The 288,358-nt window shown below is 42.6% G+C and overlaps 1 protein-coding gene across 2 annotated transcripts; it reads right to left on the bottom strand.

The window, feature by feature from the left end:
* Positions 1–16,039: 16,039 nt before the first annotated feature.
* On the bottom strand, positions 16,040–222,639 carry BCAN (brevican). Of its 2 annotated transcripts, none has more exons than XM_073639502.1 (14): positions 222,387–222,639; positions 159,802–159,886; positions 156,090–156,476; positions 155,778–155,952; positions 155,563–155,690; positions 154,385–154,678; positions 153,799–154,191; positions 63,262–64,452; positions 61,633–61,743; positions 59,691–59,849; positions 19,202–19,284; positions 17,982–18,126; positions 17,678–17,860; positions 16,040–16,861 (listed from the first exon to the last, which is right to left on the bottom strand). In XM_073639502.1, the coding sequence occupies exons 2-14, from the start codon at positions 159,878–159,880 to the stop codon at positions 16,851–16,853; spliced, it is 3,339 nt and encodes a 1,112-aa protein (XP_073495603.1). In that variant the 5' UTR covers positions 159,881–159,886; positions 222,387–222,639; the 3' UTR covers positions 16,040–16,850. The 2 variants fall into 2 exon arrangements, with proteins under 2 accessions (XP_073495603.1, XP_073495602.1); XM_073639501.1 differs by lacking the exon at positions 222,387–222,639 and adding an exon at positions 222,079–222,117.
* Positions 222,640–288,358: the final 65,719 nt, after the last annotated feature.

The following is a 288,358-nucleotide window of genomic DNA, read 5'->3' on the forward strand; positions in this document are numbered from 1 at the left end:
GCCCCTATATACAAGAATATAACTACTATAATACTGCCCCTACGTACAAGAATATAACTACTATAATACTGCTCCTATGTACAAGAATATAACTACTATAATACTGTCCCCTATGTACAAGAATATAACTACTATAATACTGCTCCTATGTACAAGAATATAACTACTATAATACTACCTCTATGTACAACAATATAACTACTATAATACTGTCCCCTATGTACAAGAATATAACTACTATAATACTGCTCCTATCTACAAGAATATAACTACTATAATACTGCCCCTTTGTACAAGAATTTAACTACTATAATACTACCTCTATGTACAAGAATATAACTACTATAACACTGCTCCTATCTACAAGAATATAACTACTATAATACTGCCTCTATGTACAAGAATATAACTACTATAATACTGCCCCTATGTACAAGAATATAACTACTATAATACTGCTCCTATGTACAAGAATATAACTACTATAATACTGCTCCTATGTACAAGAATATAATTACTATAATACTGCCTCTATGTACAAAAATATGACTACTATAATACTGCCTCTATGTACAAGAATATAACTACTATAATACTGCCCCTATATACAAGAATATAACTACTATAATACTGCCACTACGTACAAGAATATAACTACTATAATACTGCTCCTATGTACAAGAATATAACTACTATAACACTGTCCCCTATGTACAAGAATATAACTACTATAATACTGCTCCTATGTACAAGAATATAACTACTATAATACTACCTCTATGTACAAGAATATAACTACAATAATACTGCCCCTATGTACAAGAATATAACTACTATAATACTGCTCCTATCTACAAGAATATAACTACTATAATACTGCCCCCTTTGTACAAGAATATAACTACTAGAATACTGCTCCCTATGTACATGAATATAACTACTATAATACTGCCTCTATGTACAAGAATATAACTACTATAATACTGCCTCTATGTACAAGAATATAACTACTAGAATACTGCCCCTATGTACAAGAATATAACTACTATAATACTGCTCCTATCTACAAGAATATAATTAATATAATACTGCCTCTATGTACAAGAATATAACTACTATAATACTGCTCCTATGTACAAGAATATAACTACTATCATACTGCCTCTATGTACAAGAATATAACTACTATAATACTGCCCCTATGTACAAGAATATAACTACTATAATACTGCTCCTATGTACAAGAATATAACTACTATAATACTGCTCCTATCTACAAGAATATAGTTACTATAATACTGCCTCTATGTACAAGAATATAACTACTATAATACTGCTCCTTTGTACAAGAATATAACTACTATAATACTCCCTCTATGTACAAGAATATAACTACTATAATACTGCTCCCTATATACAAGAATATAACTACTATAATACTGCTCCTTTCTACAAGAATATAATTACTATAATACTGCCTCTATGTACAAGAATATAACTACTATAATACTGCTCCTATGTACAAGAATATAACTACTATAATACTGCTCCTATGTACAAGAATATAACTACTATAATATTGCCTCTATGTACAAGAATATAATTACTATAATACTGCCTCTATGTACAAGAATATAACTACTATAATACTGCTCCTATGTACAAGAATATAACTACTATAATACTGCCCCCCATGTACAAGAATATAACTACTATAATACTGCTCCCTATGTACATGAATATAACTACTATAATACTGCTCCTATGTACAAGAATATAACTACTATAATACTGCTCCTATCTACAAGAATATGATCACTATAATACTGCGTCTATGTACAAGAATATAACTACTATAATACTGCTCCTATATACAAGAATATAACTACTATAATACTGCTCCTATGTACAAGAATATAACTACTATAATACTGCTCCTATGTACAAGAATATAACTACTATAATACTGCTCCTATGTACAAGAATATAACTACTATAATACTGCCTCTATGTACAAGAATATAACTACTATAATACTGCTCCTATGTACAAGAATATAACTACTATAATACTGCCCCCCATGTACAAGAATATAACTACTATAATACTGCTCCCTATGTACATGAATATAACTACTATAATACTGCTCCTATGTACAAGAATAAAACTACTATAATACTGCCCCCATGTACAAGAATATAACTACTATAATACTGCTCCCTATGTACATGAATATAACTACTATAATACTGCCTCTATGTACAAGAATATAACTACTATAATACTGCTCCTATGTACAAGAATATAACTACTATAATACTGCTCCTATGTACAAGAATATAACTACTATAATACTGCCTCTATGTACAAGAATATAACTACTATAATACTGCTCCTATGTACAAGAATATAACTACTATAATACTGCCCCCTTTGTACAAGAATATAACTACTATAATACTGCTCCCTATGTACATGAATATAACTACTATAATACTGCCTCTATGTACAAGAATATAACTACTATAATACTGCTCCTATGTACAAGAATATAACTACTATAATACTGCCTCTATGTACAAGAATATAACTACTATAATACTGCTCCTATGTACAAGAATATAACTACTATAATACTGCCCCCCATGTACAAGAATATAACTACTATAATACTGCCCCCTATGTACAAGAATATAACTACTAGAATACTGCCCCCTATGTACAAGAATATAACTACTATAATACTGCCCCTATGTACAAGAATATAACTACTATAATACTGCTCCTATGTACAAGAATATAACTACTATAATACTGCTCCTATGTACAAGAATATAACTACTATAATACTGCTCCTATGTACAAGAATATAACTACTATAATACTGCCTCTATGTACAAGAATATAACTACTGTAATACTGCTCCTATGTACAAGAATATAACTACTATAATACTGCTCCTATGTACAAGAATATAACTACTATAATACTGCTCCTATGTACAAGAATATAACTACTATAATACTGCTCCTATGTACAAGAATATAACTACTATAATACTGCTCCTATGTACAAGAATATAACTACTATAATACTGCCCCCCATGTACAAGAATATAACTACTATAATACTGCCCCCTATGTACAAGAATATAACTACTATAATACTGCCCCCTATGTACAAGAATATAACTACTATAATACTGCTCCTATGTACAAGAATATAACTACTATAATACTGCCCCCCATGTACAAGAATATAACTACTATAATACTGCCCCCTATGTACAAGAATATAACTACTATAATACTGCCCCCTATGTACAAGAATATAACTACTATAATACTGCCCCTATGTACAAGAATATAACTACTATAATACTGCTCCTATGTACAAGAATATAACTACTATAATACTGCTCCTATGTACAAGAATATAACTACTATAATACTGCTCATATGTACAAGAATATAACTACTATAATACTGCTCCTATGTACAAGAATATAACTACTATAATACTGCTCCTATGTACAAGAATATAACTACTATAATACTGCCTCTATGTACAAGAATATAACTACTATAATACTGCTCCTATGTACAAGAATATAACTACTATAATACTGCCCCCTTTGTACAAGAATATAACTACTATAATACTGCTCCTATGTACAAGAATATAACTACTATAATACTGCCTCTATGTACAAGAATATAACTACTATAATACTGCTCCTATGTATAAGAATATAACTACTATAATACTGCTCCTATGTACAAGAATATAACTACTATAATACTCCCTCTATGTACAAGAATATAACTACTATAATACTGCTCCCTATATACAAGAATATACCTACTATAATACTGCTCCTATCTACAAGAATATAACTACTATAATACTGCTCCTATGTACAAGAATATAACTACTATAATACTGCTCCTATGTACAAGAATATAACTACTATAATACTGTCCCTATGTACAAGAATATAAGTAGTATAATACTGCTCCTATGTACAAGAATATAACTACTATAATACTGCCTCTATGTACAAGAATATAACTACTATAATACTGCTCCTATGTACAAGAATATAACTACTATAATACTGCTCCTATGTACAAGAATATAACTACTATAATACTGCTCCTATCTACAAGAATATAATTACTATAATACTGCCTCTATGTACAAGAATATAACTACTATAATACTGCTCCTATGTACAAGAATATAACTACTATAATACTCCCTCTATGTACAAGAATATAACAACTATAATACTGCTCCCTATATACAAGAATATAACTACTATAATACTGCTCCTATCTACAAGAATATAATTACTATAATACTGCCTCTATGTACAAGAATATAACTACTATAATACTGCTCCTATGTACAAGAATATAACTACTATAATACTGCCCCCCATGTACAAGAATATAACTACTATAATACTGCTCCCTATGTACATGAATATAACTACTATAATACTGCCTCTATGTACAAGAATATAACTACTATAATACTGCTCCTATGTACAAGAATATAACTACTATAATACTGCCCCCATGTACAAGAATATACCTACTATAATACTGCTCCCTATGTACATGAATATAACTACTATAATACTGCCTCTATGTACAAGAATATAACTACTATAATACTGCCCCTATGTACAAGAATATAACTACTATAATACTGCTCCTATGTACAAGAATATAACTACTATAATACTGCTCCTATGTACAAGAATATAACTACTATAATACTGCCTCTATGTAAAAGAATATAACTACTATAATACTGCTCCTATGTACAAGAATATAACTACTATAATACTGCCCCCTTTGTACAAGAATATAACTACTATAATACTGCTCCCTATGTACATGAATATAACTACTATAATACTGCCTCTATGTACAAGAATATAACTACTATAATACTGCTCCTATGTACAAGAATATAACTACTATAATATTGCCTCTATGTACAAGAATATAACTACTATAATACTGCTCCTATGTACAAGAATATAACTACAATAATACTGCCCCCCATGTACAAGAATATAACTACTATAATACTGCTCCTATGTACAAGAATATAACTACTATAATACTGCTCCTATATACAAGAATATAATTACTATAATACTGCCTCTATGTACAAGAATATAACTACTATAATACTGCTCCTATGTACAAGAATATAACTACTATAATACTCCCTCTGTGTACAAGAATATAACTACTATAATACTGCTCCCTATATACAAGAATATAACTACTATAATACTGCTCCTATCTACAAGAATATAACTACTATAATACTGCCCCCCATGTACAAGAATATAACTACTATAATACTGCCCCCTATGTACAAGAATATAACTACTATAATACTGCCCCCTATGTACAAGAATATAACTACTATAATACTGCTCCTATGTACAAGAATATAACTACTATAATACTGCCCCCCATGTACAAGAATATAACTACTATAATACTGCCCCCTATGTACAAGAATATAACTACTATAATACTGCCCCCTATGTACAAGAATATAACTACTATAATACTGCCCCTATGTACAAGAATATAACTACTATAATACTGCTCCTATGTACAAGAATATAACTACTATAATACTGCTCCTATGTACAAGAATATAACTACTATAATACTGCTCATATGTACAAGAATATAACTACTATAATACTGCTCCTATGTACAAGAATATAACTACTATAATACTGCTCCTATGTACAAGAATATAACTACTATAATACTGCCTCTATGTACAAGAATATAACTACTATAATACTGCTCCTATGTACAAGAATATAACTACTATAATACTGCCCCCTTTGTACAAGAATATAACTACTATAATACTGCTCCTATGTACAAGAATATAACTACTATAATACTGCCTCTATGTACAAGAATATAACTACTATAATACTGCTCCTATGTATAAGAATATAACTACTATAATACTGCTCCTATGTACAAGAATATAACTACTATAATACTCCCTCTATGTACAAGAATATAACTACTATAATACTGCTCCCTATATACAAGAATATACCTACTATAATACTGCTCCTATCTACAAGAATATAACTACTATAATACTGCTCCTATGTACAAGAATATAACTACTATAATACTGCTCCTATGTACAAGAATATAACTACTATAATACTGTCCCTATGTACAAGAATATAAGTAGTATAATACTGCTCCTATGTACAAGAATATAACTACTATAATACTGCCTCTATGTACAAGAATATAACTACTATAATACTGCTCCTATGTACAAGAATATAACTACTATAATACTGCTCCTATGTACAAGAATATAACTACTATAATACTGCTCCTATCTACAAGAATATAATTACTATAATACTGCCTCTATGTACAAGAATATAACTACTATAATACTGCTCCTATGTACAAGAATATAACTACTATAATACTCCCTCTATGTACAAGAATATAACAACTATAATACTGCTCCCTATATACAAGAATATAACTACTATAATACTGCTCCTATCTACAAGAATATAATTACTATAATACTGCCTCTATGTACAAGAATATAACTACTATAATACTGCTCCTATGTACAAGAATATAACTACTATAATACTGCCCCCCATGTACAAGAATATAACTACTATAATACTGCTCCCTATGTACATGAATATAACTACTATAATACTGCCTCTATGTACAAGAATATAACTACTATAATACTGCTCCTATGTACAAGAATATAACTACTATAATACTGCCCCCATGTACAAGAATATACCTACTATAATACTGCTCCCTATGTACATGAATATAACTACTATAATACTGCCTCTATGTACAAGAATATAACTACTATAATACTGCCCCTATGTACAAGAATATAACTACTATAATACTGCTCCTATGTACAAGAATATAACTACTATAATACTGCTCCTATGTACAAGAATATAACTACTATAATACTGCCTCTATGTAAAAGAATATAACTACTATAATACTGCTCCTATGTACAAGAATATAACTACTATAATACTGCCCCCTTTGTACAAGAATATAACTACTATAATACTGCTCCCTATGTACATGAATATAACTACTATAATACTGCCTCTATGTACAAGAATATAACTACTATAATACTGCTCCTATGTACAAGAATATAACTACTATAATATTGCCTCTATGTACAAGAATATAACTACTATAATACTGCTCCTATGTACAAGAATATAACTACAATAATACTGCCCCCCATGTACAAGAATATAACTACTATAATACTGCTCCTATGTACAAGAATATAACTACTATAATACTGCTCCTATATACAAGAATATAATTACTATAATACTGCCTCTATGTACAAGAATATAACTACTATAATACTGCTCCTATGTACAAGAATATAACTACTATAATACTCCCTCTGTGTACAAGAATATAACTACTATAATACTGCTCCCTATATACAAGAATATAACTACTATAATACTGCTCCTATCTACAAGAATATAACTACTATAATACTGCCCCCCATGTACAAGAATATAACTACTATAATACTGCCCCCTATGTACAAGAATATAACTACTATAATACTGCCCCCTATGTACAAGAATATAACTACTATAATACTGCTCCTATGTACAAGAATATAACTACTATAATACTGCCCCCCATGTACAAGAATATAACTACTATAATACTGCCCCCTATGTACAAGAATATAACTACTATAATACTGCCCCCTATGTACAAGAATATAACTACTATAATACTGCCCCTATGTACAAGAATATAACTACTATAATACTGCTCCTATGTACAAGAATATAACTACTATAATACTGCTCCTATGTACAAGAATATAACTACTATAATACTGCTCATATGTACAAGAATATAACTACTATAATACTGCTCCTATGTACAAGAATATAACTACTATAATACTGCTCCTATGTACAAGAATATAACTACTATAATACTGCCTCTATGTACAAGAATATAACTACTATAATACTGCTCCTATGTACAAGAATATAACTACTATAATACTGCCCCCTTTGTACAAGAATATAACTACTATAATACTGCTCCTATGTACAAGAATATAACTACTATAATACTGCCTCTATGTACAAGAATATAACTACTATAATACTGCTCCTATGTATAAGAATATAACTACTATAATACTGCTCCTATGTACAAGAATATAACTACTATAATACTCCCTCTATGTACAAGAATATAACTACTATAATACTGCTCCCTATATACAAGAATATACCTACTATAATACTGCTCCTATCTACAAGAATATAACTACTATAATACTGCTCCTATGTACAAGAATATAACTACTATAATACTGCTCCTATGTACAAGAATATAACTACTATAATACTGTCCCTATGTACAAGAATATAAGTAGTATAATACTGCTCCTATGTACAAGAATATAACTACTATAATACTGCCTCTATGTACAAGAATATAACTACTATAATACTGCTCCTATGTACAAGAATATAACTACTATAATACTGCTCCTATGTACAAGAATATAACTACTATAATACTGCTCCTATCTACAAGAATATAATTACTATAATACTGCCTCTATGTACAAGAATATAACTACTATAATACTGCTCCTATGTACAAGAATATAACTACTATAATACTCCCTCTATGTACAAGAATATAACAACTATAATACTGCTCCCTATATACAAGAATATAACTACTATAATACTGCTCCTATCTACAAGAATATAATTACTATAATACTGCCTCTATGTACAAGAATATAACTACTATAATACTGCTCCTATGTACAAGAATATAACTACTATAATACTGCCCCCCATGTACAAGAATATAACTACTATAATACTGCTCCCTATGTACATGAATATAACTACTATAATACTGCCTCTATGTACAAGAATATAACTACTATAATACTGCTCCTATGTACAAGAATATAACTACTATAATACTGCCCCCATGTACAAGAATATACCTACTATAATACTGCTCCCTATGTACATGAATATAACTACTATAATACTGCCTCTATGTACAAGAATATAACTACTATAATACTGCCCCTATGTACAAGAATATAACTACTATAATACTGCTCCTATGTACAAGAATATAACTACTATAATACTGCTCCTATGTACAAGAATATAACTACTATAATACTGCCTCTATGTAAAAGAATATAACTACTATAATACTGCTCCTATGTATAAGAATATAACTACTATAATACTGCCCCCTTTGTACAAGAATATAACTACTATAATACTGCTCCCTATGTACATGAATATAACTACTATAATACTGCCTCTATGTACAAGAATATAACTACTATAATACTGCTCCTATGTACAAGAATATAACTACTATAATATTGCCTCTATGTACAAGAATATAACTACTATAATACTGCTCCTATGTACAAGAATATAACTACAATAATACTGCCCCCCATGTACAAGAATATAACTACTATAATACTGCTCCTATGTACAAGAATATAACTACTATAATACTGCTCCTATATACAAGAATATAATTACTATAATACTGCCTCTATGTACAAGAATATAACTACTATAATACTGCTCCTATGTACAAGAATATAACTACTATAATACTCCCTCTGTGTACAAGAATATAACTACTATAATACTGCTCCCTATATACAAGAATATAACTACTATAATACTGCTCCTATCTACAAGAATATAATTACTATAATACTGCCTCTATGTACAAGAATATAACTACTATAATACTGCTCCTATGTACAAGAATATAACTACTATAATACTGCTCCTATGTACAAGAATATAACTACTATAATACTGCTCCTATGTACAAGAATATAACTACTATAATACTGCTCCCTATATACAAAAATATAACTACTATAATACTGCTCCTATGTACAAGAATATAACTACTATAATACTGCCCCCCATGTACAAGAATATAACTACTATAATACTGTTCCTATGTACAAGAATATAACTACTATAATACTGCCTCTATGTACAAGAATATAACTACTATAATACTGCTCCCTATATACAAGAATATAACTACTATAATACTGCTCCTATCTACAAGAATATGATTACTATAATACTGCCTCTATGTACAAGAATATAACTACTATAATACTGCTCCTATATACAAGAATATAACTACTATAATACTGTCTCTATGTACAAGAATATAACTACTATAATACTGCTCCTATGTACAAGAATATAACTACTATACTACTGCCCCCATGTACAAGAATATAACTACTATAATACTTCTCTCTATGTACATGAATATAACTACTATAATACTGCCTCTATGTACAAGAATATAACTACTATAATACTGCTCCTATGTACAAGAATATAACTACTATAATACTGCCCCCCATGTACAAGAATATAACTACTATAATACTGCTCCTATGTACAAGAATATAACTACTATAATACTGCCCCTATGTACAAGAATATAACTACTATAATACTGCCCCCTATGTACAAGAATATAACTACTATAATACTGCCCCCTATGTCCAAGAATATAACTACTATAATACTGCTCCTATGTACATGAATATAACTAATATAATACTGCCCCTATGTACAAGAATATAACTACTATAATACTGCTCCTATGTACAAGAATATAAGTACTATAATACTGCTCCTATGTACAAGAATATAACTACTATAATACTGCCTCTATGTACAAGAATATAACTACTATAATACTGCTCCTATGTACAAGAATATAACTACTATAATACTGCCCCCTTTGTACAAGAATATAACTACTATAATACTGCCTCTATGTACAAGAATATAATTACTATAATACTGCCTCTATGTACAAGAATATAACTACTATAATACTGCTCCCTATATACAAGAATATAACTACTATAATACTGCTCCTATCTGCAAGAATATGATTACTATAATACTGCCTCTATGTACAAGAATATAACTACTATAATACTGCTCCTATATACAAGAATATAACTACTATAATACTGCTCCTATGTACAAGAATATAACTACTATAATACTGCTCCTATGTACAAGAATATAACTACTATAATACTGCTCCTATGTACAAGAATATAACTACTATAATACTGCCCCTATGTACAAGAATATAACTACTATAATTCTGCCCCTATGTACAAGAATATAACTACTATAATACTGCCCCCATGTACAAGAATATAACTACTATAATACTGCTCCCTATGTACAAGAATATAACTACTATAATACTGCCTCTATGTACAAGAATATAACTACTATAATACTGCTCCTATGTACAAGAATATAACTACTATAATACTGCCCCCTTTGTACAAGAATATAACTACTATAATACTGCCTCTATGTACAAGAATATAACTACTATAATACTGCTCCTATGTACAAGAATATAACTACTATAATACTGCCCCCTTTGTACAAGAACATAACTACTATAATACTGCTCCCATGTACAAGAATATAACTACTATAATACTGCCTCTATGTACAAGAATATAACTACTATAATACTGCGCCTATGTAAAAGAATATAACTAGTATAATACTGCTCCCATGTACAAGAATATAACTACTATAATACTACCCCCTTTGTACAAGAATATAACTACTATAATACTGCTCCTATGTACAAGAATATAACTACTATAATACTGCCTCTATGTACAAGAATATAACTACTATAATACTGCGCCTATGTGCAAGAATATAAATACTATAATACTGCTCCTATGTACAAGAATATAACTACTATAATACTCCCTCTATGTACAAGACTATAACTACTATAATACTGCTCCCTATATACAAGAATATAACTACTATAATACTGCTCCTATCTACAAGAATAGAATTACTATAATACTGCCCCCTATGTACAGAATATAACTATTATAATACTGCTCCCTATGTACAAGAATATAACTACTATAATACTGCCTCTATGTACAAGAATATAACTACTATAATACTGCTCCTATGTACAAGAATATAACTACTATAATACTGCCCCCTTTGTACAAGAATATAACTACTATAATACTGCCCCCTTTGTACAAGAATATAACTACTATAATACTGCTCCTATGTACAAGAATATAACTACTATAATACTGCTCCCTATGTACAAGAATATAACTACTATAATACTGCTCCTATGTACAAGAATATAACTACTATAATACTGCCCCTATGTATAAGAATATAACTACTATAATGCTGCCCCTATGTACAAGAATATAACTACTATAATACTGCCCCTATGTACAAGAATATAACTACTATAATACTGCTCCTATGTACAAGAATATAACTACTATAATACTGCCCCTATGTACAAGAATATAACTACTATAATACTGCCCCTATGTACAAGAATATAACTACTATAATACTGCTCCTATGTACAAGAATATAATTACTATAATACTGACCTGTATGTACAAGAATATAGCTACTATAATACTGCTCCTATGTACAAGAATATAACTACTATAATACTGCTCCTATGTACAAGAATATAACTACTATAATACTGCCCCTATGTACAAGAATATAAGTAGTATAATACTGCCCCTATGTACAAGAATATAACTACTATAATACTGCTCCTATGTACAAGAATATAACTACTATAATACTGCTCCTATGTACAAGAATATAACTACTATAATACTGCCCCTATGTACAAGAATATAACTACTATAATACTGCCCCTATGTACAAGAATATAACTACTATAATACTGCTCCTATGTACAAGAATATAACTACTATAATACTGCCCCTATGTACAAGAATATAACTACTATAATACTGCCCCTATGTACAAGAATATAACTACTATAATACTGCTCCTACGTACAAGAATATAATTACTATAATACTGACCTGTATGTACAAGAATATAGCTACTATAATACTGCTCCTATGTACAAGAATATAACTACTATAATACTGCTCCTATGTACAAGAATATAACTACTATAATACTGCTCCTATGTACAAGAATATAATTACTATAATACTGACCTGTATGTACAAGAATATAACTACTATAATACTGCTCCTATGTACAAGAATATAACTACTATAATACTGCTCCTATGTACAAGAATATAACTACTATAATACTGCTCCTATGTACAAGAATATAACTACTATAATACTGCCCCTATGTACAAGAATATAACTACTATAATACTGCTCCTATGTACAAGAATATAAGTACTATAATACTGCTCCTATGTACAAGAATATAACTACTATAATACTGCCTCTATGTACAAGAATATAACTACTATAATACTGCTCCTATGTACAAGAATATAACTAATATAATACTGCCCCCTTTGTACAAGAATATAACTACTATAATACTGCCTCTATGTACAAGAATATAATTACTATAATACTGCCTCTATGTACAAGAATATAACTACTATAATACTGCTCCCTATATACAAGAATATAACTACTATAATACTGCTCCTATCTGCAAGAATATGATTACTATAATACTGCCTCTATGTACAAGAATATAACTACTATAATACTGCTCCTATATACAAGAATATAACTACTATAATACTGCTCCTATGTACAAGAATATAACTACTATAATACTGCTCCTATGTACAAGAATATAACTACTATAATACTGCTCCTATGTACAAGAATATAACTACTATAATACTGCCCCTATGTACAAGAATATAACTACTATAATTCTGCCCCTATGTACAAGAATATAACTACTATAATACTGCCCCCATGTACAAGAATATAACTACTATAATACTGCTCCCTATGTACAAGAATATAACTACTATAATACTGCCTCTATGTACAAGAATATAACTACTATAATACTGCTCCTATGTACAAGAATATAACTACTATAATACTGCCCCCTTTGTACAAGAATATAACTACTATAATACTGCCTCTATGTACAAGAATATAACTACTATAATACTGCTCCTATGTACAAGAATATAACTACTATAATACTGCCCCCTTTGTACAAGAATATAACTACTATAATACTGCTCCCATGTACAAGAATATAACTACTATAATACTGCCTCTATGTACAAGAATATAACTACTATAATACTGCGCCTATGTAAAAGAATATAACTAGTATAATACTGCTCCCATGTACAAGAATATAACTACTATAATACTACCCCCTTTGTACAAGAATATAACTACTATAATACTGCTCCTATGTACAAGAATATAACTACTATAATACTGCCTCTATGTACAAGAATATAACTACTATAATACTGCGCCTATGTGCAAGAATATAAATACTATAATACTGCTCCTATGTACAAGAATATAACTACTATAATACTCCCTCTATGTACAAGACTATAACTACTATAATACTGCTCCCTATATACAAGAATATAACTACTATAATACTGCTCCTATCTACAAGAATAGAATTACTATAATACTGCCCCCTATGTACAGAATATAACTATTATAATACTGCTCCCTATGTACAAGAATATAACTACTATAATACTGCCTCTATGTACAAGAATATAACTACTATAATACTGCTCCTATGTACAAGAATATAACTACTATAATACTGCCCCCTTTGTACAAGAATATAACTACTATAATACTGCCCCCTTTGTACAAGAATATAACTACTATAATACTGCTCCTATGTACAAGAATATAACTACTATAATACTGCTCCCTATGTACAAGAATATAACTACTATAATACTGCTCCTATGTACAAGAATATAACTACTATAATACTGCCCCTATGTATAAGAATATAACTACTATAATGCTGCCCCTATGTACAAGAATATAACTACTATAATACTGCCCCTATGTACAAGAATATAACTACTATAATACTGCTCCTATGTACAAGAATATAACTACTATAATACTGCCCCTATGTACAAGAATATAACTACTATAATACTGCCCCTATGTACAAGAATATAACTACTATAATACTGCTCCTATGTACAAGAATATAATTACTATAATACTGACCTGTATGTACAAGAATATAGCTACTATAATACTGCTCCTATGTACAAGAATATAACTACTATAATACTGCTCCTATGTACAAGAATATAACTACTATAATACTGCCCCTATGTACAAGAATATAAGTAGTATAATACTGCCCCTATGTACAAGAATATAACTACTATAATACTGCTCCTATGTACAAGAATATAACTACTATAATACTGCTCCTATGTACAAGAATATAACTACTATAATACTGCCCCTATGTACAAGAATATAACTACTATAATACTGCCCCTATGTACAAGAATATAACTACTATAATACTGCTCCTATGTACAAGAATATAACTACTATAATACTGCCCCTATGTACAAGAATATAACTACTATAATACTGCCCCTATGTACAAGAATATAACTACTATAATACTGCTCCTACGTACAAGAATATAATTACTATAATACTGACCTGTATGTACAAGAATATAGCTACTATAATACTGCTCCTATGTACAAGAATATAACTACTATAATACTGCTCCTATGTACAAGAATATAACTACTATAATACTGCTCCTATGTACAAGAATATAATTACTATAATACTGACCTGTATGTACAAGAATATAACTACTATAATACTGCTCCTATGTACAAGAATATAACTACTATAATACTGCTCCTATGTACAAGAATATAACTACTATAATACTGCTCCTATGTACAAGAATATAACTACTATAATACTGCCCCTATGTACAAGAATATAAGTAGTATAATAGTACTATTACTAAATAGTTATTTCTATAAAGGTCACTTACTTTAAGAAAATGGAAAGAAAAAAAAAACAATTTATTTACTTTTATTTCAACAAAATCTCAGTCACTTACAATAATTAGTGAATACTTCCAGTTGATACTAATCATTGCTTCCACCTCCCCCGTTTGTAACATTCGGCACCAGATAACCAAAGTTGCAGAATGTGTTTCCACAGACGGTCTGCTAAAATTTACCAGCAGATAATAATTTTAGGGACTCTTCATCAGTCTGGCATCAAGATCTGGTGTGATTTATGGGTGAGAACATTGTCTATGGTGGCACAGAGTGTGGATCTGGTGGGTGTCTCTGTAACTACAGTAATTCTGATGGGCAGCCATGACCTGAGTTCAGATGATGCTATCAACATGATCAACATGAATGGTTGCAGGTACAAGTTCACAATTATTACATCTTGTGTATATTGTAAAGAAAACCTTCACCCTTTGACTAGGATTTTCAACAGGTTACAGCCTAGCCTCTGCCAAAATGGCCGCCTCTTCTCCCAACATAAATAGGGAAATGTTGTAAAAAGTGAAGACACATAAGGAATATAATTTTAAAAACTCACTATCCTATGGATAATCTGAACTGGAACATGTATCTAGGCTGGTCGTTGAAAACTATGCGTAGTGAAGGGGTTATAGATGCTTGTGGTACAGGACAGTCAGGCTACAGACTAATAGTATATAGCACCTCCCTGTGACCCTGCTTTAGTGGAGTGTTGGCCAAACATGGCCGCGTCTTGGTAGTCGTAGAGCCTGTGACAATTGGCCAAGACTTCATATTCGAGTGACAGATGGATTAGGATCTGGAGATGTGGTCACGTCATTGAAGTGCTGCATGGAAACAGAAGGGTAAATAGCAAAATGTGAGTAAAATCACCTTGAAAAAAGGAATCCTTATAAAAAGACGGGCAAATTTCGAACACTTGATTCGTTTTTTTTTTTCATCTATCCAACCAACCAAGAAACATTTACGCAAGTCAATGCATGCTCCAGAGTTGTAGATAATTTCCCTCACCTGGCCAAGCCAGATTGGGTTGATGTCTCTAATTTCCATTGGAACAAAAATATACAATATAATGCACCCCTTGATACACCCCCAAATCCAGCAAGACGGAGAGGGGAAGGGTGGGTTGCTCAAACTTGGGCAGGGTGAAAGGGTGGGTGCTCAAACTGTAGCCAAAAGAGGTGCAGTGTTCCACTTCTGCTGCATACGTATCTGCCCCTAGAGCGGAAATTTAACTAATTTATTAGGGGAAAATATTAGGGGAAATTGGTCAGATTTTCCTTGAGGGTGGGGGTCTGAGGGAGCAGATGATAAAATATCTCATAGTTTTTTTAAAATATGTGGTGTCCCCAGAGGCATAGAGTGGAGAAAGTCAGAGAGAAGTTTCTCCATTATGGCTAGGAGTGGGGCTAGAGTTAGGATTAGTTCTAAAGTTAGGGCTATAGTTAGAGCTAGGGCTAGGTTTAGAGCTAAGGTTAGGGCTAGGGTGTCCTCTCAGACACTGGGTGTTCTCTCAGCCCATCTAGAACTAGTTTCATGAGATCTCATTTGTCAATGTCCTTTATTAATTGCCATTAAAAATTGCCCAACTACCCGTTTCTGTAGTTGACTTAACTTGTTAGGACACCTCTCTGGCTTCTTACCAGGTAAGCAATTTATTTGTGGTTCTTCCCATGCTCCGTCCAACTGGCACTTGATAATGGGTAAATTCCGTTGAACAAAACCATCTTCACAGCGATATCCTACCACAGAGCTGATTGGGTACCGTATTTTGGGTCGGCCATATATAGACGCATTAGCCACTTCCGGTGGGGGACCACAGGACACTAGAAACAATATGAATATGTGATGCTAAAAAAATAACTCTTCTACACATCGAATCTCACCTTCCATTATCGGGGATCATTTTGGTATGGTGGATGGAGTTTTGTCTGTAATTACTCTTACCCAGGCCCATTTTACAAGTATATGGCAGATGGTAGTTGCATGGGACGTCGCTCCAGAGACCACCATCATGCCAACCCATTACCACACAGTCTTCACCGGAGAGGAAATAGCTGTCAGGTTGTCCTTGTTTCCAATTTTCAAAAAGCTGTAAAAAAAAAAAAGTTAAAATATAGAAGATTTATGATTCAACCGAGTCTATATTACTGTATGTAGGAGACTTAGCATTGGTCCTTTGGCACCTTTAAAGAGATAATGGGTCAAAGTTTACTTCTTATTTTATCTAGTATTGTCATAGAGAAAAGCTAAAATCCATAAGACATCTCCGGAGAGGGGACATATCATTCTCACATTGTAAATATGGGATTATTTATAGCTTGGGAAGAGATAAGTTAATTCTAAGTGCGGAAGTGGAAGAGAGTTCACACGTCAACCTCCATTGAATTAGGAAACTCCTGCAGTCACCAGGTAATTGCAACAGGGTATCTACTCTGCCAGCTATACACCAAAGCTGGGATTTGTTTTTTTCGGAGGCTGAGAAGTGCATTGGGTTTCCTCTGTTCAAAGGATTTTTCTGAGATGTTTTGGAGCCAGTGATCAGTGATGAATATTGGGGTTTGCATTGATCCTATATTTATGGGAGATCTATTTTCGGGGTCATAGGGAAGGGACGAACATAACGCATTCACTCAAATCACCATAAGGCCAGCAGAACCTCTCAAACTTGATATTGGTCCGATGGATGGTGTTATCCATATTATAGACAGGTAAAGTTGGGAAAAGAAACATGATGACAATATCCACCACCTGAGACCGCCAGGAGCAAAGATAATCCTGTAAGTTGGGGATCTCATAAAATTCTGAAAGACCTATGACATCCCACAAGCAGCCCCCACATGAGCTCACCAAGGAGAGGTATGTGGGCATAATCTTGATCTAATAAAACCAGAGTTTCGGTTTCTGTCATTCGTCAGTCCAGGAAGGTACAGATTGCTGTGGGTTCTGCCTGTTTTCCTAAGGAGTACCTCCCTCCGCTAAGCTCTGAATCATTTGCGTGACATCAGGTTTAGTAATTCTTTTTTGTTATCCCTTTTATTTTATGCAATTGTATATACAGAATTGTTTTGTTCCCATTTTGTATCATCTTGGTATATTTTTATAAACACAGCCTACCTTTTCAGATTAAATATATAAAACTTAATAACTCTGTTCCTTTGGCTTACCAGAGGATTTCCATCTGACCACTGAAAGTCTCCTTCTATCGTCCGATCATTGAGGCCTGTCCATTGGTAGTCCTGATACTTATCTACCATAAAATAAAAAAAAATGTAATTAGTGGACTTTTTTTATTGCTCATATCCATGGTGGTCCCTACTCATAAACCTCCCAGCAAGTGCTTGAGAAAAGTATTGTGATAAAAAAATGTGGTATGCTGTACTTCTTGTAGCTTTATTGGATTAAAACACTGGGTCCATCAAGTGCAACCTTAGATGTTCTAAGTGTGGCTAAAGTGTTTAGTAAAGTTGTCAATATAAATGATCAAAACAAACATATATAATAAAAACAGGACTACAATATAAGGAATGAGATTTTGACAATAACGTTCATCCAGGCCAAATGCGCTCCCAAGAAGCCAGTGAATACTGTGGGTATATATTCTCCAAAAGATCTTTATCACTCAAGTAAATACAACGCGTTTCGACAAGATTATGTCTTCCTCAGGTTTATTCTCATACATTTTTAAGATACAACTGCTTCTTAAAGGAAACAAAAGCACAGTTTTGGGTGGGGGCTGTGCAGACAGAATTAATACTATAAAATCCAATTCATCAATCCACAACAAATCTTAAAAGTATAAAATATACTCGTTCATAACGCTTACACTGTGTTCCAAATTATTATGCAAATAATATTTTCTCAGATTTTCCCAAATTCCCTATATGAATTGCAGTCATTGTAATTTTCCAGTCAAATAACTATTAGAATACAATTGAAAGGTTTTTGTACAAACTGCCTATGATAACAGGATATTTTTTAAAAAATAAAACACTCAAACTGCACTCACAATGCATGTTCCAAATTATTATGCACAGCAGAGTTTTCAACCTTTTCATTTTAATAAAGAACAAAAAAATGGTCATTTGTGAAATTATAAGCATTAGCAGGTTATTACAAACTGAAATCAAACAGTTTTCAACTCAAAACTTTATTCTAGGTGATGTTACATTTGCACATAGGACCCCTTGTTCGAAAGGAGCTTCTGAACTCTCTCGTCCATTGAATTTGTCAGGTTTTGGATGGTTTCTGCTTCAATTGTTTTGCATGAGGACAGAATACCCTCCCAGAGCTGTTGCTTAGATGTGAACTGCCTCCCGCCATCATAGACACTCCTTTTGATGATGCTCCAGAGGTTCTCAATGGGATTGAGGTCAGGGGAGCATGGGGGTCACACCATAAGTTTGTCCCCTTTTATGCCCACAGCAGCCAGAGATGCAGATGTGTTATGTGCAGCATGAGACGGGGCATTATCATGCATGAAAATGATCTTGCTGTGGAATGCACGGTTCTTCTTCTTGAACCATGGAAGGAAGTGCTGTTTGAGAAACTCAACATACATTATGGAGTTCATCTTTACCCCTTCAGGGATCCTAAAAGGGCCGACAATCTCTCTTCCCATGATTCCAGCCCAAAACATTACTCCACCTCCTCCTTGTTAGCGCCGTAGCCGTGTTTGCATGGGGTGTCCATCAACCAGCCATCCTCCACTCCATCCATCTGGACCATCGAGATCATTTCATGCATGATAATGCCCCGTCTCATGCTGCACATAACACATCTGCATCTCTGGCTGCTATGGGCATAAAAGGGGACAAACTTATGGTGTGGCCCCCATGCTCCCCTGACCTCTACCCCATTGAGAACCTCTGGAGCATCATCAAAAGGAGTGTCTATGATGGTGGGAGGCAGTTCACATCTAAGCAACAGCTCTGGGAGGGTATTCTGTCCTCATGCAAAACAATTGAAGCAGAAACCATCCAAAACCTGACAAATTCAATGGACGAGAGAGTTCAGAAGCTCCTTTCGAACAAGGGGTCCTATGTGCAAATGTAACATCACCTAGAATAAAGTTTTGAGTTGAAAACTGTTTGATTTCAGTGTGTAATAACCTGCTAATGCTTATAATTTCAAAAATGACCATTTTTTTGTTCTTTATTCAAATGAAAAGGTTGAAAACTCTGCTGTGCATAATAATTTGGAACATGCATTTTGAGTGCAGTTGGAGTATTTTATTTCTTAAAAAATATCCTGTTATCATAGGCAGCTTGTACAAAAACCTTTCAATTGTCCTCTAATAGTTATTTGACTGGAAAATTACAATGACTGCAATTCATATAGGTAATTTGGGAAAATCTGAGAAAATATTATTTGCATAATAATTTGGAACACAGTGTATATTAAGTACTTTGTTAAAAGATATGTAAATGAATATTGTCAAAAACCTACAAAAATTAATGTCCCAAAAAAAAAACACATAATAAATACCTTACTTTTAAAACACTAGAAAACTACACTTATGAAACCCTATTAAAAATGTTTTTTTATATATGTATATAAATATAAGACTTTTTTATTTCAGAATAACCTTTGCATATTTTCTTATACACCTTCTATAATGTCATTCAGCCCGTCAGGGTACAGCGTCCCTAGTCTAAATATTCCCAAAAAAAGGATTTTTTTTCGGTTCAATCTTTCCAGACGATTTGAGCAATCGGCTGGTATTTGTTCGGCTGGTGTCAGTTATATGACATTTTTTATTATGTTTAAAGCATAAATGTCTAGATAGACTGTGCTTCAAGAATCCATTGTTTGCGTTGTTCCTGTGGCCATTCATACGTGGTCTGAGTGTCGGCGTGGTGCGACCCACGTATTGAAGGCCACAGGTACAAGTAATTAGTAATATACTATAAAGTCCCTATTACAGGAAAGCCTTTGTGTAATTTGGATTCGTTCTCACGTATTATTTAACAATATGGAGTCGGAATTATGATCGATAATTTTACAGCAGCAGCATTTTTTAATATGGCATTTGATGACTCCTTTTTTTATTATTAAAATTAATATTTTTTTCTATGATCCATTTTTTGCTGGGGGCAATGATACCTTTTATGATATGAATATAAGGAATGACTTATTTTTACTTTATGGAGAAACCATCAAAGTCTTGGTAGTTTACTGACGAGATGTCGATGGCGATGCTCTGTGATACTTGAAGATGCTCTTTTGTCACCTTCAATGACATTGTAGCGTAGGAGTGGTGGAGATGATGTTCTACTCTCTGACACCCCAAGTGGTTAAATGTATTTTATAGTAATATATGTTATCTGAAAGTAAAACCCCAGTTTAGCATAGACAGTGTTAACTGTAACGGCCGGCCTAGATTGGGGAGGGGGAACTGAGAGTTAGTGCCAAGTTCAGGAAGTGTCAAGTTCAGTTAGGAGAAGTATGGAGGAGTGATAGCAGTGGTCATACGCAGTGGGCTGCTAGGGTCAACAGGAGCCTGTTACACGGGGTAGTCGATTGCCATAGAACCCTTCCATGAGAATCCATCTGTCGGCCTGGGGACCTCGAGATGGACGTCGCGGCCTTAGGGTGCACTAAGCCTGTGGTGTTGCAGGGAAAGATGGACTCATACTCTAAGAGGTGGAAGGTAATGGAATCCTGGTGCACTGCCAGTGGTGGAGAACAATTCCTAGTGCTAGAAGAGTTAGCAAGAGGGATACTCTACTCATACCGAGAACTAGGGCTGAAGTTATGTCTAGTACCTGTTGGCAGTGGCGTACCGCCAATGGCGGCAGGCCACGCGACTGTTATGGGGCCCGTGAGCCTGGGGGCCCCATAGCAGTCGCCCCCCTCCTGCACCCCCCCGCTCCGGTGCTTGATTGCTGCCGCCGCCCGCCTGTCTTCAGGCATGGCCGCGCGCAGTGCGCTGTGTGGCTGTGTCTTATAGTAATGACGCGGCAGGGTCGACACTGCACCTTTAATTGTGCTTGTGTCGTCCCTGCCGTCATTACTAGCAGATCAGTGCCGCGGAGCAGGGATGCAGGACGGGGGCCCCAATGAAGGAAGACCCTGAGGGGGGCCTCGATGAAGGGAGGCCCTGATGAAGGGAGGCCCCGAGGGGGTCCTGATGAAGTGCCGGCAATTAAGCAGCGCCGGCGGAGCAGGGGATGCAGGAGGGGGGCTCCAATGAAGTGCCGGCAATCAAACACCGCTGTAGGTCCTCTCTGCAGAGATGCTGGGGGAGCGGTCTGGGCACCGACGGTGAGTGGGCCCCTCTGATGGTCCAGGGCCTGTGATAGCCATCAGACATGCCGGCGGCCCTGCACAGCTGGACTGGACAAGGGGCAGGTAAGTGAGGCTTGTCGCCAGATTCCCCAATTCCCATATTAAATATATTTCTAATGTGTCTTGTGTGTATGACTGTGTATATATATATTTGTCTGTTCTATGTGTTTTTAAGAATGTGTTCAAATATGTACGTATGTCTGTATGTGTACGTATCTGTTTGTGTATGTGCGTGTCTGCATAATGTATGTGTGCATATCTGTGTACCATGTGCATGTCTGCTTACCATGTGCGTGCATGTCTGCATACCGTGTTCGTGCATGTCTGCATACCGTGTGCGTGCATATCTGCATACTGTGTGTGCATGTCTGCATACCGTGTGCGTGCATGTCTGCATACCGTGTGTGCATGTCTGCGTACTGTGTGTGCATGTCTGCGTACTGTGTGTGCATGTCTCCGTACTGTGTGTGCATGTCTGCGTACCGTGTGCGTGCATGTCTGCGTACCGTGTGCATGCATGTCTGCGTACTGTGTGTGCGCATGTCTGCATACTGTGTGTGTGTGTGCGCATGTCTGCATACTGTGTGTGTATGTCTGCGTACTGTGTGTGTGCGCATGTCTGCATACTGTGTGTGTATGTCTGCGTACTGTGTGTGCGCATGTCTGCATACTGTGTGTGTGTGTGTGCATGTCTGCATACTGTGTGTGTATGTCTGCGTACTGTGTGTGCGCATGTCTGCATACTGTGTGTGTGCGCATGTCAGCATACTGTGTGTGTATGTCTGCGTACTGTGTGCGTGCGCATGTCTGCATACTGTGTATGTCTGCGTACTGTGTGTGCGCATGTCTGCATACTGTGTGTGTGTGCGCATGTCTGCATACTGTGTGTGTATGTCTGCGTACTGTGTGTGTGCGCATGTCTGCATACTGTGTGTGTATGTCTGCGTACTGTGTGTGTGCGCATGTCTGCATACTGTGTGTGTATGTCTGCGTACTGTGTGTGTGCCCATGTCTGCATACTGTGTGTGTGTGCATGTCTGCATACTGTGTGTGTATGTCTGCGTACTGTGTGTGTGTGCATGTCTGCATACTGTGTGTGTATGTCTGCGTACTGTGTGTGTGCGCATGTCTGCATACTGTGTGTGTATGTCTGCGTACTGTGTGTGTGCCCATGTCTGCATACTGTGTGTGTATGTCTGCGTACTGTGTGTGTGCGCATGTCTGCATACTGTGTATGTCTGCGTACTGTGTGTGTGCACATGTCTGCGTACTGTGTGTGTGTGTGTGTCCGCGTGTGTTGGCATATGTGAAGGATGAGGGGGCAGGCTGGGCCCTGTGTTATATACCTATATTTCTCTGCCATATCTGTGCATCATGAATCTTGGTATGTGTTAATGGGGCCACTGAGACTCTTTCGCCCGGGGGCCCACGAAAACCTGGTTGAAAACAATGATGGAGGAGGGAGCGTCATGTGACACTCTCTCTCCCATCATTCCTCCTCTGCGTCTGCAGCAGCGGTGTGATGACGCTCCACGCTCTGTCAGACAATGGAGCTGGCAGATGCTGAGGTGATGAGAGAGACGCGCTGCAGAGACTGAAGCAGCAGGGAATGAGGAGCGGTAAGTATGTACAGTATTTATTTTTAAATCAGTGAGTACTGATAAAACTGGAGGACTGGGGGCTGCATTTTACCCTATGGGGGGCTGCATTTTACTGCATACAGGACCATGGGAAGTGCATTATACTGCGTACAGGACCATGGGGTGCATTATACTTTGTTGAGGACCATGGGGAGTGCATTATACTGTGTGGAGGACCATGGGGAGTGCATGAGTGCATTATACTGCGTGGAGGACCATAGGAAATCCATTATACTGCGTGGAGCACCATAGGGAGTGCATTATACTGTGTGGAGGACCATAGGGAGTCCATTATCCTGTGTGGAGGATCATAGGGAGTGCATTATACTGTGTGGAGGACCATAGGGAGTCCATTATACTGTGTGGAGGACAATAGAGAGTGCATTATACTGCGTGGAGGACCATGGGGACTGCATTATACTGTGTGGAGGACCATAGGGAGTGCATTATACTGTGTGGAGGACCATAGGGAGTGAATTATACTGTGTGGAGGACCATAGGGAGTGCATTATACTGTGTGCAGGACCATGGGGAGTGCATTATACTGTGTGGAGGACAATAGGGAGTGAATTATACTGTGTGGAGGACCATAGGGAGTGCATTATACTGTGTGCAGGACCATGGGGAGTGCATTATACTGTGTGCAGGACCATGGGAAGAGCATTATACTATATGGAGGACTATGGGGGGAGTGCATTATACTGTGTGCAGGACCATGGGGAGTGCATTATACTATATGGAGGACTATGAGGAGTGCATTATACTGTGTGCAGGACCATGGGGAGTGCATTATACTGTTTAATAATGCACACAGTATAATTCACTCCCCCCATAGTCCTCCATATAGTATAATGCACTTCCCATGGTCCTGCACACAGTATAATGCACTCCCCATGGTCCTGCACACAGTATAATGCACTCACCATGGTCCTCCACACAGTATAATGCACTCGCCATGGTCCTCCACACAGTATAATGCACTCGCCATGGTCCTCCCCACAGTATAATGCACTCACCCTGGCCCTCCACACAGTATAACGCACTCGCCATGGTCCTCCACACAGTATAATACACTCACCATGGTCCTCAACACAGTATAAGACACTCGCCATGGTCCTGTATACAGTATAAGACACTCGCCATGGTCCTGCATACAGTATAAGACAGTCGCCATGGTCCTCCAAACAGTATAAGACAGTCGCCATGGTCCTCCACACAGTATAATGCACTCGCCATGGTCCTCCACACAGTATAATGCACTCGCCATGGTCCTCCACACAGTATAATGCACTCGCCATGGTCCTCCACACAGTATAATGCACTCGCCATGGTCCTCCACACAGTATAATGCACTCGGCATGGTCCTCCACACAGTATAATGCACTCGCCATGGTCCTCCACACAGTATAAGACACTCGCCATGGTCCTCCACACAGTATAAGTGTTATGTTCTGCTACCAGAGCTAAGGAAAGAGAGGAGATCTGTCCCTACGATAGAACTCAGCTTAATCCCTACGATGTAACAGGGAACCTGATCCTGCGATCAGACCTGCTAAAGTCCTAAGCTAGTCTGTACGGAGACCTATAGATGTGGGGAAGGAATCCCTACAAGTACTAAGGACTGGGAGGAATATGGGACACCTCCTAACAGAAATAGTAGCAGACAGACGAACAAACAAAATATATAGAACATAGAGGTCAGTAGACCAAGCAAACTAACAGAGCAAGACACAGAGCACAGGCTAGCTAGAAAGTAGATATACAATGAAGTCCAGCAAAGCCAGAAGGGCGGAGCAGGCTTAAATAGGCCAACAAGGTTATGTGACCAGCAAAGGAAAAAAAAACCTAAGAGCAAGGTTCTAACAGTACCTCCCCTTCTAAGAGGATCCTCCGGATCCCCTAGGACCAGGCTTATCAGGAAATCTCCTGTGAAACGCTCTGATAAGTCTGGACGCGGAAACATCATCCGACCTCACCCAAGAGTTATCCTCGGGTCCGAAACCTTTCCAGGCCACAAGATACTGCAAACTACCTCTATACAGTCTAGAGTTAAGGATGCGAGAAATTTCATATTCCCCGTCCTCCACCACCGGAGGAACAGAGGCAGAGGCGTCACAATCCGATACAACAGCTTTTTTCAACAGAGAGACATGAAATACCGGATTAATTCTCCAGGAGGTAGGAACCTCCAACCTAACAGCAGATTGGTTGACAACCTGAAGCACCTTAAAGGGCCCTACAAACTTGGGACCCAATTTCTTAGAAGGAATCCTCAACCGCAGATTCCTAGAGGACAACCAAACCATGTCACCAACAGCGAACAAAACCTCCTGTCGTTTCCTATCAAAGTAGTCCTTAGATTTTCTGTTGGCCTCCTGAAGATTACCACGCACATCCGTCCAAACTCTCTCCAAATCACCGGAAAAATTCTCCTCCTCAGGCACGGCAGATCCCAACTTGGAGAACGACCCAAACGACGGATGTCTCCCAGAACAACAAAAAAAAGGCGAACAACCAGCAGAAGAAGATGTATGATTGTTCAGAGCAAATTCAGCAAGTGGCAGAAACTCAGACCACCCCTCTTGATTGTCTGCCACAAAACAACGCAAGAACTGCTCAACATCCTGGTTTTTCCTTTCTGTCTGGCCATTAGATTCAGGATGATATCCGGACGAGAACGATAAATGAACTCCCAACCTGTCACAAAAGGCACGCCAAAAACGAGCCACGAACTGAGGACCCCTATCAGAAACAATGTCAGTAGGAACGCCATGAAGTCTGACAATTTCCTTGACAAAGGCCTTAGCGAGAGTTTTAGCGCAGGGCAGTTTGACAAAGGGAACCAAGTGACACATCTTGCTAAAACGGTCCACGACCACCCAGATGACAGTAAAACCCTCAGAGGGGGGAAGGTCAGTTATAAAGTCCATAGCCAAATGTGTCCAAGGAGCACTGGGAACCTCCAAAGGACAAAGCAACCCCGCAGCAGGAGTATGTGAGGACTTAGATCTAGCACATATAGTACATTGACGCACCCACTTAATGACTTCCTTCTGCCATCCAGGCCACCAAAAACTGCGACCCACCAGTCTCTTGGTCTCAGAGATTCCGGGACGACCTGCCAACCGAGATTCGTGACACTCAACAAACAAATCTCTCCTAAAGGTCCCAGGCACAAACAACCTCCCATGAGGAGTGTTAGATGGGGCATTCTCCTGTGCTTTAAGAATCTCATTTTCCAAAACGGAGTCCAAAGCAGCTATCACAACACCTTCTTGTAAAATGTTCTCCTCTTTCTCAGCACTGACTATGGGAGAAAAACTGCGAGACAAGGCATCCGCCTTAACATTCTTAGTACCAGGGATGTAAGTAACGGAGAAATTAAACCGCGAGAAAAACAGTGCCCACCTAGCCTGACGGGCATTCAGGCGCTTGGCAGCATCAAGATATATCAGATTTTTATGATCCGTAAGAACCTGAACGGGAAATTCCGCACCTTCCAAGAAGTGGCGCCAGTGTTCAAATGCGAGTTTAATAGCCAATAATTCCCGATTACCAATATCGTAATTCAGTTCAGTCTCCGAAAATTTTTTTGAAAAAAAGGCACAGGGATGTAATCCATCCCCGTTATCCTGAGACAATACTGCGCCAACCCCCACAGAGGAAGCATCAACCTCAACCAAAAACGGCCTAGTAACATCAGGCTGCATAAGGATGGGAGCAGAGGTGAACCTCTCCTTGAGATACACAAAAGCTTCAATGGCCTCAGAAGACCACTGAACCGCATCAGCACCTTTCCTGGTGAGATCAGTCAGAGGTTTGACAATACTAGAAAAATTTTTTATGAATTTTCTGTAGTAATTGGCGAAACCCAAAAACCTCTGTATCGATTTCAAACCAATAGGCCTAGGCCATTCCTGCACAGCCTGAACCTTAACCGGATCCATCTCAAAACCTTTGCTGGAGATAATGGAACCCAAAAAACTAATTCTCTGTACAGCGAACTCACATTTCTCCAGCTTAGCAAAAAGCGAATTGTCCATTAATAACTGTAATACCTCACGCACGCTCCGCCAATGAAACTCCAGATCCGGCGAATAAATCAAAATGTCATCCAAATACACAACCACATTTTTGCCGATCAAAGGTCTAAGGATGTCATTAATAAGATTCTGAAAAAATGCAGGAGCATTAGTAAGACCAAAAGGCATAACCAGATTCTCAAAATGACCCACAGGAGTGTTAAAAGCAGTCTTCCATTCGTCACCCTCCTTCATGCGCAACAGATTGTATGCCCCCTTAAGGTCAATTTTAGAGAACCACTTGGCCCCCATTAACTGGTTAAACAGATCAGGAATCAATGGCAGTGGGTAAGGATTGCGTACAGTAATTTTGTTAATCTCACGAAAATCCAGACAAGGACGTAAACCGCCGTCCTTTTTTTTTTACAAAAAAAAATCCAACCGCCACAGGAGACTTAGAGGGTCTAATGTGACCGGCGGCCAAACTTGTCTGTATGTATTCCTCCAAAGCCTTCCTCTCAGGAATAGTAAGGTTAAATAAACGACTTTTAGGAAGAGTCGCTCCAGGGACAAATTCAATAGAACAATCATAGTCTCTATGGGGAGGCAAAACCTGCGATTCCTTCTCAGAAAAAACTCTCCAAAAATCCTGAATAGGAACAGGCAATTCTCCCCTATCCAAAGCTGCAATACGCCCGTTACAACACTTGTCATAACATTTATGGCTCCAGGATTTAATTTCACTGGTAGACCAATCCAGTACAGGATTGTGAAATTTTAACCAGGGCAATCCCAATATTACTGGAGAAGGCAAGTTATTCAACACTACCAAATCCAATTTCTCATGGTGAACACCATTAATAGTGAGAGGAAATTCACAGACCTTGAGAGTAATATTCTTCAAAGGGGAACCATCCACAGAAACCACAGCAATGGGGGATGATAAAGGTTCAGATTTTAAATTGAGTCTTTCCAAGAATCCCCCATCAATTACATTCAGAGTAGACCCGCAATCAACAAAAACCCGAAATTCCATTAATTTTTTCTGAGCAATCGTGGAAGCAGCTAAAAATACACCCTTGGAATTTAAACAGGCAATACGGGCGTGACTGACCATTTTTTTTTCTTTCTTCATACGAAGCTCACAACCTTTAATCAAATGACCAGATTTTCCGCAATAGAAACACAAGCCTTCAGAAAATCTACGGTCTTTTTCTTGAGAGCGAGGTGCCACCGATCCAATCTCCATCGGTTCACCACTGTTAGTACACACATTCTCATAACCAGAAACTGACATAGCAGAGGATTTGCTCTCATTAACCCTTGCACGCATTCTCCTATCCACCCGTATAGCTAATTGCATAGCCTGTTGCAAATCTTCAGGTGTAGGATAAGCAATTAGCAGGTCTTTAACCCTTTCACTGAGCCCAGCAAGAAATAGACTTTTCAGAGCAGAATCGTTCCACCCTGTTTGAGTAGACCAACGACGGAAATGAGTACAATATTTTTCCACATTACCTGATCCCTGTTTTAAACGTCTCAACTCAGTCTCAGCTGATGCGACACGGTCAGGATCATCATATAATAGTCCCAAAGCAGAAAAAAAACTATCCACTGATCTGAAGCATGTATCACTAGGTTGCAAAGAAAAGGCCCACTCCTGAGGCTCTTTGCGCAAAAGTGACATTATGAACCCTACGCGCTGGGATTCATCCCCAGAGGACTTAGGTCTCAAACGAAAATACAATAAGCAAGCATTTTTAAATGAAAAAAATTCTCGGTGTTCACCAAAAAATAAATCCGGCAAACATACCTTAGGCTCCAAGAAATGTGCTCCAGGACAGTTACTCACGTGCTGACGGAGCTCGGCCACCTCCAGAGAGAGTCCCTGCAGGCGATGAACCAAATCCTGAACCGACACCATGATGGAACAGAAAAATCTTTCCTTAGAGAATTTGCTGGCTGGACTTACTGTTATGTTCTGCTACCAGAGCTAAGGAAAGAGAGGAGATCTGTCCCTACGATAGAACTCAGCTTAATCCCTACGATGTAACAGGTAACCTGATCCTGCGATCAGACCTGCTAAAGTCCTAAGCTAGTCTGTACGGAGACCTATAGATGTGGGGAAGGAATCCCTACAAGTACTAAGGACTGGGAGGAATATGGGACACCTCCTAACAGAAATAGTAGCAGACAGACGAACAAACAAAATATATAGAACATAGAGGTCAGTAGACCAAGCAAACTAACAGAGCAAGACACAGAGCACAGGCTAGCTAGAAAGTAGATATACAATGAAGTCCAGCAAAGCCAGAAGGGCGGAGCAGGCTTAAATAGGCCAACAAGGTCATGTGACCAGCAAAGGAAAAAAAAACCTAAGAGCAAGGTTCTAACAATAAGACACTCGCCATGGTCCTCCACACAGTATAAGACACTCGCCATGGTCCTCCACACAGTATAAGACACTCGCCATGGTCCTGTATACAGTATAAGACACTCGCCATGGTCCTGTATACAGTATAAGACACTCGCAATGGTCCTGCATACAGTATAAGACACTCGCCATGGTCCTGCATACAGTATAAAACACTCGCCATGGTCCTCCAAACAGTATAAGATACTCGTCATGGTCCTCCACACAGTATAAGACACTCGCTATAGTCCTCCACACGCTATAAGACACTCGCCATGGTCCTCCAAACAGTATAAGACACTTGCCATGGTCCTCCACATACTATAATGCACTCGCCATGGTCCTCCACACAGTATAAGACACTCGCCATGGTCCTCCACACAGTATAAGACACTCGACATGGTCCTGCACACAGTATAATGCACTCCCCATAGTCCTCCATATAGTATAATGCACTCCCTATGGTCCTGAACACAGTATAATGCACTCCCCCCATAGTCCTCCATATAGTATAATGCACTCCCCATGGTCCTGCACACAGTATAATGCACTCACTATGGTCCTCCACACAGTATAATTCACTCACTATGGTCATTCACACAGTATAATGCACTCCCTATGGTCCTCCACACAGTATAATGCACTCACATGGTCCTCCACACAGTATAATGTACTCGCCATGGTCCTCCACACAGTATAAGACACTCGCCATGGTCCTGTATACAGTATAAGACACTCGCCATGGTCCTGCATACAGTATAAGACAGTCGCCATGGTCCTCCAAACAGTATAAGACACTCGCCATGGTCCTCCACACAGTATAATGCACTCGCCATGGTCCTCCACACAGTATAGTGCACTCGCCATGGTCCTCCACACAGTAAAATGCACTCGCCATGGTCCTCCCCAAAGTATAATGCACTCGCCATGGCCTTCCACACAGTATAATGCACTCGCCATGGTCCTCCACACAGTATAATACACTCGCCATGGTCCTCCACACAGTATAAGACACTCGCCATGGTCCTGCATACAGTATAAGACACTCGCCATGGTCCTGCATACAGTATAAGACACTCGCCATGGTCCTGCATACATTATAAGACACTCGCCATGGTCCTCCAAACAGTATAAGACACTCGCCATGGTCCTCCACACAGCATAAGACACTCGCCATGGTCCTCCACACTGTGTAAGACACTCGCCATGGTCCTCCACACGCTATAAGACACTCGCCATGGTCCTCCAAACAGTAGAAGACACTCGCCATGGTCCTCCACATACTATAATGCACTTGCCATGGTCCTCCACACAGTATAAGACACTCGCCATGGTTCTGCACACAGTATAATGCACTCCCCATAATCCTCCATATAGTATAATGCACTCCCCATGGTCCTGCACACAGTATAATGCACTCCCCCCATAGTCCTCCATATAGTATAATGCACTTCCCATGGTTCTGCACACAGTATAATGCACTCCCCATGGTCCTGCACACAGTATAATGCACTCCCTATGGTCCTCCACACAGTATAATTCACTCCCTATGGTCATCCACACAGTATAATTCACTCCCTATGGTCATCCACACAGTATAATGCACTCCCTATGGTCCTCCACACAGTATAATGCACTCGCCATGGTCCTCCCCACAGTATAATGCACTCACCATGGCCCTCCAAACAGTATAACGCACTCACCATGGTCCTCCACACAGTATAATACACTCGCCATGGTCCTCCACACAGTATAAGACACTCGCCATGGTCCTGTATACAGTATAAGACACTCGCCATGGTCCTGTATACAGTATAAGACACTCGCAATGGTCCTGCATACAGTATAAGACACTCGCCATGGTCCTCGAAACAGTATAAGACACTCGCCATGGTCCTCCACACAGTATAAGACACTTGCCATGGTCCTCCACACAGTATAAGACACTCGCCATGGTCCTGCATACAGTATGCCCCCTGACGAAGGCCTGCCGAAACGCGCGTAGGGGTGACACCATAAGGCCCCCCTCCCCTTTCTTTCCCTCATTTGACGCACCACCGTTATTTGCAATTTGGGTAACTATTGGCTATTTATCTTGATATTTTGCCTTTCACTTTTTATAGGCTCTACTTACCCCTCTCCTGCATACTTTCAGATATTTGTGAATTGTCCCTTTTTGGTGTTTTTACCGATGTATGTATTTGTGGTGCTATTAATATACACCCCTAATTGTTGTCTACATTGGGTTATTGTGGGGGCTTTTTGGTGTCCTTGGTTTTTTAACTACATATGTGGCACTCTGTGCCTTTAAGCTCTTTAATGTATTATCTTTTGACTTGTGTATTCAATAAAAATTATATTTCTTCTATGCTTATTTGGGGCTTTGTTGTCGCTTTTCTTTTTCTCTAATTTTTTCATGTTTCTTTGCGATGCCCCCTGTACTCATATTATTATATCCCCATGTCTGCATATTAGCATTTTATGATTGACATTATTATGCGGGCGTTTCTGTGGTATATCCTCAGTATAAGACACTCGCCATGGTCCTCCAAACAGTATAAGACACTCGCCATGGTCCTCCAAACAGTATAAGACACTCGCCATGGTCCTCCAAACAGTATAAGACACTCGCCATGGTCCTCCACACAGTATAAGGAAGAGAAAGGGAGAAAAGCGCGCTATGTGAAGGACCTGATAAGTAGATGTGACGGAAACAGCCAAAAGGCCACTCACCTATTGGAGTTGTGTAGCATACCTGGCGGCGTTCTTGCATGGTGTTCCATCTCTCATCATGCAAGATCGCAAACTTCATCTCCCGCCCAGCTTCCTGGTCTGGCTTCTTTCCTTGTGCTCTGCTCTACTTTGGCTGCATAGGGCGACGCCCGCTGAACTTCCTGTTTCTTGTACCTGCTGCGGACACGCCCCTGTTGCACCTTCAGCCTATTGCTGTCCATCTTTGGGTATTTATACCACCTTCTTCCTCAAGATGGCGCCTGAGCATTGTTTCTTGTCAGTTGGCTTCTTGTCTCTGACATGCCAGGTCCTATCCTGTTTTCCTGCCTGTTTTCCAGTTCTGTGTCTGAACTGTGGTCTGTTCTTGTGAACACGCTTCTTGCCTGTTCTTTCGCCTTCTAGGGGCCGTATTCCTAGATCTGCCTGTCCCTGCCTTGCGGTATCTGTTCCCGTCTGAACAGAGTCCTGTTTGTGTTCCTGCCTTGCGGTATCTGTTCCCGTCTGAACAGAGTCCTGTTTGTGTTCCTGCCTTGCGGTATCTGTTCCCGTCTGAACAGAGTCCTGTTTGTGTTCCTGCCTTGCTGTCTCTGTTCCCTTTCCTCTGTTCCCTGTTGTCTGTGCCTCGTTTCTACTTTAACCTTGTCTCCCTTTTCCCTCTATGTCTGTTTTCTGCGTCTTTCTGCAGAGTCTGAACCTGCTCCTAAATTCCTTCTCGTCGTCTCTGTACCTCTGTTGTGAATTTAGTGTACGCTCGCTACTTCTTTGTAAGTACTGTGCGTGCTTCTGGTTCTGCCTTTCCTTCTCCGTCTGTTCTTTGTGAACAGAGTCCTATCCCCTTGCCTTGTTTACCGCTCTGCGGTGTCCGCTCTGCTCCTGCTTAGCTTGCCGCTCTTGCGGTTTCTGCTCTGCTCCTGCCTTGTTTACCGCTCTGCGGTGTCCGCTCTGCTCCTGCTTAGCTTGCCGCTCTTGCGGTTTCTGCTCTGCTCCTGCCTTGTTTACCGCTCTGCGGTGTCCGCTCTGCTCCTGCTTAGCCTGCCGCTCTTGCGGTTTCTGCTCTGCTCCTGCCTTGTTTACCGCTCTGCGGTGTCCGCTCTGCTCCTGCTTAGCTTGCCGCTCTTGCGGTTTCTGCTCTGCTCCTGCCTTGTTTACCGCTCTGCGGTGTCCGCTCTGCTCCTGCTTAGCTTGCCGCTCTTGCGGTTTCTGCTCTGCTCCTGCCTTGTTTACCGCTCTGCGGTGTCCGCTCTGCTCCTGCTTAGCTTGCCGCTCTTGCGGTTTCTGCTCTGCTCCTGCCTTGTTTACCGCTCTGCGGTGTCCGCTCTGCTCCTGCTTAGCCTGCCGCTCTTGCGGTTTCTGCTCTGCTCCTGCCTTGTTTACCGCTCTGCGGTGTCCGCTCTGCTCCTGCTTAGCTTGCCGCTCTTGCGGTTTCTGCTCTGCTCCTGCCTTGTTTACCGCTCTGCGGTATCCGCTCTGCTCCTGCTTAGCTTGCCGCTCTTGCGGTTTCTGCTCTGCTCCTGCCTTGTTTACCGCTCTGCTCCTGCTTAGCTTGCCGCTCTTGCGGTTTCTGCTCTGCTCCTGCCTTGCTTGCCGCTCTTGCGGTTTTCACTCTGCTCTTGCCTTGCTTGCCGCTCTGCGGTTTCCACTCTGCTCTTGCCTTGCTTGCCGCTCTGCGGTTTCCGCTCTGCTCTTGCCTTGCTTGCCGCTCCTGCGGTTTCTGCTCTGCTCTTATCTTGCTTACTGCTTCTGCGGTTCCCGCCCTGCCCTGCTTCTGCCCGCTGCTCCGGCAGTCCCGTCCTGCTCTGCATCTGCTCGCTGCTCCGGCAGTCCTGTCCTGCTCTGCTTGTGCTCGCTGCTCCTGCAGCCCCGTCCTGCTCTGCTCTTGCCCACCGCTTCGGGCGTTCCCTCTCTGCTGTGGTTGTCTACCGCATCTGCGGTTCTGTGACCCAGTCTGTACTGGGTCTTAACCTCTCTGTGCTCCAGCCCGTCCTTTCGGCCAGTACCTCCCTGCCTGCATACTCGCCTGTATCCACCCGTCTGCATACCTGCCGTGTTTGCTTACATCCACCAGTCTGTGCCAGCCTAACCTGCCTGTTCCAGTAATCCCTGTGTGGGTCAACCCCCGTGTCTGGAGTTTGACCTGGAGTAGCACCTGGTCCCTCTGCCCGGTTTCTCCCTGGTGCACTGGCGTCGTATGCCGCCGTGCCACCTTGGTCGGATCGGCCAGATACTTAGTCACGCCCCTCCAGGCACTCTCCGGTCCATGGTCCAGTGGAACCACAACACCCGCACACGCCAGTCAGTCCGGGCGTGTGCATAACAAGTTGTGCACCCCTGCACAACTCCGGTGTTAGTGTGAGGATGGAAGGAGCAGGCACGTCTCACCGCAAGGTATAGGTAGCTTGGCACACCATGTGCCGTGTGCTGCAGACCGCCGCTCGTGCTCACCGCTTCCAGGTTCCAAAATTGCAGGCCACGTGTCCGTCCACAGATCACGTGACTCAGGATCAGATGTGCATCACCACAGGTCCTGAAAGTTAGGAGAGTGCAGCCCCCAACCGCAGGTCCTGGGTTGAGCAGGCAAAGGGGAATTTTATAGTGCGGGGATTTAAGAATGATTAACTAGAAGCTGCTCCTGCCGCTAACCCCCAAAGGGGGACTGAAAGTGGTCCAAATTAAATAAAATAAAAAAGCGGTCTATAGGGCGCTAAAAGAATGAACACTAGAGGTGAAAAAATTTTTAGGGCTAAAAAATAAATTGAATGAGCCCTTTCCATGGGGAGTGCATTATACTGCGTGGAGGACCATGGGGACTGCATTATACTGCGTGGAGGACCATGGCGAGTGCATTACACTGTGTGGAGGACCATGGCGAGTGCATTATACTGCGTGGAGGACCATAGGGAGTGTATTATACTGCATGGAGGACCATGGGGACTGCCTTATATTGTGTGGAGGACCATAGGGAGTGCATTATACTGTGTGGATGACCATAGGGAGTGTAACATACCTGGCAGTGTTCTTGCATAGGGCACCATCTCCCACTATGCAAGATCGCAAACTTGATCATCAGTCCAGTCTGCTAGCCTGGCTTCTTTCCATGCTGTCTGCTTGCCTCTGTTCTGGCTGCTTAGGGCGGCGGCCCGGTCACTTCCTGTTTCTTGTAGCTGCTGTGGGCACACCCCTAATGCGTCCTCAGCCTATTGCTGTCAGTCATTGGATATTTAAACCAGCTCCACATACTAGCTGGTGCCTGAGCAATGCGTTCCGTCAGATAGCTTTTCGCCGCTGATGTGCCAGATCCTGTCTGAACTATCTTCTAGCCTGTTGTCTGTCTGCCTATCCTGGAGGCTGTATTTCCAGGCCAGTCTGAACACGCTCCTAGCCTGTTCGTTCTGCCTTCTAGGTGCCGCATACCTAGACCCGCTCCTGTATCTTGCTGCTGTGTCTGTTCTTGTCTGAATACTCTCCTAGCCTGTTACCTGTTTTTCTCTATGTCCGTACCTTCCCTTTTCCTGCAGAGTCTGAACCCATACCTAACTTCTACTCGTTGTCCCTGTACTTCCGTTTGTGAGTTTAGAGTCCACTCGCTACTTCATTGCAAGTACCTTGTGTGTTTCTGATTCTGCCTTTCCCTTCTAGTCTGTTCCGTGTGAACAGAGCCCTGTCTTCTCTGCTCTGCCTTTGCTCACCGCTCCAGGAGGCCTCGCTCTGCTCTGCCTTTGCTCACCGCTCCAGGCGGCCTCGCTCTGCTCTGCCTTTGCTCACCGCTCTAGGCAGCCTGGCTCTGCTCTGCCTTTGCTCACCGCTCCAGGAGGCCTCGCTCTGCTCTGCCTTTGCTCACCGCTCCAAGCGGTCTCGCTCTGCCCATCCTTTGCTCACCGCTCCAGGCGGTCTCGCTCTGCTCTTGCTCATCGCTCCGGAGGTCACGCCCTGCTCTGCTCTTTCTCACCGCTCCGGCGGCCTCGCCCTGCTCTGCTTGTCTACCGCATCTGCGGTTCTGTTCCTGAGTCCCAGTCTGTACTGGACCTTATCCAGTCTGTGCTCCAACCTGCTAGTGCCTCCCTGTCGGCACTCCAGCCGTGCTTGCCAGTACACCCTGCCTGCATACCAGTCGTGCTTACCAGTGCCCGCCTGTCTGCATACCAGCCGTGCCTGCCTATACCCACGAGTCAGTGTGCCAGCCTAACCTGCCTGTTCCTGTATTCTCCGGTGTGGGTCAACAGCCGTGTCCGGGGTCTAACCTGGAGTAGCACCTGGTCCCTCTGCTCGGTTCCTCCCTGGTGCACAGGTGTCGTTAGCCATCATGCGACCTTGGTCGGATCGGGTAGATACTTAGTTACGCCCCTCCAGGCACTCTCCGGTTCATGGTCCAGTGGGATCACTAAACACGCACACGCCAGTCAGTCTGGGTGTGTGCATAACAGTTTGCTCAGGCCATGGTTCCCGTTGAGCCCCATGGCCTTTCGCCCTCAGAGACCTTTTAAAATCCGTGTCCAGCGTATACGTGCATCTAGAAGAAATGTATTTATTTTTTCACAAGCTGAGGTCCAGGCAAATTACGCATCAGTCCAAATGGAGCTATCGGCACTCGATCCTGCGGATCCGCCACGGTACTATGGGGATCCAAAACGTAGTCGTGCATTTGTGGAGCAATGCATGCTGCATTTCAAGGTCTAGCCTCTCTATTTCCCTACCGATTGGGCTAAAGTGGCATTTATGATTTCCTACCTAGCGGTTGATGCCTTGAAATGGGTCACTCCCCTATGGGAAGCATGGGATCCTGTCGTCCTTGACCTGCAGGTCTTCCTGGTGGCCTTTCTAATGGTCTTCGACGACCCTAATCCTGGGGACTCTGCTGAAGCTGCCCTTCCCAGTGTCCCGGAGCAGCCCCGATGGGTGATGTGTGTGGGTAGCTCACCAGTTCTCCTGCCCGAAGAGACTGCTGCCCACCCAGAAACCAGACTGAAGATGGTCCCAAAGCAGGGACTCTCCATCTTTAATGAATCTGGCGATACGTCCATCGAGGCGGAGGATACTCCCAAGTCTCTGCACCCCTCCAACCAGGCGGAGGACCCCCAGTTGCCTCCTGAATCCTCCGGGGTGCTACCTGTTAACGAATGGAGAGAGACTTTCCTACACCCTGTATCGGATACCTCGCCCACTTCTTCCAGTGAGCTTGACCAAGTGTACTCCGAAGCAGTGGTTACCCCCGAGTCCCTGCACCCCTCCGGCCAGGCGGAGGACCTCCAGTTGTCTCCTGTATTCCCCGGGGTGCTACCTGGTAACAATTGCAGTGAGACTTTCCTACACCCTGTACCTGATACCTCGCCCACTTCATCCTGTGAGCTGGACCAAGTGTTCCCCGAAGCACTGGTTACCCCCGAGTCTCTGCACCCCTCCAACCAGGTGGAGGACCTCCAGTTGTCTCCCGAATCCACCAGGGTGCTACCTGTCAACAAATGGACAGAGACTTTTTTACACCCTGTACCTGGTCCTCTGCCCACTTCATCTAGTAAGCTTGGCAAAATGTACTCCAAAGCAGTAATTACCCCCGAGTCTCTGCACCCCTCTAACCAGGCGGAGGACCTCCAGTTGTCTCCTGAAGCCACCGGGGTGCTACCTGTTAACAAATGGACAGAGACTTTCCTGTGTGCTGTTCCTGGTACTTCACCCACTTCATCTGTTGCTGAGGATGGCTTGATGGGAGGAAGCATCCTAGTTACCAAGATGATGAGATCAGTTTCTTTCCTCTAGTGGACAGAAGAGGTAGTCCTCTTGAAGAGAAGGATTGGCCTCCAAATTCTCTGCGGAACACTCTTGCAGGCTTGAAGAAGAGGGGGCGTAAAGGGGGGGGTACTGTAACATACCTGGCGGCATTCTTGCATAGGGCACCATCTCTCATTATGCAAGATCGCAAACTTGATCATCAGTCCAGTCTGCTAGCCTGGCTTCTTTCCATGCTGTTTGCTTGCCTCTGTTCTGGCTGCTTAGGGCGGCGGCCCGGTCACTTCCTGTTTCTTGTAGCTGCTTTGGGCACACCCCTAATGCGTCCTCAGCCTATTGCTGTCAGTCATTGGATATTTAAACCAGCTCCACATACTAGCTGGTGCCTGAGCAATGCGTTCCGTCAGATGGCTTTTCGCCGCTGATGTGCCAGATCCTGTCTGAACTATCTTCTAGCCTGTTGTCTGTCTGCCTATCCTGGAGGCTGTATTTCCAGACCAGTCTGAACACGCTCCTAGCCTGTTCGTTCTGCCTTCTAGGTGCCGTATACCTAGACCCGCTCCTGTATCTTGCTGCTGTGTCTGTTCTTGTCTGAATACTCTCCTAGCCTGTTACCTGTTTTTCTCTATGTCCGTACCTTCCCTTTTCCTGCAGAGTCTGAACCCGTACCTAACTCCTACTCGTTGTCCCTGTACTCCCGTTTGTGAGTTTAGAGTCCACTCGCTACTTCATTGCAAGTATCTTGTGTGTTTCTGATTCTGCCTTTCCCTTCTAGTTTGTTCCGTGTGAACAGAGCCCTGTCTTCTCTGCCCTGCCTTTGCTCGTCGCTCCAGGCGGTCTCGCTCTGCTCTGCCTTTGCTCGCCGCTCCAGGCGGCCTCGCTCTGCTCTGCCGTTGCTCACCACTCCAGGCGGCCTCGCTTTGCTCTGCTCTGCCTTTGCTCACCGCTCCTGGCGGTCTCGCTCTGCTCTGCCTTTGCTCACCGCTCCAAGCGGTCTCGCTCTGCCCTGCCTTTGCTCACTGCTCCAGGCAGTCTCGCTCTGCTCTTGCTCACCGCTCCGGCGGTCTCGCCCTGCTCTGCTCTTTCTCACCGCTCCGGCGGCCTCGCTCTGCTCTGCTTGTCTACCGCATCTGCGGTTCTGTTCCTGAGTCCCAGTCTGTACTGGACCTTATCCAGTCTGTGCTCAAACCTGCTAGTGCCTCCCTGTCGGCACTCCAGCCGTGCTTGCCAGTACCCCCTGCCTGCATACCAGTCGTGCTTACCAGTGCCCGTCTGTCTGCATACCAGCCGTGCCTGCCTATACCCACAAGTCAGTGTGCCAGCCTAACCTGCCTGTTCCTGTATTCTCCAGTGTGGCTCAACAGCCGTGTCCGGGGTCTAACCTGGAGTAGCACCTGGTCCCTCTGCTCGGTTCCTCCCTGGTGCACAGGTGTCGTTAGCCGTCATGCGACCTTGGTCGGATTGGGTAGATACTTAGTTACGCCCCTCCAGGCACTCTCCGGTTCATGGTCCAGTGGGATCACTAAACACGCACACGCCAGTCAGTCTGGACGTGTACATAACAGGGAGTGTGTGGAGGTCCATAGGGAGTGCACTATACTGTGTGCAGGACCATGGGGAGTGCATTATACTATGTGCAGGACCATGGGAAGTGCATTATACTATATTGAGGACTATGGGGTGAGTGCATTATACTGTGTGCAGGACCATGGGGAGTGCATTATACTATATGGAGGACTATGGGGGGAGTGCATTATACTGTGTGCAGGACCATGGCGAGTGTCTTATACTGTGTGGAGGACCATGGCGAATGTCTTATACTGTGTGGAGGACCATGGCGAGTGTCTTATACTGTGTGGAGGACCATGGCGAGCGCATTATACTGTGTGGAGGACCATGGCGAGTGTCTTATATTGTTTGGAGGACCATGGCGAGTGTCTTATAGTGTGTGGAGGACCATGGCGAGTGTCTTATACTATGTGGAGGACCATAGCGAGTGTCTTATACTATATGCAGGACCATGGTGAGTTTCTTATAGTGTGTGGAGGACCATGGCGAGTGTCTTATACTATGTGGAGGACCATGGCGAGTGTCTTATACTGTATGCAGGACCATGGCGAGTGTCTTATACTGTATACAGGACCATGGCGAGTGTCTTATACTGTGTGGAGGACCATGGCGAGTGCATTATACTGTGTGGAGGGCCATGGCGAGTGCATTATACTGTGGGGAGGACCATGGCGAGTGCATTATACTGTGGGGAGCACCATGGCGCGTGCATTATACTGTTTGGAGGACCATGGCGAGTGCATTATACTGTTTGGAGGACCATGGCGAGTGCATTATACTGTGTGGAGGACCATGGTGAGTGCATTATACTGTGTGGAGGACCATGGCGAGTGTCTTTTACTGTGTGGAGGACCATGGGGAGTGCATTATACTGAGTGGAGGACCATGGCGAGTGCACTATACTGTGTGGAGGATCCTGGCGAGTGCATTATACTGTGTGGAGGACCATGGCGAGTGCATTATAGTGTGTGGAGGACCATGGCGAGTGCATTATACTGTGTGGAGAACCATGGCGAGTGCATTATACTGTGAGAAGGACCATGGTGAATGCACTATACTGTGTGGAGAACCATGGGGAGTGCATTATATTGTGTGGAGTGTGGAGAGGTGTGGGGCCATTATACTGAATGGAGGGCTGTGTGGGGATCACAGTTAGGGGATCATACTGTGTTGGGGTCACCATACTTTGCCTTGGGAGTTGAGGTGGGGTAGAATAGGGTCATTATACTGCGCATGTGGAGGAATTCACCATGGTGGTATCATACTGTGTTTAGGGGGGAACAATTTTGTTGGCATCACACTTTATGAGGCAATGAAAAAGGAATCTAGGACTTCAGCAGGAGTAAAATTACTATGTAAATGCTGGAAGGTTGTGAGATCTGCTCTTCTGTGACCTCAACAATTATTTTCATTTTTTTTGGGGGGGGGCTCAATTAGAACTTCTGCTATGGGGCCCCATGATTCCTATGTACACCCCTGCCTGTCGGAAAGACTATACTCTGTTGTGCCCTATCCTACATGCTCCGTTGTAATGGCCGTATACTGCAAAGTAAACGTTTGACTGTTTTAACATATTCAGTGACCTCTGGATTGTTTGCTGCGAAGGTTCTGGAAGATGAAAACCTGGAGCCAGTGGAGGCCCATGGACCACAAGTAAGTATGATGCACCCCACACACAGCAGCACACCGGGACCAGGACACGATTTTTTTGTAAGGTGTCAGAGTGTGCAGAAGCAGCAGCTCACCCACTACAACCTCGCTCAGGCACCTTACATTTGATGTAGTCCGCAAGATGCAAGTTCCTTGCACGGAGAAAGAGGGGTAAGGAAGACCCGTGGCTCAGATGGAAGAGCACCGAAATACTTGCGGCCCAAGACAGCGACCAGAAGCATGGATTGCAAAGTGGTGACGGCGGCGATGAAGAGAAGGGGAAGAACCACCTATCATGGGCGTGGACGGCACCCGAGAGTGCAAAAACATGTCCAGCCCCCAGGAGTGTCGACCCGAAAAGGGATATCCCTGCGTCCATGATTTGGCCCGGAATGGGAGGTGCAATCTGGAGGAGGGCGAGGCGCAGTGTGAATAGCGGCCCATCAAGTGGAAGATGGCAATGGCAAGGGATGTGGCCGAAGTTGGAGTCGCCGGGAGTCAAGTATGACACGGCAGTTGCATCAGAAGTTCAGCCTAGTAAGAGACGGAGCCAAATGCACAGGAAGTGCGTCATCGGGTAGAGACCGACACCATTTTCGTCTAAACTCATGAGGAGTGAGGAGCTGAGAGGAAAGCTCCAAACGATAATGGCACATGGCAGTATGCCTCACGATTGTCCTACTGACATTAGCGAGGGAAAAATGGAAGCTGAGGAAGAGATGCCATAGATCATCATCACCCCAAGGGCTGCAGCAGGAAGTCACCACACAACGGGGGCTGCCCGAGGACCATCACCCTCACCGCAGGTGATGGTCCAGTGGTCGACCACCTCGCAGCCAGAGGTAGACCTCTTGGTCCACGAACTGAGAGTGCTGTGTTTGAACTGCATACCGGAGGAACAGACTTCCTCAGTCCAGGGAGTGAAAAACCCCAAAGCCAACAGCGCGGGACCAACATCTCCTGAAGAGGGCAAACAGGTCCTTGCGTGGCTGGTGCCTTGTCCGGTCACTGAGAAGGGGGAAGAACAAGTCTTGGCTGATGGCAGCTTAGCAGAGGTAAGATCAGGAGAAAAGAAGGTCCCTCGTATCAACTAGTGGGAGATAGAGTGGGACTTGCTCAGCACCCCACCGACCGATGGCCCCCCTGACTACCAACTGAGGTGCTTGACCAAACATCCACCAGAGATGGATGACTTACTGGCCCGTAGGAAGAGGACCAATCTCTACCTCAGGGGGTGGCTGGAGGGGTCCAACAGTGCTCGATGGGAAGCTGTGGAAGATGCCCAGACCAGAGGTCGAGTGATAGAATTTGATATTAAGAAGGGGTTTGGGTTCCTGGAAGAGGTGTGGACTGGGCACGAGGTACTGTATATGTGAGCCGCAATGTGGTAAAAAGGAAACACTTGCCATCCCAGATTCATCGCCTGTACCCAGGCGAGATCGTGGAGTTTGTGAAATGCAAATGTAGAAGAGGCGAGTACGCAACAGCCCTTTTACGTCCTTACACCTATGAGGATGTGAGAGAGTGGGATCGGGAGGTACTATTATGGAGAGCCCAGAGGGGGGCATGGAAGAAGTGGGCAGAAGAAGCCCCTAGGGGGTTTATGCAAACCTTGAGGGTCAGTAAATCCTGCTGGGAGAAGAGAATAACCCCCGAAGAGCCTCTGATGGAGCATGAAGAGAATCGCCAGAATCCCCATGAGGGCTGTGAACTGGCTAAATTGCCTGACCAGGTGGGGTTGCCGAGCTTGCTAGAGTCACAAGCTGAAGATTCAGGCTGCATAACACCAGGTCAATCCGAGGGAAACAGGGTCACGGCAGGACAAGTGGTAAAAAACTTCCAGGTAACCAGCTATGGGCCTACCCAAGTGGCCTGTGGAAGCGCTGTCTCTGGAGGAGATCATCCTGAACCAGCCAGATTTCCAGACAAGCCTGGGAAGTGGAAGAGACCACCCTCCCCCACCGCCTGGGCCACCTTCATGAAGGAGAGGCGGGATGCCCGGAAGAAATTCTGAAAGGGAAAGTGGTCTGGGCTCAAAGTGCTCTTATCCTGGAGTTATAGTTCTGCAGGGAACAGTCTCAGTCCTGTCTATCGAAAAATCAGGTGAGACATCTGGAAGATACCTGTTGAGGATGATCTGCCTCGGTTTCAGTTGAAGATTTTTTGTCTGGTTTTCAGAGTTCGTGTTTCATTTGAAAGAAGACTGATTATACTACCTTTGGGGCTGGAAAGGCCTGTGAAAGTCGAATCGGCTAAGTTTATTTTATTCTCAGTTTTTGTTTGTTTTTGTTGTGCCTGTTGCACTTTTTTCTGCTGTAATTATAGGTGCCTGTGTGACCATGAGGGTCTGATATCCTCAGTAACAGAGATTGTGCGTTTTCTGGACTCTGTCCCTCATGAATATTATCTTTAAGGGACTTTTTGAGGATTGTGCCCTTGGACTACCATTGTGTTGGCCTACAGACCCCTGTTAAAAATACGGACATGGACACTTTGCTTCCGGGGTCCTTACCGAGAAGGACCGATGCTAATAAAAGTTTTAAAGTTATGGACTGTGTCACTTGCTGTTTTGGGGCCCTTAACTGAGAAGGGCCAGATGTCCACTAAGAAGATGATGTTGGGACAAGATTTCCGTCCAAATGTTTTTAAAAAGGTTTTATTATTTTTATTATATATGCACAAACTCTTCTGTTAAGGTCCGGTTTAGTCAAGAACGACCATAATTAAAGTGCGGGGGAATGTAGGAGTGGTGAAGATGATGTTCTACTCTCTGACACCCTAAGTTGTGAAATGTATTTTATAGTAATGTATGCTATCTGAAAGTAAAACCCCCTGGTGCTGATGTTTAGCCTAGACAGGGTTAACTGTAACGACCGGTCCAGATTGAGGAGGGGGAACTGAGAGTTAGTGCCAAGTTCAGGAAGTGTCAAGCTCAGTTAAGAGAAGTGAAGAGGAGTGATAGCAGTGATCATATGCAGTGGGCTGCTAGGGTCAACAGGAGCCTGTTACTTGGGGCAGTGGATTGCCATAGAACCCTGTCAGACTGGAAATCAAGAAATGAACGTCAGGGCCTTAGGGCGCACTAAGCCTGCGGTGCTGCAGAGAAAGATGGACTCATACTCTAAGAGGCAGGAGTTAATGGAATCCAGGTGCACACCCTGTGGTGGAAAAGAATTCCAAGTGCTCGAAGAGTTATCAAGACAATACTCTACTCATACAGAGAACTAGGGCTGGAGTTATGTCCGGTACCTGTGGGAAAGACTATACCCTGTTGTGCCCTATTTTACATGCTCCATTGTAATGGCCGTATATTGCAAAGTAAAAGTTTGACTGTGTTAACATATTCGGTGTCCGCTGGATTGTGTGCTACAAAGGTTCTGGAAGATGAAAACCTGGAGCCAGTGGACGACCGTGGGCCACAAGTAAGGGTGATGCACCCCACACACAGCAGCACACCGGGACCGGGACACAATTTTTCTGTAAGGATGCAGAAGCAGCAGCTCATCCATGACTAACTCGCTCAGGCACCTTTCAGTAGCACTACGGATGTATTCCAGGTTTATGTTAAGTACATCACTTATCCCCTTCCAATACACATAAATTGGTAGTCCAAACTTAAGCCCCTACATGCACATTTGACTAATGTCTGCCTCACCCAATGCTATCGACAGGTTTGGCTGACACACTTGTGTACTGGGGCACTGGACAACTGGTTGTCACTCGAGATGTTGATTGGGTACCTCTGATTTTGGATGGCTGATCATTTTGTTCTCCTGGAGGTAAGCCACTGGCTGAGATATCTGTTGGTGGCTTTATAATAGAGAACACAGGAGTGCTCGACCAAACAACTGCTCCTGTGTATAGTTAGAGATGGCTGTCGGACAAACGATCAGTCGAACAATGCTATGTAATGTTTATGGGAGGGCTTTAGTTTTATCTTCTTCATGAGGCAGAAGCTCAATATTCTGATGCTTGCCTGAAGAAAAAAACTCTTTGGTTAGGTTTATGAACTTTACCTCCTGTAACTTTATGATATTTCTGCAATGCAAGGCCACTAGTATTCTCGGGTGCTCGATGCTCGGGTCGAGCACACTGAAATACTCGGGTGCTTGACCAGAGCAACGAGCCCAATGTAAGTCTATGGGAAACTCGAGCATTTTTCAGGCAGCTCCCCCCAGCGGTCTGCAGAGGGCCTAAAAATTGCCCAAATCGATGGGAACAGTGCTCAAATGACATAGGAACAGCATGGGGAAGACCCCTGGAAGCATTTCTGACTCCCACGTCACTTCTGTCAACAATGTTGTCAGAGGTATTACGCCACTTTTACAGACTCACAATAAAACATACAAAAACGAAACCAAAATGGATTTTCCTGGGAAATATGTTAAGGAACATCCTTTTCAGAGTAATGACTTGTATATAAAGCAAAATAAATAACCAAAAACAAAAATACTCCTCCACACCTTAGGCTATGTTCACACTTAGCGTTTTTGATGCGTTTTTGCACTTTTGCATTGCTTTCAACTGTGACAAATGCTTTCACCAGGAAATCTGGAAATGTAGTGTGTGAGATATCATCAGACACATCGTGTTTCGTTTATGAAGGAGGGACTCTGAGAGTCACAAAGCCTATTTTTATACGGCCATCAGGCAGCCTTTACTATTCTTAAAGGGCCAGCAGTCGGCCCTCACTATTCTTAGAGAGCCATCAGCTGGCTAGGTTTTATTGTTCCCATTACTAAAGCATGGGTCTCCTATACTGTTATTGCGTATGCAGTGAGTGGCAGGGCTGCCCAAAATTTGGACGCACCCCAATACCCCTTTGAAGAGACGTAGAGGAGGGCCTCCTGAAAACAATATTCCCATTATTAGAAAGTAGGTCTCCCATTGTGTTTGCCTATGCAATAAATGAAAGGGTTGCCAAAAATTTGGAGGCACTCCAATGCCCCTTGGAAGAGACGTGGAGGTCAAAGGGCCTCCTGAAAACAATGTTCCCATTATTAGTGTAACATACCTGGCGGCATCCTTGCATAGTGGTCCATCTCCCACTGTGCAAGAGCGCGCACTTGATCTCCAGTCCAGGGTGTCTCTCTGGCTTCCCTCCATGCTGTCTGTTTGCTTCTGTGTCTGCTGCTTATGGGCGGCGCCCGATCACTTCCTGCTTTTTGTACCTGCTGCAGGCACACCCTTTGTGCGTCCTCAGCCTATTGCTGTCTGTCACCTGGTATTTAAACCAGCTGCCCCATTAACCCATGCCTGAGCATCTTGCCCTGTCAGTTGGCTTTTGTCTCTGACATGCCAGGTCCTGTCTATGTTACCTGTCTTGCAGTATCTGTTTCCATGTCTGTACTGTGTCCTATCTGTGTACCTTAACCTGCAGTCTGTACTCGTTCCTTGCCTGTTCGTTCTGCCTTCCTGGAGGCTGTATTTCCAGGCCAGTCTGAACACGCTCCTTGCCTGTTCGTCCCGCCTCTCTGGGGGCCGTATTCTCAGCTCCGCTCCTGTATCCCGCTGCAGTGTCGGTCTCCTCCGTACACTCAGTTCCAGTCTGAACTCTCTCCTATCTTTTACCTGTTTTTTCTCTATGTCCGTTCCTTTCCTTTTTCTGCAGAGTCTGAACTCGTACCTACTCCTGCTCGTTGTCACTGTACTTCCGTTTGTGAGTTTGTGGTCCACTCGCTACTTCTCTGCAAGTACCCTGTGGGTATCTGGTTCTGCCTTTCCCTTCTAGTCTGTTCCGTGTGAACAGAGCCCTGTTCCACCGCGTCTGCGGTTTTCGCTTTGCTCAGCTCTGTCCACCGCGTCTGCGGTTTTCGCTTTGCTCAGCTCTGTCCACCGCGTCTGCGGTTTTCGCTTTGCTCAGCTCTGTCCACCGCGTCTGCGGTTTTTGCTTTGCTCAGCTCTGTCCACCGCGTCTGCGGTTTTCGCTTTGCTCAGCTCTGTCCACCGCGACTGCGGTTTTCGCTTTGCTCAGCTCTGTCCACCGCGTCTGCGGTTTTCGCTTTGCTCAGCTCTGTCCACCGCGTCTGCGGTTTTCGCTTTGCTCAGCTCTGTCCACCGCGTCTGCGGTTTTCGCTTTGCTCAGCTCTGTCCACCGCGTCTGCGGTTTTCGCTTTGCTCAGCTCTGTCCACCGCGTCTGCGGTTTTCGCTTTGCTCAGCTCTGTCCACCGCGTCTGCGGTTTTCGCTTTGCTCAGCTCTGTCCACCGCGTCTGCGGTTTTCGCTTTGCTCAGCTCTGTCCACCGCGTCTGCGGTTTTCGCTTTGCTCAGCTCTGTCTACCGCGTCTGCGGTTTCGAATTTGTCTCCCAGTCTGTACTGGACCCTACCCAGCTTGTGCTCTAGTCTGCCTGTTCCTGTATTCCCCGGTGTGGGTCAACAGCCGTGTCCGGAGTCTGACCTGGAGTAGACCCTGGTTCCTCTGCTCGGTTCCTCCCTGGTGCACTGGCGTCGTATGCCGTCGTGCTACCTTGGACGGATCGGGCAGATACTTAGTTACGCCCCTCCAGGCACTCTCCGGTTCATGGCACAGTGGAATCACTACATAAACACGCACACGCCAGTCAGTCCGGGCGTGTGCATAACAGCATGCTCAGGCCATGGTTCCCGTTGAGCCCCACGGCCTTCGCTCTCTGAGAAGTTTTCCAGCGAATACATGCATTAAAATAAATAAATACATTTTTTTTTTCCTTAGTTGAGTTCCAGGCAATTACGCACCCGTCCAGATGGATCTATCAGCTCTCGTTCCTGCGGATCCGCCACGTTACTATGGGGATCCAAGACAGTGTCGTGCATTTGTGGAGCAATGCATGCTACACTTTAAGGCCTACCCTCTCTATTTTCCTTCCGATTGGGCTAAAGTGGCCTTTATGATTGACTACCTAGCGGGTGATGCCTTGAAATGGGTCACCCCCCTATGGGAAGCATGGGATCCTGTCGTCCTTGACCTGCAGGCCTTCCTGGTGGCCTTTCGTATGGTCTTCGAGGACCCTAACCCTGAAGCCCCTGCTGAAGCTTCACTTCCCAATATCCCAGAGCAGCCCCGACGGGTAATGTGTGTGGGTAGCGCAATAGTCCTTCAGCCCAATGAGACTACTGCCCACCCAGAATCCTCACAGGGTGACTACGCTTTCCGGAATATTTCTCCCAACCTCAAGAGGCAGTCTAGACGTAGAGGCAAGCCGTCACGCCAGGGTCTGTCCTCCCTGAGACCTCCTGACCCCAATCTTGAAGTCCCTACTGAAGCTTCATCTCCCTGTATCCCGGAGAAGCCCCAACGGGTAATGTGCGTGGGTAGTGCACCAGTTCTCCTGCCCGAAGAGACTTCTGCCCATCCAGACTCCACACAGGAGAACTTCCTGCACCCGGCATCAGATGCTTCACCCACTTTAACCGGTGTGCATGTCCAAGGATGCTCCAAAGCTGTGGTTACCTCAGAGTCTGTGCACCTCTACTACCTGGCGGAGGACCCCCTGTTGCCTCCTGAATCCTCCGGGACACCACTCGATGACAAATGGAGAGAGACTTCTCTACACCCGGTACTCGATACTTTGTCCGCTTCGTCCTGTGAGCCTGACAATGGGTACCCCAAAGTGGTAGTTACCTCCGAGTCTCTACACCCCTCCGACCAGGCGGAGGACCTCCAGTTGTCTCCAGAACCCTTCGGGGTGCTACCTGGTAGCGAAAGGACAGAGACTCTCCTATACTCTGTACCTGATACCTCGCTCGCTTCGTCCAGTGAGTCCAACCTAGTGTACTCCGAAGCAGAGGTTACTCCCGAGTCTCTACACCCCTCCGACCAGGCGGAGGACCTCCAGTTGTCTCCAGAACCCTTCGGGGTGCCACCTGGTGGTGAATGGATAGAGACTTTCCTATATCCTGGATCTGATACCTTGCTTGCTTCGTCCAGTGAGTCCGACCTAGTGTACTCTGAAGCAGAGGTTACCCCTGAGTCTCTACACCCCTCCGATCAGGCGGAGGATCTCCAGTTGTCTCCTGAACCCTTCCGGGTGCTACCTGGTAGCGAATGGACAGAGACTTTCCTATACTCGGTACCTGATATCTCGGCTGCTTCATCCAGTGAGTCCAACCTAGTGTACTCTGAAGCAGAGGTTACCCATGAGTCTCTTCACCCCTCCGACCTGGCGGAGGACCTCCAGTTGTCTCCTGAGCCCTTCGGGGTGCTACCTAGTAGCGAAAGGACAGAGACTCTCCTATACTCTATACCTGATACCTTGCTCGCTTCGTCCAGTGAGTCCCACCTAGTGTACTCCGAAGCAGAGGTTACTCCCGAGTCTCTACATCCCTCCGACCAGGCGGAGGACCTCCAGTTGTCTCTAGAACCCTTCGGGGTGCCACCTGGTGGTGAATGGACAGAGACTCTCCTATATCCTGGATCTGATACCTCGCTTGCTTCGTCCAGTGAGTCCGACCTAGTGTACTCTGAAGCAGAGGTTACCCCCGAGTCTCTGCACTCCTTCAACCCGGCGGAGGACTTCCAGTTGTCTCCTGAACCCTCTGGGGTGCTACCTGATAATAAGTGGAGAGAGACTTCCCTGTGTGCTGTTCCTGGTACTCCACCTGTTTCGTCTGTTGCTGAGGATGGCTGGATAGGAGGTAGCATCCTAGCTACCCAGATGAGACCAGTTTCTCCAGTGGACAGTGGAAGTGATCTCCTTGAAGTAAAGGATTGGCCCTCGAATTCCCTGCGGAACATTCTGGCAGGCCTGAAGAAGAGGGGGCGTAAGGGGGGGGGTACTGTAACATACCTGGCGGCATCCTTGCATAGTGGTCCATCTCCCACTGTGCAAGAGCGCGCACTTGATCTCCAGTCCAGGGTGTCTCTCTGGCTTCCCTCCATGCTGTCTGTTTGCTTCTGTGTCTGCTGCTTATGGGCGGCGCCCGATCACTTCCTGCTTTTTGTACCTGCTGCAGGCACACCCTTTGTGCGTCCTCAGCCTATTGCTGTCTGTCACCTGGTATTTAAACCAGCTGCCCCATTAACCCATGCCTGAGCATCTTGCCCTGTCAGTTGGCTTTTGTCTCTGACATGCCAGGTCCTGTCTATGTTACCTGTCTTGCAGTATCTGTTCCCATGTCTGTACTGTGTCCTATCTGTGTACCTTAACCTGCAGTCTGTACTCGTTCCTTGCCTGTTCGTTCTGCCTTCCTGGAGGCTGTATTTCCAGGCCAGTCTGAACACGCTCCTTGCCTGTTCGTCCCGCCTCTCTGGGGGCCGTATTCCCAGACCCGCTCCTGTATCCCGCTGCAGTGTCGGTCTCCTCCGTACACTCAGTTCCAGTCTGAACTCTCTCCTATCTTTTACCTGTTTTTTCTCTATGTCCGTTCCTTTCCTTTTTCTGCAGAGTCTGAACTCGTACCTACTCCTGCTCGTTGTCACTGTACTTCCGTTTGTGAGTTTGTGGTCCACTCGCTACTTCTCTGCAAGTACCCTGTGGGTATCTGGTTCTGCCTTTCCCTTCTAGTCTGTTCCGTGTGAACAGAGCCCTGTTCCACCGCGTCTGCGGTTTTCGCTTTGCTCAGCTCTGTCCACCGCGTCTGCGGTTTTCGCTTTGCTCAGCTCTGTCCACCGCGTCTGCGGTTTTCGCTTTGCTCAGCTCTGTCCACCGCGTCTGCGGTTTTCGCTTTGCTCAGCTCTGTCCACCGCGTCTGCGGTTTTCGCTTTGCTCAGCTCTGTCCACCGCGTCTGCGGTTTTCGCTTTGCTCAGCTCTGTCCACCGCGTCTGCGGTTTTCGCTTTGCTCAGCTCTGTCCACCGCGTCTGCGGTTTTCGCTTTGCTCAGCTCTGTCCACCGCGTCTGCGGTTTTCGCTTTGCTCAGCTCTGTCCACCGCGTCTGCGGTTTTCGCTTTGCTCAGCTCTGTCCACCGCGTCTGCGGTTTTCGCTTTGCTCAGCTCTGTCCACCGCGTCTGCGGTTTTCGCTTTGCTCAGCTCTGTCTACCGCGTCTGCGGTTTCGAATTTGTCTCCCAGTCTGTACTGGACCCTACCCAGCTTGTGCTCTAGTCTGCCTGTTCCTGTATTCCCCGGTGTGGGTCAACAGCCGTGTCCGGAGTCTGACCTGGAGTAGACCCTGGTTCCTCTGCTCGGTTCCTCCCTGGTGCACTGGCGTCGTATGCCGTCGTGCTACCTTGGTCGGATCGGGCAGATACTTAGTTACGCCCCTCCAGGCACTCTCCGGTTCATGGCACAGTGGAATCACTACATAAACACGCACATGCCAGTCAGTCCGGGCGTGTGCATAACAATTAGGAAGTGGGTCTCCCATTGTGTTTGCCTATGCAGTGAATGCAAGGGTTGCCAAAAATTTGGAGGCACTCCAATGCCCCTTAGAAGAGACGTGGAGGTCAGAGGGCCTCCTGAAAAAAAATGTTCCCATTATTAGGAAGTTGGTCTCCCATAGTGTTGGCCTATGCAGTGAATGCAACGGCTGCCAAAAATTGGGAGGCACTCCATTGCCCCTTGGAAAAGACGTGGAGGAGGGCCTCATAAAAAATGTTCCCATTAGAAAGGAGCGGGTCTCCTATACTTGAAATGCCCATGCGCTAAGTGTATGGGCTGAAAAACATTTACCCCTGGGGAGTATACATGAACATACTGTATAAAAATGTATTTTTACAGGCATCATAAACACCCTTTAAAAAAATTATGTGGGTGTTGCATCGCGGACCACGTTCACCCTGGTGATATGGTGATGGAGGATGAGGAGAAGGAGGAGGACAAGAGCAAATAGACAAAATCAGGAAGCGTATACCCATGTGTGGGTGTGAAGAGGAGCAAGGGAATACACCTCCCAAAAAAAACCACTGGATTTGAGTCTATGTTACGCTCCTATCATTCGGTGGTGTTGAGAAGTCTGGCCCAATCCAGCCCTTGTTCATTTTTATGAGTCAGCCTATCAGCATTTTCAGTTGACAGGCGGATGCACTTATCAGTTATAATTCCACCAGCGGCACTAAGAGTTCACTCTGATAAAATACTAACGGCAGGGCAGGCTAGGCCAGGACCTCCAAGGCGTAGAGAGCCAGTTCATTCCAAGTATCCAGCTTGGATACCCAATAATTATAAGGCACAGAGGAATCACGGAGGACGTTGGACGGTCGGCAAGGTACTCCCTCAGCATCTTCCCAAACTTTGCACTCCTTGTGAGAGTACCCCGCGCCTCAGGGCCTCTGCGTTGGGAGGGGCTGAGAAAATTCTCCCAAGAACTCTGACAGTGTTCCCCTGCCTCTTCTGGATTGGAGTTGTGTGTCTCTCGCCTGTACTCCTTGGTTGTCCAACGAACTGTGACCTCTGCTGCCAGCATTTTCAGATGCAAATTTTTTTAATAGTTCCGCAACAAGTGCCTTCTGGTACTGCCCCATTTTTGTAGACCTGTCCGCCTCAGGAATAAGAGATATAAAGTTCTACTTGTAGTGTGGTTCTAGAAGTGTCACCAACCAGTAATGACTGTCACCCAAAATTTTGAGAATGCGAGGGTCATGGGAAAGGCAGCGTAACATAAACTCAGCCATGAGTGCCAGACTGCTAATAGGCAAGACTTCCGTGTCCTCACCAAGAGGAAGACTGACCATGCTCTCCTCCTCCTCCTACTCCCTGTTCTCTGGCCATCCACGCTGAACAGACGGTATGACAGTTGTGCAGGTAGTACCGTCTATAGCGCATGAAAGTAGCTCCTGTTCTTCCTCCTCCTCCTCCTCCTCCTCTTCCTCATTGTCACCCAATCCATGTTGGGATGAGATGAGGTTGGGCTGTGTGTAATCACCCTGTATGGTTCCTTGCTCCATCTCATCGTGCTTCGCCTGCAATGCATCCTCTTTGATTGTGAGCAGAGTGCGTTTCAGAAGATAGAGAAGCGGGATGGTGACGATAATTATGGCGTCATTGAGGCTCACCATCTTGGTGGAGTCCTCAAAGTTTTGGAGGATGGTACATATGTCTGACATCCATGTCCATTCCTCAGGTCTTATGTATGGAGTCTGAACTGAATACCGACGGCCTTGTTGATGCTGGTACTCAACAACTGCCCTCTTCTGCTCACAAATCCTTCCCAACATCTGCAATGTAGAGTTCCAACGCGTGGGGACATCACACACCAGTCTGTGAGCCGGAAGCTGCGAACGCTGCTGAAATACGGCAAGGGCGGCAGAAGCTGTAGGTGACTTTCTAAAATGGGCACACAGGCGGCTTACTTGAACAAGCAGATCTGGCAGCTCCAGGTAGGATTTGAGAAACCGCTGAACCACGAGGTTAAGCACATGGGCAAGGCATGGTACGTGTGTGAGCTCGCCTCGCCTCAGAGCCACCACCAGGTTCCGGCCATTGTCACACACGACCATGCCTGGCTGTAGGTTCAGCGGTGTGAGCCACAGATCTGCCTTCTCTTTCAGAGCTGTCGACAACTCTTCAGCATTGTGCGGTTTGTCACCTAAGTATATTAGCTTCAGCACAGCCTGTTGCCGCTTGGCCGAGGCAGTGCTGCAGTGCTTCCAGCTTGTGACTGATGTGGTCATTTCGGAGATGGAGGCTGAAGAGGAAGAGGAGGCTGAGGTGCAGAAGCTGTAGACTGTGGGGGCAACCCTGATTCACCTAGGGCCGGCAATCCTTGGCATCGGGAGGACTTGTTCCGTCCCAAGGTCTGACTGGGTCTCTGCTTCCATTATGTTAACCCAGTGTGCCGTCAGCAAGATGTACCATCCCTGCCCACAAGCACTTATCCACGTGTCCGTGGTTAGGTGGCCTTTCCCGGTAACTGCGTTGTTGAGGGCACGGCTAATGTTTTGGGACACGTGCTTGTGTAATACGGGGATGCACACCGGGAGAAATAGTGTCAGCTGGGGACCGAGTACCGAGCCATCAGGTTGCTGAATGCTTGCGTCTCCACGAGCCTAAAAGGCAACATTTCGAGCATAAGCAGTCGTGAAATGTGGGAATTTAGTAGTGTGGCCTGTGGGGCGTTGGCTGCGTATTTGCGCTTGCGTTCCAAGGACTGGGATATGGACAACTGAACGCTGCGCTGGGACAAGGACGTGGACGTGCTTCCTGATGCTGGTACTTGAGAGTGTGCAACGACAGGTGTAGGGCAGGAGGCATCTTCACATGCACCATGGACAGGGGCATGCACAACAGCAGAAGAAGCAGTGGTGCCACCCGCAGACACTGTTCCTGGACCCTGGGGTTCGGACCACAAAGTCAGGTGCTTTGCTGTCATGTGCCTGATCATGCTGGTGGTGGTCAGGCTACTAGTTTTGCCACCCCTGCTAATGCTGGCCTGGCAGGTGGTGCAAATGGCCTTTCTGGGGTCATTGGCAGAGTCTTTAAAAAACAACCAGACTCGGGAAGACCTAACAGTTGTACTGGCAACTTCCTTCGTGTTGGTGTTACGGGGAATGGCTGGCTGCCTTCTGTCTGCGGCCACCACACTGCTTCTTCCTGCCTGTTGGGGTGCTCTGCCTCCCTCCCCTGAGTGCTGCTGTCCTCGCTCTGCATGTCCTCCTGCCAGGTTGGGTCAGTTACTATATCATCCACCACCTCGTCTTCCACTTCCGCACCCTGGTCCTCCTCCTGACTTTCTGGCAATTGTGTCTCATCATCGTCCACCTCCTGTGACACTTTCCCACCGTCGCCTTTGTGTTAAGTATTTGGGCATCGCTACATGCGATCTCCTCTTGCCCCGCTTCAAGTAGACCGGGCGAGAGGCCCGAATCTATAAATGGAAAAGTGAACAGCTCTTCGGAGTGTCCAAGTGTGGGATCAGTTGTCACCTGGCACTCGGCATGGTGGGAGGAAGGAGGATCAGAGGATCAGGGTGAGGAATATGCAGTCCAGACTCACGGCTACTGAGACTTGACTGTGTGGAAGACAGGGTGGTGATATATATATGATCCGTGTGACAGACAAACCACAGTTTTAAGTAGCTGAATTTTTAGCTCTATAATATGGAAAGGACCTGGCTGTATTCTGCAGTGCCAACAAGCAAATGGCGCAGAAAACGGTGTTCTCTGGATTGCTTTTTAAGCAAATAATGAGGATTAAGATCCCCAAAAAATTATTCCTGGCCCCTGAGACCTGGGCCTTTATCTAGAAATATATAACAGCAGCAGATGCAGAACTGGAATCGAGCATCTTGTGCTATATGCACTGCAGTCTGCTATATACACTGCCTGCCTGATATCTCTGCAGATTAGTCCTCAGAAGGACTGTTTGTTGAGATGGATATGTGTAATATACTTGTTTTCTCCCTATACTACCTAATACACAACCAAATCTCTCCCTAGCTCAGCAGCACCTCTCCCTACATTGCCTAATTCCGGAGTGACTGTGACAAGCACAGCGGCGCCAGGTCTGATATAGACCTGATGACGCTGTGCGGCCATTCAATCACTGTAATGCCACAACCAACATGGCTGCGGCATTAAAGTGAGTGGCAGGCAATCCCTGCATGTTGATTGGCGCTCTAAAGAGCACCAAACATGCAGGGAGGGGACCCGAGCATCCGCCCGAGCAACTCGCAAGTACTCGGCGGGCTCCGAGCATCTTGAGTACTGAGATGCTCAGGCGAATACCGAGTACTTGCGAGTATGCTCGCTCATCACTAAAGGCCACTTATTCCTCTGAATTCTCTATACACATGCATGCTCAGTTCAGACAGTCATATATGTAATGTGAAAGGGGAGACTTCCACAAGAGAGTTTGTCCACCATGTTGTTACTGTAATGGTATCTCGGTACACCTTGATAGATCCAAGTTGAATTGCTATAGTTATTTTAAAGAGGATTTGCCACAACTTTATTTAGCAATGAATTGTGATTTCCATTTCTCAAATCACAAAATTTCTGGATTTTGTGATGCAGGTCGCAGTGAGTACTGGCGCAAATAATTGTGGTGCCCCTGAGGGTTCGACCGCCACAGGGATGCTGCACTTCTCTAATGGAGTGTAGTGTTCCTCCTCTGAGGTAAGAACAGTGTGATGGTCAGGACCCTACCTCCACATCCAACACCACATTTCTCCCACCAGAGGGCGCTAAAAGGCACCAGGTTTTGCCCCTACTGGCATACGGGAAACTGGGGAACCAAGAGATAGGGGAACCAATTTAGTGGGTGAGGGTGGAGGACTCACATTTTAGTGACACTTAATAATTCATATTTAATACACAGCCATTTTTGGTTCTTGGTCTTTTGATTGTTATTTTATCGTGATCCTCCCCCCCCCCCGAACGTGGATCCTGTGTGGGCCTGCAGCGGAGGGAAGCACGGCCCTCGTACCTCAGCCTTGGGTCGAGGGGCAGGCTGCAGATAATATATGTCTCAGCCCGGTCAAGGACCATGACCAAGAAGGCCCGGAGCTTAAGAGTGTAGCTCCACCGCAAATGGATCCCGGGAGGATACAGACAGAGCGGTGTACGCCACCTGTCCTCGCCTACCTGATATATTCAGAGGGATTCCGGCTGCAAGAGGGGTACCGGCCCCCAACACCCGACCTCGCTACTCTACGTCCCGGTCAGGAAAGTCCGGTAGGCCCTGAGGATCCCACCGGATAACAGAAGGAATGGCGATGCCACCCGTACCCTTTTTCTGAGTGAAGTTCAGAGGGAGACCAAGCCTATCTACACACACACAGACAGGAAAGGACACGGTCTGAAGTCTAGGAACACTCTGGTGCAGGGTCCTGATTTAACACTGGACTTACTCGGAGGTTGTCGGACCCCCTTCGTCTCTGGTGACCACAGAACTCCGCGAGGAGCAGGGAGAAGCCTTCCTACTGCCATCTCTTTCTTGAGTAAAGCCTTGGAAGTTCACCCCTATGGCCTCCGGACTCTTTATTCTGCACTACACTGCACTACGCAGCACCAGACCTCCTGGACTACTACCCCATCCGTCCTGCTCCTCAGCCCTGAGGCCCTGCTCCGCCTGTGGGGAATAGTAACAACGTTGGCTGCCATAACACCATGCCTCGGCGGACTGCAGCAGCGCTGGTGGCCTTCACTAGGTGCCACAGGTGGCGTAGTCGAAATCAGCCACTCAACCCGGATAAGCCCATACCATCCTTTTTAATGTGACGGCCCTGGGCATGGAGCGGGTCCGGGCCACGGCTGCACCCCATCTCTCCATCACAGGACCCGACTCCAAGTCCCCCATCTCCCAGGGTAAGGGCTTACAGAAGGCTTTGAGGCGTCACATAATCCTACCTCTAGATACTACTGAGGTTGGGCTAAGTAAAATGGTAGCCTAAGCGCCTTATAAAAAAAAAAAATCTAAATCAATTGAGATGATTGGGCTTGTCGGAATGCCAGACTTCACTGGATTTCGAGGATCACCAGTTGCTTTCTCACTCAAAGCAGGTTAGGCTTTTTAATTATTTGGGCTGATTTGGCATTCACTTCTTCTAGCTTTCATATCTTTCACACAAGTTACCAAATTTTGTGAGCTGTGGCCTTTACTAATAGTCTAACTTGTGTATAGTGTTCTTCTTTTGACCAGTGCTATATAATCACTTCCAAGGGAAAAAATTTTCTCTAAAGATTCGAAGTGGAAATGGGTTGACTTTTGAAGTGGGAAAATCATACTATAAGTCCATGAATACATTGTAATTTCTATACTTACTGTTTACAAAGTCTTGCTCCTCTGGGGTCACAATGCTTACGAGGTGACCACCATATTCTCGACAGTGGGTTTCAGCTTCTTCCCAACTTTTACGATCATAGAAATGCTTGTAGCAGAATCCTTGGAAGGTGTCCCAATCCTCAAGACATTTATCTACATCTAACCAGAGACATTGACATAGGACATAAGATCAGGAGGCGAAGGAAGATGTTCAGCAATGGCATAGAGAATTTTTTTTGAACTCTAAAATGATCCCTCATTAGTCAGCACCCCTTCTCTAGTGATAACTCGAAATTTGTCTTGGGACTGAACCTTAATGTGTTTGGCTAGATGTTGTAATGGAAATATAAGAACACTTGGCTACAAAAGCATATGGAATGAGCAGGAAGGGAAAAGGTTTAGTGCCTAAAAGTAGTTATATCTGTGTCTTAGAAACTATATGGCTGATCTGCCCTTGTTATCTCGCGGATCCAAGTCTCCATACTTGTTGATAGATGCTATTCTACGCATCTATTCACAGACATTCGTGTCTGTTTGTGGTGGTTTTTCACCTGCATGTTCCGCAAAGTACAAGAATAACTTGGAATGTTTAGGCATTTTGGTGTAAGAACTATTGGTCAATTATGTCTCTAGGATCCCCATTCGTCAACAGTCTCTGAAGCTCTGTGTGACACTACATGTGCCGATATTTTTTATTGTAGTTTTTTGGAAGTGGCCATTTTGGAAAATCACATAAATTACAACATAGAGAGACACATGCACGTGTGATATCTTTGTTTTTAGAGTGAGAAAAGGGAGAAAGGGGACTCCCGCTCTTCTAGTATGTCAAAGTCCTGGAAAATGAGCTGGTAATTATCTTACATTTATAACATATTCTGTTGCTGTGCCATAAGTCTCAGATTGTAATACCTCTTTAAGTTTTATTGTGGTCCAATGAATTGTTTCAATCTGACACTGACACTGTGGTCCTTGGACCAGAAAAGGGTGTGCATTGCTACTGTAGAGCAAAGTAAAAAAGAATGCAAAAAATTCTCTCCTCAAGAAGGTAAAAACTAATGTACATTTGAGTTATATATGGCTGTATTTTATTTATTTTGGAGAAAAGCCATTTTGATATTAAATTACTCAAGTATAGATTTTGCCCTAAACCTAAGAATATCAATATCTTCCTTTGCATTTGTTACATTGTTTCCTAAATCTGGTATTCCCAGATTTCCATTTCATAATCTGTTATTATGATAAGATCAGTACATCTATATGATATTCTCAAGAGAGAAGTTTAACCTAATGAAATGATTGTACAATTTAATTTTAAAGAATTTTGGTATAGAAGATGTTACTAGTTGATTCTACACTACTAGTTTTACTATGTTATTCAAAAATATGTAATGAAACTGATTTGATTTTAATTAGTTTTATATATTTTATAATGGTATAATGTTTGGGGCTGCAATAAGACCCCATAGCGGTCCCCTTTTAATTTTAAAGTATTTGAATTTTTCTTGTATAGAAGTTGATGAAAATTTTTAATTGCCATTGGATCTCCCTAGACAATGACCTGACAATAGCCCCATCATAGTACTATAGGTGGTACTGCCATTAGGAGCCCAGGAAAACTGCCAATTGCTGCTAGCTGTTCACTAGTCACCGCTCTCTTTATTGTCATCAAATTATGTTATACCTTTTAAATTCTCCTCATAGACACCATGTATAACAGATAATTTCCCACCTTTTTCCATGTAGACAGTGAGGTACAAGATGAGAGAATAGTATGTTCAAATGGTCTTAACTATTTTACTGTATGAGGTCCAAATATTATAACTATTAGTTCTGTACATGACTATTCTGTAATATATGTGGAATGCCTGTATGTATATTATGTGACACATGAATTATATTGTGTTGCAAAAAATTAAATAAGAATAGCTCCCTCTTCACTCACTTATATCACAGACTTTTCCATAATAGCCTGGCAAACACAAACAGCGAAATTCACCATCGTCTTCATCAATGCAGGTCCCTCCATTTTCGCAAGGGTTGGGGTAGCAGACATCTACAACACAAGGTACAATGGGAAACTACGAATGTGCTCAAAAACCGCATAAATTATACTGTATCTAATGTACATGCCATCAATGATGACAACCTTACAGTTAACTATAGAAGCAAAGATCATGGAAAGCTCTGGCAGAAAAAATATCAGTAGAAAGATGTCTAACGGGTAACGTTTCTACTTGTGGAGAGTGACACACCGCCTCTGGCATGCCAAGGCTTGGAGGTTTATACGCCGTGCAATGCTCCTCTGGGAAATTTAATATGCAAATTGCCTCTTCAGAGAAAAAGAGGACTTGAACTCTATAGCGCCACCTATTTCTGCAAATTGAGATTCTGATTTGGCTATTATGCATATTGCGCGACTCGTTAAAGGGTTGATTGTGACGTGTAGGATTGCTGCTTCCAATTGGTGGCGCTGTAGAGCACAAGTCCTCTTTTTCTCTGAAGACGCAATTTGCACATTAGAAAGATAGCATTTTCTAACGATTATTTTTGGAAAGACAAATTCTATTTTAATGAGATATGATGGAAGTTCATGGTCTTCAACCCTATAAATTCCTTGAGAGAATTGTAGTGTTTTTTTGGAAACACCACTAGCTTCAGAATCAGACCTGTATTGGAGATCACAGTTATGGATAGATCTAACCAGTACTGCAGGGGTCCAGACTCATTTTGGCTACATGTATTGTAGATTTTCTGGGGTTTTTTTGAAAAGACTCTAAACATCAGAAGATAAATGGAACTTTCTTCTAGGTAATAACTTCTGATATATTCGGTTAATTTGGGTGTTCCTTGTCCTTATTCCTCAAATATTCCCCACTTCGGACCTTATTTACCAAATCTATCTCCAAGATAGAGTATTTCTACATCATGTGTCTAGATTGGCTTTATTTAATTTCTAATCTTTACCTAGTAAGCAAATCCTTTTTTGAGCCATTACAAAAAATATCCACCAGGTGAAGAGGACAATTTAAAGAAAATTTTTGACAAAAACCTTTACCTAAAGCTAAATATTACAAAATAGTTTTTTTTTATTTCTTCTGCCCAATTACAAGTGAATGTAGTGTCCTTGGAATTCTACTATTTTGCAAAACTAGTTGTACAGAATAACTATTTTTTATGACTTATAAATGCTATAGGAAAATGTTAGTGAAAGAATCAGATAGACACACACACACATAAAGAAGACACCGGAAAAGAAATTGAAGGAAGAAAAAAGAATGTAACCTGAACCAAGTGCTTTAATTCTAAAAAAAAGCATTTAATTTGGTTTATTTTTTTTCATGGAAACAATCATAAAAATACTTCATAGAAGTCAACAAAAAACAATGCGTGCTCTCAAATAATCAGATTGGTTGGATTGACATAGATCAGGCTGCTGACAGGGAATCCCAGATTTTAATGAGATAGTGAAAGGACAAAGCACAGAGGTAGAAGTAGAGGATTCATCTCAAGGCCTTGGTGATGTAGGAGACCACCAAAAGAATAACAGCTGTGCAGATAAGTAGGTGGTTACCTGAAAAATTCACGGAGGCTCCCACTATAGCTTTCTCGGTAGGGACTGCCGGCAGAGGATCTGTTGGGCTCATGGACGCAGTGGGTTGAATGGTCTTCTCTAAATTGTTGTGTGAAGAGTTCCTGGGATTATTGGGTGATGAAGTGAAAGTAGTAATGGTGGGAAATACAGTTGTATTGGATTGTAGGTCTTTGGTACTCTCCACTGTGCTTACCACCGTTGACTGTTCTACGCCTATATACTTAACAGCTGATAGGACATGAGACATGTTAGGACTTAATAGGTGGGAAACTTGTGCAGTAGAAGTCTCATTTAGCCCATATGAACCTTGTATGAGTATCATAGGTGTATGAGTTGTGTTTTGTTGACCTTCTTTCGGTATGGTTGCATTGGTTTCATGTTTTTGAGTAGAATTTGTATTGATCGTGGAACCACTGACCAAGTTAATCCATGTAGACTCTGGGACATCTCCACTTCCATCTTCCCATGATAATTTAGAACTATTATCAATTTTTGGCTGTGACGAAGGCTGCAATGGTGTTTTAGGAATCAGACTTGAGGCTAAGACATGGACATCTTTTATGGGATCATGAGTACCACTAAAATGGTCACCAGAAGCTTGTTCCTCTACTGATCGTTGGGTTGTCTGTGGAAGTATGAGTCCTCCTGAAAACACTGAGTGATCTTCTTGTCCAGATCCTTCAAAATGATCAATGGATGGATGTATGGTGGGAAACGTGTATATGGTATGGGTTTGTGATGTAGTGTCAATGAGCTGATTATCATATAAGAGCTCTAACTTCTTATCGATATCTGTATGATCTACATAGGCCTCAAGGATAGAGGGGACCATGGTTGACATGGCAGAAGAACCGTCATCTGTCCTAGTTATGTTATACTCATCTCCTTGATCTGTATCTTTCTCAGTGTTTGCATCCGATCCATGGTCTCTTTCAGGGAACTGTGTAGGAACAGGGCTTTCATAAATGTGATAGTAATTTGCTGATTCTGACACAGCAACTCCCAGTTCCTGTGCCGAGCCAGTAAAGTTGTCATATACATTCTCTGCATGTGCATTCACAATTCTTACGCTTAAGATGGAGTCACCTGCAGTTGGCAGAACAGCTCCTTCAATTGTTCTTCTGGTTGACTCAGAAGAAGTGTTCTCTGGGCCCAACCCAACCTTGTTTTCTGTAAAAAAACAAAACAAAGTACGCTATGTTATCATATCATAATATCACCCCAGGAACCATGAATGGTGTCTCCACCATTAATATGCATTATACTTTTTAATGTTTTTGGATAAGTTTATTTCAAGGTTCAAGACATTGTCTATCTATAGAAAAACTTAAGACTGTTTATCATGGCTGATCTGGTAAGGACCTATTATTTCCTGGGAAGCGTCAGAAAGTAAAAAGGAGACCAAATATAAATATCTTTCTTAAAAATATATAATTAGGAAAATTAACCACTAATTTAGCTCTGGTCCTTTAAGAGAAGGAGACAGAAGCGGCTCAAATCGGGGGTCTCGCTATTTGACAGCTGTGTGAGGGTTTCTGTATCTGAACTACAGTAAATATCCTTTTGTTAGGGTGATTGGGGTAGCATGTACACAACACAGGAGAGTCTTTACTCCTTGCTGAATGTAGTTACTGTACATATTTGGCAAAATCGGATTAATCCCTGTATATAATGGAGCAGGAATATAGAAGCAGTGGCAGAGGTAAATCCTGTAGCCTTCCCTTGGTGTTTGTGCCACTGTGGTTTCTGTGCAGTATGTAGTAAGAGACTTCGATTAACTCTTTACAAGCTTATGTGTCCTCCTTTTATCAGACTAATTCTTTACAAGCTGCTGTGTTCTCTTTTTAGCAGATTAATTCTTTGCAAGCTGCTGTGTCCTCCTTTTAGCAGATTAACCCTTTATAAAAACAGCTATGTGCTTTTTTTTATCTTGTCAGCAGAATACAGAAAACTTCTTATTACATGTCTGAGAAATATCAACAGTATCAAGTACAGTTCAGACTCCTGGTTGAAAGGAGGAACCTTTTCACTCTCTTTGTGTCTTACTGATTCACTGCTCCTTGGGATGCATTTGTGAAGCATCTCATTGTGTTTGTGATTCTGTTAGGAGGATTTATGGCAAAAATAAGAATCAATTTTCCCATTGTATTTAATGACTAAGGGACTTGACATAATAGGCAGTCATGATTCTGCTGTCTTTCTGCTTATTGACCACGAGTGGTTGCTATTGTAAACCTTGAGAAATTGTAGTGCATTTCCAGTCCTTACCACTGGAGGCTGCTATTCTGTATCTGAATTTGCCCTTTACTTAGATGGCTGACGTTGTTCCTGTGGAAGTCATCTTGTTTCCTGTTTGGGCCTACTTAAGAACACATGGCACTCTGAGGCATTGCATCGGTACTGTGCCTAGCTCCAGCCTGTCTTCCACAGACTATTCCGACTTCCACCAGTATTATTGTTACTACATCCGAGTACAGTAAGAGGTAATTAGATGAGTCAACCATAAATCCTGCAGATCTACATGCAAGGCTCCATTTGCCATTCATGCAGAATATAACCATCCTCTCTCCAGTAGGGTAGCTACCGGAAAGGAGGAGCAAAGGGTGCTTTCATCCTGGGCCACGCGCTCAGAGGGGCCCACCCGGAGCTGCGGTATCCTTAACTGTATTGGTGTGCACAGCATGCCAATATAGTCAATCTCTGCAGTAGAGCAGGGAGACACGTTCTCCTTGCACTACCGCGGTTGGTTTGTTCTTTAGACAGAGGGGAGGGCTGGGCAGCAGAGGAGCATCTGGCACTGTACCTGTATTCTGCCTCCGTCATACTGCAGATACGCCCACATTACTTGTAAGTAATAATTATACCATAGGTGAACACATATTTAAGATGACGTTGATGTGGCCGAAACTCAGCCCACTCATGGCCAAAAACTCTGCCTACTTGCAATTAGCCAATTAAATTAATGAGTTGGCAGAGTTTGGTTCAGGTGGGCGGGGTTACGACCGCCGAACACCACAATTTTACGCCCAGTGAGATCCATTGAGAAAATTTTGTGGTTCTCACTGGGGTTCCGGCTCCCATCGTTCACAGCAGGGACTCGGCTCTTTGTCTTGGATCGTTTGCGACCGACCCATCACTGGTAAGTAACAGCTCAGGCTGCTGCCGGTACCTGGGGACGGGGGTGTCTGCACTGTGCAGTGAGGAGGTGGCAGGATTCTTGTCTTTTATCTGCTATCTGAGGCACAATAGATTTATGGCAGCTGCTTGAACTTTTAAACAGATTAGGTCACTGTCCATGTGAGTCGCCGGAGCATCAACCGATCTGTAAAAGACTTCAAGGCAGCTTCCATAAATCTGATGGTGCCTGAGAGGGGCAGACATGAGTGGTCAGTATCGTGCACTGCACTGATAGATGTGACCCCAGCTCCAGGACACCACAGATAACGGTGGATGTGTCCTTCTGTCCGAAGCCTGAGGCGCCTGCACAGTCAGAGCATGCGCATACCACACTACGGCACCATTTTATTGAAGAGTGCCTTCAATAAAATGGCACTGTAGTGCGGACACCAATGACACCAACGCCAACCCCTACTTCAGCTGGATGTGCGTCTTCGGATGTAAATTCGCAGACACAGTGTCTTCAAAAAAATGGTGTAAGATTAAAAATGTACAAATAAAAATGCTCGCCACCCGGGCGTAGAACAGGTTCAATAGCTAATTATATATATCCACACATCATGTGACGTAGTCCTGTAGCCGGGGTCAGAGTCCTATCAATGCAGGGTCTGTATCATCTCATATTGTAAATCTGGGGTGACAAACATGAAGACCCCATTATAAAACTTTTTATTAAAAAATAAATCCCCACAAAGTTGAGAATGAATATATATGATAACGAGCAAAATAGAAGAAAATAGAAAAAGTCAGTAGGTGCATATAGATAATCACATATAGATGCAGGCCCTGGACCATTTACTCAGTCTGGACAACAAGAGCCTCAAAGGGGGAGAAGGGAAAAAGAAGACGTACCAGGGGGCGCACTTTCTTCTTTACATGTGTAATATGCTACCAGTTCTTCTGATTCCCTCTTTCTTTACCATTCCCCTCTTTAAATATTCCTTTAAGGGTTACCGGGATACATTAAAGGAGCTATACCCATATGCTGGTCCCTATACACAGCTACTAGCTGTTCCTATTTTCTTCCATTTAGCTCTTTGTCATATATATCAGGGCTGTGTAAGTTGCAGCCCACAGACAGGGACAGAGACCAGAAGTGGGCATCAAAGGCATGGGACCTTGAGTGGGAGCTAATGCATGGGCCATTATACAGCATGGGAGTGTCACGCAAGGTGTGGGAAAGACTAAGTGCAACACAAAGGGATGAGGGGATGGGAGCCCAGGTGTCACGAAAAACACTTGGTCAGACCTTGCAGCCCTCTGGCGCCCCCTTATCCTGCTGGTCAAACACGGTATTGACCGAGGATAAGCACGGGCGCAGCTGCTCTAATTTATGTCGACTATTGTGGCACGTGATGTGACAGGACGTATATATACCACCAGTTCCTTCCAGGAACGTATATATACCTCCGTTCAGCCACCCTCAAACCACAATATCACATAAATACTGGTATACTGCCCCCACCGATCGCTTAACAGGTGGATCGGGTACCCGTTAGGTAACGTGAATTAGCGGCGGAGGAATGTGTTTGCTCGACATAGGACAAGAAGAACGAAGCTGGTAAATAATAATGATTTACTCCTGAAAGTGGGCAGTGTTTACAAAAGATATTCAAGATATTATAAAAGAGACAATTTACATATATGCATAAACAGTTATTAAAATAAAAGGGGTAAATAATAGCAAAACCTGCGCCACGAGGTGATGGTTTCAGATTCTGTGGGGGAAAAGGCTCCCCCGGAAATTAGATGTGATTCCTCCACGCAGCGAGGAGTGCATGCGTCTGACGTCCCGGGGTAAGAATGAATTAAAATGGCCGTTCTAGTTTTTAGTAAGGGGCCAAAACCCTAGGAGACACCCATGTTGTTTACCTCACATGGGGGCTCGGTTTTGTGAACCCACCCAGCTGCACAAGACATAAAAATCCTTCAGATTTCATATCTTGGTATGAGGGGGTCCCACATCCAAGATGGAGACATCATGTTTGCCGTCACCAATATGCATGAAGATGGATATCCAATATGATATCTCTATGACGCTCAGAAGCTCAGAACCCATTTCCCGGGTTTCCGGTGGTTTCTCAGTTATGAAAGATATACTATTATAATTGGAAAAGGTGAGCATTCCAAAAATGTGGTCCCTGTGTTTGTGACAGTCATGTGCATTATTAAACTCGACATTAAAAGTTTGTACAGTTAAACAATAGGATTGGAGGGAAAATCCAGGGTATACCAGTATGCTTGCTGACGTTTTATGGCGTTAATAAAAATTCCTTGTTAGGGGGAAAGCAAGAGTGAGTTCTATGTAGGACCCTTCTAAATGAACAGGGGGGTGGAGATTTAAGACATCTCTCATTTTTAAAACTTGGACAAAAATACATTTTGCATGACACCTCCCCCTTTTTAGACTGCGCTATGGAGATAGGACCTTCTGGTACTCCTCCAGGCGTATCTCTGGAGGCTCCCCTCGCCGGGACAACCCATTGGCATTGCCATGCTCGCTGCCTTTGCGGTGTTGAACGGTAAAGTCGTACTGCTGGAGGGTGAGGCTCCAGCGTAACAACCTTCCGTTGGCATCGGACATGGTGTGCAGCCAACTCCGAGGGTTGTGGTCAGTCACGACAGTGAAGGGGCGCCCGTACACGTAAGGCTGTAAGCGGTGCAGGGCCCAGAAATGGCCAGTCACTCCTTCTCTATGGTGGAATAGGCCACTTCCCTTGGCAGCAGTTTCCAGCTTAGGTACAACACGGGGTGTTCTTGGTTCCCCGAGTCGACCTGGCTGAGTACAGCACCGAGGCCAAACTCACTGGCGTCGGTCTGAACGAAGAGTGGCCGTGTGCCGTCGACCGCCTTTAGCACAGGAGAGCTGCTCAGGGCAGTCTTCAAAGCCCGAAAGGCCACCTCGCATTCCTCTGTCCATTTGACTGAATGGGGAAGGCTCCTCCTGGTGAGGTCTGTCAAGGGCTTCGCAAGGCTACTACAGTCTTGTACAAAGCGTCTATAGTACCCTGCGGTGCCCAAGAAGGACTGCACATGCTTCTTGGTCCTGGGGGTGGGCCAGGACACGATAGCGTCCACCTTCCCAGGCTCTGGCTTCAGAGTACCCCCACCTACCTGCCACCAATTGTCACGAAAAACACTTGGTCAGACCTTGCAGCCCTCTGGCGCCCCCTTATCCTGCTGGTCAAACACGGTATTGACCCAGGATAAGCAACAGGGCGCAGCTGCTCTAATTTATGTCGACTATTGTGGCACGTGATGTGACAGGACGTATATATACCACCAGTTCCTTCCAGGAACGTATATATACCTCCGTCCAGCCACCCTCAAACCACAATATCACATAAATACTGGTATACTGCCACCACCGATCGCTTAACAGGTGGATCGGGTACCCGTTAGGTAATGTGAATTAGCAGGTGAGGAACGTGTTTGCTCGACATAGGACAAGAAGAACGAAGCTGGTAAATAATAATGATTTACTCCTGAAAGTGGGCAGTGTTTACAAAAGATATACAAGATATTATAAAAGAGACAATTTACATATATGCATAAAACAGTTATTAAAATAAAAGGGGTAAATAATAGCAAAACCTGCGCCACGAGGTAATGGTCTCAGATTCTGTGGGGGGGACAGCTCCCCGGAAATTAGATGCGATTCCTCCACTCAGCGAGGAGTGAATGCGTCTGACGTCCCGGGGTAAGAATGAATTAAAATGGCCGTTCTGGTTTTTAGTAAGGGGCCAAAAAGCCTAGGAGACACCCATGTTGTTTACCTCACACGGGGGCTCGGTTTTGTGAACCCACCCAGCTGCACAAAACATAAAAATCCCTCAGATTTCATATCTTGGTATGGGGGGCTCCCACATCCAGGATGGAGACATCATGTTTGCCGTCACCAATATTCATGAAGATGGATATCAAATATGATATCTCTATGATGCTCAGAAGCTCAGAACCCATTTCCCGGGTTTCCGGTGGTTTCTCAGTTATGCAAGATATACTATTATAATTGGAAAAAGGTGAGCATTCCAAAAATGTGGTCCCTGTGTTTGTGACAGTCATGTGCATTATTAAACTCGACATTAAAAGTTTGTACAGTTAAACAATAGGATTGGAGGGAAAATCCAGGGTATACCAGTATGCTTGCTGACGTTTTCTGGTGGTAATAAAAATTGCTTGTTAGTGGGAAAGCAATAGTGAGTTCTATGTAGGACCCTTCTAAATGGACAGGGGGTGGAGATTTAAGACATCTCTCATTTTTAAAACTTGGACCACTCTATGGCCACCTTATGGCGGTAATATCAGTGTTGCCCAGCTGAGGTTTCTCTATACCCATGATTAGAATGCGCCACCAGAGTTGCAATCAGGGGTTAGGCGCCCACTCAGATGTTTCAGCCCCCTGAGTTGAAACCCTAGCTATGCCTCCGCCCCTCACAGTGGTTACATTCCAACCTCACCAGATTGTGCGCTAACAGTGTAGTAGTGAATCTAAAACCCGTAGCCCTGTAATACTGAGAGAAATTAACTGATTTCCTAATGACATGTATTGGAGACAAGTCTTATCATTTCATCCACTATCACTTTTTGAACTTTTCTCAGAACTGATAGATACACTTTAAAATACTGCTTTGGCCATTCATGTTGTATGTCGCCATTTCGTGCCAGCTCAAGGCAGGACCATGATGCTCGCCTAGTGCTGTCTATAAGTCAGGGAAGCACTACCTGTGTACAGGGAGACACATGTGGCCCCTTATGCCATTCTGTGTGGCCCCCAACCATCTTAACACAGAAATGCATGTTTGTGTGTGACTGCTTACATGTAATCCATGCCAGAGAGAAGTGATATGCAGTGCTGGGACAGAGGCAAACACCAACTATGTGGGTCTATCATATATTAACCCCTTCCAGATGGAGGTAATTTTCATATTTTGAGCTTTTATATTTTCTTCTCCTTCTTCTAGGGGCCATAACTTTTTTGATTGTATACATGGACATATATAAGCTTATTTTTTTTTCTGGAAAAGTTGTACTTTTGAATTACACCACTCATTTTACAGTGCAATTTACTGGAAAATGGTAAAAAAAATCCAAGTGCGGTGAAATTGAAAAAGTAACAAAACAACACATTATACTGTGGGTGGAGGGAATGTACTGTGGGGACATTATACTGTGGGTGGAGGGAATGTACTGTGGGGACATTATACTGTGGGTGGAGGGAATGTACTGTGGGGACATTATACTGTGGGTGAGGGAATGTACTGTGGGGACATTATACTGTGTGTGGAGGGAATGTACTGTGGGGACATTATACTGTGGGTGAGGGAATGTACTGTGGGGACATTATACTGTGTGTGGAGGGAATGTACTGTGGGGACATTATACTGTGTGTGGAGGGAATGTACTGTGGGGACATCATACTGTGTGTGGAGGGAATGTACTGTGGGGGCATTATACTGTGTGTGGAGGGAATGTACTGTGGGGACATCATACTGTGTGTGGAGGGAATGTACTGTGGGGACATCATACTGTGTGTGGAGGGAATGTACTGTGGGGGCATTATACTGTGTGTGGAGGGAATGTACTGTGGGGACATCATACTGTGTGTGGAGGGAATGTACTGTGGGGACATCATACTGTGTGTGGAGGGAATGTACTGTGGGGACATTATACTGTGTGTGGAGGGAATGTACTGTGGGGTCATCATACTGTGTGTGGAGGGAATGTACTGTGGAGACATCATACTGTGTGTGGAGGGAATGTACTGTGGGGACATTATACTGTGTGTGGGGGAATGTACTGTGGGGACATTATACTGTGTGTGGGGGAATGTACTGTGGGGACATCATACTGTATGTGGAGGGAATGTACTGTGGGGACATTATACTGTGTGTGGAGGGAATGTACTGTGGGGACATCATACTGTGTGTGGAGGGAATGTACTGTGGGGACATCATACTGTGTGTGGAGGGAATGTACTGTGGGGACATTATACTGTGTGTGGGGGAATGTACTGTGGGGACATCATACTGTGTGTGGTGGGAATGTACTGTGGGGACATCATACTGTGTGTGGAGGGAATGTACTGTGGGGACATCATACTGTGTGTGGAGGGAATGTACTGTGGGGACATCATACTGTGTGTGGAGGGAATGTACTGTGGGGTCATCATACTGTGTGTGGAGGGAATGTACTGTGGAGACATCATACTGTGTGTGGAGGGAATGTACTGTGGAGACATTATACTGTGTGTGGGGGAATGTACTGTGGGGACATTATACTGTGTGTGGGGGAATGTACTGTGGGGACATCATACTGTATGTGGAGGGAATGTACTGTGGGGACATTATACTGTGTGTGGAGGGAATGTACTGTGGGGACATTATACTGTGTGTGGAGGGAATGTACTGTGGGGACATTATACTGTGTGTGGGGGGAATGTACTGTGGGGACACTATACTGTGTGTGGTGGGAATGTACTGTGGGGACACTATACTGTGTGTGGTGGGAATGTACTGTGGGGACACTATACTGTGTGTGGAGGGAATGTACTGTGGGGACATTATACTGTGTGTGGAGGTAATGTACTGCGGGGATATCATACTGTGTGTGGAGGGAATGTACTGTGGGGACATCATACTGTGTGTGTGGAGGGAATGTACTGTGGGGACATTATACTGTGTGTGGAGGGAATGTACTGTGGGGACATCATACTGTGTGTGGGGAATGTACTGGGGGACATCATACTGTGTGTGGAGGGACTGTACTGTGGGGACATCATACTGTGTGTGGAGGGAATGTACTGTGGGGGCATTATACTTTGTGTGGAGGGAATGTACTGTGGGGACATTATACTGTGTGTGGGGGAATGTACTGTGGGGACATTATACTGTGTGTGGAGGGAATGTACTGTGAGGACATTATACTGTGTGTGGAGGGAATGTACTGTGGGGACATCATACTGTGTGTGGAGGAAATGTACTGTGGGGACATTATACTGTGTGTGGTGGGAATGTACTGTGGAGACATTATACTGTGTGTGGAGGGAATGTACTGTGGGGACATTATACTGTTTGTGAGTGAATGTACTGTGGGGACATTATACTGTGTGTGTGGAGGGAATGTACTGTGGGGACATTATACTGTGTGAGGGGGAATGTACTGTGGGGACATTATACTGTGTGTGTGGAGGGAATGTACTGTGGGGACATTATACTGTGTGTGGGGGAATGTACTGTGGGGACATCATACTGTGTGAGGAGGGAATGTACTGTGGGGACATCATACTGTGTGTGAAGGGAATGTACTGTGGGACATCATAGTGGGTGTGGAGGGAATGTACTGTGGGGACATCATACTGTGTGTGGTGGGAATGTACTGTGGGACATCATACTGTGTGTGGAGGGAATGTACTGTGGGACGTCATAGTGGGTGTGGAGGGAATGTACTGTGGGGACATCATACTATGTGTGGGGGAATGTACTGTGGGGACATTATACTGTGTGTGGGGAGGGAATGTACTGTGGGGACATCATACTGTGTGAGGAGGGAATGTACTGTGGGGACATCATACCGTGTGTGGAGGGAATGTACTGTGGGGACATCATACTGTGTGTGGAGGGAATGCACTGTGGGGACATTATACTGTGTGTGGGGGAATGTACTGTGGGGACATCATACTGTTTGTGAGGGAATGTACTGTGGGACATCATAGTGGGTGTGGAGGGAATGTACTGTGGGGACATCATACTGTGTGTGGTGGGAATTTACTGTGGGGACATTATACTGTGGGTGAGGGAATGTACTGTGGGGACATTATACTGTGGGTGGAGGGAATGTACTGTGGGGACATTATACTGTGGGTGAGGGAATGTACTGTGGGGACATTATACTGTGGGTGGAGGGAATGTACTGTGGGGACATTATATTGTGTGTGGAGGGAATGTACTGTGGGGACATTATACTGTGTGTGGAGGGAATGTACTGTGGGGACATCATACTGTGTGTGGAGGGAATGTACTGTGGGGACATCATACTGTGTGTGGAGGGAATGTACTGTGGGGACATCATACTGTGTGTGGAGGGAATGTACTGTGGGGACATCATACTGTGTGTGGAGGGAATGTACTGTGGGGACATTATACTGTGTGTGGAGGGAATGTACTGTGGGGTCATCATACTGTGTGTGGAGGGAATGTACTGTGGAGACATCATACTGTGTGTGGAGGGAATGTACTGTGGAGACATTATACTGTGTGTGGGGGAATGTACTGTGGGGACATTATACTGTGTGTGGGGGAATGTACTGTGGGGACATCATACTGTATGTGGAGGGAATGTACTGTGGGGACATTATACTGTGTGTGGAGGGAATGTACTGTGGGGACATCATACTGTGTGTGGAGGGAATGTACTGTGGGGACATCATACTGTGTGTGGAGGGAATGTACTGTGGGGACATCATACTGTGTGTGGAGGGAATGTACTGTGGAGACATCATACTGTGTGTGGAGGGAATGTACTGTGGAGACATTATACTGTGTGTGGGGGAATGTACTGTGGGGACATTATACTGTGTGTGGGGGAATGTACTGTGGGGACATCATACTGTATGTGGAGGGAATGTACTGTGGGGACATTATACTGTGTGTGGAGGGAATGTACTGTGGGGACATTATACTGTGTGTGGAGGGAATGTACTGTGGGGACATTATACTGTGTGTGGGGGGAATGTACTGTGGGGACACTATACTGTGTGTGGTGGGAATGTACTGTGGGGACACTATACTGTGTGTGGTGGGAATGTACTGTGGGGACACTATACTGTGTGTGGAGGGAATGTACTGTGGGGACATTATACTGTGTGTGGAGGTAATGTACTGCGGGGATATCATACTGTGTGTGGAGGGAATGTACTGTGGGGACATCATACTGTGTGTGTGGAGGGAATGTACTGTGGGGACATTATACTGTGTGTGGAGGGAATGTACTGTGGGGACATCATACTGTGTGTGGGGAATGTACTGGGGGACATCATACTGTGTGTGGAGGGACTGTACTGTGGGGACATCATACTGTGTGTGGAGGGAATGTACTGTGGGGGCATTATACTTTGTGTGGAGGGAATGTACTGTGGGGACATTATACTGTGTGTGGGGGAATGTACTGTGGGGACATTATACTGTGTGTGGAGGGAATGTACTGTGAGGACATTATACTGTGTGTGGAGGGAATGTACTGTGGGGACATCATACTGTGTGTGGAGGAAATGTACTGTGGGGACATTATACTGTGTGTGGTGGGAATGTACTGTGGAGACATTATACTGTGTGTGGAGGGAATGTACTGTGGGGACATTATACTGTTTGTGAGTGAATGTACTGTGGGGACATTATACTGTGTGTGTGGAGGGAATGTACTGTGGGGACATTATACTGTGTGAGGGGGAATGTACTGTGGGGACATTATACTGTGTGTGTGGAGGGAATGTACTGTGGGGACATTATACTGTGTGTGGGGGAATGTACTGTGGGGACATCATACTGTGTGAGGAGGGAATGTACTGTGGGGACATCATACTGTGTGTGAAGGGAATGTACTGTGGGACATCATAGTGGGTGTGGAGGGAATGTACTGTGGGGACATCATACTGTGTGTGGTGGGAATGTACTGTGGGACATCATACTGTGTGTGGAGGGAATGTACTGTGGGACGTCATAGTGGGTGTGGAGGGAATGTACTGTGGGGACATCATACTATGTGTGGGGGAATGTACTGTGGGGACATTATACTGTGTGTGGGGAGGGAATGTACTGTGGGGACATCATACTGTGTGAGGAGGGAATGTACTGTGGGGACATCATACCGTGTGTGGAGGGAATGTACTGTGGGGACATCATACTGTGTGTGGAGGGAATGCACTGTGGGGACATTATACTGTGTGTGGGGGAATGTACTGTGGGGACATCATACTGTTTGTGAGGGAATGTACTGTGGGACATCATAGTGGGTGTGGAGGGAATGTACTGTGGGGACATCATACTGTGTGTGGTGGGAATTTACTGTGGGGACACTATAATGTGTGTGGATGGAATGTACTGTGGGGGCATTATACTGTGTGTGGAGGGAATGTACTGTGAGGACATTATACTGTGTGTGGAGGGAATGTACTGTGGGGACATCATACTGTTTGTGAGTGAATGTACTGTGGGGACATTATACTGTGTGTGAGTGAATGTACTGTGGGGACATTATACTGTGTGTGGGGGAATGTACTGTGGGGACATTATACTGTGTGTGGGGGAATGTACTGTGGGGACATTATACTGTGTGTGGGGGAATGTACTGTGGGGACATCATACTGTGTGAGGAGGGAATGTACTGTGGGGACATCATACTGTGTGTGGAGGGAATGTACTGTGGGACATCATAGTGGGTGTGGAGGGAATGTACTGTGGGGACATCATACTGTGTGTGGAGGGAATGTACTGTGGGGACATCATACTGTTTGTGAGGGAATGTACTGTGGGGACAATATACTGTGTGTGGGGGAATGTACTGTGGGGACATCATACTGTTTGTGAGTGAATGTACTGTGGGGACATCATACTGGGTGTGGAGGGAATGTACTGTGGGGACATCATACTGTGTGTGGTGGGAATGTAATGTGGGGGCATTATACTGTGTGTGGAGGGAATGTACTGTGGGGACATTATACTGTGTGTGGAGGGAATGTACTGTGGGGACATCATACTGTGTGTGGAGGGAATGTACTGTGGAGACATCATACTGTGTGTGGAGGGAATGTACTGTGGGGACATCATACTGTGTGGGGGGGAATATACTGTGGGGACATCATACTGTGTGTGGAGGGAATGTACTGTGAGGACATCATACTGTTTGTGAGGGAATGTACTGTGGGGACATTATACTGTGTGTGGAGGGAATGTACTGTGGGGACATCATACTGTTTGTGAGGGAATGTACTGTGGGGACATCATACTGTGTGTGGAGGGAATGTACTGTGGGGACATCATACTGTGTGAGGAGGGAATGTACTGTGGGGACATCATACTGTGTGTGGAGGGAATGTACTGTGGGGACATCATACTGTGTGTGGAGGGAATGTACTGTGGGGACATCATACTGTTTGTGAGGGAATGTACTGTGGGGACATTATACTGTGTGTGGGGGAATGTACTGTGGGCACATCATACTGTTTGTGAGGGAATGTACTGTGGGGACATCATACTGTGTGTGGAGGGAATGTACTGTGGGGACATCATACTGTGTGTGGAGGGAATGTACTGTGGGGACATCATACTGTGTGTGAAGGGAATGTACTGTGGGACATCATAGTGGGTGTGGAGGGAATGTACTGTGGGGACATTATACTGTGTGTGGAGGGAATGTACTGTGGAGACATCATACTGTGTGTGGAGGGAATGTACTGTGGGGACATCATACTGTGTGTGAAGGGAATGTACTGTGGGACATCATAGTGGGTGTGGAGGGAATGTACTGTGGGGACATTATACTGTGTGTGGGGAGGGAATGTACTGTGGGGACATTATACTGTGTGTGGAGGGAATGTACTGTGGGGACATCATACTGTGTGAGGAGGGAATGTACTGTGGGGACATCATACTGTGTGAGGAGGGAATGTACTGTGGGGACATCATACTGTGTGTGAAGGGAATGTACTGTGGGACATCATAGTGGGTGTGGAGGGAATGTACTGTGGGGACATCATACTGTGTGTGGTGGGAATGTACTGTGGGACATCATACTGTGTGTGGAGGGAATGTACTGTGGGACGTCATAGTGGGTGTGGAGGGAATGTACTGTGGGGACATCATACTATGTGTGGGGGAATGTACTGTGGGGACATTATACTGTGTGTGGGGAGGGAATGTACTGTGGGGACATCATACTGTGTGAGGAGGGAATGTACTGTGGGGACATCATACCGTGTGTGGAGGGAATGTACTGTGGGGACATCATACCGTGTGTGGAGGGAATGTACTGTGGGGACATTATACTGTGTGTGGGGAGGGAATGTACTGTGGGGACATCATACTGTGTGAGGAGGGAATGTACTGTGGGGACATCATACCGTGTGTGGAGGGAATGTACTGTGGGGACATCATACTGTGTGTGGAGGGAATGTACTGTGGGGACATTATACTGTGTGTGGAGGGAATGCACTGTGGGGACATTATACTGTGTGTGGAGGGAATGCACTGTGGGGACATTATACTGTGTGTGGAGGGAATGCACTGTGGGGACATTATACTGTGTGTGGAGGGAATGTACTGTGGGGACATTATACTGTGTGTGGGGGAATGTACTGTGGGGACATCATACTGTTTGTGAGGGAATGTACTGAGGGGATATCATACTGTGTGTGGAGGGAATGTACTGTGGGGACATCATACTGTGTGAGGAGGGAATGTACTGTGGGGACATCATACTGTGTGTGGAGGGAATGTACTGTGGGGACATTATACTGTGTGTGGTGGGAATGTACTGTGAGGACATTATACTGTGTGTGGTGGGAATGTACTGTGGGGACATCATACTGTGTGTGGGGGGAATGTACTGTGGGGACATTATACTGTGTGTGGGGGGAATGTACTGTGGGGACATTATACTGTGTGTGGGGGGAATGTACTGTGGGGACATTATACTGTGTGTGTGGTGGGAATGTACTGTGAGGACATTATACTGTGTGTGGTGGGAATGTACTGTGGGGACATCATACTGTGTGTGGGGGGAATGTACTGTGGGGACATTATACTGTGTGAGGAGGGAATGTACTGTGGGGACATTATACTGTGTGTGGGGGGAATGTACTGTGGGGACATTATACTGTGTGTGTGGTGGGAATGTACTGTGAGGACATTATACTGTGTGTGGTGGGAATGTACTGTGGGGACATCATACTGTGTGTGGAGGGAATGTACTGTGGGGACATTATACTGTGTGTGGGGGAATGTACTGTGGGGACATCATACTGTGTGTGGAGGGAATGTACTGTGAGGACATTATACAGTGTGTGGTGGGAATGTACTGTGAGGACATTATACTGTGTGTGGTGGGAATGTACTGTGGGGACATCATACTGTGTGTGGAGGGAATGTACTGTGAGGACATTATACAGTGTGTGGAGGGAATGTACTGTGGGGACATTATACTGTGTGTGGGGGAATGTACTGTGGGGACATCATACTGTTTGTGAGGGAATGTACTGAGGGGATATCATACTGTGTGTGGAGGGAATGTACTGTGGGGACATTATACTGTGTGTGGAGGAATGTACTGTGGAGACATCATACTGTGTGTGGAGGGAATGTACTGTGGGGACATCATACTGTGTGTGGAGGAATGTACTCTGGGGACATTATACTGTGTGTGGTGGGAATGTACTGTGGGGACATCATACTGTGTGTGGAGGGAATGTACTGTAGAGACATCATACTGTGTGTGGAGGGAATGTACTGTGGGGACATCATACTGTGTGTGGAGGGAATGTACTGTGGGGGCATTATACTGTGTGTGGGGGAATGTACTGTGGAGACATTATACTGTGTGTGGAGGGAATGTACTGTGGGGACATCATACTGTTTGTGAGGGAATTTACTGTGGGGACATTATACTGTGTGTGGGGGAATGTACTGTGGGGACATCATACTGTTTGTGAGTGAATGTACTGTGGGGACATTATACTGTGTGTGGGGGGAATGTGCTGTGGGGACATCATACTGTGTGTGGAGGGAATGTACTGTGGGGACATTATACTGTGTGTGGAAGGAATTTACTGTGGTGACATTATACTGTGGGTGGAGGGAATGTACTGTGGGGGCATCATACTGTGTGGAGGGGAACGTACTGTGGGGACATCATACTGTGTGTGGAGGGAATGTACTGTGGGGGCATCATACTGTGTGTGGAGGAATGTACTCTGGGGACATTATACTGTGTGTGGGGGAATGTACTGTGGGGAGATTATACTGTGTGTGGAGGGAATGTACTGTGGGGACATTATACTGTGTGTGGAGGGAATGTACTGTGGGGACATTATACTGTGTGTGGAGGGAATGTACTGTGGGGACATTATACTGTGTGTGGAGGGAATGTACTGTGGGGACATCATACTGTGTGATGAGGGAATGTACTGTGGGGACATCATACTGTGTGAGGAGGGAATGTACTGTGGGGACATCATACTGTGTGTGGAGGGAATGTACTGTGGGGGCATTATACTGTGTGTGGAGGAATGTACTGTGGAGACATTATACTGTGTGAGGAGGGAATGTACTGTGGGGACATTATACTGTGTGTGGAGGGAATGTACTGTGGGGACATTATACTGTGTGTGGAGGGAATGTACTGTGGGGACATCATACTGTGTGATGAGGGAATGTACTGTGGGGACATCATACTGTGTGAGGAGGGAATGTACTGTGGGGACATCATACTGTGTGTGGAGGGAATGTACTGTGGGGACATCATACTGTGTGTGGAGGGAATGTACTGTGGGACATCATAGTGGGTGTGGAGGGAATGTACTGTGGGGACATGATACTGTGTGGACATTATACTGTGTGTGGAGGGAATGTACTGTGGGGACATTATACTTTGTGTGGAGGGAATGTACTGTGGGGACATTATACTTTGTGTGGAGGGAATGTACTGTGGGTGTTATGATCTGCTACAGAAACTAAGGAAAGGCAGGAGATCTGTCCCTACAATAGAACTAAACTAGATCCCTACGATGTAACGGGGAACCTGATCCTGCGATCAGACCCGCTAAAGTCCTCGGCTAGTCTGAACGCAGACCTATAGATGTGGGGGAGGGATCCCTACAAGATCTAGGGACTGGGATAAGTTGGACACCTCCGAGCAGAAATAGTAGCAGTCAAAGACAAACACACAACAAAAAGCATAGAGGTCAGAAGACCTAGCAAAACTAACAAAGAACGGCAATAGAGCAACAAGCTAGCTCAACAGTAGTAAATACAAATGAAGTCCAGCAAAGCCAGGAGGGCGGAGCCGGATTAAATAGGCAAAAATGGTCATGTGACCAGCAAACTAAAAAAAACCTAACAGGAGAGTTGTAACAGTACCCCCTCTTCTAAGAGGATCCTCCGGATCCCCTAGGCCCAGGCTTACCAGGAAACCTCCTGTGAAACGCTCGGACAAGTCTGGGGGCAGAAACATCATCCCATGAGTTATCCTCAGGTCCGAAACCCTTCCAAGCGACGAGATACTGCAAACTCCCTCTATACCGTCTAGAATTTAGGATGCGGGAAATTTCATATTCCCCTTCCTCCACCACCCGAGGAACAGTGGCAGAGGCGTCACTATCCGACACATCAGCTTTTTTCAACAGAGAAACATGAAACACCGGATTAATCTTCCAGGATGTAGGAACCTCCAACCTAACAGCAGATTGGTTAATTATCTGAAGTACCTTAAAGGGCCCTACGAACTTGGGACCCAATTTTTTAGAAGGAATCCTCAATCGCAGATTCTTAGAGGACAACCAAACCATGTCACCAACAGCAAACAAAACCTCTTGCCGTTTCCTATCAAAGTACCTCTTAGATTTTTTGTTAGCCTCCTGAAGATTACCACGCACATCCGTCCAAACTCTCTCCAAATCACCGGAAAAAATCTCCTCCTCAGGCACAGCCGAAACCAATTTGGAAAATGACCCAAAAGACGGATGTCTCCCAGAACAACAAAAAAAAGGCGAACACCCAGCAGAAGAGGATGTATGGTTGTTAAGAGCAAATTCAGCAAGTGGCAGAAACTCAGACCACACATCTTGATTGTCTGCCACAAAACAACGCAAGAACTGCTCAACATCCTGGTTCTTCCTTTCTGTCTGGCCATTAGACTCAGGATGATATCCGGATGAAAACGACAAATGAACTCCCAACCTGTCACAAAAGGCACGCCAAAAACGAGCCACGAACTGAGGTCCCCTATCAGAAACAATGTCAGTAGGAACACCATGTAGTCTGACAATCTCCTTGACAAAGGCCTTAGCGAGTGTCTTAGCGCAAGGCAGTTTGATGAAGGGAACCAAGTGACACATCTTGCTAAAACGGTCCACGACCACCCAGATGACCGTGAAACCCTCAGAGGGGGGAAGGTCAGTAATAAAGTCCATAGCCAGATGTGTCCAAGGTGCACTAGGAACCTCCAGAGGGCAAAGCAACCCCGCAGCAGGAGCATGCGAAGACTTGGATCTAGCACACACAGTACATTGGCGCACCCACTTAATGACTTCCTTCTGCCATCCAGGCCACCAAAAACTGCGACCCACAAGTCTCTTGGTCTCAGAAATTCCTGGATGACCTGCCAACCGAGACTCATGACACTCAACAAACAAATCTCTCCTAAAGGTCCCAGGCACAAACAACCTCCCATGGGGAGTGTTAGATGGGGCATTCTCCTGTGCTTTAAGAATCTCATCCTCCAAAACGGAGTCCAAAGCAGCAATCACAACACCTTCTTGTAAAATGGTCTCCTCCTCCTCCTCAACACCGACCATGGGAGAAAAGCTGCGAGACAAAGCATCCGCTTTAACATTCTTGGTACCCGGGATGTAAGTAACGGAAAAGTTAAACCGCGAGAAAAAAAGTGCCCACCTAGCCTGACGGGCATTCAAGCGCTTGGCAGCATCAAGATAGATCAGATTTTTATGATCAGTGAAAATCTGAACGGGAAATTCAGCACCTTCCAAGAGGTGACGCCAGTGTTCAAATGCGAGTTTAATCGCCAGCCATTCCCGATTACCAATATCGTAATTAAGTTCAGTCTCGGAAAATTTTTTGGAAAAAAAGGCACAGGGATGTACTCCATCCTTGCTTTCCTGAGACAACACCGCACCAACCCCCACAGAGGAAGCATCAACCTCAACCAAAAACGGCTTAGTCACATCAGGCTGCATAAGGATGGGAGCAGAGGTGAACCTCTCCTTTAGAAATACAAAAGCTTCAATGGCCTCAGAAGTCCACTGAACCGCATTAGCACCTTTCCTGGTGAGATCGGTCAGCGGTTTGACAATAATAGAAAAAATTTTTATGAATTTTCTGTAATAATTGGCGAAACCCAAAAACCTCTGTATCGATTTCAAACCAATAGGCCTAGGCCATTCCTGCACAGCCTGAACCTTAACCGGATCCATCTCAAAACCTTCACTGGAGATAATGTAGCCCAAAAAACTAATTCTCTGTACAGCGAACTCACATTTCTCCAGCTTAGCAAAAAGCGAATTGTCCATTAATAACTGTAATACCTCACGTACGCTCCGCCAATGAGACTCCAGATCAGGCGAATAAATCAGAATGTCATCCAAATACACAACCACATTTTTGCCGATTAAAGGTCTAAGGATGTCATTAATAAGATTCTGAAAAAATGCAGGAGCATTGGTGAGACCAAAAGGCATAACCAGATTCTCAAAATGACCCACAGGAGTGTTAAAAGCAGTCTTCCATTCATCACCCTCCTTCATGCGCAACAGATTGTATGCCCCCCAGAGATCAATTTTAGAGAACCACTTGGCCCCCACTAACTGGTTAAATAAATCAGGAATCAATGGCAGTGGGTAAGGATTGCGTACAGTAATTTTATTAATCTCACGAAAGTCCAGACAAGGACGTAAACCGCCATCTTTTTTTTTTACAAAAAAAAAACCAACCGCCACAGGAGACTTGGAAGGCCTAATGTGACCGGCGACCAAGCTTGTCTGTATGTATTCCTCCAAAGCCTTTCTCTCAGGAATAGTAAGATTAAATAAACGACTCTTAGGAAGAGTCGCTCCAGGGACAAATTCAATGGTACAATCATAGTCTCTATGGGGAGGCAAAACCTGCGACTTCTTCTCAGAAAAAACTCTCCAAAAATCCTGAATAGGTACAGGCAATTCCCCTTTATCCACAGCAGCAATACGTCCGTTACAACACTTGTCATAACACTTAGGGCTCCAGGACTTAATTTCATTGGTAGACCAATCCAGTACAGGATTGTGCAATTTTAACCAGGGTAACCCCAATATTACTGGAGAAGGCAAATTATCCAATACCACCAAATCCAAATTCTCTTGATGAATACCATTAATAGTGAGGGGAAATTCACAGACCTTGTGAGTAACACATTTCAAGGGAGAGCCATCAACAGAAACCACAGCAATAGGGGATGACAAAGTTTTAGGTTCTAATCTAAGTTTTTCCAAGAATCCCCCATCAATCACATTCAGAGTAGAACCACAATCCACAAATACCCGAAATTCAATTAATTCATCCTGAGCAGCAGTAGTGGCAGATAGGAATACTCCCTTAGAATTTAAACAGGCAATACGGGCATAACTGACCATTTTTTTTTCTTTCTTCATACGAAGCACACAGCTCTTAATAAAATGACCAGAATTTCCGCAATAGAAACACAAGCCTTCAGAAAGTCGGCGGTCCTTTTCCTGAGAGCGGGGCGCCATCGCCCCAATTTCCATCGGCTCTCCATTGTCAGCACAGACCCTCTCAAGACTCGGAGCTGACATGGCAGAGGATTTGCTCTCATTAACCCTTGCACGCAGTCTCCTGTCCACCCGTATAGCTAATTGCATTGCCTCCTGCAAGTTTCCAGGTGTGGGATAAGCAATCAGTAAATCCTTAACCCTTTCACCTAGCCCTGCAAGAAACAAGCTTTTCAAAGCTGAATCGTTCCACCCCACCTGGGCAGACCACCGACGAAAGTGAGAACAATATTTTTCCACATTACCTGATCCCTGCCTCAAACGTCTTAATTCAGACTCAGCAGATGAGACACGATCAGGATCATCATACAACAAACCCAAAGCAGAAAAAAAACTATCCACTGATCTAAAGCACGGATCACTAGGTTGGAGAGAGAAGGCCCATCCCTGAGGATCTTTGCGCAAAAGTGACATTATGAACCCTATGCGCTGTGATTCATCACCAGAGGATCCGGGTCTCAAACGAAAATATAATAGACAAGCATTTTTAAAAGAAAAAAAATCTTGTTGTTCGCCAAAAAATAGATCAGGCAGACGTACCTTTGGTTCCACAAAATGCGCTCCATGGCAGCTACTCACGTGTTGTTGGAGCTCGGTCACCTCCAGAGAGAGTCCCTGCAGGCGTTGAGCCAAATCTTGCACCGAGATCATGATGGAAAACTAGAAGTCTTTCCCCAGAGAAAATCCTTTCCCTTTTTTTTTTTTTTTTTTTATATGGCTGGACTTACTGTTATGATCTGCTACAGAGACTAAAGAAAGACAGGAGATCTGTCCCTATAATAGAACTAAACTAGATCCCTACGATGTAACTGGGAACCTGATCCTGCGATCAGACCCGCTAAAGTCCTCGGCTAGTCTGAACGCAGACCTATAGATGTGGGAGAGGGATCCCTACAAGATCTAGGGACTGGGATAAGTTTGGACACCTCCTAGCAGAAATAGTAGCAGTCAAAGACAAACACACAACAAAAAGCATAGAGGTCAGAAGACCTAGCAAAACTAACAGAGAACGGCAACAGAGCACCAAGCTAGCTCAAGAGTAGTAAATACAATGAAGTCCAGCAAGACCAGGAGGGCGGAGCCGGATTAAATAGGAAAAATGGTCATGTGACCAGCAAACTAAAAAAAACCTAACAGGAGAGTTGTAACAGTGGAGACATCATACTGTGTGTGGTGGGAATGTACTGTGGGGACATCATACTGTGTGTGGAGGGAATGTACTGTGGGGACATTATACTGTGTGTGGAGGGAATGTACTGTGGAGACATCATACTGTGTGTGGAGGGAATGTACTGTGGGGACATCATACTGTGTGTGGTGGGAATGTACTGTGAGGACATCATACTGTGTGTGGTGGGAATGTACTGTGAGGACATTATACTGTGTGTGGAGGGAATGTACTGTGGGGACATCATACTGTGTGTGGGGGGAATGTACTGTGGGGACATCATACTGTGTGTGGAGGGAATGTACTGTGGGGACATTATACTGTGTGTGGAGGGAATGTACTGTGGGGACATTATACTGTGTGTGGAGGGAATGTACTGTGGGGACATTATACTGTGTGTGGAGGGAATGTACTGTGGGGACATCATACTGTGTGTGGTGGGAATGTACTGTGGGGACATTATACTGTGTGTGGAGGGAATGTACTGTGGGGACATCATACTGTGTGTGGAGGGAATGTACTGTGGGGACATTATACTGTGTGTGGAGGGAATGTACTGTGGAGACATTATACTGTGTGTGGAGGGAATGTACTGTGGGGACATCATACTGTGTGTGGTGGGAATGTACTGTGGGGACATTATACTGTGTGTGGAGGGAATGTACTGTGAGGACATCATACTGTGTGTGGAGGGAATGTACTGTGGGGACATTATACTGTGTGTGGAGGGAATGTACTGAGGGGGCATTATACTGTGTGTGGAGGGAATGTACTGTGGGGACATTGTACAGTGTGTGGAGGGAATGTACTGTGGGGACATCATACTGTGTGTGGAGGGAATGTACTGTGGAGACATCATACTGTGTGTGGAGGGAATGTACTGTGGGGACATTGTACAGTGTGTGGAGGGAATGTACTGTGGGGACATCATACTGTGTGTGGAGGGAATGTACTGTGGGGACATTGTACAGTGTGTGGAGGGAATGTACTGTGGGGACATCATACTGTGTGTGGAGGGAATGTACTGTGGGGACATTGTACAGTGTGTGGAGGGAATGTACTGTGGAGACATCATACTGTGTGTGGAGGGAATGTACTGTGGGGACATTGTACAGTGTGTGGAGGGAATGTACTGTGGGGACATCATACTGTGTGTGGAGGGAATGTACTGTGTGGACATCATACTGTGTGTGGAGGGAATGTACTGTGGGGACATTATACTGTGTGTGGAGGTAATGTACTGTGGAGACATTATACTGTGTGGAGGGAATGTACTGTGGGGACATTATACTGTGTGTGGAGGGAATGTACTGTGGGGACATCATACTGTGTGTGGAGGGAATGTACTGTGGAGACATTATACTGTGTGTGGAGGGAATGTACTGTGGGGACATTATACTGTGTGTGGAGGGAATGTACTGTGGGGACATTATACTGTGTGTGGAGGGAATGTACTGTGGGGACATTATACAGTGTGTGGAGGGAATGTACTGTGGGGACATTATACTGTGTGTGGAGGGAATGTACTGTGGAGACATCATACTGTGTGTGTGGAGGGAATGTACTGTGGGGACATTATACTGTGTGTGGAGAGAATGTACTGTGGGGACATTATACTGTGTGTGGAGAGAATGTACTGTGGGGACATCATACTGTGTGTGGAGGAAATGTACTGTGGGGACATTATACTGTGTGTGGAGGGAATGTACTGTGGGGACATCATACTGTGTGTGGAGGGAATGTACTGTGGGGACATTATACTGTGTGTGGAGGGAATGTACTGTGGGAACATCATACTGTGTGTGGAGGGAATGTACTGTGAGGACATCATACTGTGTGTGGAGGGAATGTACTGTGAGGACATTATACTGTGTGGGAGGGGAATGTACTGTGGGGACATCATACTGTGTGTGGAGGGAATGTACTGTGGGGACATTATACTGTGTGTGGAGGGAATGTACTGTGGGGACATTATACTGTGTGTGGAGGGAATGTACTGTGGGGACATTATACTGTGTGTGGAGGGAATGTACTGTGGGGACATCATACTGTGTGTGGTGGGAATGTACTGTGGGGACATTATACTGTGTGTGGAGGGAATGTACTGTGGGGACATTATACTGTGTGTGGAGGGAATGTACTGTGAGGACATTATACTGTGTGTGGAGGGAATGTACTGTGAGGACATCATACTGTGTGTGGAGGGAATGTACTGTGGGGACATTATACTGTGTGTGGAGGGAATGTACTGTGGAGACATTATACAGTGTGTGGAGGGAATGTACTGTGGGGACATCATACTGTGTGTGGAGGGAATGTACTGTGGGGACATTATACTGTGTGTGGAGGGAATGTACTGTGGGGACATTATACTGTGTGTGGAGGGAATGTACTGTGGGGACATTATACTGTGTGTGGAGGTAATGTACTGTGGAGACATTATACTGTGTGGAGGGAATGTACTGTGGGGACATTATACTGTGTGTGGAGGGAATGTACTGTGGGGACATCATACTGTGTGTGGGGGGAATGTACTGTGGGGACATTATACTGTGTGTGGAGGGAATGTACTGTGGGGACATTATACAGTGTGTGGAGGGAATGTACTGTGGGGACATTATACTGTGTGTGGAGGGAATGTACTGTGGGGACATTATACTGTGTGTGGAGGTAATGTACTGTGGAGACATTATACTGTGTGGAGGGAATGTACTGTGGAGACATTATACTGTGTGTGGAGGGAATGTACTGTGGGGACATTATACTGTGTGTGGGGGGAATGTACTGTGGGGACATTATACTGTGTGTGGAGGGAATGTACTGTGGGGACATTATACAGTGTGTGGAGGGAATGTACTGTGGGGACATTATACTGTGTGTGGAGGGAATGTACTGTGGAGACATCATACTGTGTGTGTGGAGGGAATGTACTGTGGGGACATTATACTGTGTGTGGAGAGAATGTACTGTGGGGACATTATACTGTGTGTGGAGGGAATGTACTGTGGGAACATCATACTGTGTGTGGAGGGAATGTACTGTGAGGACATCATACTGTGTGTGGAGGGAATGTACTGTGAGGACATTATACTGTGTGGGAGGGGAATGTACTGTGGGGACATTATACTGTGTGTGGAGGGAATGTACTGTGGGACATTATACTGTGTGGGAGGGGAATGTACTGTGGGGACATTATACTGTGTGTGGAGGGAATGTACTGTGGGACATTATACTGTGTGTGGAGGGAATGTACTGTGAGGACATTATACTGTGTGTGGGGGGAATGTACTGTGGGGACATCATACTGTGTGTGGAGGGAATGTACTGTGGGGACATCATACTGTGTGTGGAGGAAATGTACTGTGAGGACATTATACTGTGTGGGAGGGGAATGTACTGTGGGGACATTATACAGTGTGTGGAGGGAATGTACTGTGGGGACATTATACTGTGTGTGGGGGGAATGTACTGTGGGGACATCATACTGTGTGTGGGGGGAATGTACTGTGGAGACATTATACTGTGTGTGGAGGGAATGTACTGTGGGGACATTATACTGTGTGTGGAGGGAATGTACTGTGGGGACATCATACTGTGTGTGGAGGGAATGTACTGTGAGGACATTATACTGTGTGTGGGGGGAATGTACTGTGGGGACATTATACTGTGTGTGGGGGGAATGTACTGTGGGGACATCATACTGTATGTGGAGGGAATGTACTGTGGGGACATCATACTGTGTGTGGGGGGAATGTACTGTGGAGACATTATACTATGTGTGGAGGGAATGTACTGTGGGGACATTATACTGTGTGTGGAGGGAATGTACTGTGAGGACATCATACTGTGTGTGGAGGGAATGTACTGTGGAGACATTATACTGTATGTGGAGGGAATGTACTGTGGGGACATTATACTGTGTGTGGAGGGAATGTACTGTGGGGACATCATACTGTGTGTGGAGGGAATGTACTGTGGGGACATCATACTGTGTGTGGAGGGAATGTACTGCGGGGACATCATACTGTGTGTGGAGGGAATGTACTGTGGGGGCATCATACTGTGTGTGGAGGGAATGTACTGTGGGGACATCATACTGTGTGTGGAGGGAATGTACTGTGGGGGCATCATACTGTGTGTGGAGGGAATGTACTGTGGGGACATTATACAGTGTGTGGAGGGAATGTACTGTGGAGACATTATACTGTGTGTGGAGGGAATGTACTGTGGGGACATTATACTGTGTGTGGAGGGAATGTACTGTGGGGACATTATACTGTGTGTGGAGGGAATGTACTGTGGGGACATCATACTGTGTGTGGAGGGAATGTACTGTGGGGACATTATACTGTGTGTGGAGGGAATGTACTGTGGGGACATTATACTGTGTGTGGAGGGAATGTACTGTGAGGACATTATACTGTGTGTGGGGGGAATGTACTGTGGGGACATCATACTGTGTGTGGAGGGAATGTACTGTGGGGACATCATACTGTGTGTGGAGGGAATGTACTGTGAGGACATTATACTGTGTGGGAGGGGAATGTACTGTGGGGACATTATACAGTGTGTGGAGGGAATGTACTGTGGGGACATTATACTGTGTGTGGGGGGAATGTACTGTGGGGACATCATACTGTGTGTGGGGGGAATGTACTGTGGAGACATTATACTGTGTGTGGAGGGAATGTACTGTGGGGACATTATACTGTGTGTGGAGGGAATGTACTGTGGGGACATCATACTGTGTGTGGAGGGAATGTACTGTGAGGACATTATACTGTGTGTGGGGGGAATGTACTGTGGGGACATTATACTGTGTGTGGGGGGAATGTACTGTGGGGACATCATACTGTATGTGGAGGGAATGTACTGTGGGGACATCATACTGTGTGTGGGGGGAATGTACTGTGGAGACATTATACTATGTGTGGAGGGAATGTACTGTGGGGACATTATACTGTGTGTGGAGGGAATGTACTGTGAGGACATCATACTGTGTGTGGAGGGAATGTACTGTGGAGACATTATACTGTATGTGGAGGGAATGTACTGTGGGGACATTATACTGTGTGTGGAGGGAATGTACTGTGGGGACATCATACTGTGTGTGGAGGGAATGTACTGTGGGGACATCATACTGTGTGTGGAGGGAATGTACTGCGGGGACATCATACTGTGTGTGGAGGGAATGTACTGTGGGGGCATCATACTGTGTGTGGAGGGAATGTACTGTGGGGACATCATACTGTGTGTGGAGGGAATGTACTGTGGGGGCATCATACTGTGTGTGGAGGGAATGTACTGTGGGGACATTATACAGTGTGTGGAGGGAATGTACTGTGGAGACATTATACTGTGTGTGGAGGGAATGTACTGTGGGGACATTATACTGTGTGTGGAGGGAATGTACTGTGGGGACATTATACTGTGTGTGGAGGGAATGTACTGTGGGGACATCATACTGTGTGTGGAGGGAATGTACTGTGGGGACATTATACTGTGTGTGGAGGGAATGTACTGTGGGGACATTATACTGTGTGTGGAGGGAATGTACTGTGGGGACATTATACTGTGTGTGGAGGGAATGTACTGTGGGGACATTATACTGTGTGTGGAGGGAATGTACTGTGGGGACATTATACTGTGTGTGGAGGGAATGTACTGTGGGAACATCATACTGTGTGTGGAGGGAATGTACTGTGGGGACATTATACTGTGTGTGGGGAGGGAATGTACTGTGGGGACATCATACTGTGTGTGGAGGGAATGTACTGTGGAGACATACTGTGTGTGGAGGAATGTACTGTGGAGACATCATACTGTGTGTGGAGGGCATGTACTGTGAGGACATCATACTGTGTGTGGAGGGAATGTACTGTGGGGACATCATACTGTGTGTGGAGGGAATGTACTGTGGGGACATTATACTGTGTGTGGAGGGAATGTACTGTGGGGCATCATACTGTGTGTGGAGGGAATGTACTGTGGGGACATTATACTGTGTGTGGAGGGAATGTACTGTGGGGACATTATACTGTGTGTGGAGGGAATGTACTGTGGGGGCATCATACTGTGTGTGGAGGGAATGTACTGTGAGGACATCATACTGTGTGTGGGGGGAATGTACTGTGGGGACATCATACTGTGTGTGGAGGGAATGTACTGTGAGGACATCATACTGTGTGTGGGGGGAATGTACTGTGGGGACATCATACTGTGTGTGGAGGGAATGTACTGTGAGGACATCATACTGTGTGTGGAGGGAATGTACTGTGGGGGCATCATACTGTGTGTGGAGGGAATGTACTGTGGGGACATTATACTGTGTGTGGAGGCAATGTAATGTGAGGACATCATACTGTGTGTGGAGGGAATGTACTGTGGGGGCATCATACTGTGTGTGGAGGGAATGTACTGTGGGGACATTATACTGTGTGTGGAGGGAATGTACTGTGGGGACATTATACTGTGTGTGGAGGGAATGTACTGTGGGAACATCATACTGTGTGTGGAGGGAATGTACTGTGGGGACATTATACTGTGTGTGGAGGGAATGTACTGTGGGGACATCATACTGTGTGTGGAGGGAATGTACTGTGGGGACATTATACTGTGTGTGGAGGGAATGTACTGTGGGGACATTATACTGTGTGTGGAGGGAATGTACTGTGGGAACATCATACTGTGTGTGGAGGGAATGTACTGTGGGGACATTATACTGTGTGTGGAGGGAATGTACTGTGGGGACATCATACTGTGTGTGGAGGGAATGTACTGTGGGGACATTATACTGTGTGTGGAGGGAATGTACTGTGGGGACATCATACTGTGTGTGGGGAATGTACTGTGGAGACATCATACTGTGTGTGGAGGGAATGTACTGTGGGGGCATCATACTGTGTGTGGAGGGAATGTACTGTGAGGACATCATACTGTGTGTGGAGGGAATGTACTGTGGGGGCATCATACTGTGTGTGGAGGGAATATACTGTGGGGACATTATACTGTGTGTGGAGGGAATGTACTGTGGGGACATTATAGTGTGTGTGGAGGGAATGTACTGTGGGAACTTCATACTGTGTGTGGGGGAATGTACTGTGGGCACATTATACAGTGTGTGGAGGGAATGTACTGTGGGGACATTATACTGTGTGTGGAAAGAATGTACTGTGGGGACATTATACTGTGTGTGGAGGGAATGTACTGTGGGGACATTATACTGTGTGTGGAGGGAATGTACTGTGGGGACATTATACTGTGTGTGGAGGGAATGTACTGTGGGGACATTATACTGTGTGTGGAGGGAATGTACTGTGGGGACATCATACTGTGTGTGGAGGGAATGCACTGTGGGGACATTATACTGTGTGTGGAGGGAATGTACTGTGGGGACATCATACTGTGTGTGGAGGGAATGTACTGTGGAGACATCATACTGTGTGTGGAGGGAATGTACTGTGGGGACATTATACTGTGTGTGGAGGGAATGTACTGTGGGGACATTATACTGTGTGTGTGGAGGGAATGTACTGTGGGGACATTATACTGTGTGTGGAGGGAATGTACTGTGGGGACATCATACTGTGTGAGGAGGGAATGTACTGTGGGGACTTTATACTGTGTGTGGAGGGAATGTACTGTGGGGATATTATACTATGTGTGGAGGGAATGTACTGTGGAGACATTATACTGTGTGTGAAGGGAATGTACTGTGGGGACATTATACTGTGTGAGGAGGGAATGTACTGTGAGGACATTATACTGTGTGTGGAGGGAATGTACTGTGGGGACATTATACTGTGTGTGGAGGGAATGTACTGTGGGGACATTATACTGTGTGTGCAGGGAATGTACTGTGGGGGCATCATACTGTGTGTGGGGGGAATGTACTGTGGGGACATTATACTGTGTGTGGAGGGAATGTACTGTGAGGACATCATACTGTGTGTGGAGGGAATGTACTGTGGAGACATTATACTGTGTGTGGAGGGAATGTACTATGAGGACATCATAGTGGGTGTGGAGGGAATGTACTGTGAGAACATCATACTGTGTGTGGAAGGAATGTACTGTGGGTACATCATAGTGTGTGTGGAGGGAATGTACTGTGGGGACATTATACTGTGTGTGTGGAGGAATGTACTCTGGGGACATCATACTGTGTGTGGAGGGAATGTACTGTGGGGACATTATACTGTGTGTGGAGGGAATGTACTGTGGGGACATCATACTGTGTGTGGAGGGAATGTACTGTGAGGACATTATACTGTGTGTGGAGGGAATGTACTGTGGGGACATTATACTGTGTGTGGAGGGAATGTACTGTGGGGACATTATACTGTGTGTGGAGGGAATGTACTGTGGAGACATTATACTGTGTGTGGGGGGAATGTACTGTGAGGACATCATACTGTGTGTGGAGGGAATGTACTGTGGGGACATTATACTGTGTGTGGAGGGAATGTACTGTGGGGACATTATACTGTGTGTGGAGGGAATGTACTGTGGGGATATCATACTGTGTGTGGAGGGAATGTACTGTGGGGACATTATACTGTGTGTGGAGGGAATGTACTGTGGGGGCATTATACTGTGTGTGGAAGGAATGTACTGTGGGGACATCATACTGTGTGTGGAGAGAATGTACTGTGGGGACATTATACTGTGTGTGGAGGGAATGTACTGTGGGGACATCATACTGTGTGTGGAGGGAATGTACTGTGAGGACATTATACTGTGTGTGGAGGGAATGTACTGTGGGGACATTATACTGTGTGTGGAGGGAATGTACTGTGGGGACATCATACTGTGTGTGGAGGGAATGCACTGTGGGGACATTATACTGTGTGTGGAGGGAATGTACTGTGGGGACATCATACTGTGTGTGGAGGGAATGTACTGTGGGGACTTTATACTGTGTGTGGAGGGAATGTACTGTGGAGACATTATACTGTGTGTGGAGAGAATGTACTGTGGGGACATTATACTGTGTGTGGAGGGAATGTACTGTGGGGACATCATACTGTGTGTGGAGGGAATGTACTGTGGGGATATCATACTATGTGTGGAGGGAATGTACTGTGGGGACATTATACTGTGTGTGGAGGGAATGTACTGTGGAGACATTATACTGTGTGTGGAAGGAATGTACTGTGGGGACATTATACTGTGTGTGGAGGGAATGTACTGTGGAGACATTATACTGTGTGTGGAAGGAATGTACTGTGGGGATATTATACTATGTGTGGAGGGAATGTACTGTGGGGACATTATACTGTGTGTGGAAGGAATGTACTGTGGGGACATTATACTGTGTGTGGAGGGAATGTACTGTGGAGACATTATACTGTGTGTGGAAGGAATGTACTGTGGGGATATTATACTATGTGTGGAGGGAATGTACTGTGGGGACATCATACTGTGTGTGCAGGGAATGTACTGTGGGGACATTATACTGTGTGTGCAGGGAATGTACTGTGGGGACATCATACTGTGTGTGGAGGGAATGTACTGTGGGGACATCATACTGTGTGTGGAGGGAATGTACTGTGGGGACATCATACTGTGTGTGGAGAGAATGTACTGTGGGGACATTATACTGTGTGTGGAGGGAATGTACTGTGGGGACATTATACTGTGTGTGGAGAGAATGTGCTGTGGGGACATTATACTGTGTGTGGGGGAATGTACTGTGGGGACATTATACTGTGTGTGCAGGGAATGTACTGTGAGGACATTATACTGTGTGTGCAGGGAATGTACTGTGAGGACATTATACTGTGTGTGCAGGGAATGTACTGTGGGGACATTATACTGTGTGTGGAGGGAATGTACTGTGAGGACATTATACTGTGTGTGGAGGGAATGTACTGTGAGGACATTATACTGTGTGTGGAAGGAATGTACTGTGGGGATATTATACTGTGTGTGGAGGGAATGTTCTGTGGGGACATTATACTGTGTGTGGAGGGAATGTACTGTGAGGACATTATACTGTGTGTGCAGGGAATGTACTGTGGGGACATTATACTGTGTGTGCAGGGAATGTACTGTGGGGACATCATACTGTGTGTGGAGGGAATGTACTGTGGGGACATCATACTGTGTGTGGAGGGAATGTACTGTGGAGACATTATACTGTGTGTGGAGGGAATGTACTGTGGGGACATCATACTGTGTGTGGAGAGAATGTACTGTAGGGACATTATACTGTGTGTGGAGGGAATGTGCTGTGGGGACATTATACTGTGTGTGGAGGGAATGTACTGTGAGGACATTATACTGTGTGTGGAGGGAATGTACTGTGGAGACATTATACTGTGTGTGGAGGGAATGTACTGTGGGGACATCATACTGTGTGTGGAGGGAATGTACTGTGAGGACATTATACTGTGTGTGGAGGGAATGTACTGTGGGGACATTATACTGTGTGTGGGGGAAGTGTACTGTGGAGACATTATACTGTGTGTGTGGGGAATGTACTGGGGGACATCATACTGTGTGTGGAGGGAATGTACTGTGGGGACATTATACTGTGTGTGGAGGGAATGTACTGTGGGGACATTATACTGTGTGTGGAGGGAATGTACTGTGAGGACATTATACTGTGTGTGCAGGGAATGTACTGTGGGGACATTATACTGTGTGTGCAGGGAATGTACTGTGGGGACATTATACTGTGTGTGCAGGGAATGTACTGTGGGGACATTATACTGTGTGTGCAGGGAATGTACTGTGGGGACATTATACTGTGTGTCGAGGGAATGTACTGTGGGGACATCATACTGCGTGTGGAGGGAATGTACTGTGGGGACATTATACTGTGTGTGGAGGGAATGTACTGTGGGGACATTATACTGTGTGTGGGGGGAATGTACTGTGGGGACATTATACTGTGTGTGGAGGGAATGTACTGTGGGGACATCATACTGTGTGTGGAGGGAATGTACTGTGGGGACATTATAGTGTGTGTGGAGGGAATGTACTGTGGGGACATCATACTGTGTGTGGAGGAATGTACTGTGGGGACATTATACTGTGTGTGGAGGGAATGTACTGTGGGGACATCATACTGTGTGTGGAGGGAATGTACTGTGGGTACATCATACTGTGTGTGGAGGGAATGTACTGTGAGGACATTATACTGTGTGTGGGGGGAATATACTGTGAGGACATCATACTGTGTGTGGAGGGAATGTACTGTGGGGACATTATACTGTGTGTGGAGGGAATGTACTGTGGGGATATCATACTGTGTGTGGAGGGAAAGTACTGTGGGGACATTATACTGTGTGTGGAGGGAATGTACTGTGGGGGCATTATACTGTGTGTGGAAGGAATGTACTGTGGGGACATCATACTGTGTGTGGAGGGAATGTACTGTGGGGACATCATACTGTGTGTGGAGGGAATGTACTGTGGGGACATTATACTGTGTGTGGAGGGAATGTACTGTGGGGACATTATACTGTGTGTGGAAGGAATGTACTGTGGGGACATCATACTGTGTGTGGAGGGAATGTACTGTGGGGACATTATACTGTGTGTGGAGGGAATGTACTGTGGGGACATCATACTGTGTGTGGAGGGAATGTACTGTGGGGATATCATACTGTGTGTGGAGGGAATGTACTGTGGGGACATTATACTGTGTGTGGAGGGAATGTACTGTGGGGGCATCATACTGTGTGTGGAGGGAATGTACTGTGGGGACATTATACTGTGTGTGGAGGGAATGTACTGTGGGGACATCATACTGTGTGTGGAGGGAATGTACTGTGGGGATATCATACTGTGTGTGGAGGGAATGTACTGTGGGGACATTATACTGTGTGTGGAGGGAATGTACTGTGGGGACATTATACTGTGTGTGGAAGGAATGTACTGTGGGGACATCATACTGTGTGTGGAGGGAATGTACTGTGGGGACATTATACTGTGTGTGGAGGGAATGTACTGTGGGGATATTATACTGTGTGTGGAGGGAATGTACTGTGGGGACATTATACTGTGTGTGGAGGGAATGTACTGTGGGGACATCATACTGTGTGTGGAGGGAATGTACTGTGGGGACATTATACTGTGTGTGGAGGGAATGTACTGTGGGGATATTATACTGTGTGTGGAGGGAATGTACTGTGGGGACATCATACTGTGTGTGGAGGGAATGTACTGTGGGGATATCATACTGTGTGTGGAGGGAATGTACTGTGGGGACATTATACTGTGTGTGGAGGGAATGTACTGTGGGGGCATCATACTGTGTGTGGAGGGAATGTACTGTGGGGACATTATACTGTGTGTGGAGGGAATGTACTGTGGGGACATCATACTGTGTGTGGAGGGAATGTACTGTGGGGATATCATACTGTGTGTGGAGGGAATGTACTGTGGGGACATTATACTGTGTGTGGAGGGAATGTACTATGGGGACATTATACTGTGTGTGGAAGGAATGTACTGTGGGGACATCATACTGTGTGTGGAGGGAATGTACTGTGGGGACATTATACTGTGTGTGGAGGGAATGTACTGTGGGGATATTATACTGTGTGTGGAGGGAATGTACTGTGGGGACATTATACTGTGTGTGGAGGGAATGTACTGTGGGGACATCATACTGTGTGTGGAGGGAATGTACTGTGGGGACATTATACTGTGTGTGGAGGGAATGTACTGTGGAGACATTATACTGTGTGTGGAGGGAATGTACTGTGGGGACATCATTCTGTGTGTGGAGGGAATGTACTGTGGGGACATCATACTGTGTGTGGAGGGAATGTACTGTGGGGACATCATACTGTGTGTGGAGAGAATGTGCTGTGGGGACATTATACTGTGTGTGGAGGGAATGTACTGTGGGGACATCATACTGTGTGTGGAGGGAATGTACTGTGGGGACATTATACTGTGTGTGGAGGGAATGTACTGTGGTGACATTATACTGTGTGTGGAGGGAATGTACTGTGGGGACATCATTCTGTGTGTGGAGGGAATGTACTGTGGGGACATCATACTGTGTGTGGAGGGAATGTACTGTGGGGACATCATACTGTGTGTGGAGAGAATGTGCTGTGGGGACATTATACTGTGTGTGGAGGGAATGTACTGTGGGGACATCATACTGTGTGTGGAGGGAATGTACTGTGAGGACATTATACTGTGTTTGGAGGGAATGTACTGTGGGGACATCATACTGTGTGTGGAGGGAATGTACTGTGGGGACATCATACTGTGTGTGGAGGGAATGTACTGTGGGGACATCATACTGTGTGTGGAGGGAATGTACTGTGGGGACATTATACTGTGTGTGGAGAGAATGTGCTGTGGGGACATTATACTGTGTGTGGAGGGAATGTACTGTGGGGACATCATACTGTGTGTGGAGGGAATGTACTGTGGGGACATTATACTGTGTGTGGAGGGAATATACTGTGTGTGGAGAGAATGTACTTTGGGGACATTATACTGTGTGTGGAGGGAATGTACTGTGGAGACATTATACTGTGTGTGGAGGGAATGTACTGTGCAGACATTATACTGTGTGTGGAGGGAATGTACTGTGGGGGCATCATACTGTGTGTGGAGGGAATGTACTGTGAGGACATTAAACTGTGTGTGGGGGGAATGTACTGTGGGGACATTATACTGTGTGTGGGGGGAATGTACTGTGGGGACATCATACTGTGTGTGGAGGGAATGTACTGTGGGGACATTATACTGTGTGTGGAGGGAATGTACTGTGGGGACATTATACTGTGTGTGGGGGGAATGTACTGTGGGGACATCATACTGTGTGTGGAGGGAATGTACTGTGGGGACATTATACTGTGTGTGGGGGGAATGTACTGTGGGGACATCATACTGTGTGTGGAGGGAATGTACGGTGGGGACATTATACTGTGTGTGGAGGGAATGTACTGTGGGGACATTATACTGTGTGTGGAGGGAATGTACTGTGGGGACATTATACTGTGTGTGGAGGGAATATACTGTGGGGACATTATACTGTATGTGGAGGGAATGTACTGTGGGGATATCATACTGTGTGGAGGGAATGTACTGTGGGGACATTATACTGTGTGTGGAGGGAATGTACTGTGGAGACATCATACTGTGTGTGGAGGAAATGTACTGTGAGGACATCATACTGTGTGTGGAGGGAATGTACTGTGAGGACATTATACTGTGTGTGGAGGGAATGTACTGTGGGGACATTATACTGTGTGTGGAGGGAATGTACTGTGGGGACATCATACTGTGTGTGGAGGGAATGTACTGTGGGGACATTATACTGTGTGTGGAGGGAATGTACTGTGGGGACATCATACTGTGTGTGGAGGGAATGTACTGTGGGGACATTATACTGTGTGTGGAGGGAATGTACTGTGAGGACATTATACTGTGTGTGGAGGGAATGTACTGTGGGGACATCATACTGTGTGTGGAGGAAATGTACTGTGAGGACATTATACTGTGTGTGGAGGGAATGTACTGTGAGGACATTATACTGTGTGTGGAGGGAATGTACTGTGAGGACATCATACTGTGTGTGGAGGGAATGTACTGTGGGGACATCATACTGTGTGTGGAGGGAATGTACTGTGAGGACATTATACTGTGTGTGGAGGGAATGTACTGTGGAGACATTATACTGTGTGTGTGGAGGGAATGTACTGTGGGGACATTATACAGTGTGTGGAGGGAATGTACTGTGGGGACATCATACTGTGTGTGGAGAGAATGTACTGTGGGGACATTATACTGTGTGTGGAGGGAATGTACTGTGGAGACATCATACTGTGTGTGGGGGGAATGTACTGTGGGGGCATTATACTGTGTGTGGAGGGAATGTACTGTGGGGACATCATACTGTGTGTGGAGGGAATGTACTGTGGGGACATTATACTGTGTGTGGAGGGAATGTACTGTGGGGACATTATACTGTGTGTGGAGGGAATGTACTGTGGAGACATTATACTGTGTGTGGAGGGAATGTACTGTGGGGACATTATACTGTGTGTGGAGAGAAGTACTTTGGGGACATTATACTGTGTGTGGAGGGAATGTACTGTGGGGACATCATACTGTGTGTGGAGAGAATGTACTGTGGGGACATCATACTGTGTGTGGGGGGAATGTACTGTGGGGGCATTATACTGTGTGTGGAGGGAATGTACTGTGGGGACATCATACTGTGTGTGGAGGGAATGTACTGTGGGGACATTATACTGTGTGTGGAGGGAATGTACTGTGGGGACATTATACTGTGTGTGGAGGGAATGTACTGTGCAGACATTATACTGTGTGTGGAGGGAATGTACTGTGGGGACATCATACTGTGTGTGGAGGGAATGTACTGTGGGGACATTATACTGTGTGTGGAGGGAATGTACTGTGGGGACATCATACTGTGTGTGGAGGGAATGTACTGTGAGGACATTAAACTGTGTGTGCAGGGAATGTACTGTGGGGACATTATACTGTGTGTGGGGGGAATGTACTGTGGGGACATCATACTGTGTGTGGAGGGAATGTACTGTGGGGACATTATACTGTGTGTGGAGGGAATGTACTGTGGGGACATTATACTGTGTGTGGAGGGAATGTACTGTGGGGACATTATACTGTGTGTGGAGGGAATATACTGTGGGGACATCATACTGTGTGGAGGGAATGTACTGTGGGGACATCATTCTGTGTGGAGGGAATGTACTGTGGGGACATTATACTGTGTGTGGAGGGAATGTACTGTGGAGACATCATACTGTGTGTGGAGGAAATGTACTGTGAGGACATTATACTGTGTGTGGAGGGAATGTACTGTGAGGACATTATACTGTGTGTGGAGGGAATGTACTGTGGGGACATTATACTGTGTGTGGAGGGAATGTACTGTGGGGACATTATACTGTGTGTGGAGGGAATGTACTGTGGGGACATTATACTGTGTGTGGAGGGAATGTACTGTGGGGACATTATACTGTGTGTGGAGGGAATGTACTGTGGGGACATTATACTGTGTGTGGAGGGAATGTACTGTGAGGACATCATACTGTTTGTGGAGGGAATGTACTGTGGGGACATTATACTGTGTGTGGAGGGAATGTACTGTGGGGACATTATACTGTGTGTGGAGGGAATGTACTGTGGGGACATTATACTGTGTGTGGAGGGAATGCACTGTGGGGACATCATACTGTGTGTGGAGGGAATGTACTGTGAGGACATCATACTGTGTGTGGAGGAATGTACTGTGCGAACATTATACTGTGTGTGGAGGGAATGTGCTGTGGGGACATTATACTGTGTGTGGAGGGAATGTACTGTGAGGACATTATACTGTGTGTGGAGGGAATGTACTGTGGAGACATTATACTGTGTGTGGAGGGAATGTACTGTGGGGACATCATACTGTGTGTGGAGGGAATGTACTGTGAGGACATTATACTGTGTGTGGAGGGAATGTACTGTGGGGACATTATACTGTGTGTGGGGGAAGTGTACTGTGGAGACATTATACTGTGTGTGGAGGGAATATACTGTGTGTGGAGAGAATGTACTTTGGGGACATTATACTGTGTGTGGAGGGAATGTACTGTGGAGACATTATACTGTGTGTGGAGGGAATGTACTGTGCAGACATTATACTGTGTGTGGAGGGAATGTACTGTGGGGGCATCATACTGTGTGTGGAGGGAATGTACTGTGAGGACATTAAACTGTGTGTGGGGGGAATGTACTGTGGGGACATTATACTGTGTGTGGGGGGAATGTACTGTGGGGACATCATACTGTGTGTGGAGGGAATGTACTGTGGGGACATTATACTGTGTGTGGAGGGAATGTACTGTGGGGACATTATACTGTGTGTGGGGGGAATGTACTGTGGGGACATCATACTGTGTGTGGAGGGAATGTACTGTGGGGACATTATACTGTGTGTGGGGGGAATGTACTGTGGGGACATCATACTGTGTGTGGAGGGAATGTACTGTGGGGACATTATACTGTGTGTGGAGGGAATGTACTGTGGGGACATTATACTGTGTGTGGAGGGAATGTACTGTGGGGACATTATACTGTGTGTGGAGGGAATATACTGTGGGGACATTATACTGTATGTGGAGGGAATGTACTGTGGGGATATCATACTGTGTGGAGGGAATGTACTGTGGGGACATTATACTGTGTGTGGAGGGAATGTACTGTGGAGACATCATACTGTGTGTGGAGGAAATGTACTGTGAGGACATCATACTGTGTGTGGAGGGAATGTACTGTGAGGACATTATACTGTGTGTGGAGGGAATGTACTGTGGGGACATTATACTGTGTGTGGAGGGAATGTACTGTGGGGACATCATACTGTGTGTGGAGGGAATGTACTGTGGGGACATTATACTGTGTGTGGAGGGAATGTACTGTGGGGACATCATACTGTGTGTGGAGGGAATGTACTGTGGGGACATTATACTGTGTGTGGAGGGAATGTACTGTGAGGACATTATACTGTGTGTGGAGGGAATGTACTGTGGAGACATCATACTGTGTGTGGAGGAAATGTACTGTGAGGACATTATACTGTGTGTGGAGGGAATGTACTGTGAGGACATTATACTGTGTGTGGAGGGAATGTACTGTGGGGACATCATACTGTGTGTGGAGGGAATGTACTGTGGGGACATCATACTGTGTGTGGAGGGAATGTACTGTGGGGACATCATACTGTGTGTGGAGGGAATGTACTGTGAGGACATCATACTGTGTGTGGAGGGAATGTACTGTGGGGACATCATACTGTGTGTGGAGGGAATGTACTGTGAGGACATTATACTGTGTGTGGAGGGAATGTACTGTGGAGACATTATACTGTGTGTGTGGAGGGAATGTACTGTGGGGACATTATACAGTGTGTGGAGGGAATGTACTGTGGGGACATCATACTGTGTGTGGAGAGAATGTACTGTGGGGACATTATACTGTGTGTGGAGGGAATGTACTGTGGAGACATCATACTGTGTGTGGGGGGAATGTACTGTGGGGGCATTATACTGTGTGTGGAGGGAATGTACTGTGGGGACATCATACTGTGTGTGGAGGGAATGTACTGTGGGGACATTATACTGTGTGTGGAGGGAATGTACTGTGGGGACATTATACTGTGTGTGGAGGGAATGTACTGTGGAGACATTATACTGTGTGTGGAGGGAATGTACTGTGGGGACATTATACTGTGTGTGGAGGGAATGTACTGTGGGGACATTATACTGTGTGTGGAGAGAATGTACTTTGGGGACATTATACTGTGTGTGGAGAGAATGTACTTTGGGGACATTATACTGTGTGTGGAGGGAATGTACTGTGGGGACATCATACTGTGTGTGGAGGGAATGTACTGTGGGGACATTATACTGTGTGTGGAGGGAATGTACTGTGGGGACATTATACTGTGTGTGGAGAGAATGTACTTTGGGGACATTATACTGTGTGTGGAGAGAATGTACTTTGGGGACATTATACTGTGTGTGGAGGGAATGTACTGTGGGGACATTATACTGTGTGTGGAGGGAATGTACTTTGGGGACATTATACTGTGTGTGGAGGGAATGTACTGTGGGGACATTATACTGTGTGTGGAGGGAATGTACTGTGGGGACATTATACTGTGTGTGGAGGGAATGTACTGTGGGGACATTATACTGTGTGTGGAGGGAATGTACTGTGGGGACATTATACTGTGTGTGGAGAGAATGTACTTTGGGGACATTATACTGTGTGTGGAGGGAATGTACTGTGGGGACATCATACTGTGTGTGGAGAGAATGTACTGTGGGGACATCATACTGTGTGTGGGGGGAATGTACTGTGGGGGCATTATACTGTGTGTGGAGGGAATGTACTGTGGGGACATCATACTGTGTGTGGAGGGAATGTACTGTGGGGACATTATACTGTGTGTGGAGGGAATGTACTGTGGGGACATTATACTGTGTGTGGAGGGAATGTACTGTGCAGACATTATACTGTGTGTGGAGGGAATGTACTGTGGGGACATCATACTGTGTGTGGAGGGAATGTACTGTGGGGACATCATACTGTGTGTGGAGAGAATGTGCTGTGGGGACATTATACTGTGTGTGGAGGGAATGTACTGTGGGGACATCATACTGTGTGTGGAGGGAATGTACTGTGAGGACATTATACTGTGTTTGGAGGGAATGTACTGTGGGGACATCATACTGTGTGTGGAGAGAATGTGCTGTGGGGACATTATACTGTGTGTGGAGGGAATGTACTGTGGGGACATCATACTGTGTGTGGAGGGAATGTACTGTGGGGACATTATACTGTGTGTGGAGGGAATATACTGTGTGTGGAGAGAATGTACTTTGGGGACATTATACTGTGTGTGGAGGGAATGTACTGTGGAGACATTATACTGTGTGTGGAGGGAATGTACTGTGCAGACATTATACTGTGTGTGGAGGGAATGTACTGTGGGGGCATCATACTGTGTGTGGAGGGAATGTACTGTGAGGACATTAAACTGTGTGTGGGGGGAATGTACTGTGGGGACATTATACTGTGTGTGGGGGGAATGTACTGTGGGGACATCATACTGTGTGTGGAGGGAATGTACTGTGGGGACATTATACTGTGTGTGGAGGGAATGTACTGTGGGGACATTATACTGTGTGTGGGGGGAATGTACTGTGGGGACATCATACTGTGTGTGGAGGGAATGTACTGTGGGGACATTATACTGTGTGTGGGGGGAATGTACTGTGGGGACATCATACTGTGTGTGGAGGGAATGTACGGTGGGGACATTATACTGTGTGTGGAGGGAATGTACTGTGGGGACATTATACTGTGTGTGGAGGGAATGTACTGTGGGGACATTATACTGTGTGTGGAGGGAATATACTGTGGGGACATTATACTGTATGTGGAGGGAATGTACTGTGGGGATATCATACTGTGTGGAGGGAATGTACTGTGGGGACATTATACTGTGTGTGGAGGGAATGTACTGTGGAGACATCATACTGTGTGTGGAGGAAATGTACTGTGAGGACATCATACTGTGTGTGGAGGGAATGTACTGTGAGGACATTATACTGTGTGTGGAGGGAATGTACTGTGGGGACATTATACTGTGTGTGGAGGGAATGTACTGTGGGGACATCATACTGTGTGTGGAGGGAATGTACTGTGGGGACATTATACTGTGTGTGGAGGGAATGTACTGTGGGGACATCATACTGTGTGTGGAGGGAATGTACTGTGGGGACATTATACTGTGTGTGGAGGGAATGTACTGTGAGGACATTATACTGTGTGTGGAGGGAATGTACTGTGGGGACATCATACTGTGTGTGGAGGAAATGTACTGTGAGGACATTATACTGTGTGTGGAGGGAATGTACTGTGAGGACATTATACTGTGTGTGGAGGGAATGTACTGTGAGGACATCATACTGTGTGTGGAGGGAATGTACTGTGGGGACATCATACTGTGTGTGGAGGGAATGTACTGTGAGGACATTATACTGTGTGTGGAGGGAATGTACTGTGGAGACATTATACTGTGTGTGTGGAGGGAATGTACTGTGGGGACATTATACAGTGTGTGGAGGGAATGTACTGTGGGGACATCATACTGTGTGTGGAGAGAATGTACTGTGGGGACATTATACTGTGTGTGGAGGGAATGTACTGTGGAGACATCATACTGTGTGTGGGGGGAATGTACTGTGGGGGCATTATACTGTGTGTGGAGGGAATGTACTGTGGGGACATCATACTGTGTGTGGAGGGAATGTACTGTGGGGACATTATACTGTGTGTGGAGGGAATGTACTGTGGGGACATTATACTGTGTGTGGAGGGAATGTACTGTGGAGACATTATACTGTGTGTGGAGGGAATGTACTGTGGGGACATTATACTGTGTGTGGAGAGAATGTACTTTGGGGACATTATACTGTGTGTGGAGGGAATGTACTGTGGGGACATCATACTGTGTGTGGAGAGAATGTACTGTGGGGACATCATACTGTGTGTGGGGGGAATGTACTGTGGGGGCATTATACTGTGTGTGGAGGGAATGTACTGTGGGGACATCATACTGTGTGTGGAGGGAATGTACTGTGGGGACATTATACTGTGTGTGGAGGGAATGTACTGTGGGGACATTATACTGTGTGTGGAGGGAATGTACTGTGCAGACATTATACTGTGTGTGGAGGGAATGTACTGTGGGGACATCATACTGTGTGTGGAGGGAATGTACTGTGGGGACATTATACTGTGTGTGGAGGGAATGTACTGTGGGGACATCATACTGTGTGTGGAGGGAATGTACTGTGAGGACATTAAACTGTGTGTGCAGGGAATGTACTGTGGGGACATTATACTGTGTGTGGGGGGAATGTACTGTGGGGACATCATACTGTGTGTGGAGGGAATGTACTGTGGGGACATTATACTGTGTGTGGAGGGAATGTACTGTGGGGACATTATACTGTGTGTGGAGGGAATGTACTGTGGGGACATTATACTGTGTGTGGAGGGAATATACTGTGGGGACATCATACTGTGTGGAGGGAATGTACTGTGGGGACATCATTCTGTGTGGAGGGAATGTACTGTGGGGACATTATACTGTGTGTGGAGGGAATGTACTGTGGAGACATCATACTGTGTGTGGAGGAAATGTACTGTGAGGACATTATACTGTGTGTGGAGGGAATGTACTGTGAGGACATTATACTGTGTGTGGAGGGAATGTACTGTGGGGACATTATACTGTGTGTGGAGGGAATGTACTGTGGGGACATTATACTGTGTGTGGAGGGAATGTACTGTGGGGACATTATACTGTGTGTGGAGGGAATGTACTGTGGGGACATTATACTGTGTGTGGAGGGAATGTACTGTGGGGACATTATACTGTGTGTGGAGGGAATGTACTGTGAGGACATCATACTGTTTGTGGAGGGAATGTACTGTGGGGACATTATACTGTGTGTGGAGGGAATGTACTGTGGGGACATTATACTGTGTGTGGAGGGAATGTACTGTGGGGACATTATACTGTGTGTGGAGGGAATGCACTGTGGGGACATCATACTGTGTGTGGAGGGAATGTACTGTGAGGACATTATACTGTGTGTGGGGGAATGTACTGTGCGAACATTATACTGTGTGTGGAGGGAATGTGCTGTGGGGACATTATACTGTGTGTGGAGGGAATGTACTGTGAGGACATTATACTGTGTGTGGAGGGAATGTACTGTGGAGACATTATACTGTGTGTGGAGGGAATGTACTGTGGGGACATCATACTGTGTGTGGAGGGAATGTACTGTGAGGACATTATACTGTGTGTGGAGGGAATGTACTGTGGGGACATTATACTGTGTGTGGGGGAAGTGTACTGTGGAGACATTATACTGTGTGTGGAGGGAATATACTGTGTGTGGAGAGAATGTACTTTGGGGACATTATACTGTGTGTGGAGGGAATGTACTGTGGAGACATTATACTGTGTGTGGAGGGAATGTACTGTGCAGACATTATACTGTGTGTGGAGGGAATGTACTGTGGGGGCATCATACTGTGTGTGGAGGGAATGTACTGTGAGGACATTAAACTGTGTGTGGGGGGAATGTACTGTGGGGACATTATACTGTGTGTGGGGGGAATGTACTGTGGGGACATCATACTGTGTGTGGAGGGAATGTACTGTGGGGACATTATACTGTGTGTGGAGGGAATGTACTGTGGGGACATTATACTGTGTGTGGGGGGAATGTACTGTGGGGACATCATACTGTGTGTGGAGGGAATGTACTGTGGGGACATTATACTGTGTGTGGGGGGAATGTACTGTGGGGACATCATACTGTGTGTGGAGGGAATGTACTGTGGGGACATTATACTGTGTGTGGAGGGAATGTACTGTGGGGACATTATACTGTGTGTGGAGGGAATGTACTGTGGGGACATTATACTGTGTGTGGAGGGAATATACTGTGGGGACATTATACTGTATGTGGAGGGAATGTACTGTGGGGATATCATACTGTGTGGAGGGAATGTACTGTGGGGACATTATACTGTGTGTGGAGGGAATGTACTGTGGAGACATCATACTGTGTGTGGAGGAAATGTACTGTGAGGACATCATACTGTGTGTGGAGGGAATGTACTGTGAGGACATTATACTGTGTGTGGAGGGAATGTACTGTGGGGACATTATACTGTGTGTGGAGGGAATGTACTGTGGGGACATCATACTGTGTGTGGAGGGAATGTACTGTGGGGACATTATACTGTGTGTGGAGGGAATGTACTGTGGGGACATCATACTGTGTGTGGAGGGAATGTACTGTGGGGACATTATACTGTGTGTGGAGGGAATGTACTGTGAGGACATTATACTGTGTGTGGAGGGAATGTACTGTGGAGACATCATACTGTGTGTGGAGGAAATGTACTGTGAGGACATTATACTGTGTGTGGAGGGAATGTACTGTGAGGACATTATACTGTGTGTGGAGGGAATGTACTGTGGGGACATCATACTGTGTGTGGAGGGAATGTACTGTGGGGACATCATACTGTGTGTGGAGGGAATGTACTGTGGGGACATCATACTGTGTGTGGAGGGAATGTACTGTGAGGACATCATACTGTGTGTGGAGGGAATGTACTGTGGGGACATCATACTGTGTGTGGAGGGAATGTACTGTGAGGACATTATACTGTGTGTGGAGGGAATGTACTGTGGAGACATTATACTGTGTGTGTGGAGGGAATGTACTGTGGGGACATTATACAGTGTGTGGAGGGAATGTACTGTGGGGACATCATACTGTGTGTGGAGGGAATGTACTGTGGAGACATCATACTGTGTGTGGGGGGAATGTACTGTGGGGGCATTATACTGTGTGTGGAGGGAATGTACTGTGGGGACATCATACTGTGTGTGGAGGGAATGTACTGTGGGGACATTATACTGTGTGTGGAGGGAATGTACTGTGGGGACATTATACTGTGTGTGGAGGGAATGTACTGTGGAGACATTATACTGTGTGTGGAGGGAATGTACTGTGGGGACATTATACTGTGTGTGGAGGGAATGTACTGTGGGGACATTATACTGTGTGTGGAGAGAATGTACTTTGGGGACATTATACTGTGTGTGGAGAGAATGTACTTTGGGGACATTATACTGTGTGTGGAGGGAATGTACTGTGGGGACATCATACTGTGTGTGGAGGGAATGTACTGTGGGGACATTATACTGTGTGTGGAGGGAATGTACTGTGGGGACATTATACTGTGTGTGGAGAGAATGTACTTTGGGGACATTATACTGTGTGTGGAGAGAATGTACTTTGGGGACATTATACTGTGTGTGGAGGGAATGTACTGTGGGGACATTATACTGTGTGTGGAGGGAATGTACTTTGGGGACATTATACTGTGTGTGGAGGGAATGTACTGTGGGGACATTATACTGTGTGTGGAGGGAATGTACTGTGGGGACATTATACTGTGTGTGGAGGGAATGTACTGTGGGGACATTATACTGTGTGTGGAGGGAATGTACTGTGGGGACATTATACTGTGTGTGGAGAGAATGTACTTTGGGGACATTATACTGTGTGTGGAGGGAATGTACTGTGGGGACATCATACTGTGTGTGGAGAGAATGTACTGTGGGGACATCATACTGTGTGTGGGGGGAATGTACTGTGGGGGCATTATACTGTGTGTGGAGGGAATGTACTGTGGGGACATCATACTGTGTGTGGAGGGAATGTACTGTGGGGACATTATACTGTGTGTGGAGGGAATGTACTGTGGGGACATTATACTGTGTGTGGAGGGAATGTACTGTGCAGACATTATACTGTGTGTGGAGGGAATGTACTGTGGGGACATCATACTGTGTGTGGAGGGAATGTACTGTGGGGACATTATACTGTGTGTGGAGGGAATGTACTGTGGGGACATCATACTGTGTGTGGAGGGAATGTACTGTGAGGACATTAAACTGTGTGTGCAGGGAATGTACTGTGGGGACATTATACTGTGTGTGGGGGGAATGTACTGTGGGGACATCATACTGTGTGTGGAGGGAATGTACTGTGGGGACATTATACTGTGTGTGGAGGGAATGTACTGTGGGGACATTATACTGTGTGTGGAGGGAATGTACTGTGGGGACATTATACTGTGTGTGGAGGGAATATACTGTGGGGACATCATACTGTGTGGAGGGAATGTACTGTGGGGACATCATTCTGTGTGGAGGGAATGTACTGTGGGGACATTATACTGTGTGTGGAGGGAATGTACTGTGGAGACATCATACTGTGTGTGGAGGAAATGTACTGTGAGGACATTATACTGTGTGTGGAGGGAATGTACTGTGAGGACATTATACTGTGTGTGGAGGGAATGTACTGTGGGGACATTATACTGTGTGTGGAGGGAATGTACTGTGGGGACATTATACTGTGTGTGGAGGGAATGTACTGTGGGGACATTATACTGTGTGTGGAGGGAATGTACTGTGGGGACATTATACTGTGTGTGGAGGGAATGTACTGTGGGGACATTATACTGTGTGTGGAGGGAATGTACTGTGAGGACATCATACTGTTTGTGGAGGGAATGTACTGTGGGGACATTATACTGTGTGTGGAGGGAATGTACTGTGGGGACATTATACTGTGTGTGGAGGGAATGTACTGTGGGGACATTATACTGTGTGTGGAGGGAATGCACTGTGGGGACATCATACTGTGTGTGGAGGGAATGTACTGTGAGGACATCATACTGTGTGTGGGGGAATGTACTGTGGGGACATTATACTGTGTGTGGAGGAATGTACTGTGCGAACATTATACTGTGTGTGGAGGGAATGTACTGTGGGGGCATTATACTGTGTGTGGAGAGAATGTACTGTGGGGACATTATACTGTGTGTGGAGGGAATGTACTGTGGAGACATCATACTGTGTGTGGAGGGAATGTACTGTGCGAACATTATACTGTGTGTGGAGGGAATGTACTGTGGGGGCATCATACTGTGTGTGGAGGAAATGTACTGTGGGGACATTATACAGTGTGTGGAGGGAATGTACTGTGGGGACATCATACTGTGTGTGGAGGGAATGTACTGTGGGGGCATTATACTGTGTGTGGAGGGAATGTACTGTGGGGACATTATACTGTGTGTGGAGGGAATGTACTGTGGGGACATTATACTGTGTGTGGAGGGAATGTACTGTGGAGACATTATACTGTGTGTGGAGGGAATGTACTGTGAGGACATTATACTGTGTGTGGAGGAATGTACTGTGGGGACATCATACTGTGTGTGGAGGGAATGTACTGTGGGGACATTATACTGTGTGTGGAGGGAATGTACTGTGGAGACATTATACTGTGTGTGGGGGAATGTACTGTGGGGACATTATACTGTGTGTGGAGGAATGTACTGTGGGGACATCATACTGTGTGTGGAGGGAATGTACTGTGGGGACATTATACTGTGTGTGGAGGGAATGTACTGTGGAGACATTATACTGTGTGTGGGGGAATGTACTGTGGGGACATTATACTGTGTGTGGAGGAATGTACTGTGGGGACATCATACTGTGTGTGGGGGAATGTACTGTGGGGACATTATACTGTGGGGACATCATACTGTGTGTGGGGGAATGTACTGTGGGGACATTATATTGTGTGTGGAGGGAATGTACTGTGGGGACATTATACTGTGTGTGGAGGAATGTACTGTGGAGACATTATACTGTGTGTGGAGGGAATGTACTGTGGGGACATTATATTGTGTGTGGAGGGAATGTACTGTGGGGACATCATACTGTGTGTGGAGGGAATGTACTGTGGAGACATTATACTGTGTGTGGAGGGAATGTACTGTGGGGACATTATACTGTGTGTGGAGGGAATGTACTGTGGAGACATTATACTGTGTGTGGAGGGAATGTACTGTGAGGACATTATACTGTGTGTGGAGGAATGTACTGTGGGGACATCATACTGTGTGTGGAGGGAATGTACTGTGGGGACATTATACTGTGTGTGGAGGGAATGTACTGTGGGGACATCATACTGTGTGTGGAGAGAATGTACTGAGGGGACATTATACTGTGTGTGGAGGGAATGTACTGTGGGGACATCATACTGTGTGTGGAGGGAATGTACTGTGGAGACATTATACTGTGTGTGGAGGGAATGTACTGAGGGGGCATTATACTGTGTGTGGAGGGAATGTACTGTGGGGGCATTATACTGTGTGTGGAGGGAATGTACTGTGGGGACATCATACTGTGTGTGGAGGGAATGTACTGTGGGGGCATTATACTGTGTGTGGAGGGAATGTACTGTGGGGACATCATACTGTGTGTGGAGGGAATGTACTGTGGGGACATTATACTGTGTGTGGAGAGAATGTACTGTGGTGACATTATACTGTGTGTGGAGGGAATGTACTGTGGGGACATCATACTGTGTGTGGAGGGAATGTACTGTGGGGACATCATACTGTGTGTGGAGGAATGTACTGTGGAGACATTATACTGTGTGTGGAGGGAATGTACTGTGGGGACATTATACTGTGTGTGGAGGGAATGTACTGTGGGGACATTATACTGTGTGTGGAGGGAATGTACTGTGGGGGCATTATACTGTGTGTGGAAGGAATGTACTGTGGGGACATTATACTGTGTGTGGAGGGAATGTACTGTGGATACATTATACTGTGTGTGGAGGGAATGTACTGTGGGGACATCATACTGTGTGTGGAGGGAATGTACTGTGGGGACATCATACTGTGTGTGGAGGGAATGTACTGTGGGGACATCATACTGTGTGTGGAGGGAATGTACTGTGGGGACATCATACTGTGTGTGGAGGGAATGTACTGTGGAGACATTATACTGTGTGTGGAGGGAATGTACTGTGGGGGCATTATACTGTGTGTGGAGAGAATGTACTGTGCGGACATTATACTGTGTGTGGAGGGAATGTACTGTGGAGACATCATACTGTGTGTGGAGGGAATGTACTGTGGGGACATCATACTGTGTGTGGAGGGAATGTACTCTGGGGACATTATACTGTGTGTGGGGGAATGTACTGTGGGGACATCATACTGTGTGTGGAGGGAATGTACTGTGGGGACATTATACTGTGTGTGGAGGGAATGTACTGTGGGGACATCATACTGTGTGTGGAGGAATGTACTGTGGGGACATCATACTGTGTGTGGAGGGAATGTACTGTGGGGACATCATACTGTGTGTGGGGGAATGCACTGTGGGGACATCATACTGTGTGTGGAGGAATGTACTGTGGGGACATCATACTGTGTGTGGAGGGAATGTACTGTGGGGACATCATACTGTGTGTGGAGGAATGTACTGTGAGGACATTATACTGTGTGTGGAGGGAATGTACTGTGAGGACATTATACTGTGTGTGGAGGGAATGTACTGTGGAGACATCATACTGTGTGTGGAGGGAATGTACTGTGGGGACATTATACTGTGTGTGGAGGGAATGTACTGTGGGGACATTATACTGTGTGTGGAGAGAATGTACTGTGGGGACATCATACTGTGTGTGGAGGAATGTACTGTGGGGACATCATACTGTGTGTGGAGGGAATGTACTGTGGGGACATCATACTGTGTGTGGAGGAATGTACTGTGGGGACATCATACTGTGTGTGGAGGAATGTACTGTGAGGACATTATACTGTGTGTGGAGGGAATGTACTGTGAGGACATTATACTGTGTGTGGAGGGAATGTACTGTGGAGACATCATACTGTGTGTGGAGGGAATGTACTGTGGGGACATTATACTGTGTGTGGAGGGAATGTACTGTGGGGACATCATACTGTGTGTGGAGGGAATGTACTGTGGAGACATCATACTGTGTGTGGAGGGAATGTACTGTGGAGGCATCATACTGTGTGTGGAGGGAATGTACTGTGGAGGCATCATACTGTGTGTGGAGGGAATGTACTGTGGGGACATCATACTGTGTGTGGAGGGAATGTACTGTGAGGACATCATACTGTGTGTGGAGGGAATGTGCTGTGGGGACATTATACTGTGTGTGGAGGGAATGTACTGTGGGGACATCATACTGTGTGTGTGGGGGGAATGTACTGTGGGCACATCATACTGTGTGTGTGGAGGGAATGTACTGTGGAGACATTATACTGTGTGTGGAGGGAATGTACTGTGGGGACATTATACTGTGTGTGGAGGGAATGTACTGTGGGGACATTATACTGTGTGTGGAGGGAATGTACTGTGGGGACATTATACTGTGTGTGTGGAGGGAATGTACTGTGGGGACATCATACTGTGTGTGGAGGGAATGTACTGTGGGGACATTATACTGTGTGTGGAGGGAATGTACTGTGGGGACATTATACTGTGTGTGTGGAGGGAATGTACTGTGGGGACATCATACTGTGTGTGGAGGGAATGTACTGTGGGGACATCATACTGTGTGTGGAGGGAATGTACTGTGGAGACATCATACTGTGTGTGGAGGGAATGTACTGTGGGGACATTATACTGTGTGTGTGGAGGGAATGTACTGTGGGGACATCATACTGTGTGTGGAGGGAATGTACTGTGGGGACATTATACTGTGTGTGGAGGGAATGTACTGTGGGGACATTATACTGTGTGTGGAGGGAATGTACTGTGGGGACATTATACTGTGTGTGGAGGGAATGTACTGTGGGGACATCATACTGTGTGTGGAGGGAATGTACTGTGGGGACATTATACTGTGTGTGGAGGGAATGTACTGTGGGGACATTATACTGTGTGTGTGTAGGGAATGTACTGTGGGGACATCATACTGTGTGTGGAGGGAATGTACTGTGGGGACATCATACTGTGTGTGGAGGGAATGTACTGTGGAGACATCATACTGTGTGTGGAGGGAATGTACTGTGGGGACATTATACTGTGTGTGTGGAGGGAATGTACTGTGGGGACATCATACTGTGTGTGGAGGGAATGTACTGTGGGGACATTATACTGTGTGTGGAGGGAATGTACTGTGGGGACATTATACTGTGTGTGGAGGGAATGTACTGTGGGGACATTATACTGTGTGTGGAGGGAATGTACTGTGGGGACATCATACTGTGTGTGGAGGGAATGTACTGTGGGGACATTATACTGTGTGTGGAGGGAATGTACTGTGGGGACATTATACTGTGTGTGGAGGGAATGTACTGTGGGGACATTATACTGTGTGGAGGGAATGTACTGTGAGGACATCATACTGTGTGTGGAGGGAATGTACTGTGGGGACATCATACTGTGTGTGGAGGGAATGTACTGTGGGGACATTATACTGTGTGTGGTGGGAATGTACTGTGGGGACATTATACTGTGTGTGGAGGGAATGTACTGTGGGGACATTATACTGTGTGTGGAGGGAATGTACTGTGGGGACATTATACTGTGTGGAGGGAATGTACTGTGAGGACATCATACTGTGTGTGGAGGGAATGTACTGTGGGGACATCATACTGTGTGTGGAGGGAATGTACTGTGGGGACATTATACTGTGTGTGGTGGGAATGTACTGTGGGGACATTATACTGTGTGTGGAGGGAATGTACTGTGGGGACATTATACTGTTTGTGGAGGGAATGTACTGTGGGGACATTATACTGTGTGTGGAGGGAATGTACTGAGGGGGCATTATACTGTGTGTGGAGGGAATGTACTGTGGGGGCATTATACTGTGTGTGGAGGGAATGTACTGTGGGGACATCATACTGTGTGTGGAGGGAATGTACTGTGGGGGCATTATACTGTGTGTGGAGGGAATGTACTGTGGGGACATTATACTGTGTGTGGAGGGAATGTACTGTGGGGACATTATACTGTGTGTGGAGGGAATGTACTGTGGGGACATCATACTGTGTGTGGAGGGAATGTACTGTGAGGACATCATACTGTGTGTGGAGGGAATGTACTGTGGGGACATTATACTGTGTGTGGAGGGAATGTACTGTGAGGACATTATACTGTGTGTGGAGAGAATGTACTGTGGTGACATTATACTGTGTGTGGAGGGAATGTACTGTGGGGACATCATACTGTGTGTGGAGGGAATGTACTGTGGGGACATTATAGTGTGTGTGGAGGGAATGTACTGTGGGGACATTATACTGTGTGTGGAGGGAATGTACTGTGGGGACATCATACTGTGTGTGGAGGGAATGTACTGTGGGGACATCATACTGTGTGTGGAGGGAATGTACTGTGGGGACATCATACTGTGTGTGGAGGAATGTACTGTGGAGACATTATACTGTGTGTGGAGGGAATGTACTGTGGGGACATTATACTGTGTGTGGAGGGAATGTACTGTGGGGACATTATACTGTGTGTGGAGGGAATGTACTGTGGGGGCATTATACTCTGTGTGGAAGGAATGTACTGTGGGGACATCATACTGTGTGTGGAGGAATGTACTGTGGAGACATTATACTGTGTGTGGAGGGAATGTACTGTGGGGACATTATACTGTGTGTGGAGGGAATGTACTGTGGGGACATTATACTGTGTGTGGAGGGAATGTACTGTGGGGACATTATACTGTGTGTGGAGGGAATGTACTGTGGGGGCATTATACTGTGTGTGGAGGGAATGTACTGTGGGGACATTATACTGTGTGTGGAGGGAATGTACTGTGGGGACATTATACTGTGTGTGGAGGGAATGTACTGTGAGGACATCATACTGTGTGTGGAGGGAATGTACTGTGGATACATTATACTGTGTGTGGAGGGAATGTACTGTGGATACATTATACTGTGTGTGGAGGGAATGTACTGTGGGGACATTATACTGTGTGGAGGGAATGTACTGTGAGGACATTATACTGTGTGTGGAGGGAATGTACTGTGGAGACATCATACTGTGTGTGGAGGGAATGTACTGTGGATACATTATACTGTGTGTGGAGGGAATGTACTGTGGGGACATCATACTGTGTGTGGAGGGAATGTACTGTGGGGACATCATACTGTGTGTGGAGGGAATGTACTGTGGGGACATCATACTGTGTGTGGAGGGAATGTACTGTGGGGACATCATACTGTGTGTGGAGGGAATGTACTGTGGGGACATTATACTGTGTGGAGGGAATGTACTGTGGGGACATTATACTGTGTGTGGAGGGAATGTACTGTGGGGGCATTATACTGTGTGTGGAGAGAATGTACTGTGCGGACATTATACTGTGTGTGGAGGGAATGTACTGTGGAGACATCATACTGTGTGTGGAGGGAATGTACTGTGGGGACATTATACTGTGTGTGGAGGGAATGTACTTTGAGGACATTATACTGTGTGTGGAGGGAATGTACTCTGGGGACATTATACTGTGTGTGGGGGAATGTACTGTGGGGACATCATACTGTGTGTGGAGGGAATGTACTGTGGGGACATTATACTGTGTGTGGAGGGAATGTACTGTGGGGACATCATACTGTGTGTGGAGGAATGTACTGTGGGGACATCATACTGTGTGTGGAGGGAATGTACTGTGGGGACATCATACTGTGTGTGGGGGAATGCACTGTGGGGACATCATACTGTGTGTGGAGGAATGTACTGTGGGGACATCATACTGTGTGTGGAGGGAATGTACTGTGGGGACATCATACTGTGTGTGGAGGAATGTACTGTGGGGACATCATACTGTGTGTGGAGGAATGTACTGTGAGGACATTATACTGTGTGTGGAGGGAATGTACTGTGGGGACATCATACTGTGTGTGTGGAATGTACTGTGGGGACATTATACTGTGTGTGGAGGGAATGTACTGTGGAGGCATCATACTGTGTGTGGAGGGAATGTACTGTGGAGGCATCATACTGTGTGTGGAGGGAATGTACTGTGGGGACATCATACTGTGTGTGGAGGGAATGTACTGTGAGGACATCATACTGTGTGTGGAGGGAATGTCCTGTGGGGACATTATACTGTGTGTGGAGGGAATGTACTGTGGGGACATCATACTGTGTGTGTGGGGGGAATGTACTGTGGGCACATCATACTGTGTGTGTGGAGGGAATGTACTGTGGAGACATTATACTGTGTGTGGAGGGAATGTACTGTGAGGACATCATACTGTGTGTGGAGGGAATGTACTGTGGGGACATTATACTGTGTGTGGAGGGAATGTACTGTGGGGACATTATACTGTGTGTGGAGGGAATGTACTGTGGGGACATTATACTGTGTGTGTGGAGGGAATGTACTGTGGGGACATCATACTGTGTGTGGAGGGAATGTACTGTGGGGACATCATACTGTGTGTGGAGGGAATGTACTGTGGAGACATTATACTGTGTGTGGAGGGAATGTACTGTGGGGACATTATACTGTGTGTGGAGGGAATGTACTGTGGGGACATTATACTTTGTGTGGGGGAATGTACTGTGGAGACATCATACTGTGTGTGGAGGGAATGTACTGTGAGGACATCATACTGTGTGTGGAGGGAATGTACTGTGGGGACATTATACTGTGTGTGGAGGGAATGTACTGTGGGGACATTATACTGTGTGTGGAGGGAATGTACTGTGGGGACATCATACTGTGTGTGGAGGGAATGTACTGTGGGGACATTATACTGTGTGTGGAGGGAATGTACTGTGAGGACATCATACTGTGTGTGGAGGGAATGTACTGTGGGGACATCATACTGTGTGTGGAGGGAATGTACTGTGAGGACATTATACTGTGTGTGGAGGGAATGTACTGTGGGGACATCATACTGTGTGTGGAGGGAATGTACTGTGGGGACATTATACTGTGTGTGGAGGGAATGTACTGTGGGGACATTATACTGTGTGTGGTGGGAATGTACTGTGGGGACATTATACTGTGTGTGGAGGGAATGTACTGTGGGGACATTATACTGTGTGTGGAGGGAATGTACTGTGGGGACATTATACAGTGTGTGGAGGGAATGTACTGTGAGGACATTATACTGTGTGTGGAGGGAATGTACTGTGGGGACATTATACTGTGTGTGGAGGGAATGTACTGTGGGGGCATTATACTGTGTGTGGAGGGAATGTACTGTGGGGACATTATACTGTGTGTGGAGGGAATGTACTGTGGGGACATTATACTGTGTGTGCAGGGAATGTACTGTGAGGACATCATACTGTGTGTGGAGGGAATGTACTGTGGGGACATTATACTGTGTGTGGAGGGAATGTACTGTGAGGACATCATACTGTGTGTGGAGGGCATGTACTGTGGGGACATTATACTGTGTGTGGAGGGAATGTACTGTGGGGACATCATACTGTGTGTGGAGGGAATGTACTGTGGGGACATTATACTGTGTGTGGTGGGAATGTACTGTGGGGACATTATACTGTGTGTGGAGGGAATGTACTGTGGGGACATTATACTGTGTGTGGTGGGAATGTACTGTGGGGACATTATACTGTGTGTGGAGGGAATGTACTGTGGGGACATCATACTGTGTGTGGAGGGAATGTACTGTGGGGACATCATACTGTGTGTGGAGGGAATGTACTGTGGGGACATTATACTGTGTGGAGGGAATGTACTGTAGGGACATTATACTGTGTGTGGAGGGAATGTACTGTGGGGACATTATACTGTGTGGAGGGAATGTACTGTAGGGACATTATACTGTGTGTGGAGGGAATGTACTGTGGGGACATCATACTGTGTGTGGAGGGAATGTACTGTGGGGACATTATACTGTGTGTGGTGGGAATGTACTGTGGGGACATTATACTGTGTGTGGAGGGAATGTACTGTGGGGACATTATACTGTGTGTGGAGGGAATGTACTGTGGGGACATTATACTGTGTGTGGAGGAATGTACTGTGGGAACATCATACTGTGTGTGGTGGGAATGTACTGTGGAGACATTATACTGTGTGTGGAGGGAATGTACTGTGGGGACATTATACTGTGTGTGTGGAGGGAATGTACTGTGGGAACATTATACTGTGTGAGGGGGAATGTACTGTGGGGACATCATACTGTGTGTGTGGAATGTACTGTGGGGACATCATACTGTGTGTGGAGGGAATGTACTGTGGGGACATTATACTGTGTGTGGAGAGAATGTACTGTGGGGACATTATACTGTGTGTGGATGGAATGTACTGTGGAGACATTATACTGTGTGTGGAGGGAATGTACTGTGGGGACATTATACTGTGTGTGGAGGGAATGTACTGTGGGAACATTATACTGTGTGAGGGGGAATGTACTGTGGGGACATCATACTGTGTGTGTGGAATGTACTGTGGGGACATCATACTGTGTGTGGAGGGAATGTACTGTGGGGACATTATACTGTGTGTGGAGAGAATGTACTGTGGGGACATTATACTGTGTGTGGAGGGAATGTACTGTGGGGACATTATACTGTGTGTGGATGGAATGTACTGTGGAGACATCATACTGTGTGTGGAGGGAATGTACTGTGGAGACATTATACTGTGTGTGGATGGAATGTACTGTGGGGACATCATACTGTGTGTGGGGGTAATGTACTGTGGGGACATCATACTGTGTGTGGTGGGAATGTACTGTGGAGACATTATACTGTGTGTGGAGGGAATGTACTGTGGGGACATTATACTGTGTGTGGAGGGAATGTACTGTGGGGACATTATACTGTGTGTGGAGGGAATGTACTGTGGGGACATCATACTGTGTGTGGGGGGAATGTACTGTGGGGACATCATACTGTGTGTGGGGGGAATGTACTGTGGGGACATCATACTGTGTGTGTGGAGGGAATGTACTGTGGGGACATTATACTGTGTGTGGAGGGAATGTACTGTGGGGACATTATACTGTGTGTGGAGGAATGTACTGTGGGGACATTATACTGTGTGTGGAGGAATGTACTGTGGGGACATTATGCTGTGTGTGGAGGAATGTACTGTGGAGACATCATACTGTGTGTGGAGGGAATGTACTGTGGGGGCATCATACTGTGTGTGGGGAGGGAATGTACTGTGGGGACATTATACTGTGTGTGGAGGAATGTACTGTGGGGACATCATACTGTGTGTGTGGAGGGAATGTACTGTGGGGACATCATACTGTGTGTGGTGGGAATGTATTGTGAGGACATTATACTGTGTGGAGGGAATGTACTGTGGAGACATTATACTGTGTGTGGAGGGAATGTACTGTGGGGACATTATACTGTGTGTGGAGGGAATGTACTGTGGGGACATTATACTGTGTGTGTGGAGGGAATGTACTGTGGGGACATCATACTGTGTGTGGAGGGAATGTACTGTGGGGACATCATACTGTGTGTGGAGGGAATGTACTGTGGAGACATTATACTGTGTGTGGAGGGAATGTACTGTGGGGACATTATACTGTGTGTGGAGGGAATGTACTGTGGGGACATTATACTTTGTGTGGGGGAATGTACTGTGGAGACATCATACTGTGTGTGGAGGGAATGTACTGTGAGGACATCATACTGTGTGTGGAGGGAATGTACTGTGGGGACATTATACTGTGTGTGGAGGGAATGTACTGTGGGGACATTATACTGTGTGTGGAGGGAATGTACTGTGGGGACATCATACTGTGTGTGGAGGGAATGTACTGTGGGGACATTATACTGTGTGTGGAGGGAATGTACTGTGAGGACATCATACTGTGTGTGGAGGGAATGTACTGTGGGGACATCATACTGTGTGTGGAGGGAATGTACTGTGGGGACATTATACTGTGTGTGGTGGGAATGTACTGTGGGGACATTATACTGTGTGTGGAGGGAATGTACTGTGGGGACATTATACTGTGTGTGGAGGGAATGTACTGTGGGGACATTATACTGTGTGTGGAGGGAATGTACTGTGGGGACATTATACTGTGTGTGGAGGGAATGTACTGTGGGGACATTATACTGTGTGTGGAGGGAATGTACTGTGGGGACATTATACTGTGTGTGGAGGGAATGTACTGTGAGGACATTATACTGTGTGGAGGGAATGTACTGTGGGGACATTATACTGTGTGTGGAGGGAATGTACTGTGGGGACATCATACTGTGTGTGGAGGGAATGTACTGTGGGGACATTATACTGTGTGTGGAGGGAATGTACTGTGGGGACATTATACTGTGTGTGGAGGGAATGTACTGTGAGGACATTATACTGTGTGTGGAGGGAATGTACTGTGAGGACATTATACTGTGTGTGGAGGGAATGTACTGTGGAGACATCATACTGTGTGTGGAGGGAATGTACTGTGAGGACATTATACTGTGTGTGGAGGGAATGTACTGTGAGGACATTATACTGTGTGTGGAGGGAATGTACTGTGGGGACATTATACTGTGTGTGGAGGGAATGTACTGTGGGGACATTATACTGTGTGTGGTGGGAATGTACTGTGGGGACATTATACTGTGTGTGGAGGGAATGTACTGTGGAGACATCATACTGTGTGTGGAGGGAATGTACTGTGGGGACATTATACTGTGTGTGGAGGGAATGTACTGTGGGGACATTATACTGTGTGTGGAGGGAATGTACTGTGGGGACATTATACAGTGTGTGGAGGGAATGTACTGTGAGGACATTATACTGTGTGGAGGGAATGTACTGTGGGGACATTATACTGTGTGTGGAGGGAATGTACTGTGGGGACATTATACTGTGTGTGGAGGGAATGTACTGTGGAGACATCATACTGTGTGTGGAGGGAATGTACTGTGGGGACATTATACTGTGTGTGGAGGGAATGTACTGTGGGGACATTATACTGTGTGTGGAGGGAATGTACTGTGAGGACATTATACTGTGTGTGCAGGGAATGTACTGTGAGGACATCATACTGTGTGTGGAGGGAATGTACTGAGGGGACATTATACTGTGTGTGGAGGGAATGTACTGTGGGGACATTATACTGTGTGTGGAGGGAATGTACTGTGGGGACATTATACTGTGTGTGCAGGGAATGTACTGTGAGGACATCATACTGTGTGTGGAGGGAATGTACTGTGGGGACATCATACTGTGTGTGGAGGGCATGTACTGTGGGGACATTATACTGTGTGTGGAGGGAATGTACTGTGGGGACATCATACTGTGTGTGGAGGGAATGTACTGTGGGGACATTATACTGTGTGTGGTGGGAATGTACTGTGGGGACATTATACTGTGTGTGGAGGGAATGTACTGTGGGGACATTATACTGTGTGTGGAGGGAATGTACTGTGGGGACATCATACTGTGTGTGGAGGGAATGTACTGTGGGGACATCATACTGTGTGTGGAGGGAATGTACTGTGGGGACATTATACTGTGTGTGGAGGGAATGTACTGTGGGGACATTATACTGTGTGTGGAGGGAATGTACTGTGGAGACATTATACAGTGTGTGGAGGGAATGTACTGTGGGGACATTATACTGTGTGGAGGGAATGTACTGTGGGGACATCATACTGTGTGTGGAGGAATGTACTGTGGGGACATTATACTGTGTGTGGAGGGAATGTACTGTGGGGACATTATACTGTGTGTGGAGGAATGTACTGTGGGAACATCATACTGTGTGTGGTGGGAATGTACTGTGGAGACATTATACTGTGTGTGGAGGGAATGTACTGTGGGGACATTATACTGTGTGTGTGGAGGGAATGTACTGTGGGAACATTATACTGTGTGAGGGGGAATGTACTGTGGGGACATCATACTGTGTGTGTGGAATGTACTGTGGGGACATCATACTGTGTGTGGAGGGAATGTACTGTGGGGACATTATACTGTGTGTGGAGGGAATGTACTGTGGGGACATTATACTGTGTGTGGATGGAATGTACTGTGGAGACATCATACTGTGTGTGGGGGTAATGTACTGTGGGGACATCATACTGTGTGTGGGGGTAATGTACTGTGGGGACATTATACTGTGTGTGTGGAGGGAATGTACTGTGGGAACATTATACTGTGTGAGGGGGAATGTACTGTGGGGACATTATACTGTGTGTGGAGGGAATGTACTGTGGAGACATTATACTGTGTGTGGAGGGAATGTACTGTGGGGACATTATACTGTGTGTGGAGGGAATGTACTGTGGGGACATTATACTGTGTGTGGAGGGAATGTACTGTGGGGACATCATACTGTGTGTGGAGGGAATGTACTGTGGGGACATTATACTGTGTGTGGAGGGAATGTACTGTGGGGACATTATACTGTGTGTGGAGGGAATGTACTGTGGGGACATTATACTGTGTGTGGAGGGAATGTACTGTGCAGACATTATACTGTGTGTGGAGGGAATGTACTGTGGGGACATTATACTGTGTGTGGAGGGAATGTACTGTGGGGACATTATACTGTGTGTGGAGGGAATGTACTGTGGGGACATTATACTGTGTGTGGAGGGAATGTACTGTGGGGACATTATACTGTGTGTGGAGGGAATGTACTGTGGGGACATTATACTGTGTGTGGAGGGAATGTACTGTGGGGACATCATACTGTGTGTGGAGGGAATGTACTGTGGGGACATTATACTGTGTGTGGAGGGAATGTACTGTGGGGACATTATACTGTGTGTGGAGGGAATGTACTGTGCAGACATTATACTGTGTGTGGAGGGAATGTACTGTGGGGACATCATACTGTGTGTGGAGGGAATGTACTGTGGGGACATTATACTGTGTGTGGAGGGAATGTACTGTGGGGACATCATACTGTGTGTGGAGGGAATGTACTGTGAGGACATTAAACTGTGTGTGCAGGGAATGTACTGTGGGGACATTATACTGTGTGTGGGGGGAATGTACTGTGGGGACATCATACTGTGTGTGGAGGGAATGTACTGTGGGGACATTATACTGTGTGTGGAGGGAATGTACTGTGGGGACATTATACTGTGTGTGGAGGGAATGTACTGTGGGGACATTATACTGTGTGTGGAGGGAATATACTGTGGGGACATCATACTGTGTGGAGGGAATGTACTGTGGGGACATCATACTGTGTGGAGGGAATGTACTGTGGGGACATTATACTGTGTGTGGAGGGAATGTACTGTGGAGACATCATACTGTGTGTGGAGGAAATGTACTGTGAGGACATTATACTGTGTGTGGAGGGAATGTACTGTGAGGACATTATACTGTGTGTGGAGGGAATGTACTGTGGAGACATTATACTGTGTGTGGAGGGAATGTACTGTGGGGACATTATACTGTGTGTGGAGGGAATGTACTGTGGGGACATTATACTGTGTGTGGAGGGAATGTACTGTGGGGACATTATACTGTGTGTGGAGGGAATGTACTGTGGGGACATTATACTGTGTGTGGAGGGAATGTACTGTGAGGACATCATACTGTTTGTGGAGGGAATGTACTGTGGGGACATTATACTGTGTGTGGAGGGAATGTACTGTGGGGACATTATATTGTGTGTGGAGGGAATGTACTGTGGGGACATTATACTGTGTGTGGAGGGAATGCACTGTGGGGACATCATACTGTGTGTGGAGGGAATGTACTGTGAGGACATCATACTGTGTGTGGGGGAATGTACTGTGGGGACATTATACTGTGTGTGGAGGAATGTACTGTGCGAACATTATACTGTGTGTGGAGGGAATGTACTGTGGGGGCATTATACTGTGTGTGGAGAGAATGTACTGTGGGGACATTATACTGTGTGTGGAGGGAATGTACTGTGGGGACATCATACTGTGTGTGGAGGGAATGTACTGTGCGAACATTATACTGTGTGTGGAGGGAATGTACTGTGGGGGCATCATACTGTGTGTGGAGGAAATGTACTGTGGGGACATTATACAGTGTGTGGAGGGAATGTACTGTGGGGACATCATACTGTGTGTGGAGGGAATGTACTGTGGGGGCATTATACTGTGTGTGGAGGGAATGTACTGTGGGGACATTATACTGTGTGTGGAGGTAATGTACTGTGGGGACATTATACTGTGTGTGGAGGGAATGTACTGTGGAGACATTATACTGTGTGTGGAGGGAATGTACTGTGAGGACATTATACTGTGTGTGGAGGGAATGTACTGTGGGGACATTATACTGTGTGTGGAGGGAATGTACTGTGGAGACATTATACTGTGTGTGGAGGGAATGTACTGTGAGGACATTATACTGTGTGTGGAGGAATGTACTGTGGGGACATCATACTGTGTGTGGAGGGAATGTACTGTGGGGACATTATACTGTGTGTGGAGGGAATGTACTGTGGAGACATTATACTGTGTGTGGGGGAATGTACTGTGGGGACATTATACTGTGTGTGGAGGAATGTACTGTGGGGACATCATACTGTGTGTGGAGGGAATGTACTGTGGGGACATTATACTGTGTGTGGAGGGAATGTACTGTGGAGACATTATACTGTGTGTGGGGGAATGTACTGTGGGGACATTATACTGTGTGTGGAGGAATGTACTGTGGGGACATCATACTGTGTGTGGGGGAATGTACTGTGGGGACATTATACTGTGTGTGGAGGAATGTACTGTGGAGACATCATACTGTGTGTGGAGGGAATGTACTGTGGGGACATTATACTGTGTGTGGGGGAATGTACTGTGGGGACATTATACTGTGTGTGGAGGAATGTACTGTGGGGACATTATACTGTGTGTGGGGGAATGTACTGTGGGGACATTATACTGTGTGTGGGGGAATGTACTGTGGAGACATCATACTGTGTGTGGAGGGAATGTACTGTGGGGACATTATACTGTGTGTGGGGGAATGTACTGTGGGGACATTATACTGTGTGTGGAGGAATGTACTGTGGGGACATCATACTGTGTGTGGGGGAATGTACTGTGGGGACATTATACTGTGTGTGGGGGAATGTACTGTGGGGACATCATACTGTGTGTGGGGGAATGTACTGTGGGGACATTATATTGTGTGTGGAGGGAATGTACTGTGGGGACATTATACTGTGTGTGGAGGAATGTACTGTGGAGACATTATACTGTGTGTGGAGGGAATGTACTGTGGGGACATTATATTGTGTGTGGAGGGAATGTACTGTGGGGACATCATACTGTGTGTGGAGGGAATGTACTGTGGAGACATTATACTGTGTGTGGAGGGAATGTACTGTGGGGACATTATACTGTGTGTGGAGGGAATGTACTGTGGAGACATTATACTGTGTGTGGAGGGAATGTACTGTGAGGACATTATACTGTGTGTGGAGGAATGTACTGTGGGGACATCATACTGTGTGTGGAGGGAATGTACTGTGGGGACATTATACTGTGTGTGGAGGGAATGTACTGTGGGGACATCATACTGTGTGTGGAGGGAATGTACTGTAGGGACATTATACTGTGTGTGGAGGGAATGTACTGTGGGGACATCATACTGTGTGTGGAGGGAATGTACTGTGGGGACATTATACTGTGTGTGGAGGGAATGTACTGTGGGGACATCATACTGTGTGTGGAGGGAATGTACTGTGGGGACATTATACTGTGTGGGGGAATGTACTGTGGGGGCATTATACTGTGTGTGGAGGGAATGTACTGTGGGGACATCATACTGTGTGTGGAGGGAATGTACTGTGGGGACATTATACTGTGTATGGAGAGAATGTACTGTGGTGACATTATACTGTGTGTGGAGGGAATGTACTGTGGGGACATCATACTGTGTGTGGAGGAATGTACTGTGGAGACATTATACTGTGTGTGGAGGGAATGTACTGTGGGGACATTATACTGTGTGTGGAGGGAATGTACTGTGGGGACATTATACTGTGTGTGGAGGGAATGTACTGTGGGGGCATTATACTGTGTGTGGAAGGAATGTACTGTGGGGACATTATACTGTGTGTGGAGGGAATGTACTGTGGGGACATAATACTGTGTGTGGAGGGAATGTACTGTGGATACATTATACTGTGTGTGGAGGGAATGTACTGTGGGGACATCATACTGTGTGTGGAGGGAATGTACTGTGGGGACATCATACTGTGTGTGGAGGGAATGTACTGTGGGGACATCATACTGTGTGTGGAGGGAATGTACTGTGGGGACATCATACTGTGTGTGGAGGGAATGTACTGTGGGGACATCATACTGTGTGTGGAGGGAATGTACTGTGGGGACATTATACTGTGTGGAGGGAATGTACTGTGGGGACATTATACTGTGTGTGGAGGGAATGTACTGTGGGGGCATTATACTGTGTGTGGAGAGAATGTACTGTGCGGACATTATACTGTGTGTGGAGGGAATGTACTGTGGAGACATCATACTGTGTGTGGAGGGAATGTACTGTGAGGACATTATACTGTGTGTGGAGGGAATGTACTGTGGGGACATTATACTGTGTGTGCAGGGAATGTACTTTGAGGACATTATACTGTGTGTGGAGGGAATGTACTGTGGGGACATCATACTGTGTGTGGAGGGAATGTACTCTGGGGACATTATACTGTGTGTGGGGGAATGTACTGTGGGGACATCATACTGTGTGTGGAGGGAATGTACTGTGGGGACATTATACTGTGTGTGGAGGGAATGTACTGTGAGGACATCATACTGTGTGTGGAGGGAATGTACTGTGGGGACATTATACTGTGTGTGGAGGGAATGTACTGTGGGGACATTATACTGTGTGTGGAGGGAATGTACTGTGGGGACATCATACTGTGTGTGGAGGAATGTACTGTGGGGACATCATACTGTGTGTGGAGGGAATGTACTGTGGGGACATCATACTGTGTGTGGGGGAATGCACTGTGGGGACATCATACTGTGTGTGGAGGAATGTACTGTGGGGACATCATACTGTGTGTGGAGGGAATGTACTGTGGGGACATCATACTGTGTGTGGAGGAATGTACTGTGGGGACATCATACTGTGTGTGGAGGAATGTACTGTGAGGACATTATACTGTGTGTGGAGGGAATGTACTGTGAGGACATCATACTGTGTGTGGAGGGAATGTACTGTGGAGGCATCATACTGTGTGTGGAGGGAATGTACTGTGGAGGCATCATACTGTGTGTGGAGGGAATGTACTGTGGGGACATCATACTGTGTGTGGAGGGAATGTACTGTGAGGACATCATACTGTGTGTGGAGGGAATGTGCTGTGGGGACATTATACTGTGTGTGGAGGGAATGTACTGTGGGGACATCATACTGTGTGTGTGGGGGGAATGTACTGTGAGGACATCATACTGTGTGTGGAGGGAATGTGCTGTGGGGACATTATACTGTGTGTGGAGGGAATGTACTGTGGGGACATCATACTGTGTGTGTGGGGGGAATGTACTGTGGGCACATCATACTGTGTGTGTGGAGGGAATGTACTGTGGAGACATTATACTGTGTGTGGAGGGAATGTACTGTGGGGACATTATACTGTGTGTGGAGGGAATGTACTGTGGGGACATTATACTGTGTGTGGAGGGAATGTACTGTGGGGACATTATACTGTGTGTGTGGAGGGAATGTACTGTGGGGACATCATACTGTGTGTGGAGGGAATGTACTGTGGGGACATTATACTGTGTGTGGAGGGAATGTACTGTGGGGACATTATACTGTGTGTGTGGAGGGAATGTACTGTGGGGACATCATACTGTGTGTGGAGGGAATGTACTGTGGGGACATCATACTGTGTGTGGAGGGAATGTACTGTGGAGACATTATACTGTGTGTGGAGGGAATGTACTGTGGGGACATTATACTGTGTGTGGAGGGAATGTACTGTGGGGACATCATACTGTGTGTGGAGGGAATGTACTGTGGGGACATTATACTGTGTGGAGGGAATGTACTGTGAGGACATTATACTGTGTGTGGAGGGAATGTACTGTGGAGACATCATACTGTGTGTGGAGGGAATGTACTGTGGGGACATTATACTGTGTGTGGAGGGAATGTACTGTGGAGACATCATACTGTGTGTGGAGGGAATGTACTGTGAGGACATCATACTGTGTGTGGAGGGAATGTACTGTGGGGACATCATACTGTGTGTGGAGGGAATGTACTGTGGGGACATTATACTGTGTGTGGTGGGAATGTACTGTGGGGACATTATACTGTGTGTGGAGGGAATGTACTGTGGAGACATTATACTGTGTGTGGAGGGAATGTACTGTGAGGACATTATACTGTGTGTGGAGGGAATGTACTGTGGGGACATTATACTGTGTGTGGAGGGAATGTACTGTGGGGACATTATACTGTGTGTGGAGGGAATGTACTGAGGGGGCATTATACTGTGTGTGGAGGGAATGTACTGTGGGGGCATTATACTGTGTGTGGAGGGAACGTACTGTGGGGACATCATACTGTGTGTGGAGGGAATGTACTGTGGGGGCATTATACTGTGTGTGGAGGGAATGTACTGTGGGGACATTATACTGTGTGTGGAGAGAATGTACTGTGGTGACATTATACTGTGTGTGGAGGGAATGTACTGTGGGGACATCATACTGTGTGTGGAGGGAATGTACTGTGGGGACATCATACTGTGTGTGGAGGAATGTACTGTGGAGACATTATACTGTGTGTGGAGGGAATGTACTGTGGGGACATTATACTGTGTGTGGAGGGAATGTACTGTGGGGACATTATACTGTGTGTGGAGGGAATGTACTGTGGGGGCATTATACTGTGTGTGGAAGGAATGTACTGTGGGGACATTATACTGTGTGTGGAGGGAATGTACTGTGGGGACATAATACTGTGTGTGGAGGGAATGTACTGTGGATACATTATACTGTGTGTCGAGGGAATGTACTGTGGGGACATCATACTGTGTGTGGAGGGAATGTACTGTGGGGACATCATACTGTGTGTGGAGGGAATGTACTGTGGGGACATCATACTGTGTGTGGAGGGAATGTACTGTGGGGACATCATACTGTGTGTGGAGGGAATGTACTGTGGGGACATTATACTGTGTGGAGGGAATGTACTGTGGGGACATTATACTGTGTGTGGAGGGAATGTACTGTGGGGGCATTATACTGTGTGTGGAGAGAATGTACTGTGCGGACATTATACTGTGTGTGGAGGGAATGTACTGTGGAGACATCATACTGTGTGTGGAGGGAATGTACTGTGGGGACATTATACTGTGTGTGGAGGGAATGTACTTTGAGGACATTATACTGTGTGTGGAGGGAATGTACTCTGGGGACATTATACTGTGTGTGGGGGAATGTACTGTGGGGACATCATACTGTGTGTGGAGGGAATGTACTGTGGGGACATTATACTGTGTGTGGAGGGAATGTACTGTGGGGACATCATACTGTGTGTGGAGGAATGTACTGTGGGGACATCATACTGTGTGTGGAGGGAATGTACTGTGGGGACATCATACTGTGTGTGGAGGGAATGTACTGTGGGGACATTATACTGTGTGTGGAGAGAATGTACTGTGGGGACATTATACTGTGTGTGGATAGAATGTACTGTGGGGACATTATACTGTGTGTGGAGAGAATGTACTGTGGGGACATTATACTGTGTGTGGAGGGAATGTACTGTGGGGACATCATACTGTGTGTGGAGGGAATGTACTGTGGGGACATTATACTGTGTGTGGAGGGAATGTACTGTGGGGACATCATACTGTGTGTGGAGGGAATGTACTGTGGGGACATTATACTGTGTGTGGAGAGAATGTACTGTGGGGACATTATACTGTGTGTGGAGGGAATGTACTGTGGGGACATCATACTGTGTGTGGAGGGAATGTACTGTGGGGACATCATACTGTGTGTGGAGGGAATGTACTGTGAGGACATCATACTGTGTGTGGAGGGAATGTGCTGTGGGGACATTATACTGTGTGTGGAGGGAATGTACTGTGGGGACATCATACTGTGTGTGTGGGGGGAATGTACTGTGGGCACATCATACTGTGTGTGTGGAGGGAATGTACTGTGGAGACATTATACTGTGTGTGGAGGGAATGTACTGTGGGGACATTATACTGTGTGTGGAGGGAATGTACTGTGGTGACATCATACTGTGTGTGGAGGGAATGTACTGTGGGGACATTATACTGTGTGTGTGGAGGGAATGTACTGTGGGGACATCATACTGTGTGTGGAGGGAATGTACTGTGGGGACATCATACTGTGTGTGGAGGGAATGTACTGTGGAGACATTATACTGTGTGTGGAGGGAATGTACTGTGGGGACATTATACTGTGTGTGGAGGGAATGTACTGTGGGGACATTATACTTTGTGTGGGGGAATGTACTGTGGAGACATCATACTGTGTGTGGAGGGAATGTACTGTGAGGACATCATACTGTGTGTGGAGGGAATGTACTGTGGGGACATTATACTGTGTGTGGAGGGAATGTACTGTGGGGACATTATACTGTGTGTGGAGGGAATGTACTGTGGGGACATCATACTGTGTGTGGAGGGAATGTACTGTGGGGACATTATACTGTGTGTGGAGGGAATGTACTGTGAGGACATCATACTGTGTGTGGAGGGAATGTACTGTGGGGACATCATACTGTGTGTGGAGGGAATGTACTGTGGGGACATTATACTGTGTGTGGTGGGAATGTACTGTGGGGACATTATACTGTGTGTGGAGGGAATGTACTGTGGGGACATTATACTGTGTGTGGAGGGAATGTACTGTGGGGACATTATACAGTGTGTGGAGGGAATGTACTGTGAGGACATTATACTGTGTGTGGAGGGAATGTACTGTGGGGACATTATACTGTGTGTGGAGGGAATGTACTGTGGGGGCATTATACTGTGTGTGGAGGGAATGTACTGTGGGGACATTATACTGTGTGTGGAGGGAATGTACTGTGGGGACATTATACTGTGTGTGCAGGGAATGTACTGTGAGGACATCATACTGTGTGTGGAGGGAATGTACTGTGGGGACATTATACTGTGTGTGGAGGGAATGTACTGTGAGGACATCATACTGTGTGTGGAGGGCATGTACTGTGGGGACATTATACTGTGTGTGGAGGGAATGTACTGTGGGGACATCATACTGTGTGTGGAGGGAATGTACTGTGGGGACATTATACTGTGTGTGGTGGGAATGTACTGTGGGGACATTATACTGTGTGTGGAGGGAATGTACTGTGGGGACATTATACTGTGTGTGGTGGGAATGTACTGTGGGGACATTATACTGTGTGTGGAGGGAATGTACTGTGGGGACATCATACTGTGTGTGGAGGGAATGTACTGTGGGGACATCATACTGTGTGTGGAGGGAATGTACTGTGGGGACATTATACTGTGTGTGGTGGGAATGTACTGTGGGGACATTATACTGTGTGTGGAGGGAATGTACTGTGGGGACATTATACTGTGTGTGGAGGGAATGTACTGTGGGGACATTATACTGTGTGTGGAGGAATGTACTGTGGGAACATCATACTGTGTGTGGTGGGAATGTACTGTGGAGACATTATACTGTGTGTGGAGGGAATGTACTGTGGGGACATTATACTGTGTGTGTGGAGGGAATGTACTGTGGGAACATTATACTGTGTGAGGGGGAATGTACTGTGGGGACATCATACTGTGTGTGTGGAATGTACTGTGGGGACATCATACTGTGTGTGGAGGGAATGTACTGTGGGGACATTATACTGTGTGTGGAGGGAATGTACTGTGGGGACATTATACTGTGTGTGGATGGAATGTACTGTGGAGACATCATACTGTGTGTGGGGGTAATGTACTGTGGGGACATCATACTGTGTGTGGTGGGAATGTACTGTGGAGACATTATACTGTGTGTGGAGGGAATGTACTGTGGGGACATTATACTGTGTGTGGAGGGAATGTACTGTGGGGACATTATACTGTGTGTGGAGGGAATGTACTGTGGGGACATCATACTGTGTGTGGGGGGAATGTACTGTGGGGACATCATACTGTGTGTGGGGGGAATGTACTGTGGGGACATCATACTGTGTGTGTGGAGGGAATGTACTGTGGGGACATTATACTGTGTGTGGAGGGAATGTACTGTGGGGACATTATACTGTGTGTGGAGGAATGTACTGTGGGGACATTATACTGTGTGTGGAGGAATGTACTGTGGGGACATCATACTGTGTGTGGAGGGAATGTACTGTGGGGACATCATACTGTGTGTGGAGGAATGCACTGTGGGGACATTATACTGTGTGTGGAGGGAATGTACTGTGGGGACATTATACTGTGTGTGGAGGAATGCACTGTGGGGACATTATGCTGTGTGTGGAGGAATGTACTGTGGAGACATCATACTGTGTGTGGAGGGAATGTACTGTGGGGGCATCATACTGTGTGTGGGGAGGGAATGTACTGTGGGGACATTATACTGTGTGTGGAGGAATGTACTGTGGGGACATCATACTGTGTGTGGAGGGAATGTACTGTGGGGACATCATACTGTGTGTGGAGGAATGCACTGTGGGGACATTATACTGTGTGTGGAGGGAATGTACTGTGGGGACATTATACTGTGTGTGGAGGAATGCACTGTGGGGACATTATACTGTGTGTGGAGGGAATGTACTGTGGGGACATCATACTGTGTGTGGTGGGAATGTACTGTGAGGACATTATACTGTGTGGAGGGAATGTACTGTGGAGACATCATACTGTGTGTGGTGGGAATGTACTGTGAGGACATTATACTGTGTGGAGGGAATGTACTGTGGGGACATTATACTGTGTGAGGGGGAATGTACTGTGGGGACATTATACTGTGTGTGGAGGGAATGTACTGTGGGGACATTATACTGTGTGTGGAGGGAATGTACTGTGGGGACATTATACTGTGTGTGTGGAGGGAATGTACTGTGGGGACATAATACTGTGTGTGGAGGGAATGTACTGTGGGGACATCATACTGTGTGTGGAGGGAATGTACTGTGGAGACATTATACTGTGTGTGGAGGGAATGTACTGTGGGGACATTATACTGTGTGTGGAGGGAATGTACTGTGGGGACATTATACTTTGTGTGGGGGAATGTACTGTGGAGACATCATACTGTGTGTGGAGGGAATGTACTGTGAGGACATCATACTGTGTGTGGAGGGAATGTACTGTGGGGACATTATACTGTGTGTGGAGGAATGTACTGTGGGGACATTATACTGTGTGTGGAGGGAATGTACTGTGGGGACATCATACTGTGTGTGGAGGGAATGTACTGTGGGGACATTATACTGTGTGTGGAGGGAATGTACTGTGGGGACATTATACTGTGTGTGGAGGGAATGTACTGTGGGGACATTATACTGTGTGTGGAGGGAATGTACTGTGGGGACATTATACTTTGTGTGGGGGAATGTACTGTGGAGACATCATACTGTGTGTGGAGGGAATGTACTGTGAGGACATCATACTGTGTGTGGAGGGAATGTACTGTGGGGACATTATACTGTGTGTGGAGGGAATGTACTGTGGGGACATTATACTGTGTGTGGAGGGAATGTACTGTGAGGACATCATACTGTGTGTGGAGGGAATGTACTGTGGGGACATTATACTGTGTGTGGTGGGAATGTACTGTGGGGACATTATACTGTGTGTGGAGGGAATGTACTGTGGGGACATTATACTGTGTGTGGAGGGAATGTACTGTGGGGACATTATACAGTGTGTGGAGGGAATGTACTGTGAGGACATTATACTGTGTGTGGAGGGAATGTACTGTGGGGACATTATACTGTGTGTGGAGGGAATGTACTGTGGGGGCATTATACTGTGTGTGGAGGGAATGTACTGTGGGGACATTATACTGTGTGTGGAGGGAATGTACTGTGGGGACATTATACTGTGTGTGCAGGGAATGTACTGTGAGGACATCATACTGTGTGTGGAGGGAATGTACTGTGGGGACATTATACTGTGTGTGGAGGGAATGTACTGTGAGGACATCATACTGTGTGTGGAGGGCATGTACTGTGGGGACATTATACTGTGTGTGGAGGGAATGTACTGTGGGGACATCATACTGTGTGTGGAGGGAATGTACTGTGGGGACATTATACTGTGTGTGGTGGGAATGTACTGTGGGGACATTATACTGTGTGTGGAGGGAATGTACTGTGGGGACATTATACTGTGTGTGGAGGGAATGTACTGTGGGGACATCATACTGTGTGTGGAGGGAATGTACTGTGGGGACATCATACTGTGTGTGGAGGGAATGTACTGTGGGGACATTATACTGTGTGTGGTGGGAATGTACTGTGGGGACATTATACTGTGTGTGGAGGGAATGTACTGTGGGGACATTATACTGTGTGTGGAGGGAATGTACTGTGGGGACATTATACTGTGTGTGGAGGAATGTACTGTGGGAACATCATACTGTGTGTGGAGGGAATGTACTGTGGGGACATTATACTGTGTGTGGTGGGAATGTACTGTGGGGACATTATACTGTGTGTGGAGGGAATGTACTGTGGGGACATTATACTGTGTGTGGAGGGAATGTACTGTGGGGACATCATACTGTGTGTGGAGGGAATGTACTGTGGGGACATCATACTGTGTGTGGAGGGAATGTACTGTGGGGACATTATACTGTGTGTGGTGGGAATGTACTGTGGGGACATTATACTGTGTGTGGAGGGAATGTACTGTGGGGACATTATACTGTGTGTGGAGGGAATGTACTGTGGGGACATTATACTGTGTGTGGAGGAATGTACTGTGGGAACATCATACTGTGTGTGGTGGGAATGTACTGTGGAGACATTATACTGTGTGTGGAGGGAATGTACTGTGGGGACATTATACTGTGTGTGGAGGGAATGTACTGTGGGGACATCATACTGTGTGTGGAGGGAATGTACTGTGGGGACATTATACTGTGTGTGGAGGGAATGTACTGTGGAGACATCATACTGTGTGTGGGGGTAATGTACTGTGGAGACATTATACTGTGTGTGGAGGGAATGTACTGTGGGGACATTATACTGTGTGTGGAGGGAATGTACTGTGGGGACATCATACTGTGTGTGGAGGGAATGTACTGTGGGGACATTATACTGTGTGTGGTGGGAATGTACTGTGGGGACATTATACTGTGTGTGGAGGGAATGTACTGTGGGGACATTATACTGTGTGTGGAGGGAATGTACTGTGGGGACATTATACTGTGTGTGGAGGAATGTACTGTGGGAACATCATACTGTGTGTGGTGGGAATGTACTGTGGAGACATTATACTGTGTGTGGAGGGAATGTACTGTGGGGACATTATACTGTGTGTGGAGGGAATGTACTGTGGGGGCATTACACTGTGTGTGGAGGGAACGTACTGTGGGGACATTATACTGTGTGTGGAGGGAATGTACTGTGGGGACATTATACTGTGTGTGGATGGAATGTACTGTGGAGACATCATACTGTGTGTGGGGGTAATGTACTGTGGGGACATCATACTGTGTGTGGGGGTAATGTACTGTGGGGACATTATACTGTGTGTGTGGAGGGAATGTACTGTGGGAACATTATACTGTGTGAGGGGGAATGTACTGTGGGGACATCATACTGTGTGTGTGGAATGTACTGTGGGGACATCATACTGTGTGTGGAGGGAATGTACTGTGGGGACATTATACTGTGTGTGGAGGGAATGTACTGTGGGGACATTATACTGTGTGTGGATGGAATGTACTGTGGAGACATCATACTGTGTGTGGGGGTAATGTACTGTGGAGACATTATACTGTGTGTGGAGGGAATGTACTGTGGAGACATTATACTGTGTGTGGAGGGAATGTACTGTGGGGACATTATACTGTGTGTGGAGGGAATGTACTGTGGGGACATTATACTGTGTGTGGAGGGAATGTACTGTGGGGACATCATACTGTGTGTGGGGGGAATGTACTGTGGGGACATCATACTGTGAGTGGGGGGAATGTACTGTGGGGACATCATACTGTGTGTGTGGAGGGAATGTACTGTGGGGACATTATACTGTGTGTGGAGGGAATGTACTGTGGGGACATTATACTGTGTGTGGAGGAATGTACTGTGGAGACATCATACTGTGTGTGGAGGAATGTACTGTGGGGACATTATGCTGTGTGTGGAGGAATGTACTGTGGAGACATCATACTGTGTGTGGAGGGAATGTACTGTGGGGGCATCATACTGTGTGTGGGGAGGGAATGTACTGTGGGGACATTATACTGTGTGTGGAGGGAATGTACTGTGGGGACATCATACTGTGTGTGGTGGGAATGTACTGTGAGGACATTATACTGTGTGTGGAGGGAATGAACTGTGAGGACATTATACAGTGTGTGGAGGGAATGTACTGTGAGGACATCATACTGTGTGTGGAGGGAATGAACTGTGGGGACATTATACTGTGTGTGGAGGGAATGTACTGTGGGGACATTATACTGTGTGTGGAGGGAATGTACTGTGGAGACATTATACTGTGTGTGGAGGGAATGTACTGTGGGGACATCATACTGTGTGTGGTGGGAATGTACTGTGGGGACATTATACTGTGTGTGGAGGGAATGTACTGTGGGGACATCATACTGTGTGTGGAGGGAATGTACTGTGGGGACATTATACTGTGTGTGTGGAGGGAATGTACTGTGGGGACATTATACTGTGTGAGGGGGAATGTACTGTGGGGACATCATACTGTGTGTGGTGGGAATGTACTGTGGAGACATTATACTGTGTGTGGAGGGAATGTACTGTGGGGACATTATACTGTGTGTGGAGGGAATGTACTGTGGGGACATTATACTGTGTGTGGATGGAATGTACTGTGGAGACATCATACTGTGTGTGGGGGTAATGTACTGTGGGGACATCATACTGTGTGTGGTGGGAATGTACTGTGGAGACATTATACTGTGTGTGGAGGGAATGTACTGTGGGGACATTATACTGTGTGTGGAGGGAATGTACTGTGAGGACATCATACTGTGTGTGGGGGGAATGTACTGTGGGGACATCATACTGTGTGTGGAGGGAATGTACTGTGGGGGCATCATACTGTGTGTGGAGGGAATGTACTGTGAGGACATCATACTGTGTGTGGAGGGAATGTACTGTGGGGACATTATACTGTGTGTGGAGGGAATGTACTGTGAGGACATTATACTGTGTGTGGAGGGAATGTACTGTGGGGACATTATACTGTGTGTGGAGGGAATGTACTGTGAGGACATCATACTGTGTGTGGGGGGAATGTACTGTGGGGACATCATACTGTGTGTGGAGGGAATGTACTGTGGGGGCATCATACTGTGTGTGGAGGGAATGTACTGTGAGGACATTATACTGTGTGTGGAGGGAATGTACTGTGAGGACATTATACTGTGTGTGGAGGGAATGTACTGTGGGGACATTATACTGTGTGTGGAGGGAATGTACTGTGGGGACATCATACTGTGTGTGGGGGGAATGTACTGTGGGGACATCATACTGTGTGTGTGGAGGGAATGTACTGTGGGGACATTATACTGTGTGTGGAGGGAATGTACTGTGGGGACATTATACTGTGTGTGGAGGAATGTACTGTGGGGACATCATACTGTGTGTGTGGAGGGAATGTACTGTGGGGACATCATACTGTGTGTGGTGGGAATGTACTGTGGAGACATTATACTGTGTGTGGAGGGAATGTACTGTGGGGACATCATACTGTGTGTGGTGGGAATGTACTGTGGGGACATTATACTGTGTGTGGAGGGAATGTACTGTGGAGACATTATACTGTGTGTGGAGGGAATGTACTGTGGGGACATTATACTGTGTGTGGAGGGAATGTACTGTGGGGACATTATACTGTGTGTGTGGAGGGAATGTACTGTGGGGACATTATACTGTGTGAGGGGGAATGTACTGTGGGGACATCATACTGTGTGTGGTGGGAATGTACTGTGGAGACATTATACTGTGTGTGGAGGGAATGTACTGTGGGGACATTATACTGCGTGTGGAGGGAATGTACTGTGGGGACATTATACTGTGTGTGGATGGAATGTACTGTGGAGACATCATACTGTGTGTGGGGGTAATGTACTGTGGGGACATCATACTGTGTGTGGTGGGAATGTACTGTGGAGACATTATACTGTGTGTGGAGGGAACGTACTGTGGGGACATCATACTGTGTGTGGGGGGAATGTACTGTGGAGACATTATACTGTGTGTGGAGGGAATGTACTGTGGGGACATTATACTGTGTGTGGAGGAATGTACTGTGGGAACATCATACTGTGTGTGGTGGGAATGTACTGTGGAGACATTATACTGTGTGTGGAGGGAATGTACTGTGGGGACATTATACTGTGTGTGGAGGGAATGTACTGTGGGGACATCATACTGTGTGTGGAGGGAATGTACTGTGGGGACATTATACTGTGTGTGGAGGGAATGTACTGTGGAGACATTATACTGTGTGTGGAGGGAATGTACTGTGGGGACATTATACTGTGTGTGGAGGGAATGTACTGTGGGGACATTATACTGTGTGTGTGGAGGGAATGTACTGTGGGGACATTATACTGTGTGAGGGGGAATGTACTGTGGGGACATCATACTGTGTGTGGTGGGAATGTACTGTGGAGACATTATACTGTGTGTGGAGGGAATGTACTGTGGGGACATTATACTGCGTGTGGAGGGAATGTACTGTGGGGACATTATACTGTGTGTGGATGGAATGTACTGTGGAGACATCATACTGTGTGTGGGGGTAATGTACTGTGGGGACATCATACTGTGTGTGGTGGGAATGTACTGTGGAGACATTATACTGTGTGTGGAGGGAACGTACTGTGGGGACATCATACTGTGTGTGGGGGGAATGTACTGTGGAGACATTATACTGTGTGTGGAGGGAATGTACTGTGGGGACATTATACTGTGTGTGGAGGAATGTACTGTGGGAACATCATACTGTGTGTGGTGGGAATGTACTGTGGAGACATTATACTGTGTGTGGAGGGAATGTACTGTGGGGACATTATACTGTGTGTGGAGGGAATGTACTGTGGGGACATCATACTGTGTGTGGAGGGAATGTACTGTGGGGACATTATACTGTGTGTGGAGGGAATGTACTGTGGAGACATCATACTGTGTGTGGGGGTAATGTACTGTGGAGACATTATACTGTGTGTGGAGGGAATGTACTGTGGGGACATTATACTGTGTGTGGAGGGAATGTACTGTGGGGACATCATACTGTGTGTGGAGGGAATGTACTGTGGGGACATTATACTGTGTGTGGTGGGAATGTACTGTGGGGACATTATACTGTGTGTGGAGGGAATGTACTGTGGGGACATTATACTGTGTGTGGAGGGAATGTACTGTGGGGACATTATACTGTGTGTGGAGGAATGTACTGTGGGAACATCATACTGTGTGTGGTGGGAATGTACTGTGGAGACATTATACTGTGTGTGGAGGGAATGTACTGTGGGGACATTATACTGTGTGTGGAGGGAATGTACTGTGGGGGCATTACACTGTGTGTGGAGGGAACGTACTGTGGGGACATTATACTGTGTGTGGAGGGAATGTACTGTGGGGACATTATACTGTGTGTGGATGGAATGTACTGTGGAGACATCATACTGTGTGTGGGGGTAATGTACTGTGGGGACATCATACTGTGTGTGGGGGTAATGTACTGTGGGGACATTATACTGTGTGTGTGGAGGGAATGTACTGTGGGAACATTATACTGTGTGAGGGGGAATGTACTGTGGGGACATCATACTGTGTGTGTGGAATGTACTGTGGGGACATCATACTGTGTGTGGAGGGAATGTACTGTGGGGACATTATACTGTGTGTGGAGGGAATGTACTGTGGGGACATTATACTGTGTGTGGATGGAATGTACTGTGGAGACATCATACTGTGTGTGGGGGTAATGTACTGTGGAGACATTATACTGTGTGTGGAGGGAATGTACTGTGGAGACATTATACTGTGTGTGGAGGGAATGTACTGTGGGGACATTATACTGTGTGTGGAGGGAATGTACTGTGGGGACATTATACTGTGTGTGGAGGGAATGTACTGTGGGGACATCATACTGTGTGTGGGGGGAATGTACTGTGGGGACATCATACTGTGTGTGGGGGGAATGTACTGTGGGGACATCATACTGTGTGTGTGGAGGGAATGTACTGTGGGGACATTATACTGTGTGTGGAGGGAATGTACTGTGGGGACATTATACTGTGTGTGGAGGAATGTACTGTGGAGACATCATACTGTGTGTGGAGGAATGTACTGTGGGGACATTATGCTGTGTGTGGAGGAATGTACTGTGGAGACATCATACTGTGTGTGGAGGGAATGTACTGTGGGGGCATCATACTGTGTGTGGGGAGGGAATGTACTGTGGGGACATTATACTGTGTGTGGAGGGAATGTACTGTGGGGACATCATACTGTGTGTGGTGGGAATGTACTGTGAGGACATTATACTGTGTGTGGAGGGAATGAACTGTGAGGACATTATACAGTGTGTGGAGGGAATGTACTGTGAGGACATCATACTGTGTGTGGAGGGAATGAACTGTGGGGACATTATACTGTGTGTGGAGGGAATGTACTGTGGGGACATTATACTGTGTGTGGAGGGAATGTACTGTGGAGACATTATACTGTGTGTGGAGGGAATGTACTGTGGGGACATCATACTGTGTGTGGTGGGAATGTACTGTGGGGACATTATACTGTGTGTGGAGGGAATGTACTGTGGGGACATCATACTGTGTGTGGAGGGAATGTACTGTGGGGACATTATACTGTGTGTGTGGAGGGAATGTACTGTGGGGACATTATACTGTGTGAGGGGGAATGTACTGTGGGGACATCATACTGTGTGTGGTGGGAATGTACTGTGGAGACATTATACTGTGTGTGGAGGGAATGTACTGTGGGGACATTATACTGTGTGTGGAGGGAATGTACTGTGGGGACATTATACTGTGTGTGGATGGAATGTACTGTGGAGACATCATACTGTGTGTGGGGGTAATGTACTGTGGGGACATCATACTGTGTGTGGTGGGAATGTACTGTGGAGACATTATACTGTGTGTGGAGGGAATGTACTGTGGGGACATTATACTGTGTGTGGAGGGAATGTACTGTGAGGACATCATACTGTGTGTGGGGGGAATGTACTGTGGGGACATCATACTGTGTGTGGAGGGAATGTACTGTGGGGGCATCATACTGTGTGTGGAGGGAATGTACTGTGAGGACATCATACTGTGTGTGGAGGGAATGTACTGTGGGGACATTATACTGTGTGTGGAGGGAATGTACTGTGAGGACATTATACTGTGTGTGGAGGGAATGTACTGTGGGGACATTATACTGTGTGTGGAGGGAATGTACTGTGAGGACATCATACTGTGTGTGGGGGGAATGTACTGTGGGGACATCATACTGTGTGTGGAGGGAATGTACTGTGGGGGCATCATACTGTGTGTGGAGGGAATGTACTGTGAGGACATTATACTGTGTGTGGAGGGAATGTACTGTGAGGACATTATACTGTGTGTGGAGGGAATGTACTGTGGGGACATTATACTGTGTGTGGAGGGAATGTACTGTGGGGACATCATACTGTGTGTGGGGGGAATGTACTGTGGGGACATCATACTGTGTGTGTGGAGGGAATGTACTGTGGGGACATTATACTGTGTGTGGAGGGAATGTACTGTGGGGACATTATACTGTGTGTGGAGGAATGTACTGTGGGGACATCATACTGTGTGTGTGGAGGGAATGTACTGTGGGGACATCATACTGTGTGTGGTGGGAATGTACTGTGGAGACATTATACTGTGTGTGGAGGGAATGTACTGTGGGGACATCATACTGTGTGTGGTGGGAATGTACTGTGGGGACATTATACTGTGTGTGGAGGGAATGTACTGTGGAGACATTATACTGTGTGTGGAGGGAATGTACTGTGGGGACATTATACTGTGTGTGGAGGGAATGTACTGTGGGGACATTATACTGTGTGTGTGGAGGGAATGTACTGTGGGGACATTATACTGTGTGAGGGGGAATGTACTGTGGGGACATCATACTGTGTGTGGTGGGAATGTACTGTGGAGACATTATACTGTGTGTGGAGGGAATGTACTGTGGGGACATTATACTGCGTGTGGAGGGAATGTACTGTGGGGACATTATACTGTGTGTGGATGGAATGTACTGTGGAGACATCATACTGTGTGTGGGGGTAATGTACTGTGGGGACATCATACTGTGTGTGGTGGGAATGTACTGTGGAGACATTATACTGTGTGTGGAGGGAACGTACTGTGGGGACATCATACTGTGTGTGGGGGGAATGTACTGTGGGGACATCATACTGTGTGTGGAGGGAATGTACTGTGGGCACATCATACTGTGTGTGGAGGGAATGTACTGTGGGGGCATTATACTGTGTGTGGAGGGAATGTACTGTGGGGACATTATACTGTGTGTGGGGGGAATGTACTGTGGGGACATTATACTGTGTGTGGATGGAATGTACTGTGGAGACATTATACTGTGAGGGGGGGGGAATGTACTGTGGGGACATTATACTGTGTGTGGTGGGAATGTACTGTGGGGACATCATACTGTGTGTGGAGGGAATGTACTGTGGGGACATTATACTGTGTGTGGAGGGAATGTACTGTGGGGACATTATACTGTGTGTGGAGGGAATGTACTGTGGGGACATTATACTGTGTGTGGAGGGAATGTACTGTGGGGACATTATACCGTGTGTGGAGGGAATGTACTGTGGGGGCATCATACTGTGTGTGGGGGAATGTACTGTGAGGACATAATTCTGTGTGGATATATCCTACTCTGGGATAATTATACTTTGTAGCGAAATGTACTGTGGGGACATAATGCTGTGTGCAAAAGGGAATGTACTGTTGGGACATTGTACTGTATGTAGATATAGTGTACGATGGGATCATCATACCGTGTGGATATAATGTACATTGGGGATCTTGTACTGTGGGTCGGAAATATTCTGAGTGGACATAATATTGTGTGTGGAGGGAATGTACTCAATATTGTCTTTTGGGTTTTGTTTCTATGGCATTTAGTGTGGTGTAAAAACGGCTTGGCATCATGATTCACCATGTAAGTCCAATATTAAGATACCAAAATTGTCCAGTTTTTAAATTATTTTAGTGGTGATAAAAAAAAATTCAGAAATTTGTAAATGAAAAAAACATTTCTTTGTTCACCATTAGCTTTTTTATTTTTACGTGGCTGGAGATGTGTGGGCACTTGATTTTTAAAGGGGCGAGCTGACGTTTTTATTCATACCATTTTGGGATAGATACAGTTTTTTGGAAGCTGCTTATTGCTTTTTTTTCTCTTTATGGTGTTTACTGATTGGGTTGATTCATTTTGTATTTTGATAGATCAGACTTTTACGGACACAGAGATACCACATGTGTATTATTTAAAAATGTCAATTATCTTTATTCTTCATTTTTTTTAAAACATTCTTTTACTTTATTTTTTATTGCCGTATATGGTAAAAATCACAGTCTTGTACGAAGCCCATCTACAGCCTTGATTCCAATGGAGCACCGTAATGTAAGACAATGGGGCCGTAAGCAGAAGCCACAGTTACCCATTGGCTCTCTGCGGTGTGGTCATGGGGCGTAGACGGCATGCCACTCCCAACTTCCACCGTACATGTTTAACAAATGTAAAGAATGGGGGTACATGACACCTAATTGGGACCCCAGAAAGAGGTATATGAGTAAATATTTATTTACATTGGATGTTTAACCCCTTAAGCCCCGAGGGTGGTTTGCACGTTAATGACCAGGCCAATTTTTACAATTCTGACCACTGTCACTTTATGAGGTAATTACTCTGGAACGCTTCAACGGATCCCCCTGATTCTGAGACTGTTTTTTTGTGACATATTGTACTTCATAATTGTGGAAAAATTTCTTCGATATCACTTGCGTTTATTTGTGAAAAAAACGGAAATTTGGCGAAAATTTTGAAAATTTTGCAATTTTCAAAATTTTAATTTTTAAGCCCTGAAATCAGAGAGATATGTCACACAAAAGAGTTAATAAATAACATTTCCCACATGTCTACTTTACATCAGCACAATTTTGGAACCAAAATTTTTTTTTGTTAGGGAGCTATAAGGGTTAAAAGTTGACCAGTGATTTCTCATTTTTCCAACAAAATTTACAAAACCATTTTTTTAGGGACCACATCACATTTGAAGTCAATTTGAGAGGTCTTTATGACAGAAAATACCCAAAAGTGACACCATTCTAAAAACTGCACCCCTCAAGGTCCTCAAAACCACATTCAAGAACTTTATTAACCCTTCAGGTGCTTCACAGGAATTTTTTGAATGTGGAAGAAAAAAATGAACATTTAACTTTTTTCACAAAAATGTTACTTTAGACCCAATTTTTTTTATTTTCACAGGGGTAACAAGAAAAAATGGATCCCAAAATTTGTTGTGCAATTTCCCCTGGGCACGCAGATACCCAATATTTGGGGAAAAAACACTGTTTGGGCGCACGGCAGGGCTCGGAAGGGAAGGAGCGCCATTTGACTTTTTGATTGTAAAATTTGCTTGAATAATTAGCGGACGCCATGTTGTGTTTGGAGAGCCCCTGTGTGCCCAAACTTTGGAGCTCCCCCACAAGTGACCCCATTTTGGAAACTAGACCCCCCAAGGCACCTTTCTAGATGCATAGTGAGCACTTGGAACCCCCAGGTGCTTCACAAATTGATTCGTAAAAATGAAAAAGTGAAAAAAAAAACACTTTTTCATTTTTACGAATCAATTTGTGAAGCACCTGGGGGTTCCAAGTGCTCACTATGCATCTAGATAGGTGCCTTGGGGGGTCTAGTTTCCAAAATTGGTTCACTTGTGGGGGAGCTCCAATGTTTGGGCACACAGGGACTCTCCAAATGCAACATGGTATCCGCTAACAAATTGAATGGAAAATCGGCTCAAATTGTTAGCGGACACCATGTTGCGTTTGGAGAGCCCCTCTGTGCCCAAACTTTGGAGCTCCCCCACAAGTGACCCCATTTTGGAAACTAGACCCCCCAAGGCACCTATCTAGATGCATAGTGAGCACTTGGAACCCCCAGGTGCTTCACAAATTGATTCGTAAAAATGAAAAAGTGAAAAAAAAAACACTTTTCATTTTTATGAATCAATTTCTGAAGCACCTGGGGTTCCAAGTGCTCACTATGAATGTAGATAGGTGCCTTGGGGGGTCTAGTTTCCAAAATGGGCTCACTTGTGGGGGAGCTCCAAAGTTTGGGCACACAGGGGCTCTCCAAACGCAACATGGTGTCCGCTAACAATTTGAGCCGACAATTTGTTAGCGGATATCATGTTGCATTTGGAGAGTCCCTGTGTGCCCAAACATTGGAGCTCCCCCACAAGTGACCCCATTTTGGAAACTAGACCTCCCAAGGCACCTATCTAGATGCATAGTGAGCACTTGGAACCCCCAGGTGCTTCACAAATTGATTCGTAAAAATGAAAAAGTGAAAAAAAAGCCACTTTTTCATTTTTATGAATCAATTTGTGAAGCACCTGGGGGTTCCAAGTGCTCACTATGCATCTAGATAGGTGCCTTGGGGGGTCTAGTTTCCAAAATGGGCTCACTTGTGGGGGAGCTCCAAAGTTTGGGCACACAGGGGCTCTCCAAACGCAACATGGTGTCCGCTAACAATTTGAGCCGACAATTTGTTAGCGGATATCATGTTGCATTTGGAGAGTCCCTGTGTGCCCAAACATTGGAGCTCCCCCACAAGTGACCCCATTTTGGAAACTAGACCCCCCAAGGCACCTATCTAGATGCATAGTGAGCACTTGGAACCCCCAGGTGCTTCACAAATTGATTCGTAAAAATGAAAAAGTGAAAAAAAAACAACACTTTTTCATTTTTATGAATCAATTTGTGAAGCACCTGGGGGTTCCAAGTGCTCACTATCCATCTAGATAGGTGCCTTGGGGGGTCTAGTTTCCAAAATGGGGTCACTTGTGGGGGAGCTCCAAAGTTTGGGCACACAGGGGCTCTCCAAACGCAACATGGCTTCCGCTAACAATTTGAGCCGATTTTCCATTCAACTTGTTAGCGGACACCATGTCGCGTTTGGAGAGCCCGTGATGTGCCTAAACAGTGGAGCTCCCCCACAAGTGTCCCCATTTTGGAAACTATACCCCTCAAGGATTTTATTAAGGTGTATAGTGAACATTTTGAACCCAGAGGTACTGCACAGAATTTGTTTACATTAGGTCATCATATTGAATAAGTTGTCATTATTCTTGAGCGCAAGTGCTCGCTACTTGAGTTTGCATCGGGTACTCAGGTATGCACCATGTACAGTGTGTGCTCGAGTGACATGCTCGAGTCCCTGCTCCGCATGTTTCACGGTTATTAGACACCCAAAAAAAAACATGCGGGGATCGCTCGTGCATGGCAGACAATCCCCGTAAAGTTTTTTTGGCCGCGAAGCATATGGGGCAGAGACTCGAGCATGTCACTCAAATACCCACGATACTCAATGCATACCAGAGCACCCGATGCAAACTCAAGTAGCGAGCACTTGCGCTCAACACTAGTCGCCATATCGTCATCTTTTTTTCTTACTTTTGAAAAAAATCCCAACCCCAGCCCTAACCCTAGCACAACCCTAACCATAGCACAACCCTAGCCCTAGCACAACCCAAGCCCCAGCACAACCCTAGCCCCAGTACAACCCTAGCCCCAGCACAACCCTAGCCCCAGCACAACCCTAGCCCCAAACCCAGCCCTAACCCTAGCCCAATCCTAACCCAAGAGTTCATTTTTGACGCTGTTCCTTGTGCGGTATAAGTGATTAGACGACTTTATTCTTCAGGTCGGTGTGAATACAGCAATGCCAGAATCATATGGGGTTTTTATGACTGACAGCTGTCACACACTAAAAGACGCATTTTTTGTAAAATCTAGTTTTTGCATCGCCATATTTTGAGAGCTATAATTTTTCCAGATTTTGGCAGACAGTCATGTGACGGCTCGTTTTTTGCGGGATGACTTGACGTTGTTATTGGTGCCATTTTCAGGCACGTGACATTTTTTGATCGCTTTCTATTCCGATTTTTGGGAGGCAGAATAAACAAAAACCAACAATTCAGGAATTGTTTTTTTTGTTTTTTTTTTATTCTGTTCCGCGTGTGGTAAAATTGATGAGGTAGCTTTATTCTTCGGGTCAGTACGTTTACAGCGGTACCACATTTGTATCATTTTTCTATGTTTTGGCGCTTATACACAATAAAAGCTATTTTATAGAAAAAAATATTTTTTAGCATCGCTTTATTCTGAGAGCTATAACTTTTTTATTTTTCGGCTGATGGAGCTGTATGGCGGCTTGTTTTTTGCGGGACAAGATGACGTTTTCAGTGGTACCATTTTTATTTATATGCGTCTTTTTGATTGCGTGTTATTCCACTTTTTGATTGGCGGTATGGTGATAAAGCATTGTTTTTTGCTTCGTTTTTTTTTTTGTTTTTTTTACTGTGTTCACTGAAGGGGTTATATAGGTCAGGTTGTTCCGGACGCGGCGATACCAAATATGTGTACTTTTATTGTTTTGTTTTGTTTTTTTTATAATAATATTTATTGATGGGTACATTATATTTTTATTTTTGGTGGATTATTTTTTTTATTTTTTTTTTATATTTTTGCAATTTTTTTATTTTTTATTTTTTCCTCTTTCAGACAGTTTATACACTTTATTACTTTGTCCCACTCTGGGACTTTCACTTTTTTTTCTCTGATCGCCTGCATGGCACAGGAATGCAGCACCATCCCTATGCCATGCAGGCTGTCAGCGGTGCACAGTGTGAAGATTGTTTGGAGATGCACTGCGCATGTCCAAACAATCTTCCTGCTGTCTGGTGACCCGGATGTTGTCATGACGACATCGGGTCGTCATGGCAACACCCAGGAAGCCTTTGCAGACTGCGCTGGAAGCCGGAAGAGGAGGTGAGTATCGGCGATCACCTCCCCTTGCCCCCGCAATGCCGCGATCGGCTGCGATCGACTTCGATCGCAGCATCGCGGGGGTTAATGTGCTGGGAGCGGTGCAGGACCGCTCCCTGCACATAGTACCGGGTGTCAGCTGTGACAATCAGCTGACACCCGGCGGCGATCGCGCCCGCACAGCCTGTGTGCGCGCGCGATCGCCATGACGTACTAATACGAGTCTGGCTCTTAAGTCCCAGGGCACAGACGCGTATTAGTACGTCAGATGTTGTTAAGGGGTTAAACTAATGCTCGTTGTCAATCATAGGCTCATGCACATATGCCGTCCGGGAACCAACAAATGAGTAAAATGCTCATTTACTGGTTGACTGAATCATTCATGCAGGCGTAAAAATCAACGTTGTTGGCAGCGCATGGCCCCATGTATTACCAATTGTCTTCATACAGGTTGTGTCGGCCCATGTGAATGGGGTTTTAAACTAGCAATGTTCAACTTGATTATAGTTGATTAAGGCTTGTTTGGGAAGAACATTTCCAGTAAAAATGACCATTAATGCAAAGGTGTCTCTATGTTGCAATTTATGGGAGCTTGAAATAAGACTGTCACTTCAGTGCCCATAATATTCCATGGAGAGAGTCACATGTATCCTTTAGGAGTGGTTCAATGTAGCAATCTGACCCCAGGACCAGAAAAACTTCTGCATCCATGATATACATACAGTTAAAACCAGAAGTTTCCATAAACTATATAAAAAGACACATCTGCATGTTTTTCTCAATATCTGACATGAAATCAGAATAAACCTTTCCCGTTTTAGGTCAATTAGGATTACCATAATGTTTAATATTTGCCAAATGACAGAATAATGAGAGGAGAGAATGTTTTAAGGCATTTTTATTACTTACTGCAAAGTCAAAAGTTTCCATACATTACATTAGTATTTGGTACAGTTGCCCTTAAACTGAATGACTTGGGTCACACGTTTGGGAAATCCTTCCACAAGCTTCTCACAATAGTTGGTGGGAATTTGGGCCCATTCCTCCTGACAAAACTGGTGTAACTCATCCAGGTTTGTAGGTCGCCTTGCTCGCAGCCTTTTCAACTTTGCCCATAAATTTTCAATAGGATTGAGATCAGGGCTTTGTGATGGCCACTCCAAACCATTGACTTTGTTATCCTTAAGCCACATTGTTACCATTTTGGCAGTATGCTTCGTGTCATTGTCCATTTGGAAGACCCATTTCCGCCCAAGCTTTAACTTCCTGGCTGATGTCTTGAGAAGTTGCTTCAGTATTGCCACATAATATTCTATTTTGTCAAGTGCACCAGTCCCTCATGCAGCAAAACAACCCCACAACATGATGCTGCTACCACCGTGTTTCACAGTTGGGATGGTGCTCTTTGGCTTCCAAGCTTCTCCCTTTTTATAACGATGGTCATTATGCCCAAAAAGTTGAATTTTAGTTTCATCAGACCACAGGACACATCTCCAAAAATTAAGGTTTTTGTTCCTGTGTGCATTTGCAAACATTAATCTGGCTTTTTTATGTTTCTTTTGGAGTAATGGCTTCATCCTGGCAGAGTGGCCCTTCAGCCCATGTTGATACAGTACTAGTTTCACTGTGGTTATTGACACAATCTTACCAGCTTCTGCCATTATCTTCACAAGGTCTTTAGCTTTTGTCCTTGGGTTGATATGCATATGTCGGACGAAAGCACGTTCATCTCTGGGACACAGAACTCGTCTCCTTCCTGAGCGGTTTGATGGCTGGACATTCCCGTCTTGTTTGTACTTGCGTATAATTGTTTGTACAGATGAACAAAGCACCTTCAGGTATCTTGAAATTGTACCCAAGGATGAGCCGGACTTGTACAAGTCCACAATTCTCTTCCTGATATCTTGGCTGATTTCTTTAGACTTTCCCATGATGCTACACAAAGAAGCTGTGTGTTTCAGGTGTGCATTAAAATACATCCACAGGTGTGTCTCTAATTAACTCAGATGTTGCCAAAAAAACTATCAGAAGCTTTCAAACACATGACATCATCATATGGGCAGTCCAGAATTGTTTAAAGGCATAGTAATCTTAGTGTATGTAAACTTTTGACTTTGCAGTAAGTAATAAAAATGCCTTAAAACATTCTCACTCTCTGTCATTATTCTGGCATTTGGCAAATATTAAAAATTATGGTAATCCTAATTGACCTAAAACAGGAAAGGTTTATTCTGATTTCATGTCAGATATTGAGAAAAACATGCAGATACACATCTTTTTATAAAGTGTATGTAAACTTCTGGTTTCAACTGTATATGTTCATGTGAAACACTACTTAATTAGTGGGAATCTTCCTTTGACTAAATCCTACATACATCATTGGTAACTTGAGACTGGCTTACCATATATACATACCTTGAGAACTTTGTAAAACGGGCATATTAATGGTGTAACCCATTGTAGATTCTTCACTATCATCAGTATGATCTTCATAAGGTGGAAAACTTGCAAATGCAGGAGACAGATCTTCTTCATCACTGATGATGCTTTCGAGAATTGGGGTTGTTGGGACTGGAGGAGATGGTGGAGACTCTTGTTGGTCCTTGAGAACAGTTGCGTTCCTCCTTTCTTCTTCTCCACTTACTTTCGTCAGTTGAGTCTCATTTAGAGGTATGGAGTCTACTGAACCCTGAGCTTCATTTTCAGCTTTTATATCTGGAAACTTTAGTTCCTCGAAACCTTCTGTTACTGTAATAACATCTCGATCTCCTGGGACTAAGGGTTCATGTGTTGGTCCGGTGTCTTGACCTAAAATGGAAGTGGACTTTCTGAAATTCAGCAATATTTACAATGAAATATCTGCCTAGAATTTTATAAGTTAAACTTAAAATTATCAGAAACATTACACTGTTAATTGATTATTGGTAAACTTATGGTGGTCACCGAATTGTGGATCAACTTGCTTTATCGTGATCTATTTCTCTGTAGATTGATGACTTACCTTTAAAACAGTAAACATCATACTTTGCCTGGGAGTTGGGGAAACCGGTCTGGTTACGAAACTGAAAAATAGTCTTCACCCCAGGAGAGTTGCCACCACATTTCTCCCTGGGAGTCACTATAGGGTATCGAACACTTCCATCAGCCAACCAGCCTGGGTTGCATTGGTCCAGTCCTTCGCTCCACGCAGCATAGAGTTGACCGGTTGTTGCCATCTCAGTGCCCAGGGCCCTACAGTGTTCTCTAGCTTCTTCTAGGGTGAATTTTTTGGATGATAAACTTAGAAATACTTGACCTACAGTGAAAGGGCAGAAGGAATGTCATGAAAGAGGTCCTTACTTAAATATATCTAGATTTATTTAGAATAATTAAGGATAGGGTTTTCTGGAAGGAATTTAGGCATTTTAATAAATTAGTGTAAAATTTAGGGGATCCAAAATTTTATTTTCAAGGCTTTTTAGGAATTAGTGGTCACCCTACTGATCAAGGAGATACTCAGATTAAGTCCCTAAGGTGATAGAATGAACACATTGCATTAATGATGGCCAAACCCACCAATTTCAGTTGAATTGGCAGATTATCTTTGTCGTTGGGGCCTTCCAACTCTTCCCTGACAGATAATGTCAGGTAAAATGAATAATAGGACAGTTTCGATTCAAAATCCGTATCCTTTTGTTCTTCAGACAAATGAGTTGTTTGCAGAGATGATTGGCAGCATCTTACTCCCACTCCCTATAGAGAACAAATTAACCCTTGGCCTTGCTAAACATTTAGGTGTATGGAGGAGAGATAGCTGCCAACTGAGAGAGTGCTTGGTTGACAGCTATCTAAGGTGTATAGGCACCTTTATACCTAGAATGGATATGTCTCCTAAAGAACAAACTAAACTTCTGGATATGGTTGGTCTCATGTAGATCAACTAGTGTAGACAAAATACTATCATTTTCTGACTTTTACCTAAATTTCCCAATTGAAATTTTCAACATACCCTACAAAAGCTATATTGTAAATATTAAAAAAAAATAGAAAATATGGATATACTCAACATACTGCATTTGATTTTCATTAGCTAAAGATAGAAATTTAAAAAGTTAATCAGTGAAAATGACCTGCGAATTTAGAGCAAAGAAATTGTTCATGGTTTTGAATGTTCATTGCTGAAACAATCTTTAAGCCTACCCTTGGGTTCCTCCACGTAGCAATAAACATCGTACATGTCATCGGGATCCAGTACTCCATAGTTCCGAACTCCTGGAAACCCATCCATGTCTCCGTAGCAGCCTTCTCGTGGAGTCTGAATGGGGTATCTGTATGGTGAAAAGTCAAGAAGAGTTGACCTTGTATTGGTTGAGAATATTTTGAATCTGAAAAGGGACTTAAGAAAATCTCGTTACCTTACGGTTTGATCTGCGATCCACCCTGCATCACACTGTTCATAACCTCCATGGAAAGCAGCCAGGAGCTGGTCGGCAGTGGCTATGTGGGCCTTAATTCTTGTGCATGCTTCCTGAGCCATGGGAAAATTATAAGTGTACCGATTGTTGCCTTCTCGATAGAGAAACACAACACCTAAAAAGAGAAAGATTCATCAAGTTCAACTTAACATTTCCATATTGTGTTGATCCAAAGTAAACTGAAAAAGAAAAAGAAACCTGAGAGGGCAAACAAAATCTTCCTTGATTATATATATTTATATTAAATTCTACCTTTGACCTTGACCTCCACCATGGCATAGTCATCCTCGATTCCATGTTGTACATGACATCGGTATATTCCTGAGTCATTACTTATCAGCTCTCTTAGGACTAACGTGGCGTCATATGCTGAAGTAGAGTATTCAGGCAGAGAGGCTCGAGATTTGTACACCTCACTGATCTTCACTTTGTGGCCCCGGGCCACTAAGATTTCCACTTCTTTACCATTGGAGATATAGGTCCACTTTACGCGAGGTGTTGCCAAGACAGCTCGGCGCCCAACACTAACGTCTTCAGGTTCTGAGTGGTATGTGATGTGGCATGGGATGGTGAGAGTACCAGACAGGACAGCTTTGGTGGTAGAATTTCCAATCCTTACCCTCAAGCTCTGGTAATCCTCTAGACAGGAAAAGAACATGGTATTAACTAAGGAAGGATGGTAATGTGTCATGCCAAACCACACTTGGCCACTTTGATGCACATTATACCACATAGAAAATTGAGACAACTCACTTTTTAGCAAAAATTTGGAAAATCTGGGTCATTGCTCACATTGGCTTTCTTCAATTATAAAACCACAATTAAAGTAGACCTGCCATGCTGACATAAATTCATACTTTCCTTTAAGACATCAAAGCGCAATATTCAGGCGTTTTCCAGATTGTGCGTAAGAACATAACTTTTCTTTTAACCTAATAATTTTCTCTCAAAAGCCTATTTTTTTAACTCTTTCTTAACTACAGTTTTTGACTACACATCTCATCCCATCTTCACAAACTCCTCTTGTAGTAGGTGGTATACAACGAAGAGTGGTGGCCTCATATCAATCATTAAAATGGGTTCCCCATTATGGTATTGGGTTTTGCTAATCATGTCAAGGATCTAGTATATTTTCACCCCCCAAACTCTTTCTATTACTCTTGGGCTAGTTGTCCACTCTCCTGAAACATCCAGGAGGATTCTCCTAAAAAAGGAAACCTTATAGAATTCCAAAGTCAAAGTCAGCCAAGGTAGTTGTTATATAGTATCTGTCTATAAGTACTAAAAAGGTAGCAATAAAAGAGGAGGCCATATCATTCCTGGTCAAAAATAGATATCATTAGTGTCTGGGACATAAACCCATTTTCATGATTATTGTTATTGGACCTCCCCAGATAAGATGACCTTTTGGGATGGGACAGTGGAGTTTTGCTCATCATACAGTATTAATTGATTCCAGATGGCAGCCAACCAGAATAGTAAATGCAGCTTTGGATGTGAGTGGAGTATAAGACCAGAATTCACCACCCTTTATTAGATCACAGCATTAGACTTCAGTCACTGGATTTTAGAGTTAACTGTGTGATCCGTCACAGCTGTAAAATATATTATTAGTGAAAACCATTGTGAAAATCTCAAAATGAGTCATTCTGGTCTCCAAGTAGCTGAATTCTTCTTATTCTTTCCATCAAGGGTATTGTAACACACGGCAGAAAATGTATTGCATGAATAGTTTTGAAGTATCGTAATGTCGGTGTCATGACGGTTATAATTGCCTTTGTCTTTGTAACATTACACGTCTGCATTAACAGTAGCTTTGTTTTATCAAGTTGTTCCTAACATTGAAATGAATAAAAAACATAAATGAATACATTTTTACAAGGTGTATGGGGAACAGAAATACTGCACTGTAGCTTTGTTATTGAACCCTTGACTAAGCAACAGCGAAACACAGATCATATTGTGATGCCTGGCGGTAAGATAAGTTGATGCCAGAGGAGTCTGGTAGTGGCTAAGCCGAGCTTTAGTGTGTGTAGAGGAGTCAGGAGAGAGAGCTGTAGGCCAAATAGTTGCATATACACTGCGGGTACGGAAAGTATTCAGACCCCTTTAAATTTTTCACTCTTTGTTTCATTGCAGCTGTGGCGCCCCTGCGGGTTCAGTCGCCACAGAGGTACTGCATCTCACCCAGAGGTGTGGTATCTCACTCTCAGGTAAGGATAGAGTGCTGCCCAAGACCCTAACACTACACTACTCCAGACCAGCTGGAGGGGCAAGATGTGTCGCGCTTCCTGCTGAGCCCTGACCCTGGTTGGAGTGGGGGGAACCAAAGTAAGGGGAACCATGTAGTGGGTGTGGGTGGAGGATGTAGATCATGGGAGCACTTGTTAGAAGTGATATAAAAGAGGGAACCATCTTGGAAAGACAGGTCAGTCAGAGGAGGACAATGAGTGGGAGCAGGAGCTCTGCAGGAGCTCTGCTCGAGAGGAGGGCCTAGCAGGAAGGCCCAAGACTGAGAAGGAGAGGAGGAAGGAGAGAGGATCAGGAGAAAGGCTCCAGGAACGGGAAAGGGATCCCAAGGGTACGGGCAGTGCTGGAGGCCACCCATACGCCCGAATCTGCCAGGCGGTGGAGGGATCAAGCCGCAGAGGGGACCAGTGAGAATTACAAAGTTCAACTGGAAACCGGAGGCTTCTGTACTTTCAGGGTGCAGTTGCCACATAAGCACTCAAGTTGCCAAAAAGGTAACGATATAGGATTCAGGGAACTCCAGGTTGCCCAGAAAGATCCGAGGATACCGGCTTGGGACATTGTTTGGCGAGGTTCAGGGCAAGAAGGGTGAGGGCCAGAACAGAAAGACGGCTGAGAAGGTCATATAGAACGGGGTCCTGTCAGGCACTCTTGAAACATCTGGGAGTTTGCTGAACCCCTGCCTGGTGAACGCAGCGCGACGTGGGAGGCTGTAAGCTGACAGTGCACCCTGAGGAACTTAACAACTGTGAGTAAACTCTGAAGACTGCACCCCACTGTCTCTGTGAAGTTATTGCTGCGCCATCACCCCCTGCACTACACCGCAACATCCATAACATCTCAGCACAGCCCTGGAGCTAAGCTCTACCTGTGGAGAGCTAAACCAACTCTGCTGCATTTACACCAGCTCCAGAGGATCTGCTCCGCAGCGGCGGCTCCACATAGCCGCATACCACAGGTGGCGTCACAAACTGTATATAAGAACTATAAATCCCCTGTAAATAATATTCCCCTTTTTATTGACCGCCCTGGGTCACGGACCGGGTCACCGCCACTGCTCCTTGGGCAGTTCCTTTGAGCTCATGATTCTCATTTGGTCTGCACTGTGAGCTGTGGGATCTTATATAGACAGGTGTGTGCCTTTCCAAATCAAGTCTTATCAGTTTAATTAAACACAGCTGGACTCCAATGAAGGAGTAGAACCATCTCAAGGAGGCTCACAAGGAAATGGACAGCATGGGACTTAAATATGAGAGTCTGAGTAAAGGGTCTGAATACTTATGACCATGTGATATTTCAGTTTGTTTTTTTAATAAATTTGCAAAAATTTCTACATTTCTGTTTTTTTTTCAGTGAAGATGGGGGTAGAGTGTACTTTAATGAGAAAAAAAATGAACTTTTTAGAATTTACCAAATGGCTGCAATGAAACAAAGAGTGAAAAATTTAAAGGAGTCTGAATACTTTCCGTACCCACTGTATGTATACAAGAGGGTGAATAATGAACCAAAGAGAGCTCTCTACAGCCTCAAAATGATTGATGATGGTTGTAATTTTAAGATTCCATAAAATCTCCACATACAAAGTGATTTAGTAAAATTATACACAACTTTTTCCATTAAAATCTAGAGACAAGTATGGACATATGGAGGCCACTATTATTAGGTTGATGACTCATACTCAAAGTACTAGAAATAAGAGGAGACAAAACTTAACTTGTACCCCCGTCAACGTTGGACATTAAAGCTTGTGAGACAAGAGCCAAGACAAAGAGAAGCAACAAGTTTAACTTCATTTCAGCCTGTAGGAAAAATAAATAACACCCATTAGTGAACGTACATTATCATTGATAAAATCGACATCGATATGAGTAATATGGCATATAAGACACTTGAATGTTCGCGAGTCTTGGAGGAATTCCATAGTCTAAAAAAAATCCCGGAGCTGTAGAGTCAGTGAAAAAGCATCAGTTATATGGTTACTGTTGAGTAACCTGACAAAATACTAGACAGTATGAATGCCCCTTTCATCTCCAATTAAGCCACACTGTCATGATACTCATTGATGACCTCAACGCACAATTTCTCAAAAAGTTGGCCAAGCTTTTTCTTCTCACGATGTGGAGATAGGTTGGTCCCAGCCAAAATAGATGGCACATAGCCATCTTACCCATTGGAACCTTCAATATGTCTGTCCTTTGGCATACCTATAAAAAATTAGTTTGGCTCTTTAGAAGTCATTTACGACAGCTGCCTACAAAGTTCATTATGTAAGATGTCTTGGGCTAGTTTTAGTATAAATGCTTCACAATTCAAAGGTAACTTCAGGCTTTAGGCTCCTCTTGTGAAGCTCCTGAGGTCATCAGTGGATGCAGAATGGGTGGTAAGCCAACCTGTACTTATTTTTTGCTCCATGCAGAAAATAAGGGCAGCTCATCAGTGAACTTCTACTGAAAACTTCTATGACATAGTAGAAGATTGTCCTATTACATGAAGCCAGTGTGATTTATATAATCCACTTATGATAACATTTCTTTCTGGCAAGGGATGTACCTAGTGCAAAACATAACTTAGAATGGGGTCCTTACTGAGGGGAGACGAGCAAAGTAAAAAAATATGGGAGAAGCATGTTATGTGCGGACTTGTCATCTTATTTCTCTTAACCTATACAAGCTTCAATTGGCCAGTGTACATCGTCATGTGAGAACTAAACACTTCCTACTCTAGGAAAGTCTTAATAAATGAAGGTTTGGAAATTATTTCTTATGGTAGATAACCAAGTTAGAAAAAAACTATAATACCAAATTTCCATTCTACAATCTCGAGCTCAATCATCACTATCGTTCTACATTGGGTCATTAATTTTCCTCCATGATTCCCCCCGTGATCATCTAGTAGACATCATAAGAGGATACTGCAGCTCAAAGTAACAATTCTTCACGAGCAAATTTTCTTCCCGGCATTCCCATAGCCTTCTTCTGTTTAAAGAATGGTCCAAGGGCAGGATGAATTGGCTGCCTCACAATAGTGAAATACTCTGAATAGACCACCAATCCATAGACTGTTGATAATGGAGGGGGGTGACTAGCCTCTTAGAATTCAGTTCACGCCGGTTACTATGTGAAGCCCGTTATAGCCAAAGTCCACCCTAAATAACGGGGTCACAAAGAAGCTTTCTTAAAAGGAATGAATGGTGACAAAGACAACGTCGTTTTATGTATGCTCTACTTTTGTTTTACTTGCATCTCACACAACTTGAGCAGAATATTCCTAGTGTTAGTTTTACACCTAAGAAATGTCATCGATAGAACCGATAGATACTGTCCATCTGTAGTCTACATAGACAATGGTCATCTTACAAAATATGGGAAGAATTAAAAGAATTTAGTAAATACTTTTTGGGATGAGTGAATTCGTTTGATGCAAATTGGATTTGCATTTTACACATTGCAAAAGATTGTATCGGCCAGGCTGAGAGGGGTTTCACATAATATTTTGCAGCTATCACATCACATGGTATTGAACAGTCAATCAGAAAAAACTATCATAGCCTGTATAAAAGCTAAGGCAGGGAATGCAACAAGCCTTTTGTGGCGAAACTAGATAGTGTGATGACGTCACATCTTAGCCAAAGAGACAGGGAATGAAAGCCATAAAACACTGGAGAAATAGTATAAATAATGTGTCTGGCAGCACAACAGTGAAGACGATTAGTGTGTAGGGAAAAGCGAAAATTGTCTTCGAACTTTTTTTCAGGACAGCTGGAGTCTTTGGAGTGCTTTTGATTTGAATAGAGTTCCTGGGAAAATTAGGCGAATCTGGCTAACTACACAATCTGATATAGACACATACATATACATTATATATTTTTCTGTATTTTCATGACTATTATTATTATTATTTATTATTATAGCGCCATTCATTCCATGGCGCTTTACATGTGAAAAGGGGTATAATACAAGAACAGTTACAATAATCTTGAACACAATGTGACAGCGACTGGTACAGGAGGAGCGAGGACCCTGCCCGCGAGGGCTCACAATCTACAAGGAATGGGTGAGGATACAGTAGGTGAGGGTAGAGTTGGTCGTGCAGCGGTGTGGTGGAGCGGTGGTTACTGCAGGTTGTAGGTTGTAGACTATGAAAATTGTACATTCACATTGAAGGCATCAAAACTATGAATTAACACATGTGGAATTATATAATTAACAAACAAGTGTGAAACAACTGAAAATATGTCTTATATTCTAGGTTCTTCAAAGTAGCCACCTTTTGCTTTGATGACTGCTATGCACACTCTTGGCATTCTCTTGATGAGCTTCAAGAGGTAGTCACCGGAAATGGTCTTCCAACAATCTTGAAGAAGTTCCCAGAGATGCTTAGCACTTGTTGGCCCTTTTGCCTTCACTCTGCGGTCCAGCTCACCCCAAACCATCTCGATTGGGTTCAGGTCTGGTGACTGTGGACGCCAGGTCATCTGGCGTAGCACCCCATCACTCTCCTTCTTGGTCAAATAGTCCTTACACAGCCTGGAGGTGTGTTTGGGGTCATTGTCCTGTTGAAAAATAAATGATGGTCCAACTAAACGCAAACCGGATGGAATAGCATGCCCCTGCAAGATGCTGTGGTAGCCAAGCTGGTTCAGTATGCCTTCAATTTTGAATAAATCCCCAACAGAGTCACCAGCAAAGCACCCCCACACCATCACACCTCCTCCATGCTTCATGGTGGGAACCAGGCATATAGAGTCCATCCATTCACCTTTTCTGCGTCTCACAAAGACACGGTGGTTGGAACCAAAGATCTCAAATTTGGACTCATCAGACCAAAGCACAGATTTCCACTGGTCTAATGTCCATTCCTTGTGTTCTTTAGCCCAAACAAGTCTCTTTTGCTTGTTGCCTGTCCTTAGCAGTGGTTTCCTAGCAGCTATTTTCCCATGAAGGCCTGCTGCACAAAGTCTCCTCTTAACAGTTGTTGTAGAGATGTGTCTGCTGCTAGAACTCTGTGTGGCATTGACCTGGTCTCTAATCTGAGCTGCTGTTAACCTGCAATTTCTGAGGCTGGTGACTCGGATAAACTTATCCTCAGAAGCAGAGGTGACGCTTGGTCTTCCTTTCCTGGGGCGGTCCTCATGTGAGCCAGTTTCTTTGTAGCGCTTGATGGTTTTTGCCACTGCACTTGGGGACACTTTCAAAGTTTCCCAATTTTTCGGACTGACTGACCTTCATTTCTTAAAGCAATGATGGCCACTCGTTTTTCTTTACTTAGCTGCTTTTTTCTTGCCATAATACAAATTCTAACAGTCTATTCAGTAGGACTGTCAGCTGTGTATCCACCAGACTTCTGCACAACACAACTGATGGTCCCAACCCCATTTATAAGGCAAGAAATCCCACTTATTAAACCTGACAGGGCACACCTGTGAAGTGAAAACCATTTCCGGCGACTACCTCTTGAAGCTCATCAAGAGAATGCCAAGAGTGTGCAAAGCAGTCATCAAATCAAAAGGTGGCTACTTTGAAGAACCTAGAATATAAGACATATTTTCAGTTGTTTCACACTTTTTTGTTAAGTATATAATTCCACATGTGTTAATTCATAGTTTTGATGCCTTCAGTGTGAATGTACAATTTTCATAGTCATGAAAATACAGAAAAATCTTTAAATGAGAAGGTGTGTCCAAACTTTTGGTCTGTACTATATATATATATATATATATATATATATATATATATATATATATAAACACAAAACAAATAGTATGGCCCAGGAGGACCAGAACTTGAGCTTCAAATGCCTATTTAGACCCAAAGGTTGCTTTGACCAAACTATTATAAATGACACATGGTTGGTGGTGGGCTGAGGAACTTCAAGCTACCCAACAGGACTAGTGGGTTATTTAGGAAATAAAGCATAAACTAGATGTGACTTGATAGCCACAATATCTACAGGCGTGTGTCTACGATTCCTATTGCCACCTCTAAATAAATGCTAATATCACTTCACTTGGGCCAAAACACACAAGACTCTGGTGTTGGCCATCTCCCAAGTCAACAGAAGATAGAACGTTAAAGACATATACATGAGGGAGCGTCTCAATGACAGGAGCTGCCGCCATCACTAAATATTCATTAGTATTCGACTGGAGTAACTTCCCAGTCTTAGAGACCACAATGTAATTGAAAACATGAGCTGGCCGGACCATCCCCACCATAAAGAGGCTTTGCCAAATACTGGGTCTCCTTTGTTAGAGAGATTTTTCTTTTTTTTCCAAGGCAACGTGGCAGGGGATGAAATAACCCTCATATCCTGCAAGGACATAATTCAGGAGCTCTCCAAAAGCTTGAACGCGGTTTCCTCTTTCCTTCAGTGCCAAAAGCCGTTATGCACTTAGTTAACTGGTATTACTGGGAACGTAATCTATTCAAGATGTCTGCCGTCTGGCAGTCATCGACCACCGCACTTTAGGGCTGTAAATCCTACCAAGTATAAAATTAACTTCCCCTAAAATCCTCATATAATCCACAGAAGAATATTGGGTCGGTGAAAAAATAATTCCTAAGTAGAGATTTAATATTAGAGGCCAGGAAAACTGTTCTACAAAGAGATCACAGCTCTATCTAGGAAGAGCTGGAATAGTGTCGTCAGAGACACGTGACTACATGTGGTCAGTCACCTGACTTTTCTTCTGCTTGAACAGTTGTGCAAATGTTGCGTAAAATACTGTGACAAGTACAGTAAGGTCTATAGGGGAATGTAGAAGGCAAACCAATGACCCCTTAAAACTCTAAAAATGACAGCCTCGTATTGGCCACGGGTACATACAGTATATTCTCAGTAGGCAGAGGGCAACAAGCAGTGGTCATGTTAGGGGCTCACCTAGTCAGATCCATTGTCTAGTCTGCAGGTCTGGGAGGTCAGCAGGGACTGGAGGCGATGGTGCAGCAGAGTGGGTCTTAACAGATAACAGATGGATCAGCGATGACCAGTTTAGCAGGGTATGCAAGATGCAGGCAAAAGAGAGGAGCAGGTAGCGCAGAGCTAGGAATGAGGATGCACACGGATCACTAACTGTATAGGAAACTGGTATCTTCAGGTAGAGAAGCAGATAATCACAGAAATGCAGTCTGGTATCTTCCAGCAATGCAGTGATTAAACACAGGAGTAACCTAGAGGTACACAGTTGTAAAGCTGCATAACCTTGATTGTAGAGGCCAGGTGTAAACTGCACTAAGAACAGTTGTAAAGAGTTGGTAACTTGCTTGCTGAGAGTAGGTGTGAACAACACCTTGCATATTGGAATGATCTTGGAAATAACGTTGGTTTTAGCATGAAAGTCAGTCATAGCAAAGGAGACAATGAGTTCAGCCAAGTGAAGTAGATGAAATCTTCTGACCAACCTGAGGCAACTGATGATAATGCTACCCCAATACCCCAAGTACTGAGCCTCCACTTGTCCCATCCTTAAAAGCCTATGATGATGTCAGTGGAATTGGCTGGGCTACCATAGGAGGGCCTGACAATGAAGTCAGGAAAGGTGAGTAACAAGTCAGACACCTCTAAGATGGATTATTCGCTGTGATATCAAAAGATCAAGCAAGTTGAAATCCTGCATGCTTGGTCCTACCTTGGCCTCACAGCGGATGTCAGAGTTAAAGGGGTATTCCCATCTCCAAGATCCTATCCCTATATGTAGTAGATGTAATAATAATATTAGCAAATACCTCCAATTAGAAATGTACTATAGTATTTTTGATTCGCTATGCCACTTACCTCACGTGCAGGCATTGCAGGACCTCAGGTATCCATGGTTACGACCACTAGCAGCTAGCTAACTGTAACTTTATCAGTGGACGTAACCATGGATACCTAAGGTCCAGCAATGCCTGCACATGAGGAAAGACATAGCGAATCAGAAAAACTATACTATATTTCTAATTGTAGGTATTTGCTAATATTATTATTATTACACCTACTACATATTGGGATAGGATCTTGGAGATGGGAATACCCCTTTAAGACCTGTACACATTTGTTGGTCATCCAGTTTCCTGAACAGGAAAAGGATACTGCAATACATGCATTAGCAAAATGACTGGTTGAGAGTGGACTTGCCCTTTAATTACTGAAGTACAGGGTGGGCCATTTATATGGATACACCTAATTAAATGGGAATGGCTGGTGATATCAACTTCCTGTTTGTGGCACATTAGTATATGGGAGGGGGAAAACTTTTCCAGATGGGTGGTGGCCATGGCGGCCATTTTGAAGATGGCCATTTTGGATCCAACTTTATTTTTTCCAATGGGAAGAGGGTCATGTGACACATCAAACGTATTGAGAATTTCATAAGACAAAACTATGGTGTGCTTGGTTTTAACGTAACTTTATTCTTTATTCTTTCATGAGTTTTTTACAAGTTTATGACCACTTATAAAACGTGTTCCAAGTGCTGCCCATTGTGTTGGATTGTCAATGCCGCCCTCTTCTCCCACTCTTGACACACGGATAGAAACACCGCAGAAGAAATGCTAGCACAGGCTTCCAGTATCCCTTGTTTCTTCAAAATGGCCGGCATGGTCACCACCCATCTGGAAAAGTTTTTCCCCTCTCATATACTAATGTGCCACAAACAGGAAGTTGATATCACCGACCATTCCCATTTAATTTAGGTGTATCCATATAAATGGCCCACCCAGTATTTTAATTGTTGGTACTGCCAGTATGGGTCATTTGTGGAGTGTTTCGATTATGCTGGGCATATACTTAGAGTTGAAATTTTATTCACCAACCTTAAAATCAATCATTAAAACTGAAAAATATCATTAATCTTGGCACTGCGCAAATCAGATTGGCAGAAGGTGATGCAGGGGATAAAGTGACAATCTGAGCTAATTTCTCCATATTGTCAGAGAATCTGTTTCAGCATTAAGGACAAGCCAGGCCTCAGAGATGAGATCACAGATGAATGAGGAGACATGGCGGCATTCCAGGAGAACGCGGGCATCTTCTTGGCAGCAGCTTGTAACGAATGAAACCAACAGTTCTTGACGCAAAGAAGTTATTTCTAAGATGTGGAGGTGGCAAGATGACAGATGCATATGTGAGGAGATATGGGAAATAAAGGGATTATAGAGCTACGACTCGCAACAGTCAAATAAGATTTAAAATCATTGGACGACCTAAATACAAATAGAGATATGTGAGATAAAAATAATTTAATGAAAGCGTCAATGCAATATTTAATGTCAGGATTAAAAGGAAAGAAAGGGGACCTGCTGCCTATGTATAAGAATATAACTACTATAATACTGCCCCCTATGTATAAGAATATAACTACTATAATACTGCCCCCTATGTACAAGAATATAACTACTATAATACTGCTATTATATACAAGAATATAACTACAATAATACTGCTCCTATGTACAAGAATATAACTACTATAATACTGCTCCTATGTACAAGAATATAACTACTATAATACTGCCCCCTATGTACAAGAATATATCTACTATAATACTGCTCCTATGTACAAGAATATAACTACTATAATACTGCCCCCTATGTACAAGAATATAACTACTATAATGCTGCTCCTATTTACAAGAATATAACTACTATAATACTGCTCCTATGTACAAGAATATATCTACTATAATACTGCCCCCTATGTACAAGAATATAACTACTATAATACTGCTCCTATGTACAAGAATATAACTACTATAATACTGCTCCTATGTACAAGAATATAGCTACTATAATACTGCTCCTATGTACAAGAATATAACTACTATAATACTGCCCCTATGTACAAGAATATAACTACTATAATACTGCCCCTATGTACAAGAATATAACTACTATAATACTGCTCCTATGTACAAGAATATAACTACTATAATACTGCTTCTATTTACAAGAATATAACTACTATAATACTTCTCCTATGTACAAGAATATAACTACTATAATACTGCTCCTATGTACAAGAATATAACTACTATAATACTGCCTCCTATGTACAAGAATATAACTACTATAATACTGCTCCTATGTACAAGAATATAACTACTATAATACTGCTCCTATGTACAAGAATATAACTATTATAATACTGCCTCATATGTACAAAAATATAACTACGAAGTATAATACTTCCCCTATGTACAAGAATATAACTACTATAATACTGCTCCTAAGTACAAGAATATAACTACTATAATACTGCTGCCTATGTATAAGAATATAACTACTATAATACTGCCCCCTATGTATAAGAATATAACTACTATAATACTGCCCCTATGTACAAGAATATGACTACTATAATACTGCCCCCTATGTACAAGAATATAACTACTATAATACTGCCCCCTATGTACAAGAATATAACTACTATAATGCTGCTCCTATTTACAAGAATATAACTACTATAATACTTCTCCTATGTACAAGAATATAACTACTATAATACTGCTCCTATGTACAAGAATATAACTACTATAATACTGCCTCCTATGTACAAGAATATAACTACTATAATACCGCCCCTATGTACAAGAATATAACTACCATAATACTGCTCCTATGTACAAGAATATAACTACTATAATACTGCTCCTATGTACAAGAATATAACTACTATAATACTGCTCCTATGTACAAGAATATAACTACTATAATACTGCTCCTATGTACAAGAATATAACTATTATAATACTGCCTCATATGTACAAAAATATAACTACGAAGTATAATACTTCCCCTATGTACAAGAATATAACTACTATAATACTGCTCCTAAGTACAAGAATATAACTACTATAATACAGCCCTCTATGTATAAAAATATAACTACTATAATACTGCTCATATGTACAAGAATATAACTACTATAATACAGCCCTCTATGTATAAAAATATAACTACTATAATACTGCTCCCTATGTACAAGAATATAACTACTATAATAACGCTGGGGTGTGCACGCGTCTTCTTGTGCAAAGTGGCTTCGGAGAGAAGTGGCAGTTATTTCAGAGGCCATGGACTAACATTCGTCTTCTTCTTCTCTTTCCACAGGTACATGCTCTGCATAATTCCCCTGCTCCTATGTATGCTGTCATCTAATGCTCTGCTGACCCATCTCTCTGGTACATGCTCTGCATAATTCCCCTGCTCCTATGTATGCTGTCATCTAATGCTCTGCTGACCCATCTCTCTGGTACATGCTCTGCATAATTCCCCTGCTCCATCTGTCCCACTCCAATCAATATTCACATATGTTTGTCCCTTCCCCACTATATACCTTATCTGATTTTTAGAGGTGCTAAACTGCGGAGACTAGAGTCCTGGCTCTGTCTTTGATCACCCAGCCATCTCCTGTTGAAATGACCAGCTGTTAATTTATCCACAAGCCGTTCCCACAATGCCCTTCACCTGATATAGTTTTATGTGGCCTATATATTTAGACTCTCTGTAAGGGATGCACGCGTGCTGGGGTGTGCACGCGTCTTCTTGTGCAAAGTGGCTTCGGAGAGAAGTGGCAGTTATTTCAGAGGCAGTTAGTCAGGGCAGGAGTCAGGTAACCAACACTTTGACCACTTACTCTCCTTTAACTATGTTTCTGTTAGCTCTCACTTTTTCCTCTATAGTCCTCCACTTTCTAATAACCCATCAAATCCCTACACCAAGTAAGAAACTCTTCATCTCTCCCTCCATCCTCCCCATTCATCTAACCTCCTCCTCCAAATTATTGCTCAACATTCAATCCTGGATCTCCAAACACAGACAGCCACCTCATGCTCTCTCTTGCTCCCACCTGCTAACACTTTCTCTGCTCCTCCTCACTGCTGGAGATATCTCTCCAAATCCTGGTCCTCCTCGCCATATCCCCACAGTCACTTCTACCTCCTATCCACGACCTTCCTCAAACTGTCGCAACCCTTCTAACCTCATACCCATCCAACTAATACCCACCTCCTCAGCTATACTAACAGGAGCTCTATGGAACGCTCGCTCTGTCTGCAACAAACTTTCCTTCATCCACGATCTTTTCATTACAAACAAACTCTCCTTCCTCGCCATCATCGAAACCTGGCTCACCCCCTCTGAGACAGCCTCCCCAGCTGCCCTTTCATATGGCGGATTCCACCTTTCCCACACCGCCCGCCCCAATGGCAAACATGGTGGAGGCGTAGGTTTCCTCCTATCAGAACTCTGCGCTTTCACCAAAATCCCACTGCCACCCTCCGTTACACTCCCCTCTTTTGAGGTGCACTGTGTGCGCATCTATTCCCCCTCCAACCTCCAACTGGCCGTCGTTTACCGACCCCCAGGGCAAGCCACCACCTTCTTAGACCATTTCACTACCTGGCTGCTTCACTTCCTTTCCACTGACATCCCCACTATCATAATGGGTGACTTCAACATCCCCATTGACACTCCCCACTCGTCTGTCTCTAAGCTCCTATCCCTCACTTCCTCCTTTGGACTCACTCAATGGTCTTCCACACCCACCCACAAAGATGGCCACACACTGGACCTCATCTTCACCCGCCTCTGTTCCCTATCTAACCTCTCTAACTCACCACTCCCTCTCTCTGACCATAACCTCCTCACATTCTCTACCCTCTCCTCTCCGGGTGCACAATCCCCACTCCACAAACTCACACACCCTCGCAGAAATCTCAAACACCTTGACCTACACTCTCTCTCTGAATCCCTCCTTCCTCTCACAGACATAAATTCCTTACACGATGCAGACGTTGCTGCTGCTTCATATAACACCACAATAGCTTCAGCTCTAGACTCGATCGCCCCTCTCACACACACCACACCTCGCACATTCAACAGGCAACCCCTGGCACACTAAACTTACCAAAGAACTGCGCCGGGCCTCCAGGGTTGCGGAGCGGAGATGGAAAAGGTCTCACTCCATCGAGCACTTCATCGCATTCAAGCAATCCCTCACTAATTTCAAGTCCGCACTCACTACAGCAAAACAAACCTACTTCTCATCTCTCATATCCTCCCTATCTCATAACCCTAAACAGCTATTTAACACTTTCAACTCTCTCCTTCGTCCCCCAGCACCTCCTCCCTCTTCTCTCATCTCAGCCGACGACTTTGCCTCATTCTTCAAACAGAAGATTGACACCATCAGACAAAACTTTGGCCTAAAGTCCACACAACCCCTCCTCATATCTACTCAACCCTCCTCCTCCAAACCCCACTTCTCCACCATTACAGAAGGTCAAGTCTCCTCTTTACTCTCCAAATCACACCTCACCACCTGCGAACTTGACCCAATCCCATCCCACCTCATCACTAACCTCACCACAGTCTTCATCCCAACCCTAACCCACCTCTTCAATCTATCACTAACAACCGGAGTCTTCCCCTCATGTTTCAAACATGCCGCAATCACACCCATCCTCAAAAAGCCCTCCCTTGACCCTTCCTCTCTGACCAGCTACCGCCCCATATCACTCCTCCCCTTTGCCTCAAAACTTCTAGAACAACATGTCCACCTTGAACTGTCCTCCCACCTCTCCTCCTGCTCCCTCTTCGACCGTCTACAATCTGGCTTCCGACCGCATCACTCGACTGAAACTGCCCTGACCAAAGTCACCAACGACCTACTAAATGCCAATTCCAAGCAACACTACTCCATCCTCCTCCTTCTGGACCTGTCATCTGCCTTTGACACAGTGGATCATTCCCTCTTACTCCAGATTCTCTCATCTCTTGGCATCACGGACTTGGCTCTATCTTGGATCTCCTCATACTTAACAGACAGGACATTCAGCGTCTCCCACTCACGCACCACCTCCTCATCTCGCCCCCTATCTGTCGGTGTCCCCCAAGGTTCAGTTCTAGGACCTCTGCTCTTCTCCATCTACACCTTCGGCCTGGGACAGCTCATAGAGTCTCACGGCTTTCACTATCACCTCTATGCTGACGACACACAGATCTACCTCTCTGGACCCGATATCTCCTCCCTACTAACCAGAATCCCACAATGTCTGTCCGCCATCTCATCCTTCTTCTCCGACAGATTTCTAAAACTCAACATGGATAAAACAGAGTTCATCATCTTTCCACCCTCTCATTCACATCCCCCATCCGACCTATCCATCAACGTCAATGGCTGTTCACTCTCCCCAGTCCCACAAGCTCGCTGCCTTGGGGTAACCCTGGACTCTGATCTCTCCTTCAAGCCACATATCCAAGCCCTTTCCACCTCCTGCCGACTCCAACTCAAAAACATCCCCCGGATCCGTGCATTCCTCAGCAAAGACTCTGCAAAAACACTAGTGCATGCCCTCATCATATCCCGCCTCGACTACTGCAACCTCCTGCTCCGTGGCCTCCCTTCCAACACTCTTGCACCTCTCCAATCTATCCTAAACTCTGCTGCTCGACTAATCCACCTGTCCCCCCGCTATTCCCCGGCCTCTCCTCTCTGTCAATCCCTTCACTGGCTCCCCATTGCCCAGAGAATTCAGTTCAAAACCCTAACCATGGCATACAAAGCCATCCACAACCTGTCTCCCCCATACATCTGTGACCTAGTCTCCCGGTACTTACCTGCACGCAACCTCCGATCCTCACAAGATCTCCTTCTCTACTCCCCTCTTATCTCCTCCTCCCACAATCGTATACAAGATTTCTCCCGTGCTTCCCCCCTACTCTGGAACTCTCTACCCCAACATATCAGACTCTCGCCGACCGTGGAAACCTTCAAAAGGAACCTGAAGACCCACCTCTTCCGACAAGCCTACAACCTGCAGTAAACACCACTGCACGACCAGCTCTACCCTCACCTAATGTATCCTCACCCATCCCTTGTAGACTGTGAGCCCTCGCGGGCAGGGTCCTCGCTCCTCCTGTACCAGTCGCTGACTCGTTTTGTTAAGATTATGTAAATGCTTTTGTTATGTATATCCCTATCACATGTAAAGCGCCATGGAATAAATGGCGCTATAATAATAAATAATAATAATAATAATACTGCCCCCTATGTACAAGAATATAACTACTATAATACTGCCCCTATGTACAAGAATATAACTACTATAATACTGCCCCCTATATACAAGAATATAACTACTATAATACTGCCCCTATGTACAAGAATATAACTACTATAATACTGCTCCTATGTACAAGAATATAACTACTATAATATTGCTCCTATGTACAAGAATATAACTACTATAATACTGCCTCCTATGTACAAGAATATAACTACTACAATACTGCCCCCTATGTACAAGAATATAACTACTACAATACTGCCCCCTATGTACAAGAATATAACTACTATAATACTGCTCCTATGTACAAGGATATAACTACTATAATACTGCTCCTATGCACAAGAATATAACTACTATAATACTGCCCCTATGTACAAGAATACAACTACTATAATACTGCCCCTATGTACAAGAATATAACTACTATAATACTGCCCCTATGTACAAGAATATAACTACTATAATACTGCCCCTATGTACAAGAATATAACTACAATAATACTGCTCCTATGTACAAGAATATAACTACTATAATACTGACCCTATGTACAAGAATATAACTACTATAATAGCGCCCCTATGTACAAGAATATAACTACTATAATACTGCTCCTATGTACAAGAATATAACTACTATAATACTGCTCCTATGTACAAGAATATAACTACTATAATACTGCCCTCTATGTATAAGAATATAACTACTATAATACTGCCCCTATGTACAAGAATATAACTACTATAATACTGCCCCCTATGTACAAGAATAGAACTACTATAATACTGCTCCTATGTACAAGAATAGAACTACTATAATACTGCCCCTATATACAAGAATATAACTACCTTAATACTGCTCCTACATACAAGATGTAAGGCAGTGCCGTTTCTGCCAGTGAATGTAATGAGACAGTGATCCAGGCAAGTTAAATGAAGCGTCCTTTATTGTCCACAAACTGCACTCTAGTCCAGATCTCAGCCGGGAACAGGTAAATAAAATCCAGTGCCGCTGGCACTTGCACTCCCGTAAGGATTTTGGGTGCTACCGTATTTGCCCACGTCGCTGGCTGTGGTCTGTGTTAGCTTCACACAGCCAGGCATACGTCCACTGCACATTCACCTCTGCCTCATGTGAACTCCAAAAAGAAAACCTGACACACCGAAACCTTAACTGCAGGTTTAAATTAAAACCGTGGCCATGGACCACTTGTAAGACCCGGACTGGAGGTAGAGATCCATCCCACTACCATCCCACAGATCTCTCCAAAAATAAAAGTCCACTGTAGGTTTTACTAAACTGACTTGGTCAAATAACTTGACTCTGTCCACACTTACTTTTATTTTGCAGGGTAACCACGGGTGTGGCTGTGATTACAATGCACTCCAGTGGTTCAGTATGCTACCAAGCACATTCTAGGGGATACATAACAGCCCTCACATATGATTTCCCTCACTGTCTCACAACATATCCCTCCCCCTCCCCCCGTTCTGTTAAATTCGTGGGGTTGAACACCTGTCACCATACAGGGGGCCCGCAACAGAGCATCCGCATTTCCTTGCAACTTCCCAGCTCGATGTTCCACTGAAAAACTAAAATTTTGGCAAGGACAGAAGCCATCTGGTGACCTGACGATTCCTCTCCTTAGCATTTCTCATCCAGACCAGGGGTGAGTGGTCTGTCACCAGCCAGAACTGTCTCTCCAGTAAATAATAGTGTAGTGACTCCTAGGCCCACTTAATGGCCAAGCACTTCATCTCTACTACGCTATAATTTTTCTCTGTCGGGGTAAGTTTTCTGCAGAAGTAGGTGACCAGGTGTTCTTCTCCATTCACCTCTTGTGACAGAACCGCTCCTACCCCTCCCGTTCCTAAAGTTGGGATGGATAGAGATGGGCTGTCCGCACAGTGCCAACTTCATGGACTGGAAGGTATCCTCTGCATGAGGATTCCACTGGACCATGACTGACTAACGTCTCTTTAAGAGATCGGTCAGCGGTGCCGGTCTCCCAGCAAAATTAGATACAAACCGTCTATAATATCCAATGATACCGAGAAAAGCTCACACCTATATCATAGTGAGAGGCCGGTCCAGTTTTGAATGGCTTCGATTTTATTTATTTGGGGTTTGATAATTCTCTGACCAATCAAGTACCCCAAGTACCGGCCTTCCTCAAGACCTATCGCACATTTTTTGGGTTCGCTGTCAAAGCTGCGGCTCTGAGTGAATCCACTACCACTTTCACTAGGGACAAGTGAGTATGCCAGTCGCTACTAAATATGAGGCTATCATCCAAGTACGCAGACGCATACTTTTAATGGGACTCTACCACTATGTCCATCAGCCTCTGAAATGTGGCCAGGGTCCCATGTAACTCAAAAGGCAAGACAACATAGTAATAGAGACCCTCTGGGGTCACGAATGCGGTCTTTCCTTTGGCCTATTCTGTCAGAGGCACCTGCCAGTAACCCTTGGTCAGATCGAGCGTCGTGAAGTACTTGGCCTGTCTTTGTCTCTCAATCAGCTCATCCACCCGGGGCATTAGATAAAGGTTCAATTTTGACACCTCATTCATTTTTCGAAAATCATTACAGAACCATGACGGTCCGTCCGGCTTTGGAATCAGTACAATGGGATTAGCCCACTCACTCCTGGACTCCTCAATGACTCCTAACTGGAGCATCTTCTTGACCTCTTCCGAGATGGCTTGCCTCTGGGCCTCTGGCACATGGTACGGTTTTATTCGCACCCTTACCTGAGGCTCGGTGACAATGACATGCCGGATCACAGATGTCCGACCGGGCAGTTCTGAGAATACGTTTGTATTCCGCTGCACTAATTTCTGAGCCTCCTGTTGCTGCTGGTTCGAGAGACTGTCGCTAATCCTTACCTTGTTTGCCTCCTCTTCCCGGGCCGGTGTTAGAGGGACCATAGGAGATGCGACCGGAGTCAGCTCTGTAACCAGACATTCCCGATCTTTCCATGCCTTTAATAGATTGACATGGTAAATTTGCTCGGGTATCCTCTTCCCGGGCTGATACATCCTTTAGTTCACTAACCCAATTTTTTCCCGGACTTCATATGGGCCATGCCACCTGCCAAGAACTTACTTTCTGCATTGGGTACCAAAACCAACACTCTATTTCCTTGTTTAAAGGACCTCAGTGTGGCCTTTCTATTGTAATCTCAGCTCTGAGCTGCCTGGGCATTCAGGAGATGTTCCTTTACGATAGGCACTATGAATGTGATCTGGTCCTGCATACTCGCCACATGCTCTATAATGCTTTTATGAGGGTTGAGCTCCTGTTACCATGTCTGTTTGGCAATGTCCTGCAGGCCCCTGGGATGTCTATCATATAATAATTTGAATGGAGAGAACCCAGTTGAAAACTGTGGCACCTCCCAAATGGCGAACATTAGATACAGCAACAACATATTCCAGTCCCTCCAATCTCTATCTACTACTTTTTTTAACACAGATTTTAGGGTCATATTAAATCTTTTTACTAGACCACCGGTTTGTGAGTGGTAGACTGATGTGCGCAACTGTTTCATCTGGAGCAGCTTACACAATTCTTTAGTGACCTTGGTCATAAAAGGAGTCCCCTGATTCATAAGGATCTCCTTTGGTAGACCAAGGCAGCAGAACATGGCAAAGAGCTCCAAGTTTTGTCAAGATATGATGAAGAGGAATCGCTTCTGGGTAACAAGTTGCATAATCCACTATGACCAATATGTGTTGGTGGCCCCGGGCTGATTTGACTATTGACCCTACCAGATCCATAGCAATCTGCTCAAAAGGTACCTGACATTCTAGGCAACACTCACAAAACTTCCAAACCTCGGCATAAACCCCAGACCAAAAGAACCGCCGCAGAATATGCTCTTGTGTTTTTTTAGCTCCCAGATGACCTCCCAGCATGTGTTTGTGGGCCATCTCAAGTACCTCCCAGCGGTATGATTGGGGCACTACCAGCTGTTCTATTATTTCAGCATGGATTTTGTCAACTCAGTATAACAGCTCTTGGTTGACCTTCATATGAAGAAAAAACACCTCTGCGCCAGGTTGCTGTGCCACCACATTTATCATGATCACCCGTTCCCGTGCACGGCCTAGAGTGGGATCCTGGAGCTGATCCGTCCCAAAAGTACCTTGGGAAACTTCCACCTCCGGGAACTGATGTGGTCTCCTTGACCTCTCCTGAAAAGACCTCTAGGATGACTCCGGATCTTCATGTTCAGCGCCCGGATATACTTTTACCTTGGGAGGATTAGTTTTGCTCTCCCATAGGAACCAGAACAGGGGAAAGTCTCTTCCCAAAACAGTCCCGTATGGAAGGGTCTTTACCACTCTCATTGTATGTTTAATCTCCCCACACGAGGTAGAAAAGGTAACCTCTGCCGTCGGATACTCTCGGAGGTCCCCATGTATACAAACAACCCTGATTTTCCAACCATTGGGGCTGTCTCTGGCAACCAATGAGCCATGGACAAGTGTCACTAGGCTTCTTGAGTCCAAGAGAGCCTCTGTCTAGTGCTCGTTGACGTGTACCTGGCACAGATGGGGTTCATTTTGTGTATCGTCTGCGTCCGCGGTGAAGACAGTCCAGGCATACATAGATACCCGTCGAGTAAACCCGCACTCCATGAGCTCAGCCATCAGGGGCAGTTGGCAAACACATGTCTTGACCCTTGGCACTGCCAGTACTTGATAGCGGTGGCACCTCTGGTCCACGAGAGCGGTTTAGGGGACATTGGGCTCCTCCCCTCAGTTGTGGCACAATTCAGACTAACCCCAGCAGAGAGACGTATCCCTGACTCCTGGGCTTGTATGGTCTGGCATGATACTCACAGTGGGGCAGAATCCCATACAAAGTCCTGGGTGGCCACATATCGCTCGATCAGGCTAACCACCTGATCTAGGTTGCCCGAGTCCCCTTGTCCCACCTAGAGCTGTATGGCTGCTGGCAGAGTTCGCACCAACTTGACAAGTACTACCCTCTCTACCATCTGGGCTGAGCTCAAAGTCTCAGGCTGGAGCCATTTTTTAATAACTGCAATAGGTCAGACACCTGAGACCAAGCAGGGCGGGTCTCCACAAAGGACCACTAGTACACACGTTGTGCCCGTACATACGTATTAACTCCCAGTTGGGCAAGCATCTTACCTTTGAGTTTCCCATAGTCCTGGGCATCCTTCCAGCTAAGGTCAAAGTCCGCCTTCTGGGCGTCTTGCATCAGGAACGAGGCCACCACTTCAGCCCACTGGGAAAATGGCAAGCTCTCCCGCTCTGCTGTGCATTCAAACACGATGAGGAAAGCTTCCATGTCGTCCTCATCTTCCTCTGTGCTGTCCTGAACCTCGGGACGGACTGTGGTCGGTGATGGGGGCATCTCTCGCAGGGCCACAATTTGTTGCAGAATCAGGCTGTTAGCTTGCTGTTGCTGTAGATGCTGCTGCTGCAGCTGCTGCTGCTGATGCGCCTGCGAGAGGACCAACTGCTTTAGTATTTCCTCCACCTTGTCGGTGGGCCTGAACTGTAATTTTGCAGGCTTGATTACTGACATGCAGTTTTCTTCTAGGCATGTCTCAATACACACTGTATTGCGCAGGTGCCGGGAAGTGACAGCGACTCCCCTGCGTCTGTGCAACAGAAACCTGTGGCGCAGTTCACAGGCAGATGGGCCGGGATGAAGCAAAGCGCGCTCTATGTGAGCGGCGATTTGCACATGCCCGGGGAGTCAGGGGGCACAGTGCACGTCACGTCACGTGCAGGGGAGGGGGAGAATATGGTAACTAAGCATATAGATGGGGATTTGGGGGAATAATAAGCACATAGGCGGGGATTTCTTGGCGTCCCCCATACGCCAAGCCTGTGAAAAACAGATTTCTCTGCAATCAAACCTCTACTATGGGCCATACAGGTATGTATAGATTTATTTTTATATTCCCTGTATGCCCATAGTAGAGGTCTGATAACTCCAAAGTGGTTACAGATTCCCTTTAACAGAGAATTAGCTTTTTTACCCATAGCAGCTGATTAGTCAACTTCTATAGCTTTGGCAACCGTTTACAGTATACTTGGCTTTTTCATTTAACTGAATTTAAAATCTGTCTTGTCATGCAATATCTCTTCCGAGATTGCCACTCAGGAGTCTAGGAAAGTTTTATGACAAGTGTTCATTAAAGTTTTTAAAATAGAATTTCTTTGTCTATATTTGTTCCCGTGAAAGCTGAATGAAAACCGACATGGGCGTCATAACAGGTGACGCAAGGGTTGGGCCCCAGCTTTCTCAGACCTCTGAAAGGCAAGTCAGCCTTATCATGTAGTGCATGACACATAAAAACTGTTATATGTCAGGAGTATTGGAAAACTGTGTGACAAATTGTGTCTCCCAAATCAATAACAATGAAAAAAAATTTTCAGGAAAAAAAAGGTAGACCTCCCAGATTCATAACCTCCAAGAAAGCAAGTTTTGCAAAATATTTCCAGACAACTAGGAGGCGAGGCAGGTAATTCAGAGGAGCGGCAGGTAACATGGAGGCGAGGCAGGTAATTCAGAGGAGCAGCAGGTAACTTGGAGGCGAGGCAGGTAATTCAGAGGAGCAGCAGGTAACTTGGAGGCGAGGCAGGTAATTCAGAGGAGCGGCAGGTAACTTGGAGGCGAGGCAGGTAATTCAGAGGAGCGGCAGGTAACTTGGAGGCGAGGCAGGTAATTCAGAGGAGCGGCAGGTAACTTGGAGGCGAGGCAGGTAATTCAGAGGAGCGGCAGGTAACTTGGAGGCGAGGCAGGTAATTCAGAGGAGCGGCAGGTAACTAGGAGGCGAGGAAGGTAATTCAGAGGCGAGGCAGGTAATTCAGAGGAGCGGCAGGTACTAGGAGGCGAGGCAGGTAACTTGGAGGCGAGGCAGGTAATTCAGAGGAGCGGCAGGTAACTTGGAGGCGAGGCAGGTAATTCAGAGGAGCGGCAGGTAACTTGGAGGCGAGGCAGGTAATTCAGAGGAGCGGCAGGTAACTTGGAGGCGAGGCAGGTAATTCAGAGGAGCGGCAGGTAACTTGGAGGCGAGGCAGGTAATTCAGAGGAGCGGCAGGTAACTAGGAGGCGAGGAAGGTAATTCAGAGGCGAGGCAGGTAATTCAGAGGAGCGGCAGGTACTAGGAGGCGAGGCAGGTAACTTGGAGGCGAGGCAGGTAATTCAGAGGAGCGGCAGGTAACTTGGAGGCGAGGCAGGTAATTCAGAGGAGCGGCAGGTAACTTGGAGGCGAGGCAGGTAATTCAGAGGAGCGGCAGGTAACTTGGAGGTGAGGCAGGTAATTCAGAGGAGCGGCAGGTAACTTGGAGGCGAGGCAGGTAATTCAGAGGAGCGGCAGGTAACTTGGAGGCGAGGCAGGTAATTCAGAGGAGCGGCAGGTAACTTGGAGGCGAGGCAGGTAATTCAGAGGAGCGGCAGGTAACTTGGAGGCGAGGCAGGTAATTCAGAGGAGCAGCAGGTAACTTGGAGGCGAGGCAGGTAATTCAGAGGAGCGGCAGGTGACTTGGAGGCGAGGCAGGTAATTCAGAGGAGCGGCAGGTAACTTGGAGGCGAGGCAGGTAATTCAGAGGAGGTAAGCGTGGGTTTGATCAAAGAGTAGGTGTGGGCATGAATAGGGAAGTGGCTATGTAGTAAGATTGTGGATATCTATGTACTCCTAGAAAATACAATTTATATCTGCTTCTGGGTAATAACCATATTTTCCAACTTTCTCAGAGAACCGTCCAGAAGGCTCCTAGAGATAAAAAAAAGGGGAGATTCCCCCTAGGCTCGTGGAAATGCTAGCATATCTCCAGCTAGAAGGTTTCCTGTGCAAGATCTCTGCATGTTCTACATCCAAACACACATTTAGGTGGTAGAAAAATGAGTGAAGGGGATATGGCAAGTGTACCCTAGAAAAATAGGTGTGTTTCTGAATGAAAACCCCTCCCCTGACCATGCTTGCTGTTACAGGACACGCCCCTGCGGAGCCTCCATGAGGATTTTGGAGAGCAGGCTACCCCCAGCTTTCCCAGCCATGCAGTTATTCTTCCCTATTCTTATTCTCGTGTATAACTAAGCAGTTTTAACACTTTGCAGTTTTGCCAACAGGATTTTCCAGAAACAAGACCAAAAAAATGGCTCCAAGATATATTTTCAGTAAAAAGTAGGGCCCTTAAGGAAAGAGGCATAAGCAAAATTTGGCTGATCCTCCAGACCGCGTATTTGATGGCGAAAGGACCAGACAATAGAGAATTGTACCTATATGACTCCTGGCCTGGAGATCGATACAGATGGAAATGCCTGACTTCTGGCCCCAACCTGCAAAGGGCTGGAACAAATGAAATGAATTATAGTGAAGCTCAGAAGTTTTCATATCTCCACCTTCCACCCTTCGCTGATTCAGGATTTTCTTCTTGGCAGCCTCCTTTAATAACAGATTAAACTCCAATAAAAACATGGGATGTGAAGTCAGCAAAGTAATTCAGTGCGCCACCGCTTAATGGGGAAAAAGATGGAAATTTATAGCATTCATTGAAGAAAGCGAGACTCTGGTCTGTCACCACATAATGAGGAATTGGTCCAAAACCTTCACGTGAAAACCGGATGCCCCCTCCATAATGAAGAACCATCACCGCTGATCCCAAAGTCACCGCACAGAGAACATGAGCGGAAATGTGCACCAGACCATAGCGGGGAAAAGATGGAAGCAAGCGTCTGGAGGTGAAAATCCAAGGAGGACTAAAATAGAGTCCAGGTTATAGCAGTATGACCTATAGCACTACATGGATGAAGATGCTTGATTTATACAAGATATATATATAAAATTATATACAGGAGATACCCAGGTTGTATCAGCTGTACATATATAATTATATACAGGAGATGCCCAGGTTATACCAGCTGTACATGACGTGCCCCCTGGGCCGTGGGGTACCCGGAGCCGGGCCTGTAGATGCTGGGGGTTGTAGTCACAGTGGCGGTGACCCGGTCCGTGACCCAGGTGGTCAATCCAAGGGTAGTAGATGTATATAGGTTATATAATGTCCGACTACGCCACCTGTGGAGTGCGGTTAATAGAGACCGCCGCTGCGGAACAGTCCTCTGAAGCCGGTGGTATAGCAGCAAAGGTGGAATAACTCCCCACAGGAAGAGTTAGCTTCAGGGCAGGGTGTGGATGATGGTGGTTGTGCAGGGTGTCGCGGTGCAGAAATAACCACAGAGTTAGTATAGTGCAGTCCCAGGGTCTTTACTGGTAGCAATTAGACAGGCCTGGACTGGAGTACTGGCTAGAGATAAGAGTCTGGTCAGTCTGGGAGCAAGCATAGAGTCCTCCTGGGCAGGTGGAGTTGTAGGCCTGCAGTTCTCACTATACTCTTTGGCTATTCTGCTTGTAGCTGTGATGTAGCCCACGTCCCTGAGCGTAACGTGCTGTGCTCACCCGTATGGCTGGCAGCTCGGGCCTTGTGGATGCCTCGCTCCTCCTTGGCGGTACTGGTCCCTCGGTGCTGCCGAGCCTCCGGGCGTCTGATGGGGCCAGGAGACCTGCAATCTCCTGCCCTACGGTATCTGCTGCTGGGTCTGGAATCCCCCACAGCCTCAGACTCCGGTGTCCGGTTCTCTGTGTATTCTGGCTAGGACGAGCTATCTCCAGCTCCAGTCCCTAGCTCCTCTCTCTTCAAAGTCCTAAACTCAACTCCCTGCCACTGACTAAACTAACCCCGCCCCCAGATACCAGTTGCCAAGGGGAGGGACTCCCCTTGCTGGCCTGGAGCCAGGAAGTGTTGCATGTATAGTGTACCTGACCAGGAAACTCCTGCTTGCCTCCAGACATGGCATTACCTCTTTTAAGGGAGGCAATACCACTGTGGCAACCAGACCCTCTGGGGTGTCACATACATATATAATTATATGCAGGAGATACCCAAGTTATACCAGCTGTACATATATAATTATATACTGGAGATACCCAGGTTATACCAGCTGTACATATATAATTATATACAGGAGATACCCAGGTTGTATCAGCTGTACATATATAATTATATACAGGAGATGCCCAGGTTATACCAGCTGTACATATGTAATTATATACAGGAGATGCCCAGGTTATACCAGCTGTACATATATAATTATATACAGGAGATGCCCGGGTTATACCAGCTGTACATATATAATTATATACATAAGATGCCCAGGTTATACCAGCTGTACATATATAATTATATACAGGAGATGCCCAGGTTATACCAGCTGTACATATATAATTATATACAGGAGATGCCCAGGTTATACCAGCTGTACATATGTAATTATATACAGGAGATGCCCAGGTTATACCAGCTGTACATATATAATTATATACAGGAGATGCCCGGGTTATACCAGCTGTACATATATAATTATATGCAGGAGATACCCAGGTTATACCAGCTGTACATATATAATTATATACTGAAGATACCCAGGTTGTATCAGCTGTACATATATAATTATATACAGGAGATGCCCAGGTTATACCAGCTGTACATATGTAATTATATACAGGAGGTGCCCAGGTTATACCAGCTGTACATATATAATTATATACAGGAGATGCCCTGGTTGTATCAGCTGTACATATATAATTATATACAGGAGATGTCCAGGTTATACCAGCTGTATATATATAATTATATACAGGAGATGCCCAGGATATACCAGCTGTACATATGTAATTATATACAGGAGATGTCCAGGTTATACTAGCTGTACATATGTAATTATATACAGGAGATGCCCAGGTTATACCAGCTGTACATATATAATTATATACAGGAGATGCCCTGGTTGTATCAGCTGTACATATGTAATTATATACAGGAGATACCCAGGTTATACCAGCTGTACATATATAATTGTATAAAGAAAATAACCAGGTTATACCAACTGTACATTTAAATTATATTGAGAAGATGCCCGGGTTATACCGGTTGTACATATATAATTATATAAAGAGTATACCCAGGTTATACCAACTGTACATATATAATACTATACAGAAGATGCCCAGATTTTACCAGCTGTACATATATAATTATATACAGCAGATGCCCTGGTTGTATCAGCTGTACATATGTAATTATATACAGGAGATGCCCAGGTTATACCAGCTGTACATATATAATTATATACAGGAGATGCCCTGGTTGTATCAGCTGTACCTATATAATTATATACAGGAGATGCCCAGGTGATACCAGCTGTACATATATAATTATATACAGGAGATGCCCTGGTTGTATCAGCTGTACATATGTAATTATATACAGGAGATGTCCAGGTTATACTAGCTGTACATATGTAATTATATACAGGAGATGCCCAGGTTATACCAGCTGTACATATATAATTATATACAGGAGATGCCCTGGTTGTATCAGCTGTACATATATAATTATATACAGGAGATGCCCAGGTTATACCAGCTGTACATATATAATTATATACAGGAGATGTCCAGGTTATACCAGCTGTACATATATAATTATACACAAGAGATATCCAGGTTATACCAGCTGTACATATATAATTATATACAGGAGATGTCCAGGTTATACCAGCGGTACATATATAATTATATACAGAAGATGCCCAGGTTATACCAGCTGTACATATATAATTATATACAGAAGATGCCCTGGTTGTATCAGCTGTACATATATAATTATATACAGGAGATGCCCAGGTTATACCAGCTGTACATATATAATTATATACAGGAGATGTCCAGGTTATACCAGCTGTACATATATAATTATACACAAGAGATACCCAGGTTATAGCAGCTGTACATATATAATTATATACAGGAGATGTCCAGGTTATACCAGCTGTACATATATAATTATACACAAGAGATACCCAGGTTATACCGGTTGTACATATATAATTATATAAAGAGTATACCCAGGTTATACCAACTGTACATATATAATACTATACAGAAGATGCCCAGATTTTACCAGATGTACATATGTAATTATATACAGAAGATACCCAGGTTATACCAGCTGTACATATATAATTATATACAGGAGATACCCAGGTTATACCAGCTGTACATATATAATTATACTAGATGGTGGCCCGATTCTAACGCATGGGTATTCTAGAATATGTATGCGGCCGACCGGGCGCGACTAATCAGCGAAGCAGTGTTTAAATGGGTTGTGCACTACTTTAAATTAACCCCCCAATGTATCCCCCCGGGGCCCCTAATGAATTTTGTAATTACGTCATGTTGTCAATCCTGCTTGTGACAACATCGCTGACCACGCACAGCCAGCACGTAATTCCCCCGGCTGCAGCCGGCTCTTGCTTCCGCTTACATCACGACTATTTGCGGCTGCAGCCGGGGGTCTCATGTTCTGCGTACCACGGTGAATGAAACGTGACAGAAGTAGGTCACACTGTGACTGACAAAACATGTTCAGTATGTCATGGGCAGTAGGTGAGTCACATGACCACATGGGCGGAGTCAGCCCTGCTATCTCGCGACTTGTTCTGAAATCCCGCGTCACTGATTGGCTGCGGCCGGAACAATCAGAGACCCGGGATTTCCTGGACGGACAGACAGACGGGATAAGCCGATTATATAGTAGATAAAGGAGATGCCCAGGTTATACCAGCTGTACATGTATAATTATATACATAAGATGCCCAGGTTTTACCAGCTGTATATATATATAATTATATACAGAAGATACCCAGGTTATACCAGCTGTACATATATAATTATATAAAGAAAATACCCAGGTTATACCAGATGTACATATATAATTATATAAAGAAAATACCCAGGTTATACCAGCTGTACATGTATAATTATATACATAAGATGCCCAGGTTTTACCAGCTGTATATATATATAATTATATACATAAGATACCCAGGTTATACCAGCTGTACATATATAATTATATAAAGAAAATACCCAGGTTATACCAGTTGTACATATATAATTATATAAAGAAAATACCCAGGTTATACCAGTTGTACATATATAATTATATAAAGAAAATACCCAGGTTATACCAGCTGTACATGCATAATTATATACATAAGATGCCCAGGTTTTACCAGCTGTATATATATAATTATATACAGAAGATTCCCATGTTATACCAGCTGTACATACAGTGGGTACGGAAAGTATTCAGACCCCTTTACATTTTCACTCTTTGTTTCATTGCAGCCATTTGGTAAATTCTAAAAAGTTCATTTTTTTCTCATTAAAGTACACTCTGCACCCCATCTTGACTGAAAAAAAAAACAGAAATGTAAAAAAATTTTTTGAAAATTTATTAAAAAAGAAAAACTGAAATATCACATGGTCATAAGTATTCAGACCCTTTGCTCAGTATTGAGTAGAAACCCCCTTTTGAGCTAGTACAGCCATGAGTCTTCTTGGGAATGATGCAACAAGTTTTTCACCTATGGATTTGGGGATCCTCTGCCATTCTTCCTGGCAGATCCTCTCCAGTTCCGTCAGGTTGGATGGTGAACGTTGGTGGACAGCCATTTTCAGGTCTCTCCAGAGATGCTCAATTGGGTTTAGGTCAGGGCTCTGGCTGGGCCAGTCTAGAATGGTCACAGAGTTGTTCTGAAGTCACTCCTTGTTATTTTAGCTGTGTGCTTAGGGTCATTGTCTTGTTGGAAAGTGAAACTTGGGCCTAGTCTGAGGTCCAGAGCGCTCTGGAAGAGGTTTTCACCCAGGATATCTCTGTACTTGGCCGCATTCATGTTTCTTTCAATTGCAACCAGTTCTCCTGTCCCGGCAGCTGAAAAACACCCCCATAGCATGATGCTGCCACCACCATGTTTCACTGTTGGGATTGTATTGGGCAGGTGATGAGCAGTGCCTGGTTTTCTCCACACATACCGCTTAGAATAATCACCAAAAAGTTCTATCTTCGTCTCATCAGACCAGAGAATCTTATTTCTCATAGTCTGGGAGTCCTTCATGTGTTTTTGAGCAAACTCTATGCGGGCTTTCATATCTCTTGCACTGAGGAGAGGCTTCCATCGGGCCACTCTGCCATAAAGGCCCGACTGGTGGAGGGCTGCAGCGATAGTAGACTTTGTGGAACTTTCTTCCATCTCCCTACTGCATCTCTGGAGCTCATCCACAGTGATCTTGGGGTTCTTCTTTACCTCTCTCACCAAAGCTGTTTTCCCCCGATTGCTCAGTTTGACTGGACGGCCAGGTCTAGGAAGACTTCTGGTGGTCCCAAACTTCTTTCATTTAAGGATTATGGAGGGCGCTGTGCTCTTAGGAACCTTGAGTAATGCAGAAATTCTTTTGTAACCTTGGCCAGATCTGTACCTTGCCACAATTCTGTCTCTGAGCTCCTTGGGCAGTTCCTTTGAGCTCATGATTCTCATTTGGTCTGACATGCACTGTGAGCTGTGAGGTCCTATATAGACAGGTGTGTGCCTTTCCAAATCAAGTCCTATCAGTTTAATTAACACAGCTGGACTCCAATGAAGGAGTAGAACCATCTCAAGGAGGATCACAAGGAAATGGACAGCATGTGACTTAAATATGAGTGTCTGAGCAAAGGGTCTGAATATTTATGACCATGTGATATTTCAGTTTTTCTTTTTTAATAAATTTGCAAAAATTTCTACATTTCTGGGGGTTTTTTCAGCCAAGATGGGGTGCAGAGTGTACATTAAGGAGAAAAAAATGAACTTTTTAGAATTTACCAAATGGCTGCAATAAAACAAAGAGTGAAAAAATTAAAGGGGTCTGAATACTTTCCGTACCCACTGTATATAATTATATACAGAAGATAGCCAGGTTATACCAGCTGTACATATATAATACTGTACAGGAAATGCCCAGGTTATATCATCATGCTCTATAAATAAAATGTATTATCAGTCAGTTTATATTATATTAGTTTCTTCTTTGTGTGGGATTATCTTGGAGCCCCTCTCTTATCAGCCCAGACGTCTTTTTGAAGTTTTGCAAGAAGCTTCCTCCATAAGGACACTTCCTTCATATCGGAGCAGCTGTCTCTTCAGGACCGAACTGTTCCATTTCTCAGAATTTTCCCACACACAATCTGTAGCCGATCTCTATTCCGGAAGGACAAGAATCTACAGCATTATCCAAAGCAACTGAGCATCAGATATTATATATGAGCCAAGTATTAGTGAAATCGGAGAAGAAAGTGACCGAATTTGTTTTCTAAAATGAAAAATTACCTAGGACTCTATCTGCTCAATTCAGTTTTTTACATAGGTGAATTGACCGATTGTTACAAGGACTTTCCTTAGTTGTCACCTATTCCTCTGTCGGTCACAAAAATTCTTACATTCCATCCATGAACCGTGGATGGACAATTAATCCAATTATTTCCACTAATTGAGCATTTAGGCAGCTCCCACGAGCAGACACTATTGGCCCCACCCCAGAGGAGCATAGTGAAGCCTCAACTTACTGGGAGCGTAAAGGGCAGCTCCTGTGTCCTCTGCTGCCCAACATATGAGTTTTGACCACAGAGGTGACACAAGATGCACTAGTCTTACACTGACAACATACAGTGAAGACGGTCACATCCTACATCTTCTCCTAAGCGCTTTTACCGGTAAAACTCTGAGCAATATAATATTGACAAATTCCTGGGGAAAAAATTTATACTTCCCAGATTTCCAAATCATTTCCAAAAGTTGCCAGAAAAGTCTCTTAGGAAGCAATACTCCTTGAAAGCGTTCTGAGCATAACGCCTAGATGCTACATCATCGAACTCAGTCTCGGCATCCAAACATACATCTAAGGAGTGATAATAGAGCATGACCTGTTAAGAAGGGGTGATCCTCTTCTGCATCATCAACCTCATTATCAGAGTTTTTTTTTTACAGAGGAAATATTTGGCCCCCAAGACAATGGACTATAGCATCCAGCTTTATAGCAACAGTTTTGGTTTAGGAAGGCCCTTTTCTGTTCCCAATCAATGTGCCCAGTTGGGGGAGTTTGGTGTGGAAGAACATGACCGGCCACAAAACGCCCGGACCTCAACCCCAACCAACACCTTTGGGATAAACTAGAATGGAGACTATGTTTCAGGTATCATGTATAGTACCATCAAAATTTCATGGCCAACTGGACCATCCAAAGAGACAACCTGGATGCTGTAATCAGACCCAGATATAAAAAAAAATGGGGTACATCTGTGTATAGATATGTGTTTCTCTTTTTATCTGTTTCTCCATATCTCGCTCATATCTCTATTTTCGGCACTCTCTCGTCGATTTACTAACACTACTGTAAAATCACTTCTAATAAGCTCTGTGGCACTATTATACAGCGGTATTATACCACTATAATCATCTAACCTGGCAATCCTGGCCAACAAAAAGACACCATCAAGATCGGACCAAGGCAAAGTTCAATAACGTGGTCCTACAGATAAAATACAACTTTACTGCATCATCTGGAATCCTCCTTCTCACCAAGCAGCATTGCTTTACAATATGCTTCCAATTGTGATTTTACAAGAATACATAAATTAAATACACAGATAAAATACATAAAATATTCTGCATGCCAGCTTATACCAGACCCTGGGTTTCGTATGTTGGCTTCTTCTTGGGGCTTGATAGATAGCGTTCAATATTTTGTGTTGCAGGGCTTTCCCAGGAAGAAGCTTACTGGCGAAACTCAAAACAATATATTATTGATATATTTTTTCTCTGTCTCAAGTTCATTTATTCTTGTGTTTTCTATGTGACACTCATGACAGTATTGTTGGCAGTGGTCATTTGTTGAACTTTAGATTTCATGAGGACTGATAGAGTCAGATGTAATACACCAACACTGGAAGTGTGACGAAGAGGGGGGATTCCGGAGCATGTGGATTCTGCTCTAAACCTGTCACGGATCCAGCTGTAAAAGGTCACTGCGTTTGGCCTTGCAAATATCTTCCTGATCTTTTCTTTATCCCTCTCTCTCTAGGACCCAGCGGTGACCCTCACCTTCTGCTGCTAATTACCACACCCTTGCTGTATCCTTAAATACACTCAGTTTCTCTAGAGATAGAGAGTTTCTTATCTATTCAGGCCTGGAATTCTAGTAGTCGGCTAGAATTGTCTTGGAGTTCCTCGTGGATTGTTGCCGTGTTCTCTCCGGTGTCATCTTTAAGTGTATTCCCTTGTTTGTTTCTCTTGTGTGTACATTAGTTTGCAGTGAAGCTGACTAGTGCTCACCCCTCCCTACCTAGGGCCTAGATTTAGGGTCCGCTAGTGCCAGGTTTCCTGCTCGGCGATAGGTGCAGAACCTATATAGGGTCCATAGGGGAGTCAGGGTTTGTCGTTTGAGCTGTTTAGGGGTCTCTACTCCCCCTTTCCCCACTTGTAGGGCACCCGTCCCTTTTCCTGTCATTATACGCTGGGTTCTCCCCATACCCAGTGTGACTAAACCCCGTAGAAGCGGTAAAGTTGTATTTTATCTGTGTATACAATACTCTTTTAAAATGTCCTCCAATCTGCCCCTTGAAGGCATTATTTGGCCACTACTATGTAGCACTACTGCATAATCACCTCTAATGTGCCTCGTGGCACTACCATATGACACTAATTTAAAATCAATCATGTTATGCCCTACAGCATTAAGGGAAAATCACCTCCATTGTCTCCTATGGCACAGTTCTGCCAATCGACCCCTTAGGACCTCTTGGAAATCAACGTTTGGACGCTATTATACAGCACATAACATGTTGCACCACTATGTACTATAACTGTAAATTCGCACAGTGTATGGTATTCGGTACTACTATTCTGAGGGTACTGTGGATTACCTCCTAATATGCTCCTTTGTGCTAGCATTTTGGGAATTACTAAATATTACTATTGCCAAACTGCTCCTAATATTCCCTGGCGCCTCCATTTTGGGCACTACGCCATTGGTATATCAATATAATTATCCTGATACTATAATAAGGAGCATTTCTGTTTGGGTACTAACATCCAGCACTATAAAGTCTCTCTATTTTGGAGTATAGTGTTTGCCCTTATAGTATATTCCCAGTATAGTAGTGCCCAGAAGCAGTACTATATGGTCAGTGACACTGTTATAGTCATCTAGTAATGGAATATGACAGCTTGCGCCAAAGGAAGCCGAGCAAGTCAAGCCGGTAGTCATCGCATTAACTGCTGCACGCACAGCTCAGATCTACACACCGGAGGGAGCTCAGCGAGTACAGATTTAACTGTGCTCCCTCTAGTGGTGGCTGTATTTAAGGAACTTACCGACCTTTCTCTAAAAAATAATAAAAAAATAAAATAAAAAAAATTGGAACTCTGATCCATAAAAATTAATCAGTACAGAATTTTAAGCCAAAGGGAAATATAATTTTTTTCCACTTCTATCATACTAACGCCCTTGGCTTCAGGCAACGAGACATAAAGATGTGAAAGGAAATAAAATTTATCATGTTAATTAATTGAATTGCTGTAACCCGATTCCCTGAGCGCTGGTTCTGGCCTCAGTTCAGGACGATGAATATATATTTGTTGTGAATTATGAGATGGAAACATTTCATGAATTATTAATCAAGTCCATCAACAATCAGATGGCAGTACCCCCGGGGAAAGAGAGTGTGAGCTAAACGCAACTTTTCTCTCTTGTTGGTGTCCTTATCTTTTATCTAGTCTTGAATTAATATCATTAGGCAGGAGGAGGGGGCACTAGATTGCTCTAGACACTGCTATATAGCGCTACTGTAAAATCATCCCTAGTATACCCTTTGGCACTATTATTTAGGCACTACTATATAGCAGTACTACAAATTCACCTAGAATATTTCCTGTGGCACTGCTAAGAATCACTAATATTAAATTGCCTCAAATATGCCCTATGGCACTACTATATAACACTAATGTAATATCACCTCTAATATACTGTATGGCACTACTATATAACACTAATGTAATATCACCTCTAATATACTGTATGGCACTACTATATAACACTAATGTAATATCACCTCTAATATACTGTATGGCACTACTATATAACACTAATGTAATATCACCTCTAATATACTGTATGGCACTACTATATAACACTAATGTAATATCACCTCTAATATACTGTATGGCACTACTATATAACACTAATGTAATATCACCTCTAATATACTGTATGGCACTACTATATAACACTAATGTAATATCACCTCTAATATACTGTATGGCACTACTATATAACACTAATGTAATATCACCTCTAATATACCGTATGGCACTACTATATAACACTAATGTAATATCACCGCTAATATACTGTATGGCACTACTATATAACACTAATGTAATATCACCTCTAATATACTGTATGGCACTACTATATAACACTAAGGTAATATCACCTCTAATATACCGTATGGCACTACTATATAACGCTAATGTAATATTACCTCTAATATACTGTATGGCACTACTATATAACACTAATGTAATATCACCTCTAATATACCGTATGGCACTACTATATAACGCTAATGTAATATTACCTCTAATATACTGTATGGCACTACTATATAACACTAATGTAATATCACCTCTAATATACTGTATGGCACTACTATATAACACTAATGTAATATCACCTCTAATATACTGTATGGCACTACTATATAACACTAATGTAAAATCCCCTCTAATATACTGTATGGCACTACTATATAACACTAATGTAAATTCACCTCTAATATACTGTATGGCACTACTATATAGCAGTAATGTAAAATCACCTCTAATATACTGTATGGCACTACTATATAACACTAATGTAATATCACCTCTAATATACTGTATGGCACTACTATATAACACTAATGTAAATTCACCTCTAATATACCGTATGGCACTACTATATAACACTAATGTAAAATCACCTCTAATATACTGTATGGCACTACTATATAACACTAATGTAATATCACCTCTAATATACTGTATGGCACTACTATATAACACTAATGTAATATCACCTCTAATATACTGTATGGCACTACTATATAACACTAATGGAATATCACCTCTAATATACCGTATGGCACTACTATATAACACTAATGTAAAATCCCCTCTAATATACTGTATGGCACTACTATATAACACTAATGTAAATTCACCTCTAATATACTGTATGGCACTACTATATAGCAGTAATGTAAAATCACCTCTAATATACTGTATGGCACTACTATATAACACTAATGTAATATCACCTCTAATATACCGTATGGCACTACTATATAACACTAATGTAATATTACCTCTAATATACCGTATGGCACTACTATATAACACTAATGTAATATCACCTCTAATATACTGTATGGCACTACTATATAACACTAATGTAATATCACCTCTAATATACTGTATGGCACTACTATATAACACTAATGTAATATCACCTCTAATATACTGTATGGCACTACTATATAGCACTAATGTAATATCACCTCTAATATACCGTATGGCACTACTATATAACACTAATGTAATATCACCTCTAATATACCGTATGGCACTACTATATAACACTAATGTAATATTACCTCTAATATACCGTATGGCACTACTTTATAACACTATTGTAATATCACCTCTAATATACTGTATGGCACTACTATATAACGCTAATGTAATATTACCTCTAATATACCGTATGGCACTACTATATAACACTAATGTAATATCACCTCTAATATACCGTATGGCACTACTATATAACAGTAATGTAAATTCACCTCTAATATACTGTATGGCACTACTATATAACACTAATGTAATATCACCTCTAATATACCGTATGGCACTACTATATAACACTAATGTAATATCACCTCTAATATACCGTATGGCACTACTATATAACACTAATGTAAATTCACCTCTAATATACTGTATGGCACTACTATATAACACTAATGTAATATCACCTCTAATATACCGTATGGCACTACTATATAACACTAATGTAATATCACCTCTAATATACCGTATGGCACTACTATATAACACTAATGTAATATCACCTCTAATATACCGTATGGCACTACTATATAACACTAATGTAATATCACCTCTAATATACCGTATGGCACTACTATATAACAGTAATGTAAATTCACCTCTAATATACCGTATGGCACTACTATATAACAGTAATGTAAATTCACCTCTAATATACTGTATGGCACTACTATATAACACTAATGTAATATCACCTCTAATATACTGTATGGCACTACTATATAACACTAATGTAATATCACCTCTAATATACCGTATGGCACTACTATATAACACTAATGTAATATCACCTCTAATATACTGTATGGCACTACTATATAACACTAATGTAAATTCACCTCTAATATACTGTATGGCACTACTATATAGCAGTAATGTAAATTCACCTCTAATATACTGTATGGCACTACTATATAGCAGTAATGTAAAATCACCTCTAATATACTGTATGGCACTACTATATAACACTAATGTAATATCACCTCTAATATACCGTATGGCACTACTATATAACACTAATGTAAATTCACCTCTAATATACTGTATGGCACTACTATATAACACTAATGTAAAATCACCTCTAATATACCATATGGCACTACTATATAACACTAATGTAAATTCACCTCTAATATACTGTATGGCACCACTATATAACACTAATGTAAAATCCCCTCTAATATACCGTATGGCACTACTATATAACACTAATGTAAAATCACCTCTAATATACCATATGGCACTACTATATAACACTAATGGAAATTCACCTCTAATATACTGTATGGCACTACTATATAACGCTAATGTAATATCACCTCTAATATACCGTATGGCACTACTATATAACACTAATGTAAAATCGCCTCTAATATACCGTATGGCACTACTATATAACACTAATGTAAAATCGCCTCTAATATACTGTATGGCACTACTATATAACACTAATGTAAAATCACCTCTAATATACTGTATGGCACTACTATATAACACTAATGTAATATCACCTCTAATATACTGTATGGCACTACTATATAACACTAATGTAATATCACCTTTAATATACCGTATGGCACTACTATATAGCACTAATGTAATATCACCTCTAATATACTGTATGGCACTACTATATAACACTAATGTAATATCACCTCTAATATACCGTATGGCACTACTATATAACACTAATGTAATATCACCTCTAATATACTGTATGGCACTACTATATAACACTAATGTAATATCACCTCTAATATACTGTATGGCACTACTATATAACACTAATGTAATATCACCTCTAATATACTGTATGGCACTACTATATAACACTAATGTAATATCACCTCTAATATACCGTATGGCACTACTATATAACACTAATGTAATATCACCGCTAATATACTGTATGGCACTACTATATAACACTAATGTAATATCACCTCTAATATACTGTATGGCACTACTATATAACACTAAGGTAATATCACCTCTAATATACCGTATGGCACTACTATATAACGCTAATGTAATATTACCTCTAATATACTGTATGGCACTACTATATAACACTAATGTAATATCACCTCTAATATACCGTATGGCACTACTATATAACGCTAATGTAATATTACCTCTAATATACTGTATGGCACTACTATATAACACTAATGTAATATCACCTCTAATATACTGTATGGCACTACTATATAACACTAATGTAATATCACCTCTAATATACTGTATGGCACTACTATATAACACTAATGTAAAATCCCCTCTAATATACTGTATGGCACTACTATATAACACTAATGTAAATTCACCTCTAATATACTGTATGGCACTACTATATAGCAGTAATGTAAAATCACCTCTAATATACTGTATGGCACTACTATATAACACTAATGTAATATCACCTCTAATATACTGTATGGCACTACTATATAACACTAATGTAAATTCACCTCTAATATACCGTATGGCACTACTATATAACACTAATGTAAAATCACCTCTAATATACTGTATGGCACTACTATATAACACTAATGTAATATCACCTCTAATATACTGTATGGCACTACTATATAACACTAATGTAATATCACCTCTAATATACTGTATGGCACTACTATATAACACTAATGGAATATCACCTCTAATATACCGTATGGCACTACTATATAACACTAATGTAAAATCCCCTCTAATATACTGTATGGCACTACTATATAACACTAATGTAAATTCACCTCTAATATACTGTATGGCACTACTATATAGCAGTAATGTAAAATCACCTCTAATATACTGTATGGCACTACTATATAACACTAATGTAATATCACCTCTAATATACCGTATGGCACTACTATATAACACTAATGTAATATTACCTCTAATATACCGTATGGCACTACTATATAACACTAATGTAATATCACCTCTAATATACTGTATGGCACTACTATATAACACTAATGTAATATCACCTCTAATATACTGTATGGCACTACTATATAACACTAATGTAATATCACCTCTAATATACTGTATGGCACTACTATATAGCACTAATGTAATATCACCTCTAATATACCGTATGGCACTACTATATAACACTAATGTAATATCACCTCTAATATACCGTATGGCACTACTATATAACACTAATGTAATATTACCTCTAATATACCGTATGGCACTACTTTATAACACTATTGTAATATCACCTCTAATATACTGTATGGCACTACTATATAACGCTAATGTAATATTACCTCTAATATACCGTATGGCACTACTATATAACACTAATGTAATATCACCTCTAATATACCGTATGGCACTACTATATAACAGTAATGTAAATTCACCTCTAATATACTGTATGGCACTACTATATAACACTAATGTAATATCACCTCTAATATACCGTATGGCACTACTATATAACACTAATGTAATATCACCTCTAATATACCGTATGGCACTACTATATAACACTAATGTAAATTCACCTCTAATATACTGTATGGCACTACTATATAACACTAATGTAATATCACCTCTAATATACCGTATGGCACTACTATATAACACTAATGTAATATCACCTCTAATATACCGTATGGCACTACTATATAACACTAATGTAATATCACCTCTAATATACCGTATGGCACTACTATATAACACTAATGTAATATCACCTCTAATATACCGTATGGCACTACTATATAACAGTAATGTAAATTCACCTCTAATATACCGTATGGCACTACTATATAACAGTAATGTAAATTCACCTCTAATATACTGTATGGCACTACTATATAACACTAATGTAATATCACCTCTAATATACTGTATGGCACTACTATATAACACTAATGTAATATCACCTCTAATATACCGTATGGCACTACTATATAACACTAATGTAATATCACCTCTAATATACTGTATGGCACTACTATATAACACTAATGTAAATTCACCTCTAATATACTGTATGGCACTACTATATAGCAGTAATGTAAATTCACCTCTAATATACTGTATGGCACTACTATATAGCAGTAATGTAAAATCACCTCTAATATACTGTATGGCACTACTATATAACACTAATGTAATATCACCTCTAATATACCGTATGGCACTACTATATAACACTAATGTAAATTCACCTCTAATATACTGTATGGCACTACTATATAACACTAATGTAAAATCACCTCTAATATACCATATGGCACTACTATATAACACTAATGTAAATTCACCTCTAATATACTGTATGGCACCACTATATAACACTAATGTAAAATCCCCTCTAATATACCGTATGGCACTACTATATAACACTAATGTAAAATCACCTCTAATATACCATATGGCACTACTATATAACACTAATGGAAATTCACCTCTAATATACTGTATGGCACTACTATATAACGCTAATGTAATATCACCTCTAATATACCGTATGGCACTACTATATAACACTAATGTAAAATCGCCTCTAATATACCGTATGGCACTACTATATAACACTAATGTAAAATCGCCTCTAATATACTGTATGGCACTACTATATAACACTAATGTAAAATCACCTCTAATATACTGTATGGCACTACTATATAACACTAATGTAATATCACCTCTAATATACTGTATGGCACTACTATATAACACTAATGTAATATCACCTTTAATATACCGTATGGCACTACTATATAGCACTAATGTAATATCACCTCTAATATACTGTATGGCACTACTATATAACACTAATGTAATATCACCTCTAATATACCGTATGGCACTACTATATAACACTAATGTAAAATCGCCTCTAATATATCGTATGGCACTACTACATAACACTAATGTAAAATCGCCTCTAATATATCGTATGGCACTACTATATAACACTAATGTAAAATCGCCTCTAATATACTGTATGGCACTACTATATAATGCTAATGTAATATCACCTCTAATATACCGTATGGCACTACTATATAACACTAATGTAATATCACCTCTAATATACTGTATGGCACTACTATATAACGCTAATGTAATATTACCTCTAATATACCGTATGGCACTACTATATAACACTAATGCAAATTCACCTCTAATATACTGTATGGCACTACTATATAACACTAATGTAAAATCGCCTCTAATATACCGTATGGCACTACTATATAACACTAATGTAAAATCGCCTCTAATATACTGTATGGCACTACTATATAATGCTAATGTAAATTCACCTCTAATATACTGTATGGCACTACTATATAACACTAATGTAAAATCACCTCTAATATACCGTATGGCACTACTATATAACACTAATGTAAATTCACCTCTAATATACTGTATGGCACTACTATATAACACTAATGTAAAATCACCTCTAATATACTGTATAGCACTACTATATAACACTAATGTAAATTCACCTCTAATATACTGTATGGCACTACTATATAACACTAATGTAAAATCACCTCTAATATACCGTATGGCACTACTATATAACACTAATGTAATATCACCTCTAATATACTGTATGGCACTACTATATAACACTAATGTAAATTCACCTCTAATATACCGTATGGCACTACTATATAACACTAATGTAAAATCGCCTCTAATATACCGTATGGCACTACTATATAACACTAATGTAATATCACCTCTAATATACTGTATGGCACTACTATATAACGCTAATGTAATATTACCTCTAATATACCGTATGGCACTACTATATAACACTAATGCAAATTCACCTCTAATATACCGTATGGCACTACTATATAACACTAATGTAAAATCGCCTCTAATATACCGTATGGCACTACTATATAACACTAATGTAATATCACCTCTAATATACCGTATGGCACTACTATATAACACTAATGTAAAATCGCCTCTAATATACCGTATGGCACTGCTATATAACACTAATGTAATATCACCTCTAATATACTGTATGGCACTACTATATAACGCTAATGTAATATTACCTCTAATATACCGTATGGCACTACTATATAACACTAATGCAAATTCACCTCTAATATACTGTATGGCACTACTATATAACACTAATGTAAAATCGCCTCTAATATACCGTATGGCACTACTATATAACACTAATGTAATATCACCTCTAATATACCGTATGGCACTACTATATAACACTAATGTAAATTCACCTCTAATATACCGTATGGCACTACTATATAGCACTAATGTAAAATCACCTCTAATATACTGTATGGCACTACTATATAACACTAATGTAAAATCACCTCTAATATACTGTATGGCACTACTATATAACACTAATGTAAATTCACCTCTAATATACCGTACGTCACTACTATATAGCAGTAATGTAAAATCGCCTCTAATATACTGTATGGCACTACTATATAACGCTAATGTAATATTACCTCTAATATACCGTATGGCACTACTATATAACAATAATGTAAATTCACCTCTAATATACTGTATGGCACTACTATATAACACTAATGTAAAATCACCTCTAATATACTGTATGGCACTACTATATAGCAGTAATGTAATATCACCTCTAATATACTGTATGGCACTACTATATAAAGCTAATGTAATATTACCTCTAATATACTGTATGGCACTACTATATAGCAGTAATGTAATATCACCTCTAATATACTGTTTGGCACTACTATATAACACTAATGTAATATCACCTCTAATATACCGTACGGCACTACTATATAGCAGTAATGTAAATTCACCTCTAATATACCGTATGGCACTACTATATAACACTAATGTAAATTCACCTCTAATATAAAGTGTGGCACTACTATATAACACTAATGTAATATCACCTCTAATATACTGTATGGCACTACTATATAACACTAATGTAATATCACCTCTAATATACCGTATGGCACTACTATATAACACTAATGTAATATCACCTCTAATATACCGTATGGCACTACTATATAACACTAATGTAAATTCACCTCTAATATACCGTATGGCACTACTATATAACACTAATGTAATATCACCTCTAATATACCGTATGGCACTACTATATAACACTAATGTAAAATCGCCTCTAATATACCGTATGGCACTACTATATAACACTAATGTAATATCACCTCTAATATACTGTATGGCACTACTATATAACACTAATGTAAATTCACCTCTAATATACCGTACGTCACTACTATATAGCAGTAATGTAAATTCACCTCTAATATACTGTATGGCACTACTATATAACGCTAATGTAAAATCACCTCTAATATACCGTATGGCACTACTATATAACACTAATGTAATATCACCTCTAATATACCGTACGGCACTACTATATAACACTAATGTAAATTCACCTCTAATATACCGTATGGCACTACTATATAACAATAATGTAATATCACCTCTAATATACCGTACGGCACTACTATATAACACTAATGTAAATTCACCTCTAATATACTGTATGGCACTACTATATAGCAGTAATGTAATATCACCTCTAATATACTGTATGGCACTACTATATAACAATAATGTAATATCACCTCTAATATACCGTATGGCACTACTATATAACAGTAATGTAAATTCACCTCTAATATACTGTATGGCACTACTATATAACACTAATGTACTATCACCTCTAATATACCGTATGGCACTACTATATAACACTAATGTAAATTCACCTCTAATATACTGTATGGCACCACTATATAACAATAATGTAATATCACCTCTAATATACTGTATGGCACTACTATATAACACTAATGCAATATCACCTCTAATATACCGTATGGCACTACTATATAACACTAATGTAAATTCACCTCTAATATACTGTATGGCACCACTATATAACAATAATGTAATATCACCTCTAATATACCGTATGGCACTACTATATAACACTAATGTAATATCACCTCTAATATACCGTATGGCACTACTATATAACACTAATGTAATATCACCTCTAATATACTGTATGGCACTACTATATAACAGTAATGTAAATTCACCTCTAATATACTGTATGGCACTACTATATAGCAGTAATGTAAAATCACCTCTAATATACCGTATGGCACTACTATATAACACTAATGTAATATCACCTCTAATATACCGTATGGCACTACTATATAACACTAATGTAAATTCACCTCTAATATACTGTATGGCACTACTATATAGCAGTAATGTAAAATCACCTCTAATATACTGTATGGCACTACTATATAAGACTAATGTAATATCACCTCTAATATACTGTATGGCACTACTATATAACACTAATGTAATATCACCTCTAATATACTGTATGGCACTACTATATAACACTAATGTAAATTCACCTCTAATATACTGTATGGCACTACTATATAGAAGTAATGTAAAATCACCTCTAATATACCGTATGGCACTACTATATAACACTAATGTAAAATCACCTCAAATATACTGTATGGCACTACTATATAACACTAATGTAAATTCACCTCTAATAAACTGTATGGCACTACTATATAACACTAATGTAATATCACCTCTAATATACCGTATGGCACTACTATATAACACTAATGTAATATCACCTCTAATATACTGTATGGCACTACTATATAACACTAATGTAAATTCACCTCTAATATACTGTATGGCACTACTATATAACACTAATGTAAATTCACCTCTAATATACCGTATGGCACTACTATATAACACTAATGTAAATTCACCTCTAATATACCGTATGGCACTACTATATAGCACTAATGTAAATTCACCTCTAATATACCGTATGGCACTACTATATAGCAGTAATGTAATATTAACTCTAATATACTGTATTGCACTACTATATAACACTAATGTAAAATCACCTCTAATATACCGTATGGCACTACTATATAACACTAATGTAATATCACCTCTAATATACCGTATGGCACTACTATATAACACTAATGTAAATTCACCTCTAATATACCGTACGGCACTACTATATAGCACTAATGTAAATTCACCTCTAATATACTGTATGGCACTACTATATAACACTAATGTAAAATCACCTCTAATATACTGTATGGCACTACTATATAACACTAATGTAAAATCGCCTCTAATATACCGTATGGCACTACTATATAAAACTAATGTAATATCACCTCTAATATACTGTATGGCACTACTATATAACACTAATGTAAATTCACCTCTAATATACCGTACGTCACTACTATATAGCAGTAATGTAAATTCACCTCTAATATACTGTATGGCACTACTATATAACGCTAATGTAAAATCACCTCTAATATACCGTATGGCACTACTATATAACACTAATGTAATATCACCTCTAATATACCGTACGGCACTACTATATAACACTAATGTAAATTCACCTCTAATATACCGTACGGCACTACTATATAACACTAATGTAAATTCACCTCTAATATACCGTATGGCACTACTATATAACACTAATGTAATATCACCTCTAATATACCGTACGGCACTACTATATAACACTAATGTAATATTACCTCTAATATACCGTATGGCACTACTATATAACACTAATGTAAATTCACCTCTAATATACTGTATGGCACTACTATATAACACTAATGTAATATCACCTCTAATATACTGTATGGCACTACTATATAACACTAATGTAATATCACCTCTAATATACCGTACGGCACTACTATATAGCACTAATGTAAATTCACCTCTAATATACTGTATGGCACCACTATATAACAATAATGTAATATCACCTCTAATATACTGTATGGCACTACTATATAACACTAATGTAAAATCACCTCTAATATACCGTATGGCACTACTATATAACACTAATGTAATATCACCTCTAATATACCGTATGGCACTACTATATAACACTAATGTAATATCACCTCTAATATACCGTATGGCACTACTATATAACACTAATGTAAATTCACCTCTAATATACTGTATGGCACTACTATATAGCAGTAATGTAAAATCACCTCTAATATACTGTATGGCACTACTATATAACACTAATGTAATATCACCTCTAATATACTGTATGGCACTACTATATAACACTAATGTAAATTCACCTCTAATATACTGTATGGCACTACTATATAGCAGTAATGTAAAATCACCTCTAATATACTGTATAGCACTACTATATAACACTAATGTAAAATCACCTCAAATATACTGTATGGCACTACTATATAACACTAATGTAAATTCACCTCTAATAAACTGTATGGCACTACTATATAACACTAATGTAATATCGCCTCTAATATACCGTATGGCACTACTATATAACACTAATGTAATATCACCTCTAATATACTGTATGGCACTACTATATAACACTAATGTAAATTCACCTCTAATATTCTGTATGGCACTACTATATAACACTAATGTAAATTCACCTCTAATATACCGTATGGCACTACTATATAACACTAATGTAATATCACCTCTAATATACCGTATGGCACTACTATATAACACTAATGTAAATTCACCTCTAATATACCGTATGGCACTACTATATAGCACTAATGTAAATTCACCTCTAATATACCGTATGGCACTACTATATAGCAGTAATGTAATATTAACTCTAATATACTGTATTGCACTACTATATAACACTAATGTAAAATCACCTCTAATATACCGTATGGCACTACTATATAACACTAATGTAATATCACCTCTAATATACCGTATGGCACTACTATATAACACTAATGTAAATTCACCTCTAATATACCGTACGGCACTACTATATAGCACTAATGTAAATTCACCTCTAATATACTGTATGGCACTACTATATAACACTAATGTAAAATCACCTCTAATATACTGTATGGCACTACTATATAACACTAATGTAAAATCGCCTCTAATATACCGTATGGCACTACTATATAAAACTAATGTAATATCACCTCTAATATACTGTATGGCACTACTATATAACACTAATGTAAATTCACCTCTAATATACCGTACGTCACTACTATATAGCAGTAATGTAAATTCACCTCTAATATACTGTATGGCACTACTATATAACGCTAATGTAAAATCACCTCTAATATACCGTATGGCACTACTATATAACACTAATGTAATATCACCTCTAATATACCGTACGGCACTACTATATAACACTAATGTAAATTCACCTCTAATATACCGTACGGCACTACTATATAACACTAATGTAAATTCACCTCTAATATACCGTATGGCACTACTATATAACACTAATGTAATATCACCTCTAATATACCGTACGGCACTACTATATAACACTAATGTAATATTACCTCTAATATACCGTATGGCACTACTATATAACACTAATGTAAATTCACCTCTAATATACTGTATGGCACTACTATATAACACTAATGTAATATCACCTCTAATATACTGTATGGCACTACTATATAACACTAATGTAATATCACCTCTAATATACCGTACGGCACTACTATATAGCACTAATGTAAATTCACCTCTAATATACTGTATGGCACCACTATATAACAATAATGTAATATCACCTCTAATATACTGTATGGCACTACTATATAACACTAATGTAAAATCACCTCTAATATACCGTATGGCACTACTATATAACACTAATGTAATATCACCTCTAATATACCGTATGGCACTACTATATAACACTAATGTAATATCACCTCTAATATACCGTATGGCACTACTATATAACACTAATGTAAATTCACCTCTAATATACTGTATGGCACTACTATATAGCAGTAATGTAAAATCACCTCTAATATACTGTATGGCACTACTATATAACACTAATGTAATATCACCTCTAATATACTGTATGGCACTACTATATAACACTAATGTAAATTCACCTCTAATATACTGTATGGCACTACTATATAGCAGTAATGTAAAATCACCTCTAATATACTGTATAGCACTACTATATAACACTAATGTAAAATCACCTCAAATATACTGTATGGCACTACTATATAACACTAATGTAAATTCACCTCTAATAAACTGTATGGCACTACTATATAACACTAATGTAATATCGCCTCTAATATACCGTATGGCACTACTATATAACACTAATGTAATATCACCTCTAATATACTGTATGGCACTACTATATAACACTAATGTAAATTCACCTCTAATATTCTGTATGGCACTACTATATAACACTAATGTAAATTCACCTCTAATATACCGTATGGCACTACTATATAACACTAATGTAATATCACCTCTAATATACCGTATGGCACTACTATATAACACTAATGTAAATTCACCTCTAATATACCGTATGGCACTACTATATAGCACTAATGTAAATTCACCTCTAATATACCGTATGGCACTACTATATAGCAGTAATGTAATATTAACTCTAATATACTGTATTGCACTACTATATAACACTAATGTAAAATCACCTCTAATATACCGTATGGCACTACTATATAACACTAATGTAATATCACCTCTAATATACTGTATGGCACTACTATATAACACTAATGTAAAATCACCTCTAATATACCGTATGGCACTACTATATAACGCTAATGTAATATTACCTCTAATATACCGTATGGCACTACTATATAGCAGTAATGTATTATTAACTCTAATATACTGTATGGCACTACTATATAACACTAATGTAAAATCCCCTCTAATATACCGTATGGCACTACTATATAACACTAATGTAAAATCACCTCTAATATACTGTATGGCACTACTATATAACACTAATGTAATATCACCTCTAATATACCGTATGGCACTACTATATAACGCTAATGTAATATTACCTCTAATATACCGTATGGCACTACTATATAGCAGTAATGTAATATTAACTCTAATATACTGTATGGCACTACTATATAACACTAATGTAAAATCCCCTCTAATATACCATATGGCACTACTATATAACACTAATGTAAAATCACCTCTAATATACTGTATGGCACTACTATATAACACTAATGTAATATCACCTGTAATATACCGTATGGCACTACTATATAACACTAATGTAAAATCACCTCTAATATACTGTATGGCACTACTATATAACACTAATGTAATATCACCTCTAATATACCGTATGGCACTACTATATAACGCTAATGTAATATTACCTCTAATATACCGTATGGCACTACTATATAACACTAATGTAATATCACCTCTAATATACCGTATGGCACTACTATATAACACTAATGTAATATTACCTCTAATATACCGTATGGCACTACTATATAACACTAATGTAATATTACCTCTAATATACCGTATGGCACTACTATATAGCAGTAATGTAATATTAACTCTAATATACTGTATGGCACTACTATATAACACTAATGTAATATTACCTCTAATATACCGTATGGCACTACTATATAGCAGTAATGTAATATTAACTCTAATATACCGTATGGCACTACTATATAGCAGTAATGTAATATTAACTCTAATATACTGTATGGCACTACTATATAGCAGTAATGTAATATTAACTCTAATATACTGTATTGCACTACTATATAGCAGTAATGTAAATTCACCTCTAAGTCCAGTGGCACTACTATATTACATTACAGTAAAGTCACAACTAATATGCCCTATGGCCAGGCCCCGCATCAGCACCCGGGCAAGTGCCGGGCCCCTGAGCAGGTCGGGGGGCCCAATCGCCGTCGGGCACCCCGGCACGCTATAGGGCCTACGAGTGGGCCCCCCACCGCTTGCTCAGGGCCCCAGCAGGCACAATGCTTACTTCTCCCCGTGCCTCCGCAACTTTGGTCTCTTCTGCGTCTCCTGGCTGTGACATCTCAAGTCAGAGGGCGCGATGATGTCTTTCCACGGTGCCCTCTGCTGAGCAGTCACAGTGCAGCAGAGAGCGGGAAGACGGCGAAGCGGCTGAGGAATCCGGAGCAGCGGCAGCGATGAGAGCAGGTGAGGTGAGTATTTGATTTTTTATTTTTTTTTATGTATGGGGGCATGGGGCCCAGGAGGCATGGGGCATTATATGGGGGCCCAGGAGGCATTGGGCTTTATATGGGGCCCAGGAGGCATGGGGCGTTATATAGGGCCCATCCTGAATGAGGCATTAAATGGGGCCCAGCCTGCATGGGGCATTATAAGGGGCCCAGCCTGCATGGGGCATTATATGGGGGCCAGTATTCTGTACGGAGCATTATATGGGGGCCAGTATTCTGTACGGAGCATTATATGGGGGCCAGTATTCTGTACGGAGCATTATATGGGGGCCAGTATTCTACATGGAACATTATATGGGGGCCAGTATTCTATATGGAGCATTATATGGGGGCCAATATTCTGCATGGGGCATTATATGGTGGTCAGTATTCTGTATGGAGTGTTATATTCGGGCTACTATTCTGTATGGAGCATTATATGGGGGCCACTATTCTGTATGGAGCATTATATGGGTTCCATTATTCTGTATGGAGTATTATATGGTGGCCACTATTCTGTATGGAGGACTATGTGGGGCTCATTATACTGTATGGAGGACTATGTGGTGCCCATTATACTGTATGTAGGACTATGTGGGGCCCATTATACTGTATGGAGGACTATGTGGGTCCCATTATACTGTATGGAGGACTATGTGGGGCCCATTATACTGTATGTAGGACTATGTGGGGCCCATTATACTGTATGGAGGACTATGTGGGGCCCATTATACTGTATGGAGGACTATCTGTGGCTCATTATTCTGTATGGAGGACTATGTGGAGCCCATTATACTGTATGGAGGACTATATGGGGTCCATTATTCGGTATGGAGGACTATGTGTGGCCCATTATACTGTATGGAGGACTATGTGGTGCCCATAATACTGTATGGAGGACTATGTGGTGCCCATAATACTGTATGGAGGACTATGTGGGGCCATTATACTGTATGGAGGACTATGTGGGCCCATTATACTGTATGGAGGACTATGTGGGCCCATTATTCTGTATGGAGGACTATGTGGTGCCCATAATACTGTATGGAGGACTATGTGGAGCCCATTATTCTGTATGGAGGACTATGTGGGCCCATTATACTGTATGGAGGACTATGTGGGGCCCATTATACTGTATGGAGGACTATGTGGGGCCCATTATACTGTATGGAGGACTATCTGTGGCTCATTATTCTGTATGGAGGACTATGTGGAGCCCATTATACTGTATGGAGGACTTTATGGGGTCCATTATTCGGTATGGAGGACTATGTGTGGCCCATTATACTGTATGGAGGACTATGTGGTGCCCATAATACTGTATGGAGGACTATGTGGTGCCCATAATACTGTATGGAGGACTATGTGGGGCCATTATACTGTATGGAGGACTATGTGGGCCCATTATACTGTATGGAGGACTATGTGGGCCCATTATACTGTATGGAGGACTATGTGGGGCCCATTATACTGTATGGAGGACTATGTGGGGCCCATTATACTGTATGTAGGACTATGTGGGGCCCATTATACTGTATGGAGGACTATGTGGGGCCCATTATACTGTATGGAGGACTATCTGTGGCTCATTATTCTGTATGGAGGACTATGTGGAGCCCATTATACTGTATGGAGGACTATATGGGGTCCATTATTCGGTATGGAGGACTATGTGTGGCCCATTATACTGTATGGAGGACGATGTGGTGCCCATAATACTGTATGGAGGACTATGTGGTGCCCATAATACTGTATGGAGGACTATGTGGGGCCATTATACTGTATGGAGGACTATGTGGGCCCATTATACTGTATGGAGGACTATGTGGGCCCATTATTCTGTATGGAGGACTATGTGGTGCCCATAATACTGTATGGAGGACTATGTGGGGCCATTATTCTGTATGGAGGACTATGTGGTGCCCATAATACTGTATGGAGGACTATATGGGCCCATTATACTGTATGGAGGACTATATGGGCCCATTATTCTGTATGGAGGACTATGTGGTGCCCATTATACTGTATGGAGGACTATGTGGAGCCCATTATTCTGTATGGAGGACTATGTGGGCCCATTATACTGTATGGAGGACTATGTGGGGCCCATTATACTGTATGGAGGACTATGTGGGGCCCATTATACTGTATGGAGGACTATCTGTGGCTCATTATTCTGTATGGAGGACTATGTGGAGCCCATTATACTGTATGGAGGACTTTATGGGGTCCATTATTCGGTATGGAGGACTATGTGTGGCCCATTATACTGTATGGAGGACTATGTGGTGCCCATAATACTGTATGGAGGACTATGTGGTGCCCATAATACTGTATGGAGGACTATGTGGGGCCATTATACTGTATGGAGGACTATGTGGGCCCATTATACTGTATGGAGGACTATGTGGGCCCATTATTCTGTATGGAGGACTATGTGGTGCCCATAATACTGTATGGAGGACTATGTGGGGCCATTATTCTGTATGGAGGACTATGTGGTGCCCATAATACTGTATGGAGGACTATATGGGCCCATTATACTGTATGGAGGACTATATGGGCCCATTATTCTGTATGGAGGACTATTTGGTGCCCATTATACTGTATGGAGGACTATGTGGAGCCCATTATTCTGTATGGAGGACTATGTGGGCCCATTATACTGTATGGAGGACTATGTGGGGCCATTATACTGTATGGAGGGCTATGTGGGTCCATTATTCTGTATGGATAACTATGTGGTGCCCATTATACTGTATGGAGGACTATGTGGGGCCCATAATAATGTATGGAGGACTATGTGGGGCCCATTATACTGTATGGAGGGCTATGTGGGGCCCATTATACTGTATGGAGGACTATGTGGGGCCATTATACTGTATGGAGGACTATGTGGGCCCATTATACTGTATGGAGGGCTATGTGGGTCCATTATTCTGTATGGAGAACTATGTGGTGCCCATTATACTGTATGGAGGACTATGTGGGGCCCATAATAATGTATGGAGGACTATGTGGGGCCCATTATACTGTATGGAGGGCTATGTGGGGCCCATTATACTGTATGGAGGACTATGTGGGGCCATTATTCTGTATGGAGTATTATGTAGGGCCCATTATTCTGTATGGAGTATTATGTGGGGCCCATTATACTGTATGGAGGACTATGTGGGGCCATTATACTGTATAGAGGGCTATGTAGGGTCATTATTCTGTATGGAGCATTATATGGGGCCCATAATACTGTATGGAGGACTATACTGTCCGGTCTGCACTGTGCGCTGTGAGGATTCGCTGGTTTCTGAGCTATTGTGGAATTTACAATAGATATCACTCATGTAATGTAAGAAGTGACATCTTTGCATTGTACTATATATATATATATTTCTCCGCGGTATCTCTGCATCATGAATCGTGGTATGTGTTAAAGGGGCCACTGAGACTCTTTCCTCCGGGGCCTATGGCACTGCTATATAACACTACTCACCTCTAGTATATTGTATGATACTACTACATTACATTACTGTAAAGCCACCACTAATGTCTCCTGTGGCACTACTATAGAGCACTAATGTAAAATCATGATTTAGTCACTGCTGTGTAGCACTGCTATTAGATGGTATTATAAATGACTTGTTCAGTGTATGTTATTATGTGGCCATTACACACAGAGGGATCTATTATATAGAGTCATTACACACAGAGGGATCTATTATGTAGAGTCATTACACACAGAGGGATCTATTATATAGAGTCATTACACACAGAGGATCTATTATATAGAGTCATTACACACAGAGTGATCTATTATGTAGAGTCATTACACACAGAGCGATCTATTATATAGAGTCATTAAACACAGAGTGATCTATTATATAGAGTCATTACACACAGAGTGATCTATTATATAGAGTCATTACACACAGAGGGATCTATTATATAGAGTCATTACACACAGAGTGATCTATTATATAGAGTCATTACACGCAGAGGGATCTATTATATAGAGTCATTACACACAGAGTGATCTATTATATAGAGTCATTACACGCAGAGGGATCTATTATGTAGAGTCATTACACACAGAGCGATCTATTATATAGAGTCATTACACACAGAGGGATCTATTATATAGAGTCATTACACACAGAGTGATCTATTATATAGAGTCATTACACGCAGAGGGATCTATTATATAGCGTCATTACACACAGAGCGATCTATTATATAGAGTCATTACACACAGAGGGATCTATTATATAGAGTCATTACACACAGAGATCTATTATATAGAGTCATTACACACAGAGTGATCTATTATATAGAGTCATTACACACAGAGTGATCTATTATATAGAGTCATTACACACAGAGTGATCTATTATATAGTCATTACACACAGAGTGATCTATTATATAGCGTCATTACACACAGAGCGATCTATTATATAGAATCATTACACACAGAGGGATCTATTATATAGAGTCATTACACACAGAGATCTATTATATAGAGTCATTACACACAGAGCGATCTATTATATAGAGTCATTACACACAGAGGGATCTATTATATAGAGTCATTACACACAGAGGGATCTATTATATAGAGTCATTACACACAGAGGGATCTATTATATAGAGTCATTACACACAGAGGGATCTATTATATAGAGTCATTACACACAGAGCGATCTATTATATAGAGTCATTACACACAGAGGGATCTATTATATAGCGTCATTACACACAGAGTGATCTATTATATAGAGTCATTACACACAGAGGGATCTATTATATAGAGTCATTACACACAGAGATCTATTATATAGAGTCATTACACACAGAGTGATCTATTATATAGAGTCATTACACACAGAGTGATCTATTATATAGCGTCATTACACACAGAGCGATCTATTATATAGAGTCATTACACACAGAGGGATCTATTATATAGAGTCATTACACACAGAGGGATCTATTATATAGAGTCATTACACACAGAGTGATCTATTATATAGAGTCATTACACACAGAGGGATCTATTATATAGAGTCATTACACACAGAGCGATCTATTATATAGAGTCATTACACACAGAGGGATCTATTATATAGAGTCATTACACACAGAGGGATCTATTATATAGAGTCATTACACACAGAGGGATCTATTATATAGAGTCATTACAGACAGAGGGATCTATTATATAGAGTCATTACACACAGAGGGATCTATTATATAGAGTCATTACACACAGAGGGATCTATTATATAGAGTCATTACACACAGAGTGATCTATTATATAGAGTCATTACACACAGAGGGATCTATTATATAGAGCCATTACACACAGAGGGATCTATTATATAGAGTCATTACACACAGAGGGATCTATTATGTAGAGTCATTACACACAGAGGGATCTATTATATAGAGTCATTACACACAGAGGATCTATTATATAGAGTCATTACACACAGAGGGATCTATTATGTAGAGTCATTACACACAGAGCGATCTATTATATAGAGTCATTACACACAGAGTGATCTATTATATAGAGTCATTACACACAGAGTGATCTATTATATAGAGTCATTACACACAGAGGGATCTATTATATAGAGTCATTACAGAGTGATCTATTATATAGAGTCATTACACGCAGAGGGATCTATTATATAGAGTCATTACACACAGAGTCATCTATTATATAGAGTCATTACACGCAGAGGGATCTATTATGTAGAGTCATTACACACAGCGATCTATTATATAGAGTCATTACAGAGTGATCTATTATATAGAGTCATTACACACAGAGTGATCTATTATATAGAGTCATTACACACAGAGTGATCTATTATATAGCGTCATTACACACAGAGCGATCTATTATATAGAGTCATTACACACAGAGGGATCTATTATATAGAGTCATTACACACAGAGCGATCTATTATATAGAGTCATTACACACAGAGTGATCTATTATATAGAGTCATTACACACAGAGGGATCTATTATATAGAGTCATTACACACAGAGCGATCTATTATATAGAGTCATTACACACAGAGGGATCTATTATATAGAGTCATTACACACAGAGGGATCTATTATATAGAGTCATTACAGACAGAGGGATCTATTATATAGAGTCATTACACACAGAGGGATCTATTATATAGAGTCATTACACACAGAGGGATCTATTATATAGAATCATTACACACAGAGTGATCTATTATATAGAGTCATTACACACAGAGGGATCTATTATATAGAGCCATTACACACAGAGGGATCTATTATATAGAGTCATTACACACAGAGGGTTCTATTATGTAGAGTCATTACACACAGAGGGATCTATTATATAGAGTCATTACACACAGAGGATCTATTATATAGAGTCATTACACACAGAGGGATCTATTATGTAGAGTCATTACACACAGAGCGATCTATTATATAGAGTCATTACACACAGAGTGATCTATTATATAGAGTCATTACACACAGAGTGATCTATTATGTAGAGTCATTACACACAGAGCGATCTATTATATAGAGTCATTAAACACAGAGTGATCTATTATATAGAGTCATTACACACAGAGTGATCTATTATATAGAGTCATTACACACAGAGGGATCTATTATATAGAGTCATTACACACAGAGTGATCTATTATATAGAGTCATTACACGCAGAGGGATCTATTATATAGAGTCATTACACACAGAGTGATCTATTATATAGAGTCATTACACGCAGAGGGATCTATTATGTAGAGTCATTACACACAGAGCGATCTATTATATAGAGTCATTACACACAGAGGGATCTATTATATAGAGTCATTACACACAGAGTGATCTATTATATAGAGTCATTACACGCAGAGGGATCTATTATATAGCGTCATTACACACAGAGCGATCTATTATATAGAGTCATTACACACAGAGGGATCTATTATATAGAGTCATTACACACAGAGATCTATTATATAGAGTCATTACACACAGAGTGATCTATTATATAGAGTCATTACACACAGAGTGATCTATTATATAGAGTCATTACACACAGAGTGATCTATTATATAGTCATTACACACAGAGTGATCTATTATATAGCATCATTACACACAGAGCGATCTATTATATAGAGTCATTACACACAGAGGGATCTATTATATAGAGTCATTACACACAGAGATCTATTATATAGAGTCATTACACACAGAGCGATCTATTATATAGAGTCATTACACACAGAGGGATCTATTATATAGAGTCATTACACACAGAGGGATCTATTATATAGAGTCATTACACACAGAGGGATCTATTATATAGAGTCATTACACACAGAGGGATCTATTATATAGAGTCATTACACACAGAGCGATCTATTATATAGAGTCATTACACACAGAGGGATCTATTATATAGCGTCATTACACACAGAGTGATCTATTATATAGAGTCATTACACACAGAGGGATCTATTATATAGAGTCATTACACACAGAGATCTATTATATAGAGTCATTACACACAGAGTGATCTATTATATAGAGTCATTACACACAGAGTGATCTATTATATAGCGTCATTACACACAGAGCGATCTATTATATAGAGTCATTACACACAGAGGGATCTATTATATAGAGTCATTACACACAGAGGGATCTATTATATAGAGTCATTACACACAGAGTGATCTATTATATAGAGTCATTACACACAGAGGGATCTATTATATAGAGTCATTACACACAGAGCGATCTATTATATAGAGTCATTACACACAGAGGGATCTATTATATAGAGTCATTACACACAGAGGGATCTATTATATAGAGTCATTACACACAGAGGGATCTATTATATAGAGTCATTACAGACAGAGGGATCTATTATATAGAGTCATTACACACAGAGGGATCTATTATATAGAGTCATTACACACAGAGGGATCTATTATATAGAGTCATTACACACAGAGTGATCTATTATATAGAGTCATTACACACAGAGGGATCTATTATATAGAGCCATTACACACAGAGGGATCTATTATATAGAGTCATTACACACAGAGGGATCTATTATGTAGAGTCATTACACACAGAGGGATCTATTATATAGAGTCATTACACACAGAGGATCTATTATATAGAGTCATTACACACAGAGGGATCTATTATGTAGAGTCATTACACACAGAGCGATCTATTATATAGAGTCATTACACACAAAGTGATCTATTATATAGAGTCATTACACACAGAGTGATCTATTATATAGAGTCATTACACACAGAGGGATCTATTATATAGAGTCATTACAGAGTGATCTATTATATAGAGTCATTACACGCAGAGGGATCTATTATATAGAGTCATTACACACAGAGTCATCTATTATATAGAGTCATTACACGCAGAGGGATCTATTATGTAGAGTCATTACACACAGCGATCTATTATATAGAGTCATTACAGAGTGATCTATTATATAGAGTCATTACACACAGAGTGATCTATTATATAGAGTCATTACACACAGAGTGATCTATTATATAGCGTCATTACACACAGAGCGATCTATTATATAGAGTCATTACACACAGAGGGATCTATTATATAGAGTCATTACACACAGAGCGATCTATTATATAGAGTCATTACACACAGAGTGATCTATTATATAGAGTCATTACACACAGAGGGATCTATTATATAGAGTCATTACACACAGAGCGATCTATTATATAGAGTCATTACACACAGAGGGATCTATTATATAGAGTCATTACACACAGAGGGATCTATTATATAGAGTCATTACAGACAGAGGGATCTATTATATAGAGTCATTACACACAGAGGGATCTATTATATAGAGTCATTACACACAGAGGGATCTATTATATAGAATCATTACACACAGAGTGATCTATTATATAGAGTCATTACACACAGAGGGATCTATTATATAGAGCCATTACACACAGAGGGATCTATTATATAGAGTCATTACACACAGAGGGTTCTATTATGTAGAGTCATTACACACAGAGGGATCTATTATATAGAGTCATTACACACAGAGGATCTATTATATAGAGTCATTACACACAGAGGGATCTATTATGTAGAGTCATTACACACAGAGCGATCTATTATATAGAGTCATTACACACAGAGTGATCTATTATATAGAGTCATTACACACAGAGTGATCTATTATATAGAGTCATTACACACAGAGGGATCTATTATATAGAGTCATTACAGAGTGATCTATTATATAGAGTCATTACACGCAGAGGGATCTATTATATAGAGTCATTACACACAGAGTGATCTATTATATAGAGTCATTACACGCAGAGGGATCTATTATGTAGAGTCATTACACACAGAGTGATCTATTATATAGAGTCATTACACGCAGAGGGATCTATTATATAGAGTCATTACACACAGAGGGATCTATTATATAGAGTCATTACAGAGTGATCTATTATATAGAGTCATTACACGCAGAGGGATCTATTATATAGAGTCATTACACACAGAGTGATCTATTATATAGAGTCATTACACGCAGAGGGATCTATTATATAGAGTCATTACACACAGAGGGATCTATTATATAGAGTCATTACAGAGTGATCTATTATATAGAGTCATTACACGCAGAGGGATCTATTATATAGAGTCATTACACACAGAGGGATCTATTATATAAAGTCATTACACACAGAGTGATCTATTACATAGAGTCATTACACGCAGAGGGATCTATTATATAGCGTCATTACACACAGAGCGATCTATTATATAGAGTCATTACACACAGAGCGATCTATTATATAGAGTCATTACACACAGAGATCTATTATATAGAGTCATTACACACAGATATCTATTATATAGAATCATTACACACAGAGTGATCTATTATATAGAGTCATTACACACAGAGTGATCTATTATATAGAGTCATTACACACAGAGTGATCTATTATATAGCGTCATTACACACAGAGCGATCTATTATATAGAGTCATTACACACAGAGGGATCTATTATATAGAGTCATTACACACAGAGGGATCTATTATATAGAGTCATTACACACAGAGCGATCTATTATATAGAGTCATTACACACAGAGGGATCTATTATATAGAGTCATTACACACAGAGGGATCTATTATATAGAGTCATTACACACAGAGGGATCTATTATATAGAGTCATTACACACAGAGCGATCTATTATATAGAGTCATTACACACAGAGGGATCTATTATATAGCGTCATTACACACAGAGTGATCTATTATATAGAGTCATTACACACAGAGGGATCTATTATATAGAGTCATTACACACAGAGATCTATTATATAGAGTCATTACACACAGAGTGATCTATTATATAGAGTCATTACACACAGAGTGATCTATTATATAGAGTCATTACACACAGAGTGATCTATTATATAGCGTCATTACACGCAGAGGGATCTATTATATAGAGTCATTACACACAGAGCGATCTATTATATAGAGTCATTACACACAGAGGGATCTATTATATAGAGTCATTACACACAGAGATCTATTATATAGAGTCATTACACACAGAGCGATCTATTATATAGAGTCATTACACACAGAGGGATCTATTATATAGAGTCATTACACACAGAGGGATCTATTATATAGAGTCATTACACACAGAGGGATCTATTATATAGAGTCATTACACACAGAGGGATCTATTATATAGAGTCATTACACACAGAGGGATCTATTATATAGAGTCATTACACACAGAGCGATCTATTATATAGAGTCATTACACACAGAGCGATCTATTATATAGAGTCATTACACACAGAGGGATCTATTATATAGTCATTACACACAGAGGGATCTATTATATAGCGTCATTACACACAGAGGGATCTATTATATAGTCATTACACACAGAGGGATCTATTATATAGCGTCATTACACACAGAGTGATCTATTATATAGAGTCATTACACACAGAGGGATCTATTATATAGTCATTACACACAGAGGGATCTATTATATAGCGTCATTACACACAGAGTGATCTATTATATAGAGTCATTACACACAGAGGGATCTATTATATAGAGTCATTACACACAGAGGGATCTATTATATAGCGTCATTACACACAGAGGGATCTATTATATAGAGTCATTACACACAGAGGGATCTATTATATAGAGTCATTACACACAGAGGGATCTATTATATAGAGTCATTACACACAGAGCGATCTATTATATAGAGTCATTACACACAGAGGGATCTATTATATAGCGTCATTACACACAGAGTGATCTATTATATAGTCATTACACACAGAGGGATCTATTATATAGAGTCATTACACGCAGAGAGATCTATTCCAAGTGTTTATTTCTGTTAATGTTGATGATTATGGCTTACAGCCAATGAAAACACAAGAGTCATTATCTCAGTAAATTGGAATAATTAACAAAAAACTCCTGCAAAGGCTTCCTAAGCATTTAAAAAGGTCCCTTAGTCTGTTTCAGTAGGCTCCACAATCATGGGGAAGACTGCTGACTTGACAGATGTCCAGAAGGCAGTCACTGACACACTCCACAAGGTCCCAGAGTTCCAATATTCATTTGGAAAGGTCTATTGCTCATTTAGAGACATTCTCAAAAATATAACACAGATTTGTGAACATCCATCCCACATTCCTGTCTGTGTAGGGACGGAGCGTGTGTCAATGAGCTGAAAAAGTGTAACGTTCCCCTGAGGGTACTTAGGCTGCCCCCTTGTACACACTCCGATCCATACCTATAATCTAGTAGTTTCTGTTCTTCCCTAATATCCAAGAAGTTCTTTAGAAGTGTTATCTAGTAGCCAGTCCTGGTGGTCCAATTAGGTGATAGCATCCCTGGTGGTCCAGTGGTCTAATAATATTCCTTGTGTGGTTGGGGGTTATTAAAATATTCACACTAACACTATAAATAATATACAGTATTATTGTGGTGCATGATGTAATAATTATAATAAATCATCCTGGTGGTCTAGAGATTAAGGGGGACTTTACTGTTTGTCAAGAGAGTTTAAATATTACTCTTGGTGGTAATAAGGTGTTTAGTTAGTCTATTGCTGGAGCTGATCGTAATGTCCCTGGTGGTCCAGGAGAGTAGAACATCCCTGGTGTCCAGTGGTCACTATTTTTTCAGGCTGCAGCTTGTGCCAAAAGAAACAAAATAAGTTAACTCTACATTCATCACATTCACTGCTGCACGCACAGTAGATACACATAAAAAGAAGATACCCCTGGTAAAGTCTTTTTTTTACTTTTTTGCCCAGACTTTTACGTTTCTTTTAGTTAATTTTATGACTGATCACATGACCTGGTACAGTGCCTCAAGGGCGTCACACTCAGCCTGCCCAACTCTGCTCTACACTGATGAGGGGCAAACACCCTGAAACAGCTGTCTGTAGAGGAGATTCTGGCCAGGCTGACAGTACTTCCCCCAGGAATCCCATAGACTTCCATAGGTTCATACGTGATGGAATGTATAGAGGTCAAAATTTTTGGGATTAGGAGTAAGAGCCAAATATACTTAAGACAGAAGGTCACTAGAATACCAAATGTTATATGTGTGTCTTTGTATGTGTGTATGTATGTTTCTGTGTATGTGTGTGTATATATGTATGTATATATGTGTATATGTATCTATGTGTGTGTGTATGTATATATATGTATGTATGTATGTATGTGTGTATATATGTGTGTGTATGTATCTATGTGTATGTATGTGTGTATGTATGTGTGTATGTATCTATGTGTGTATGTATGTATATATGTGTGTATGTATGTATATATATGTGTATGTGTACGTGTATATGTATCTATGTATGTTTATATGTGTATGTACGTGTGTATGTATACATGTGTATATATATGTGTGTATGTATATATATATATGAGTTTATGTATGTATATATATATATATATGTGTGTATGTATACATGTGTTTGTGTGTGTATGTTATGTATGAGTGTATGTATGTTTCTGTGTGTGTATGTATATTTGTGTAAATGTGTGTGTATGTATGTATATATGTGCATGTGTATGTGTATATGTATCTATGTATGTTTATATGTATGTACGAGTGTATGTATACATGTGTATATATATGTGTGTATGTGAGTGTGTGTATATATATGTGTGTATGTATATATATATATGAGTTTATGTATGTATATATATATGTGTGTATATGTGTGTATGTGTGTGTATGAATGTGTTTGTGTTTATTTGTGTAAATGTGTGTGTATGTACGAGTGTATGTGAGTGTGTATATATATATGTGTTTATGTATGTATATATATGTGTTTATGTGAGTGTGTGTATATATATGTGTTTATGTATGTATATATATGTGTGTATGTGAGTGTGTATATATATATGTGTTTATGTATGTATATATATGTGTGTATGTGAGTGTGTGTATATATATGTGTTTATGTATGTATATATATGTGTGTATGTGAGTGTGTGTATATATATGTGTTTATGTATGTATATATATGTGTGTATGTGAGTGTATATATATATATATATATATGTGTGTATGTATACATGTGTTTGTGTGTGTATGTTGTGTATGAGTGTATGTATGTTTCTGTGTGTGTATGTATATTTGTGTAAATGTGTGTGTATGTGAGTGTGTGTATATATATGTGTGTATGTGAGTGTGTGTATATATATGTGTGTATGTGAGTGTGTGTATATATATGTGTGTATGTGAGTGTGTGTATATATATGTGTTTATGTATGTATATATATGTGTGTATGTGAGTGTATATATATATATATATGTGTGTATGTATACATGTGTTTGTGTGTGTATGTTATGTATGAGTGTATGTATGTTTCTGTGTGTGTATGTATATTTGTGTAAATGTGTGTGTATGCGAGTTCCACACAATGTCATACAGTTTAGAAGACAACACCCCAGAGAAGACCATGTCCTATGTATTCTTCTGTCCATCTTACCTGGCCGCCTCCATATCCTCCCATTACATGACCCCATGTGCAGAATACAACTTAATAAAGTAGAATCCGGATCCCAGTGACTTGTGCTCCCCACATACCGCACTATACATACAGAGATGGAGCAGAGCTGGATGGGTCATGTCCGGCTTGTGCACCTTAGAAACTCTGTAAGTTCAGACGATGCAGTAGGATCGCCCGCAGCCCCACTGATCAGCGCAGACAACACCTCGTAATAACCCTATGATCAATGACAAGCTCGGCTCTGCTACATCTGACAGACTCCGCTCTCCTAAGGTGAGATCACTTACTTGTCAGGCTCCAGGTTCTGGGGAGACAAGTTTGTATGGTGCAGCCTTGTGAGGATGTTGCAGTTGGGGCAATGCGGAGGTGATCTGCAGCGGAGCCAGGATCTAGTGTTACAGCAGGCGGCTCAGTGCGACCGCCTCCCGCTGCTGCTGATCTCCACTGGAAACCCTCCAGCCTCCCACCATCATCAATCTATGCATCGGCACCTGCCCCTCCGTCAGCTTGGAAAGCAACACTGGGAGGGAACTGAGGGGACACCGGGTGCAGGAGGGGGTTACACTGGGAGGGAACAGAGGGGACACCGGGTGCAGGAGGGGGTTACACTGGGAGGGAACAGAGGGGACACCGGGTGCAGGAGGGGGTTACACTGGGAGGGAACAGAGGGGACACCGGGTGCAGGAGGGGGTTACACTGGGAGGGAACAGAGGGGACGCCGGGTGCAGGAGGGGGTTACACTGGGAGGGAACATAGGGGACGCCGGGTGCAGGAGGGGGTTACACTGGGAGGGGACACCGGGTGCAGGAGGGGGTTACACTGGGAGGGGACACCGGGTGCAGGAGGGGGTTACACTGGGAGGGGACACCGGGTGCAGGAGGGGGTTACACTGGGAGGGGACACCGGGTGCAGGAGGGGGTTACACTGGGAGGGAACAGAGGGGACGCCGGGTGCAGGAGGGGGTTACACTGGGAGGGGACTGAGGGGACACCGGGTGCAGGAGGGGGTTACACTGGGAGGGAACAGAGGGGACGCCGGGTGCAGGAGGGGGTTACACTGGGAGGGAACAGAGGGGACGCCGGGTGCAGGAGGGGGTTACACTGGGAGGGAACAGAGGGGACGCCGGGTGCAGGAGGGGGTTACACTGGGAGGGGACTGAGGGGACACCGGGTGCAGGAGGGGGTTACACTGGGAGAGAACAGAGGGGACGCCGGGTGCAGGAGGGGGTTACACTGGGAGGGGACTGAGGGGACACCGGGTGCAGGAGGGGGTTACACTGGGAGGGGACTGAGGGGACACCGGGTGCAGGAGGGGGTTACACTGGGAGGGGACTGAGGGGACGCCGGGTGCAGGAGGGGGTTACACTGGGAGGGAACAGAGGAGACGCCGGGTGCAGGAGGGGGTTACACTGGGAGGGAACTGAGGGGACACCGGGTGCAGGAGGGGGTTACACTGGGAGGGAACAGAGGGGACGCCGGGTGCAGGAGGGGGTTACACTGGGAGGCAACAGAGGGGACGCCGGGTGCAGGAGGGGGTTACACTGGGAGGGAACAGAGGGGACGCCGGGTGCAGGAGGGGGTTACACTGGGAGGGGACTGAGGGGACGCCGGGTGCAGGAGGGGGTTACACTGGGAGAGAACAGAGGGGACGCCGGGTGCAGGAGGGGGTTACACTGGGAGGGGACTGAGGGGACACCGGGTGCAGGAGGGGGTTACACTGGGAGGGGACTGAGGGGACACCGGGTGCAGGAGGGGGTTACACTGGGAGGGGACTGAGGGGACGCCGGGTGCAGGAGGGGGTTACACTGGGAGGGAACAGAGGAGACGCCGGGTGCAGGAGGGGGTTACACTGGGAGGGGACTGAGGGGACACCGGGTGCAGGAGGGGGTTACACTGGGAGGGAACAGAGGGGACGCCGGGTGCAGGAGGGGGTTACACTGGGAGGGGACTGAGGGGACACCAGGTGCAGGAGGGGGTTACACTGGGAGGGGACTGAGGGGACGCCGGGTGCAGGAGGGGGTTACACTGGGAGGGGACTGAGGGGACACCGGGTGCAGGAGGGGGTTACACTGGGAGGGAACAGAGGAGACGCCGGGTGCAGGAGGGGGTTACACTGGGAGGGGACTGAGGGGACACCGGGTGCAGGAGGGGGTTACACTGGGAGAGAACAGAGGGGACACCGGGTGCAGGAGGGGGTTACACTGGGAGGGAACAGAGGGGACGCCGGGTGCAGGAGGGGGTTACACTGGGAGGGGACTGAGGGGACGCCGGGTGCAGGAGGGGGTTACACTGGGAGGGAACAGAGGAGACGCCGGGTGCAGGAGGGGGTTACACTGGGAGGGGACTGAGGGGACACCGGGTGCAGGAGGGGGTTACACTGGGAGGGAACAGAGGGGACGCCGGGTGCAGGAGGGGGTTACACTGGGAGGGGACTGAGGGGACACCGGATGCAGGAGGGGGTTACACTGGGAGGGGACTGAGGGGACGCCGGGTGCAGGAGGGGGTTACACTGGGAGGGGACTGAGGGGACACCGGGTGCAGGAGGGGGTTACACTGGGAGGGAACAGAGGAGACGCCGGGTGCAGGAGGGGGTTACACTGGGAGGGGACTGAGGGGACACCGGGTGCAGGAGGGGGTTACACTGGGAGAGAACAGAGGGGACACCGGGTGCAGGAGGGGGTTACACTGGGAGGGAACAGAGGGGACGCCGGGTGCAGGAGGGGGTTACACTGGGAGGGAACAGAGGGGACGCCGGGTGCAGGAGGGGGTTACACTGGGAGGGGACTGAGGGGACGCCGGGTGCAGGAGGGGGTTACACTGGGAGGGAACAGAGGGGACGCCGGGTGCAGGAGGGGGTTACACTGGGAGGGAACAGAGGGGACACCGGGTGCAGGAGGGGGTTACACTGGGAGGGGACTGAGGGGACACCGGGTGCAGGAGGGGGTTACACTGGGAGGGGACTGAGGGGACGCCGGGTGCAGGAGGGGGTTACACTGGGAGGGGACTGAGGGGACACCGGGTGCAGGAGGGGGTTACACTGGGAGGGGACTGAGGGGACACCGGGTGCAGGAGGGGGTTACACTGGGAGGGAACAGAGGAGACGCCGGGTGCAGGAGGGGGTTACACTGGGAGGGGACTGAGGGGACACCGGGTGCAGGAGGGGGTTACACTGGGAGGGGACTGAGGGGACGCCGGGTGCAGGAGGGGGTTACACTGGGAGGGGACTGAGGGGACGCCGGGTGCAGGAGGGGGTTACACTGGGAGGGAACAGAGGGGACGCCGGGTGCAGGAGGGGGTTACACTGGGAGGGGACTGAGGGGACGCCGGGTGCAGGAGGGGGTTACACTGGGAGGGGACTGAGGGGACACCGGGTGCAGGAGGGGGTTACACTGGGAGGGGACTGAGGGGACACCGGGTGCAGGAGGGGGTTACACTGGGAGGGAACAGAGGAGACGCCGGGTGCAGGAGGGGGTTACACTGGGAGGGGACTGAGGGGACACCGGGTGCAGGAGGGGGTTACACTGGGAGGGGACTGAGGGGACGCCGGGTGCAGGAGGGGGTTACACTGGGAGGGGACTGAGGGGACGCCGGGTGCAGGAGGGGGTTACACTGGGAGGGGACTGAGGGGACACCGGGTGCAGGAGGGGGTTACACTGGGAGGGGACTGAGGGGACACCGGGTGCAGGAGGGGGTTACACTGGGAGGGGACTGAGGGGACACCGGGTGCAGGAGGGGGTTACACTGGGAGGGAACAGAGGAGACGCCGGGTGCAGGAGGGGGTTACACTGGGAGGAGACTGAGGGGACACCGGGTGCAGGAGGGGGTTACACTGGGAGGGAACAGAGGGGACACCGGGTGCAGGAGGGGGTTACACTGGGAGGGAACAGAGGGGACACCGGGTGCAGGAGGGGGTTACACTGGGAGGGAACAGAGGGGACACCGGGTGCAGGAGGGGGTTACACTGGGAGAGAACAGAGGGGACACCGGGTGCAGGAGGGGGTTACACTGGGAGGGGACTGAGGGGACACCGGGTGCAGGAGGGGGTTACACTGGGAGGGGACTGAGGGGACACCGGGTGCAGGAGGGGGTTACACTGGGAGGGGACTGAGGGGACACCGGGTGCAGGAGGGGGTTACACTGGGAGGGGACTGAGCGGACACCGGGTGCAGGAGGGGGTTACACTGGGAGGGAACAGAGGGGACACCGGGTGCAGGAGGGGGTTACACTGGGAGAGAACAGAGGGGACACCGGGTGCAGGAGGGGGTTACACTGGGAGGGGACTGAGGGGACACCGGGTGCAGGAGGGGGTTACACTGGGAGGGGACTGAGGAGACACCGGGTGCAGGAGGGGGTTACACTGGGAGGGAACAGAGGGGACACCGGGTGCAGGAGGGGGTTACACTGGGAGGGAACAGAGGGGACACCGGGTGCAGGAGGGGGTTACACTGGGAGAGAACAGAGGGGACGCCGGGTGCAGGAGGGGGTTACACTGGGAGGGGACTGAGGGGACACCGGGTGCAGGAGGGGGTTACACTGGGAGGGAACAGAGGGGACACCGGGTGCAGGAGGGGGTTACACTGGGAGGGAACAGAGGGGACACCGGGTGCAGGAGGGGGTTACACTGGGAGGGGACTGAGGGGACACCGGGTGCAGGAGGGGGTTACACTGGGAGGGAACAGAGGAGACGCCGGGTGCAGGAGGGGGTTACACTGGGAGGGGACTGAGGGGACACCGGGTGCAGGAGGGGGTTACACTGGGAGGGGACTGAGGGGACGCCGGGTGCAGGAGGGGGTTACACTGGGAGGGGACGCCGGGTGCAGGAGGGGGTTACACTGGGAGGGGACTGAGGGGACACCGGGTGCAGGAGGGGGTTACACTGGGAGGGGACTGAGGGGACACCGGGTGCAGGAGGGGGTTACACTGGGAGGGGACTGAGGGGACACCGGGTGCAGGAGGGGGTTACACTGGGAGGGAACAGAGGAGACGCCGGGTGCAGGAGGGGGTTACACTGGGAGGGGACTGAGGGGACACCGGGTGCAGGAGGGGGTTACACTGGGAGGGAACAGAGGGGACACCGGGTGCAGGAGGGGGTTACACTGGGAGGGAACAGAGGGGACACCGGGTGCAGGAGGGGGTTACACTGGGAGGGAACAGAGGGGACACCGGGTGCAGGAGGGGGTTACACTGGGAGAGAACAGAGGGGACACCGGGTGCAGGAGGGGGTTACACTGGGAGGGGACTGAGGGGACACCGGGTGCAGGAGGGGGTTACACTGGGAGGGGACTGAGGGGACACCGGGTGCAGGAGGGGGTTACACTGGGAGGGGACTGAGCGGACACCGGGTGCAGGAGGGGGTTACACTGGGAGGGAACAGAGGGGACACCGGGTGCAGGAGGGGGTTACACTGGGAGAGAACAGAGGGGACACCGGGTGCAGGAGGGGGTTACACTGGGAGGGGACTGAGGGGACACCGGGTGCAGGAGGGGGTTACACTGGGAGGGGACTGAGGGGACACCGGGTGCAGGAGGGGGTTACACTGGGAGGGAACAGAGGGGACACCGGGTGCAGGAGGGGGTTACACTGGGAGAGAACAGAGGGGACGCCGGGTGCAGGAGGGGGTTACACTGGGAGGGGACTGAGGGGACACCGGGTGCAGGAGGGGGTTACACTGGGAGGGAACAGAGGGGACACCGGGTGCAGGAGGGGGTTACACTGGGAGGGAACAGAGGGGACACCGGGTGCAGGAGGGGGTTACACTGGGAGAGAACAGAGGGGACACCGGGTGCAGGAGGGGGTTACACTGGGAGGGGACTGAGGGGACACCGGGTGCAGGAGGGGGTTACACTGGGAGGGGACTGAGGGGACACCGGGTGCAGGAGGGGGTTACACTGGGAGGGAACAGAGGGGACACCGGGTGCAGGAGGGGGTTACACTGGGAGAGAACAGAGGGGACGCCGGGTGCAGGAGGGGGTTACACTGGGAGGGGACTGAGGGGACACCGGGTGCAGGAGGGGGTTACACTGGGAGGGAACAGAGGAGACACCGGGTGCAGGAGGGGGTTACACTGGGAGAGAACAGAGGGGACACCGGGTGCAGGAGGGGGTTACACTGGGAGGGAACAGAGGAGACGCCGGGTGCAGGAGGGGGTTACACTGGGAGGGGACTGAGGAGACACCGGGTGCAGGAGGGGGTTACACTGGGAGGGGACTGAGGGGACACCGGGTGCAGGAGGGGGTTACACTGGGAGGGGACTGAGGGGACACCGGGTGCAGGAGGGGGTTACACTGGGAGGGGACTGAGGGGACACCGGGTGCAGGAGGGGGTTACACTGGGAGGGAACAGAGGGGACACCGGGTGCAGGAGGGGGTTACACTGGGAGAGAACAGAGGGGACACCGGGTGCAGGAGGGGGTTACACTGGGAGGGGACTGAGGGGACACCGGGTGCAGGAGGGGGTTACACTGGGAGGGGACTGAGGGGACACCGGGTGCAGGAGGGGGTTACACTGGGAGGGAACAGAGGGGACACCGGGTGCAGGAGGGGGTTACACTGGGAGAGAACAGAGGGGACGCCGGGTGCAGGAGGGGGTTACACTGGGAGGGGACTGAGGGGACGCCGGGTGCAGGAGGGGGTTACACTGGGAGGGGACTGAGGGGACACCGGGTGCAGGAGGGGGTTACACTGGGAGGGAACAGAGGGGACACCGGGTGCAGGAGGGGGTTACACTGGGAGGGGACTGAGGGGACACCGGGTGCAGGAGGGGGTTACACTGGGAGGGAACAGAGGGGACACCGGGTGCAGGAGGGGGTTACACTGGGAGGGAACAGAGGGGACACCGGGTGCAGGAGGGGGTTACACTGGGAGGGAACAGAGGGGACACCGGGTGCAGGAGGGGGTTACACTGGGAGAGAACAGAGGGGACACCGGGTGCAGGAGGGGGTTACACTGGGAGGGGACTGAGGGGACACCGGGTGCAGGAGGGGGTTACACTGGGAGGGGACTGAGGGGACACCGGGTGCAGGAGGGGGTTACACTGGGAGGGGACTGAGGGGACACCGGGTGCAGGAGGGGGTTACACTGGGAGGGAACAGAGGGGACACCGGGTGCAGGAGGGGGTTACACTGGGAGAGAACAGAGGGGACACCGGGTGCAGGAGGGGGTTACACTGGGAGGGGACTGAGGGGACACCGGGTGCAGGAGGGGGTTACACTGGGAGGGGACTGAGGGGACCCCGGGTGCAGGAGGGGGTTACACTGGGAGGGAACAGAGGGGACACCGGGTGCAGGAGGGGGTTACACTGGGAGAGAACAGAGGGGAAGCCGGGTGCAGGAGGGGGTTACACTGGGAGGGGACCGAGGGGACACCGGGTGCAGGAGGGGGTTACACTGGGAGGCAACAGAGGGGACACCGGGTGCAGGAGGGGGTTACACTGGGAGAGAACAGAGGGGACGCCGGGTGCAGGAGGGGGTTACACTGGGAGGGGACTGAGGGGACACCGGGTGCAGGAGGGGGTTACACTGGGAGGGGACTGAGGGGACACCGGGTGCAGGAGGGGGTTACACTGGGAGGGAACAGAGGGGACACCGGGTGCAGGAGGGGGTTACACTGGGAGAGAACAGAGGGGACGCCGGGTGCAGGAGGGGGTTACACTGGGAGGGGACTGAGGGGACACCGGGTGCAGGAGGGGGTTACACTGGGAGGGAACAGAGGGGACACCGGGTGCAGGAGGGGGTTACACTGGGAGGGGACTGAGGGGACACCGGGTGCAGGAGGGGGTTACACTGGGAGGGGACTGAGGGGACACCGGGTGCAGGAGGGGGTTACACTGGGAGGGAACAGAGGGGACACCGGGTGCAGGAGGGGGTTACACTGGGAGGGAACAGAGGGGACACCGGGTGCAGGAGGGGGTTACACTGGGAGGGAACAGAGGGGACACCGGGTGCAGGAGGGGGTTACATTGGGAGGGGACTGAGGGGACACCGGGTGCAGGAGGGGGTTACACTGGGAGGGGACTGAGGGGACACCGGGTGCAGGAGGGGGTTACACTGGGAGGGAACAGAGGAGATGCCGGGTGCAGGAGGGGGTTACACTGGGAGGGAACAGAGGGGACGCCGGGTGCAGGAGGGGGTTACACTGGGAGGGAACAGAGGGGACACCGGGTGCAGGAGGGGGTTACACTGGGAGGGAACAGAGGGGACGCTGGGTGCAGGAGGGGGTTACACTGGGAGGGAACAGAGGGGACACCGGGTGCAGGAGGGGGTTACACTGGGAGGGAACAGAGGGGACACCGGGTGCAGGAGGGGGTTACACTGGGAGGGAACAGAGGGGACGCCGGGTGCAGAAGGGGGTTACACTGGGAGGGGACTGAGGGGACGCCGGGTGCAGGAGGGGGTTACACTGGGAGGGAACAGAGGGGACGCCGGGTGCAGGAGGGGGTTACACTGGGAGGGAACAGAGGGGACGCCGGGTGCAGGAGGGGGTTACACTGGGAGGGAACAGAGGGGACACCGGGTGCAGGAGGGGGTTACACTGGGAGGGAACTGAGGGGACACCGGGTGCAGGAGGGGGTTACACTGGGAGGGAACTGAGGGGACACCGGGTGCAGGATGGGGTTACACTGGGAGGGAACAGAGGGGACGCCGGGTGCAGGAGGGAGTTACACTGGGAGGGAACTGAGGGGACACCGGGTGCAGGAGGGGGTTACACTGGGAGGGAACTGAGGGGACACCGGGTGCAGGAGGGGGTTACACTGGGAGGGAACAGAGGGGACGCCGGGTGCAGGAGGGGGTTACACTGGGAGGGAACTGAGGGGACACCGGGTGCAGGAGGGGGTTACACTGGGAGGGAACAGAGGGGACGCCGGGTGCAGGAGGGGGTTACACTGGGAGGGAACTGAGGGGACACCGGGTGCAGGAGGGGGTTACACTGGGAGGGAACTGAGGGGACACCGGGTGCAGGAGGGGGTTACACTGGGAGGGAACAGAGGGGACACCGGGTGCAGGAGGGGGTTACACTGGGAGGGAACAGAGGGGACACCGGGTGCAGGAGGGGGTTACACTGGGAGGGAACAGAGGGGACACAGGGTGCAGGAGGGGGTTACACTGGGAGGGAACAGAGGGGACACCGGGTGCAGGAGGGGGTTACACTGGGAGGGGACACCAGGTGCAGGAGGGGGTTACACTGGGAGGGAACAGAGGGGGTTACACTGGGAGGGAACAGAGGGGACACCGGGTGCAGGAGGGGGTTACACTGGGAGGGAACAGAGGGGACGCCGGGTGCAGGAGGGGGTTACACTGGGAGGGAACAGAGGGGACGCCGGGTGCAGGAGGGGGTTACACTGGGAGGGAACAGAGGGGACGCCGGGTGCAGGAGGGGGTTACACTGGGAGGGAACAGAGGGGACGCCGGGTGCAGGAGGGGGTTACACTGGGAGGGAACAGAGGGGACGCCGGGTGCAGGAGGGGTTTACACTGGGAGGGAACAGAGGGGATGACGCGCCCCCTGGGCCATATTCTTTTAGGGGGAATATCCGGAGCCGGATCAGATGGGAGTTGTAGTCTTCCGAGTGGCTGTGACCCGGTCCGTGCCCAGGGTGTCAAACTCAGTTGTATGTGGCAGTCCTACAGATGTTATTAAGTTCTTTATTGTCGACTACGCCACCCGTTGTATTGCGGTCACTATGGCCGCCGCTGCAGCAGGGTCCGCTGAGGCTGATGGTGTAGGTGCAGCTTGTGATGGTATAACCCCCAACGGGTGGGGTATAGCCTCAGGGGGTCAGGTGCAGAGGATGGGGGTTGTGGTGGTGCAGCGTAGATGTAAAATGAAGACAGAGTCGGGTTGTGCAGTTTAGGGTATTTACTCACTGCTGATGTTCCGGTCACTCCAGCTTCAAGTGACCTCCCGAGCCGTGCTGCATCCACCAGGTCCTGGATCCAGCCAACCCCCAAGCGAGTCCGGAGCGTGACCCTGAGCTCTCCTTCTGTCCTTTCTCTGGCCGTCCCCACTAGTGATCCACCCAGGTCCAGCTCCCTCGGGCCTTCTGTTGGGAGACCCTTGGCCTTGGGTTCCCTGACCCTCCACGTGGTATGCCTTCGGGGTGGATGTGGTGGGTGGCCGTGGCAGACGCTGCCCACGGCCTCCGGTCTCTGGCTGGGGTGTGTTTTTGCCCCCACCAGCTTGGGTTCCGGTACCCTGATGCCGACTCTTCACCCGTGGATTGGATTTGGGGTCTCAGAGTCCTCTCTTCTGTTTCCCCCTCTGGGTCTCTCTTGCTTTCTCCTCTCTCTCTCTCTGGGGCTGCTCTGCTCCTCTGCTTCTTACTTCTCTGCAAAGACTGACTGACCCTGTTCTCTGATGGTGCCCACCTTATATACACCCTCTATGTGTGAGCTCAAGTGACCAGCACCCAATGAGCTCCTATCTTTACCCAGGCTGCTCCCCCTATCTGCCCCTACACTACTTGGGATGTTCCACCCCCCTCCCACTCCAGCCAGGAACAGACTCGGTCGTACCTGCACATTTCTAAGTGGGAGTACCGTCGGTCTGCTCCTCGGAAATGGGATGTGTGTAGTGCATGCAGCCTACCGAGCTCAGGCCCACACTCCATCCTTACCCGGGAGTGGAATATCACACCTCTGGGTTGAGGTGCAATACCCCTGTAGCAGCCGAATCCTCAGGGTGCTACAGGGACACCGGGTGCAGGAGGGGGTTACACTGGGAGGGAACAGAGGGGACACCGGGTGCAGGAGGGGGTTACACTGGGAGGGGACACCAGGTGCAGGAGGGGGTTACACTGGGAGGGAACAGAGGGGACACCGGGTGCAGGAGGGGGTTACACTGGGAGGGAACAGAGGGGACACCGGGTGCAGGAGGGGGTTACACTGGGAGGGAACAGAGGGGACACCGGGTGCAGGAGGGGGTTACACTGGGAGGGAACAGAGGGGACGCCGGGTGCAGGAGGGGGTTACACTGGGAGGGAACAGAGGGGACGCCGGGTGCAGGAGGGGGTTACACTGGGAGGGAACTGAGGGGACACCGGGTGCAGGAGGGGGTTACACTGGGAGGGAACAGAGGGGACACCGGGTGCAGGAGGGGGTTACACTGGGAGGGAACAGAGGGGACACCGGGTGCAGGAGGGGGTTACACTGGGAGGGAACAGAGGGGACACCGGGTGCAGGAGGGGGTTACACTGGGAGGGAACAGAGGGGACACCGGGTGCAGGAGGGGGTTACACTGGGAGGGGACACCAGGTGCAGGAGGGGGTTACACTGGGAGGGAACAGAGGGGACACCGGGTGCAGGAGGGGGTTACACTGGGAGGGAACAGAGGAGACACCGGGTGCAGGAGGGGGTTACACTGGGAGGGAACAGAGGGGACACCGGGTGCAGGAGGGGGTTACACTGGGAGGGAACAGAGGGGACACCGGGTGCAGGAGGGGGTTACACTGGGAGGGAACAGAGGGGACACCGGGTGCCGGAGGGGGTTACACTGGGAGGGAAGGGGTGATACTAGGGAGGGAATTAGCATTTTGTGCAATCAATGGCTTCCCTGCTGATTCATTAGACTTAACACAAACTGCGGAGATTCTTACAGCAGAAATGATGGATGAGGTCGGTCCGGGACGGGCAGCTGAGGAAAGCAAAACAACCCTACCTGAGAACAGTCATTCACCTTCAACTCAATAAAATCCTGAAGTCCTCAAGTCATTTACTAAATGCTTAAATATTCTGCCTATGCTGCTTCATTTTTTTCTGGAAAAGTTGGGTGAAGGCCAGAAGGACAAATTGCATATTTCACTATCTACTAGAATATTACTGCTATAACACTGCACTCTATGTGCAAGAATATAAGTACTATAATACTGCCCCCTATGTGCAGGAATATAACTACTATAATACTGCTCCTATGTACAAGAATATAACTACTATAATACTGCCCCCTATGTACAAGAATATAACTACTATAATACTGCCCCTATGTACAAGAATATAACTACTATAATACTGCCCCCTATGTACAAGAATATAACTACTATAATACTGCCCCTATGTACAAGAATATAACTACTATAATACTGCTCCCTATGTACAAGAATATAACTACTATAATACTGCCCCTATGTACAAGAATATAACTACTATAATACTGCCCCTATGTACAAGAATATAACTACTATAATACTGCTCATATGTACAAGAATATAACTACTATAATACTGCCCCTATGTACAAGAATATAACTACTATAATACTGCCCCTATGGACAAGAGTATAACTACTATAATACTGCCCCTATGTACAAGAATATAACTACTATAATACTGCTCCTATGTATAAGAATATAACTACTATAATACTGCTCCTATGTACAAGAATATAACTACTATAATACTGCCCCTTATGTACAAGAATATAACTACTATAATACTGCTCCTATATACAAGAATATAACTACTATAATACTGCTCCCTATGTACAAGAATATAACTACTATAATACTGCCCCCTATGTGCAGGAATATAACTACTATAATACTGCCCCCTGTGTGGAGGAATATAACTACTATAATACTGCCCCCTATGTGCAGGAATATAACTACTATAATACTGCCCCTATGTACAAGAATATAACTACTATAATACTGCCCCCTATGAAAAAGAATATAACTACTATAATACTGCTCCTATGTACAAGAATATAACTACTATAATACTGCCCCATATGTACAACAATATAACTACTATAATACTACCCCCTATGTACGAGAATATAACTACTATAATACTGCTCCTATGTACAAGAATATAACTACTATAATACTGCTCCTATGTGCAGGAATATAACTACTATAATACTGACCCCTATGTGCAGGAATATAACTACTATAATACTGCCCCCTATGTACAAGAATATAACTACTATAATACTGCTCGTATGTACAAGAATATAACTACTATAATACTGCCCCCTATGTACAAGAATATAACTACTATAATACTGCTCCTATGTACAAGAATATAACTACTATAATACTGCCCCCTATGTACAAGAATATAACTACTATAATACTGCCCCCTATGTACAAGAATATAACTACTATAATACTGCCCCTATGTACAAGAATATAACTACTATAATACTGCCCCCTATGTACAATAATATAACTACTATAATACTGCTCCTATGTACAAGAATATAACTACTATAATACTGCCCCCTACGTACAAGAATATAACTACTATAATACTGCTCCTATGTACAAGAATATAACTACTATAATACTGCCCCCTATGTACAAGAATATAACTACTATAATACTGCTCCCTATGTACAAGAATATAACTACTATAATACTGCCCCTATGTACAAGAATATAATTACTATAATACTGCCCCTATGTACAAGAATATAACTACTATAATACTGCTCCTATGTACAAGAATATGACTACTATAATACTGCTCCCTATATACAAGAATATAACTACTATAATACTGCCTCCTATGTGCAGGAATATAACTACTATAATACTGCCACCTATGTGCAGGAATATAACTACTATAATACTGCTCCTATGTACAAGAATATGACTACTATAATACTGCTCCCTATATACAAGAATATAACTACTATAATACTGCCCCCTATGTACAAGAATATAACTACTATAATACTGCTCCCTATGTACAAGAATATAACTACTATAATACTGCCCCTATGTACAAGAATATAATTACTATAATACTGCCCCTATGTACAAGAATATAACTACTATAATACTGCTCCTATGTACAAGAATATGACTACTATAATACTGCTCCCTATATACAAGAATATAACTACTATAATACTGCCTCCTATGTGCAGGAATATAACTACTATAATACTGCCACCTATGTGCAGGAATATAACTACTATAATACTGCTCCTATGTACAAGAATATGACTACTATAATACTGCTCCCTATATACAAGAATATAACTACTATAATACTGCCCCCTATGTACAAGAATATAACTACTATAATACTGCTCCCTATGTACAAGAATATAACTACTATAATACTGCCCCTATGTACAAGAATATAATTACTATAATACTGCCCCTATGTACAAGAATATAACTACTATAATACTGCTCCTATGTACAAGAATATGACTACTATAATACTGCTCCCTATATACAAGAATATAACTACTATAATACTGCCTCCTATGTGCAGGAATATAACTACTATAATACTGCCACCTATGTGCAGGAATATAACTACTATAATACTGCCCCTATGTACAAGAAAATAACTACTATAATACTGCCCCCTATGTACAAGAATATAACTACTATAATACTGCTCCTATGTACAAGAATATAACTACTATAATACTGCCCCCTATGTACAAGAATATAACTACTATAATACTGCTCCCTATGTACAAGAATATAACTACTATAATACTGCCCCTATGTACAAGAATATAACTACTATAATACTGCCCCTATGTACAAGAATATAACTACTATAATACTGCTCATATCTACAAGAATATAACTACTATAATACTGCCCCTATGTACAAGAATATAACTACTATAATACTGCTCCTATATACAAGAATATAATATAATACTGCTCCTATGTACAGGAATATAACTACTATAATACTGCCCCTATGGACAAGAGTATAACTACTATAATACTGCCCCTATGTACAAGAATATAACTACTATAATACTGCTACTATGTATAAGAATATAACTACTATAATACTGCTCCTATGTACAAGAATATAACTACTATAATACTGCCCCTTATGTACAAGAATATAACTACTATAATACTGCTCCTATATACAAGAATATAACTACTATAATACTGCTCCCTATGTACAAGAATATAACTACTATAATACTGCCCCCTATGTGCAGGAATATAACTACTATAATACTGCCCCCTGTGTGGAGGAATATAACTACTATAATACTGCCCCTATGTGCAGGAATATAACTACTATAATACTGCCCCTATGTACAAGAATATAACTACTATAATACTGCCCCCTATGAAAAAGAATATAACTACTATAATACTGATCCTATGTACAAGAATATAACTACTATAATACTGCCCCATATGTACAACAATATAACTACTATAATACTACCCCCTATGTACGAGAATATAACTACTATAATACTGCTCCTATGTGCAGGAATATAACTACTATAATACTGCCCCCTATGTGCAGGAATATAACTACTATAATACTGCCCCCTATGTACAAGAATATAACTACTATAATACTGCTCGTATGTACAAGAATATAACTACTATAATACTGCCCCCTATGTACAAGAATATAACTACTATAATACTGCTCCTATGTACAAGAATATAACTACTATAATACTGCCCCCTATGTACAAGAATATAACTACTATAATACTGCCCCCTATGTACAAGAATATAACTACTATAATACTGCCCCTATGTACAAGAATATAACTACTATAATACTGCCCCCTATGTACAATAATATAACTACTATAATACTGCTCCTATGTACAAGAATATAACTACTATAATACTGCCCCTACGTACAAGAATATAACTACTATAATACTGCTCCTATGTACAAGAATATAACTACTATAATACTGCCCCCTATGTACAAGAATATAACTACTATAATACTGCTCCCTATGTACAAGAATATAACTACTATAATACTGCCCCTATGTACAAGAATATAATTACTATAATACTGCCCCTATGTACAAGAATATAACTACTATAATACTGCTCCTATGTACAAGAATATGACTACTATAATACTGCTCCCTATATAAAAGAATATAACTACTATAATACTGCATCCTATGTGCAGGAATATAACTACTATAATACTGCCACCTATGTACAGGAATATAACTACTATAATACTGCTCCTATGTACAAGAATATGACTACTATAATACTGCTCCCTATATACAAGAATATAACTACTATAATACTGCCCCCTATGTACAAGAATATAACTACTATAATACTGCTCCCTATGTACAAGAATATAACTATTATAATACTGCCCCTATGTACAAGAATATAATTACTATAATACTGCCCCTATGTACAAGAATATAACTACTATAATACTGCTCCTATGTACAAGAATATGACTACTATAATACTGCTCCCTATATACAAGAATATAACTACTATAATACTGCCTCCTATGTGCAGGAATATAATTACTATAATACTGCCACCTATGTGCAGGAATATAACTACTATAATACTGCTCCTATGTACAAGAATATGACTACTATAATACTGCTCCCTATATACAAGAATATAACTACTATAATACTGCCCCCTATGTACAAGAATATAACTACTATAATACTGCTCCCTATGTACAAGAATATAACTACTATAATACTGCCCCTATGTACAAGAATATAATTACTATAATACTGCCCCTATGTACAAGAATATAACTACTATAATACTGCTCCTATGTACAAGAATATGACTACTATAATACTGCTCCCTATATACAAGAATATAACTACTATAATACTGCCTCCTATGTGCAGGAATATAACTACTATAATACTGCCACCTATGTGCAGGAATATAACTACTATAATACTGCCCCTATGTACAAGAAAATAACTACTATAATACTGCCCCCTATGTACAAGAATATAACTACTATAATACTGCTCCTATGTACAAGAATATAACTACTATAATACTGCCCCTATGTACAAGAAAATAACTACTATAATACTGCCCCCTATGAAAAAGAATATAACTACTATAATACTGCTCCTATGTACAAGAATATAACTACTATAATACTGCCCCTATGTACAAGAATATAACTACTATAATACTGCTCCTATGTACAAGAATATAACTACTATAATACTGCCCCTATGTACAAGAATATAACTACTATAATACTGCTCCTATGTATAAGAATATAACTACTATAATACTGCCCCCTACGTACAACAATATAACTACTATAATACTGCTCCTATGTACAACAATATAACTACTATAATACTGCTCCTATGTACAACAATATAACTACTATAATACTGCTCCTATGTACAAGAATATAACTACTATAATACTGCTCCTATGTACAAGAATATAACTACTATAATACTGCTCCTATGTGCAGGAATATAACTACTATAATACTGCCCCCTATGTGCAGGAATGTAACTACTATAATACTGCCCCCTATGTGCAGGAATATAACTACTATAATACTGCCCCCTATGTACAAGAATATAACTACTATAAAACTGCTCCTATGTACAAGAATATAACTACTATAATACTGCCTCCTATGTACAAGAATATAACTACTATAATACTGCTCCTATGTACAAGAATATAACTACTATAATACTGCTCCTATGTACAAGAATATAACTACTATAATACTGCTCCTATGTACAAGAATATAACTACTATAATACTGCCCCCTATGTACAAGAATATAACTACTATAATACTGCTCCCATGTAAAAGAATATAACTACTATAATACTGCCCCTATGTACAAGAATATAACTACTATAATACTGCTCCTATGTACAAGAATATAACTACTATAATACTGCCCCTATGTACAAGAATATAACTACTATAATACTGCTCCTATGTACAAGAATATAACTACTATAATACTGCCCCTTATGTACAAGAATATAACTACTATAATACTGCTCCTATATACAAGAATATAACTACTATAATACTGCTCCCTATGTACAAGAATATAACTACTATAATACTGCCCCCTATGTGCAGGAATATAACTACTATAATACTGCCCCCTATGTGCAGGAATATAACTACTATAATACTGCCCCCTATGTGCAGGAATATAACTACTATAATACTGCCCCCTATGTGCAGGAATATAACTACTATAATACTGCCCCTATGTACAAGAATATAACTACTATAATACTGCCCTCTATGAAAAAGAATATAACTACTATAATACTGCTCCTATGTACAAGAATATAACTACTATAATACTGCCCCCTATGTACAAGAATATAACTACTATAATACTGCTCCTATGTACAAGAATATAACTACTATAATACTGCCCCCTATGTGCAGGAATATAACTACTATAATACTGCCCCCTATGTGCAGGAATATAACTACTATAATACTGCCCCTATGTACAAGAATATAACTACTATAATACTGCCCTCTATGAAAAAGAATATAACTACTATAATACTGCCCCCTATGTACAAGAATATAACTACTATAATACTGTCCCCTATGTACAAGAATATAACTACTATAATACTGCTCCTATGTACAAGAATATAACTACTATAATACTGCCCCCTACGTACAAGAATATATCTACTATAATACTGCTCCTATGTACAAGAATATAACTACTATAATACTGCTCCTATGTACAAGAATATAACTACTATAATACTGCCCCTATGTACAAGAATATAACTACTATAATACTGCTCCTATGTACAAGAATATAACTACTATAATACTGCCCCTATGTACAAGAATATAACTACTATAATACTGCTCCTATGTACAAGAATATAACTACTATAATACTGCCCCTTATGTACAAGAATATAACTACTATAATACTGCTCCTATATACAAGAATATAACTACTATAATACTGCTCCCTATGTACAAGAATATAACTACTATAATACTGCCCCCTATGTGCAGGAATATAACTACTATAATACTGCCCCCTATGTGCAGGAATATAACTACTATAATACTGCCCCCTATGTGCAGGAATATAACTACTATAATACTGCCCCCTATGTGCAGGAATATAACTACTATAATACTGCCCCTATGTACAAGAATATAACTACTATAATACTGCCCTCTATGAAAAAGAATATAACTACTATAATACTGCTCCTATGTACAAGAATATTACTACTATAATACTGCCCCCTATGTACAAGAATATAACTACTATAATACTGCTCCTATGTACAAGAATATAACTACTATAATACTGCCCCCTATGTGCAGGAATATAACTACTATAATACTGCCCCCTATGTGCAGGAATATAACTACTATAATACTGCCCCTATGTACAAGAATATAACTACTATAATACTGCCCTCTATGAAAAAGAATATAACTACTATAATACTGCCCCTATGTACAAGAATATAACTACTATAATACTGTCCCCTATGTACAAAAATATAACTACTATAATACTGCTCCTATGTACAAGAATATAACTACTATAATACTGCCCCCTACGTACAAGAATATATCTACTATAATACTGCTCCTATGTACAAGAATATAACTACTATAATACTGCTCCTATGTACAAGAATATAACTACTATAATACTGCTCCCTATATACAAGAATATAACTACTATAATACTGCCTCCTATGTGCAGGAATATAACTACTATAATACTGCCCCCTAAGTACAAGAATATAACTACTATAATACTGCTCCTATGTACAAGAATATAACTACTATAATATTGCCCCCTATGTACAAGAATATAACTACTATAATACTGCCCCCTTTGTACAAGAATATAACTACTATAATACTGCCCCTATGTACAAGAATATAACTACTATAATACTGCCCCCTATGTACAAGAATATAATTACTATAATACTGCCCCTATGTACAAGAATATAACTACTATAATACTGCTCCTATGTACAAGAATATAACTACTATAATACTGCCCCCTACGTACAAGAATATATCTACTATAATACTGCTCCTATGTACAAGAATATAACTACTATAATACTGCCCCCTATGTACAAGAATATAACTACTATAATACTGCCCCTATGTACAGCAATATAACTACTATAATACTGCCCCCTATATACAAGAATATAACTTCTATAATACTGCCCCCTATGTACAAGAATATAACTACTATAATACTGCCCCCATGTACAAGAATATAACTACTATAATACTGTCCCCTATGTACAAGAATATAACTACTATAATACTGCTCCTATGTACAAGAATATAACTACTATAATACTGCCCCTATGTACAAGAATATAACTACTATAATACTGCTCCTATGTACAAGAATATAACTACTATAATACTGCTTCTATGTACAAGAATATAACTACTATAATACTGCTCCCTATGTAAAAGAACATAACTGCTATAATACTGCTCCTATGTACAAGAATATAACTACAATAATACTGCCCCCTATGTATAAGAATATAACTACTATAATACTGCCTTCTATGTACAAGAATATAACTACTATAATACTGCCCTCTATGTACAAGAATATAACTACTATAATACTGCCCCTATGTACAAGAATATAACTACTATAATACTGCCCCCTATGAAAAAGAATATAACTACTATAATACTGCTCCTATGTACAAGAATATAACTACTATAATACTGCTCCTATGTACAAGAATATAACTACTATAATGCTGCTCCTATGTACAAGAATATAACTACTATAATACTGCCCCCTATATACAAGAATATAACTTCTATAATACTGCCCCCTATGTACAAGAATATAACTACTATAATACTGCCCCTATGTACAAGAATATAACTACTATAATACTGCCCCCTATGAAAAAGAATATAACTACTATAATACTGCTCCTATGTACAAGAATATAACTACTATAATACTGCCCCCTATGTACAAGAATATAACTACTATAATACTGCTCCTATGTTCAAGAATATAACTACTATAATACTGCCCCTATGTACAAGAATATAACTACTATAATACTGCTCCTATGTATAAGAATATAACTACTATAATACTGCCCCCTACGTACAAGAATATAACTACTATAATACTGCTCCTATGTACAACAGTATAACTACTATAATACTGCCTCCTATGTACAAGAATATAAGTACTATAATACTGCTCCTATGTACAAGAATATAACTACTATAATACTGACCCCTATGTACAAGAATATAACTACTATAATACTGCCCCTATGTACAAGAATATAACTGCTATAATACTGCCCCTATGTACAAGAATATAACTACTATAATACTGCTCCTATGTACAAGAATATAACTACTATAATACTGCCCCCTACGTACAAGAATATAACTACTATAATACTGCTCCTATGTACATGAATATAACTACTATAATACTGCTCCTATGTACAAGAATATAACTACTATAATACTGCTCCTATGTACAAGAATATAACTACTATAATACTGCTGCCTATATATAAGAATATAACTACTATAATACTGCCCCCTACGTACAAGAATATAACTACTATAATACTGCTCCTATGTACAAGAATATAACTACTATAATACTGCCCCCTATGTACAAGAATATAACTACTATAATACTGCCCCTATGTACAAAAATATAACTACTATAATACTGCCCCCTATATACAAGAATATAACTTCTATAATACTGCCCCCTATGTACAAGAATATAACTACTATAATACTGCCCCCATGTACAAGAATATAACTACTATAATACTGCCCCCTATGTACAAGAATATAAGTACTATAATACTGCTCCTATGTACAAGAATATAACTACTATAATACTGCCCCTATGCACAAGAATATAACTACTATAATACTGCCCCTATGTACAAGAATATAACTACTATAATACTGCTCCTATGTATAAGAATATAACTACTATAATACTGCCCCCTACGTACAAGAATATAACTACTATAATACTGCTCCTATGTACAACAGTATAACTACTATAATACTGCCCCGTATGTACAAGAATATAACTACTATAATACTGCTCCTATGTACAAGAATATAACTACTATAATACTGCTCCTATGTGCAGGAATATAACTACTATAATACTGCCCCCTATGTGCAGAAATATAACTACTATAATACTGCTCCTATGTGCAGGAATATAACTACTATAATACTGCCCCCTATGTACAAGAATATAACTACTATAATACTGCTCCTATGTACAAGAATATAACTACTGTAATACTGCCCCCTATGTACAAGAATATAACTACTATAATACTGCTCCTATGTACAAGAATATAACTACTATAATACTGCCCCCTATGTACAAGAATATAACTACTATAATACTGCTCCTATGTACAAGAATATAACTACTATAATACTGCCCCCTACGTACAAGAATATAACTACTATAATACTGCTCCTATGTACAAGAATATAACTACTATAATACTGCTCCTATGTACAAGAATATAACTACTATAATACTGCTCCTATGTACAAGAATATAACTACTATACTACTGCTCCCTATATATAAGAATATAACTACTATAATACTGCTCCTATGTACAAGTATATAACTACTATAATACTACTCCTATGTACAAGAATATAACTACTATAATACTGCCCCTATGTACAAGAATATAACTTCTATAATACTGCCCCCCATGTACAAGAATATGACTACTATAATACTGCTCCCTATGTACAAGAATATGACTACTATAATACTGCTCCCTATGTACAAGAATATAACTACTATAATACTGCCCCTATGTACAAGAATATAATTACTATAATACTGCCCCTATGTACAAGAATATAACTACTATAATACTGATCCTATGTACAAGAATATATCTACTATAATACTGCTCCCTATATACAAGAATATAACTACTATAATACTGCCTCCTATGTGCAGGAATATAACTACTATAATACTGCTCCTATGTACAAGAATATAACTACTATAATACTGCCCCCTACGTACAAGAATATAACTACTATAATACTGCTCCTATGTACAAGAATATAACTACTATAATACTGCCCCCTATGTACAAGAATATAACTACTATAATACTGCCCATATGTACAAAAAATATAACTATTATAATACTGCCCCCTATATACAAGAATATAACTTCTATAATACTGCCCCCTATGTACAAGAATATAACTACTATAATACTGCCCCTATGTACAAGAATATAACTACTATAATGCTGCCCCCTATGTACAAGAATATAACTACTATAATACTGCTCCTATGTATAAGAATTTAACTACTTTAATACTGCTCCTATGTACAAGAATATAACTACTATAATACTGCTCCCTATGTGAAAGAACATAACTGCTATAATACTGCTCCTATGTACAAGAATATAACTACAATAATACTGCCCCTATGTATAAGAATATAACTATTATAATACTGCCTTCTATGTACAAGAATATAACTACTATAATACTGCCCTCTATGTACAAGAATATAACTACTATAATACTGTCCCCTATGTACAAGAATATAACTACTATAATACTGCCCCCTATGTACTAGAATATAACTACTATACTACTGCCCCTATGTACAAGAATATAATTACTTTAATACCGCTCCTATGTACAAGAATATAACTACTATAATACTGCTCCTATGTACAAGAATATAACTACTATAATACTGCTCCTATGTACAAGAATATAACTACTATAATACTGCCCCCTATGTACAAGAATATAACTACTCTAATACTGCCCTCTATGTACAAGAATATAAATACTATAATACTGCTCCCTATGTACAAGAATATAACTACTATAATACTGCCCCTATGTACAAGAATATAACTACTATAATACTGCCCCCTATGTACAAGAATATAACTACTATAATACTGCCCCTATGTAGAAGAATATAACTACTATAATACTGCTCCTATGTATAAGAATATAACTACTATAATACTGCTCCTATGTACAAGAATATAACTACTATAATACTGCCCCTTATGTACAAGAATATAACTACTATAATACTGCTCCTATATACAAGAATATAACTACTATAATACTGCTCCCTATGTACAAGAATATAACTACTATAATACTGCCCCCTATGTGCAGGAATATAACTACTATAATACTGCCCCCTATGTGCAGGAATATAACTACTATAATACTGCCCCCTATGTGCAGGAATATAACTACTATAATACTGCCCCCTATGTGCAGGTATATAACTACTATAATACTGCCCCTATGTACAAGAATATAACTACTATAATACTGCCCTCTATGAAAAAGAATATAACTACTATAATACTGCTCCTATGTACAAGAATATTACTACTATAATACTGCCCCCTATGTACAATAATATAACTACTATAATACTGCTCCTATGTACAAGAATATAACTACTATAATACTGCCCCCTATGTGCAGGAATATAACTACTATAATACTGCCCCCTATGTGCAGGAATATAACTACTATAATACTGCCCCTATGTACAAGAATATAACTACTATAATACTGCCCTCTATGAAAAAGAATATAACTACTATAATACTGCCCCCTATGTACAAGAATATAACTACTATAATACTGTCCCCTATGTACAAGAATATAACTACTATAATACTGCTCCTATGTACAAGAATATAACTACTATAATACTGCCCCCTACGTACAAGAATATATCTACTATAATACTGCTCCTATGTACAAGAATATAACTACTATAATACTGCTCCTATGTACAAGAATATAACTACTATAATACTGCCCCTATGTACAAGAATATAACTACTATAATACTGCTCCTATGTACAAGAATATAACTACTATAATACTGCCCCTATGTATAAGAATTTAACTACTTTAATACTGCTCCTATGTACAATAATATAACTACTATAATACTGCTCCTATGTACAAGAATATAACTACTATAATACTGCCCCCTATGTGCAGGAATATAACTACTATAATACTGCCCCCTATGTGCAGGAATATAACTACTATAATACTGCCCCTATGTACAAGAATATAACTACTATAATACTGCCCTCTATGAAAAAGAATATAACTACTATAATACTGCCCCCTATGTACAAGAATATAACTACTATAATACTGCTCCTATGTACAAGAATATAACTACTATAATACTGCCCCTATGTACAAGAATATAACTACTATAATACTGCTCCTATGTACAAGAATATAACTATTATAATACTGCCCCCTATATACAAGAATATAACTTCTATAATACTGCCCCCTATGTACAAGAATATAACTACTATAATACTGCCCCTATGTACAAGAATATAACTACTATAATGCTGCCCCCTATGTACAAGAATATAACTACTATAATACTGCTCCTATGTATAAGAATTTAACTACTTTAATACTGCTCCTATGTACAAGAATATAACTACTATAATACTGCTCCCTATGTAAAAGAACATAACTGCTATAATACTGCTCCTATGTACAAGAATATAACTACAATAATACTGCCCCTATGTATAAGAATATAACTATTATAATACTGCCTTCTATGTACAAGAATATAACTACTATAATACTGCCCTCTATGTACAAGAATATAACTACTATAATACTGTCCCCTATGTACAAGAATATAACTACTATAATACTGCCCCCTATGTACTAGAATATAACTACTATACTACTGCCCCTATGTACAAGAATATAATTACTTTAATACCGCTCCTATGTACAAGAATATAACTACTATAATACTGCTCCTATGTACAAGAATATAACTACTATAATACTGCTCCTATGTACAAGAATATAACTACTATAATACTGCCCCCTATGTACAAGAATATAACTACTCTAATACTGCCCTCTATGTACAAGAATATAAATACTATAATACTGCTCCCTATGTACAAGAATATAACTACTATAATACTGCCCCTATGTACAAGAATATAACTACTATAATACTGCCCCTATGTGCAAGAATATAACTACTATAATACTGCCCCCTATGTACAAGAATATAACTACTATAATACTGCCCCCTATGTACAAGAATATAACTACTATAATACTGCCCCTATGTAGAAGAATATAACTACTATAATACTGCTCCTATGTATAAGAATATAACTACTATAATACTGCTCCTATGTACAAGAATATAACTACTATAATACTGCCCCTTATGTACAAGAATATAACTACTATAATACTGCTCCTATATACAAGAATATAACTACTATAATACTGCTCCCTATGTACAAGAATATAACTACTATAATACTGCCCCCTATGTGCAGGAATATAACTACTATAATACTGCCCCCTATGTGCAGGAATATAACTACTATAATACTGCCCCCTATGTGCAGGAATATAACTACTATAATACTGCCCCCTATGTGCAGGTATATAACTACTATAATACTGCCCCTATGTACAAGAATATAACTACTATAATACTGCCCTCTATGAAAAAGAATATAACTACTATAATACTGCTCCTATGTACAAGAATATTACTACTATAATACTGCCCCCTATGTACAATAATATAACTACTATAATACTGCTCCTATGTACAAGAATATAACTACTATAATACTGCCCCCTATGTGCAGGAATATAACTACTATAATACTGCCCCCTATGTGCAGGAATATAACTACTATAATACTGCCCCTATGTACAAGAATATAACTACTATAATACTGCCCTCTATGAAAAAGAATATAACTACTATAATACTGCCCCCTATGTACAAGAATATAACTACTATAATACTGTCCCCTATGTACAAGAATATAACTACTATAATACTGCTCCTATGTACAAGAATATAACTACTATAATACTGCCCCCTACGTACAAGAATATATCTACTATAATACTGCTCCTATGTACAAGAATATAACTACTATAATACTGCTCCTATGTACAAGAATATAACTACTATAATACTGCCCCTATGTACAAGAATATAACTACTATAATACTGCTCCTATGTACAAGAATATAACTACTATAATACTGCCCCTATGTACAAGAATATAACTACTATAATACTGCTCCTATGTACAAGAATATAACTACTATGATACTGCCCCTTATGTACAAGAATATAACTACTATAATACTGCTCCTATATACAAGAATATAACTACTATAATACTGCTCCCTATGTACAAGAATATAACTACTATAATACTACCCCCTATGTGCAGGAATATAACTACTATAATACTGCCCCCTATGTGCAGGAATATAACTACTATAATACTGCCCCCTATGTGCAGGAATATAACTACTATAATACTGCCCCCTATGTGCAGGAATATAACTACTATAATACTGCCCCCTATGTTCAGGAATATAACTACTATAATACTGCCCCTATGTACAAGAATATAACTACTATAATACTGCCCTCTATGAAAAAGAATATAACTACTATAATACTGCTCCTATGTACAAGAATATTACTACTATAATACTGCCCCCTATGTACAAGAATATAACTACTATAATACTGCTCCTATGTACAAGAATATAACTACTATAATACTGCCCCCTATGTGCAGGAATATAACTACTATAATACTGCCCCCTATGTGCAGGAATATAACTACTATAATACTGCCCCTATGTACAAGAATATAACTACTATAATACTGCCCTCTATGAAAAAGAATAAAGCTACTATAATACTGCCCCCTATGTACAAGAATATAACTACTATAATACTGTCCCCTATGTACAAAAATATAACTACTATAATACTGCTCCTATGTACAAGAATATAACTACTATAATACTGCCCCCTACGTACAAGAATATATCTACTATAATACTGCTCCTATGTACAAGAATATAACTACTATAATACTGCTCCTATGTACAAGAATATAACTACTATAATACTGCTCCCTATATACAAGAATATAACTACTATAATACTGCCTCCTATGTGCAGGAATATAACTACTATAATACTGCCCCCTAAGTACAAGAATATAACTACTATAATACTGCTCCTATGTACAAGAATATAACTACTATAATACTGCCCCCTATGTACAAGAATATAACTACTATAATACTGCCCCCTTTGTACAAGAATATAACTACTATAATACTGCCCCTATGTACAAGAATATAACTACTATAATACTGCCCCCTATGTACAAGAATATAACTACTATAATACTGCCCCTATGTACAAGAATATAACTACTATAATACTGCTCCTATGTACAAGAATATAACTACTATAATACTGCCCCCTACGTACAAGAATATATCTACTATAATACTGCTCCTATGTACAAGAATATAACTACTATAATACTGCCCCCTATGTACAAGAATATAACTACTATAATACTGCCCCTATGTACAGCAATATAACTACTATAATACTGCCCCCTATATACAAGAATATAACTTCTATAATACTGCCCCCTATGTACAAGAATATAACTACTATAATACTGCCCCCATGTACAAGAATATAACTACTATAATACTGTCCCCTATGTACAAGAATATAACTACTATAATACTGCTCCTATGTACAAGAATATAACTACTATAATACTGCCCCTATGTACAAGAATATAACTACTATAATACTGCTCCTATGTACAAGAATATAACTACTATAATACTGCTCCTATGTACAAGAATATAACTACTATAATGCTGCCCCCTATGTACAAGAATATAACTACTATAATACTGCTCCGATGTACAAGAATATAACTACTATAATACTGCCCCTATGTACAAGAATATAACTACTATAATACTGCTCCCTATGTAAAAGAACATAACTGCTATAATACTGCTCCTATGTACAAGAATATAACTACAATAATACTGCCCCCTATGTATAAGAATATAACTACTATAATACTGCCTTCTATGTACAAGAATATAACTACTATAATACTGCCCTCTATGTACAAGAATATAACTACTATAATACTGTCCCCTATGTACAAGAATATAACTACTATAATACTGCCCCCTATGTACTAGAATATAACTACTATACTACTGCCCCTATGTACAAGAATATAATTACTTTAATACCGCTCCTATGTACAAGAATATAACTACTATAATACTGCCCCCTATGTACAAGAATATAACTACTATAATACTGCTCCCTATGTACAAGAATATAACTACTATAATACTGCCCCTATGTACAAGAATATAAGTACTATAATACTGCCCCCCATGTACAAGAATATAACTACTATAATACTGCTCCTATGTACAAGAATATAACTACTATAATACTGCTCCTATGTACAAGAATATAACTACTATAATGCTGCTCCTATGTACAAGAATATAACTACTATAATACTGCCCCCTATATACAAGAATATAACTTCTATAATACTGCCCCCTATGTACAAGAATATAACTACTATAATACTGCCCCTATGTACAAGAGTATAACTACTATAATACTGCCCCCTATGAAAAAGAATATAACTACTATAATACTGCTCCTATGTACAAGAATATAACTACTATAATACTGCCCCCTATGTACAAGAATATAACTACTATAATACTGCTCCTATGTTCAAGAATATAACTACTATAATACTGCCCCTATGTACAAGAATATAACTACTATAATACTGCTCCTATGTATAAGAATATAACTACTATAATACTGCCCCCTACGTACAAGAATATAACTACTATAATACTGCTCCTATGTACAACAGTATAACTACTATAATACTGCCTCCTATGTACAAGAATATAAGTACTATAATACTGCTCCTATGTACAAGAATATAACTACTATAATACTGCCCCCTATGTACAAGAATATAACTACTATAATACTGCCCCTATGTACAAGAATATAACTGCTATAATACTGCCCCTATGTACAAGAATATAACTACTATAATACTGCTCCTATGTACAAGAATATAACTACTATAATACTGCCCCCTACGTACAAGAATATAACTACTATAATACTGCTCCTATGTACAAGAATATAACTACTATAATACTGCTCCTATGTACAAGATTATAACTACTATAATACTGCTCCTATGTACAAGAATATAACTACTATAATACTGCTCCCTATATATAAGAATATAACTACTATAATACTGCTCCTATGTACAAGAATATAGCTACTATAATACTACTCCTATGTACAAGAATATAACTACTATAATACTGCCCCTATGTACAAGAATATAACTTCTATAATACTGCCCCCTATGTACAAGAATATAACTACTATAATACTGCCCCCTATGTACAAGAATATAACTACTATAATACTGCCCCCATGTACAAGAATATGACTACTATAATACTGCCCCCTATGTACAAGAATATAACTACTATAATACTGCTCCCTATGTACAAGAATATAACTACTATAATACTGCCCCTATGTACAAGAATATAATTACTATAATACTGCCCCTATGTACAAGAATATAACTACTATAATACTGCTCCTATGTACAAGAATATAACTACTATAATACTGCTCCCTATATACAAGAATATAACTACTATAATACTGCTCCCTATATACAAGAATATAACTACTATAATACTGCCTCCTATGTGCAGGAATATAACTACTATAATACTGCTCCTATGTACAAGAATATAACTACTATAATACTGCCCCCTACGTACAAGAATATAACTACTATAATACTGCTCCTATGTACAAGAATATAACTACTATAATACTGCCCCCTATGTACAAGAATATAACTACTATAATACTGCCCCTATGTACAAAAATATAACTACTATAATACTGCCCCCTATATACAAGAATATAACTTCTATAATACTGCCCCCTATGTACAAGAATATAACTACTATAATACTGCCCCCATGTACAAAAATATAACTACTATAATACTGCCCCTATGTACAAGAATATAAGTACTATAATACTGCTCCTATGTACAAGAATATAACTACTATAATACTGCCCCTATGCACAAGAATATAACTACTATAATACTGCCCCTATGTACAAGAATATAACTACTATAATACTGCTCCTATGTATAAGAATATAACTACTATAATACTGCCCCTACGTACAAGAATATAACTACTATAATACTGCTCCTATGTACAACAGTATAACTACTATAATACTGCCCCGTATGTACAAGAATATAACTACTATAATACTGCTCCTATGTACAAGAATATAACTACTATAATACTGCTCCTATGTGCAGGAATATAACTACTATAATACTGCCCCCTATGTGCAGAAATATAACTACTATAATACTGCTCCTATGTGCAGGAATATAACTACTATAATACTGCCCCCTATGTACAAGAATATAACTACTATAATACTGCTCCTATGTACAAGAATATAACTACTGTAATACTGCCCCCTATGTACAAGAATATAACTACTATAATACTGCTCCTATGTACAAGAATATAACTACTATAATACTGCCCCCTATGTACAAGAATATAACTACTATAATACTGCTCCTATGTACAAGAATATAACTACTATAATACTGCCCCCTACGTACAAGAATATAACTACTATAATACTGCTCCTATGTACAAGAATATAACTACTATAATACTGCTCCTATGTACAAGAATATAACTACTATAATACTGCTCCTATGTACAAGAATATAACTACTATACTACTGCTCCCTATATATAAGAATATAACTACTATAATACTGCTCCTATGTACAAGTATATAACTACTATAATACTACTCCTATGTACAAGAATATAACTACTATAATACTGCCCCTATGTACAAGAATATAACTTCTATAATACTGCCCCCTATGTGCAGGAATATAACTACTATAATACTGCCCCTATGTAGAAGAATATAACTACTATAATACTGCCCCTATGTAAATATTACAGCTATAATCGTGAACCCTATAGAGTTACAAATTGATTTCTTCAGGACGGTTCAATGTAACACTATAAGACAGAACTTGGTATATCTGGCTGGGTCAGCGCAGTAGAAATAGCTCATAGAATTAGAGAAGTGATGAGGGAATCTGTTTCTATACATAGAAAGAGGAGGAAACTATTTCCGTATACCTTGATGTGATGCCTGGCACTGGTTAGGAATTCTGCAAGATGGAGGTGCCACAATTTAATGCTTTGTAGTTGCCTAAGCCACGATCATATATATACATTGTACATACAGTACAGACCAAAAGTTTGGACACACCTTCTCATTTAAAGATTTTTCTGTATTTTCATGACTATGAAAATTGTACATTCACACTGAAGGCATCAAAACTATGAATTACCACATGTGGAATTATATACTTAACAAAAAAGTGTGAAACAACGGAAAATATGTCTTATATTCTAGATTCTTCAAAGTAGCCACCTTTTGCTTTGATGACTGTGACGCACCCCCCTGGGCCGTGGGGTACTCGGTGCCGGGCCGGACGTTGCTTGGGGAGATGTCACAGTGGCGGTGACCCGGTCCGTGACCCAGGGCGGTCAATCAAAAGGGGTTATCTACAGGGGATTTTATAGCTTTATATATACAGTTTGTGACGCCACCTGTGGTATGCGGCTATATGGGGCCACCGCTGCGGAGCAGATCCTCTGGAGCTGATGTGGATGCAGCAGAGTTGGTTCAGCTCTCCACAGGCAGAGCTTAGCTCCAGGGCAGTGTAGAAATTTTGTAGATGTTATAGGTGATGCTGGGCGTTGTGGTGCAGGGGTGATGGCACAGCAGCAATAACGGACAAAGGCAGTGGGGTGCAGTCTTCAGGGTTTTTACTCACGGTTGTTGCAGTCCAAGTTACAGGTACCAGTGTAACTTCCCTCGTCGTGCTGCGCTTACTCAGGGAGGGGTTCAGCCGACCCTCAGGTTTATCTGGAGTACTTAGCGGGACTCCCTTCTGTGTCCTCTCTCTGGCCGTCTCCCTGCACCTCACACCTAGTGTCCCAATCCAGTAACCGCGGGCCTTGTCGGGCGACGTCTGTTCCGTCCCCTGGGTCCTCTATGGCTACCTTCTTGGTGAGACTGATATGGGCTGTTGGCTGCAGGACTAGAAATACTGCAGCCTCCGGTTTCCTAGTTGAGACTTGAAGAACTCTGCTAGTTGAGGGACCGTTCCCCTTTGTGCGGCCTGACCCCTCCACCTCCTAGTAGATTCGGGCGTACGGGTGGCCTCCAGCACTGCCCGTACCCCTGGGGTCCCTTCCTAGTTCCTGTAACCTTTCTCCTGCTCCTCTCCTTCCTCAGTCTTGGGCCTCTCTGGTTAGGCCCTCCTCCTGAGCAGAGCTCCTGCTGAGCTCCTGCTCCACACACTCTCCTCCTCTGACTGACCTGTTCTTCCAAGATGGCTTCTCTATTTATATCACTTCCTTTCCTGTGCTCCCCTGAACTACGTCCTCCACCCACACCCAATACATAGTTCCACCCTTCAGCTAGGGACCAGGGACTGTGCTCTCCCTTAGGAGCAATCTCGCCCTGCCCCCAGTGAAGTGGAATGTGTTGAATGCAGGTGTTAGGGTCCCGGGCAGCACTCTATCCTTACCTGAGAGTGGGATACCACACCTCTGGGTGAGATGCAGTACCTCTGTGGCGACTGAACCTGCAGAGGGCACCACAACTGCTTTGCACACTCTTGGCATTCTCTTGATGAGCTTCAAGAGGTAGTCACCGGAAATGGTTTTCACTTCACAGGTGTGCCCTGTCAGGTTTAATAAGTGGGATTTCTTGCCTTATAAATGGGGTTGGGACCATCAGTTGTGTTGTGCAGAAGTCTGGTGGATACACAGCTGATAGTCCTACTGAATAGACTGTTAGAATTTGTATTATGGCAAGAAAAAAGCAGCTAAGTAAAGAAAAACGAGTGGCCATCATTACTTTAAGAAATGAAGGTAAGTCAGTCCGAAAAATTGGGAAAACTTTGAAAGTGTCCCCAAGTGCAGTTGCAAAAACCATCAAGCGCTACAAAGAAACCGGCTCACATGAGGACCGCCCCAGGAAAGGACGACCAAGAGTCACCTCTGCTTCTGAGGATAAGTTTATCCGAGTCACCAGCCTCAGAAATCGCAGGTTAACAGCAGCTCAGATTAGAGACCAGGTCAATGCCACACAGAGTTCTAGCAGCAGACACATCTCTACAGCAACTGTTAAGAGGAGACTTTGTGCAGCAGGCCTTCATGGTAAAATAGCTGCAAGAAACCACTGCTAAGGACAGGCAACAAGCAGAAGAGACTTGTTTGGGCTAAAGAACACAAGGAATGGACATTAGACCAGTGGAAATCTGTGCTTTGGTCTGATGAGTCCAAATTTGAGATCTTTGGTTCCAACCACCGTGTCTTTGTGCGACGCAGAAAAGGTGAACGGATGGACTCTACATGCCTGGTTCCCACCGTGAAGCCTGGAGGAGGAGGTGTGATGGTGTGGGGGTGCTTTGCTGGTGACACTATTGGGGATTTATTCAAAATTGAAGGCATACTGAACCAGCATGGCTACCACAGCATCTTGCAGCGGCATGCTATTCCATCCGGCTTGCGTTTAGTTGGACCATCATTTATTTTTCAACAGGACAATGACCCCAAACACACCTCCAGGCTGTGTAAGGGCTATTTGACCAAGAAGGAGAGTGATGGGGTGCTACGCCAGATGACCTGGCCTCCACAGTCACCAGACCTGAACCCAATCGAGATGGGTTGGGGTGAGCTGGACCGCAGAGTGAAGGCAAAAGGACCAACAAGTGCTAAGCATCTCTGGGAACTCCTTCAAGATTGTTGGAAGACCATTTCCGGTGACTACCTCTTGAAGCTCATCAACAGAATGCCAAGAGTGTGCAAAGCAGTCATCAAAGCAAAAGGTGGCTACTGTGAAGAACCTAGAATATAAGACATATTTTCAGTTGTTTCACACTTTTTTATTAAGTATATAATTCCACATGTGTTAATTCATAGTTTTGATGCCTTCAGGGTGAATGTACAATTTTCAAAGTCATGAAAATACAGAAAAATCTTTAAATGAGAAGGTGTGTCCAAACTTTTGGTCTGTACTGTGTATGTATATATATATATATATATATATATATTTTTTTTTTTTTTATAGATATATATATATATATATATGTATCCTTAGAATCAATAGTTAATAGTGCTCCTAAAAATAATAATGCCAAACAGATGGTAATAGTGACCAACACAGTAGTATTTTTTTCAGTTTCCTTCAAACAGTATTAGTGCCTCCTTTGAGTTCCCACACTTTAACAATTCCAATTGTGTGCCGTCTAGAGTGTAATAATGACATCATTAGGCTGCCTAAAAGTTCCAACTTGCGCATCATGAAAAGTAATAGTGCCCCCTTTTTGAGTTTGGAAATTGCTCCCAAGGATGTATCAGACTTGTGGATATCCACAAATGTACATGCAAATTTGTCGAAATAATTCTTGGTTTTGTTTTGTACTACAGGTGTTAGGTGAATGATTTCCCTATAAAAGCCCAAGCAGGAGAAGATGCTGTCATTTCTGGATACATAGCACACAGAGTATAAATAGATTGTATGTGGAGAAGAGAATAGGTAGATTTAACTACAAAAAAAATGGTAGAAAATGAAAGAGTTAGGTCAATGTCTACTCTGTCTCCAAGTGAGGTGGATTCTGAAGCCCTCTGTCCAGATTAGTGGTTGATCTGTAGCTCATACAAATGACCTTGGTGCAGTGAGATAACCAGGTTAGAAAATGGACACTGTAAAGGTTGGATTGTGCTGGAGGAGGGGAATAGGCCACAAAAAAAGAAAAAATCATTCAGACTAATGAATGAATTTTTGTTGAGTCTCTGAACTTTTTGTGTCATATCTAATTTTGACCCAATATTGCTGGTTGCATTTTCTGCATCATACAAGCTGAAGATAACCACCTTATGATACGTTCAAGGCTATATTCACACGTTGCATTTTTGCTGCGTTTTTTTTTTTCTGCAGGCAAAACCTGCTCTCCTCGCAGTAAAGAGCTGCTTACAAAAAGCAGGTTTTGCTGCGTTTTTTGCTACATTTTTCAGAATCCCAAAGTTCAGTTTTGCTCCCACAACAGAAGCATGAACACAGGTCATCAATGTAAGACATATGTGAAGCCATAAAACCATTTTTAGAAAAAGGGTAATTTGATCAAATTATTTAGTGGAAAAAGATTTTTATGTCTGAAAAAATAGTGACTATTCTGAACGAAATGTTCACATGAATTTTTGAAAAAAATACACAATTAGAAATAACAGCAGGGGGAGGTGAATTGGTCAGGAATAGTTTACCTAAGACATTGGCAGAGCATTGAGTTTGTAGGACACTGTTTACTTTTACACTTTGGTAGGCCCTTGAGTTGATCAGGTATTGTTCAATTTCACACCTTGGTCTACAGCCAAATATTTACTTTTTTTACGCATCACTAATTTAATTAAACTGTACTAATCCCAACTGACATCTCAGGTGAGGAGACCAAGACATTATGGTTTAAACTTGGGAAAATCACAAAAATAAATGGTTTTCACATCCTGATGTAACTGCTTTTTTCACTAAAAACACAGAAAAAAATGATACCTGCGTCCTTTGCTGCGTTTTTGCACTTACTCATTGCTTTCTATTGTTGAAAAAAAACGCTGTGAAAAATGCTGAAAGAAGTGACATGCTGCAGTTTACAAAAACGCAGCAGTTTTCCAATGCAGTCAGGAAAAAAAAAACAATGTGTGTGCATGAGAGTTCTGAAATCTCATAGCTTTTGCTTGTACTGTAAAACGCAGCTTTTAATTTGAATAAATTTGCATAAAAACTCAACAAAAACACAACGTGTGACGATAGCCTTACTATTACATCACAATGCAGGGGCAGATATGTGAAGCATGCTCTGGCGCTGAGCCTGCTCCACAACAGGTAGATGAATGCTGTGTGAGACATCCAGCATCTGCCTCTAGCAGCAGCAGCCAGATCAAACTCTGATTGCTGCTATTAGCCCATTAAATAACGCTGTCAATCACTGACAGGGGCATTTAAACCGTGCAATCCAGCCCGTGTGCCTGCTCTGGGCTCCCACCAGCCAATCGGAATGCCATTGCAGCTTGCAAATGGGCTGCCACGACTGCCAGAGGCTTGCCACGACTGCCAGAGGCTTGCCACGACTGCCAGAGGCCTGCCATGACTGCCAGAGGCCTGCTGAAGGCCCCGTTGGTGCAATGTAGGCACTCCTGTAAAGCCCAGCAAGTGGCTGATTGGGAAAGTAAACTACAGTACTCTAGTATATAGTGCAAGCAGGTTTAAATCCCCTATAGGGACTAATAAATAGTCAAGGGTAAAAAAAAAGTTTCCAAAAACATATAAAAAAAAATAAAAACTTAAATTATCCCCCTTTCCCCCAGTTAATAATAAAAATATGTAGATTTGTTATCATCACACCTGTAAAATGCGGATATTTTGAAATACAAAATTGTTTAAGCCATTTGGTAAGTGTTGTAAAGAAAAAAAAATTGCAATGCCAAAATTACCATTTTTTTGGTCACCACCATCACGTAAAAAAAAAATGCAATAAAAAGCAATCAAAACATAGTGTGTACCCCAAAAAGTTACCAGTGAAATCTACCTCTTGGTATTCAAAAAGGCAAGCCCTCACATAGCTCCATCGATGGAAGAATAAAAAAGTTATGTCTCTGAAAATGGTGACACAAACCAAATTTTTTCAATTAATGCTGTAAAAATGAAAAAAATAGAAAACGATTACAATTGTTTTTGTTTTTTTCACATTTGTACCCCACTTTGAATTGTTATCCTATTTCTTTGTACTTTATATGGTATATTCAATGGTGAAATTCAAAACTACACTTCTCACAAAGCAAGAGCCCTCATATGGCTATATCGGTGGGAAAATATAAAAGTTATGGCTTTTGGAAAAGAGTGGGGCAAAAAATCAAAATCACAGACAAAAAATTGCTGCATCCTTCAGGGATTAGACACCTCCGCTTAAAGGTTTTTTATCACAGCACTAATTTTTTTTACACCTGTTACTTGTGTTCGACTGTCTCACCCAATATTGCTTTTTTAAACCTGTGTGGTGTCTGTGACTGCCGCGACCATTATTGCTGTATTTTCTGCTTCAAACTAGAAAAGTCTCAGTCTTTAGACTTCAATCTTCATCTTTAGACTTTAGTCTTTAGGTTCTCATTCTGTTGTTTGCAAAGAGATAAATTATTTAAAAGTCTGAGAATGTCACCTGGAGAGTTCTGGGACCACAAACATGAGCCGTGTGAAGCAAAACCAGGAGACAGCTTTTCAAAGAGATGTTAGCTTCTCTGAAGAATCTGCCCAGAAAATGATGGGAGAAGAAAAGGAAGTTCCAAAGCCTAAACCTACTGTTGTACCACTTGGTACATGTCACACCAGGTGTGAGTGCAACCCAGAGTCATGCCAGGTGTGAGTGCAACACAGAGGGGAAAGGGAAAGGGGGAAGAGGTGATCTCCTAATCTGGACTAGCGTCACCCTGTCTCCCCCTAACGTCCCTATACAGCCTCCGCAGCTGTCGCCGATCACGTGCCTCGCCCTACTATCCCTGGCGTAAGGCTATAGCTGGGGCTGGAAGGAGATGAGCACTAGTCAACCTCCGCTAGCACTCTAAAGACAAAAAGGGAAGACAACACAAGGGAACAACAACTTAGCTTTAGAAGAACTCCAACAAGGCACACGGCTTCAAGACTACAGAGAAGACGTGATGCTGCTTCAGCCAAGTTCCAAGTAGAAATGAGTATAACCGGCGATGCCCACCTAGACACAGCAGGTATATATACACCCAGACTAAAGGGAGGTAGTCGCTGGGTCCTAAACACAGCCTCCTATCTAGGCAGCTGTCTGCATTGCCAAACGTGGAGATCTCCTGCAAACCACTGCAGGGTGACTGTCTGTCACTTCTGACACACCAGTGACAGTACACCCATAATGGAACACATTAATGTAGTATTCATTTAACGCATAGATGCTAAAAAATCAACTATTGGTAAATGGTTTATATATAACACTTGAAAACTACGAAAGGGAAACTAAAAAGAGAACATTCAAGAAATACTGGAACCTCCCATGGGCTTTAAGCCTCATCCAGATGTGAGAGAAACACGATTCGAGTATGGCATATATGATGCTGTCAAGTTTGGGTCCGGAATCCTGTGGACAGTCCGTGCATCGTGGTCCTTGCTCAGGCCATGCTTCATGGACATCAGAATGAGTCTTTAGACACCAACCAGGTGGAACGAGACAAGAGTAAAACTGTAGAAATCGGCCATGCCTACTTGGAAACTGAGAAGAAATGCTTCCATACACTAGATGTCCTTGGTCACAAGATCTTTTGTGCTAAACATGCTTGCGGGAGCTGGACAAGCAGATTTTGCTGAGCTGGACATCTCTGCTCGAAAAGAAGAATTTGAAATAAGATTTGAAAAATGGGGACAGATAAGAGAGTATGCCATGTTGGCAAAAACAGATGGTGGAAAGCATTTATTAGGTCTTATTAATAAAATGGATGATCCAACAATAAGCTAGAAAAATTATACATTTAGTCATGGCCAAACGTTTTGAGACTGATGCCAGTTTTGGTTTTCACTAAGTTTGCTGCTTCAGTGCTCTTAAAACTTAGTCAGATGTTTCTTTATTTACTGGAGTACAATTATAAGCATTTCATACTTTTTAACACTTTTTTAACAAATATATTAAGTTTATGCACCGACTAAATACTTAGTGTTGATCCTTATTTTTCAAGCCTTTTGCAATCCGCCCTGGCAGCTGGACATAAATTTCAATATTTTGCTCACCAAGTCACTTAGTTATCGCTTATGCCTTGTAACATGGTGTCCTTCGTGCTGTAAAAAGCATTGTTCATCACCAATTTGCTCCTGGATCGTCGAGAGAAGCTCTTGGAGGATGTTTAGATCCCATTATTTATTCATGGCAGGGTTCTTTGGCAAAATTTTGAGTGAGCCGACTCCCTTTGATAAAAAGCAACCCTCTAAATAAATAGTCTCATGATGCTTTACTGCTGACACAAGACTCATAGTAGTGCTATCTTTTTCTTCTCCAGAAAATCATCTTCATCATCTTCCCGATGTCTCAGTCTAAAGTCCAATCCCTATACTTCCCGAAGAATGTCAGTCCATCTTTGATATTTTTCTTGAACAGAAATGGCTTCTTTCCTACTGATCTTGACAATAGGCTAACCTTCAAAAACCTTAACCAAAATTGTGTAGGCAGGTGCACTGACACCTTCCTGCTGCTACTCCTGAACAAGCTCTGCTCTAGTGTTCAACTGATCCCATAACTGAATCATCTGTAGGAGGCGGTCCTGGAACTTCCTGGATTTTCTTGATTGCCCTGAAGTCTTCTTCATAGCAATTGAACCTCTCTCATTGAAGTTTTTGATAATCCAGTAAATGGTCAATTTAGGGGCAATATTACAATTAGCAATGTCCTTGCCCGTAAAGTCCTTTTGATGCAAAGCAATGATGACTGCACGTGTTTCCTTGGAGGTCATTTTGGTTATCAGAATAAGACAATGATTACAAGCACCAACCGCCTTTTAAAGAAACCAGTCTGCTCTTATCACTTTGTCATGTTGATTGAATAATATCAGCTGCCTTGTCCTTGTTAACACTTTCTCTTGAGCCAACGAAAAATCACTCAAATGATGCTAATTTTCATGGCAAGGAAAGACTGCCTTTTTTGCAATTCATCAGATCGCTGATCTGTTCATAACAATCTAGAGTTAATTCAAATAGCCACAATAAAAATTGAAGCAGCAAACTTTCTGAAAACGAAATTTTGTGTCAGTCTCAAAACTTTTGCCCACGACTGTATTTAGTGTGCAAAGAGAAACTTGCACCACTAGTTTCATCAAGTAAGTTGATTTTAACCCTAAAAATACAAATTCACTTGATGCCATGTTTTGGTCTAACTGGTCCAAACTTGAAGAAATCAGTGGAGTTCTTGGCCATGGTGCAATCGGTCATCTAATTGTGGATAAATACAAGGACATGGGAACATTGGCTCTAGGAAGACTAGAAACTTACTCAATATGAAAAGTACTGAAGCTTGTCATGATCCCAAACAAGCACAGTTTTGAAGATCTTAGCTTACTCTCAAATAAAGTAGAAATTGAGCTTGTAGAACCTGGTGAAATTCCAAAGCTCAGACACAAAGAAATTAAAGAAGATTACATTCTTCCAGGAACTATGTAGAAAAGAAGACAAAATTGACATATTACCTCAGACTCATGTTGGTACAAGTGTGTTACTGGCAGGCCTCTTAAGCTCCCCGATAAGTGATGGCTACACCAACTGTGTTAGCGCTTCTGCTACAAGTAGCCAAAGTAGACATAAAGGAGAAGATTTGGAGTCTAATTGCTTAAAAGGGTAACGATCTTTATTGAATATAAATATTTAAAAATGCAAAAAATATAGAACATGAAAAAATGCATGACAGACTAATAAAGGTGCTGACAACTCCATCCCGTGGCTCGAGAAAATCACAAATCGCACCAAAATGGTCAGGTGCTCTTGTCTAGGCATATAATCTCACTAAGATTAGCCAGTGCTTCATGATAATATAATTAAACCTGACTCATATATATAGCAACTGCCTATGTGTCATAATGCCTTACTAGAAAATATATATGGTGAGAACATCACAGTACCAAGCAGGCTGAAAAAATGGGTACAGGCATCAATCAGCCTGCTGTAAGATAGCTCACGGACTCATAGTTGATGGGAGGTATATATCACAGAGATGGTTGACATCTGTGATGTAATCCTGGAATGTTGCTCTAGTGCACGTAAGCACTAAGAGGATTGTTTGGTGCATCTGGGCCAGCTTTTACGGGTAGCCGGAGAGATGGGCAGGTCTGGCTACCCACATACCTCACCTCTGGCTTACTATGACTTGGCCTTGCAAGACGCCAAGGAGTATGGCAAGCTAAAAACTGAAATTCTGGCGCGCTAGGGGGTAACGTTGTCTGCCAGGGCACAGCGCATATCACCGTGACAAACCCCCTCGCTCCCAAATGTTTGACTTACTGCACCTGGCCCAAAAATGGTTGCAGCCGGAGTCCTCTACCCCTGCACAGATGGTAGAGCGAGTGGTGATGGACCGGTTTGTGCATTCCCTCCTGAGGCCAATACAGACTTGGGTTGCCCAGGGTGATCCCCGGAACACTGATGAACTGATGGGACTGGTTGAGAGTTATCAGGGCGCCCGACGGATGCTTCCAATATATCCGGATGCCGTTTGGACTGCAGGGAGCCCCGGCCACCTTCCAGAGGGCCATGGACCGGATCCTCGCACCCCATAAGAAGTACGCCATGGCATACCTGGACGATATTGTAATCTTCAGCCCAGACTGGGGAAGTCATCTGGAAAAGGTCCAGGCAGTGTTTGATATTCTAAGGAAGGCAGGGTTTTCAATAAATCCAATAAAATGTGCCATGGGGAAAGAAGAAGGCAAATACCTTGGATATGTAGTGGGTAGAGGCGAGATCAAACCCCAAATGAGTAAAGAGGAGGCAATCCAAAACTGGCTGAGACCGCTGTCAAAAAAGCAAGTTAGAGCCTTTCTAGGAATCGTGGGATACTACAGGAGGTTCTTTCCAAACTTCGCCATGATGGCTGCACCCCTGATTGACCTCCTTAAGGGGACAAAATCAGCAATGGCCAAATAGACTGCAGAGGCAGAGACGGACTTTCAAGAAATGAAAAGGGCTCTGTGTAAGCAACAGGTTCTGGTTGCCCGACTTCAAGAGGGAATTTATACTCCAGACAGACGCCTCAGATGTCGGTTTAGGAGCAGTCCTTTCCCAGGAGATACACGGAGAGGAGCACCCTGTTCTTTACCTAAGTAGGAAGCTATCCTCATGTGAGAAGAATTATTCCGTCATAGAAAAGAATGCTTGGCCATAAAGTGGGCAGTGGACACATTACGGTACTATCTGTTGGGACGAAAGTTTAAATTGGTATCAGACCATGCACCACTCAGGTGGATAAGGGAGAAAAAAGGGAAAAATGCTAGGGTCACCCGCTGGTTTTTAGCCTTACAGGATTTCAGCTTCCATGTGTAACATAGAGCCGAGAAGCTACATGGTAATGCTGATGTCCTCTCGAGAATTCCCTGTCTAGTAGGAGACAGTGTCAAGCCCCACGACTTTAGGCAGAGGGGAGAGGTATGTAAGATAGTTGATGGAAGGTACGTATCACAGAGATGGTTGTCATCTGTGATGTAATCCTGGAATGTTGCTCTAGTGCACGTAAGCACTAAGAGGATTGTTTGGTGCATCTGGGCCAGCTTTTATGGGTAGCCGGAGAGATGGGCGGGTCTGGCTACCCACATACTTCACCTCTGGGTGTGGTTATCAAGTTACAATGGAGGCCATTATTTCGCACATGGTCTGTGTGTATGGAGGGAAAAGGTCTCCTGTGTGTTGTTATCTCCAGACTGAGCCAGAGTACTGGATGCTATCCAGCCTATGTGCCCACAGGACTGGCTAATCAGAGACTTTGCCTAAAGGACTGTTTTCTTTGTTTTGCCTGCGCTTAAGGCTGTTTATTTTCCTTTTGCTTGTGGATGGTTTATGAGGTAATAAACCGACATGGACATTTAAATGGAAACGCTTCCTGTTTTGCCTCCTGATGCACCCAAGTGAGTAGAAACCCCACACTGCCTATAAGCCTATCACATTTAAGGAGAGAGACACAAGTCCCCATAATATGTGTAACAACCGGAACGCTGGTCGAATGTGTATAAGGGATACGGCGCTGCTATGAATGACTCCGACCTCGTATAGTGGCAAATAACTTTCTTTATACTGGTCACACAAATGACAGGGTTAAACGATTCTACAAAATATGGGCCACAACAGCCACTAACACAAAATACAAGTTATGCAGCCCGAGAGAGCCCAAGTGCCAATCTCGCGGGAATGAGCCAAACTACCCCTGGGCTATGCCGCTCCCACCCTTATTCAGTACAGGGTCTACCCAGGATGTTACCGCGGACGTGGCACATGGTCCTCCCAGGAATATAACCTTACACCCCCCTCCCACACTAATACAAAGGGATCTGGGTACCCTTGTTTTCCCCTTAGAGAGCACTCATATATATATATTTAGCCAACACGTTACCTATACAGTGTACAGTTTCTCTTCCTACAAGAGCAAAGAGAAATCTCTCAGACTTAATACATATACAAACATTTAACAAACTAAACCTTTTATTAGACCCTGATCTCTGGCCACAGGGTTTGATTAGATTCTCCTGCTCACCAAGTTCTCCAGCACATTCAGGTGTAAGCAGGAATTAGAATCAATCTCAGTCTCAAAGTGTAGTTCACAACAGGGCTCCTTTGTAGTATCCACATATACAGATTCTTAGTATGTCAGATCCTTCACAATCTCTGGATCAAGCCTGATCAGTCCATCAGCAGTGATATACACCAGGCAGATCTCAGCACTACTGGAATCACTAACTAGCTTTTTCCTAACTGACTACACATTTGGATTCATTTTTTACAACATATGGCTGTTTATTCTGTTATGTGCTTTGCAGAGGGACCCAGCAAGACTGGCACAAAACTAGCAAAGGTGCAGCCACAGACGCACTTGGCACAAGCTGCCTAGCTAGGTGAGCCCTTGAGGGCCTGGAATACTCTTCACCCAGCTCCCAGTAAATGGAAGGGGGACTTTGGCAGAGCCCTTCCCAGGCCCACTGTCATCGAACAGCTGGCGTCTGGTGACGCGGTCAGTGCCTAGTCAAGAACCAAAGAAAGGGAGTGGAGTAGCCCGTCCAGTAACAGAAGTTGCCAGTTGTCTTTGGATAGGATGTGATGGTGTTGGTTCACTAGTGCTATTTCACAACCCTAGGTCCAGAGATGTCAGTCACCTGTCACTAAATTACCAATCAGTATTTATTTGCTGAGATAGTGTGACTGGAGCACACTAATAGCAACAGAAATTTAGATTTTGATATGTGGACTCCTTTCTGAAGCAAAACTAGTAGCACAAAATATTCATATGCAGTAATGTGGCCTGCTTTCTGAAGCACGCTAGTAGCAGAAAGAATTTAGATTTTCAAATGAGAACTCCTGCCTGGCCAAAAATATTACTAGCACCAAATATTTCAATGCACAAATGAGGCCTTGTTTCAAGGCCACACTAGTAGCAGAAAGAATTTATAGAGTTTCAAATGTGGACTCCTGCATGGAGCAGAATATCAGAAACACAACAGAGTTCTGTGCTGAAATGTGGCCTGGTGTCTCTGGACCACACTATTACCAAAAAGATTGATCTGCTGGAAGGTCGATTTCCCAGCCACACAGGATCCTACCTATCTGAACTAGCTGACTGACAATCTACCGCCTAGCTAACTATCTCACTATCCAGGAGGAACAGCCTCTCTGCTCTGTTACACTGACAAAATGGCGCCAAAACAACATGTCCGCTCTTTAAATGGAGAGGGACATGTGACTTTGGCAGCCAATGACACAAGCCCTTGTGTCTGGATGTTGTGGATGGTTCCTGCACCCTGATTGGCTTTCAGAATCTCCACACATGAAGTTAAGAAAAAAAAAAGAATAACAGTCCGCCGCTTCTCTGACCTATCCCCACCCCTCACCTCATCAAACACCTCCCCCCTGCTCATCATACAGCACCACTATCCTAGCCAAAGTCATAAAAAAGCACTAGTGGAAACGTGATCATTTACCGCACTTTGGCCGAATTTTGCCGACTTTAAGTAAAAACACTCGGTTTGAACACGAATCTGAATGTGCAATGTTCGTCCCGACTTTGGGATTGGTGAACTTTTTCTGAAGAAGTTCGCTCGTCTCTACTGTCAATCACTGATAGAACCGCTCTTCTGACCAAAATTCCCAGAACGAACAGAGTTTAAACATTTAAAACTCAGGTTATACTGATTTTTTTCTCACAAAACTACAGGTGCTTCTCATTAAATTAGAATATCATCAAAAAGTTAATTTATTTCAGTTCTCCAATACAAAAAGTGAAGCTCCTATATTATATAGAGTCATTACACACAGAGTGATCTATTATATAGAGTCATTACACACAGAGGGATCTATTATATAGAGTCATTACACACAGAGTGATCTATTTCACGTGTTTATTTCTGTTAATGTTGATGATTATGGCTTACAGCCAATGAAAACACAAAAGTCTTTATCTCAGTAAATTAGAATAATAAACAAAAAACACCTGCAAAGGCTTCCTAAGCATTTAAAAAGATCCCTTAGTCTATTTCAGTAGGCTCCAAAATCATAGGGAAGACTGCTGACTTGACAGGTGTCCAGAAGGCAGTCATTGACACACTCCACAAGGAGGGTAAGCCACAAAAGGTCATTGCTAAAGAACTTGGCTGTTCACAGAGTGCTGTATCCAAGCATATTAATATAAAGTTGAGTGGAAGGAAAAAGTGTGGTAGAAAAGGTACACAAGCAACCGAGATAACCGCAGCCTTGAAAGGATTGTTAAGAAAAGGCCATTTAAAATTTTTGGGGAGATTCACAAGGAGTGGACTGCTGCTGGAGTCACTGCTTCAAGAGCCACCACACACAGACATATCCAGGACATGGGCTACAAGTGTCGCATTCCTTGTGTCAAGCCACTCATGACCAATAGACAACGCCAGAAGCGTCCTACCTGGACCAAGGAGAAAAAGACCTGGACTGTTCTCAGTGGTCCAAGGTGTTGTTTTCAGATGAAAGTAAATTTTGCATTTCATTTGGAGATCAAGGTCCCAGAGTCTGGAGGAAGAGTAGGAGAGGCCACAATCCAAGCTGCTGGAGGTCTAGAGTGGAGTTTCCACAATCAGTGATGGTTTAGGGAGCCATGTCATCTGCTGGTGTAGGTCCACTGTGTTTTATCAAGACCAAAGTCAGCGCAGCCGTCTACCAGGACATTTTAGAGAACTTCATGCTTCCCTCTGCCGACAAGCTTTTTGGAGATGGAAATGTCATTCTCCAGCAGGACTTGGCCCCTGTCCACACGGCCAAAAGTACCAATACCTGGTTTACACACAAGAGTATCACTGCGCTTGATTGGCAGCAAACTCGCCTGACCTTAACCCCATAGAGAATCTATTATAGAGAATCTATGGGGTATTGTCAAGAGGAAGATGAGAGACCCCAGACCCAACAATGCAGACGAGCTGAAGGCTGCTATCAAGGCAACCTGGGCTTCCATAACACCTCAGCAGTGCCACAGGCTGATCGCCTCCATGCCACATTGCTGCATTGATGCAGTAATTGATGCAAAAGGAGCCCGACCAAGTATTGAGGCATTTACTGAACAGACATTTCAGTAGGACATTTCGGATTTTAAAAACATTTTTCAAGCTGTTGTTATAAAGTATTCTAATTTACTGAAATACGGTCTCCTGTATGATGCGTCCTGGCTCCCCGACGGCTTGCGATGGTCTAAAAGGACCTTCTGTGACGTCATTTAGTAATGTGACAGGTCACGCGACCGCTGACGTCGGCGGTCGCGTGACATGTCATATGACTAAATGACGTCATGAAAGGTCCTTTCACACCACCGCGAGCCGTACAAGAGACCGGACGCAGCGGACAAAAGACCGCGGGCCATCAGAAGGTAAGTATAATGTTTTTTTTTTATATTTTTTACCATTTTTAATCTTTTTTTCAACTATTACTTGGTCACACTATATGCCGTTTGCATGGATTTATATAGTGTGACCAAGTTGTCAAGCACTTTCCAAGTGATGCTAAAATCGCTAGGAAAATCTCTTGATAACCCGCATGCAAAAACGCTTGACAAATGCTTCTACCTGGAAGGAAAAACGCATGTAAAATCCGCATGTAAAATCCGCATGTACAATCCGCATGCGTTTTTCCTGCCAGAGAGTTGCGAAAAAAATCTGCCGCATTTCTGCATCGTGGGCACATAGCCTTAGAAAACCTAAGAATATCAAACCAGTCTTTTCAGCACAATTGGAGGCCTGGGAGAACTTTACATTTTTAGAGAATCAGACAAATTAAACCTGAAAAAAAAATTGGGAAATTCAGTCATCTCAAACTTTAAACTAGATGTATGTAAACTTCTCACCACTGAAATTTCGATATAGTGAATAATAAATGAAATCATCTAATTTTAAACATTTGTTGGAAATTAATTGTACAAAGTAGATATTGGAAACTACATAGATTCTGTGGAGGGGAAAAATTAGATAAATGATTTTAACCAAAATGTATGCAATCCTGTGATTTCAGCCATAAATAGTGAATATATTCTGCTTCTTACTTTGCAATCCAGACAGGATGACGTTCGGGTACTTGTCCACGTAAGTTGGACGAGGGTTGTGAACATGCTGTCAGCCCAGATGGTATAGTATTAGCCTGTTCATGCTTCACCTCTACTGACAACCCAGACATGGAAGCAGCCGACATACACGTCATGTTCAATATAGTCCAAACACTTCAACTCAAAATTCCTCTGAATGGTGATACATATTCCAAAAGAAAGACTCCAATCTTCTTCATAATCATTGCGTCTAAAGACTGAGGATCAACTATAGCTGTATGCAGTCATTCTTAGATTAGTCAATAGGCTGTGCAAAGAGATTCTAAGTAACAAGACCATTCTATACTATTCAAAGAACTCAACTGTTTGATACTACCCTTTATAGTAAAGATATAATTTCTATACCACTGCTCCTGTGTACGAGAATATAATACTGCTCCCTACGTACAAGAATATAACTACTATAAGACTGCCCCCTATGTACAAGAATATAACTACTATAATACTGCTCCTATGTACAAGAATATAACCAATATAATACTGCCCCTATGTACAAGAATATAACTACTATAATACTGCTCCTATGTACAGGAATATAACTACTATAATACTGCCCCCTATGTACTAGAATATAACTACTATAATACTGCCCCCTATGTACAAGAATATAACTACTATAATACTGCCTCCTATGTACAAGAATATAACTACTATAATACTGCTCCTATGTACAGGAATATAACTACTATAATACTGCCCCCTATGTACTAGAATATAACTACTATAATACTGCCCCTATGTACAAGAATATAACTACTATAATACTGCCTCCTATGTACAAGAATATAACTACTATAATACTGCCCCTATGTACAAGAATATAACTACTATAATACTGCTCCTATGTACAGGAATATAGCTACTATAATACTGCCCCCTATGTACTAGAATAAAACTACTATAATACTGCCCCCTATGTACAAGAATATAAATATTATAATACTGCCTCTATGTACTAGAATATAACTACTATAATACTGCTCCAATGTACAAGAATATAACTACTATAATACTGCCCCTATGTACAAGAATATAACTACTATAATACTGCCCCCTGTGTGGAGGAATATAACTACTATAATACTGCCCCTATGTACAAGAATATAACTACTATAATACTGCCCCTATGTACAAGAATATAACTACTATAATACTACCCCTATGTACAAGAATATAACTACTATAATACTGCCCCCTATGTACAAGAATATATCTACTATAATACTGCGCCCTATGTACAAGAATATAACTACTATAATACCGCCCCCTTACATGCAAGAATATAACTACTATAATACTGCCCCCTATGTACAAGAATATAACTACTATAATACTGCTCCTATGTACAAGAATATAACTACTATAATACTGCTCCCATGTACAAGAATATAACTACTATAATACTGCTCTCATGTAGAAGAATATAACTACTATAATACTGCTCCCATGTACAAGAATATAACTACTATAATACTGCCCCTATGTACAAGAATATAACTACTATAATACTGCTCCCATGTACAAGAATATAACTACTATAATACTGCTCCTATGTACAAGAATATAACTACTCTAATACTGCTCCCATGTACAAGAATATAACTACTATAATACTGCCCCTATGTACGAGAATATAACTACTATAACACTGCTCCTATGTACAAGAATATAACTACTATAATACTGCTCCCATGTACAAGAATATAACTACTATAATACTGCACCCATTTACAAGAATATAACTACTATAATACTGCCTCCTATGTACTAGAATATAACTACTATAATACTGCCCCCTATGTACAAGAATATAACTATTATAATACTGCCTCTATGTACTAGAATATAACTACTATAATACTGCTCCTATGTACAAGAATATAACTACTATAATACTGCTCCTATGTACAAGAATATAACTACTATAATACTGCCCCTATGTACAAGAATATAACTACTATAATACTGCCCCTATGTACAAGAATATAACTACTATAATACTACCCCTATGTGCAAGAATATAACTACTATAATACTGCCCCCTATGTACAAGAATATATCTACTATAATACTGCGCCCTATGTACAAGAATATAACTACTATAATACCGCCCCCTACATGCAAGAATATAACTACTATAATACTGCCCCCTATGTACAAGAATATAACTACTATAATACTGCTCCTATGTACAAGAATATAACTACTATAATACTGCTCCCATGTACAAGAATGTAACTACTATAATACTGCTCTCATGTACAAGAATATAACTACTATAATACTGCTCCCATGTACAAGAATATAACTACTATAATACTGCCCCTATGTACAAGAATATAACTACTATAATACTGCTCCCATGTACAAGAATATAACTACTATAATACTGCCCCTATGTACAAGAATATAACTACTATAATACTGCCCCCTATGTACAAGAATATAACTACTATAATACTGCTCCCTATGTACAAGAATATAACTACTATAATACTGCCCCCTATGTACAAGAATATAAATACTATAATACTGCCCCTATGTACAAGAATATAACTACTATAATACTGCCCCTATGTACAAGAATATAACTACTATAATACTGCTCCTATGTACAAGAATATAACTACTATAATACTGCCCCTATGTACAAGAATATAACTGCTATAATACTGCCCCCTATGTACAAGAATATAAATACTATAATACTGCCCCTATGTACAAGAATATAACTACTATAATACTGCCCCTATGTACAAGAATATAACTACTATAATACTGCTCCTATGCACAAGAATATAACTACTATAATACTGCTCCTATGTACAAAAATATAACTACTATAATACTGCCCCTATGTACAAGAATATAACTACTATAATACTGCTCCTATGCACAAGAATATAACTACTACAATACTGCCCCTATATACAAGAATATAACTACTATAATACTGCCCCTATATACAAGAATATAACTACTATAATACTGCCCCTATGTACAAGAATATAGTTACTAAAATACTGCCCCTATGTACAAGAATATAGTTACTATAATACTGCCCCTATGTACAAGAATATAGCTACTATAATACTGCCCCCTATGTACAAGAATATAACTACTATAATACTACCCCCTATGTACAAGAATATAACTACTATAATGCTGCTCCTATGTACAAGAATATAACTACTATAATACTGCTCCTATGTACAAGAATATAACTACTATAATACTGCTCCTATGTACAAGAATATAACTACTATAATACTGCTCCTATGTGCAAGAATATAACTATTATAATACTGCCCCCTATGTACAAGAATAAAACTACTATAATACTGCTCCTATGTACAGGAATATAGCTACTATAATACTGCCCCTTATGTACTAGAATATAACTACTATAATACTGCCCCCTATGTACAAGAATATAAATATTATAATACTGCCTCTATGTACTAGAATATAACTACTATAATACTGCTCCAATGTACAAGAATATAACTACTATAATACTGCCCCTATGTACAAGAATATAACTACTATAATACTGCCCCTATGTACAAGAATATAACTACTATAATACTACCCCTATGTACAAGAATATAACTACTATAATACTGCCCCCTATGTACAAGAATATATCTACTATAATACTGCGCCCTATGTACAAGAATATAACTACTATAATACCGCCCCCTACATGCAAGAATATAACTACTATAATACTGCCCCCTATGTACAAGAATATAACTACTATAATACTGCTCCTATGTACAAGAATATAACTACTATAATACTGCTCCCATGTACAAGAATATAACTACTATAATACTGCTCTCATGTAGAAGAATATAACTACTATAATACTGCTCCCATGTACAAGAATATAACTACTATAATACTGCCCCTATGTACAAGAATATAACTACTATAATACTGCTCCCATGTACAAGAATATAACTACTATAATACTGCTCCTATGTACAAGAATATAACTACTCTAATACTGCTCCCATGTACAAGAATATAACTACTATAATACTGCCCCTATGTACGAGAATATAACTACTATAACACTGCTCCTATGTACAAGAATATAACTACTATAATACTGCTCCCATGTACAAGAATATAACTACTATAATACTGCTCCCATTTACAAGAATATAACTACTATAATACTGCCTCCTATGTACTAGAATATAACTACTATAATACTGCCCCCTATGTACAAGAATATAACTATTATAATACTGCCTCTATGTACTAGAATATAACTACTATAATACTGCTCCTATGTACAAGAATATAACTACTATAATACTGCTCCTATGTACAAGAATATAACTACTATAATACTGCCCCTATGTACAAGAATATAACTACTATAATACTGCCCCTATGTACAAGAATATAACTACTATAATACTACCCCTATGTACAAGAATATAACTACTATAATACTGCCCCCTATGTACAAGAATATATCTACTATAATACTGCGCCCTATGTACAAGAATATAACTACTATAATACCGCCCCCTACATGCAAGAATATAACTACTATAATACTGCCCCCTATGTACAAGAATATAACTACTATAATACTGCTCCTATGTACAAGAATATAACTACTATAATACTGCTCCCATGTACAAGAATATAACTACTATAATACTGCTCTCATGTACAAGAATATAACTACTATAATACTGCTCCCATGTACAAGAATATAACTACTATAATACTGCCCCTATGTACAAGAATATAACTACTATAATACTGCTCCCATGTACAAGAATATAACTACTATAATACTGCTCCTAAGTACAAGAATATAACTACTCTAATACTGCTCCCATGTACAAGAATATAACTACTATAATACTGCCCCTATGTAAGAGAATATAACTATTATAACACTGCTCCTATGTACAAGAATATAACTACTATAATACTGCTCCCATGTACAAGAATATAACTACTATAATACTGCTCCCATTTACAAGAATATAACTACTATAATACTGCCTCCTATGTACAGGAATGTAACTACTATAATACTGCCTCTATGTACAAGAATATAACTACTATAATACTGCCTCCTATGTACAAGAATATAACTACTATAATACTGCCTCCTATGTACAAGAATATAACTACTATAATACTGCTCCTATGTACAAGAATATAACTACTATAATACTGCTCCTATGTACAAGAATATAACTACTATAATGCTGCTCCTATGTACAAGAATATAACTACTATAATACTGCCTCTATGTACAAGAATATAACTACTATAATACTGCCTCCTATGTACAAGAATATAACTACTATAATACTGCTCCTATGTACAAGAATATAACTACTATAATACTGCTCCTATGTACAAGAATATAACTACTATAATGCTGCTCCTATGTACAAGAATATAACTACTATAATGCTGCTCCCTATGTACAAGAATATAACTACTATAATACTGCTCCTATGTACAAGAATATAACTGCTATAATACTGCTCCTATGTACAAGAATATAACTGCTATAATGCTGCTCCTATGTACAAGAATATAACTACTATAATACTGCCCCCTATGTACAAGAATATAACTACTATAATACTGCTCCCTATGTACAAGAATATAACTACTATAATACTGCTCTCTATGTACAAGAAAATAACTACTATAATACTGCTCCTATGTACAAGAATATAGCTACTATAATACTGCTCCTATGAACAAGAATATAACTACTATAATACTGCCTCGTATGTACAAGAATATAACTATTATAATACTGCTCCTATGTACAAGAATATAACTACTATAATACTGCCCCCTATGTACAAGAATATAACTACTATAATACTGCTCCCTATGTACAAAAATATAACTACTATAATACTGCTTCCTATGTACAAGAATATAACTACTATAATACTGCTCCTATGTGCAAGAATATAACTACTATAATACTGCTCCTATATTCAAGAATATAACTACTATAATGCTGCTCCTATGTACAAGAATATAACTACTATAATGCTGCTCCCTATGTACAAGAATATAACTACTATAATACTGCTCCTATGTACAAGAATATAACTACTATAATACTGCTCCTATGTACAAGAATATAACTGCTATAATGCTGCTCCTATGTACAAGAATATAACTACTATAATACTGCCCCCTATGTACAAGAATATAACTACTATAATACTGCCCCCTATGTACAAGAATATATCTACTATAATACTGCGCCCTATGTACAAGAATATAACTACTATAATACCGCCCCCTACATGCAAGAATATAACTACTATAATACTGCCCCCTATGTACAAGAATATAACTACTATAATACTGCTCCTATGTACAAGAATGTAACTACTATAATACTGCTCCCATGTACAAGAATGTAACTACTATAATACTGCTCTCATGTACAAGAATATAACTACTATAATACTGCTCCCATGTACAAGAATATAACTACTATAATACTGCCCCTATGTACAAGAATATAACTACTATAATACTGCTCCCATGTACAAGAATATAACTACTATAATACTGCCCCTATGTACAAGAATATAACTACTATAATACTGCCCCCTATGTACAAGAATATAACTACTATAATACTGCTCCCTATGTACAAGAATATAACTACTATAATACTGCCCCCTATGTACAAGAATATAAATACTATAATACTGCCCCTATGTACAAGAATATAACTACTATAATACTGCCCCTATGTACAAGAATATAACTACTATAATACTGCTCCTATGTACAAGAATATAACTACTATAATACTGCCCCTATGTACAAGAATATAACTGCTATAATACTGCCCCCTATGTACAAGAATATAAATACTATAATACTGCCCCTATGTACAAGAATATAACTACTATAATACTGCCCCTATGTACAAGAATATAACTACTATAATACTGCTCCTATGCACAAGAATATAACTACTATAATACTGCTCCTATGTACAAAAATATAACTACTATAATACTGCCCCTATGTACAAGAATATAACTACTATAATACTGCTCCTATGCACAAGAATATAACTACTACAATACTGCCCCTATATACAAGAATATAACTACTATAATACTGCCCCTATATACAAGAATATAACTACTATAATACTGCCCCTATGTACAAGAATATAGTTACTAAAATACTGCCCCTATGTACAAGAATATAGTTACTATAATACTGCCCCTATGTACAAGAATATAGCTACTATAATACTGCCCCCTATGTACAAGAATATAACTACTATAATACTACCCCCTATGTACAAGAATATAACTACTATAATACTGCTCCTATGTACAAGAATATAACTACTATAATACTGCTCCTATGTACAAGAATATAACTACTATAATACTGCTCCTATGTACAAGAATATAACTACTATAATACTGCTCCTATGTGCAAGAATATAACTATTATAATACTGCCCCCTATGTACAAGAATAAAACTACTATAATACTGCTCCTATGTACAGGAATATAGCTACTATAATACTGCCCCCTATGTACTAGAATATAACTACTATAATACTGCCCCCTATGTACAAGAATATAAATATTATAATACTGCCTCTATGTACTAGAATATAACTACTATAATACTGCTCCAATGTACAAGAATATAACTACTATAATACTGCCCCTATGTACAAGAATATAACTACTATAATACTGCCCCTATGTACAAGAATATAACTACTATAATACTACCCCTATGTACAAGAATATAACTACTATAATACTGCCCCCTATGTACAAGAATATATCTACTATAATACTGCGCCCTATGTACAAGAATATAACTACTATAATACCGCCCCCTACATGCAAGAATATAACTACTATAATACTGCCCCCTATGTACAAGAATATAACTACTATAATACTGCTCCTATGTACAAGAATATAACTACTATAATACTGCTCCCATGTACAAGAATATAACTACTATAATACTGCTCTCATGTAGAAGAATATAACTACTATAATACTGCTCCCATGTACAAGAATATAACTACTATAATACTGCCCCTATGTACAAGAATATAACTACTATAATACTGCTCCCATGTACAAGAATATAACTACTATAATACTGCTCCTATGTACAAGAATATAACTACTCTAATACTGCTCCCATGTACAAGAATATAACTACTATAATACTGCCCCTATGTACGAGAATATAACTACTATAACACTGCTCCTATGTACAAGAATATAACTACTATAATACTGCTCCCATGTACAAGAATATAACTACTATAATACTGCTCCCATTTACAAGAATATAACTACTATAATACTGCCTCCTATGTACTAGAATATAACTACTATAATACTGCCCCCTATGTACAAGAATATAACTATTATAATACTGCCTCTATGTACTAGAATATAACTACTATAATACTGCTCCTATGTACAAGAATATAACTACTATAATACTGCTCCTATGTACAAGAATATAACTACTATAATACTGCCCCTATGTACAAGAATATAACTACTATAATACTGCCCCTATGTACAAGAATATAACTACTATAATACTACCCCTATGTACAAGAATATAACTACTATAATACTGCCCCCTATGTACAAGAATATATCTACTATAATACTGCGCCCTATGTACAAGAATATAACTACTATAATACCGCCCCCTACATGCAAGAATATAACTACTATAATACTGCCCCCTATGTACAAGAATATAACTACTATAATACTGCTCCTATGTACAAGAATATAACTACTATAATACTGCTCCCATGTACAAGAATATAACTACTATAATACTGCTCTCATGTACAAGAATATAACTACTATAATACTGCTCCCATGTACAAGAATATAACTACTATAATACTGCCCCTATGTACAAGAATATAACTACTATAATACTGCTCCCATGTACAAGAATATAACTACTATAATACTGCTCCTATGTACAAGAATATAACTACTCTAATACTGCTCCCATGTACAAGATTATAACTACTATAATACTGCCCCTATGTAAGAGAATATAACTACTATAACACTGCTCCTATGTACAAGAATATAACTACTATAATACTGCTCCCATGTACAAGAATATAACTACTATAATACTGCTCCCATTTACAAGAATATAACTACTATAATACTGCCTCCTATGTACAGGAATGTAACTACTATAATACTGCCTCTATGTACAAGAATATAACTACTATAATACTGCCTCCTATGTACAAGAATATAACTACTATAATACTGCCTCCTATGTACAAGAATATAACTACTATAATACTGCTCCTATGTACAAGAATATAACTACTATAATACTGCTCCTATGTACAAGAATATAACTACTATAATGCTGCTCCTATGTACAAGAATATAACTACTATAATACTGCCTCTATGTACAAGAATATAACTACTATAATACTGCCTCCTATGTACAAGAATATAACTACTATAATACTGCTCCTATGTACAAGAATATAACTACTATAATACTGCTCCTATGTACAAGAATATAACTACTATAATGCTGCTCCTATGTACAAGAATATAACTACTATAATGCTGCTCCCTATGTACAAGAATATAACTACTATAATACTGCTCCTATGTACAAGAATATAACTGCTATAATACTGCTCCTATGTACAAGAATATAACTGCTATAATGCTGCTCCTATGTACAAGAATATAACTACTATAATACTGCCCCCTATGTACAAGAATATAACTACTATAATACTGCTCCCTATGTACAAGAATATAACTACTATAATACTGCTCTCTATGTACAAGAAAATAACTACTATAATACTGCTCCTATGTACAAGAATATAGCTACTATAATACTGCTCCTATGAACAAGAATATAACTACTATAATACTGCCTCGTATGTACAAGAATATAACTATTATAATACTGCTCCTATGTACAAGAATATAACTACTATAATACTGCCCCCTATGTACAAGAATATAACTACTATAATACTGCTCCCTATGTACAAAAATATAACTACTATAATACTGCTTCCTATGTACAAGAATATAACTACTATAATACTGCTCCTATGTACAAGAATATAACTACTATAATACTGCTCCTATATTCAAGAATATAACTACTATAATGCTGCTCCTATGTACAAGAATATAACTACTATAATGCTGCTCCCTATGTACAAGAATATAACTACTATAATACTGCTCCTATGTACAAGAATATAACTACTATAATACTGCTCCTATGTACAAGAATATAACTGCTATAATGCTGCTCCTATGTACAAGAATATAACTACTATAATACTGCCCCCTATGTACAAGAATATAACTACTATAATACTGCTCCCTATGTACAAGAATATAACTACTATAATACTGCTCCCTATGTACAAGAATATAACTACTATAATACTGCTCCTATGTACAAGAATATAGCTACTATAATACTGCTCCTATGAACAAGAATATAACTACTATAATACTGCCTCGTATGTACAAGAATATAACTATTATAATACTGCTCCTATGTACAAGAATATAACTACTATATTACTGCCCCCTATGTAGAAGAATATAACTACTATAATACTGCTCCCTATGTACAAGAATATAACTACTATAATACTGCTTCCTATGTACAAGAATATAACTACTATAATACTGCTCCTATGTACAAGAATATAACTACTATAATACTGCTCCTATGTACAAGAATATAACTACTATAATACTGCCTCCTATGTACAAGAATATAACTACTATAATACTGCCCCTATGTACAAGAATATAACTACTATAACACTGCTCCTATGTACAAGAATATAACTACTATAATACTGCTCCCATGTACTAGAATATAACTACTATAATACTGCTCCCATGTGCAAGATTATAACTACTATAATACTGCCTCCTATGTACAGGAATGTAACTACTATAATACTGCCTCTATGTACAAGAATATAACTACTATAATACTGCCTCCTATGTACAAGAATATAACTACTATAATACTGCCTCCTATGTACAAGAATATAACTACTATAATACTGCTCCTATGTACAAGAATATAACTACTATAATACTGCTCCTATGTTCAAGAATATAACTACTATAATGCTGCTCCTATGTACAAGAGTATAACTACTATAATACTGCCTCTATGTACAAGAATATAACTACTATAAAACTGCCTCCTATGTACAAGAATATAACTACTATAATACTGCTCCTATGTACAAGAATATAACTACTATAATACTGCTCCTATGTACAAGAATATAACTACTATAATGCTGCTCCTATGTACAAGAATATAACTACTATAATGCTGCTCCCTATGTACAAGAATATAACTACTATAATACTGCTCCTATGTACAAGAATATAACTACTATAATACTGCCCCCTATGTACAAGAATATATCTACTATAATACTGCGCCCTATGTACAAGAATATAACTACTATAATACCGCCCCCTACATGCAAGAATATAACTACTATAATACTGCCCCCTATGTACAAGAATATAACTACTATAATACTGCTCCTATGTACAAGAATATAACTACTATAATACTGCTCCCATGTACAAGAATATAACTACTATAATACTGCTCTCATGTACAAGAATATAACTACTATAATACTGCACCCATGTACAAGAATATAACTACTATAATAATGCCCCTATGTACAAGAATATAACTACTATAATACTGCTCCCATGTACAAGAATATAACTACTATAATACTGCTCCTATGTACAAGAATATAACTACTCTAATACTGCTCCCATGTACAAGAATATAACTACTATAATACTGCCCCTATGTACGAGAATATAACTACTATAACACTGCTCCTATGTACAAGAATATAACTACTATAATACTGCTCCCATGTACAAGAATATAACTACTATAATACTGCTCCCATTTACAAGAATATAACTACTATAATACTGCCTCCTATGTACAGGAATGTAACTACTATAATACTGCCTCTATGTACAAGAATATAACTACTATAATACTGCCTCCTATGTACAAGAATATAACTACTATAATACTGCCTCCTATGTACAAGAATATAACTACTATAATACTGCTCCTATGTACAAGAATATAACTACTATAATACTGCTCCTATGTACAAGAATATAACTACTATAATGCTGCTCCTATGTACAAGAATATAACTACTATAATACTGCCTCTATGTACAAGAATATAACTACTATAATACTGCCTCCTATGTACAAGAATATAACTACTATAATACTGCTCCTATGTACAAGAATATAACTACTATAATACTGCTCCTATGTACAAGAATATAACTACTATAATACTGCTCCTATGTACAAGAATATAACTACTATAATACTGCTCCTATGTACAAGAATATAACTACTATAATACTGCTCCTATGTACAAGAATATAACTGCTATAATGCTGCTCCTATGTACAAGAATATAACTACTATAATACTGCCCCCTATGTACAAGAATATAACTACTATAATACTGCTCCCTATGTACAAGAATATAACTACTATAATACTGCTCTCTATGTACAAGAATATAACTACTATAATACTGCTCCTATGTACAAGAATATAGCTACTATAATACTGCTCCTATGAACAAGAATATAACTACTATAATACTGCCTCGTATGTACAAGAATATAACTATTATAATACTGCTCCTATGTACAAGAATATAACTACTATAATACTGCCCCCTATGTACAAGAATATAACTACTATAATACTGCTCCCAATGTACAAGAATATAACTACTATAATACTGCTTCCTATGTACAAGAATATAACTACTATAATACTGCTCCTATGTGCAAGAATATAACTACTATAATACTGCTCCTATGTACAAGAATATAACTACTATAATGCTGCTCCTATGTACAAGAATATAACTACTATAATACTGCTCCTATGTACAAGAATATAACTACTATAATACTGCTCCTATGTACAAGAATATAACTGCTATAATGCTGCTCCTATGTACAAGGATATAACTACTATAATACTGCCCCCTATGTACAAGAATATAACTACTATAATACTGCTCCCTATGTACAAGAATATAACTACTATAATACTGCTCCCTATGTACAAGAATATAACTACTATAATACTGCTCCTATGTACAAGAATATAGCTACTATAATACTGCTCCTATGAACAAGAATATAACTACTATAATATTGCCTCGTATGTACAAGAATATAACTATTATAATACTGCTCCTATGTACAAGAATATAACTACTATATTACTGCCCCCTATGTAGAAGAATATAACTACTATAATACTGCTCCCTATGTACAAGAATATAACTACTATAATACTGCTTCCTATGTACAAGAATATAACTACTATAATACTGCTCCTATGTACAAGAATATAACTACTATAATACTGCTCCTATGTACAAGAATATAACTACTATAATACTGCCTCCTATGTACAAGAATATAACTACTATAATACTGCCCCTATGTACAAGAATATAACTACTATAACACTGCTCCTATGTACAAGAATATAACTACTATAATACTGCTCCCATGTACTAGAATATAACTACTATAATACTGCTCCCATGTGCAAGATTATAACTACTATAATACTGCCTCCTATGTACATGAATGTAACTACTATAATACTGCCTCTATGTACAAGAATATAACTACTATAATACTGCCTCCTATGTACAAGAATATAACTACTATAATACTGCCTCCTATGTACAAGAATATAACTACTATAATACTGCTCCTATGTACAAGAATATAACTACTATAATACTGCTCCTATGTACAAGAATATAACTACTATAATGCTGCTCCTATGTACAAGAATATAACTACTATAATACTGCCTCTATGTACAAGAATATAACTACTATAATACTGCCTCCTATGTACAAGAATATAACTACTATAATACTGCTCCTATGTACAAGAATATAACTACTTTAATGCTGCTCCTATGTACAAGAATATCACTACTATAATACTGCCCCCTATGTACAAGAATATAACTACTATAATACTGCTCCCTATGTACAAGAATATAACTACTATAATACTGCTCCCTATGTACAAGAATATAACTACTATAATACTGCTCCTATGTACAAGAATATAGCTACTATAATACTGCTCCTATGAACAAGAATATAACTACTATAATACTGCCTCCTATGTACAAGAATATAACTACTATAATACTGCTCCTATGTACAAGAATATAACTACTATAATACTGCCCCCTATGTACAAGAATATAACTACTATAATACTGCTCCCTATGTACAAGAATATAACTACTATAATACTGCTTCCTATGTACAAGAATATAACTACTATAATACTGCTCCTATGTACAAGAATATAACTACTATAATACTGCTCCTATGTACAAGACTATAACTACTATAATACTGCCTCCTATGTACAAGAATATAACTACTATAATACTGCCCCTATGTACAAGAATATAACTATTATAATACTGCTCCTATGTACAAGAATATAACTACTGTAATACTGCTCCTATGTACAAGAATATACCTACTATAATACTGCCTATGACAAGAATATAACTACTATAATACTGCTCCTATGTTCAAGAATATAACTACTATAATACTGCCTCCTATGTACAAGAATATAACTACTATAATACTGCTCCTATGTACAAGAATATAACTACAATAATACTGCCCCTATGTACAAGAATATAACTATTATAATACTGCTCCTATGTACAAGAATATAACTACTATAATACTGCTCCTATGTACAAGAATATAACTACTATAATACTGCCTCCTATGTACAAGAATATAACTACTATAATACTGCTCCTATGTACAAGAATATAACTACTATAATACTGCTCCTATGTACAAGAATATAACTACTATAATACTGCTCCTATGTACAAGAATATAACTACTATAATACTGCTCCTATGTACAAGAATATAACTACTATAATACTGCCCCCTATGTACAAGAATATAACTACTATAATACTGCTCCCTATGTACAAGAATATAACTACTATAATACTGCTTCCTATGTACAAGAATATAACTACTATAATACTGCTCCTATGTACAAGAATATAACTACTATAATACTGCTCCTATGTACAAGACTATAACTACTATAATACTGCCTCCTATGTACAAGAATATAACTACTATAATACTGCCCCTATGTACAAGAATATAACTATTATAATACTGCTCCTATGTACAAGAATATAACTACTGTAATACTGCTCCTATGTACAAGAATATAACTACTATAATAGTGCCTCCTATGTACAAGAATATAACTACTATAATACTGCTCCTATGTACAAGAATATAACTACTATAATACTGCTCCTATGTACAAGAATATAACTACTATAATACTGCCTCCTATGTACAAGAATATAACTACTATAATACTGCTCCTATGTACAAGAATATAACTACTATAATACTGCTCCTATGTACAAGAATATAACTACTATAATACTGCTCCTATGTACAATACCCAGAGAGGTTGGCAAAACTAGGACTATTCAGCCTGGAAAAGAGAAGGTTGAGGGGGGACATAATAAATGTGTACAAATATGTTAGGGGACAGTATAGAGACCTTGCCAGGGATTTGTTCAAAAGGAGGGATATTACGGTAACAAGAGGGCATTCACTAAGACTGGAAGAGAAAAGGTTTCACCACCAGCATAGGAAGGGGTTCTTTACGGTAAGAGCAGTGAGAATATGGAATTCACTGAGTGAGGAGACGGTAATGTCAGATTCACTACACCAGTTCAAGCGGGGACTGGATGCATTTCTAGATACCAGGCAGATTTCAGCATATACTTAAAAATAAAAGAAAATAGTAGGTTGATACAGGGATTTATTCTGACTGCTGGTTTCAGAGTCGGGAGGGAATTTTTCCTCAGGTGAAGATTGGCTAAATCATTTGGGGTTTTTGCCCTCCTCTGGATCAACTTTAGCAATTACAGAACTAACAGGTCGAACTTGATGGACACAAGTCTTTATTCGGCTTTACTAACTATGTAACTATGTAACTATGTTACTATGTTACTATGTTACTATGTTACAAGAATAAAACTACTATAATACTGCTCCAATGTACAAGAATATAGCTACTATAATACTGCTCCCTATGTACAAGAATATAACTACTATAATACTGCTTCCTATGTACAAGAATATAACTACTATAATACTGCTCCTATGTACAAGAATATAACTACTATAATACTGTTCCTATGTACAAGAATATAACTACTATAATACTGCCTCCTATGTACAAGAATATAACTACTATAATACTGCTCCTATGTACAAGAATATAACTACTATAATACTGCTCCTATGTACAAGAATATAACTACTATAATACTGCTCCTATGTACAGGAATATAGCTACTATAATACTGCCCCCTATGTACTATAATATAACTACTATAATACTGCCCCTATATACAAGAATATAACTATTATAATACTGCCTCTATGTACTAGAATATAACTACTATAATACTGCTCCTATGTACAAGAATATAACTACTATAATGCTGCTCCCTATGTACAAGAATATAACTACTATAATACTGCTCCTATGTACTAGAATATAACTACTATAATACTGCCCCCTATATACAAGAATATATCTATTATAATACTGCCTCTATGTACTAGAATATAACTACTATAATACTGCTCCTATGTACAAGAATATAACTACTATAATACTGCCCCTATGTACAAGAATTTAACTACTATAATACTGCTCCTATGTACAAGAATATAACTACTATAATACTGCTCCTATGTACAAGAATATAACTACTATAATACTGCCTCCTATGTACAAGAATATAACTTCTATAATACTGCTCCTATGTACAAGAACATAACTACTATAATACTGCCCCTATGTACAAGAATATAACTATTATAATACTGCCCCTATGTACAAGAATATAAGTACTATAATACTGCTCCTATGTACAAGAATATAACTACTATAATACTGCCTCCTATGTACAAGAATATAACTACTATAATACTGCTCCTATGTACAAGAATATAACTACTATAATACTGCCTCCTATGTACAAGAATATAACTACTATAATACTGCCTCCTATGTACAAGAATATAACTACTATAATACTGCCCCTATGTACAAGAATATAACTACTATAATACTGCTCCTATGTACAAGAATATAACTACTATAATACTGCCCCCTATGTACAAGAATATAACTACTATAATACTGCTCCTATGTACAAGATTATAACTACTATAATACTGTTCCTATGTACAAGAATATAACTACTATAATACTACCTCCTATGTACAAGAATATAACTACTATAATACTGCTCCTATGTACAAGAATATAACTACTATAATACTGCTCCTATGTACAAGAATATAACTACTATAATACTGCTCCTATGTACAGGAATATAGCTACTATAATACTGCCCCCTATGTACTAGAATATAACTACTATAATACTGCCCCTATATACAAGAATATAACTATTATAATACTGCCTCTATGTACTAGAATATAACTACTATAATACTGCTCCTATGTACAAGAATATAACTACTATAATACTGCCCCTATGTACAAGAATATAACTACTATAATACTGCTCTTATGTACAAGAATATAACTACTATAATGCTGCTCCTATGTACAAGAATATAACTACTATAATGCTGCTCCCTATGTACAAGAATATAACTACTATAATACTGCTCCTATGTACTAG

The sequence above is a fragment of the Phyllobates terribilis genome, unplaced genomic scaffold (assembly GCF_046119375.1).
Source record: "Phyllobates terribilis strain yellow unplaced genomic scaffold, ASM4611937v1 Scaffold_7__3_contigs__length_470593459, whole genome shotgun sequence".
Classification (NCBI taxonomy): domain Eukaryota; kingdom Metazoa; phylum Chordata; class Amphibia; order Anura; family Dendrobatidae; genus Phyllobates; species Phyllobates terribilis.

What these genes read in the sequence shown, in the direction of transcription:
- BCAN (XM_073639501.1), bottom strand. Translation starts at nt 222,102, where the DNA reads ATGGGAGGATATGGAGGCGGCCAG. An exon ending in ATCGCAGATCAAACCGTAAG is followed by an intron (nt 155,691 to 155,777) that starts GTAACGAGATTT and finishes TTCACCATACAG; the next exon opens with ATACCCCATTCAGACTCCAC. An exon ending in TACTTGTAAAATGGGCCTGG is followed by an intron (nt 17,861 to 17,981) that starts GTAAGAGTAATT and finishes TATTGTTTCTAG; the next exon opens with TGTCCTGTGGTCCCCCACCG.